This window comes from Diceros bicornis, chromosome 24 (genome assembly GCF_020826845.1).
Source record: "Diceros bicornis minor isolate mBicDic1 chromosome 24, mDicBic1.mat.cur, whole genome shotgun sequence".
NCBI classification, from domain to species: domain Eukaryota; kingdom Metazoa; phylum Chordata; class Mammalia; order Perissodactyla; family Rhinocerotidae; genus Diceros; species Diceros bicornis.
The window spans coordinates 19,321,441-19,609,798 of record NC_080763.1 but is presented as its reverse complement, the minus strand read 5'-3'; the positions used below and the strand labels follow the sequence as shown (position 1 = coordinate 19,609,798).

Here is a 288,358-nt window from a genome sequence, read left to right as displayed (position 1 = left end):
CGATTGTGAGGGTGTAAAAACCAGCTCTAACTAACGCAAACATAAGCCAACAGTAGGAAGTAGTGATCCCAGCTGAAGGGACCTTGGCTCTTTTGTGGCCTTCTGCGATTCCTGCCCCTTTCCTAGCAGCACACAGATTTCCTTCTGAGGCGTCTACTCTTCCCTGACAGATACAGTCTGGCAGGGCCCATCCCTAATGAAGGAGCAGGCCTGTGCCTCCAGCTGGGCCAATCTTCAAGTCTCCCTGGAACTTGAGTCTGAACAGAATGAAATGAAAAGGACAGACGGGGAGGATTCCCACCTCTCCTGTTCCACCGTAAGACCGTTCCTCTGTATCCTGCTTCTCAGGCCTGGAAGTGACCCAGATTCCCACCTTTTTCCAAGCCTGGCTCTTCAGACTCCTATTTCTGTAAAAATCTGATATCCTTCAAAGAAATTCTCTTTGGCTGGGAAGAAGTAGGCTGCTTGCAACCAAAAAATCCTGACTGATAGACCAGCCTTGGGGACACACTTCCACCTTCCGTGTGCTGGTTTTTTTCTTCCATTCCGACTTCCTGGTTATTGGGACCTGGCCTTGGCAGCCCCAAGACCGGAGAGGAAAAACCCAGGGTTGGTAGGAAAAACCCAGCAGTGTGCCCGTTGCTCAACAGTTACTGAGGCCTGAGAGGTGCAGTCATGTGAAAGGACAGAATTTAACAAATTAACTTGACAAAAAGGAGGAAGGAGCCAGTCCCCTCAAGATGGGCAGATCAAACCGTGCTTCTCAAAACTAGGCATCTTGCTAAGGTGCAGATTGATTCCATGGGGCTTGGCCTGGAATTCTGCATTTCTCACCTGCTCCTGGTGGAGGTCCATGCTGCCAGTGCCTGGATTCTTGCATGCTTCAGTAGCAAAGCTCTACAGGGTATGAAAAGGGAGATTTGATAGGCTGAAGAGGAGGCACTTAGGCGATTTAGACCTCTGGTAACTAAAACAGCTGTTTCATAGCATTACTGGGGTGAAAGCCAACTTACTGTGAGCTGAGGGAGGAGGTGGGACTTGGGGGGTGGGAGAGCAGATGACAGAGGGTGTGGAACTGCTGAGCGTGCGACAATATCTGCCCACCGCCCGTCACCTGCCACCTCAGCACGTCAGAAGGATGTGCTTCTTAGAAGCGCGCTCTGGATAAGTACGCATCAGTGTTTGTCGGAGGAGGACAGGAGTGTGAAAGCCGGTCCAACTCTCTCCTGCCCAGTCTTGCCGCTGGCTTCTCAGGCCTCGCGACCCCTCTCCTCTGCCCAATTGGGTGTTCCCTGCCTCTTAGAGAGTCTCCACACTTTTCTCCTCTCTCTTCTTCCATCCTATCCAGTGTTTTCTCATCCTCCCTGTCACCTCAGAGAACACTTTGAGGTAAAATAGAGGATTAGACATACGCCACGTCATGCCATATCCCTGTTCAAAACCCTCCAATGGCTGTCGTGTTATCAAGTAAAAGCCAAAATCCTTATAATGGCTTCCAATGCCTCACATGACTTGGCCGCCCATTTCTCTCAGCCTTCATCTCCTTCCATTCTCCACCTCACTCCCAACACTGCCTCACAGAGGCCTCCTCACCTTTCCTCAAATCCGCCATACAGGCTCCTGACTTAGGCCCTTTATGCTTTTGTGCATGGTTAATTCTCTCATCTCCTTCACAGCTGCTTAAAAGTCACCTTCTTCACAGAAGAACTTGTACACAAACGTTCACAGCAGCACTATTCACAATTGCCAAAAGGTAGAAGCAACCCTAGTGTCCATTGACAGGTGAATGTATAAACAAAATGTGGTGTATACATACAATGGAATATTATTTGGCCATAAAAAGGAATGGAGTACTGGATGAACCTTGAAAATACTATGTCATATGAAAGAAGCCAATCACAAAAGGCCACAGATTGTATAATTCCATTTATATGAAATGTTCAGAATGGAGAGATTTGTAGAGACCAAAAGTAGATTGGTTGCCTAGGTCTGGACAGAGGGAGGAGTGGGGAGTGAAAGCTAATGGGTACAGTGTTTTTTGGGAGGATGATGAAAATGTTCTAAAATTGATTGAGGTGTTGGTTGCACAAATCTATGAGTATACTAAATACCATTTAGTTGTGCATTTTCAATGGGACTATGGTATATGAATTATACCTCAACAAATCTGTTACCAAAACAACGTCACCTTCTCAGTAGGCCTGCCCCGACCACTCTGCTTAGACTGCAAGCCCCCTCCTCACCTAGCTTCTGCAGTCCCCGTCCCCTCCTCTATTTCTTTCCCATACCACTGAACAAACCTTCTAATAAACTATACAATTTACTTTTTTTTAACTTATTTTTTATATGTGTCTCTCCACACTGCAATGTAAACTCCATGAGAGGCGGGCCTGTTTCCTTTCTGTTCTGCTCACTGATGTCTGGTCTTCGAGCAGAGCCCGGCACTCCAGTGGACTCCCAGTGCATATCTGTTCAATGAATGAATGAGCAGACAGTGCGGGAGGAGTTCCAGGAAAGAAGCCTGGCACAGAGTATTCAGTAAGTGCTCAATTAATGCTTGTTGCTGGATTACAACATAGATTTGGAGGAAGTTGGGGGACATGTTTTGCTTCACAGAACTTGCATCTAGCACCTCTCCTCTCTCTACTTCTTTTTTCCACATTTGCTGGGGGTAGCAGTTTCCTGCAGGAGACCACAGGGGATATGTGGCCACAAACTCCCAGCCTTGGGGCATCAGACAGCAGTTAACAGCCTCCACCAGGAGACCTGCCTGTGCCTGAAATGTGTGGCTCTATGCATTTTTTAAAAATTGTGGTAAAATATACATAACATGAAATTTACTACTTTAACCATTTATAAGTGCATGGTTCAGTGGCTTAAGTATATTCTCATTGTTGTGTAACTATCACCACCATTCATCTCCAGAACTTTTTAATCTTCCCAGACTGAGACTCTGTACCCATTAAACACTAACTCCTCACTCCCCTCTCCCCCAAACCCGTGGTAACAACCATTCTACTTTCCGTCTCTATAAACTTGACTACTCTAGGAACCTCATATAAGTGGAATCATACAGTATTTGTCCTTTTGTGTCTGGCTTATTTCACTTAGCATAATGTCTTCAAGGTTCATCCATACACTGTAGCATATATCAGAATTTCATTCCTTTCTAAGGCTGAATAATATTTCATTGGTATATGTCACATTTTGTTTATCCATTCATCCATCAATGGCCACCTGGGTTTCTCCCACCTTTTGGCTATTGTGAATAGTGTACACATGGTGTACAAATATCTGTTCGAGTCCCTGCTTTCAATTCTTTTGGATACGTAATTGCTGGATCAGATGGTAATTCTATGTTTAACTTTTGGAGGAACCGCCATGTTGTTTCCACATGGCTCTGCTCTTTGCTTTCAGTGAGTTCAAAGACTCCACTCCAGCCCCCCAGCCCACATCCACATCCCCAGTCTGCTCAGAGCCGGTGCTGTGCCCAATTGTTCTGCATTTCTCATCCACGAGGTAGGTATTCTCATCCCTGTTTTAAGTGAGAGGAGATTGAGGCCCAGGAAGTTTATGAGCTTTGACTAGTTCACAAAGCTAGTGGGCAGCGAAGTTGGGATTTGAGTGTCGTTCTCTGGCTCCAAGTCTCATCTGCCACACTAGCAGTGCCTAGTGGCCTCCTGTGGTCTAATCTGGCTCAGAGAAGCATTTTATTTGATCATCAGGTCTTTTTTTTTGTGTGTGTGAGGAAGATCAGCCCTGAGCTAACATCCATGCTAATCCTCCTCTTTTTGCTGAGAAAGACCAGCTCTGAGCTAACATCTATTGCCAATCCTCCTCGTTTTTTTTTTCCCCCAAAGCCCCAGTAGATAGTTGTATGTCATAGGTGCACATCCTTCTAGTTGCTGTATGTGGGATGCCGCCTCAGCATGGCCGGAGAAGCGGTGCGTCAGTGCGCGCCCTGGATCCAAACCCGGGCCGCCAGCAGCAGAGTGTGCGCACTTAACCGTTAAGCCACGGGGCCGGCCCTCATCAGGTCTTTTAAAAATAACAATGTATCAGCTTCTGTGGGAAATGATATTGTTCCCAGTTACCCAGTGCCCCTGCCTGTCTGTGGAAGACGTACCTTTCCTCCACTGTTGATGTCGGACCTGGCTCTGTGCTTTGCTTTGGCCAATCCAGGGTGAAGATGTCACAGACGCCCACCATCTTAGGCACGAGGGTCAGTCACTGTCTTTTCTGTTCCTACAAGACTGACATGTCCCGGGTGAGGGCTGCCTCTTCAGCCTGGATCCCAGAATAAAGAAGTCATGTGGACAGAGGCTCAGCCAGCCTGAGCTGGGAGTGGAGCTGCTGAGCAGGAAAGGAATGCGTGTTGTAGGTCACTGCGAGTTTGGGGTTCTTCCTTACCCAGCATAAACAGCCTCTGCTGTTTAAAACTTTGTCAAGTTCACATGCAATTCCACATTTCTGGCTTCTTTTAAAAAATTAAGATTTGACAGCCCTGGGCTCGCCTTGTCCCTTGGACGCCGGTGGCCAGACCAGCATGGTACCTGTTGTTTTCAGATGGAGCCTGTGTCCGTGAGCCACAGTCCTCACCAATCTTTCCTGCTCCAGCCAGGGTCTCTGGGCAAGTCCCCAGGTTCTGCCAAGACCTGTTTGTGCTGTTCGCTGGGACAGTGCCCTTTGTGAATCTCGGGAGAGATAGGAAACTCCTGGCGCCAGCCTAGGACTCTGGAGATGCAGGTTCTAGTAGGGGCAGTCCAGCTGCGTGGTCTGAGATGATGTCACTTCCTCTCCCCGGACCTCTGTTTCTTCCTGCACGAGGGAGAGGAGATTCAACCCAGAGATCTCAGGATGTCTCTGAGCTGGAATCTGGCCAGAAAGCTTGGGTTTTGCTGCCTCAGAGACTGTGCTGGCAGCCCCAGAAGAGGACGGCCGACGTGATGTCAGCAGCTCCTCCGCCACCACCTCTCACGGGCTCTGATGGGGGAGTCCCACTGGGAGCCCCATGATGGGAACCTGGCCCTGCGCTGACAGAGCGTGCCCTGGACACGTGGAGTGGGAGCTCCATTTCCCTACCAAGGCCTAGAGGGCCGCTGCTCATTCTATCTCCAACTGAAGGCAGTATTGGGAGCATTTCAGAGATGCTACTTAGCTTTCCAGGTGGGCAAACTTTCCTGCAAGTCACACCTACTCATTCCTTGACTAAAGCTCACTGAGGCACCGTGCTTGGGCTGAGGCTGGGCTGGCCCCGGGCTATGGGCCACGCCTTCCATCTCACGGGATGGATGAGATGGAGAGGACTGTCAGAGGCCTGACCACTCGCTATGGGTTCACTGCCCCCAAGTCTGTCCCCAAAAGCTCTTCACCAGGTTCCCAGGGTCATAAAGGCCCAAGCCCCATGAAGCGCACCCAAGCCAGGAACCTGAGAAGAATGGCTACTTTGAGGAACCCATGATGGGTTTATGCGGCCTTGCAGCATTCTGAACCCGCTGCCTCTCCCCTATTGAAATTTTTTGGGGGAGGGAAAGTTTCTGCATACAGAAAAGTCTACACGTCGTAAGTGATATTTTCATAAGTTGAATTTTGACAAAATGAACACAGCTGTGTAATCCAAATCAAGAGAGAGAATGCGATCATCACCCTAGAAGTAGCCGCTCCTCTTCACTCCCTTCCAGCCCCCACCCCAGGAGTAACCACTGCCCTGACTTCTAACAGGCCTGTGAGCTCTGCCTGTTTTTGAACTTCACATAAATGGAATCATACGGTGTTACTCATGTGTGTCTGGCTTCTCTGGGGCAACATTTCTTTCTTTTGGTGAGGAAGATTCGCCCTGAGCTAACACGTGTGCCAATCTTCCTCTATTTTGTATGTGGGTCACGCCACAACATGGCTGATGAGTGGTATGTGCGTGCCTGGGATTCGAACTCGCAGACCCGGGCCGCCCAACTCAACCACTACGCCACCGGGCTGGCCCTGGGGCAACATTATTTAGTGAGATTCACCCCCACTTCTTTTTAGTTCTGTAGAAATAGGTGCAACGGGTGAAAGGAAGGGGAAGTGGGAAGGTGGGGTGGTCATCTAGCAGGTGACCTTCATGCTGTGTGAATCCCAAGGAGAGCAGGGCCTCAATTTGGACTTGAGCTTGACCTGCAGAAGGGTCAGACCTTGAATGAGGCAGTCTCGTCCAGTTATGTTGGAGGTGGGAAGAGGGCACACAGGATCCTCTTTTCCAGCTCTGCTCTCCCAGAACCTTCCTTTGAACACGTTAGGCTCTGGAGAATGGAGGTGTTTGCAGAGGTGCGAGGCTCCCCAGAGGCATCCTCTGCAATTCTCACCCTGGGCTGCTGAGGGAGCAGGAGGAGGGATGGAGGAGGGTTACACAGGCCATCCGAGGAGTAAAGAGCCAGTTTAGATGCACCCCTAGTTGCAAAGAAGAGTATGGCTGAGCCCAGAGGAGTGAGAGAGCCCAGCAGATTACCTGCTCCTCCCATTCAGGAGAGCCAGGACTGGGTGCGCTTAACTAGCCCTAAGCCCAGAGGGAGACTCTCGCAGCCAGGGGGAGGCAGGCCCCTGCAGGCAGCTCTGAGGCTGCTGACAGCATGCCTCACACGCGTCAGCCACGGCCCTGCTGCTCACTAGCTGGGTGTGTGGGGACCACCCACCTCATCAGCTGGGCCTCAGCTCACCCACTGTAAAATGGCATCTCCAATGTTGGCCCCTTACAGTAGTTTCCTAGCAGTTTTTGGAACCAGAGGGAGGCCCACAGGCTTTTGATTTGACCCCTGCAGTTGGTGTCCTGGGGCTCAGGTCTGCAGAAGCAGGAAGGGGAGTCTTGATTGCCTGAGCTGTTGGCATGGTGGCCAACGTCTGCTGGGAACACCACCCCCGAGCCCCCAGCCCCTATCAGGACCCCTGCCAGGCATGGAACTCCTCCATCTGGGATAGGGAACACAGTGGAGGAAGAATTAGAAAAGCCGGGAGAGCCCAGATGCTGATCACATGCCCACGCTAGCAAGGGGTAGGGAGGAATCCCAGAGACCCTCTTGCTGCAGTGGTTCTGACTTTGGCTGCACATCCAGCCCACCTGGGGTACTCTTTAAAACACTATCCCCTGGCCCCACCCCTAGAGAGTCTGACTGACTTAGTTTGATGTGGGACTATCCAGTCCCAGTCATCCATTTTAAATTTATTTATTTTATTTGTTTAGTGTGTTTGTGTGTGTGTGAGGAAGATCAGCCCTGAGCTAACATCCATGCCAATCCTCCTCTTTTTGCTGAGGAAGACTGGCCCTGAGCTAACATCCGTGCCCATCTTCCTCCACTTTATATGGGACGCCGCCACAGCATGGCCTGACAAGCGGTGTGTCGGTGGGCGCCCGGAATCCAAACCTGGGCTGCCAGCAGCGGAGCGAGCGCGCTTAACCACTACGCCACAGGGCCGGCCCTCCGTCATCGATTTTAAAGCTCCCAGATGATCCTAATGCGCATCCATGAATGAGAACCACTGTTCTACGTTCCATTTTGAAGAATAAGGTATTCCTCCAGCAAGTTTCATCAGGTCCAGTGGGAGCCAAATTTATTCCTTTGTGAGTAAAATGAGGCTCCTTGCCAGACAACCTCTGAGGGTCCTCTGACTCTAGCCTGTTATTCTAAGTGTCCCTTCAGTTCTGGAAGCTTCCTCTTTCTCTACCCCTCTCCTCCCAGAGTTACCCCTCCCCCTTCCCTGCCATACCTGCTCTCCTGAAAAGAGAGTCATTCACACTCAAGTGCAAAATCCTATAGGGTTCAGTGTGTGATGTCTCCCAAGGGCACTGCTATGACAGGCATTGAAGCAGCTGGATAGAGTGGGTAGGTCCCGGGACATCAGTCATGTATTTAGAGAAAGGACACCGGGTTCTAGCTGTGCCACTGTGCACTCCACCGTCTGCTCTTAAGTAGACTAGATGATATCTAAGGGCTTCCACACCTATGTTTTGGGTTTTTTGTTGTTGTTTAGTTTCAGTAAAATATACATAACATAAAATTTACCGTTTTCACCATTTTTTTTTTCCTTTGGTGAGGAAGATTGCCCCTGAGCTAACATCTGTGCCAGCCTTCCTCTATTTTGTATGTGGGTTGCCACCACAGCATGGCTTGATGAGCAGTGTGTACGTTTGCCCCCAGGATCTGAACCCGCGACCCCTGGGTGGCTGAAGCAGAGCATGTGAACTTAACCACTACGCCACGGGGCTGACCCCCATTTTTGCCCTTTTTAAGTGTACAATTCAGCAGCATTAAGTACATTCACAATGCTATGCGACCATCACCACCATCCATCTCTAGAACTTTTTCTTCTTTCCCAACTGAAAGCCTATACCCATTAAACGATAACTTCTGGTATTTTGAAAGCTTCAAGGCAAGGAGTACGTTTCTAGCGATGGAATTTCTGAGAGTTATTTTTGGGGGACACTAGCAGAGTCCCTCAGTCTGTGCCAACATCTAAGGCTGGTGCAAACCCTGCCTTTGTGAAGTGGAAGTAGTCTGAGTTTGTCTGGGCTGCTGTCCTGCCCCCTCCCCCTATGGAGTGGGGCTGTGTTTCCATGTCCTTTGTCCCCTCCCACTGGCCTTTGAACTGTGTGCCCATTTGGTCCTTGACTGCCCAGGGACAGTTCCTTCTCTCGGACCCCCAGGCCTCATGAAGAACACACTCTCCTGTGCAATCCCCGTTTTCAAACCCAGCTTGGCTGCCGACCAGGGCTGTCACCCAGGGCTTGGACGTCGGTAGACTAACCACCCACCTGATAAGAGAGAGGTGCTGGCGACAGCCGCTGTGGCTGCTTCTCACACTCAGACACCCAGACCTGCCGCCTCAGCTGGCTGAACTTCTCGTGTCCTGATGGATAACCCAGAATCCCTGGCAGGGGTTCAAAAGAAGCCAGGCTAGCCCAGGAAGGAATCAGGCTACGGGACATGAGAGTCCTCCTAGAAAAGGAAACTCATCAAAAGTCTGTGGGATATACTCTTATGTCCACTGCCTGGAGAGAAGGCCAGACGGGGGCCCTATGAGACCAGTTCAGGGCTCAGTGCTGGAACATTTAGCTCAACAAGAGACACCTGCAAAGGCTCGGCTGGACCCTCCAAGGGCACAAAGACTGTGTGGACCCATGATTGTCACCTGCTGGAGGTGTCTTGGAGGTGATGACACTAACCAGTGCTGCTCAGGGTCCCTAGAGCACTGCCCCCTCATCAAAGCAGGTGCTATCACCGATGGCCCGGGGAAGGGGGCCGTGTTAGGGCTGAGCCCACTCCCGCCATGGGCAGGGAAAGGGCAGCCCCCCAGCCCGGTGTGCCCAACTGAAGAGGGAGTTTGGGTATCCTCTGACTTGAAGCAGACGGGGGCACAAGATCCCACGTGCCCACCCTGTGTTCAACGGCCAATCCTAGTGAAAATCATTCCAGGTTTGTTTAAAGTTAAATATCTGTTTTTTAAATGACAGAATTCTTTCTTTTATATTATGTGTGGCTTTAGCTTTTAAATTTCAAGAACTTTAAACTTCTGTTTGCTTTATCCAAGAAAGTGCTGCTTGAGATGATGAACAAAGGTATGCTTTCCTATGTAGCAAAACGAGCTCTTCGGGTTGTTTCGGGAGCAGAGACTCTGGGGTGGGCAGGGGGGCTCATCTTCTGCTCGGCCCCCTTGGCCCTACTGTTACTTGCACCCTCCTCACCTGCCTGAATACCGCAAGAGGGTCCTCTCTCATGGAATGGATCTCACTCTCTTTCCTCTTCAATCCTTTAGCCAGGTTAAATTCCCTGCAACAGTTCTATTCAGCTTATTCCTGTATGCATGGCCCTCCAACCATATCTTCTCAGCCTAACAATTGGCTACCACCCTATGCGGGCCTTGTGCCTCAGTCAGTCTGCACTTCTGTTCCCATGTTTCTCATGTTTCCTCTCCTTATGCCTATGGCTTTCTTGTGGCAGCCTTCTCATAGCACCTCCTCCAGGAAGCCCTCCAGAGCCCCTCAGTTGAAGTGATCTTATGATCCTTTCTGTCCTCTGGGGAATTCATTGGTGCCTCCCTCATGGCCCTTTGCACCTTCTGCCTGGCTGGAGTCCTTCTCATACACGGTTTCTCCATAAAACTGTGTGTTCCTCAAGGACACGACTTTTTTCATGCATCATTGTAATCCCAATAGTTGGCACACAGTAGGCACTCAGAGTATTAAATACATGGGTGTTCAGTCTGTTGCCCAGTCTCTCTCCTGCTCCCACCCCGCCTTGCAGGAAGGGGCACAGGGCTCTATTTCCTCACTTCACAGTTAGCTGTGACCCATGGGTGGCTCGAGGAGGGTGATTGCTCTGCTATGATCAATGCTGGGGCTCTCACTCCAGGCGGCTGCCTGCCTCCTCCGGGGACACGGGGTGAATGGGCTTCTCTTGGCATCTGCCCGAGTGACAGGGTGGTGACCGTGGAGTCAGCCTTGGGAGCTGCAGCCCTAAGTCACCCCGACCCTGTCCTGAACCCCCGCTTCCTGCCCACCTGGAGGGAACAACACTCCTCCCTGCCTCCCAACCCCCCTCCAGTCATTGGAGAAGCTGCTCGTCCTGTTTCTCTAAATTTTCAGGGTGGTCAGGAGGTCTCTCATAGCTCAGTCTACAGCTTCAAGCTGTGGTCAGGTGGCAGGAGTCCACATTTCAGCACCTGCCCAGGGAATCTGGCTGATTCCTCAGGTGTGAGAGTTGCTGGAAGCCCCACTTCCTCTCCAGACTGCAAATGTAGTGATTAGGTTGTCCAAGGAGGGGCTGAGAGCTGGAGCCAGGTTAGCTTTTCCCAAAGCCTTGGGACTGTGAGTGGGCTCTTTGCAGCCCCTATATTCACCCCACCCCCGCCTTTTCACCCCTCCCACTTAAGCCACACGTTCTCCTTATCGTACATGAGTGAGATGAAGTAAGTAAAGTGCTTTCTTTAAGGCTTAACACATAGTAGGTGCTCAGGAAATGTTAGTTTCTTTCTTTATGGTTCATGCCCACTTGCTGCACAATAAGAATTCTGATGAACTATGCAAGTAACAGAAGATCCAACTAACAGGGCGTAAACACACAGGATTTATCATTCTCAGATAACAAGGAGTCTGGAAGTTCACAGTTCTAGGATTATTTTAATAACTCAACAATGTTATAAAGATCCCAGGTTTGTTCTTTCTTTCCTCTCAACTATCCTTGATGCATGGCCTTACATCCTCATGCTGTGGCCTGATAGTCACAAGAGAGCTGCCACAGCCCTGGCTATCATGCCTATTTTCAAGGCAGGAAGAGTGGAGAAAAGGATGGGGCCAGCTGTGTTTTTCCTTTTATCAGAAAAGCAAAAGATTTTGCAGAAGGCCCCAGAAGTTTCCCATTATGTGTCTGTATTAGTTTCCTGTGGCTGCTGTGACAAATTACTGCAAATTTAGTAGCTTAAAACAACACAAATGTATTTTCTTCCAGTTCTGGAGGTCAGAAGTCTGAAATGGGTTTTGCCGGGCTAAAATCAAGGTGTCAGCAGGGCTGCATTCCTTCTGGAAGCTCTAGAGGAGAATCCATTTCCTTGCCTTTTTCAGCTTCTAAAGGCTGCCTGAATTTCTCGGCTCTTGGCCCCCTTCCATCTCCCAATCCAGCAACAGCTGGCCAAGCCTCTCTCACACTGCATCACACTGACACTGACTCTTCCGCCCCCTTCTTCCACATTTGAGGACCCTTGTGATTTCCTTGGGCCCACCTGGATCATTCAGGATACTCTCCCTATGTAAAGGTCAGCTGATTAGCAAATTTAATTCCATCTACAACTTTAATTCCCCCTTGCCACTTAACCTAACGTATTCTCAGGTTCCAAGGACCAGGACGTGGACGTCTTTGGGAGGTCGTTATTCTGTCCACCACAGTGTCCTTGGCCAAGCAGATCTCATGACCACCACCAGTGGCGAGGGAGATCAGTAAACCAATTAGTCTGTGAAAGAGAGCAGGAGAGTCCTGATTGGCTTAGACTAATCATGTTTCATCCTCGGAGTCCCTTTGTTACCTCAGATCAAATCAGGGGTGTATTAGCAAGGAAAAGGGAGGAAGAATGGATATTGGGTTGGCTGCTAGCTGCCTGCCACAGCAAGGTGCTGCTGACTTCGGGCCGACTTCCCTGGTCACATGTTGTGTTTGCATTTTGTAATGAGATGGGATGGAAATCATTTATGTGAATGTGAATGGGCTGTGCCCAAACCTGGCGCATTCCAGAGGACTCTAGCTCTGCCAGCCAGCCTTCATTCCCTCCCCTTCTCCTGTTCCCCAGCCCTCCAAAGAAAGAACTTGCCCAGACAAAATGGTTTCCTTGGGCAAAGGAAACCTTTTGTAATGGGCAAAGAGGAGTGAGTTAGAGAGATGGGAGAGGCAGGGAAGAACTTATTGAGAAAGCGTATCAACATGCATCATAAAAGTCTAATGGAATGAGGGGGAAAGAGAATAGAAAAAGAATTAGGAAGGTCTGGAGGTAGTTGGGAGTTTTTCCCAAGGGTTGGAGAGAGAACACAGGAGCTGGGAACTACAGTCCTCTTCATTGGGTGGAAAAGTACCAGTAACGAACATGAGCATTTGGGAATTACTTGGGGTTGCACAGTTGACTGTGAGTCCACTCTGGAACTCAACCAAATGGTAGATTCAACGTAAATTATTACAAGTAACTACCCCACTCCATCTCCTTCCCCCTGATGCTAACTTGCTAATCAGTCGTGCTAGTCAGTGCTTGGCAAATAGTTAACACTGGTTTCAGAGGCTCAGCTAGGTCAATACCCGTAAAAGAGGTATTTGGACAGGAGGTTCTCTGAGTGCCCTTCAGCTCCGATAACAGATGATCCTGGGATCACTATGTGGAGACCAGATCGAGCTCCTTTCTGTACCCTCAGGTGTCTGGAGTGTCACTGTCTTGTGTTCTAAATGATGGGTTCAGAGCACAAAGAGCACGTAGTTTGTAACTCTACCATTCCTAAGATCTCTTAACTTCTCTTAGCTTCAGTTCCCTCAAATGCAAATGGCCTCACTAATATCCCACTTGGAGCGTTGATATGAGAATAAAGATAGCATATGTAAGGTGTATGGCACATAGCAGGCACTCAAGGAATTTTTACTCCTAAAATAAAGGGATAAAAGCTGAAACTTGATGGTCTGTGATCAGAGGGAAAAAACAATTGTCTTTTGGGTGATGACAATAAAAAAGTTATCAAAAGCTAACGTCTTGAAATGTTTAGTTCGGGTCTCAGGAGTATTCCCTTTTTTCTGTTCTATACTTTCCATACTCAAGCGCACTGATCATCCCTGCATCTGATAACAGGTTTACAGAACAGCACACCTACTAATTGGAAAGGGGAATACTTGTTTACTTGTCTCCTTTTAAAACATTGTATAAGATTCTCCTGCTCTATATGACCAGGGTCCTGTAAAAGGCACACAAGACTCAAGGAACTGTCTTCGTGTTTGCAAATTAGTGTGATTCTTCATTTTGCTTCAAGATCCCCCAGCCCTGCCCTGTCCAATACAATAGTCACTAGCCATAGGTGGCCATTTAGATGCAAATGAATCGAAATTAATTGAAATTAAAAATTCAGTTTCTCAGTCGCACTGGTCACATTTCAGGTGCTCAATAGCAACACGTGACCAGTGGCTGTCACATTGAACAGAGTGGACTATAGAACATTTCCATCATCACAGGAAGTTCTATTGGACAGCGCTGTCCCAGACTCATTCACCTAGCTTTTAATAAAAATAAACCTTAAAAATAACCCCGACTGGCAGCTGAAGTACCAGTCCTGATAGGAGGCCATCTGCTGCTCTGGCGAGGACCATTTTCCCAGGAACACGTTGCGTGGGAGCAGCGGCAGCCTGGTGACCTACCGGTGGGAGAGACTTTGTAAAGCCCATCTCCCTGGGCTCGCAAGGGCTCCACTGGAAACGCCTTTCAGTCCAAGTTATGTGTTAGCGGTCAAATCCAAGTCCAAGTCGCTATTCCCAGCAGTAGACTCCACGAGGGATGGCTCAGGCCCAGGCTGCGGATGGACGTCAAAGGGTCAGCACCGTCCACTGGAGCAGTTAGGGGCTGCCGGCTTTCCTCACACTCTTCCCAGGACACAGATAAGTAGACAGGTGTGTCCTCGCCACCTTCTCTGGCTGTCAAGATCTCCACACTCTTCTCCACTTTCTAAAATGCCATCGTCTTCCAGGACCTCCTTGACTCCCTGGGAAGCCCCTCTTAGCACTTTCTTTTGCAAGTCTCCAAGAGCACTTACGTAATGCGCCTTGAACCCACGAGCTCTGTGGACCCCTCTTCTCCCCTATTAGCTAGCAAACGCCTCAGAGGGCCAGACCCTGTGTTTTCACCCAGCCGGGTCTTGACATGGCAGACATTAATTAGCAAGACTTGACGCTTGTAAACTCCAGAGGGCCCGCCCCGAAGAGTTTTGTGGAGTGGCTCTGCCCTACGCATTTGTCACATAGAAACCAAAATGGTGGCCTCTGTGCTTGCCACTACCTGCAGCTTCACTCAGCCATCAGCCAGGGCTCCCCCCTCGGGAAGGGGTGCAGCGGAACTACAAGCTCAGACCCACCTCTGCCCGTTACTCGCTGGGTGACGTTAGGAAGTTATTTCACTTCTTTGGGCCTCATTTTCTGTAAAATGGGGATATAAATAGATATATGCCCAGGAATTGCTGTGAGAATTAAAGAAAATAATGTACCTAAAATATTTATAAAAATTTCTGGCAAATAGTAAACTCTCAATAAATCATAGCTATTGCATTATTGTCATCATTCTCTGCAATAGCTTACTTGTTGTGGGAAGTAGCTTCCTGACTTCATTCATGTCCATATTCCTGCCTTTGACCTTCAAGTTTCTGGCCTCTGTCCTCAGTCTATTAAACCAAGCATCCCCCAGACCCAGCTTGTCTTGGCCTGCCCAGCCCCCATCATGGGCACCTACCTGCCTCCCGTGGGTGTGGGACCCAGGATGCCCAGCCTCCTCCGGACATGGCCCAACTCAACACTGGCTAGTGGTACCTTGCTCAGGCTGAGGATACTCAGTAAATGTTGGCTCGTTAGAATTGCTGCTCTCAGAAAAACTAGCTCCCTGGAAACATGTTGGGCTGATGTCTGAGCACAGGCTTCCAGCCTCAACAGAGGTGTGTTTCCAGGAAGAATGGGAAGGGTGTCAGGAAAATTAAAGGAGTGAGCCTTCTGAGAGTGTGCCATCAGGAAAAACAAGACAGAAAGTATAAGCTGATTCTAAAAACTTTCACTAAAATGGCATTTTGGAAAAAAGAATTTGGGAACCACCAAACCATCAATGATCAGAAAACAATGGTTTACAGTGTTGGCAAACACGCTGTGTAATGAGTATTCTCTTAATGATGGGCCTCTAAAATGTGGCAACAAATTTAGCGGTATTTACCAAAATGTCCATATCCTTTGAGCTAGAAAGACATGTCTAGAAATACAGTCCAATGATATAGTCAGGGACACAGTCAAAATTTATATATAAGGATATCAGTGGCAGCATCATTTACAAAAAGGGAAACTTGGAAACAGCCTAAATGTCTAGCAATGTAGAAATGCTTTTGCAGGAGTAGAAACCCATAATTAACTCAATATGGAATATTGTAAAACACATTTGGTCTCTTCTGCTGCTCAGATAACTCTTGGGCCTTCCTTTTCACTCACTTTAGGACCCTGGCTGGCCAAGTTCTTTGTATTGCAGAAGTGGCACCATGAGCCTCAAACAAAAGCCCCGCCCGTGCCAACCACACCAGCAGAATTCCTCTGTGCTGTAACTTGCAGAGCAACGTTCCACCTGGAGAAACAATGGCTTTTGCAACCCTGTGCCATTAGCTAATTATCACAAGTTCCCTGGGGAGGGAGCACGGCACCTTCTCCACTGTTTAGACTGAAGCAGGAGACAGAGAGGAGGGCAGGCGGACTGATCCACCTCAGGGTTACGTGCAGGCGAGCTCTGGTCTGGAGGCAGGACCATTTTCTCAGAGCGGTGATGCAGGCCGGGCAATGCCAGCTTTGTGCTGAACCAATTCTTTTATTCCATGTGATCAAACTTCCCATCTAACCAAGTGACGATTGAAAGGTTCCAAGGAAAAATGGGAGAAGAGTGAGTGTGACTTGGCACTTGCCATATATTAACCCTAGAGAATTGCAGATAGAGTATCTAATCCTCACAATAACCCCATTAAAAGTGGGGCCCTGACCCATTTCAGAAAGAGGAAAGTGACACTTGCCCAGGATACTGCCAATTAGTGTTCGCCCCCTGACTCAGAGCCAGCCCTGGTGGTCTGGTGGTTAGGCTTCAGCGCTCTCACTGCCGTGGTCCGCATCCGCTCCTGGTCAGGGAAACATACCACCTGTCTGTTGGTTGTCACCCTGTGGTGGCTGTATGTTGCTGTGATGCTGAAAGCTATGCCACCAGTATTTCAAATACCATCAGGGTCACCCATGGTGGACAGGTTTCAGCAGAGCTTCCAGACTAAGACAGACTAGGAAGAAGGACCTGGTCACACACTTCCGAAAAAATTGGCCATGAAAACCCTATGAATAGCAGCAGAGCACTGTCTGATATAGGGCTGGAGGGTGAGAGGACGGCGCAAAGAACCGGGCAGGGTTCCGCTCTGCTGTCTACAAGGGCGCGAGGAGTCAGCACTGACTTGACAGCACTAACACAACATTGGTTCTGAAGGGCCTGGGGAGCAGCAGCTGACTCAGACCCTCCCCAGGCCCTTCCAAGCCGCCTCATGCAATTAGTGTGAGAGGAGAGCCAGCAGGGCAAACGGGGGCCCAGGAGAGACCTGTGTGTGGCTCCGGGGATCTCCAATCCATGGGCACCCGTGGACTGAGGCTCCACAGCTTCCAAAGCTCAAGAGCATCCTGCCGCTGAGCTGACCGTCGGGCTAAATTTTGAGTATCCAGGCAGCCCTGAAGGTTGGGAAGAGAGGGTTTGCACAGGCACTGTTTTTTCTATGCCCATATTTTACTATAATACTTTCTACTCATTTATTGATTGCTTCATTAATTCTTTTATTCACTCAATAAAATGTTATTGACTTCCCTCTCAAGGGCAGATCTAGCTTTTGTGGGGCCTGACACTTATTTGGGAACCTTCTGTAAGAAAAATTACAAGTAAAAAATTAGGTGCAAAAGTGAATACTTATTTAGGATGAGAGGAGATATCACAACATATTATTGGTGTCTGGGACACTCAGGTCTTTTATTCTGAGGGCTCTTTGGGCAACTGACCTGCTGTGCTTATATGGAAATGCCTCCCTCATTGCAGGCTGCTCCACTAGAACATTCTATGACTCCCAGCCCTTACAGGGGCTGTGTGTGTGTGTGTGTGTGGGGTGGTCCTGAGCTTGGGCTTCATCGAATGCCGAGAAGCTCTACCTCTGTACGTGCTATGTGCAGTGATGAGCAAACACGGACAGTGTCTGCCCCCCTGGCACTCGCCATCAAATACCATTATCTCCTCACACTGAAGATTTGTAATTAAAAACTGGTTAGTTCCATGGAGGAGAGGAACATGGAGCCATCTCTGAAATTGTGTGACAAAGGGAATGACAGACCGTGGGCTTCAGGACACCTACTCTAAGGAGGTGGTGAGCAGGGTGGGCAGAAGAGGGTTCCAGACAGGGGATGACTATGTCCCCAAATGCCTGCTCATTTCCCAATCCTGGTGTGTTTATGTGTGAGCTTATCCCTGCAAAAGGCCCTCGCTGGGCCCCAGTTCCACTTGCACTGTTGATGCGCTCTGAGAGGGCAGGTGAGCTGGCCTGTAATGTGGGGGAGCTGCACTCGGTGCCCAAGAAGGCTGCTCCCACTCCAACCGCTGAGGAACCTACAATATGCCCCCCATCCTAACCCCTCCTTAGCTAGCCTGGATTTCGTTGCAGTCTCCACCCCCAAGACACCTCCTCACTGTCCGAGCTGCATCAAGTAGCATGCTGACACAGGGCCCTGGGAAGGTGGCAGCTGGCACCACACGGCGCACGAGAACAGAGCCGTGAGGCTCGGTAATCCCAACCCCACAGATGCTGGCGGCTGGCCACAGAGGACTCTCTGCTGCTGCTGCTGCTTAAACGCTGAGACCTGAAAAGTCAGGCCCTGGAGTGATGCAGTGAGATGAGGGCTGGGGGACAGGGTTTAGGGCTGGGGCTGGGGTGGGAGGGACAGGGACCGCCCCAGAAGCCAAAACTCAAAGATGGGGAAGCCCATTCCAAGCACCCCTGGGAAGCCTCATTCCTGTGTAAGTTGGAAAGGAAGGACCATTCGTGCCTAACTCTGTGCCCAGCATAGCAGGTTCTGGGCAAATGTTTCTCAAAGAAGGGCATTAATGGACGAAAGAACCCAAGTCCTGCTCAGTCCTCCCTGGAGAATGAACAAGGCCATGGGGGTGGGCGGAGGTGTGTGTCCTGGCTGGATCCCTGGGCTGTTCCGCATCCCCACCTCAGGCTTGCAGGAGAGGGTCCTCAGGCTGCCCTGAGGGGAAGTAGCTGAGGACGTGGCTCATTTCCAAAGGGGGAGGCGGCCAAACAGACGGCCCCGCCCCCATCTCCACCCCAGGACACATCCTCACAGACCCTGGGGAGCTGACTGCACTGCTCATGAGGGTTGGGGCCTCTTGCTTGGGGAGGGGGCGAACCACGCAGCATCTCCTCAGGAGAGAGGGTTCTGCAGCTGCTGTTTCCCATGGGCCCCCAGCTCCCCTCCTTCTTGTCAAAACTTCACCTGAAAATTACTGTCTCCCCCAAGCCTGAGGAATCCTGGCTCTCCTTCTGTTGAGTTTTCCCCTTGGTATGAAGATAAAGATGGTACCACACTGCAAAAAGTTTGAGGAATAGAGAAAGGACAAACCCCCTATGGTGCCACCACCCTAATACCCCCCTTGTCCTCGGGCTGTTTGGTCTCAGTGTTATTCACTGACACTGGGCAGCCAGCCCGGGGCTCTGGGCTCCACATGTCTGCACACGAGCCATCACAGCCCACAGGGGTAGATGGGGAAAGCTGGTCCATAGCCCTTCTGCTGAAAACATCGCAAGCAAAGGAAAGCACTGAATGGAAGGGAGCTGATTTTGGGGACAGGGCCATGCCTAGACTAAAGGAGAAAGGGGGAAGATCCAAAGATGAGGGGCCCCACCGAGCAATGGATTGCTCAGGGACTGCAAAGCTGCACTAGGTTTGTCCCAGCTGCCCCTGCTGGGTGGCCCCCCTTGGATGCCTGTCAGAGACTGTACAGGGAGCAGAGACCCAAGCCCTACCCGGAGGCCTGCAATTCTCCCACTTCCCCTGGCCGGCCCTGCCTCTCATTTCTCAGGTCTCCTATCTCTCTTCATGATGGGCCTCAGAGTTCTGGCAATTTCCAGATGTTAGCCCCACCTCCCGCCCCAGCAGGTGGTTGCTGATGGCAGCCCAGGTGGAAGAGGGAGGCCAGGTGGCAGGGAGCAGTGCTGACCTGTTCTTGCTCCAGGGCTGCTGCGGGCCTGGCGGAGACTCTTGGAGAACCTCCTGACTCAGCTCTTGTGTGAGCCTTGGGCCTAGTTGGGGATGAACACAAGGGAGGCTGGAAGAATTCCCATTTGAGTCGGCTGCTCACTGCACGTGGCACGTGCCCGGGAGCACCTGTGCAGGCACACACACAGAGATCTTCTTTCATAAAAGAATATGAGGCAGTAACAACAACAACCACAGCTCGTCTGAGTGCAATGCTTTACAGTTGACAAGGAGCGGGACTCAGAAGATGCGTTTTAATGAAATGGGCACAGAGTTAGGAGTACAATAGCCACGTGACTTAGGGCAGATTATTCAACCTCTCCAAGCTGCAGTTCTCTTCTCTGTAAGACAGGGGTATAATGTTGTCTACCTGAGCACACCTAGCTCCCAGATCTTGGTGTCTAGTACTATTCTCCAGTAGAAGGAACCAAGGCTCTTGGGAGAAATGGCTGATCCCTGGACTGGGGCAGCAACTATACAAGACGAGCCTGGAGCATCTTGTAGTGCCAGAAAGTAAGGAAGTGCTCAAAAACACAACAAAACAAAAAATCACCCAACCCACAATGATGGGGGTAGGGGAGGCGATGTCTGTCAAAGGGACACAAGAATTTCCAATTGCCAAAGATGGAACAATTTGAGCAACAAAAGAGTGTTAGATTATAACCCAAAGTACAAAATAAATTTCCATGAGTCCATATTTGATATAAAGAAATGATTAGAAAAATAAATAAATGGGTGAGAAGAGACAAATTTTCCATGCAGAAGAATTCCAAATAATTTATATAGATGCTCTGCCCTCAAGGATGTGTGGCTGTGCATAGCGACTTCCTTCCAAAGAGGACAGTATGGAAAGGGGGAAAAGGAGTAACTTTACAGTGGAGAAAGATGACAAGCCCTGCCTCCAGCCAGGTGACCAAGATTAACATCAACAGTGACAGTCACATTAATAGGATGTACCCCTGATATGATGTGACGAAAATGGTACGTTACTTCTGTGGTCTTCCTCCACAAACACATTAAAACAGGTCTATTCACAAGAGAAACCTCAAATTACAACTCAGGGATAGTCTACAAAATACTTGACCAGTACTCCTCAAAACTGTCAAGGTCATCAAAAACAATGACAGTCTGAGAAGCTGTCACAGCCTAAACATAATTACCGAAATGTAATGTGATATCTTAGATGGGATCCTCGAATAGAAAAAGGACATTACATACAAACTGAGGAAACCTGAAGCAAGTACGGACTTCAGTTAATAATGACGTATCAATATTGAATCATTGGTTGTGACAAATGCACCACACTAACATAAAATGTTAATAATAGAGGAAATTGGGTGTAGGGTAAATAGGAACTCTTTGAATGACCTTTATGGTTTTTCTGTAAATCTAAAACTGCTCTAAAATTGAAAAGTTTATTTTAAAAGTATGATCTGCCTCATAGGATTGTGAAGATTAACTATGAGGATGCATGGAAAGTGCTTAGCACAGTGCCTGGCAGATGCCAGTGCTTAACCAATGGCAACTCAGTTATTATTAGGTACCAGAGAGGATGGAGACCAGAGGAAGAAACACACTGGAGAGAGTATGAATATGTGAATTATGACTCTAATTCCCAGTTCTGGCCACAGCGCCTCAGCAACATCTCTGGAGAGCTGCTGGCCTTCTGGAAAGGGCCCTCACATCTCATCTCAGCACTTTAGGGTTGCCTAATTTGCATCGCTGTAAAATCCTATAGCTCAATGGATGGGTGGAGGTAGGAGGAATCGTAGCCAGGATCAACGTATTGGAGCTTGCTGATTTGCACATAGCCAATCAGAGTGAAGGTGTGAACATCACACCCCCGGGGAAAGGAGGTTCCCCTACAGAATATTCAGAGCTGGATGGCACTGGCTCCCCCTGCAGGGTTGCACACTGCCTGTCTGATTAAAGATGGAGACTGGCCACATGCTCTGGATCTTGTGCTCTAATTTGATCCCTTGTACCAGCCAACGATGAGACCACTCAATGCCAGCCACCTGCCATGAGGAAAGACCATTCATACATGGGTCACTCTAGGGCTAAGACCCCCGCAACTTTGACTCAGTCCTTGCCCCAAAGGGGCTCTATCATCCAGGTGTAGATCTGAAAGATTGGTGAAGATTCCAGTGGGCTGTTGATTGGCACTGGAGAAATCCAGATCATCGTGGAGAAATGAACCCAGAGGCAAGAAATCCAACACGCAGTGTGTTATTTTGCATACTTGAGTTGCAAGTGATAGAGACCTAATTCAGCTAGGTTAAGGGCACGAGGGAAGGAGGTGACATTTATTAGAAAGACACAGAGATTAGCTCACACAATCAGGCCTTGAGAGCAGAATCAGGGCTGCTCCACGGATCACCCGTTGGAACCGGGACCCCAGTGCTGGAAGGAGGCATGGGCTCTGGGTTTCTCTATGGCCCCCACCACCCCCTGCTTGCTGGCTGTGTCCTCTCAGGCCTTCTCTCTCCATGCACAGACAGCTCCCAGGCTCGCCAGCACCCCACCTCATCGACAGAGAGGAGAAAGTCACCACTTACCTCGCTCTCCTAGCTGAGCTTCGGTTAAACACAATCACAGGGAAGGACTCTGGTCCACCTGGACCTGCATGCTCCCCTCTAGATGGGTCAGGAACCAGGAGGCACCATCATCAAAGGGGTTCGCTCCCATTCAGACTACACATTGGAATCACGCCAATCAAGAGACAGAAACCATAGCAGTTATTTGGACAGAGAGAAATTTCTATAAAAAATTCCTCATTATATGTTGTTAATTGAGTAACCGGAAAGTTAAAAAGAGAATTCTAATGGATCACAGAATTAGCAACTGCCTGAAACAGCTACTAACCGAGGGGCTGATGAACAAAGGGAAGATGTTGGAATTATTAAAACTTAGAAACGTGAAAAAGGGACCCCAGGGGCTGAGACTCAGCCTTTTGAGGAGGGGGCGGCAGCTGGCTGGTGTCTCTGAGGTGTCTCTGATGCAATGGAGCTGGTTCAACTAGGGGTGGAAACACTGCTAACGGGATTCAGCTGCTGCCACAGGAGTGCCTGCTGCTGATGGACAAACAGAACACGGTGTAGCCGCACAATGGAGTACTACTCACAATAAAGAGGAATAAATACTGATGGACCAACCTCAAAAATATTTTGCTAAGTGAAAAAAAGCCAGACACAAGAGGACGCAGCTGGTATGCTTCAACTTTTATGAAATGTCCAGAAAAGGCAAACGTAGAGACAAAAGGTAGATTGTGGTTGCCTTGGGTGGGGGTGGGGAGTGACAGCTCATGGGCTTGGGGGTTCTTGATGGGCTGATGGAAATAGTATAAGATCGTAGTGATGGTTGCACGCCTCTCAATGTACTAACAAGTATTGAATGGTACACTTAAAACAGGTGAATTTTATGGTAGGTAAATTATAGCTCAATAAAGCTTAAAAAAAGGCAAGTACGATGCACGTGTTAGCTGACACTGTGGTGGTAATCATTCCGCAATACATAAGCGCATCACATCAACACGTTGCACACCTTAAACTTCCCCAATATGTCAATTATGTCTCAAGAAAGCAGGGGAAAAAGAGCAAGTAGACAGAAAACCATGGGCAGGAGCGTGTTCCTTCTGCCTCCTCCCGCCCCGAGCATCCCTCCAGTGCCCTCTCTGCAGGGCTGAGCAGGGAAGGAAGCTCTGCAGCAGCAAAGCAGGAATGGGTCTGTGGAGTCCCAGCCCCAGCATCCCCGGGCAGGGATGGAAGGGCGAGTTTGAAGCAGAAAGACAATTACCAAGTGTCACAGGGAGATGAGTGTCCCCAAAGGAAGGAGGTTTCTGGTTCCTGAAAAGGGGCTGGAGGAAATGCCAGGCAATCGGAACGATAAATGTCCAGAGCTGAGGGCCTGGAAAGCTGGGAAGAGAGGACAGGAACTTAGGTGTGAAAACACCAGGGAACGGGGAAACCGTGGAGTGAGGGAGAGTCAGGGTGACACCGGGGTCAAAGGGCAGGAGCTCCTTCTACACCCTCTGCCCAGAGTCAGGGATTGGGGCTGGGGGACTATTTCCTCTCTGATGACTTTCGACAGGAAGCACTTTGTTCTAGAGTCCCGACGTCTTGCTATTCGAGGAGCACTCCAGCTCCAGCCACAGTGTGGGTTTGTGGGGGCCACAGGGTCTGAAACCCCCCCATTAAAGGGCTCAGTCCTCTGAGGTCCCTCCCCTTCCTCTCACAAAATGCAAATAGGCTGAAGATGGCAGCGCATTTGTTTTCATTCTGAGATACTTATCACGTGCCTACCATGTGCCAAGTACTTCTAAATCATTTTAGAACCCTAAGTTCCAGGCATTTCTACATCATTCCTTCCCCCAACAGGAAAAAACATCAGCCCTGTGATGAGCCCTGTGAGGGGAATTGGGAAATCTGGGTAAGGAAAGTTCCTGAACGCAGAATTTTTGGACACTTAGGGAAGGTAAGACGAGGCAGACAGGAAGTGGATTTGTGGCTGCCAGGGGGTGGGGGTGGGAATGGGGAGCGACTGCAAATGGGCACGAGGTTCCTTTCTGGGGTAACGGAAAGGTTTCTAAATTAGATTGTGGGGATGTTGCACAACTCTATAAATACACTAATAGTTGTTGAATTGTCCACTTAAAATGGATGACTTTTATGGTATGTAAATTATATCTCAATAAAGCAGGTTTTTTTTTTTTTTTTGGTGAGGAAGATCAGCCCTGAGCTAACATCTATTGCCAATCCTCCTCCTTTTTTTTTTTTCCCCTTTTTCTCCCCAAAGCCCCAGTAGATCATTGTATGTCACAGTTGCACATCCTTCTAGTTGCTGTATGTGGGACGCCACCTCAGCATGGCCGACACGCCTTGTGTCGGTGCGCGCCTGGATCCGAACCCGGGCTGCCAGCAGTGGAACGTGTGCACTTAACCGCTAAGCCACAGGGCCAGCCCCAATAAAGCAGTTTTTATTTATTTAATTTTTTTATTTTTTATGTTTTGAGGAAGATTAGCCCTGAGCTAACATCCATTGCCAATCCTCCTCTTTTTGCTGAGGAAGATTGGCCCTGGGCTAACGCGTGTGCCCATCTTCCTCTATTTTGTATGTGGGACGCTGCCACAGCATGGCTTGACGAGCAGCGAGTAGGTCCCCACCTGGATCCGAACATGCGAATCCCAGGCTGCCGAAGTGGAGCTGTGAACTTAACCTGGAGCTACGCCACCAGGTTGGCCCCAATAAAGCAATGTTTAAAAAAAGAATGACAGTATCTCAAAAGAAAGTTTTTATGGACACTTGAGCAGATAAGGACAAGATATCCATGGAGGACTCTGCAGTGGCACGGTGTCTGCTGCCACCAAAGGTCTATGAAGCCAGACTGTTGCTCCTGCCATCCCGTCCCCCAACCTGTGCCAGGGCTGCCTCTGCCCCCTGAGGGGCGTTGCTCACCGAATCCAAAGTGTCATCTGTCATAGTCCCGCGTGCAGGCCTGCCTCTCCGTCTCTCTGCTACTCCAGGTGGCCGGGAGGGCGTGTGGACTGAGGGTCAGCTCTAGGTGGGCCCTGGTGTTCAGCTCCGTCCTCAGCTTCATGTTTCTGTGCAGCCTGAGACCCAGATCCAAGGTCCTACCCAGCCTTCATCCCAGTTCTGCAAAGAGGTTACTACTGGGTTATGGCTTTGCTTTTAATAAAGTGGGGTATTGATTCCTATTCTCCACTTGTCACTCTTGCATGTGTAAAAAATGAGACAGCGTTTGAGCGTTTCCAGTCTCCTGCCATAATCCAACCCCCAGAGATACGGCCTTAGAGCATTCTGGGTAGATTTATCAGGATGTTCCACCGCACATGCTGCAAATTCAGACCCTGGGCCTGCACCAGTGGGGCTGATCACCTCCTGATGAGCTTGGGGACTAACTAGAGCAGTGCTTTCCACGCTTCACATGCACATGCACGACTCGAGGGACTGTCCCGAAATGCAGGTTCTGATTCAGGAGGTCAGGGTGGCACCCTGGATTCTGCATCTCTCATACGCTCTGGGTGATGCCCATGTTGCTAGTCCCTGGACCACACGTTGAGCAGGTTGCATCTAGAGCTTCTCTGCCCGAGCCGCAAAGCCTCTGCTGCTTCTCCTGGAGCATCCAACTGCAATCAGTGGGGCAGGACTTTTCCTAGCAGAAGCTCACAGGAGCCCCTGGGCTCTCTGGGTACCCCGAAGGACTCTTGCCTCTGCATCAGGTCCAGGCTCAGTGTCCTGTGGCGGCTGCGGGCTGGGACAATAGCAAAGGCAGCAGCTGCCTCACACCTTCCCCTCCCCCAACAGAGAAAGAGATGAGCTGCAGATTAAGCACGAAGGGATATGCTCCAGCAAGATCAGCCGTTCACCACGGCCTCCCTTAGTGCAGGAGAGGACAGGCGCGTATGTCCCCTGCTCAGCACCTTTGAGGCCCAACTCCTGCAGGTGATGGGTGGGCCCTGGAGCACTGCCAGCAACAACCAAGAGAGAATTTGCTGCCAAAGGCAGAAACAGGCACCCCTGAACTCTCGTGGCTACTCTCTGAGTCAGAAAACGTTTGTTTAGCACCATTAGGTGCAAAGCACAGCTGATGAACGCAGAGATGATTGAGACATGGCCCTTGTCTCTGGGAGCCCCCTGCTGTGGGGCAGCGTGAAATGTGAATGACCTGTGACACACGGCAGGGCCAGGAGGCCCAAATACAGAGAAAAACTGCTTGGGAAAAGAGAGACCCATGGTGAGCAGGGAGAATAAACTCCCCTAGAGGACGAGGCATCAGAACTGAGTCTGAAAGGATGGGTAGGCTTGCGATGGGTGGAAATGAGCAGCGAAGAGGGTCACAGTCTCCGTGGGAAAATGGTGGAAGGGGGAGCTGAGTGCACGTTTGCGGAATGGATCCGATGAGGTACAGAGACGTGTGGATAATCGTGTGCATTAGGCCTTCACTAAGTGCCGGACACTCTGCAGACGCTGTGGGGCTGCAGGAAGTAACAAAAAGCGAATACTCTTAAAACAATAGCACATTCATGCATTCTCAAATATACGGAAGTCACGGCAGAAAGGGCCATGAGGAAAATCCAGAGCAGCGTAGGGTTCAGAGAAGGGACATATTCTTCTGGACCCTGTCTTTAGACAACTCTGGGCACCTGGAAAGCAAACAGGCAGGCAGACTATCCCATTAACCGGGAGTGGACCTTCTGGTCAATGCACTAGAGCTTGTTGACAGGACTGGGAAGTGTGGCCCTTTCTCACTGGCATTCTGCCCCCACTTTCAGGACTTCTCCCCACCCTGCCTGACAGTGAAGGATCTGTTCATACCCCACGGCTGTGAGGCCATGCCCTTGACCAGCTGCTATGGCTGTGAGGGTTACCTGACAACTATTAAGAAGAACTATCCAGAACCTGGAAACAAGGCCAGGAGGATATCTGCATGTCCTTCCAACATCATGCTGAAATATTGTTTAACAGGCTTGCTCAAGGATTATTCATATTCCAGGAGAACGTACTATTGTTTGACTACGCTATTTACTATTAATTAAGGGCTCAGACTTGGTGAAGTTAAATGTTAGCACGCAGAGTTGTGTGGCTGCAAATGATTCCTATCCAGTCGAAGAGGTAACCTCAAAAGTTAGGGTTAATTGCCCTGTAGGGCATTAATGAGTTTTGTATCCAATATGGATCCAGTATTCTTTCTTTAATTGGATTATGTAAACCCCCAATGCCTCCAACACTCTGTGAACCAGCCTGACCATTTTATTGTTTCCCTCATTAATGAATAAGCTGAAAAGTTTTTGATATGTGTTCATTCTACATTTGTAAGAAAGTAATGGTTTTAACTTTTGAACATTATACTTGCCCAGCTAAAAACTGGGGGTTCTAAGTGTTACGAGAGACAAAAAATGTGAATTGATATTGTTCAATAGAATGAGAACTTTCTGATAGGCTAAGATGGCCACTATCAAGGTCCACTGTCAACAAAAGGAACCACGGATCCCAAGGAGAAATTCCTCAGAAAGAAGAGCTCATACAGATTAATTCAGTATGTTCCTAGGTGAGGTTTCGGATTGTTTCTCTCGTAATGTGTGGCTTGGGCTAGAAGCCCCCACAGACTTGTGAACCTTGGCATAACAATCATGCTTAGGAAACAACAAAAGAATACCTAAGTGTAATATAAAAAAGGCTGTAACCTTGGGGACCCCATGTTCAGGGACCTGGACCAGGTTAAGTCTCATCCCAGCAGGGCAAGGGACAGGTCACATTGGGCTGTAGAGGACCTGTTGTCATCAAGATGCCATGTGGCAGCCACAGAAGTCATGATAATTGAGACCTCGGCCTTGCTGGAGGCTGATCAGACACCCCCACCCTGGTATCTCTCTGCCTGACATTTGGAAGGAGGAGAGCCCTGTGGACTGAGTCCCCCTCTGTCCACTGGACAATTCAAGGCCTCAAGAGGAAGATGTTCGACTTCCTGCTGGTGTGCACATGAATGACAAATTGAAAATGAAAAAATATATATATTTGTACCCCAGACTGGTAAACTGGGTCACACTGATTATATATACATGAGGATATGTAAGGGATATCCTTTCAAATAAGCGTCCACGGATGAAAAGAAAAATTTGAGAAGTCTGCTTAGGAGCTATAGGCAAGCATGGAAGGAACTATCACCCCCTGAGGGAGGAAAGGAGAGCCTCAGAGAGCTTGAGTCCTCCAGTGGTCTCCTGGATCAGTCTACGGGGCAGACCATGGAGGCCGGGATGGGACTATGTATCAGTTGGCCACATAACAAACCAGCCCACACTCAGTGGCATAAAATAACAATCACTCATGGATGTGTGGGTTGCTGGATGCCTCTGCCAGTCTAGGCTGGGCTCAGCTGGTGGGATCTGCTCATCACTGCAGGTCTGTGGGCTGCCATTACTTCCATCTACATCCCTGGCCAAAGTCAAGGTCAAGGGGAATGCCCTTGGCCTATGATAAGGCCATGGCAAGGGTGTGGATGCGGGGCGGGGGGGTAAAGGACTGGGTCCAGTCATTCAGTCTGCCCCAGAGAAGAGGCTAATGGCCTTTGGAAGCCCCAATCTCCCGTGTGTCTACAGGGCAAGGACAGCTAGGCCGCCTCTAGCCCACACGTCTGCATCCTCAGTGAGCCTCCAAGAGGACAGGGGCTCAGTCATATGACTGAATGGCCCTGGGGCGGCCAAAAAGTACAGCCTTCTCCTCACTCGTTCTTTTTATTTCTTCTTTCCCTCCACTACTCTGGTGAACATTTTAATCATTCCCGAACTGCTTCCTAGAGTCCATTAAAATGGTTCTCGTTCCACCTCATTGTGCAGAAGTTTCAAATCTGGTGAACTACCGTGTTGGCATCCCAGGGACGGCACGACAGGTCCAATGGACTCCAGTGGAGGCCCAACGTTTACCAGGCAGTGTCTGTAATTATCAATAAAGTTTCTTGCAGCCCCTACTGCCCCCCACTCCCCTTGTGAGGATGGAGAAGAAGTCTAATGACGAGACCAGGGACTGTGATTTGGGGCCTCAGGACACAGACAGACAGCGGGGGAATCAAACAACCAAGGTTACCATGTATTGCGTGTGAGCTCCAGTCATGTATCAGGTGCGTGCTGGGGGCTCTACACACACGGGACAGGGATGCTCTCTCCCTGGAAGAGGAATGGGTCACTCTGGGGAATCTGGTGGGCATTGGGAGCCTCCAGTGAGGGAAGGATAGGGGCGGGTGTGTGGGGCTCACCACCAGAATTCAGGACTGGAGAGGGTGGGGAGTTGTGAAAGTGGCTGAGGTTAGAAATCCTTTCACACCCAATTTCCTGGCGCTGTAGAAAAGGAGCATGGTGTTTGTGTGTGTGTATGACAGAGAGAGAGAGAGAGAGAGAATGACTAAGAGATCAATTGCTCAGTAATTAGATGACAATCTGGAGCTGACGCCTTGATCCCTATCACAGGGGTCCCCAGGCAAGGTCATGCAGATGGAGGTCAGTGGAACGAGCAGTCGTGAGCACTCTGCAGTCACGCCCACCCCCCTTGTCCCCAAGTGGACAGGCCTGACGACAGCCAGCAGGAGGCCCGGCTTCAGGGAGTTGTGGCCTCGTCCTCCACAAGTCTCCCGGCGGGAGAGGAGGACGGCGCTGGCGCCGGGAAGCCTGACAGCTCAGTGTTCCAGCGTGACCCTGAGAGGCAGCAACGGCCTGGATTCCTGGTCCACGGCAGACTGGAGAGACCCTCCAAGTCCTCTCCACAAGGAAACTTCAACCAAGATCTGATGCCTCAGCTGATTCTGCCCCGGCCGTGTGGATTTATCAGGGAGGGACCCAGCAGAGGAGGGCTAATGTCATGATAGTGACACGAGTGCTCACGTCATTTATTGTGAATGGTGACTGAAATGTGTCTTTATGTATATTCCACACCGGAGACACAGAGCGTATCAGTTATACACACATTCTCCCTAATTCTTACACAACCTTAGGAAATGTATATTATTATTATGATTCCCATTTTACACACATCCCGTCTTCATTCAGCAAGAGCTGGCCAAAAGCTAGTCGGTTCTGTGCTCACTCAGCCCTGGGGATGGGACAGGACAGGGGGTGGGGAGAAAATTAGCCTGGAGGAGAGCAGGTGGGCTGGCTGAGGTGATGGGGCAGGCTGGGTCCAGCCATTCAGTGCCCAGGTGACAATGGAGACTCAGAGGATCACTAGGGAGCCTCAGAAGTGCCTGAAGGACACTGGGCTTCCTGATGTAGGTGTGAATTACCCTGATCTAAATCTCTGAGGGACGGCTGACTGCTAAGGGCTGGGGACCGGGAAACCATGAAAACCTGGATGGTATGTGTGCACTGAGTCTCAATCAGGTGTTAGGCATCGTGACCTTTACATACTGCAGGGTTTTTTCATTAAAATTTAAAACAAATAAGTGAATACATCCTTATAAAAATTCAAACAGTACAAATGTGTAGAACAAAAAGTGGATGGCCCTTGACATGTCCTACTCCTACTCCTACTCCTGGCCAATCTCCTGTCCCTCCTTAGAGATGCTGTTTCTCCCACGGTGGATAGTTTGGCGTGTGCGCTGTTCATAGACAGTGACATTTGTAAAATAGTAACAGATAGCACAGGTGAGTGCTTACTAGGAACCAGGGGCTACCCTGGGTTTACACACAGACACACACTCACACTTTTTTTAAACACGTAAATGGGATCACACTCTACCTATTTTTCTAAGTTGCTTTTTACCTAATATGTTTTTGAAATTTTTCCATGTCGCTACTTAAAACTTTGCTTTTTTAAAAAAAACCTATTTTATCTTAAAAAAAGTAATGCATGCATACAGTAACAACTTTAGTCAGAAGGATGAGAAATGGAATGTAGAAGTTTCCTGACTGCCCATTTCATTTTGCTGTGAAGTATATACTTCCATTAATTGTCCAGGCAACTCATTCACATATATGTATTTTTAAATTTTTTTCCAGTTCAAGAGATAATTGATATACAATTTTTTTTATTTAATAGTTTGGCTCTCTTTTCTCACTTCATGTATCTGGGACATCTTTCCTTATTAGCAGATAAATATCTATCGCATTCCTTTTTAAATCCTGCATAGTATTCCACTGAATAAACGTATCATTCTCTATTTAATCAGTCCTATACTTGTAGATGTCATTCAGATTGTTACTAGTGTTCTTCCAATTATAAAAAATGCTGCAATGAACACTCTTATGCCTATATCTATGCTTACATATATAAGTGTTGTATTAGAAATTGCTCAATGGTCTCTGTTAACCAATCTCCCTTGCTTTCTTTAGTCATAGAGCCCCTGAATTTTAGTAGGCACATGGCTGCCCTGAATAAAGACTACATTTCCCAGCATCCTTGCATTTAGGTATGGACATATGACTAGTCAACACGATATAGTTCTAGTCAACACGATATAGCAGAAGTGATGCGTGCAACTCTGGGATTGTGGACTTAAAGGGAAGGAGCATGCCCCCCATCCCTTTCCCGCTTGGCCCTGGCTGGAATGTGGATGTGGTGGGGAGCTGTCTTCCACCACGCAGGTGAGGGCAGCACTCTAGGATAGTAAAAGCAACAAAATATGGAACCTAGGCCCCCAAATGCCATGGAATCATCCCCCCTCCCACCTCACCCCAGCCCTAGATTGATTAAGCTGGGCTGCTATGTTCCAGAAAGAAATATATCTTGATTGTGTTTAAGGCACTGTTATTTTGGGTATTATAGCAATCAATCCAACATCCCAATTAAAATTAATATATTCACAGGACAAATTCAGAGCAGTTGAATTGCTACATCAAAAAGTATATGCATTTAAAAAATTGATTTTAATGCCAAATCGCCTTCCACAGCTACTGTACTGAGTACTAAAAGTATTTTTATACTCCCACCAACAGTACATGAAGGGGCCTGCTTTACCACACTCTTGCCAACGTTGTGCATTATCAAACTTAAAATGTTTGCCCAAGAGTTGAAAAATATCTCACAATTTTAAAATTTGCATTAATTTAATGATGATGGAAATTCAGAGTCTTTGCCTATGTTTATTATTCTTTTTATACATTATCTTCAATCTTTATCACAATTCTATGGCATGTTATTATTAGCCTCATTTAGTTTACCTCTAAAATGTTAAGTAACTTGTCCGAGATGACACAGCTGGTAAGTCACGGGCCAGCTTTGAATGCAGGTTGGACTCACTCCAGACCAGAAACCAGGGCTCTTTTCCTGGCATCACACCTCTGGCCTTGTCAGGGCTTCCACCTCCTCCTCACCTCCTGTATATTTACTGAACAAGAACTTGGGGGCCCACATAGGCAAACCGGCCTCCACAGCCAGGTCCAACTGGGGCCATTGGAGTGACCATGAATTAGTACTGTCAGCTCTGGCTCCAAGTAGTTGGGACTCATGAACTCCTGTGTAACACAGAGGTGGTTGTGTGGTCTTCGCCCCTCCCACTGGTGAATGGGACGGTCACCAAGCCTGACCATCTCATAAGAATCTTCAAAAAAATTTTTTCCTTTGGTTTTGTTTATTATGTCTAACACCAGTGGAGAAAATTGTCTCTCCAGGTAAAGGTTGTCGTGTCCTCGTCAATACTCTACATTCTAGGCAAAGAGAACGGCATCCTGACCAAAAGAAGAGGCGGCCTTGAAGCTTCAGATTCCTCATCTTTACATTGGGAATAATTATGGCTTCTTTTCTTTGTGTGTGTGTGTGTGTGTGTGTGTGTTGGTGAGAGAGAGAGAGAAGAGGAAAGGAGAAATAACAAAGGTAAAGTGCTTTGTGTACAGTAGAAACTCCATAAATTATACCTATATTTTTATTGTTGGGGCTCCTCTTCATTCCACACACCCTGGCAGCTCACAAACCTGTGAGGTATACACATTTATATTGATCCTATTTTTCTAGCCTCATTTACTCATTCATTCAGAAAATATTCATTGCTCAGTCTTGACATCTTTGGGCATGATATGAGGATAACAGTCACAATGTTACTAACTAATGCATGATGCCTGCCTACACTGGGCCAGGCACTGTTCTGTCCTTTCCTTGTACTGACTCCCTTAATCCTCACAACCCAGCCCCAAGCTGTAGGATCCTCGCTGTACAGTTGGGGGTGTCTGAGTTCAGTGGGGTAGAGAGCGGCTCCACCTCTCAGGAGTGGTAAGCAGTGAAGGTGAGAATTGAACCCCAGGAGTCTGAGTGGACTCCTTAGGCTTCTTACCATTCTCAAACTGCTGTTCCCAGGTGCTCCTCCCCATGGAGAATGTCCTTGTCACCTTCCCTTCTGGGCCTGCCTCCAGCATCCCCTTCTCCTTGCCGCCCCCTCCCCCCAGTCTTCTCACTTCCCAGCTCTATTGTAGGTATTCACTAAGCCCTGACAACCCCACCACCAGCACTGTGAGCTCCTTGAGGGCAAGGATGTGTCAGATTCATCTGAGCATCTGAGGCCTGGTCCAGCCTAGTCTCTAAGTCAGGAAGAACCAAGACAGGGCATGGAAGGGCCGTACCCAGGAGGACCAGGGCTACCTTCACGCTCCCAGCAGTGAGCCTGCTGCATAAGGAAGGGTATGGGAGATGACAGGGAGGGTTTCCAGGTGTGGCCTGGGAGCCCGTTGTGCTGTAGGCCCAACCCAGAGGTCCCCAGTCCAGGTCCTGGTGGAAGGCACCAGAGTCCTAGGGAATTGAGTGGCTGACACCAGTTTGAGGGTAAAAGTACAAAGGGGGAGCAGGGGGTGGTACAGTGGCAAAGGATGTTTCTTCCCACTCTAGGAGTGGGGTGATGAACTCCCTGGTCAAGTGGACTGGAGAGAAGAATTTTGCAATGGTGTCTGGATTCTTTGGGTGGTGGTCCCAAAGATGGGACGGAAGGGTTGACATCATAGCAACCAAGGAGCCAGGAAACCTCATGGAAACCAGAGAATCTGCTGTTCAGAATACTCTGTAGGGACTCTCCCTCTTCTGAGTCAGAGGGAGGGCCTCACTGGTTCGTCTGACCACAGGCTGTGGGAGCAACCACTACCTGTAGCCTCTGGTGAGGGCCGGATGGAAGAGGAGGAAGGGGAGGAAGCCTATGGCTGGTGGGACAGAGTGGGGACCTGCCCATTGTCAGGCAGTAAAACCTCAAAGGTGATAGGAAACAAATGGATCCTAAGCTATTTTCTCCAGGCTCGGTTCAGGCTGGCCCCGTCTGTTCCATTTCTGCTTTGTGTTCTGGGAGATGTTTCCCATAGATCACCTCCTGAGACAAGAGAGTTGGGGAAAAGGGTTCCTGGGGCTCCCCGCACCCAAGTACAGGCTGTAGGGGCTCAAGGCTTCATGACCACGGGTGGGCCACGTCCCCGCTTGGGCATGTCCAGAACTTAAACCAATTCAATACAAAAAGGGAATAGTGCAGGGAATTCCAGTCTGACAACAAATTACCAAGTTGTGAAGTTTTTGCCTGATTTGAACCCAGGTAGATTTCCAGGTGGACCTGGGAGGGACCCAGTGGGCCAGAAGGGGAGCTTATGGAACTTTGGCCTCGACCTCCAGCCAACAGCACTGGACCAGGAATGCCTTGAGGACAGGGATGGAGGATGACTCTCTTTTGGATCCCTAGCCTCTACATACATTGGGTTATCAACATACATTGGGTTATCAACAAGTTTTACTGATTAAGTAAATGAATAAATGGATGGACGGATAGAGATGGAGGAAATGAACAACAATGATGAATCTAAACAATTCTAGTTTAATGCCATTCATTAGTGAGACCAATCCTCCCACCACCACCCAGTAAGTGACTGGGGCCTTCTATTCACATCACCTCCTTTCTCAAGAATCACAAGTGCTTTAAGATAACTTGGGCCACACTTGCTAAGATGTTCCAGATTCTTCCTACTGAGACTTGGGAACAAGAGAACTTCCATGTGGAGGGTCCACAGGGAGACTTTCTGGTCTACCCACGGCCAGTGCTTCTAGGATGAAATCATTAGAGCTTATTAGCTTTGGAAAGATGTTGAATAATTCTATACCCTCAGTTTCCCAATCTGTAAAATAGGGGTAAAAATTACAGCTATCTCCTGAATTAAATGAAATACTTCGTACAAAGCACTGAGCCTAGTTCAGAGCACCAGGTAAGCTCTTCAGTGTTGGCATCATCATTACTATTGTTACTGGTAGCACAAGATAGCATTTCAAATGACTTGAATTCTTTCTGCTTTCTGTGTTATGTTATTTAGAGAATAGAATTTCCTCCCAATGTTATTCTTGTCTGCTGAGCACAGGTTTTCTGTCTTTGAAAAGGAGAGAGGGCCCTCTTTGAAGGACAGAGCCCCAGGAGGGTGAGCGGCCGGTCTGCGTCCAGAATGTGGTCAGCTCAGAGCAGGTGGGATGGTGAGGGCTGCCGATTTGCAAGGGAGGTTGGGCTTCAAATCCCTGCCTGGGTGTCTGCCTGGTGGTCCCTCTGGATTCCCACCTTGCCCCCTACACACACACACACACACACACACACACACACACACACACACACACACTCTGGGCTGGGGTTCTCAAGGCAGGCTCCAGCGGGGAGAGTGCTCTCCCTCCACCCACGAGACTCCTTAACAGTCAACTCCAGGTCACGGGGTAGGTGCTCAGATTGTCAGCAGCATCTGCCCCCAACACAGACCCCCCGCCAGGCCCCTGCGGGTCTCACCATGTGAAACGGAAGACTTGAGGTCAAATCATTCAGAGAGCTGGGAATTCAGGCCTTGACAGAACAAGAAACAGGTGGAAGCCCGAGTTACCACCCTTCGTGAGCTTACTCCCATTGGGAGCTAAAGCAAGTACAGCAGCGTCTTGTTGCTGACGGGACCCTGGGTTGACTTGGTCTGACCCTCTCAGGCCAGTCTCTGGGCAGCCAGAGACTTCCAGGTTGGCGCTACTGGCATCGGTGGGTAGACATCAGGGATGCTGCTAAATACAGGACAACAAATAAGAAGCCCCCGTGACAAAGAATTGTCACGCCCAAAACGGCCATTTGGTTGGTGTAGGTAACAATCTGGGCTAATCACCACAGCCTCCAGGTAAAGTGGAATTGCAAAAGGGGAAAATGTCATAGAAGTAGACTGTAGTTTAATGATCCCACTGTTGGGTGCAATCACAGGTACTGTCTTTTTTCTGACACCAAATCTGTGGAGTTTTTTCCACACCAACACGCAATTCTCTGACACCAACTGGGTGTCCAACGATTCGATTCAGTTCTGACACTAACCATCTGGAGTCAGCACAGACCCCACAGTCCCACAAGACTGCCCCCACTTCAGACACCGGTCACAAGTCCCAGGGGCCACCTGTGCTGCTGACCGACCAGCTGTAAGTTCAGGGGTTCCCACAACTCCCACCTCAGTTTCCATAATGCACTAGAATGGTTCCCAGAACTCAGGAAAACACTTTGCTTACATCTGCCAGATTATAAAGGAACAACTCAGGAAGACCCAAATGGAATGAAAGAGACGTACAGGGCATGAAGGGGGCTGTGCAGAGCATCCTGCCCTCTCTGGGCGCACCACTCTCTATGTGCTCACCAACCTGGAAGCTCTCCAAACACGGTCATTTAGGGTTTTTAATGAAGCTTTCATTACATAGGCATAATTGACTCAATCATTGGCCGTTGGTGATTGAACTCAACCTCTAGCTCATTTCCTTTCCCCGGGGTTGAGAGTGAGGGGTGGGGCTGAAAGTTCTAACCCTCTAATCACGTCGTTAATTTTTCTGGTGACCAGACCCTATCCTGAAGCTGTCTATCCCCTCCGTGAATCATCTCGTTAGCATCCGAGGAAGTAAATTCCAAGAGTTTTGAGGAGCTCTGTGTCAGGGACTAGGGACCAAGACCACATATTTATTTTGTATGACACCACAGCAGGTTAATGCCAAGCCCTGGATGTCTCAGGCTGAAGGGGAAGGAGATTTTTTGAGTCAGGAGATAAGAGCGTGACAGTGTGAGGTGTCCTCTGTATTCACAGTCTCCTGTGTGGTCAGCTGGGCCTCAGACTTCATAAGACGTAGGTGGTGGGGCCCCTATTCCCTCATTATGCTGTAGCCAGGCTACGAGATCTCGCAGATGCCAGATTTTTTGTAAAAGTTGGGAGAGGGCACAGCAAGCTTCAGTTTTTACTCTTTCTCCCCTTGCAACTGGACAACTGCAGACGAAGAACACCTGAGTTTGCTTTCTCCCGGCAAGCTGCCACGCTGATCCCGAGTGGAGGGAGTCGGAGGAATAAGCCTGCCTTCTCTCTTGTCAATTGCAATCTCCTCCAGAACCCAGCAAAGAAGGCATGAAGTGAGCCTACCAGGCCCGTCTCCCTGAGGGCAGGGGACTGTGGACACAGGTTGGTATGTTTCCTGTTGTCAGTGGTGGTGAGATTTCATAGGGGCCTTTTCCTGTCTTTGCTCAAAATGGAACGCATTGACAAGGGAAGTGGTAAAACCGTGGGCTAGTCTACGTTTTAGAAATCTGATATTTGGAAACCCGCAGATCTGAAGAGTCAGGGGCTTCTTATGAAGATCTGATAGACAAGCGCTAGCCAGACAAGAAGCTGATTCATCAAGAAGTGTGGTGGACATTTACGTAAAGCCTCAAACCACAAATGTTTCACCTCTAAATTTTGTAGAAGTTGTTGGACATTTTTGTTAAGCACTGTGAAATAATGGGATGACTGGTTTCTTTACCCTCCCCACGATGACTATATACATCTTTTATAACATGCCCATACCATGTGGTCAGCTTGCAAGGAAGAATTTATTAATGAGTCTGTTCAGGGATTTTCAAATGGAAAGGCATTCCTTATGGGAATGCCCAGTAGCTGTACTTTTTGTACATGAAAGTATATGAGCCCTAGTCCTCATCCCCAATCAGGCAACTGGGTAGGAATGGTGTGGTTACTGATGGTGGGAGAATAGAGATGATGGGGGTTTCCTGTGGAAGACCCATCACTGAAGAAATCTCTGCCTCCTGATTTGACCCAGGTTTTCCAGGGATAAAATAAGACTCAAGCTTTGATGGGAAAACAAAAAAGTAATCATTTTCCAGTTCCCAACAATCCTCCCCCACCTCCCCCCATCTCTCCATATTTTCAACCTGACTCAGCTCCCAGCAAAACAGTAATGGGTCCAAGCTGACCAGATGGCAATGGAAGGGGGTATCTTTCCTAGTGCCTGCCTGCATGCATCGAGAGGGGTCCATGATAGTCAACAGCACTGTCTCTGAAGCTGACTGCTTGGCTGGAATCCAGCTCTGCTACTTACTAGTTGTGGAACTTATGGCAAGTTACTTCACTCCCCATGCCTCAGTTTTCACTTCTGTCGAAAGGGGTAACAATAGCAGCATTATTCACAATAGCCAAAAGGTGGAAGCAACCCAAGTGTCCCTCAGAGGATGCGTGGATAAACAAATGTGGCATACCCATACAATGGAATATTATTCAGCCTTAAAAAGGAAGGAAATTCTGACACATGCTACAACATGGGCAAACCTTGAAGACATTATGGTAAGTGAAAGGAAAAAAACTGTATGATTTCACTTACATGAGGTACCTGGAGTAGTCAGATTCATAGAGACAGAAAGTAGAATGGTGGCTGCCAGGGGCTGGGAGAGGGAGGAATGGGAGTTGTTTAATGGGGACAGAGTTTCAGTTTTTCAAGATGAAGAGTCCTGGAGATGGACGGTGGTGATGGTTGCACAACAATGCGAATGTACTGAATGTCACTGAACTACACACTTAAAAATGGTTCAGATGATAAATGTTATGTTATGTGTATTTCACCACAATTTTTTAAAAAATAAAAAAATGAGGGGTGAGAGAGTACAGGGTTGTTGTGACGATTAAATGAGTAAATTAGTGTAAGTCAGTGATTCTTTACTAGGGTGCCCTCCCCTTCACACACAACACTTTGTCGGGCCCGGCATGTCAGCAGGGCCGAGGTTGAGAAGCACTGGTGTGAAGGACCTGGTACAGAGCAGGTCTCGGCAAACACGGCTGTGGTTGTTTTTGGTGAGGAAGATTAGCCCTGAGCTAACATCTGTTGCCAGTCCTCCTCTTTTTGCTGAGGAAGACTGGCCCTGGGCTAACAGCCGTGCCCATCTTCCTCTACTTTATATGTGGGACGCCTGCCACAGCATGGTTTGATGAGTGGTGCGTAGGTCTGTGCCGGGGATCTGAACCTGCGAACCCTGGGCCGCCAAAGCGGAGCGGGTGAACTTAAGTACTATGCCACTGGGCCGGCCCCAACACGGCTGTGATTTTTATTTAGTTTACGTGAAAGGAATTTATCGTGTCCCAGAGTTCCTGCCGCCTCTCCAAAGAGCCTGTTACTGATGCAGAAGCACCCAAGGACCACCCACAGCAACAAAGGGCTTGAGGGTGAGGCCTGAGTGCCCGAGAGCACATGGCAGTTTGTGGTCCTCAGTCGGGCCAGAAGGATCTTTCTCCACAAACTCAGGTTTGTTAATTTTACATGACTTTATTCTCCTTAAATCAAATTAATTTGGACCACAAACCCTCAGCCTCTGGGCAGGTGGGAAATTCAACCTGTCATTATTGGTGCCTCCTCCTGCACAGCCCCAAAGGTGAGCAGAGAATCTGGGATCTTACAGGGGCCAGACATCCAAGGAGGCTCCTCTGGCCTGCAACCTGCCCAGGTTATCCCTGGTGGCCCGGCCCGTGTGAGGCCTGGAAGGCCGAGGTTGCCAGCTCTGCTGCTCCGCTGCCCAGAAACCTTTGCTGTGGTCAGGAGTCCAGGGTGGGGCTCCAGCCTCCCCATGCCCTCCATGGAGTCATTCTCCTCTCCTATACATCCCACCCCTGGCCGAGGCCCTGCCAGCTCCCCACTACTGTAAGGACCCTGCAGACCTTCCCCACCCTCTCAGTTGTGGGGACTCTCCCCTCTCTTCTAGCATGATTCTATCACATAGGCCAACCTTGAGGCAACTCAGGGCACAGCTGCCAGCTGGTGGCTGGTCTGTCGTCTCTCAGCTCCCAAACCCCCTTCCACACGCCACACGTTACTGTTCTCCTTTGTCAGCCAACTCCTTCCTGGGTCTGACGGAAGGGCCAGAGGAGACTGGCAGGTAGGAGGAGGGAGAAAGGACAGCTCCTCACCGTCAGCATCGCTCCACCCAAAGCCCTCGCCCTTCATTCCCATCTTCAGCTGTTTCTTCCACCCTCCCAGGATTAGCTGCATCCTGCCATCTCGGGGTACCAGGGCACCGCAGCTCCAGGTAGAGCCCCTCCCCAGAGCTGGAGGTGCAGCTCAGCAGGGCCCCTCCTCCCACCGACTGGTCCTGAGATCCCCCCCCCCCTCCCCGCCCTGGGACGGGCGCTGCCTCCTGTAATTACCAGCCCTGCCCCTTCAGGGGTCCCTTCCCACTCTCCCCTCTCCCTCGCCTCTTTAACCAACGCCTCGTATTAAATTCTCTGTTAAACCACCCAGCGTGGTTTCCACCTGCTGTCCTAGGATCACCTGCGGCCGGCGGGGGGCGGGGGGGCATGCCTGCACGCATCCCCCACCCAGCGTGTCTACAGCACCAAGGCTCCCACACCGAGACGCTGGCTCCGACGGCATCCCAGAAAACTGCCCGGGGTGAAAATGACCATTTTGAGTTATCAGAACACCAGACGCTCGGCTGCCTTCACTGCAGCACATTCAGCTTGTCACTGTCCCCTGTCCCTGTCTGTCAGGGAGGAAGCAGGGCAGCTGGCTGTCCTCCAGAGGCTGCCGCTTGCCTCCTCCGGAGAGGGAAGGCCGAGTGGCCTCAGACACACAGATGCTCCTCCCGGGTCTTGTGAGAAGCACCAGCCTCACAGCCCTAAGGGAAGTCTCTTGTGAGGTCAGTGAAACAATGCAAAGAAGGCACTTTGCACAACACCCATTCAGGAAGTCCCGGATGTTTTAAAGGGCAGTTGTGATGTTAAGGTTTACGACTGCAGGGCCCGCATTCAGCCAGAAGAACTCAAATGGAGCAGATGTTAATAGTCCAGGGGTCAAGCAATACACGTGTGACTCTGGAAGGGTATAGAAACGGCACGTGGCCAGGGGCACTACCAGTGTGCAGACCTCTGAGTTAAATAGATTCCAAGAGTCTTGTCGCTCAGTTCTTTTTCTGTTCCTCACACCTCTTCTGGAACGTGTCTCGGGCTCTCTCCCCAGTGTGGGCTGAGCTCCTGCTGCCATCTGGTGGCCATTAGGGGAGGGACACTGGAAAGGCAGAGCCCTGCTCCCCTGCCTACACTTTCACTTGCACAGACTGGGAGCTCTCTTGCCTCAGAGCTCTCGTCGTTTCCTTCATGAACAGAACGAAAGGCCACTCCTCAGCACACTGCTGCCCCTTGCGAGGTCTCACTTCTGATGCATCGTGCTGTCCCTGCCATCGGAATCCTCAACCGTCCATGGTGGAGAAACCCGTCCTCGTGCGGGGCTGGGGGTGTGTGTCACTGCTGATAGGGCAGGGACAGCAGGAATGGCACTAGCTCTGTACTTCAGAGCCCTCCAGGAAAAAGTTGTCTCCTTTTGAGTCGGGGCTCTAGGTGTCTCTGGAGGGAGGAAAAATATGAGCTCCAAAGCTAACAAAAAAGCTCCAATCCACGAGGGGATTGTCTTGTCTTTTTAGCCACATCCCCCGACTCATGGTGCACACTGAAATCTTGGCACCGTCCTGACTCCCGCTGGTGTGCGGCTTCTAGTCGTGAGCCCCCCGAAGTCAAGGACCTTTCGTATCCGTCACCTGGACCTAGCACAGGGCTGGCACAGAGAAGGTATTAAACGTTTCTTCAGTGAAAGAACTGTATGCTCTCTAGTCAACAGATCCTGTCAATGCTTCTTCCAGAAGTCATTCTCCTATCCGTAGCCCTCCTCTTTATTCGCAGGGTCAATGTAACGGATGCTGTGTGCCACCCAGATTTCCCTTCACAATGAGACCCTCATTCCCTTTGATCCCTCAAAGCTAGGTCCCCCCCCCAGGAACTGCCTCCTTCCAAAGGAAGCTATTCACCCAAGGTTAGGTCTCCTCCTGGGGGCAGCCCACATCCAATAACTGGTCAGTGCTGACTGGGATGGCTCCAGCCTCTGTGCCTCAATTGAGGTAGCTCTGAAGGACCACGGAAGCTCCAGAGCTTCGCATGGGAGGGGCTGAGGCCTGTGCTGCGACTGCATCGCAGTTCACCTTCTCCTCCTGCCCCAGCACACTTCCTTCACCCCCCACGGGGGTGCTCTCAGTGCACTGGAGAAAGACGGCAAGAGGCTGAGGACAATTACTCGCCTATTTAAGGCAAGGTGTCGAAGTCAGAGGGGCCTCCTTGGTAGCACATAGAGGGATTCTCATCTCCCTCAGCCAGAGGGCAGGAGCAGCAGAGGCCTGGGCAGGACATAAGTGAAGAGGGCAGAGCTCCAGAGAACACTGAATTCAGGGGGAGTTGAGATTTGAGATGGGGATCGTGGCAGCTCTGGAGCTCCCTGTGAGACTGGCTGATGCCTTTGTTGTAACTGCATTGCAGTTCAACTTGATGCTCTTGAGAACCTTGAAACCCCAGATCCGCGAACACTGGCCTGTAGGTGTGACCCACTCCCCTGCTTAAGGACAACTCAAAGGCTGCTCATCCCCTTCCTAATCTGCTCCCACCCCCTCCTGGCTGCCTGGCCAATAAGTGGTCAAGTCACACCACCACCTGGCCAGGGAAGTGCTGGGTCTACTAAGGCAGGAAAGAGACCACGTGTCGAAGGAGCCATAAGACCCCACCAATGTGTCCCGGCAGAAGCAAGAAGATATAAGGGACTGGATCTGAAGGGTGCCGAATTGAGAGAAACAGAATACAAAGCTGGATAAGAGAGAGTTTATCAATATGAGAATAGAAGATTGATACCTGGCAAAGACCCTAAAAGATTATGCAAACATGCTGTTAGGTTGGTCCCTAAGAGCCTGGAAAAAGCAATAGTTCATACTAAGTAAAACAAAAATGCCAGAATTGCCATGGTGAGTGGTGGAGAAAGGGATCCAAGGCCCAGAGAAGTGGGCACACTAAAATGGGCATATCACATAAGGTCAGAAAACCCAACTACGTTCCATGGGAGGAAGGGCCAGAAGGATACTTTGTTTAGCAAAAGGAGAAGAAACGTCTTGGTGAGAGAGGCACCAGCACCACTGAAAAAGCTCAGGGGTGGCTGTTCTCTGTACGCCAGGGCTGAGACTAGGAGATGCTGTTATGGAACTAGCTTCCCTGACAGCAGTGGGAGTCTCAAATTAATAGAGGCTGGGAAGCACACGGCGTCAGAAGCAAGGTGGATGCAATTATTGTTATAAGGAGTGAAGCCAGAGCGGCAGCTGGGGGAGCCTGACCCAGAGAGAATGTGGAAATGGTTACTAGAACATGGCATCTGAAGAACAAAATAGACAGATGGACAGCCAACAAGGGTATCATGCAATCTACACGATCAAAAGAAATCAAGGAGGCTGAAGGAAGCACCCCAATAAAAAATCAGAACCTGTTCACCAGTTTCTGGACCTGGGCCAGTTTTCAGACCTGGAACTCGGTGACTGACGGAAAAGCTGGGCTCAGAGGAAGGATCCTGCCACAGCAACATATACGGGATGATTACCTCCGTCCTTCCCCAAGGGACCTGTGAGCCAAGGGGAATATCCAGAGAGTCTAAGGACTGGTTGGACACAGAAATAGGACATTGATATCAGACACCCAAAGCATCATCATGACCTCTGTTGGAGTGTGGGTTGGGGAGACACAAGGGGACCATATCAGTAAAATACAAATAAAGTCCTGGTGCAGGTCTGACTGAGAGTGGGCCCACTGGGTCCACAGACCCGCCCAGTGGTTATTTCCCCATTCTCTGAATGTGTAACCAGAATGGACATACTTGGTAGTTAGGCAAACCAACCAGTTAGACAACCACACTGGGGATGGCCAAGTGGAAACCTATGACTCCCTGACCCCACCCTGCACCAGCCAAGAGAGTAAATCACAAACAATGAGAAGAGCTGTAAAGGAGAGGGGTGGTGGCCCCCATATCCCCAACTGATTCACCATTCAGGTCCCTACCAACACCAGATACATGTGAAATTTTCGCTAGAGAAAATTAACACTGCTTCAGGGACATGGTGGTACTTGGTATACGGCTACTCTTGCAAATGGATTCTTATCTATCTCTATTGAGAACGAGGGCCAGGAGCAGTTTGCGTTCATATGAGGCGGATAACACTATACACTTACAGTCTTGCCCCAACGCTGTTAGCTCTTCTGCCCTCTGTCAAATACAGTCTGAGGGAAGCTTGACTGTGTAGACACGCTGCGAGATATCACATTGGTCCACTACACTGATGACATCATGTCAATCAGACTGGATGAGCAAGAAGTGTCAAGTATGGTGAGAGATACAGCCTACAAAGATTCAGGAGCCTGCTGGGACATCTCCTTCAAAGTAAAGGACTCATTTCTCCCAACACTAAAAAGGAATCATAATGCCCCATAGGTCAATGTGGATTCTAAGGTCAGCCAGGTCCATTCGTGGGAATACTGCTCTGACCCATTTGCCAAGTCACATGGAAAGCTCTGAGTGGGGCCCAGAGTGGGAATGACTCTGCAGCCAGTCCAGGATGTGGTGTAAGCAGCCTTGCCACTTGGTCCATACATCCTGGTAGACCTTATGGTATTCAAAGCATCTATGATGGTAAAGAGTTTACGGTAAACTTAATTGGAGAATCACAATGTAGACCCACAGGGTTCCAGAGTAAGGCCATGGCATTTGTAACAGAGAACTACCATTTGAAAACAGCTCCTGGTTTGTTGCTGGGCCTTGGTACAGTGTGTTTGACCACATGACTCATCAGACATGAAGCCATAAGTCTGAGTAGGCTCAGTAACAACGATTGTAAGATGGAAGTGGTACGTAGGGCATCGGACATGAGCAGAGACAGAGGGCATAAGTAGGCTGCGTGAGCAGGTGGCCCAGAGTCCCCCCATGTCATTCACTGCTGTCACATGGGTGCCTTTCCCTTAGCTCACACCTATGGGCAAGAGGGAAAGGATGTGTTCCTTATGACCAACTTACGGGAGAGGAAAAAAGCCAAGTTTGGCTCACAGGTGGATTGGTTTGGTATGTAGATACAAGCCAAAAATGGACTGCTGCTGCAATACAGCCCCACTCAGGTGGCCCTTTATGACAGTGGTGAAGGGAAATCATTGCGAGGCAAAAACCAGGCTATCCAGTTACGCACTCGTGTGGAAACAGAACAGCCCCGAGGCCAGTAAAAAGCACAAACCCATGGGAGTAGCAAACGGCTTGGGTGGTCAGGGGCCTAGAAGGAGGAAGAAAAAGGTCAGGGACAGGGTGGAGGCACATGAGTGGATCTATGGGAGTGGGCACGGAGCAACAAGATCTCTGAATGCATGTTGATGGCCACCAGAGAGCATCCACTATGGAAGAGGCACTAATCAACCAAGTTTAGTGGCCAGCTGGTATCAGCCGTCTTCTTCATTAGCCACTCCTGTGCTGGCAAATGGGTGCATGAAAGGAGTAGCCATGGTGGCAGCAATGGAAGCCATACAATGGGATTCCATTCACCAAGGCTGATCTAGCTACTGATGCTGCCAAATGTTTAACCTGAGAACTACAGGGACCTCAACTACTGCTGAGCCCTTGATACAATACCATCCTTCAAGGAGAACCGCCATCCACTTGATGGCAAGTTGTCTACAATGGACCCCTTCCACTCTAGATGGGGCAGTTATTTATCTTGACTAGAACCGACACACTTGCCTTTCCTGCTTGCAGGGCTTCAGCACTGATCAGACGAGGGTTTATACAGTGTCAGGTACACCAACACAGCATCCCATATAGCACTGAATCGGACCAAGGGACTTTACAGCAAAGAGGGTAGAACAGTAGGCACATGGCCACTGGACCCACCAGTCCTATCACGTACCGTAGAAGTCGCTGGCCTGCCAGAACAACTGAGTGGTCATTTAAAGATGCAGCTGAGGCACCAGCTTGGAAATGATATCCTGCGAGGATGGGGCACCATCTTTCAAGATGCAGGACATATCCTAAATCAATGACCATTCTAGTGGTTCTATGGCCCCAACAGGCGGAGTATGTAAGACCGGGAACCAACAAGTAGTTGGTTCTTCACCAGTGACCCACTTGGGGATTTTGTCTTCCTACTCCCACAACTTTGGGCTCGGTGGGGGTAAAGAACCTGGTTTCCAAAGGGGATAAACTTCCACCTGGGGATCCAGCAAGAATCCCATCCAACTTTAAGCTATGGCTGTCACCCACTCACTTTGGTTTCTTTATGCTAAGAAACCAGTGGGCAAGGAAAGAAGTCACCACCATGTGGGGGGTATTTGACCCAAATCATCAGGAGGTGGCAGGGCTGCTCTCACACAATGGGAGCAGGAGAGCACACACCTGGCATCCAGGTGACACACTGGGGTATCTCTTAGTAATCCCTTGCCCAATGTAAATGGAAAATGGTCGTCAAGTGCAGCAGTCACTGCTTGAGAAGGGCATGGTGACCAGGGGCTCAGAGCTCTCAAGGATGAGGGAGTCTGGATCACTCTGGTAGGTAAGCCTAGAGGTAAGAGCAGGTAAGCACCTAGACTAGCAAAGAAGGAGAAATCCCAAGGAGAAATCTCAAAAGGCTAGTAGAGGAGGGAGCTACGTGGAAATGAGCAGTACAACAACTGTAGTGGATGTGGCAGTGCTCTGCCCAGATTCCACTTCAGGATGGAGGCAATCATTCCCCCATGCTGCCGGAGTATTGCCCTCCCCATAAGTGCCCTCAGCATCTTGTTCTAATTCAGAACATCTCAGAAGGGCCATCCCAGCTCCAGATCTCCCCATGGATTTTGACGAAGGCCTTTGTTGTAACCGCATCACAGTTCAATTTCTTCCTCCGCTCACTGCAGCTTCTTGTGCTGCCTCACACACGCTGCCTCTCCCCAATAAACTTCCTCTGCAAAGATACCAGGCTCCGAGGCTGCTCCCACAGAAGCTAACCCACTACACTCAGTATCCTAGTCCAGGCCAACACTGCCTCAAGGCTCAATTACTGCAACTGCCTCCGATGACTTCCTCAGCACTTCTCTTGCAATCCAAATGTCCTGCACATCACCGAGAGTTGTCTTCCCTAATCTCGCCTCCATCATGCCACTTATTACTGAACATCAAGGTAGAAAAATACTTGTACATCAATGGAAAACCATGCATTGTCTGTAGCATACCCTTCTGGCTTATCAGATTCTGATTCAACGGGAGCTACTTTCTAACTTTCTAAGTTGTAAGTAACTGATAAGACATGTAAATCCTGGCTCCTCTAGTAGAAGTTCAACTGACTCCCCCTCTAAAAACAACAAAAAAATTGTCTCCACTTTAAATTCATTTCAACATTCCTTTACTCCATATAAATTTGTGCTCTTTTTAAAAACGTGAAATTTGAACCCGTTATAATACATGGTTAGTTCTCCAGATTATTGCACCAAATAAAGACTTGAACGTGTGTACATTTTTATATCTGAGACTAATGATTTTACCTTCTCCTGAAAATTATTTTTTAACCCTCAACGTCCGCATATATAAGACAACAGTGAAAACATCCAGCAGGTTTGCTGTGAATTTATCTGGCACACAGTAGGGACTCACATGCTGATTGCAATCAACCCTTTTCAAAGAAAATCATTATGGCTTTATATAGAGTCCTTTCACTGAAACTTGCAATGGAAATAGAATGTATTTTCCAGAATCTCTAATCTCGCAGGAGTTACCATTTGCCAGCCCTTTGCCACAGACATGTCAGCTACTTGTTTTAGTTTCTTTTCACTGTTACATTGTGTCTAATCAGTCTCTCATTGTAATTTATCATCTTTCTTCCTTGAATATGGAATATTTCCAAGACCAATTTACTTTACAACAATACTTTTCAGGCTAAACAGATCCCAAATTTTAAACTTTCTTTTTAAAAATAGATTGTACTTTTAACCTCTTTAAACATTTGTTTGCTCTTAGTTTAAAAGTTACGAGTGAGAAATTCTTTGATACAGTCCTACCCCTCACCAAATTGATGGTGCATTTGGAGAAAGTAATTAAATTCTTCTTAGTTGGAAATATAATGCAGTAGGAGGTCTAGTAAATTTACGCCCTCTGAACGTTAAGATAGAGGGAGCTTTCCAGGCTTAACTTGGTAAAATTCACACCTGCGGCTAAGACCAATTCTCCCCAATCAAAGCAGGAAGGGGAAGGTGTGGCAGTGACCAATTAGCGTCTGGGCAGCAGTGGAAGCTGAATGGGAAAAAGCTGGAGCCTAACACAGTCGTCTTAACATATCTGAAGCAAGGATGTGACAATAGAAGAAATGTGGTCTGCCTGGAGTCTAGAAAATGAAAGCTGAAGACTAAAATTTGAGTGTTTACCACAGAGTAAAAAAACGAAAACAGACAGACATAAATATTCTATTGCTAGAAAAATTACAAAACATGCTTTTCCCAAGGCTGGCAAAAAACTGACATTCAGAATTACACACGTCCGCGTGCTCTAATTCTCTCCATAAACTGACATCTGATGACCAACGTGGCCTCTCACTCATCTTCTGATATGAGGCAGGGAGTGCCCTCATCTCTAGAACTGTAAATTAATACACTGGCAGTTTGATCAACATATTGATCTTCTACTACTTTCTTTATCATTAGTTGGTTCTGAAGTTAATTCAGGTTCTGAAAGAAATCAAGTTTCTAAAAAAACTTAGGTTCTGACAAAATCAAGTTTAAGTACTAACTCCTAACAAACCCTAAAGCCAACCGTATTTGGATAGCCAATCGGCCCTTCTGCAACCTCTCCTCTCTCTCTCCACATTAATTCTAGCTCTTACAACATCTTTCTCACTCCTTTATCTAAAACACACTTGGTGCAACTTTAAGTACAAAGTGATGTTAATGAAAATTTCATGATAAAAAAATGCACCCTAAATTTGTCTTTATTGTCCATGTTATCTAGAAAAGCGGGGGCTGAGGATCCTGCATTTTTTTAGGTCCAATGTCCAGTTTCTATTAGGCTGCTGTGCTGGCCATGGCAGATGAGCCAGTGCTTGCCTTGGTGGTCGTGCCGTACCATCTAACAACGGGAGACACGGAAGCTTTCCCTGGTTTCCGTGTTTGTCATTTCTTCGTCCCTCTCGCCCATGGCCCAGATCACAGGTAGGTTTTTCTGACCTGCATTTCCAGAGAGTGACCTAATACAGGTTGAGAAACAGAGATGTTAACTAGGGACGCGTTGAAACTTGTGGAATTGGATAGTTTTCTGGCTTCCAGAAAGGAAAAGATATTATCTAAGTGAAGCTATTTTTTTTTTTTTGCCTCCTGTCCTCTTACCCCATATTTTCAAAGAAAAAGTAAGTCTAAGGTCACATAAAATGAATCATAAGCCTCTGGACTGGATGGTTTTCAGTAATTAAACCACTCTGTTTCTCCAAACACATTCTACTCAGCTCAGAAAAAAGAGATCAAGTTCACTTAGCTTTTCTCTGAAGCACATTTCAGTGCTTAGGCCATCAATGGAGATTTTGCTCCATTTAGAATGAATTGAAAGGTTAAACTTAAGGCTGGAAAAGGACTTTGCATTGGGTGTCTTGTGTCTGCTATTACTGCAGGTATATCACCCCAGTGTGTCACATCTGATACAGGAGGGTCAAGAAGGACCCAGGAAAATAACCGCCTAGAAAAGAGAACATGCAAAAACCCACTGTGTTGTGACTAAAGAGGAAAGAGTGATTTCTAAATCACAAATAATGTGACTCTGTAATCTAATCAGACCCCGCAGGCATGAAAATGTTAATGAGATCCTGTGTATCTTTCAGTGGGCAACTTGTTTTATCTGAAGTGTCTGCCCCACCTCAATGATACACTTTGGAGTGGATAGGACAAAACCTTCAGAATAGCTGCCATATCCACACCTACTTCTGAGGCCAGTGACCCTGTTTTCTCTCAGCTCCTGCTATCTCAGTGGACTTGGTTTATACCATGAGACCCTGTGCCCTCCACTCACCACCTCCAACCCTCTCCATCATGGGTGGCTACAGTGTGTCGGTTAGCTAGCAACTTAAGACATGGCTGGACTTGAAATGAAATACCATAGGCTAAGCTAGGGGAAGGCAAGCCAAAGCTTAAGTAACATGATATTATGATATAGACAGAGAGGTGAGGAAGCCAGTTGATAGTAAGAAAAGGATTAACATTTGACATGGGAGATATCCCCCCCCCCAATAATGGCAAATTAGCTTGTTGCAGACCAACCCTTCAACCAAAAACAATGAGAAAAGCTGTACAAAATATAAAAATAGGGGCTGGCCCCATGGTGTAGTGGTCAAGTGCGCATGCTCCGCTGCTGGCGGCCCAGGTTCAGATCCCGACGCGCACCAATGCACCGCTTGTCGGGCCATGCTGTGACGGTGTCCCATATAAAGTGGAGGAAGATGGGCACGAATGTTAGCCCAGGGCCAGTCTTCCTCAGCAAAAAGAGGAGGACTGGCATGGATGTTAGCTCAGGGCTGGTCTTCCACACACACACACACACACACACAGAAAATACATATATATATAAAAATATATTTGAATGCACCGAAGAACTACTACAGTAACTACAACTTTAGGAGCCAAGACCTAGAGCGAAGGAAGCCCAGAGAGATAAGACTTGCATTCGATGCCACATCTGCCAATCTGAAAGCAGTGGCTGAGAGGCTGAGAAGCTGAGCAGAGCTTTTGAACTCGCACAGGCTGCGATGTCAATAATTACAATTCAGGGCCCGCCAAGGATGAAACCCAGACTTTAACTATGGATACCTGAAGGGCTATGCCGCAGAAGTAAAGGTGAACTAGAAATAGACTGGACCTCAGGAGACTGAAGTTCACCTTCCAAATAGCTCATTCTCTATATTTCCTACCTTGTCTACCAAAAGTAAAAGTATTATCTTGAGGAACATAATAACATCCAGAGCCTCAATTATCTACACATTTTCATATACTACTTTATTTCATATCAGAAATAAGCATGCAAACAAAGACAAAAACTGACTGAGAAATAAGAGAAAAAACAAAGGAAATAGATGTTCAAGAGATCCAGATACTGAAATTATTAGACATGAACTTTAAAATAATGGTGGTTAATATGTTTAATAAATTAAATAATAGAGAGAATATCATCAGTTAACTGAAAACTACACTAAAGAATCAAATGGAAATTATGGAACTGAAAAATACAAAAACTAAAATTAAGAACAGATCCGTTTAACAGATTAGATATAGCTGAAGGAAGAAATAAACTGGAAGACACATAGAAGAAAATACTCAGATTGAAACATGGAGAGACTTAAGATAGGACATTCAGAAAAGAATATAAGAGATAAGAATATAAGCGATGTGAGAAGAGGAGAGAAAGACAACGTGGCAGAAGGCATATCTGAAGAGAAAATGGCCAAGATTCAAGAGATAATAAAAAACTTTGGCAAGATAAATACAGAGAAAACTGCATATAATCTAAATATGGAAAACTACTAAAAATCAAAGGCAAAAATGAAATCTTAAAAATAACCAGAGGAATAAAAAGGCATTGCCTTTTAAAAAAGCAGTAGACTAAAACAAAGTATGGAAGCTGGAAGATAATGGAATACTACTTTTGAAATGCAGAAAGAAAATAACTGCCAATTCAGTACTCTATCTCATCCAAAAAAACTTAAAAAAAAGACATAGTCACATCAAGAAAAATTAAAACTCAGGAAATTTGTTATTAGCAGACCAAGAAACAGTAAAGGGAGTTCTTTGGACAGAAGGAATATTATCTGAAATGAAACCACAAAAATATGGAAAGGAACAAAGAACAATAGAAAGAGTAAATATGTGGATAAATCTAAATTAATATTTACTATACTAAATGATAACAATGTCTTTGAAGTTTAAAATATATACAGAGTTAGTTTAAAACATATACAGAGTTAGGGGCTAGCCCCATGGCGTAGCGGTTACCTGAGCACGCTCCACTGCTGGCTGCCCAGGTTCGGATCCCGGGCGTGCACCGACGCACCGCTTATCAAGTCCTGCTGTGGCGGTGTCCCATATAAAGTGGAGGAAGATGGGCATGGATGTTAGCCCAGGGCCAGTCTTCCTTAGCAAAAAGAGGAGGACTGGCATGGATGTTAGCTCAGGTCTGATCTTCCTCACATACACACAAAAATATATATATAGTTAAAAATGCATGTGCAAAAGATGGGAAGGTAGTAATGGAGTCAGTCCAGGAGATGGTGAGGTACTCAGTAGACAAGGTGCAATTTCAATAACCACTAAAAGAATAATAAAAAGATGTATAGGTAATAAGCAAAAAGAGAAGTATAATAATGCAAATGACTTATTCCAAAATGTGGCAAGAAAGGAGTGAAAAGATACACAGAAAAGATGGAACAAAAAGGAAACAAATAGTGAGATGGTAAATTTAAGCTAAAAATACTAATAATTTTCTTAAGTGTAAATGGATTAAATACTCCATTTAAAAGGGAAAGACTGTCAAACTAAATAAAAAATCCTAATTATATGGTAGTTTATAAGAGTACACCCTAAATATAAGAGATAGAAAAGTTCAAAGTAAAAGAACAGGTAAAGTTATACTACACAAACCTGTTAAGCTGTACTAACATCAGATAAAGTACACTTTAGGGCAAGAAGTATTACTAGAGATGAGAGGGCATTTCATAATGATTAAAGTTGTCAATCAATTAAAAGAAATCTTCTAAATTTATATGCACTTCATGCAGCCTCAAAATATATAAATCAAAACTGGATAGACGTAAAATGAGAAATAAATCTATAACTATACACCAAAAAAAAAAAAATCAATAATATATGGGATCTGAATAACGCAACATTGACTTAATTGATATATACGGTATAGGAGGCTTTCATAACTGCAGAATGCACATTTTTTTCCCCAAATGCCCATTGGAACATTTACTAAAATTGACAATATACTGAGACACAAAGCAAGGCTAACCAAAGTTCAAAGGATTAATATCATACAGAGTTTCTCTGACCACAGTTATCAAGCAATAACTAGAAAATCTCCAAATATTTGAAAATTTGGGTCTAATTATCCCATTGGTCAACAAAGAAATCATAATGAAAATTAGATAATTAGAAATAATAATGGAAATTCATAGTAATGACTGGTAATGGAAATATGACATATCAAATCATGTTTGATGCAGCTAGCGCCAATGCTTAAAGAGAAATGTATAGTCTTAAAATGCATATAGTAAAACCTAAAGAGTTAAGTGTCCATCTCAAGAAGTTAGAAAAATAGCAAACTAAACCAGAAAGAATAAATATAAATGTGGAAATAAATAGGTAAACAAACAAAAAATACAAAGGATGAACAAAGCCAAAAGTTGGTTCTTTGAAAAGATAATCTCTCCTTGAGGCTAATTAAGAAAGAGACGGCAAAAGTAATGAGTATCAGGAATGAAAAAGGGGATACCTCTACAGATGTTACGGACACTATACAGGTGAAAGAATATTATGAGTTAATTTATGCCAATAAATTTGAAAATGAAAATGGGGGGGATGTATTTCTGCAACAATGACTCTCATAGTATAGTCTGCAGGCCCTGGGGAGTGCCCAAGACCCTCTCAGGGGAATCGATGAGATCAAAATTATTTTCATCTTCCACATCAATGAAATCATATGGCACATCTTTCTCTACCTGGCTTATTAAAAAAAATATTTTCACAATAATACTAACATCATCTGCCTTATTCACTGTATTGACATTTGTAATAATTGTGCAAAAGAAGTGGTAAAACTGCTGGTGCCTTAGCAGGAAGTAAGGCAACGGCACCCAACTGTACTAGTAGCCACTGTATTCTTTACCACCGTGCACTCGCAGGGGGAAAGATCAACTTCACTTCAGAATGTCCTTGATGAAGCAGTAAAAATTAATTTTATTAAATCCTGTTCCTTCAAGGCACATCTTTTTTATGTTCTTTACGGTGAAATGGGAAGTATGCACAAAGCACTTCTGCAGCATACCAGACTACAGTTTTCTCAAAGAACAGCCCTTTTGTGATTATGAGCTGAGTTAGTCACTTTTCTTCAGGGAATGCCATTTTTACTTGAACAAATGACTAAGAGACAAACTACGGCTATTCAGACTTCTGTACTTGATAGGTATTTTCTCAAAAATGAAGTGAGCCTGTTGCTTCAAGGAAAACCACCGGCAATATTTGTTACCAATGATAAAATTTGAGCTTTGAATCAGAAATTAGAATTTTAGAAAACTTGTATCTGCCACTATAAGCTTTACAGCTCCCTGATAAAGTCAATGTTGATATGAACACGTGATTTTTAAATATTGTATAATGAAATGTGTCAATATCTGGAAGATCTGCGTAACTCAGGGAACTATTATGTTCTAAGTAATCAATAAATGATGTTACAAAATCACACAGGTAAAAGATCCATTCCAAGTAAGAGAAACCAATGGATTTTAATGTAATCCAGTAAAAATGGGATTCCACATTGCAACTAAACTTTACGAAACTACTACTTGTCAAATTTTAGTGATGTATCAAAATAAGAATATCAACAACTAAGTGAAAAAGCTACTAAAACGCTCCTCTCTCTTCCAACTATATATATATATATATATGAGGATAGATTTTCTTCATAGGCTTCAACCAGAACAATATAATGCAACACATTGTATGTAGCAGCAGACAGGAGTTCAGATGTTTTATATAATTTCCTTTTAATTTAAAACATTATTTTAAATAAAAATATTGTTAACATGAGTTTATTATTAATTCATTTAGAAATAACAATATCTTTAAAATGTGTTGTTTTAATTTCTAATGCAATAAAGATAAACCACATAACAAAAGCTCTTGGGGGGGTGGGGGTTGCGCGGAGGAGGGCTCAATAATTATTTAAAATGTAAAAGTACTCCAAGACCAAAAAGTTGAAAACTGCTGCCGTAGAAAAACCTAACTTTCCAAAACTAACTAAAAAAAGAATAGAAAATCTGAATAGTCCTTTCGAAACTGAATCCATAATTAAAAGCCTTCTCCAAAAGATTATTCTAGGTCCTGGGGGTTTCACTGGTAAATGTTTTTTCCCAATAATTTAAGGAAGGACATAATTCACATGGAGAAAAGCAGAAGTGTCATGAGAGGTAAGGCAGCCCTGAGAAAAAGAGAGCAAGTATCAGACCTATGTCCACCTCAGCTTCTGCTGACACTCTGTTCTAGGTCTACTACAGACGCATCCTAAAAGAAACACCTTATTTCTTAGGTGGTCTCTGTTTCTTGAAAACAATACTCAAGTTCTGGAAAACTATGTACAGATGTGTTGTGGACACTGTGATCAACTCCTCTGCACACATCGTGCAGCAACCGTACAGTTTGGGGAATGGACTCCAGGTTCAGGGCTAGGCTCTGATTCGTCTGAGCCAGTCACGGTGATTCTGTTTCTTTTGTCAGTGACCAGCTTAGAAAATTAGCAAAACACCTCTGGATGCTTCAGGAGGAAAAATCCTAAGTAAACTGCACTTTAAGAATAATGAAGAGGTTTTATGGGACAAAAATGTCATGCCAATTGCCCTTTGGATCTCTGGCTCTCAGATTAATGTAGCTCATATACCCAGAGAATTCCTTTCTTTGAGGATGAGTTTCATTTAACTGACATGTTTCCTGTCACTAGAAAAACCACTGTCCTTCGAGACTGGATCCCACTACACTCCCAGGTGTGCCACTGTGATCCGGCAGGAAGACAGCAAGTTGTGCGGGACTCCAGGCAGACGGCACACGTTCTGCGTTCTGCTGGTTCGGGTTGTTACTAACAGTTAAAATGATTCACTAAAGGCCTAATAAATGATTTAATCAAGAGCATATCTATTCTCATTGTAAGTCAGCTTGCACTTATATACATGAATATACATGAAATATACATGAAATCAGTGGGTTAGTACACACCCCAAGTTAGCATTTGCCTGATTTTAATGATCACAATCCAAATGTTCTTTCCTTTTTCTGTATTATAATTTAGTGTAACATAGTGAACACAGATGCATTTTTATCATTCTACATGTTCCATCTAATATTATATCATTAATATGACACATTTAGATAAATTCAGAAGATGTAAACTACAACTTTCCTACCATGTGTGAAAAGATATCCTTTTAATATGAAATATGTACGTTTCTATCATAAGCTGGATCACATGTGTATAGGCCAAGGCTTCTGTTTAAGTTATTTCAGAACCAAGCAGATGTTTTAAAAATATGCAATGCAGAGCTTAATACGGTGTGGTCTAATTTTTCTTAATTTGACAAAAATGGACAGAAGGCAAAATGAAAAAAAAATTTATTTCCTCAGTGTTTTATCCACTGTCAATACTGTATTTTTGATGCAATATATTTGCAAAGAAAAAAACAATCTCAGCTTTTATTTTCCATTTTAAACAACTACAATATTTACAAGCTCTTTCCAATAACAAACACTCAGACACACACACACTCACAGACACACGCGAGTACATATATTCTTATCTCTGGTTTATACTGAATGCTGGTAGAGGCAATGAATACTTTCAGAGCCCATGATCAGAAAAGGGAAACCCATTTTCCTTCCTCACACCCACCTTCCTAGAATCATTTTTAGTATTCTTCCTTCCATTTCCTCATGCAGAGCTCATTGCCAGACTTGTATAGGGTTAAGGTAATCAGTTTTTACAATTTATTTTACTTAAACTATAAGCTTTTAAAAAGCATAAGCAGACATGATTTTCCCCCCATTTCTATTATTTTGGTTGTAGAATCAAGCTTCGTATATAAAAAATCTTGTTTAACCACAACTGTACTAAACCCAAGAGCCATCTGGAGCAGCCGTCTCCTCCTCCACTACTATTCTGTTTTAAATTCCAGGGTATCACCCCATCTGTGCAAGTAACACCCAGGAATTCATCTTTATCACAACCTTAGATGACTTTTGTTCCTTCTAGCTTGGCTCCTCTGAATCATAAACTGTCAGGTACAGAGCTGAGGCATAAGGAAAAAGATATAAGCCTATATAATAGGTATAAGTCTTAGGACAGAGTTGTCATATAACCTTTTGGTGACAATCAGCTCTGGTTCCCACGAAGAATGTTATGCTGCTTCCATAAAATGGCAGATAATGAAGTTCAGCTAACAAATTGAACTTATTTACTCTAATTCAGAAAGAATACATGGCTAACAGGCAATAAAGAGAAATTCTTATACACATAATTCATGACAGATAACTCTGGTGAGGTTCCAAAGCAGAAAATATACTTCTGTTTCAAACAAAATTAATACTCCACTCACATAGCTACCAGATCTATTTGTATAATAATTAATTCCTTTTCCAATCACAGTTCTTACCTAAATATTTAACAAGTTAAAAATGAGAAGGCCTAGGTGTATATCAATGAGATTTTTTTTTTTTAAAGAGAAATGAAGAAAAGAGAGGTTGGTTTTTTAATACTTAAAAAAAAAAAGAAACTATGTATATCCAACGTAATATTAAAATTTATGCTGCACAAATACATGGTAATATCTAATTTTCATCTTTCTCTAGATCAGTAAAACTCAATTTCCACATAGGACTGAAACAGAAAGTTCAAAGTCCATTAACAGGTTCCATGTATCATCTCAGACTTGACTGACATTATTCTCTCCATTCATCTGGGAATTAAAGGAAAAGTCTCTAGAATAAAAATGGATGTTTTATACCTCATCTGAACAACGTATCATATCAAAGGAAAAAATTGACTGTGTCTGTCCAGGCAAAGTAATTTTATAAGATTATATTATATGACAAAAAAGAACAAGAATGAATACTGAGGACTTAAAAAAAAAAAAAGAGCTTTGTCCATATTTATGAAAAAGTAATGAAAATAAAAACAAAAAGTAATTAATCTGGGCAGCAGTTTATAGTTTGGTAGTTAGTAATCATAAATTCAAAGAATTCTCATGCAAAATTACTAAGTTATCTTTTTCTCAAGTCACATATTTAGGAGGAAAGGTTTTTAAAAGTTAACTAAAGAAAAAGGTAATTTTAGATTCCGGGCAAATCATAAGTTTAAAAGACCCAGGTCTGCAAGAATGACTCAACGCAGCAATCCACCAAATGAAGAATTTCTAAGCAAAGGCACAAGGATGCTGCTCAGAAGCAAAGTAGAATTTATTAAGGCTAAGTTACCCTTGCTTAGATTTGAAGTTGTTTTTTATATTTTGATATGAGATGGATAAACAAACCAACCCAGGAAGAGAAAAACACCTCTTCTTAATGAGCTGTATTTCCTACATAAAAACTTGTATTTTCATTGCCTGACATTTAGTACACAGAGTAATTTCCCATATCTCAGTCAGGATAGAAATATTGTCTGACTGCTTCTGTTTCAAGGATTAGTAGAAGTATCTCAGATGTACTTGAAATATTTTAAAAAATACTTCAAATCTAATGGAAGTTAATCTTCCAGTAATGGAAACTCAAGGAAGGCATAATACTGATTAAGTCTGTTCACTAATTTCCTGGAAGATAATTAATCTCCTCTTACCTTAAATATATAACAGCCTTACCACCTACTCTCCCAAGTGCCTTAAATATCAACACCTTATATTAATCTAGACTTGTGGAAAAAAGAGTTCTTCAGGAAAAAGTGAACATTTAAAGTTTTATCAAGTATTGAAAATGGCGTAAAAAGAGGGCTTACACCAAGTTATAAGCTGGAAGATTAACCAAAAGCTTAATTTTGAGTTATAAAATGATTTTTACCACTGAATGAGGAAATAAGATACAAACCTAACAATTTATAACTCATTCCAGGACTCTCTCTCAAAAGGGGGAAAAAACAAAATCGAACAAGAAAAAAACCAGAAAGCTATCAATGAAACTCTATTTAAAAGAAATAATAAAAAGCTAGCGTTTTAATCACATATTTTTACTTTCAAATTATGGAACTTTGCAGATTTTGGCAATTGTGAACTAAAGACACTAATGAGCGTGTGCTGGAGTCTTGTACATTCATGAAAAAGCTCAGCAGAGAATCAAAGAGCTCACTTTTCCCCAAGGCAGGGGGGGAGTGAGGGAGGTGCTGGATAAGACACGGATGATGGATTTAATTAGTGAAAGTGTGCATATTTCTATACAATAATTTAGGTCAATTTATTCTTAACACATGAATCTTTCTTCAATTATAACCACTTCCCCTGATGCAATTATTGGAAAAGTATCATGATTTTTAAAAGACTATCAGTTGTAGACTTAAAAAATAAGGACATGGCTCCTCTTAGGGTTCCTAACTGACATATTCACTAGTTACAGGGCTATCTGATAACAAAATTCAACTTGTTTTGAGAAAAATGTCCATTAGTTGCTATCCCAAATCAAGACCCAATATATATGTTCTGTATAAAATCTACTTTTTTATTTGAAATCTGACTTTTTAGAGTGTGTGATGTGTTTAACAATTGGGGGTGGGGGGTGGGGAGCTAGGAATAAAAATAATTCTAGCCCTTATGATTAAATCATCTGACGTTCAGATTTTTTTTTTCTGTGTAGGAAAATGAAGATTTATGTGCCATTTGAGTGAAAAGGCTCCTCTTATCTTCTCCTCTAGGCAATGAACATGAAAAGATCACGCTCATTTCAGAAAGGGAACAAGCAGCACGGAGCATAATTCCTTTGAGAAGATTTTAAATAAACATATAGAGATAGAGATACAAAGATCATATATTCAGTTTCAGAAGGACAAAAAAGGAGCCTGAACCTTCACAGCATACTAGAGATTTGCCAAAAGGAGGCAAATACAAAATATAACCCCAGTATCAGGAAAACACATTTTAATTGGTCGATTTCGAAAGGGTATCTTGGTGTAAAGGTTCAGAAAACCACTTCACAAAGGTTTTTAAACCGTAAATTTTGCAAAGTGTGAAGTCTGGAAACATCAACACGAGGCACACTGGGTCCTGAATAACCGCAAAAATTTGAAAAAGGAAAAATAAATAGGTTTTGGAGTGGAAATGCAATAATATGCTGTATATTAGCCATTTACTTCCTTAGTTTTCATTCCTTCTACTGAAGCGTTAGGCTAATCTGTAGATCTACATCAGAATTAGTAGGAAAAACAGCTTCTTTCTCCCGTCACTTCGTCAAAAGATACTTTACACCCGTGCTGTCCAATATAGTAGCCACTAGGCACACGTGGCTAATATGCACTTGACATACGCCCAGTGCCACATGCTGAATTAGTAACACTTTGGATATATTGGATTAAATAAAATGTACGACTGAAATTACTTTCACCTGCTTCTTTCTACTTCCCATTCACAGGGGGTGGAAAGATGGCTGCTCCTAAATGCTCAGAGGAGACGTACAGTCTTCTTTGGAGTTTCACACAAAAAGGGAAAGTTTTCTGAAGAATTTAAAAAATGCCAAAAATTTAAAATTAAACCTAAATTGGAGTTCCCACCTAGCCCAACTGTAAATCTGAATTATATAATTCCCTGAATACACGCATTTAAAAAAAAAAAACCAATAAAATTTAAGTTATGAGACAACATATGAATTAAGTCAATTTCACAGTTATAAATATTTCAAATTACAGCTACACACTATAAATTACAGAAAATAAAATTCAAGTAATAGAAAAAGAAGAGAGGAGGAAAATAAAAGGCAAAGTTATCAAAGAGGATGTAACAATAAGAACTGCACCATTGGGATAATTTTGTTTGAAAAATTTTACTTGATAAACTGAACTGCATGTGAATAACTTCAAGAGCTAAGAACTCTTAAAATAAAAGGCAATCAATCTTTTCTTTAAATTTCTGGACATTCATCATCTTCTTTGAAAAGCAAAAGTATTTTCTTCCCGGAACTGACCCCAGCAGCGCTCGCCCCGGTGGAGAGAAGCAGAGTGCCTGGGGCACGCCCAGCGGGAGCGCGTCTGAAATGTGGACACGGGAGCTGGCAGTAGTGTTCACAGGACCGAGTCACTGACTATTGGCTCCGGGAAACGCCAATGATGAAGCCATGTATAGCTTGAGATTCGATATTCATTTTAAAGAAAACATCCAATGTACTGGCATGAAGTACAGACTACTAACAGAAAAATAAGCAGCACAGCTCCTGCTACGTATGTTTATAAGGAAAGGGAAGGGGTTAATCCCAAAGGCAATTTAAATAATGGTATTTTATTTTCATATATAAATAAACGTTCTGAGAAATCTCAGACTTTAGTGCATTGTTGTAAAAAATTAGTGCAGTTTTTCCATTAAAGTTTTTAGCGCTCAAGGCATAAGATAAATCTATGTCTGTTCATAGTCTCTTTCACTGTACATTAAACTTTTATACTGCTATATGTCAAACTGAAGGTTTCTACACTGGTCTGTTTTTAAAAATCAAGGTAAATGGATTTCATGTTCTATGATAAAACATGGCAATTATTTTTGGCAAAGAAATTAGAAAAATACGAGATCATAGTTTAGAAATCAAGAGTTTGTTGATTTAAAGCATAGGCAATGCATAGGTAAAAACTTTTTTTAAGGATGAGGATGTATTTTAACAGAACTTTATCCTTCATGCAAAATGTTTTCTTGGCAGCTAACTTAAAAAAATATTTCAGCTTTATTTGGGGATGGAGACAGCGACAGGAGTTGGGGTGAAGGGCAAAGGAGAGGTGCTTAGCGAAGCCCACTCTGTGTTCGAGTCTCTCCTACATAGGATCCAAGCGATACCTGCAGGCATCTTCTGCTCTCTCCTCTCTTTTTCCAGTGTCTTGGAATTGAGAGGGAAAAGAAACGTAGTTATAAAACACTGGCTCACACTTCAGCCCCAAGTTCTAGTACACCGGTTTCAATTACAGTCACATATTTATCATCAATCTGGACCAGAAGCACTGTCTTGTCGATGTGGGATCTAGTACCTGGATCTCTGCTGCAAGGCACCCATCGGTGAATCACCTAATGATTCAGAATACAACAAGAAGTTAGTGGCAGAGACCCTGAATGGACTCACAAACTCTATTCCTTCACTTAGGATTAGAGGTAGCAATTCTGCTTGATAATTAAACGTAAGTATATAAATCAGCTAAAAACATGCATACAAGTCAGTCAGGCTACAAAAAGGTCAGAGCACCAGACCATTAGCTTCATCAGAGAACTTACATGGCCTTCCATGCCCTCCTGAGGACTCCAGTCTTTCCAGCTGTTTCTTCCAGCTTTTAACCGAACACCCTCATCAGGCCACTGCAGCTCTTTCCTTTTTGACAGGTTGATCCCATCCAGAATTTGACTGGGATCCACAATCTATATTGTAAATAAATATGGATCATTTCCAAAACATTTTTTTCCTGATAATGAAAAATTATATAATCTCAAACAAGATTTCTTTGACAGTACTCTATGCCTCAAGTTCTCCATTGCCTATAATGGAATAAAAAACAATCTAAAGAGCCATCTCCCATTTCCTTTTAGCCTACTGGTAGACCTTACTGCAATGGCCAAACGGCAACAGCTAGACAGGGAACAAACATCACCACTGGAAAACTGCTTGCTTTCAGTTTTTATACTGACAGAAACATTTTTTTTAAACATTCAAAAGTATTCTAAGTCTTCAGACTAAATAGTATCAGATGTGTTTTCACAAAACTCCTTTACTCAACCAAGGCGAAATAAAAACAAATGAGTAAGAGAAACAGCGCAAGAAGAACCCCGGGTTTACTCACTTGGACTCTGTAAATCACCTCCCCCTTTTTGGCGTGTGAATTATTGGCGGGACTCAAGGTGTTGCCTGGCTGTGCATCAGTGGCACTGCTCTGACCTCCATCTGTCCCAAGAAAGCCCACGAGAGTGTGATGCTTGCAGGCTGGGATGCTTTGGCTGGAGCTGCTGGAAGAAGGGAGGCCATGCTGCACACAGGCCAGGCCGCCCTGACCGGAGGGTTCCATTTGGTTCACCATAGAGAGGCGGGACTGGATGGATGATGGCAAGTTTCGAAGTGATATCTGACTGGTGGAAGAGCGCCGACAAGGCACAAGCCCCGTGGTGGACATCCGAAGAGAAGAGTGCCGGCTGCTATAGCAGTAAGAAGACTGGCTGGCCACCGAGGCCCGAGCAGGGGACTGTCTGACCAGGCTCGACTGCACAGAGTGAGAGCTGTGGCTGGTGCCTAGGGATGGAGAAACAACAACAGCACTCACTCCAAGAGGAATGACTCAGACACAACTATTTTTTTGTAGTTTCAAAGACTTTCTTCCCTGAGCAATTACTTGGGAAATTTATTGAATTTCACATTTAAACTTAAAACTTTTAAGTTGTCAAAAAGAAATAAATATCTGAGACCTGTTTTCTTGTGTGGTTTTTATAATATAATTTTTATTTGCTGAAGCTTTTTAAAATTCAAATTATGGGGCATAAGAAAGATACAACTAAATTTACAGAAAATATCAGGACTTAAGGTTGGGACAAATCCTAAAATATTTTTCACAGAAATATTTCAGAATACCAAGAATACTTCTTTAATACATCAGGAATGAAATATCTCATGGGAATGAGAGAAATATTTATTAAGGATTTACTATATGTAACTACTATTTCTCAAAGTACAGTATTAATGCCCTTTCAATCTAGTGTAGTGACAAGCTACACTGCCTGTAGAAAGAGAGTGACACCACATTATAATTTTCATATACTTGAAGGGATTACTGCTAAATAACGTATCAGCGATACTGAATAGCAGGTTCTTCTGTATTCTTTTTCTAACAGCTTGATACGATTATTCAGATTTGTCCTTTTCCTGACTTATAAGTGATGTGAAGATTATTAGAAAATAATTATTAACCACAGTTGTCCCCCCTTATCTGCAAGGGATACGTTCCAAGATCCCCGGATGCCTGAAACCATGGATAGTGACGAACCCTATTTATTCTACCTTTTTTTCCTATACATACATACCTATGATAAGGTTAATTTATAAATTAGGCACAGTAAGAGATAAATAACAGTAACTAATAATAAAATAGAACAATTATAACAAGATACTATAATAACAGTTACCGTAGATCTTAGCCACCTTAGCATACGATATTTTTTCTTTCCTTATTAAGTCGAGAACTTGCACGTTTTCACTGAAAGAAAGCACTTTACGGCTTCTCCTTGGCATATGTGAATTGCCAGCATCACTTCTCTTGCACTTTGGGGCCATTATTAGGTAAAATAAGGGTTACTGGAACACAAGCACCGTGATATCGTGATAGTTGATCTGATAACCAAGTTGGCTACTAAATGACCAATGGGCAGGTAGTGTAAAGGGATGATTCACGTCACGGGCGGGACAGAGCAGGAAGGCATGAAATTTCACCACACTACTCAGAGTGGCATGCAATTTAAAACTTAGGAATTATTTCTGGAATTTTTCCATTTAATATTTTTGGACCTTGGTTGACCATGGGTAACCAAAACCGAGGATAAGGGGGGAATACTATATATTGAAAGGGGATTACTATATATTGAAAAAATAGCTACACGCACTTTTTATCTGAAAATAAAAAGAGCTCATCAATGTAAGAGCAAAAGGTACATTTAAAGAAGCATATTGAAAATTATAGGTTTTCACTCAGAAGTTAAAAAATGACATGCAAACTGTTGATCATATACCTATTTAGAGTCTTAACAATTCCAGTGCCATTGAAATTTCTTTTTTTTTTTAACTCAAATAAATGTCTCAAGACTTCACCTGATCCATGCGAAGCAGCGGGGGAAAGGACCGTGCTGGATCAACCGACCAGCCACGTGGACGCAGGAAATCTGGTTCCTGCTGCAGACCAGGCAGACTGTAGGTCTCATGTAAAAGGTAAACTAGTACCCCAGTAAACCACTACCTTCTTTTGGGACAGGGAAATTTTTCTTAAATAGGATACAAAAAGTACTAATCACAAAACATCAGTAAATTGCTTCACACTAAAATTAAAAACTTCTCATCAAAAGAAGGCACGTCACTCTTCACAGGAAAATGGAAAGCCAAGAGACAGAACGGGAAAAGATATTTGTAGTACAGAAAACTGACAAAGAGCTCAAAATCCAGAATATACAAATATAAATGAGAAAAAGATAACCAAATAGAAAAATGGGCAAGAGACTTAATACGTAGTTCAGAAAAAAGAATAGCTGATAAACTCATTTAAAAGCTTTCAATCTCAGGCATCAGAGCAATGCAAATTAAAATAATAAAATTAAAGACCACCCCCTTCTCCTGCCCCTCTGAGCAAGCAGGGAGCAGAGATGGAACTGATAATACGCAAAGCTAGTGAAAGTTTACAGGATGGGCATTGCTATACATGACTGCTGAGAGTATCAATTGGTACAAAAACCTTCTAGAAAGACTTCTGGCATTATGTGTCATGAGTCTTAAATATTCTCATAAACTTTGACTTAGTGATTCCATTTTTAAAGTGTCCAGCTTAACAAAATAGTGTGCACAAAGATTATTACAATCCTTGTCCAACAAGAGAGAAATTAGATAAATTATATTAATTAAATATTATTAGCCTTTAAAAATGATACTTTCAAAGAAATGATATTTTAAATTATACATATACATATTTATATATATAAAATGATTAATATAAACAAGTAGGATAATGTCCAACTGGGAATCAAACAAAATATTCTATTTATACATTTCCAAGTAGGTAATATGTCATCCTCTTTATCCACACGTACTAACTGAACCCCACAGCTAAGAGGCTAACATCATACACATAACTTTGTTTCATATTACCGAGTGTTGGAGGATAAGAGGTGACAGGCGGATGGAGTCCTGCTCCCGACCCCTGGCCTGGATTTCCAGTGCTTCCTTGGGACACACTGCTGTGGGGATCATGGGCAGTTGTGGCATTGTTAGTAGAGTAGGAAGTTCCACCTCCAGTATCAGAATCTTCAATGTTGCCACCACTGTTACATCCAGCTCCACAACCTTTCCTTAACCTAGGAACAAATACCAGAGTAGGAAGCATTATCCCAAGATCACTTCAAGGTAAGTATTTTACTCTTTTTCTAGCTATTCTGAACATTTAATGTACTAAAGCTCACCTTTGCAAGTCTTTGTGGTGCAATGAATATTAGTAACAAAAAAATCTGTTATTATGTTTTCATATCTCCCTCTTATATTCAATGCCTCAAATCTTCCCCATCTATTTCACTTTTATACACTCTATCACCTTTCCTATACCATAATAAAGAACTGCACATAACACAGTCATACCATTAAGATCACAGTTAGAAACAGAATTCTTGCCAGTGTCTATTCAGTGCCTCTGAAGTATGCAACCCCTGAAAATCTAATTTATTTAAATTAAACCTAATTTATGCTGCAGCACACCTGAAATGAGCTGCTGGAGTAATTTCTTTCTTTCTTTTCTTTTTTTTTTTTTTTAAAGTGTAGGGTCACCAACTGTCCTGGTTTGCCCACAAGTGTCTCTGTTTGGCACTGAGAATCCTGCATCCCAGGAAACCCCTTAGTCCCGGACAAATAAGGCACTTCTAGCACAACACATCTTTTTTGAAAAAAACTTGCTTTGAACACGACCCTGGTTTGTGTTCTTCCTTCTGCTTGAACAGGCATCGATGTTAAAATGGTGCAACTTTACTCTTTAACGTTGGCTATTCTTAGAAGAATTTAAAAACACCCATTGGAGAGTTTGTTGCTCTAATCCCAGATCCCGTTTTTCTTAAGCTCCGATATTTAAGGCTCTGAATAACTCTTAAGAAACGGAAAATAATATCCTGCGATTTTTCTTCACCGTTCACCAAATTATGATGTTCCTATACAATACATCATAATTTACTAGACAAAAGGCAGAGAAAAAATTCATGTGCATTCTTGAAGACACTACAGATTTGCCACGTGAGTGATGACTGGACTGTTAAAAGGGCAGTAGAGTGTATCTGTATCCTTCAACCAGGAGTTCCAACATGGGTCGAGTGCTCCCCCTACTGCTGGAACGGAGTAAAATAGAAGAAAGTAACCAACTTGCACAAGTTTCTTAGTTTTTCTCTAATTTGCCCTGTTTACTGACTCACACACTCTTATAGTGGCAATATGCTGCAATAGAGAGTCATAAAAATTAAACAAAGAAAGGATACTATCCAAGATACTATTCACTGAATGCTAGAGCAGTGGTTCTGAATCAGAGTTGTACATTAGATTTATCTAATAAGAGTTTGAAGATATAAATGCTCAGACTCCACCTCCTGAAGTTCAGATATAACAAGCTGATGTCATGCCATGGCATCTGTATTTTTTCTACCGGCTTTCCCGGTGGTGCTAATGCACTCTGCCTAAATGAAGGACAGGATACACCACCACTGAAAAATGCAACCCCATGGCTCACCTGTGCCAGGTTGATACTATAAAGCTTCTGATATTTCCCAAGCTGATAGGTCCCCCAAGAATTTCTTTAAGCTGTTCATGGCTGTCAGAGTAAGAAGTTGTCAGGGGTGAGACAAAGATCGGGTAGCCAATAGGCTGATCACAAGATGAGTTTATCATGTTTCTCAGAGCTTGCTTCGCATTTTGGATGCTACCTCTCTCTGGGTTACGGTTACGTAGAAAAACTAGCTCCTGCTGTTGTCCTGCCCAAAGACCTCGGACACATTCCTTATTCACCTGAAAACCAGAACACACAGGAATTAGGTGAAGGGGCCAAGAATGAAATTCACATAAACAGAAGAGCGGAAATGGGAGGGATACAAAAGACATTATGACAACCAACTGTGAAAAGCAGAAAACAAATATAAGTAGGTCACATGTGAACACGAGTTAACGAGTTTTCCATTGTCATTAGCAGGTTGTTAAATAATAAGTACCTACAGAGCTTTTCCCTCTGCTCTGTCATATAAAAATATCAAGAAAATGTAGTCCATTTAGTTCTCCAAATTAGTGAAGTACTGAATTTTGAAACTGAGATAACACATATTTTTGATAGAAATCAGAAGTAACAAATATTTAGAGTTGAAATGATGTTTGTAACTTTGGGGGTTGCCTAACGAAGTAGAGAAAGAAAGAAACCATTACAAACTATCAAAATAAATTTCAGAAATTAAGGCTCTTAAAGCCGTGAGATGTTTAGAAAAACAAGGAAAAGTTAGAGTGAGCGATTTACAGTTAGCTACTGATCACTATGAAGTACAAGCTATGTTGTTATTTTGCAACCTAGGAGTCACAGCATATTAGCATGATAGTGCTGACCTTTGAAGAGATGCTGTCCAGATTGTAATAGATAAAAGACCACCATATAATGGATAAAAGAGTGCCAAAATAGAAATAAAGCAAAAATTTTAGGGCTTAATGGTAACATGAGAAAATTTCAGAGAACAGAATAAATTACTGACAAAATAAATCAAATTAAGTGCTCATAAACAATAAATGCCAATGTAGTATGGTCATTATTTTTTCCTATAAAAGAGTTTTAATTACTTTTTAAAAGTTTGGATAAGTTATTTAAGTTCCATTTTTTTCAGACACACAAAAAATGCCTCCAAAACATACTTTAATGACCCTGAAGCTAAGGTAGCGTCTGTTCAGCATGATGATTTTATATTCATTGGTGCCATCATCCATGACATGCCGCAAGGCAAGCAAGGAAGGAGAGTTGGCGAGGACAGCACTCCGCCACGCAGGGTCCCCTTCATGGGCTATTACAAGGTTTTTTTCGTGAGATACAATGGCCTCGTAGAGCACGGTAGGGTCATCGTACTCATCTGGAGAAGTGAAATGATCCTAGACACAGAAACAAAAAATACACCTTTTTTAGGAAAAGAAGAGAATGACTTCCAGGATGACAAAAAACTTCTATAATTACTAAATCAGTTACTAAATGAAAATTCTTGAAAACCAGTTTATACATGTGCCAGCATGTTAACATTATTAGAGATAAATTATAGATTCTTAAACTTATCTAGGTTAGGAATTAGCTCACTACTGCTATACTACTTTTGTAGATTCCTCGATCCAACCCTATCCTCTAAACAAATATTTTTAGTTTTAGCTAAACAAATATTATTTCCAATTTTTATATATTTTGTTTTCCTCATTCAAGTTGGTTTTTCACATCTTCATTCCTATACATCTTTTTCTGTTAAAAGATTACCTCACTGTTATCAGTTAAGGAAGGCAAAAACTACATAAATATCTCTAAATTGTGTTTCCTTTAAACTAGGCACTTCTCACATAAACCCACATCTCTAGAATGATTCTAATATAACATTTATCCTGCCTCTCATCTACTTAAGATATGGCTCAAAGCTACAAGCTCTGAGGACAGATTAAGGGTCCTAGTCCTGGAGAAGCTAGTGAAGTCTTCCCTGAAAAACATCTTGGTCTTGATAACTACTTATTCATTTGATAAACAGTTACCTAATATCTACCATGTGCAAGATTCTGTGGCAGGTAGCACGAATGAAACAGAAGAGTGTATGAAATGTATCTCCCATTCAGAAACCTACAAATAAACAGGGGATACAGGATATATACCCAAATAACCATAACACAAACCTGAATTTCTAAAATGGCATGTTATTAAGGAAACACAAATATTGTATTGGCTACCTTCATATTTATGGTATAGAGGTTGATAAATTTTTACATCCAGGTAAAGTAACTCATTTGTACTCAAGCCAATTGACCACAGTGTGAGCTATCTGAAGGGGAGACGAGTCAGAGCAAGAAGGCAGTATCCCCAGGAAAGCAACTCCAAGTCTGGGGGTTGGCCTACATGAGAATAATAAAAGTATTCACTGTACATAATGCTTCATAATGTAAAAAGTTCTCCAACACGCTATTTCATCTAACTCTTACGACAGCCTTCAAGTAGCTTGAGCAGATAATACCAGCATTTTAGAAATATCAAAACTGAAGCTCAAAGAGGCTTAGCTCCTTCCTAGGTTTAGGAGTATTTTTTCCTTCTGATTTAAAAAATTATATGATTATAAAAGTTAACTGAAAAACCTGTCAGGTCTAGTTGATGTGATTAGGGAAAGCTACACAACACAGGTAGTTTTGAGCTGGATCTTAAAGAATGAATACAATTTCAGTGGATGGAGATGGGCACTGTGGGAAAGGGCTCCAGGCAAGACAACCTGCAGAGAAACGCAGAGGTCAGTGAAGAGATCAAGTTAATTACAGCATAAAGTCTCTGTGGGAACTGGGGACCTATTGTGCTGCCAAGAACCGTGCTAGCTACTGGGGAAAATAGTAGTAAGCAAGACAGATACAAGCACTGCTGTCATGGAACCTAGGGTCTAGCTGGAAAACAGTGAGAAAATTAGAAAACTAGGTTTCAGCTAGATTGTGAAGCACGTCACTGGTGCCTTGTCCAGATTTCTTCTACTAGGCTGGCGCACTCCTCTCTCCACGGTTTTGAGTGTTGGCTCTTAACGGCCCACAGCTGTTCTCTCTTCTACAAACCACCTTCAGCTGACGGAGCTGCTTGGGTAGGAAATGCCAGGGGAGGTTTGTTCTCCCCATGGTTGTGGGGGTGCGAGGTACACAACATAACTCTTGGTGATGTTCACACTCCAGAATGCCCTCTAGACTTCAGCGGAAGCTAGAATACAGCTGAAACACATTTTCGCTTAGCTCCTTCCCTTCTTCTTTCCCGCTTCCACCATTTCCTTAAAAATTTTCCTGAGGGCACCCTCTCAATTAATCTCTCGCACAAGAATCCTGGACTGTGACTCGGCTTCTAGAGAACGTGGCCCAAGATAAGAGAGCCTTTACAACTTAAAATACTGATAGGCGGTGCTTGATGTCTGTACACCAACCCTCCTAATGTTTCTTTTAAATTTTTTATTTATTTATTTATTTTTCCCCCAAAGCCCCAGTAGATAAAAAAGCCCCAGTAGATAGTTGTATGTCATAGGTGCACATCCTTCTAGTTGCTGTATGTGGGATGCAGCCTCAGCATGGCTGGAGAAGCGGTGCGTCGGTGCGAGCCTGGGATCCGAACCCGGGCCGCCAGCATCGGAGCGCACGCACTTAACTGCTAAGCCACGGGCCCGGCCCTAATGTTTCTTTTAAATACTGAGTTCACTTTACTACGCCAGCAGACAGCGAGATGTCATAAGATTTGCTCTCTTTTAGCATAGTTCCATTAGGGAAGGAATGACATTGTTGTAGAGTTGTATTGGTACAACTACTTGAACAGAAAAAAGAAGTGCAGACATAGGCAATGATCAAATTCTTAATAAAATGGACACAAAGTTGGAAACAATCAGGCATGTCAAAAGTGGAGAATGTTTAATCTTATCCAAATATTTCTTTTCACTGGGCTTAAAATGGATGAATGAGTATGTAAAGTTCTATAAACATCATTCAACATTGTTTAAGTGGCAAAATATTGTAAACAAGCAGAATGTCCATAAATAGGAAAATGGTTGAATAAACTGAGTAAAAATTATACTCTGGAATACTACAGAGCACTAAAAAATGGAAGGGGCCTCTATACGTGCTGACTCGGAAAGGTGTCCATGTTATACCAAATGGAAAAAAAACCATGTTACAGATCAATTTATATAGCACAATTACATTTTTAAAAAGGAAAATATTTATAAATATAGATGCAAATGTTTACATAAACTTGGTGAAATCAGAAAAGAGATGCATCAAATCATTGGCACTGACTGTTTCTTTGGGGTGTTGTACAATGCGCTGGGTGATGGGAAGATGCTTACTCTTGGGTGATGTTTACTTTTTCAACATTTTTCATTATTTTTGAAATAAATAAAAAGAGATAATGTTCCCAGTTCTTCTAGAAAAAGTTTCAGAAGCATTTTAGAAATACACTTGAGAACTTATGAGCAGATGCACGGGAAAACACTACTTTTTGAAAACAATGAAACTCATTCATTTAACAAACATTCATTGGCCGCCAGGCACTGTGCTAAGCGATGAGGACATAAAGATTAATAAGAAATTATCCCTGTCCTCAAGGATATCACAGATTGAAAGATTTTCATCACATATCACTTACAAACAAAATTGGACTTTGACTAGTTTATTTTAGTTCTAACAACTATGTAATCCTTAAAGAGACTAATAAGAAAGGAAGAACGAATAAGGAGGCAAGTTATTTTACAAAATATTAAATAGAGGGTAAGACAGAACACACGAAAAGGGCAATTTGCTTAATTTCTCTGAGTTCTGGTTAACCTTCATCTACAAAATAAGGATTAAAATAATTTTTCGGGTTGTAGTGATATAATGTGTATGAGAGCACTAATACATTATAGGGCACTATACAATTATATTACACAGACTATAACAGTTTTAATTTCTCAAGTAAAAACGTAATACATTAGACTGGAGAATTTTTAAAAAAATAAAAAAGAACTATAAGGGAAAAAGTAAAAGTTAAAAACACCTATGAAGTGCTAAAAGCACACTATCAAAGACTGTTTGAAAGGCAAAATTAGAAATTTTATATTTTTAGCTCTGGGGACATAATCTTTTTTTTAAAATCAAATTTGAGGTATAATTTACGTACAATAAATGGCACCTATTTTGACAATACAGTTAGACGCACTCTGACGAATATGCACCTGTGTAACCACTGCTACAATCTACAGAGAACATTTCCATCACCCCAAAAAGTCCCTTCCTGCCGTTTGGCATTCAGTCTCTACATCCCAAGCAACCACTGATCTGCTTTCTGTTGCTAGAGATTAGTTTGGCCTGTTCTAAATTTTGTGTGTGTGTGTGTGTGTGCGTGTGTGAGGAAGATTAGCCCTGAGCTAACATCTGTTGCCAATCCTCCTCTTTTTGCTGAGGAAGACTAGCCATGAACTAACATCTGTGCCCATCTTCCTCTACTTGATATGTGGGACGCCTGCCACAGCATGGCTTGATAAGCAGTGTGTTGGTCCACACCCGGGATCCAAACCTGCGAACCCCGGGTGACTGAAGCAGAGTGGGTGAACTTAACCACTATGCCACCGGGCCGGCCCCCCGCCTGGTCTTTTTGCACCATGCTCTCACCTTCTGGCACTGTATCAGACACGGCTCCGCTGCTATTCATAGGGGTTTTATGGTCAATGTTTTCAGAAGTGGGTGGTCAGGTCCTTCTTCCTAGTCTGTCTTAGTCTGGAAGCTCCACTGAAACCTGTCCACCATGGGTGACCCTGCTGGTATTTGAAACATGGTGGCACAGCTTTCAGCATCATAGCAACCTGCAGCCACCACAATATGACAACCGACAGACGGGGGTGGAGGGTGGAGTGTGGGGGTGTGGTGGTGGTGGTGGTTCCCTGACCAGGAAACGAACCTGGGCTGGGGTGGTGGCAGTGCCAACTCTTAAGCATGAGACCACCAGGGCTGGCTACTTCCTATATAGCAGATATATAATTGGTACCTTTTGAGAAGTTCTGAGGTTTTAAAAACATTATAATCTGAAGTCATTATCTTTTTTCAATTCACTGAATTTTGTCTCAAAACTATGAAGCCAGTCTGAAGATAGACAGTTCCACTTGATCCCAAATGTATATTTTCCCCACTGTCCTCCAAACAGTATTACATTTTTCACCGATTTTCAAATAATACATCCCTTACTAGTAATACTCTTAAATAATATGAGACATTAACTTCATTGCATTACTTTAATCATAGTAAAATCACTTGAAGAATAATTCATCCTTTATTTGGGGGGAAAAAGGATTCAATCAGATTTGAGCACAGCAGATGCATTTTAATGAGTCTTATCATGTGGTCTCTATCATCAGATCTGATAACCACTGTCAAGCGGAATGATCAGAGCAGCCAGTGCCAGTACTTAACTTCAACATACACTCTTGACAGGATCCAGGGCTTTGGATATGCATTTTTGGGCCTCATTTTAATTTTATTACCCTACCAGGATTATTTAGCTAATGCTAAATCTGTCCTAACCATCTATTATTCTACATAAAATGCTAAATGAAACTCATAGTTCACTTACAAGACGCCTGAGATGCTGCTACACTGCAGTGGGAGTCAGCTAACACTCACCCACGGAAGAGGCAGGAGTTACAATCACGTGAAGTCACAGCAAGTACTACAGAGGCCAAAGACTTTATTTCTGGCTTGGCACTGCTTACATTTTTCCTCAAGTTCATGCCCAGATCAGTCACTCTCTAATATTAATATTCAAATTTGCTGTTAGAAAAACAGGTTCAGGCTTCTAAGATTTAATCTTGCCATGAATCATGTTTTTCTTTGTTTCCAATCATAATATTTCTCAAAAGGTTCCTAAGAAACATAATTTGGAAGTCAAGTGAAGAAGTACCATTAAACACCAGTAATGCATTAGAAATTTCCTCTTCTTACCTGATGAAGTTTGATGGACATGCGGATTCCAGGGACGACCACTTTTCTTAGCAATTCCATGTCAGCAAAGATCCATTCATCTCGAATTGAAGAAATACGGAAGTCTCCCTTAAATAGGGCATGCAATCCATAGAGGAATGACTCCAAATTACTGTTAAGATTGGAGATAAAAGTTTACATATTTCGACAAAGGTCTTCCATTACACTGATTCTTACATGTGGTTGTGCATCAGAATCATCTGAGAGTATTTTGAAAATATGGATTCCAAGAACTAATGTCAGCACCCCTGAATCAGAATCACAAGGGACAGAGCCTGTTTGACCTGGGACCCCTGTTTATGAACCACTTTAATAGGAGGCCATGAAAATAAACAACAGGCAAATAATCTATAAGTTAAAATAAACTAAGGAGGCCTGATGGAAAACGTCGTAATCACAGAAGAAACTTAAAATATGTGGTATTTCTTAATTCTAATTCATTTGGATGCGTATGTCAAGAAATCCAGTTTATATTCAGAGTCCCAAAATCTAACGTACAACTATATTAAAAGTATAAATGCTCTGGACAAAAATTGAGAGGAAATATGGAAAAACAAAAAGAGGTGAATTGTTAGAAAAACAGATGTATACGGGAGGAGACCAATCAAATGTTATGGGGTGATTAGTTTTTAAAATGTCTTAAATCCATTAAACTCTCATTATCAACAGTTGCCCGTACACATGTGAATTTTAAAAGCCAGTTCTGTTAACCACTTAGCAGAACTCAACTATGTTCAGCAAAAAGATCTACACAATACAACATCTGAAGAGACTTTTCGCAATAAATTAGCATAGAATGCTTCCATGGAAAATTATTTCAAATTTTTCAGATTTAGGTTACACAGCTTCCCACAGTCTTCCTGAAAACAGAAACGCCTTCGTTACCTGGACATATGGTGGGATGCTGTCCCCAAAGCTCTCCGTCCCAGAACACAGAGTCCATAACAAAGAGTCACCAGGGATGAATCTTTGTCTACATCCACTGGCTTTAAAAAAAACAAAGAATAGGGGGTCAAAAGGTACAAATTTCCAGTTATAAACTAAGTCAGTCATGGGGATGTAATGTACAGCATGGTGACTATAGTTAGTAATATTGTATCGCATATTTGAAAGTTGCTAAAGAGTAGATCTTAAAAGTTCTCATCTCAAGGAAAAACAATTTTTTTAACTATGTATGCTGATAGCTGTTACCTAGCCTTATTTTGGTGATCATTTCACAACATACACAAATATCGAATCATTATGTTGTACACCTGAAACTAGTAATGTTATATGCCAATTATACCTCAATAAGAAAAGAAAAAAGAAAAACAACAAAAAAACAAAGAATGTTAGTTATCAGAAAGGTATATAAGTATTTAACGAATCAGAAGATATCTATTTAATAAATCAGAAGATAAGGAACTCAACTAGTACATAATTCCTATCTCTTCAAATAAAAGTTCTAATGAAAAGAAACTTAACAAGCAAAGTATAAATGTATATGAGGAGGTTCTTTGGAATCTCTAAGTAAAATCCAATACTTCACAATACCGGAACACACTCAAAAAGAACTGGCTGTGTTACAGAATGTCAGGATCTTAGCTAAACATCTCAAAGCACTTACTAACATACATCATTACTGATATTGTCTTCTCCTAAAAACACAATATTCTATCTGTTAATTAGTTACTTCTGGACTTAACCGGGCAGGCAGGCTATTAGTGATAGCTTCATTAGCCTATTAGTGACCATAATCATAGTAAAGAAAATCAAATTGATATCTGTAGAATATTGCTTCCCCTCAACCTTTTAATTTTTTTAACAATTGCATACCTTAATTACTATTATATATATAATAATATATAATACAATACTTATATATGTATAACAAAATGGTATACTTTATACAATACTAAGGAAAATCTTGGTAGCAGCTCAATTACTGAGAAACAATCTAGGGCAATGGTTCTCAAAGTGTAGTCCTAGGACACAACATCAGCATCACCTGGGAACTTATAAGAAATGCAAATTCTTGGGCCACTTCAGCCCTAAGAAATCAAATTCTGGAGGCAGGGTCCAGCAATCACACTCCAGTGATTCTAATGTATGCTAAAGTTGAAGAATCATGGATATAGGCTAATAAGGAGCTTAATGATTCCAATGTTACCAAGGTATATATTTTTGGCTTTATAAACCATTAATTTATAAATAAAAAAGAGAAGTTGTCTAAGATACTAACTTAATGTTGATTGGTTAATTTAATTATCATTAATTGGGTAATTTAGTTAATTAATAGTACCTGTGTAAGAGATATTCTAGTTGCTTGCCAAATGGAGTTGTTTCAAAGATATATTACCTCTTACAGCACATATCCTAGTTTCATCAAGCAGGTTCTTTGAAGGAATTTTGGATCCAAGTTACAAAACAGTAGATAAAGAATTTGAGAACACTTGTTTTAAGAAATAGGAAAGAAAAATAAAAGAGATGGGGTGTGTAGAGACTTGAAGTTATATAAACAAACCACTAAAGGTGGTTATAATGGGTGGTAAAATTATGATTTTCTTTCTTTCTTTTCTGTCTCCCTCTCTCCATGACCTAGTCAACTTTCTATGCTAAAAATGTACTGCTTTTGTGATAAGAAAAAAAAATTTTTTTTATTGAGTTCAAGCTTCTGCATCTGGCCGAGAGAGTAATAAAGACCAGATTTACCCTTGCACCTGAAACAACCAAAAACAAACCAAGACCTGAACAGAACATATGAAGCAATGATTTTGAGACATTGGACATTAATTTCTGAGAGATAAGAAACAAACGAAGTAGCCCTACGAGAGTTTCACATGCAGCACAAGGAAGGGGAACACAGGTGCAGCCCAGAGGTCTCCAAGTTGAGGAGACAGCTGGGAGTCTGGGGAGGTCAAGGTGGCTAGAGCTGGTAGGGAAAGTGCCAAGGAGAGAGCTACACAGAGAAAGCAAGCTCTGGGAATCTGCAGATGGGCCCTCTTGAGTCTTCAGCAGATTCCTGATCACCACATGCACCAAGGACCCAGGGCCAAGAAAAGAACCATCAGAAAGGGGCAGAAAGGAACAACGGAAAATCTCATGATTAGCTAGGGTACTCACAAGAGTATTGTCTCAGTAATGGGGAAAAATTAGCCCCAGACTAAAGGCTGCTCTGGTCCCTCCTAAGAAAGCTCAAAAGCAAGCCCTGAAAAGATCGAACCGTCCTCCAAGAATTTAATTGTGTCACAGATCAAAGTTCAAGAATATTTACAAGAATACAAAAATACTCAACACTCATCAAGGTAAAATTCATCAAGTCTAGCATCCAATCAAAAATTGTCAGGCATGCAAAGCAGCAGAAAAATATGACCCATAATTGGAAGAATAATCAGTTAATCACTCACTCAACCAAAACTGACCCAGAATTGACACAGATGTTAGAATTAGTCAACAAGGACATTAGAAGAGTTACTATAACTGTATTCCATAAATTCAAAAAGACAGAGGAAAGGCTGAGCATCCTAAGTAGAGACATGGAAGATTTACATAAAAGACACAAATTAAACCTCACGAGATATGAAAAATGCACCGTCTGAGATAAAAAAGATGGGATTAATGGCATTTTTTTGTGTGTGTGAGGAAGATCAGCCCTGAGCTAACATCTGCCAATCCTCCTCTCTTCTGCTGAGGAAGACTGGCCCTGGGCTAACATCCGTGCCCATCTTCCTCCACTTTACACGGGACGGCGCCACAGGCTGGCTTGGCAAGCGGGGCGTCGGTGCGCACCCAGGATCCGGACCGGCGAACCCCGGGCCGCTGCAGCAGAGCGCGCACTTAACCGCTTGCACCACCGGGCCAGCCAGATTATTGGCATATTCAACAAAGGCAGAAAAAAAGTAAATGATCTAAAAAATATAGCAATAAAAACTATGCAAAATTAAACACAGAGACAAAAACGACTAAAAAAAGAAGGAACAGAACATCCCCAAGCTGTAGGACAATACCTACGTATGTTGGCAGCCTAATATAAATGTACCTGGAGTCCCCAAAAGAGGGAAGAGAGGAGGACTAAAAAAACATTAAAAAAAATAATGGCTGAAAAATTTCCGAATCAGATAAACTATATATCTAGGGATTCAAGAAGCTCAATGAACTCCAAAAAAAAGAAACATGAAGAAAACTACACCAAGGTACATCATAATTAAATTGCTTAAAATTATTGATGAAGAGAAAATCTTAAAAGCAGCCAGTGCAAAAAAACCCATCATGCTGTACATATTATTTGTACATAGGAGCAAAGATAAGAATGTCCAGACACTTCTCATCAGAAACAATGCAAGCCAGAAGGCACTGTAGCAATATCATTAATGTACTGAAAGAAAAAGTAATTGGTTCTACCCTGGTAGCTCTGTTTTGTTACTGTTGGAGAAGGCATGTGTCTTACATCCTCAGCTGCATTAGAAATACAAAGAATTCTTGCTAATACTAACAACAATGGCGAAAGAAATGTATTGTCATTTAAGAAGCAGGAAGCAAAACCAAGCTGAGAAAAACTCTTCCAATTTGGCATTCAGGTAATTTTAATGCGGTTAGTCCAGGGCCACACTTATAAAAATATTTTATCTAGCTGTTTAGAATACAGGTACAGCTAGTATAGGGGAGATTATTTCCTACTAGCATACATATAAGAGGAGGAGTAAAGAATGATTTTTTATTTCTGTGTAATATGTAAGTTACAATACAATCTTGGAAGGAAACTACGGAAGGAGAGTCTCAAGGCAACTTTTTTAACACTGAGGTGAGGGTACCAGAACTTGGAGGCAGCAAATATTTCTGGCCTAATTAACCTCCCTAGGAAGAGGCTATTCTGGGAACAGTGATTCAGAAAATAGAACACATGGTTTTAAGGAGGTGGAGGTAACCTTGTTCAACTTCAAAGAAAACCTGGAACATGAAGGGGAGTATATGGTACAGCTGATAATTTTCTTCTAGAAGGGACAGCAGAGCAGAGTGCAAGCCACACTGACCTAGTGATAAGAAGCTATCTGAAGAGACTAGGAATACCCAAACTTGGAGGTAAACCTTTTGAACATATGATTCATTAGCAATTGGGAGGAGGACTTCCTTGGGCTACGTCTATGATCTCAGCAATAATCTCTAGAAGGGTCCTTAAATTTAGGAAGGATGGAGCCCTGTTCCTGAGTAGGTAGACGGTGAGTTCCTAGTCCAGGCAACCACGGTTAAACCAAACAAAAGTAACTAATATAATCTAAGCTAGAGAAAGGCTATGAGAGTAATACAACCACTCCCACCCCCAAAAAATATGTCCAAGGATTTGAGAACAGTATGCAAAGCATTCTAATATACTTCATTTATAAAAAAATAAACTGCTTGTTATGTGTTTGGAGGAAGAGACGTTTAGCTTTGAGGTCCTCCATTTCCAGATATTGTCTGCTGGTCCTTTTTCTGAGCCTCTTAGGAGGTTATTTTATTCTATTCTTTATTCTTCTTTAAAAATATGCTACTCTGCTTAGTATCTGTTGTGCATCCAGTACACAAGCTCAAAGGACACTGTTCAGAGAGGAAGTACAAGGATGCTCTCTTTCTTATCGATGAAGTGAAGAGAAAAGAGGCTGCTATGATGGTGTGCCTGACTCTAAGCAGCTGTAAAGGAAGGACTAAACCAGGTGCTACAGCTAAGGACAGGTGTGCACATTCCAGACTATGAGAAAGGCACCAGTTGTCAAGGTGGCTCACTATCCTCCACGCTACAGAGTAATCCTGTACAGGATGCCGGTGGTTCAACTACATAAGACTTTTGCTTGGAAAACAATAGTGGTGGTAGGAATTAGCTTAGAAGCACAGGCCCTGGTATTGTGGTTATGTTACATGGAGTCTAACCAGGGGGGCAAAATTGCCACGAGAGCCATGAGGGCTAGAAGAATAGTAGTAGTTGGTGAAGTCTACAACTCACCTTACCTTTATAAGACAATTTATCTGAAGTGTGGATTAGAAACCACCTGAATCACAATCATCCAGACTGACACAGATTTTGGGTCCCCAGTCTAGGCCTACAGAATTAGAATCTCTTAGGTGAGGTCCAGGAATCTGCATTTTTACACATTTCCTAGGTCATTTTTACCATGTTAACACTTCAAAGTCAATTGTCTGTTCAATATGGTAGCTACTAGGTTACATGGGCTATTAAATTTAAATCAATTACAATTAAATTTAAAATTCAGTTCCTTAGTCATATTGGCCATATTTCAAGTGTTTAATAATAGCTACATGTGGTGGATTAGTAACTACCATACTGGAACAGCACAGAATATTTCCATCATTGCAGAAAATTCTATTAGACAGCACTGGTCTAGAATGGATTTGGGATGAAGATACTAAATTATCCTTAAGTCTGGTGTGTGTGTGTGTGTGTGGAGGGATTTAGTCTTTAAGAAGGTGCTACATGTAATCTGTAACCTAAATTTGTGTACATGTATGCATGCACAGGGTGCAGGGGATGCTATCTAGACAGTGATATTATGACACTGCAAATGAAAAGAATGAGGGAGGCCACTTTCTTTAACCCGTTTTGGCAAAGTTGGTTGATTTGGCCCAACCATAACAAACAAGACAGGTTCTCTTACCCAGATGGTCAGAAAGAGGCAAATCTGGAAAAATTGACCTCATAATATGAACAAAGATATTCTTTCCACCTTTGGAAAAACAATTCAAAGAGTTATAAATGAAATAAACAAACTCTACCTTTGCTCTTCGGGAAGAGCAATACTCTATCCAGTTGAGGTAAATCACACAGAAACTCTCCCTGGATATGCCTGCTAGTCGATGGTCATAGTCTTCATCAATGTTTGGATTAAATGTCGGGTCCACATCAACATAATTTCGATCTGCACACAGACGTAGTCCTTCCTGCATTGTCTCGTTAGCTAGCCACTCCTCTAGCTTAGAAGAGGTTGTAACATAATAAATGATACCCTAACAAGGGAAAGATAAAATTCAGGCTAAATCATTTTGAATTAACAACTCCTCAGTAAATAAATTTCAACTGTTTACATTGATAGTACGACTCAAAAATATATTATTCTAGCTCAATACCATAAGAATACATTTTAAGAATGCTATAATAATATACCTCAGGCCTTCCTGGATGAAAAAACATTTAATTTAATACTTTTAAAATCACAACCATAAATTCAGCAAGGCAACTTCAAAACAATTCTAGTCTATTGACTTTAGAGCTTCAGAATATAGGATCTTTTAAGAGATGTTAAAAACCTCTATTGTGGTGCATTTATTTTGAGAAATTTCTCATAGAAAGCTATTTAACTATCTTGTGGTCCTAGGTCAAGTTACAGAAATGTAACTAATAAAAAAGCAATAGAAATATACATATTAAGAGACAGAAAATGCCACACAGGTGCGTAAAAAATGTAAAATCAACCTCTAGCTTCCTGAGGTTGGTAAAAAGACTCAAGGTTCACCCCAATCAGCACAAATAAGGTGGTACATAGAGGTAATAACACAAGATATGTAAAATTCAGATATGGGTCATTAAAATTTAGCACACACTTTCCTCTTGAAAATACTGGTTTTGCCTACAAGCCCCTAAATCATAAGGATGCTGTATTTCTGTAAAATCGTTAGCAAAAATAGAATACCTATGCAGTAAAGAACTAACCTTGCCCAACAAGAGTCTTGGGTCCTGGAAGGTAACCTATAATCCCTTGGAATGTCCTGCCTGATAAGAGAGTCTTGGTTCACTTGGAGGCTTAGAGTCATGACCTCTAGAGGAGCTGCAGACTAAGGCTGGCCACGTGGGGTGGTCAACCACATCCCAAGCGACTGTGCTCCAACAAAAACTCTGCATGCCGAGGCTCAGGCGGGCTTCCTTGGTTGGCAACATTCTGTAAGTAGTGTCACACACAGTTGCCACGAGAAATAAGTGTTGTTTGCACAACTCCACTAGGAGAGGACAACTGGAAGCTCATGCCTTGGTGTTTCTGGACCCTGCCCTATGTGCCTCTTCCCTTGGGCTGATTTTAACCTGTATCCTTACACTGTAATAAATCCTAACCAAGAATATAATGGCCTTGCTGAGTTCTATGAGTCCTTCTAGCAAATTACTGAACCTGAGGGTGGTCTTGGGGACCTTGAAATTGCAGCTGGCATCACAAGTGAAGATGGTCTTGGGGAGCTCCTAAATCTTGCAATACTTTTATTCAGTTTGTTGAAGGCAGTGCAAAGCAGTGTTTAACATCAGGGGCTCAGGAATAAGACAAGCCTGGGTTTTAAATCCCTGACTCCACTTGCTAGTTAGAGAACTTTGGGCAAGTTAACTTCTGAGCTTCAACTTATTTGTGAAACAGGGATGCAATATTCCTTTAGAGAATTAGGTAAGACACACGTATATGTATGTATGCATGCATGTGTGTATATCCCTCAGCACAGTGCCTAAAACATATAAGCTACAAATGGTAGCTATTAATATTAATGAACAAATAGAGTAAGTTCCACAAAAGAAAGAAACAGCAAGACCTCTGTAGGTATATTTCACTGACTACACTGGATACCAGAGAATTTAAATCATGACTTAGAAGCAAAGCATAAGTTAAAAAAAAATTATATATATGTCTTTTCTAAGAAGAGCCTCTGATCATCAGAGGATCTAAGTCGGCACATACCCTTACCTTGACGTAGTAAGTGGTGAGTACTTTCCGAAGATCAAAGACTTGAAGCATAGAAGCAGCACTATTGTCAGTGATGCTATAGCCCTCCAGAATATACTTGGTGACTATCACTTCCCAAGCTAGCCAGCGCTGGCTAAATGCAGCATTAAATGAAAGTACATGAGGAACATGGCCAGGTTCACAACAGCAAAATCCTTCATCTTCCTCAACACCTTCAGTAATGGCCTCTACTTCCCGTTGCTGACAGTAAGTACCTTAAAAGCAGAGAGAGAGAGAGACCACTTACAAAGGGGGAAAAAACATGAAGCGGAAAAACAAATGCTTCAAAAACACAAGGAATTTAGAAAAAAGACACATTTTATAGCAACTGTAAGTATATGATTAATTTGCCTTAGAACGTTCATTAACAAACCGCAGCAAGCTCCAGAAACCAGGCATACTATATCCAGCTCCTACAGAATCACGATGTGCATTAGCACATTCAAGATTCTCAGAATTTGTATGGTAAAGTAATCTCCTTAATTTTGACACATCAATTCCCAAACTTTTCAAATTTGGGTTTACAATTGCATTCATATCAAATGAAAGCCAAATGAATAAAAGTACACCTCATGAAGGTTTGAGTTAATCCCAAAAAAGAAGAGAGGAATGAGAAGTGAATCATCTGAGGGCACACAATACAGACAGACATGCAGAACTCAAAAGAATCTGAGCTCTATTTACCAGATCATGACCATGCTGCAAGCAGAAATATTATATATATCCTGCTTATTTGGCTATATAATTTGTAATAGTTCATTATAATTTAATACTAAATACATAATTAAAATTTTTTCTGTTGCCAATTCCATCAATAATTGGATAAGATTACATAATTGGCATTTGAGGCTTACCTGCTGATAAAGCTTCAATTAGGTATGAGGTCTGACTGTCTGCCCTAGCAAACAATTCTTTGAAGTTACATTCTTTTGTACAAGATACTTATCCAACAGGCATTCTCCTCATTAGTATCGTTGAAGTAAAATTACAAAATCAGATTAAATATAGAATTAGACCAACAACAATCTAGTGCCAACAAAATATCATCCATCACACTAATGTTAATTTTTATTTTGTTCTGTGGTCTTGTTTCCATTTAATTTGTAAACTCCTTATATTATGTAAGGACTATAACGTAATTATACTTCATTTTATAAAGGTACATATTAAAATTATATCATAACAAAAATAACTTAAGTGAGACTGCACAATAATTTTTTTCCTCTGAAGAGAATATATACACCATCCATGTTTGAAACACACTGCTTTGAGAGAAAAAGATGCCATGAAACCCAGCCCCAGCTGGTGGTGGTGGTGGAATGAGAAAAGAGAAGGCTGAAGAGGCAGGTATGGCCCAGCTAATGCACTGCATTGTTTAGTTCTCTAGAACCCTCAACAATTCTATTATTTGATTTTATTCATATTATTTCATTGTTTAATTACACTGGTGAACACTTTCAAAATAATGTTACACAGTGGTTACAAGAAAAACCCTCCCTTGAACCTGACATTAACAGGAATGCCTGCTGTGGTTGACCATTACATATGATACTGACTATAGATACATATATACATTTTTTTTCAGAATAAGGATAATTATGGAGAGTATTTTTCAAACCAATAATTAAAATGAAATTTACTCAAATGTCTTCTGGCATGTTTTGAGAGAATCATATTATATTGTTTTTCTCCTGGGACCTATTAAAAGAAGATAAATTCTATTAATTTGCTTTTTAATACTTAAATTAATTTAAAAAATGATTGACTTGGTGAAGGGTACTTAAAAAAGAGTACTGCTGGTTTCTGCTTATTATGGGTTTTGAGTATTTTTGTATCTATTTTCACAAGTGAATCAAACTACGGTTACTTTTTTAGCTAGTTTAGCCATATTTTGACATCAGTATTACACCGGTTTTATAAAAAGCCTTGAGAAATTTTCCTTCTTTATCCATGTGCTAGAATAGATTAGAAAGGGCAGAAGAACTATTCAATTTCTAGAAGAAACTTCCTGAGCCTGGGTTTTTAAAATTGTGGCAAGAAGTTGGGTCTTTGCTTAGGTTTTATGTGTTATCAGTTCATTTTATTCTTTTTGTCATCTTTCTGGGAAGTCAGTCAAAGGAAAGGAAATAACTGTAGTTATTGTAGTAAAGGAAATAACACAATGAGAGCTATATTCTACGGAGATCACTTTGCTAGTAGTATATATAGAAGAGATGTGGCAAGAGGGAATTTGGAGATTTTGACATTTACTCAGAAGGGACAGAATGAGGTCCTTGTTCAGAGTAGCAGAATAAAGTGAACAGAGTAATGGAATTAATGCGGGATGTTTTTACTCTACCCCAAAACCCCAAGAATATTTTCTACCTCAACACATCCTAGTAATACATTTTGCTTAGAAAATAAAGTCAACAATAAGCACAGGAATTAATAGTAATAATTGAAAAAATAATTTTGAGACTTGGAAAGTGATTCTAGAATATCTATGAGGAATTATTACCAATTGTTTTCTGGATTAGCTAGATCTTTCAGTCACCTCATAGTGAATATAACTGGTAAAAATAAATACAACTAACTATTATGAAAACCAGACATGTTAAAATTAATTTGAATGAAAATTGAAAGACTGTAAGGGGTACTGTGTTCCCAAATAGGTTTGATTTGAGTTTTGTTTGGCAAATAATGAGAGTTTGGATGGCAAAGGATTTATCCAAAATTTTATTTGAATCTACTCAGCACCAGAGAGTGAAAGTTGGGAGAGTGAGAATTTGGATCAATTTCTGCTTTGGAGAATTTCTGATCAATATGGTAGAACAGCAGATGACAAGAAAGATCCCCTTCCGACTCACACACATAGAAATGCTAGATAAAATAGCCTCCCCACGTACATTTGTAAAAAAAAAAAAAAAAAAAGTTAGAATTAAAAAGCAAAGGTGGAATCTTCAGGTGCCAACAATTAAAAAAGAAGTTAAAGTCACAGCAGTGGTAGGTGTAGAGGTGAGGGAGTACTGACTTCTGAATGAGTCTAGCTGGACTAGATTTGAACAGCACTGGGTAAGACTCTAGAAGAGATGGAATTAAGGTCCTGGACTCCTGATGGAGAGGCAGAAACAAACCATAAGACAAAAATAGGACATTTTAAAAAAGAGAGAGGATGGAAATACATATAACAATGAATAACAAACATCAACATCTACTGCCTTAATCTGAGTGTTGCACAAGTAAAATCTTATTTCAGCGAATGCAGTAAATTTAGAGAAGCATCTGCTCCACTAACAAAGATATTACAGGACACAGCTGCAAGCCCTCTGATTCAACACCAGGTGAAAATAAAGCTAGAGGGTATAGGTCTGATTTGATCCTCTATCTAGTCAAATGCTTTCTGATTTCCTATTTCAGGTTAAAAACACACAAGGCCCTTCTTAGAAAAGATCAAAACACAGCTTGGATGCTTTCTCTAAAAACCCTGAAGTCCAAATATTCTCCAGATTGCAAAAAGACGCATGAATAGGACTTTCTTCAATTCCTATAAAACAAGTCTCTTTTCATGCTTACAAGATATTCAACTTACAGCAGTTGGTAACATCAAGTTGATATGTTTCTGAATGCACGATTTTCTTGTAGAAATAGCTTCATTTGTCAGTATACAAAACTGTTGAGGGCTGGTGGGGGAAGAGGAGTAACTGCTTAATGGATGAGGGGTTTTATTTTGGGACGATGAAAATGCTTTGGAAGTAGAGAGAGGTGGTAGTAGCACAGCATTGTGAATGTACTAAAAACCACTGATTTGTTCACTTTAAAATTGTTAATTTGATGTTACGTAAATTTCACCTCAATAAAAAAAAATTGTTGAGGACAAAGGCATGGCGTCTATATGAAAGTAACTCGGTTAGCTACTCTCTGCCTCACACAAAAACACAGCATTCTATGCTACCAGCCATCTAACAAATATATGCAACTGGTTACCAAAAGAGACTGGCAAGAGAGCAATCACAGAACAGAAATTCAACATCACCAAGAAAACAAGTCAAATATACACTAGTGACACTACCTTTACATATATAGCATACCACAAAAACGATTCTTCTCTGAATGTGAAATTAGGGGAAAAATCTAATAATTACTCTTTAACAACTTTTATCATTCCACAATTCCAAAGACTAAGGACCTAACTTTATGATAACTTTTGATTTGAGATGTAAACACACAAAACTTAGATGTCACAGGAGTACATTATAGAAATAAAAGGTGAATGTCTTACCTCTGAATTCAAGTCCCCGCAGCTGGAAAGTGACAAGCCCATTGCCTATCTCTATAAGGTGCACTAACGCATTGAGGTAGTCAGAGGCAAGAATGAAACAGTCTCCTGTGCTGTAGTTTCCCCATCGTCCTAGGAGCAAATCACCACAGAGACTGTGTTGTAGGGATCTGGTTAAATGTTCATAAAAGATGGAATTCAGGTTGTTGTCATCTGATCCTACAAGAAGGGATTAAAAAAATGTTAAATTTTACTCTAAGTCCCCTTTATATCAACAAACAAGATTGTTAAAAATATTAAAACTAATTTCTAGTTAGGATTGTTATCTAAATTTTTTGACAAGGAAAATAATATTCATACCCTTACAATTTCTATATAAAAATGAAATATAAGGTAATGGGAAAAGTTCAGAATTTGGAGTTAGAAGTCACATAACCTCTCTGACTCCCTGGTTCCCATCCATAAATGTGGGAATTGGATTAGATGAAAGCTAAGGTCTTTTCCACCTCTTGAACAGTCCATGATCTTTTCTGTCACTGTTGAATGAACTACACCTTTTAATTAAAAAACCCCAAGAGAAATGAAAAAGATAAAAGAAATTCAGAACTAGAACAAAAAGACATACTGGTAAAGGAAGTGGATAAAGTAATACAAGATTTGAACAAACAAGACAGCCCAAAACAAAGAGAAGTTGGTAGGTCAAAAAAACCCTATAGATTAAGATGGCTAAAGCCAGCTTAACAGAAATAACCTATATATACAGAAATAGCAGCAAAGAACCTAAATAATTGTTTAGAGTCATCTTTAAGAAAAAAAATATGATAAAACATCACCCAATAAGTGAAATGAACATCTTTAGTAGTAACCCATCCAAGGCACTAATCTGTAAATGGGTGCCCAAAGTATAGCATTGGAGAGTGGCAAAATATACAAAGCTTAATAGTTAATTCAAATTCAGCCTAACTAAATAATAAAATAATGAAAGGGGAACTCCAGACTCTAACTTCAATAAAATGGGCATATTAATTCAGAACATGGTCTTGTTGATGCGCAGAATGGCATCATCAGCATCGTGAGAATTCCAAGCCCCTTACGAGAACACACTAGAGCTGAGACGGTTGTTTTATCTACCAGAACGTGATAATGACAGTCATTAATAACCAATCCTCCTTATTTTACAATTACGAATCAATCTGATTATTATAATTTAGTTTCTCAAATAGAGCATTTGAAGGAATCTGCAAGTCAAATGGATACAAATATTCCAGTCTACTTGGGAGTAATACTTCTTTTAGTAAAGTAATACATTGGAATTCTGGTTGATATGTTAATCTCTTATAGTTGGGACTGTGAGATTCACCCTCTCTGTGTCAGATTACTAATGGGTGGGCCGACAAAAGGATGTTTCCCAAACAACAAAACTAAAAACCAGAATTTAGAATAATGGTACCACCACCAAAATGCCACCCACTGAAGCCCTATCCTAGTGGCTATTTGGCCTCCCCACATGACATCTCTATATACAATAAACTAAATGAAATGAAATTAATATTTACTGAAACATTTGGGGAAGGGGGGGAAGCAATCATATTAATAACACACATATTGGTCAGATTGTATACTCTTCAATACATCCTGACCAGTTTTTACTTTAATTGTGTTCTGTTTTTTAACCTATGTAAGAACAATCTTTGAACTGCATTTTTTATTCCTATTAGCATTCTTAAAATACATTTTATAAAAGAATGGGATTTAAATTGTAGATACTCTATCTTTGGCAATGTACATTGCCAAAGAAAAACAAAATAAAGCAAACGATATTTAGTTTTTAAAAAAGGAGCATTTGGAATCCAGAAAGGATTCCCAACAAGTCAGGAGTGAAATATATATAACAAATTCCTTAGAGTTGCTTCTTTACTCACAAATAGAGCTATTACCTGGGTTTCTATCAAGCTGGGAAGCCAATCTTGTATTTGAATGATCCACTCGTTTTGTGCTGAAGAGGGCAAAATAAAACATTTTTAGTAACCTTAGCACAATTTTAGGGGGAAAGTGTTTTTTACTCTCCCACCTCCATCATACATAAACACCTCAGTTATTTCCTAACTGGTGATTCACTGAACAGTGTGTAGAAAGACATTAATGAGTTTAATGTAAAAAAAAAAAATTTTTTTTTGATCAGATTGAAAAAATGCATACTATATATAGTTCTTAGAAATATTCTTTGCAAAGGGAAGGTACATGTATTAATGTCCAGCGGTACTGGGTTTTTTAGAACAGTGGTTCCCAAAAAGTGACCCACAGAACCCAGAGTGGGTGACTCAAGACCCTTTCAGGAGTTTTCCAGATCAAAACTCTTTTCATAATAATACTGAGCTGTTATTTGCTTTTTTTCATTGTATTGACCATTGCATTGATGGTGCAAAAGCTATGGTGGGTAAGACTGCTAGTGCTTTAATATGAATCAAGGCAATAGCACCAAACTACACTATTTTTCACTGCCACACATACACAAGAAAAAACAATAAATAAAAATCCAAGTTTCAGTTAAAAATGCTCTTAATGAAGGAACAAAAAACATTACTTTTATTAAATTGCAGCCCCTCAAAACAGGTCTTTCTAGTACTGTGTGTGGCAGAATACACATAAAGAATGCACTTCTGGGGGCTGGCCCAGTGGCATAGTGGTTAAGTGCACACGCCCCGCTTCAGCGGCCCGGGGTTCACGGGTTTGGATCCCCGGCGTGCGCCGACACACCGCTTGTCAAGCCATGCTGTGGCGGCGTCCCATATAAAGTAGAGGAAGATGGGCACAGACGTTAGCCCAGGGCAACATATTCCTCAGCAAAAAGAGGAGGATTGGCATCAGATGTTAGCTCTGCGCTAATCTTCCTCATCAAAAACAAACAAACAAAAAAAAGCACTTCTGCTGCATTCTGAGGCAGGATGGTTGTCTCAAGGGAAAACATTTGTGCAACTGTTTGAATTGCAAGCTGTACCAGCTACCTTTTTTTTTTTTTCCCATAGAACAACATTTTTACTTGAACGGCTGATTAAACTATGATAATTCAGACTTGGGTATTTGACAGACATCTCTCAAAAAAGAAGAAAGTGAGTTTGTCATTTCAAGGGAAAGAACTGACAATGATATCTGTTGCCAAAAATAAAATTCAAATTTTCAAGCAAAAATTCGAATTATGTAAAACTTATATCTACCATCATGAGCTTGATAGCGTCCCAATACTTTAACAGTTTTCTTTTGAGATTGGCAGTGGTATGAATGAATACATTTAAAAAATTTTGTATAATGAAATGTGTCAAAATTTGGAATATCTACATTACTCAGTGAACGAATACTTTCCAAATGATTGATAAAGGATGTTATTAGATTTCATGGGTATGGGTATATGTATGGGTAAAAGATCCATTCAAAGTATAGGACATATCAGTGGGTTTTTATATAACACAGTTCCAAAAATTTATGGATATGGTTTTAAATTCCACATTGCAACTAATCTTTAGGAAACCATTTGTCAACTTTTAGTGAAGGATCAAAGAGGAATATCCACAATTGTCTAAAAAGGCTATTAAAGTACTTCTTTCTTTTCCAATTATATGTCTGTGAGGCCAGATTTTCTTCAATACTTCAACCAAAACAACATAATACAACAACAGACTGAATGCAGAAGCAGATATGAGAATCCAGCTGCCTTTTATTAAGCCAGACATTAAAGAGATTTATAAAACTATAAAAACAATGACAATCTTCTTTACTGATATTTTTGGTGGGATGGGAAACACAGTTATTTTCCTTACAAAAATGTTATTTATGTTAACATGTAATAGGTTTATTGTTGCTATTTTTAAATTCATAAATAAACATTTAAAATCTTCTGAGTTTTGGGCCAGCCTGGTGGCGCAAGCAGTTAAGTGCGCACGCTCTGCTGTGGCGGCCCAGGGTTCGCCGGTTTGGATCCCGGGCACACACCCATGCACCGCTTGACAAGCCATGCTGTGGCTCGTCCCATATAAAGCAGAGTAAGATGGGTACGGATGTTAGCTCAGGGCCAATCTTCCTCAGCAAAAAGAGGAGGACTGGCATCGGATGTTAGCTCAGGGATGACTTTCCTCACAAAAAAAAAAAAAAAAAAAACATCTTCTGAGTTTTGATTTCTAATACAATAAATATGGGTAGTTAAAACCCATATCAACAAAAACTCTTTGGAGACTAGAATAATTTTTTTTTTTTTGAGGAAGATCAGCCCCTAAGCTAACACCCAACGCCAATCCTCCTCTTTTTGCCGAGGAAGATTGGCCCTAGGCTAACATCCATGCACACCTTCCTCTACTTTATATGGGACGCCACCACAGCATGGCTTAACAAGCGGTGTATGGGTGCACACCCGGGATCCAAACCTGCGAACCCTGGGCCGCTGAAGCAGAGCTTGCGCACTTAACCGCTACGCCACTGGGCTGGCCCTAGAATAATTTTTAAGATGGTAAAGGCGTTCTAAGACCAGAAAGTTTAAGAACTGCTGCCACAGCCGTTATTTGGGACTAAATTTAAGTTGGTCCAGAAGAATAGGATATAAATAACACTGAAATTCACCAAAAAGGGAAACACTATGTGTGGTATTAGGTGAAAGACCAGAGCAACAAAAGTTTCAAATTCACAAGCTAGTTCAATGTTTAAAAGGTGAGATTACCATTTTCACCTATTATACATGCCAAAGCGTGAAAGTGTAGAGAGAAAATAAGTCATGGAGATGGCCAGTAGAATTATAAATCAGTACAAGCTCTTTCTGAATTGATATGCTAATACATATTAAAAGTCTTAAAAATGTTTAAGCTCCATGACTCAGTAATTCCCCCTTTAAAAAATTTTTCTTAAAAAAAAAATTTGAAGAGATAACATACAAGGATAGTTTCTACACATCAGATTAAACAGCTGGCCTAAGGAACTAAGCCTATTGAGAAATTAGAGAAAATTGAGAAAATACTTTGTGCACAAAGATTGTCATTAAAAACTTATCCTCGGAGGGGCCGGCCTGGTGGCGCAAGCGGTTAAGTGCATGCGCTCCGCTGCAGCAGCCCGGGGTTCGCCGGTTCGGATCCCAGGCACGCACCGACGCACTGCTTGGCAAGCCATGCTGTGGCGGCATCCCATATAAAGTGGAGGAAGATGGGCACAGATGTTAGCCCAGGGCCAGTCTTCCTCAGCAAAAAAAAAACAAGAGGAGGATTGGCAGATGTTAGCACAGGGCTGATCTCCTCACACACACAAAAAAACTTATCCTCATGAAAACCCAGAAATAACCTATAAAAAATTTAGCTCTAGAAATAGCTATTTCTAAGAAAACTATGAGATAACTAATAATGACTATTATGATGTAACATTGTACAGCATAAAGTTTCAGAGTACTAACATGAAACAATTCTAATACCTTTAAAAAAAGAAAAATGAGTATATTCAACTAGAACTATGTTTAAAAAATCTTATAAATAGGAAAATAAGGTAGAGAAAGTAAAGAGTAATTATTCTTTGACTCTTCTAACTTTATATCATTTTGAAACTTTAAGAGTATTCATAAAATTTCAGCAAAATACTTCAAGACAAAAAATTCTTAATCATGAATTACTTATAATAACACTGCCAATAGTTTTTCCTAGTAAAAAAGATAACAACTGGCTTTCACATGTTTTATTTTACTCACTTATAGTCTCTCTCCCAGAATTTCACAGGTCGAACATATGAAGTGATGAATATTGCACTTCCCAGGAAGGGGTTTAGTGGAGTAGAAAAGAAGGCCGATACAGCAGCTTGAACAAACAACATGGCTGAATCTAAGGGAAAACTAGTTAAGGACCTTAACATTCATCCCAGCATGTGCGCACACACATGCATATGCATATACACACATTCATCTGAGCGTGCGCTCACACACACAAATATATCTCACAAACACACTGTGACGACAGCAATTAGAAAAATGAGCTTCGGGGCCGGCCCCGTGGTTTAGCGGCTAAGTGCTCGCACTTTGCTACTGGCAACCCGGGTTTGGATCCCGGGTGCACCCCGACGCACCGCTTCTCCAGCCACACTGAGGCCGCGTCCCACATACAGCAACTAGAAGGATGTGCAACTATGACATACAACCATCTACTGGGGCTTTGGGGAAAACAAGGAGGAGGATTGGCAATAGATGTTAGCTCAGAGCCGGTCTTCCTCAGCAAAAAGAGGAGGAATAGCACAATGTTAGCTCAGGGCTGATCTTCCTCACAAAAAAAAAAAAATGAGCTTCATCGGGGAATACAGAAAAGGGTGGCACTGGACAGTATAAGGGGGTAGAAGTAAAAAGACACAGCCGGGAAAGTACAGCCTGGCATGATGCTTTGAAGGGAGGCAAAGAAATATTTGCTAACATGTATATGGCAAAAGTCCATATATCACTCTTGGGTAGAGATGCCTGGGTTTAATTTTCCAGAAGATAAAACTAAAATTAAAGATACAAAAAGTCTGTATTTCAACATCTATATGGTCACTAACCTTTATTTTTAGTTAGAAAGTACTTTTAAGAAATGATGAGAATAGAAAATTTTGGACATAAAGTTTAGTTACAATCACAATTATGAAAAATGTTTTGTATCTTCATTCACTTGAAAATATTTCTAGGGCCAGCCCCGTGGCTTAGCAGTTAAGGTGCGAGTGCTCCGCTACTGGCGGCCCGGATTCAGATCCCGGGCACGCACCGATGCACTGCTTCTCCGGTCATGCTGAGGCCACATTGCACACACAGCAACTAGAAGGATGTGCAACTATGACGACATACAACTATCTACTGGGGATTTGGGGAGAAAATGGAGGAGGATTGGCGGTAGGTGTTAGCTCAGAGCCGGTCTTCCTCAGCAAAAAGAGGAGGATTAGCGTGGATGTTAGCTCAGTGCTGATCTTCCTCACAAAAAAAAAAAAAAAGTATTTCTAAAGATTTTGTATTTAGAAAATTCCTGGACTTTAATACTCACATATATAAACATAAAATTTTAAATCAGCACTACTTATTTATAAAACCTTAATACGTTTCTCATGTTCAGATGATCTGTAGGCCACAGATGTTAATACAAGTTAAACAATCAAAATCAGTATAGGTGTGGACTCAAAAGATTGTGAATTTTTGATAATTTATCACATGGTAACCTATACTCTATGCCTGCAAACCAACATTCTCATCAAGGATATCACTGCCCTATCTTATAAAACTTTTATTAGAAGGATACGAGGCACTGCAAAGGGCTGAGCAAAAGCATGAAAAGCAGAACCCCATGTAATCTGCCATGGGGCGATGTAGGTGTACACGAACTGCAGTTTATAAAGGAGTTCCCAAAGCTGTAGGAGGAAAGGAAAATAATCAGCAAAAAACTTACCATCAGATATTTGAATGAGAAAATGAAGACCTCTAAAATGTATTTTCTTCCTAATAGGGAAATGACTTGAAATTATTTGCCATTTGCATAAAAGGAAAAGACGTATCAACTGCCCAAATACTGTATATATTTTTAAGAAAAGACAGTTAGCTGATTTCTGGATTTGTTTCATCTGTTTAAAAAGTTCTATGCCTTCTATTGACTATTTTACTACTACTACAAGCAAAACAAAAGGCAGGAAATCTAGACGTCTATAAAGCTTAAGTAATACATCTGTATTCTAACACACACGTTCCTCAAATTTTAGTGCTTTAGAAACTATGTTTTAAGTGCAATGTCAATAGGAATTTGAAAGCAGCCAGGTAGGGCATAAAGTTGTAATACAGTTGTCACTGCTTAAGAATTTAGTAGTGTGTTGGGCAACTGTTCATAATCTTCATTGTTATTGTCAACGGAAACACAACATATTTTAAGCTTATTTAAGTTAACATCTGTTTTGTTGTTGAACATGACTTCAACATGAAATAGAATTAGTGTGTTTGCCCCAGATTGCCTCCGTATGCTCGGCAACACAAGGCCCAATTCTCAAAACAGATCACAGAATCTTAAAAGCAAGAAGTTCTGACAAATTCGGTGCCATGATCCAAGCACCAAACACTTCATGTTTCAATCATTTAGCTGATTTACAAATGACCCTGTTTAACTTCCAATTTAAAAAAGAAATCATAACTTCAACCAACTAGAAAATGCAGATGCACCCCTGCATTCTTTCCATGACTTAGAATTATGCTGACAATCGTCGGCACTGATGTGATCAGGACGACAGGAAGAAAGAGCGGCATGTATATGATCAAGATGCCATAACTGCTTAAAAGCAGTGATTCAGAAAACTCTCCAGATTTCTAAATATGAAACAGAGTGTACTCAAATTTTGACTGTAATATTGAAAAAAATGATATGCAATTACATGGATAAGTGGTTAGTGGGTAAAAATATTTTTTTACATTCAATTTTTTCTTGAAAGATTATTAAATCAATAGCGCATCTTACAATGATATCTTAAAATAAAAAATATATCTAAAGAGATCCCTTGAATATTACTTGCTTATTATCACTGTCAAGTTCTATCAAGTAACCATACAACATGCAAATTCGTTAAGGGCAGAGCTTTCTCTGTTTTGTTCACTGATGAAGCCTAAGCATCTAGAACAGTTCTAGAACATGGTATGTTCTCAAAAACATTTTGCTTAACAAACAAATGCATTAAGAAAATCCAAACTAATACGAGTTAGGCATAGTGACCGTATTTCAAGGATTGTTTAGTTTATATTTTACTGCAACTTTCACTTTTTCCCAACCAGTATAATACAATGCAATACAATTTCCAATCTAAATATTTAAATTTGTGAGAAATCACATGCTTCTTTATACAAACAATTCTCTGATTAACTTTCTGGCTTCTTCCTTTGGTTAACCATGCTCACTAGAAGAGGGAATAAATGATAAAAATGCATGCAAATTAGTGATGGAACAAATACAATACTGCAATATTTTAGAAGCTATTTAGCACAATATTTTGAAATTGACTATCACTAAAATCTTGTTCAGATTAATGGTTTTCCATTTGATCTGTTTCCATCCTACATCAGACCTCTATCACATCTAAATTACTGTCACAATCTCTTAAACTGTTCTCCATACCTTCAGGTTCTCTCTTCCCCAATTCATCTCAAATGTGGCTGACCAGGCTAACTTTCCTAAAATTGGGCTTTCATTGTGTTTTGTAGCTGCTCATATGCTTCAGCTCTCTGTTACCTATCAAATGGGATAATATATGTCAAAGTCCTTTGTATGTGGTCAGTGTTAACATGAAATCTAAGGTCTACTTAATTTATAAATAACCTGACTGCACAACCTATTTCATTTAGAAAGGTAGTGTGGTTCAGCAAAAAGTTTCTTGGAATGGGAGGCAGAAGATGCAGATTTACCATCTTATTTGTAAAAGAACTAAAAGCATCTATCTTATGGGTGGATAACACATTTTCGCAGCATTCTGTAAAGTTCACAGTATTCTGCAAATGTCACCAAACTAATTTCTGATTGCTCCCACATGGCCTCACCACCCTCACTATCTACCATCTTCATTCTCCCATCAGGTTATTTCCTCCCATCATCTATCCAGCAGCCCACAGCCCAGTTCAACTACTACCATGGCTATTTCCAAAATTATTCAAAACCACACACCCCTTTGGAAGATCCCATATACTTAAAAATATATTCTTATTAGTGTTTCTCTAATTTTTCCACATAACTTACTCTTACCTTCCTAGCTATAGCAAGAAATATGTTTTTTGGATCACAGTGATTTGCATTGTTTAGGAATTCTAATATGCTCCTAAATAACTGGTTGCTTGAAGAAAGACATTACTTGAAAGATAATGAAGCAAATGAAATGCAAGCATAATCCTCACTAAATAGCATATTACTTAGGGAGATACTTTTTATAGACAGGGATATTCTTTTTGGTGATAAATTACCTTGTTGAAGAGGATGGACATGAAAAAGAGATCTAATAGCATGGTCTCTGAAAAAGCTTCATAGTCAATTTTGAAAAAGAGCACAGTGAAGATGACTGTGACATACTGATACGTAGGGCTGCTAAAAGAGGATCGTAGCAACTTCAGACCAGCAATGGTGATCATTAAAGCACCTAATCTATAATATAAAGAAAGCACAACTCATCAACCAATGACTGAAAACTTTAGAAAATGTGCTAACTTCAGAAAAATCACCATTTCATTTACTAAGCTTACAACACATATCAAATTTAAACTTCTAAAAATGATTTATACAACTAAACAAATCACATCCTAAAATAAACTATTATAATATTCCCTTTTCATAATATGTATTATGATTCTTACCCTTTATATAAATAAGTATGTTTAAAAAATAAGTAAAAGTACTCCAATTTTGACTTTTGGTTCTCCAGTTTCTCAATAATTCTATTGCTTTAACATTAATAGCATTTAGCACATGAAAAACATATATTAACGCTTACCCAACAACATGTACCTAGTCTAGTAAGTGGGCCTATAGGATGACTGTATAACCAAGTGACCACCTTATATAGTCTGATGTACACAGTACACAAAAATAACCATCTCCCAAAGTTATCATCTGATATTAAAAAGTAACCTTATTTAATAAATATTCTCTCATAAAATATCAGTTGACAATGAGAGGTCTGGAGTAGTGATTTGCCAAGAGCAGAAACAGATGTTCAGAAAAAGGAAGTCAAAGACAAAATTTCTTCTGAATTCTTTATCTCACAGCGCCTTGTACCAAAGAGACACTCAATGATTATTTGTTACTTGATCAATAACTTAGGACATTGCTTATGACAGCCTCCAGTAGCCAAACTTAGATTAGAGGAGTACCGTACTTACTCTGTATCCAGTTTTTTTGGACTAGCAATTGTCTCTGCACTGCTACTAAGTTCATTGAGAACAATCAATGGATAGATGATATTCTTCTCCACAAAAAGAAGCCACACATGAAGTTTCTCAAACCACATCATAGTGGCTGCATCTAACAAGGCAACAGAAGTCAAGAAGACCACATCATCTAATGTATAAAATTGTTTGGCAATGTGATGAGAAAGAAAAATCTTACAACTCAAATTCAGCTCTACAATTCCAGTACTTCAAGCAACTGTCAACTTCTACGGATTCTGAGACACATCCAACTCTGCAACTTAGATGAGACTTAAATTTAGATGAATTTCATTTTAAACTTTAATTCTTGAAACCTCAACTTTTAACCATAATCTTTTCTCGTTTATGCCTATCACTTTTGGAGAAAAGGTTACTAAAGATTATTACACTGTCCCTTTCCCCATAAAGAAATAAATGACCTATTAAATTATCTGTTCTTAAAATCCCAGATACACACACATACACACACACACAATCATGCGTCACTTAAACAATAGGGATATGTTCTGAGAAATGCTTTAGATGATTTTGATGTATTATGAACACCAGAGTGTACTTACACAAACCTAGATGGTATAGCCTACACACACTTAGGCTATATGGTACTAATCTTACAGGAGCACCATTGTATATGTGGTCTGTCGTTGACCGAAATGTTACGTGGCGCCTGACTGTATGTATCTTATAAGACATATATCTCAGAATAGATATGAAAGTATGATATGTTTTGGATTCACACACTTCATAAGAGTCATTTTCATTGCCAATAATATTTTTTCCAATAATTTAATATTATTTCATTGGGGAAAGTGTCTAGGACAAAGATTTAAAATAAGGTTCTCTGGCTATCTGAAAACAATGTCACCAGGCTTAGGGAAGTTCTCTAATGCATAATATTTTTCTTTCAGTTGCTAAAATCAGTAGAAGGGGAAAAAAATCAACTTGGCTAATACCTAGTCAAAAATGTTATGTTGATCCAAATCTGTAAAAATTCAGATTATATGTTTTAAGATCAAAAATAAACAATATGATCAATGATGTACTTTAATGAAAACTGCTCTTTAAAACAAACCAGATACACTTGCTATCCTTTATTATAAGAAAGCAATACTAATAGTTCACCATCAAAAAAACACATCAGTCTGAGTTATTGTCCTGATGGTAAGAATGAGCCAGTACAGATTCTTATACAGTTTTACGATATTTCCCCTTATTAAAAGAGCACATATTCTGTAAAAGGTCTGCACAAGGACATCAGTATGACATGACATTACTGCAATCTACACATTAGTGTTTGTTTAATTATCTCTCCAGGATCAAACTGGTGATCAAGATTACAGTACCATGATGCTTTAAGCAATTTTGTTAAAAGGCCCAGGAAATTTCCTTTGAGAATGCAAAGTCAAGGAAGGTATAAAAAGCTTTCAAAAGCCTCAGAGTTCTCTCAAGAATTTAATTTCAAACAATTGAGGAATTTACCCCCTATGGTAATTCATTAACTGAAGAAAAAGTCTGAGGAAAAAACGTTGGCCTGTTTAATCACTGGTAAGGAATAAATGATGACATAGATATGAACTTTTATTATTTCTCTAAAATGAGGAATTAACAGTATATTACAGGTCATGAGCCCAGTGAACAAGGACTGAACACTTATAATAAGAAAGAAAAGTCAGGGTCTCAAGAGGCAAGAAGCTCGCCAAGCGAACGAGCCTTCTACCTCTTTTTGAGTCACTTTATACTTCATCCCAAATCCGAACGAGTAACAGCATTTACAAATGTTTTTAACTTCTTTTCACTTGATCAACTCTTTTAAATCCCTCTTTGGTAGGACCTGGTGTCTCTGGTGGAAACAGGAACAAAGACCTTTCTATTCTCCCTACACTTTGAGTTACAAGTATTTCAAGTAGAAGTTTTAAAGAGGATTGGGTTGCCTGCATGTGGCAAGGAAAACTGAGTGAAGGGTGGGGACTGGAGAGAGAAGTCACAGACACACACAGAAGGATTCACCAAGGAGAGGGCTGTGAGGAACAATTTAGAGAAGGAAGAAGTAAGGTTATTCTGTGGCAAGTCGGCATGGCAGCACTGACATTTATACCTCAACTGAAAGCAAAGCATCCTGCAAAAGGGTTGACTCATTACAGCTTCAGATCTAAGTACAAGAAACACAAGCTACAGTGTTACTTAATGAAACTTATTTAACTGTCATCTGTCAACAAAGTAAAAGAAAAAATCCATAGTATTGAAAAGAAGAGTGTTAATGAAATACTTACTTCGAACTTCATATTGATTATACTCCACTGTCTTCAGCAGAGGGTGAGAAAAACAGTGCCAGGGTAGCTGTTTTCTAACTTGGGGCAGCAAGTAATGGGTTACAAAACCTACGAAGCCGACCAATGCATACAACACATACTTGAGAGCAGGCTAAAAGAAGAATAAAGTTGAAAAAATTAAAAGTGATACTGAGACCCACAAGAGAACTTCTAATTTGTCAGTTCAATTTTGCCCTTGATAATGGAAAATAGCAAAGTCAACTTTAGAATCTAAGAACTAAATATTTGCAGTTGACATTTCTATATTATGTAGTTTTTCTGATTAAATCAGCTATGAAAGTTAGTGATTGTTTGTGTATTACAGCTATTTAGAAATGTGTTGGCGGCTGGCCCGGTGGCATAGCGGTTAAGCGCGTGAGCTCCACTTCAGCGGCCCGGGGTCCGCAGGTTCGGATTCCAGGCGCGCACCAACGCACCGCTAGTCAAGCCGTGCTGCGGCAGCGTTCCATATGAAGTGGAGGAAGATGGGCATGGATGTTAGCCCAGGGCTAATCTCCCCCCCAAAAAAAAATTTTTTTTAATGTGTTAACTACTTTCTTTGGTGTCTCACACTATCATATAATTAGAGAGTGGCCTGAGGTGTATTGCTTGCTACTCCAAGAATGTTTCATGTGACTTGCAGAGCTATGTATTAAATTGTTTTAACTAGCAGAGATAAAGGACATAAGCTAAATAAAACTGTAAGTCTGAGTGAAGAGCAGGATTAGACGAAAAAAAATATTATTTTTTCCTGCTTTCATATGGTATATCATTAGAAGAAAATTTTTATGTATGACTAAATTCACAAAAGAAGAAAACAAGCACCATTACTTCAAATATTCAAATTAAAAGTCATATATTTGGAAATTCTGGAACCTCTTGGACATGAAGAGGCCTCCATGTGAGCCCTGAAGACCCAGTGGACCTTACTCAGCTTGCAAAGTACTCAAAAATTAACAGCTCAAATTGGAAGAGAAGAAAAACAGGCAAAAATGTTAGACAAAATTAAACAATATAACCTTTGCTTCTGGTCAGATGGAATAAAAGGAATTTACTCTGCCACATGAAACAACAAAAACAGAATAAAATACACGAACCAATGGTTTGCAATACGCTAGACATAAGGAAATAAACAGGAAACTCTGAGAGTAAGGAAACAGATAAGGTCAGTGCCAGGACTGCCCCAGCTTACTGCCTTGAGAGAGTTTCCAGGTTGTAGCGCAGGGAGGGGAACCCTCGTGAAGCCTGGTACCCCGAGTTGAAGAGAGAGAACTGAGAGTTCGGCAAGACCAAGGCAGCCAGAGTTCACCAGAACAGACAGTGTACCAAAGAGAATGCTGCATAGAGACAGAACTCTGAAGATCTGCAGAGGGTCTCACTCGAGTATGCAGGGGAATCGGCACGTGTGTGAGGAAACTACGTGAGGCCAGGGAAAAAACCACATGAGAGGATTAGAGAGAATGGTCTCCAGCATGCACACAGGGCTAGGAATAGTGCCTCTTCCCACAAGTCAGACGGGAAAAGCTCAAGATTCACAGGGCACTGGTCACAGTACTCAAAAGGGTGTTGCCTCAGTAGGGGAATATTAGCCTCAGACCAAACATAGCCCTGCTCCCAAATTAGAAATCTTAAAAGCAAGACCTGAAAGGATCAAACTGTTAACAAGTTAAGTTAACGGTGCTGAAAAATAAAGTTCAAGAATATTTCTAAAATACAAAATTGTCCAATACCCAACAAGGTAAAATTTAAAATGCTTGACATCCAATCAAAAACTACCACACATGCAAAGAATCAGGAAACTACCATCCGTGAGGGAAAAGAAAAATCAATTAATCAAAACCAACCCATAAATGACACAGAAGTCCGAATTAGGACACAGGGACTTTGAGTTAGAACAGAATTCCACATGTTCAAAAAGGTAAGTAGAGGCATGGGAGATACAAAAAAAATTAAATCAAACTTCTAAAGATGAAAATTATTAGTTCTGAGACGAAAAATACACTGGATGGGATTAATGAAAGATTACACATTACAGAAGAAAAGATTAGTGAACTTAACAACATAGCAATAGAAAGTACTCAAAATTAAACAGAAAAAAAGGAATTAAAATGAACAAAGCATCAGTGCACCGTAGGACAAACTCAAGAGACCCAAGACGTAACTGGAGTCCATGAGGTTGGGGGCGGGGGGAAGACAGCAGAAAGAGAAGGACAGAAAAAACATTTGAAGTAATAATGACCAAAATTTTCCAGATTTGATGAAAACTAGATTCATTGTCCCTCAAGCACAAAAACATGAAGAAAATTATGCAAAGGTATATCATAATCAAGTTGACACCATGTGGGAACACGGATCTGCACAAAAGAATGAAGAGCACTGAGAGTGGTAACTGCACAGCCTACAGATGAGCAGAACTGTACTGGAGGAGCAACACTGAGGAGCCCCACCCACACCTGGACCTGATTTAGACGACAAGGTTCTAGACTTCCAGTTGTACTGGAATGAGGCTTCTGGGGGTTTGAGGAAGAGATAAGTGTATTTTGCATTTGGGAGAGATGTGAATCAGGAGGCCAGAGGGTGCACTGTGGTAGTCAGTGTCCAACGTGGTTCCCACGGTCCTCACTTCCTGGTATTTATGCTGCTGTATCCCCCTCCCACACTGTACCAGCGTTGCCCTATGTGACCAGTAGGTACAGAAGAAGTGGTGGTATGTCACATCTGACATCAGTTATAAAAGACTATGGCTTCTGTCTTGGGCTTTCTCTCTCTAGGATCACTGGTTCTCTCTAGAATCACTGCGTGAGGATACTCAGGCAGCCTACGGCAAGGACCACATGGAGAGGAACTAAGGTCTCTGGCCAACAGTCAGCAAGGAACTGAGGTCTCCTAAAAACAGCCTCAGCTGAATGTAGCCCCAGATGATCGCAGCATCATAACACACCCTGAGCTGGGATCAGCCAGCTAAGCCACTCCCAGATTCATGACCCAGAGAAACCATAAGAAAATAAATATTTGTTGTTAAAATCAAACAAACAATCAGAATCCCAATGACATTCTTCACAGAAATAGAAAAAAGAATACTAAAATTTATATGGGGCAACAAAAGACCCCGAATAGCTAAAGAAATCCTAAAGAAAAAGAACAAAGCAGGAGGCATCACAATTCCTGACTTCAAAACATACTACAAAGCAATAGTAATCAAAACAGCATGGTACTGGTACAAAAACAGACACACAGATCAATGGAACAGAATTGAAAGCCCAGAAATAAAACCACACATATACGGACAGCTAATTTTCGACAAAGGTGCTAAGGACATGCAATGGAGAAAGGAAAGTCTCTTCAATAAATGGTGTTGGGAAAACTGGACATCCACATGCAAAAGAATGAAAGTGGACCATGTGCTATCGCCATTCACAAAAATTAACTCAAAATGGATCAAAGACCTGAAGGTGAGACCTGAAACTATAAAACTCATAGAAGAAAATATAGGCAACACACTATTTGACATTGGGTTTAAAGGAATCTTTTCGGATGACATGCCTACCCAGACTAGGGAAACTAAAGAAAAAATAAACAAGTGGGACTTTATCAGACTAAAGAGCTTTTATAAGACAAATGAAATCAGAATCAAGATGAACAAACAACCAACCAGCTGGGAGAGAATATTTGCAAAACATACATCTGACAAGGGGTTGATCTCCATAATATATAAAGAACTCACACAATTGAACAACAAAAAAACAAACAACCCGATCAAAAAATGGGCAGAGGAAATGAACAGACACTTCTCCAAGGAAGATATACAGATGGCCAATAGGCACATGAAAAGATGCTCAACATCACTAATCATCAGGGAAATGCAAATCAAAACAACACTAAGATACCACCTCACGCCCGTTAGAATGGCTATAATCACCAAGACAAAAAACAACAAATGTTGGAGAGGATGTGGAGAAACAGGAACCCTCATACACAGCTGGTGGGAATGCAAATTGGTGCAGCCTCTATGGAAAACGGTATGGAGATTCCTCAAAGAATTAAAAATAGAGATGCCCTATGATCCAGCCATCCCACTACTGGGAATCTATCCAACGCACCTGAAATCAACAATCCAAAGAGGCTTATGCACCCCTATGTTCATTGCAGCATTATTCACCATAGCCAAGAAGTGGAAGCAACCTAAGTGTCCCTCGACTGATGATTGGATTAAGAAAATGTGGTATATATATACAATGGAATACTACTCAGCCATAAAAAAAGACAAAATCGTCCCATTTGCAACAACATGGATGGGCCTGGAGCGTATTATGTTAAGTGAAATAAGCCAGAAAGAGAAAGACAAACACTGTATGATCTCACTCATATGTGGAATATAAACCAACACATGGACAGAGAAAACTGGACTGTGGTTACCCGGGAAGTGGGGGTGGGGGGTGGGCACAAGGGGTGAAGGGAGTCATATATGGGGTGATGGACAAACAAAAATGTACAACCCAAAATTTCACAATGTTAGAAACCATTAAAATATCAATAAAAATCAAAAAAAAAAAAAAAAAGAAAAATCAAACAAACAAAAAGTCAAATATTTCAGCATTATGCACAAACATTACAATCAAATCAGAAATGAGTCCAAACAAAGTTGTTTTCCCCCCAACCAAAAGAACAAAATGATTCCTTACCTGCAGTACTGTGAACACTGTGCTTACATGAATAGCAAAATATAGCACACCAATTACAATGCATACCACTAGGTCAGACTGTAAACGCTCACTCTGTGGAACGAAACAGAATTACCAAACAATTACGTAAAATTACAAAAACATCTTTCCCTTATTCTCAACTGGCAAAGTTTAAGAAATAATTTTTTCATTGATCCTATTCTTTAGCACTTCTAGATATTTCTTACACGTAACAGTTATGATAAGTCTTATTTTCTTCCTCAATTTCTTTATATTGTGGTTTGACACTGCAATACCAAGGAAATTAAACTAATCTAGTTTCACACACTGTATAACATATCATGACAAAGTCTTTTAGAATGAAGATTTTTTCCCCCCATTTGTCTGTAAGTTTTACTTTTACATATGGGAAAAGGAAATGAGGTACTTAAGTTACTGTATCATTTATAGGTTATATCCTTTTGGATAACAAAGTTATATTTTCATTGGTCTTTTGAAATGTTCAAACTGCAGGCATATGTCCTATTTTACTTACTGGATTTGGGTTCTTTTAGTGGTTGTAGTAAAAACCAGAAACCTCTTAATATCTTTGGTCATCAATTGACATGTAGATTTATGCTTTTAAGCTAGATTCAGAAATATCCTACTATATTTAACAGGAAATGTCCTTTGCAAACAGGGAAACTCAAGTCAGAAAAAATTGTTTAAATTATACCTTGAGGAAGTTCTGTATTTCTCAAGTTTTCTAAAGAATATGTGAACAGCTTAAGTTCAATGAAGATAAAAATTATGTCTAATTCAAGTCATATATAAGTTCAGTCTTTCACAAATGGAAGTAATATAAAATAACTCAGAAAAAGAATGTTTTATGTTTTGTTCCATAAATCAGATATAAATCTATAGAATTCATTTTTCAAATAATTACCGAGAGAATATAGGCAACATTAAAATTCACAAAATTAGAAATTTAAAAAAAATTACTACATTTACTTAATTAAGTATATTAAATTAGTACAGGTTTTTGTTCTCTCCTTCAATCTGGAAAATAAACACACACATGCACTTTTCAGACCTTGAGAAACAGAACACGCAAAAACACCAGCAGATGGCTTACAAGGACAGAGTTTTTATCCATAAGAACAATAACAACAAAATCAATCTAACTTATGTTAATATCCATCTTTCAAATCCTAGTTTAAATTGCATAGGATTAAGAATTCTATAAACAACGAAATTAGCTAATTTCATCTGATTTGAAAACAAATGTTTAGCATACTGTTCCATGTAGAAACAAACTGTGAGGAATGAGCATTTCTTCTAGGTTAAAATTTGAAATAAAAGCAATCAATAATACACAACTATACATTTTCCTCTAACTATTAAAGGCCTTGAAAAAGCGTTCCTTATATAACATGATGAACTGTCTAAAATTAATGTCTTCTAGGTGATTTTAAAAAGCTAAAACTTACAACAGAATTTCTAAGTTTTTCAGGCAGTGGATCTTTTACTTCAGACAGAGGGTCTTCTGGATTTTTCTCTTCTGTTTTTGGAAAAACCTTGGATTGTACCAAAGAGCTTTACATTAAAAAAAAGAGAGAGAGAAAATAATTAATAAAAAATACATACATAATCTGAAAACCAGTACTTCAAATGGCAAACAAAGTTTATGACTAAAAACCAAGTGATCCAAGTATATTTAATCACTAGCAAATGATAAGTTCTAAAAAGTTTAAGATGCCATAAATAAGCATACCGTGAGAACATTTTTATTAAAACATAGTTTTAATACTTAGGAGAGAAAAAGCTAACAAATACTCTCAGTCAATGTGGTTAGAACGACTCAGAGTTAATATATTTCGAAAGTGAATTATAGATTACGTCAATACCACTTTGCAAGGCATTCGGAAACAGATCTTGAAAGTTAAAGTTGAAGAAAATGCCAACTTATTTAAATTTCTTTAATTCAGTAACAATTGATTTCACTTACAAAAACACAGATGGATCACTGCTTTGTCGGCTGAGATGATAGGACACTGCCACTAATAAACCACAAAAAATGGAGAAAAGTACTGGAATATGCTGGCCATCCCAAGAATCCTGGTGGAAAAAAAAATTTGACAGAATCTGCTTTTAATTTATAATCATATAATCCTTTTATGTCAGTATTTTGGAGAAAGATAATTAATTTCAACAAAAACTTTTTAGCCATATTACTAATTGCATTTTATTCCAGATAAATTTAGATTTACTTTCTGATGAGCTGGAATCTAGCTGCTACACCGACTTCATATTTCTTTTGGTACTGAAAGCTCTATTTATACACTAGAAACAATACATTTACTTATGATTCATGCTGCTGTCAATTTCTTTCAGATTTTAAGTGGTATTAAGCTTACAGTAAACTATGTTTTCCCTTTGAAAAACAAAATGACTTAGTGAAGTAAATTTTTTGATTATAAGTAATAATGGAGTAGGAAAAGGCAATACACGACAACACATTAGGTAAAATAGAATGCTGACATTTGGGGTGCTACTTTCTTGATGCCTCTGCTCATGTAATATGCCATTCTATCCTCCATAACATTGAGCTGGCATTCAGTGTTTGTTGAACGAATGAACTGTGTATTCCCAGAAATAAATAATATAAAGGCTAGCTTCTAAGGCCAACCAAACACATGGGTGTGGATTGTGGATATACCATGTCTGCTCCGCTCACTGCAGTATCTCTGGAATCCACTAGCATGGTACCTGGTACAGACCAGATAATACTGATAAAAGGAATAGTTAACAGTTCTGAAGTATGGCCTGTGAGGTAAACACCATTCTAATCCTTCATCTTTCTCTGGGGATTCATTCATGAGAATGGCAGGAGTGGTAGTAATAAACAAATGGTAGTTTATTTATACAACTTGCTTTGTTTTCCATTTAATAATAGTCTTGGGGGCCGGCCCCGTGGCTTAGCGGTTAAGTGCTCGCGCTCCGCTGCTGGCGGCCCGGGTTCAGATCCCGGGCGCGCACCGACACACCACTTCTCTGGCTATGCTGAGGCCGCGTCCCACATACAGCAACCAGAAGGATGTGCAGCTGTGACATACAACTATCTACTGGGGCTTTGGGGGGAAAAAAATAAATAAATAAAATCTTTAAAAAAAAAAAAAATAGTCTTGGAAGTTGTTCCACATCACAACATAGAGACCTTTTTTTTAAATAGCTATGCCAAAATCCTATTATCGTATTGAACACTGTGTGTTGAGCCCCATTCTTAGATCTTTATAAGTATTTCCTAAATAATTCTTATAATCATCCTTAGAGATACGAATTACTACTCCCAATTTATAGATGAGAAAACTAAGGCACAGAAGGTTTAAGTAATTTGTCCAGTTAAGCGGTGGTGGAACCAGGAACTCTGATATGTTGGAACTCACTGAGAGGAAAGTTAAACAATACGTGAAGAGTTTGAGAATGAGAGAGAGATAAATACATAAGAAAACAAAGGAGAAAACAAAATACATATAGGAATAGCATTTGCATCATGATAATAAGGTAAATATATCAGGTGTCTGAGGGAGACAAGGAAGACCGTGTGTGTGGTGGAGATGTGGGGGAGGTGAAAGAAAGTTAAGCCTACAACTTCCATCAAGCGCAGTCCATGGATAATGCCTAAAACTTAAGAAAATACAAGAGTAGAAGTAGAAGTGAGTTACGTAGAGAACTGAAAGTTGTAACTCTGAGAAAGGGATAAAGGAGTAGGGATTGCTGTTCCTAGTAATAAGTCTTGTAGAAATACCTGACTCTTTAAAAGATATGTACGTACAACTTTAGTAAAAATTAAAACTAAAAAAAGATGTCCAGCGCAACCACTTTGGAAAACTAGCAATTCCATTTCTATCTATTTACCCAAGAAAAATGAAAACACGTGTCCATAAAAAGACTTGTACAAGAATGTTCACGGCAGCATTATTTCTAATATCCCTAAAGGAGAAACAACTCATACGTTCATCTCTAAGACAGTAGATAGGAGTAAGGAGGATTTAAAACTAAATGAGATACTTCTCTGCAATAAAAAGACACAAACTGCTGATACACATGTGGATGAATCTCAAAAACATTATAGTGAACAAAGAATGTTACCTATAAAAGAGTAAATATGGTACAATTCCATTTATATGAAGTTCAACAATTGTAATCTTATATAAAAGTGGTTACACAGGGGGACTGGGAAGGAACATGAGGGAACTTTCTGGTGGTGTTGGGACTATTTTATATCTTGATAGGGGTGTATATTACACAGGTGTATGCATTTGTCAAAACCTATCAATTTGTGTATTTAAGATATATGGATTTCACCATATATGTAAATTCTATCTCAATTAAAACATAACAAAACAAGTATTTGGAAAAAAACAAAAGATGCCTGCCTGTATTTGATGAATGCTTGATACTACTTTTTATTGCTCTCAGATGAAAGAAAAACATTCTTAAATTGATCTCAAAATGACTTACTTCATTTAGATTAAGAATTTAGCATACTCACACATTCAATGTAATTCATGAATATGCAAATAGATAGTAACTGCCACCTTTATTGAGTCACTAACTAGAAAAACAAAAAGCAGAACAAACCCAGCCACCTCTGAGTTTTTAATGAACTCTTTGATTTGTAAGTAGGAGAAAATTCAGAAACTATGAAAAACAAAACTGCTTAGGGAAGCTGATCTAGTTCAAAAGATTAAAAGGTGGGTTTGTTCTACCCACCATAGTGGGTCTGAACATTTTTGCTTTATTATATAATAATGGCCCAAAATCTAGCAATCTCTTAAAAATATGAAAACATCTAGAAAGTATACACATATTAATAGGATGCACTAAAGTTGCCTTAAAGAAAAAATTTTAGCTTTTAATGAGCTAAAAAGTTCAAGGAAAAACAAAAGAGTAAATATAAGGAAAGCAGAAATCAGAAAATAGATGGAACAGTCTATATTAGTGAATAGATAAAAAGAAAAATTAAACCAGTCCTGAAGGTATGCAATGATGTCTGCCAACGAGTCTAACTGTCCAGAAGTAACTACTGTTATATCGATTTCTTGTGTATTCTTCCATAATTATTCTATGTAGATACAGGCCATTGGATGTGTTTTTTTTTTTAAAAAGGCACAAGGTAAACATCCACTTTTCGGCATATTGCCTTTCTATTTAAAAAAACAAGAAAATGTGGTGTGAACGTGTGCGCACGCGCACACACACACAGAATGGAATATTATTCAGCCTTAAGAAGGAAAGAAGGAAATCCTGTCATTTGCAACAACATGGATGAAACTACAGGGCATTATGCTAAATGAAATAAGTCAGACAGAGAAAGACAAACACTACATGGTGGAATCTTAAAAAAAAGCTGAACTCAAAAACAGAGCAAAGTGGTTGCCAAGGACTGGGAGGTGGGGGAAACAGGATAAGGTTGGTAAAAGGGTACAAACTTTCAGTTATAAGATGAAAAGGTGTGTGTCGGGGTAGGCAGGGAGAAAGGGGTAAAGGGGGTCAAATGGTACAAACTCCCAATTATAAATTAGGTTATTCATGAGATGTAATGTATAGCATGGCAACTACAGTTAATAATACTGTACTACATATTTGAAAATTGCTAAGAGAGTAGATCTTAAAAGTTCTCATCACAAGAAAAATAATTTGTAATTATGTATGGTGACAGATGTTAAGTAGACTTATTGTGGTGATCATTTTGCCCTATATACAAATACCGAATCATGTATATCTGAAATTAATATAAAGTTATATGTCAATTATACCTCAATAAAAAAATTAAAAAGGGGCCGGTCCTGTGGTGTAGTGGTTAAGCTCGGTGCAATCCACTTTGGTGGCCTGGGTTCGGTTCCAGGGCACAGACCTACACCACTCACTGGTGGCCATGCTGTGGCAGTGACCCACGTACAAAATAGAGGAAGATTGGCACAGATGTTAGCTCAGGGCGAATCTTCCTCAAGCAAAAAGAGGAAGATTGGCAACGGATGTTAGCTCAGGGCGAATCTTCCTCAGCAAAAATAAATAAATAAATAAAAACAATTAAACAAAAAATTAAACCTAAAAATTAAAAAAAGATGAAGAAAGTCTGAGGATCTAATGTATAGAAATAGTGACTATAGTTAATAATGCTGTATTGTATAATTGCAATTTGCTAAGAGAGTAGAACTTAAATGTTCTCACCAAAAAAAGGAAACATATGAGGTGATGGATGTGTTAATTGACTCAATGGGGGGAATCCTTTCACAATGTATACGTATATCAAATCATCACGTTGTACACACTTTAAATATCTTACGATTTTGTCAATTATACTTGAATACAGCTTGGAAAAAAACTCCAAACAAACAGTATGTCTTGGAAATTATTCCACTTTAGACACAAAAATTGGTTTTATTCTTCTTAGTAGTTGTACAGTATTCCGTTGTGTGGCTACACCACAATTAATTTAGGTCATTTATAGCTTTTTGCTGTTACAAACACTACTATAATGAAATTCTTACACACAATCTTTGCTCACGTACCTAACTAAATCTGCAGTTTTATTATATTATAATGGGTGACATCTAAAACTAAAATAGTTTAATGCAAATCCCATGTCCAAGAAGAAGGAAGAAAACTTATCTTCCTGCCTGCCTTAGGACACAAGGTTCTAGTTGGCAGTTTTATAACTGCTGCTCTTCTGCAACATAATTATAGTTAAACAGGCCTGTGTACACCAGGCTAGAAAACTTACTGCACTGTTAACTTCTATGATTGCAACTTCCAAATAATGACTCACTTTCCAAAACATGACTGCAAACACAGATCTAAAACCTTTATACTAGGATGGTTTACAGGTAGCACACCTGGGAGAAGCCTGGATTTGGATCTCATTGCCTCTAGCTCCTTCCTGGGCTTAGCTCCATTAAGTGTCTTCTTCCCTACTCAATTTTCCCCCTCCCCTTTTAAATGCAATCAAGTCTCAGATCTTTTAAAAAAATAAAAACCAGAACACAGCCCCCATCATGTGCACAAATTTCCCAACTACATATTAGAAAGAGTAGAATACATTTCCTTAATATCTATTCAAACCTAAACTTACCTTAATCTAGCATCCTCAGCCAAAAAAAACCAAAGAAGCTGTTTTGTTCAAGTCACCAATAACCTATTAACTGCCAAATTCAATGAAAACTTTTTTCAAACTGTAGTGCCTCCGAAGTTTCCTTTGTGGGATTCCTTTTTGGGATTTTCTAACCACCCTTTAAATATTGGCATTTCCCAGGGTTCTATCCTGGGAATTTGTTCTAACACAAATTTTTGTGTTCATAATTTGGTGACAATATTTTTAAAATGGAACTAATAAGGCTCATCCAGCTCCTTCTAAACCAATAGAGACATTAAATTTCAGTGCATTAATATATTTTTATTTTGGTGAGGAAGATTATCCTTGAGCTAACATCTGTTGCCAATCCTCCTCTTTTTGCTTGAGGAAGATTGTCCCTGAGCTAACATCTGTGCCAGTCTTCCTCTATTTTGTATGTGGGTGGCCGCCACATCATGGCTGATGAGCAGTGTGTAGGTCGGCACCCAGGATCCTAACCCGCAAACCCTGGGCCACCGAAGCAGAGCAGAGCGTGCAAACTTAACCACTGTGCCACCGGGCCAGCCCCTCAGTGTGTTAATTTTTACTAGAATGTATGTTAAATTGCACTCCTTGAACTTGTTCTCATAAGTTTTAAGAAATCTTTTTTATTTTATTATTTTTTTTATTGTGGTAACACTGGTTTATAACACTATATAAATTTTGGGTGTACATCATTATATTTTGATTTCCCTGTAGGTTACATCATATTCACCACCCAAAGACGAATTATAATCCATCACCACACACATGTGCCTAGTCACCCCTTTCACCCCTCTCCCTCCTCCCTTCCCCTCTGGTAACCACTAATCCAATCTGTCTCTTTGTGTTTGTTTGTTGTTGTTTTTGTCTTCTATTTATGAAAGAGATCATGTAGTATTTGACTTTCTCCCTCTGACTTCATGAGTTTCAAGAAACCTTGATATGAACAGTAGTTACTCATATTCTTAACTAGAAATCTAAAATTAATTTCATATTCTGTTACCACCATGCCTACCTCTATCCCAGGCCAGCCTAGTTTTTAATAATCTATTTATAGTATAAACCAATGATTATTACATGGAAAAGGATTTTCTTTTAATAATGGTTAACTATGAAATTGCTTTCAAATTCGAAGTAAATGAGAATGAGGATAATGTTCAACATATGAAGATCATGGAAACTAATGCTAATGTGGCACCAGGAAAAAAATCATTATTAGTCACTTTAAAACAATCTTCATATAGGAAAAACAGCCTTAAAGACAAAACCTACTACAATGTGTTGCTCACCTTTAAAGCGCCATAACACAATCCATACAGCAAGGCTACTGCCACGACGCTGCAGATAAAACTGTAAAGGGCTGCAAGTAGGCTTGTAGTGGCTGGATGGAAGAGGAAAAAGGAAATTAATATTTTATAAACATATATGGAAAAACATATCTTATATGGTCACTGGAAAGTATTTAAAATGGTATAATATTGACTATAATTAAATATCTACTCATTTGATTTGTAAAAATTCAGTTACTTCAGCCTGTCCTTTCAAATGATTTTGAAATGACAGGTTTACCATCCACAATTTTTGATACAGATAAAATACTCATCTTGGAAGTAATGAACATTTATACGTAGCAGAAAAAATTATGCCTATATTATGCTTCAAGAATATATCTTATTTACAAAAGTATGGGAAAAGGCAGCTTGCAGAGGCCTGAAAAGGAACTGGAGATGTATTAAGTACTCCCTGAAAGATATCAGTCTATGTAAATAGAACTTGTGTTACCCACAGAAGTAAATTTATATTCTTACATTATATATTTTCATAATATTATATACATATATTACATACATTTATATATTATACATATTATATATACATCTATATTCTTACATTATTATTTATTAATTAATTATCACAAAAAAGTATAGATCTGACATTATTAACAATAACAACAACAAAAAATAGACCCAATAGGATTACTAGTAATAAAGAACAGGGGATGGCTAAGACAGCTATCCTTTATTTTAAAATATGGATAACAGATTTTCTTTAATGGTAATTTTATCTGGTGACCATAAAAGAAATCTACAGGAAAAAATTTTCTTTAGGAAATATTAAAAAACTAACACCTTGGACAAGTTTGCAAATTATAATATGACAAAGCCCCTATTATAAATTACCCACACTAAACTCTCTCCATAGTATTTGGATTAATATTGCACCTATAATAGTCCCTAAATACTAAAACTGCCTTCTACCCACTAAGCTATGTTGAAGACCAGCCCAGTTTTAAATCATACCCCTTCCAAAAATTTTCAAAACATTAAAAATGCTCTAGATACACAGAAACAGAAAAAGCTTAGTTTCTATTGAAAATTTAAGCCATAATATCAACATTTTATCAGCAGAGATTATTTCAATGCACATACTTGGAAGATCTGAACTGCAAATGTGAAGAATGAAGAGAAATGGACTATAATGTTATAGTATTTCTTTCCTTTTCATATTTTTCCCCTAGTTGTACACTCATCTTTCAGTAAAATTCTAAATGGTTAAACTAAATAAGGGTATATTTTAACCACAGCAGCTGCCATAGGGTTATTTTCAAGTTCTGCAAACCATTATCTATTCTAGAGTAATATTGGTATGGTCTCATTTATTTTGAAAATAAAATATACATATAATAGGGGAATAAATTCCTAAGTATATCAATTCATATCCACATATTCTACTCTAAAAACAGAGATACTTCTAAAAATCTTATTTATTAAAATGCTTTTACTAAAAGCATTCTGATTTTGGCATTTCCAGTCTAAAGATAAAATAAAGCTCTGAAATCAAATACATAGACCAAATACATATACCAGTTCAAAATCCACACATAATGCCATTTATCAGAGCTCAATCTATTTGGGATAGATGATCTTTTATAATATTTTCTAAGTCTATACAGGTTCCACGTAAACTCACTATAACTTTTAGTTTTGGACAATAGTATTGTATCACTTTTTACAAATCAACTCCATTATTCCTGAATCTTTCACTAAAGTAGCTGACTTGACTACTTTTTCCTATCTATATATTAATTCCTGCTCTGTCTTTAATTATTAAATAAGTGCCTTTTTCTTTCTAATTTCAATTCTAAAATGAAAACTGGAAAAGCATTTTAATGTTCAGTTTATTACTTAATCATCTGTAAAAGTCATACTGTAATCTATAATTTTTTTAACGAAGTACTCACCATTACCACCAAAGATATGAATATCCAATTGTTCACAAAGGTACATTACAAATGTATTCACCTGAGGCAGGAGACCAATGAAAAACACTATCGGGAAACAGAGTGTAAACACTATAGAAGGAAAGAAAGGCATATTAAAAATAGCATTCCACATGCATCCTTTTTTTCATTTATGATCATAAAATAAATAATAAAAAGAAATCCAAAATTAATATATAACTTCTAAACAATTTTTGCAAAGACATAATTTTAAATTATTTCTCTCTACATAATTGCTTGGGTATCAAATAATCTTTTCAACTATAAAGAACAGCTTTTAGAATTATTTCAACCATGTTCACATAATAGGAACCTGAGATAAAGAATCCGAAGGAAATCTTCCATTGCATATGCTTCAAATATAAAAGAAATACTATAATATTTGTTCATCATTAACTTTTTTCATTCGTAATAGCACTATAGTTCTGTTCCTCACAGAGAGGATTACAATAAACAGCAAAGTAAGCCTATTAAAACTGTTTTTAACGGGGCCGGCCCCGTGCCTTAGCAGTTAAGTGCACGTGCTCCGCTACTGGTGGCCCGGGTTTGGATCCCGGGCGCGCACCAACGCACCACTTCTCCGGCCATGCTGAGGCCGCGTCCCACATACAGCAACTAGAAGGATGTGCAACTATGACATACGACTATCTACTAGGGCTTTGGGGAAGAAAAAAAGGAGGAGGATTGGCAATAGATGTTAGCTCAGAGCTGGTCTTCCTCAGCAAAAAGAGGAGGATTAGCACAGATGTTAGCTCAGGGCTGATCTCCTCACCAAAAAACAAAACAAACAAACTATTTTTACCTATATAACGCATCTATTTATCCAATAACTGTTTGTATACAAATAAATTAATGTTAAGATCTGAAATATTTTAAAGACGACTCACCTATAACTAAATCCCTGGCTGATATAAGCACCAGTGGATTGGTGAAAGTTATTCCATATAATTTGAACTTGTTTGTAGTAAGGTTTCTGCTACCATAATCCAAGAGCCAAATAAGACCACAACATAAACAGAAGTAAACTGGTCTACTGTAGGCAATGATACGATTATGACCCTGAAAATGATATTAAAAAAGAAGTCAGTTTAGTTAATTTTAAGAGTCACAACTAGCTACTGAGATGTTTGATGGCTTATATCCTAAGGATTCAAAATGTTTCCACATGGAAGCCAGGTTTCTGACTGTGGCAGAAGAGAATTACAAACATGGAAAGCAAGAAGAACAGAATGAATCCTGTGATACTGGATTGAAATTAGAGGAATCAGTATGAACTCACTGTTTTTAATATGCATATAAATAGATATAAGAATAGCTGTGTGTGTGTATGTGTGTACATGTGTGTATATACAGACATATATTTTCCAGCTTTATCCACTGAGAGGACCTAGAAGCAACGACATTCTACTAATAAAGATTATTAGCAACCAGATCTTAGATTATAAATACTATTATTCACTAAAAAGAACTAGCACTCCATAGAGGAAATGCTGGGTTGGGGCTAGGGTAGGGAGAGTATAAGATGAGCCTGGAACATCTTATTGTGCCCAAAAGGAAGAAGTACTTAAAGAATGATAAGGATACATCAAAAGGACACAGAGGGCAGCTTGATGGGCTCCCAATGCCCAAATCAGGGACAATTTGAGCATCAAAATAAATAATGATAGTAAGATTACAGTCCATTGAATAAGAATTTGTGACTCTACAACATTACGAAAAAATTAAGATAGAAGGGAAAGTTCTTCCTTACAGTAAAAAGTGAACTAATAAATGTAGAAGGAATAATGGAATTAGAAAATCACTATTTGGCAACCATCAAGTGATAGTGATTCAGGCAAGCAAACAAGTGGGTAGAAGTTTGCTGGCCATTGGTCATATGTATACAATCTCAACATATCTCCCTATGAGATATTTATTAACTACAAGAGAAAAATAGTAACATTACAGGAGTAGTTCTTAAGGGGGTGGGAGGGGATTTTTTCTCCCAGAGCAAAATTTGGCAATGTCGAGAGACCTTTTGGTTGTCACAATTGGGGTGGGGGTGCCAGTAGCATCTAGTGGGTAGAGATCAGAGAGAATACTATACATCCTGTAATGTACAGGACAGCACTCCCCTCACAAACTCTTAACAAAGAATTGTCCAGCTCAAAATGTTAATGTTGCAGAGTTTGAAAAACTCTGCCGACACTACTCTTACCCAAAAGATCAAAGTTAATGTCAGCAGTAAAAGGAAAAATCAACATCACGTGCTTTCTGATATGATGCACTGAGAAGAACACATCATTTTTGTAATATTTCTACCAAAAAAGCATGTCCTGTATCTAACCGAGAAGAACCATCAAACTCAAATTGAGAGATGGTCTACAAAATAACTGGCCTGTACCCATCAAAAATGTCAATATTGTGAAAAACAAATTATAAAGAACTGCTCCAGATTAGAGGCTAAAAAGAACAAATGCATAATCAGGGATTTTCTATTGCCAACTGAGACAATAGGAAACACCTGAGTAAGATCTTTAGATTAGAAAATACTATTATATCAGTGTTAATGTCCTGATTATGAGAATTACATTGGATTAATTTAAACAAATGCCTTTGTTTCTAGGAAACACATACTGAGGTGTTTAGAAGTAAAGGGGCATCGTGTCTATAATTCACCCTCAAACAGTGTAGAAAAGTGTGTACGTGTTGTGGGGGGCGGGGAGAAGAACTAGAGAGGGAATAAACAAATAGGGTAAAATGTGAACACAGGGAACTGGGTGAATGGCATTAGGAAATCTTTGCACAATCTGTGCAACTTTTCCCTAAGTCTGAAATTATGTCAAAATAAAAAGTTAGAAACAATACTTCCATACATTATTACACTTCAAAAGCACTTACAAAATAATAAACAACCTGTTGAAAGAAAGTCATTTGCCTCCTTGTTCTGCTTTGCTTACGTACTCTCGTTAAGTATTCCAATGTATGGGCAAAAATGATAATTTTACTCAAGAAAGAAGGCATGAGCATAAACTGTTCTTGGAGTCTGTTTTTTAACTACTTTAAAGAGAAGCCCTTTGGTCTTTCTATTAAATAAATACTCTAGGGTAAGGTCTAAAACTTGACTTCACAATAAACAGTGTTAGGCAGCTAATACTTTTGTCTAAAGTCACAAAGTGATTAACAAGGTTTTTAATCTCCTTAGAGTCCACAGGTCTAAACACCAGATCAATGTATTACTTCTTTATTCTTGCTCCTAATGATTACCTAAGCAAAATAATGTAAAATTTTTCCTACTTCAAAATTCTATTTTTCAATACTTATTCATGATTTATTGTTCAAAATTTATTAAATGAAAGTTATCAAATAACCACGAATTTATATGAACCATGTCTACCTAACTGATAACCTCCTCCTAAAACAGGTTGTCAAACAATGAATTACTTTGCTCTAGATTTAGAGTCCACAATTATAATGCAATTTTATTTCATGCTAATAAATCACCTATATATCTAGTAGTGTGTCAAAACTCAGATGAGAAAATAATAACATAAATCTTAATTCAATCTGACATATGACAAAAAAAAAAAGGTTTTGATGAATGTTAAGGAACTACCAGTTACAGGCATCTCAGAGTGACTTACATGTCTGGGAGAAGAAGAATCTGGTTGAACACTCTAAAAATGAAACAGAAAGATAGATTATACTACTGAAGCCCTGGTACTTTTACAAGCAACTTCTAAAATGCCTGAAATAATTTCAAGTGAATATCTCACAGCTAAGAAATGACCTACATTAACTCTGTTGAAACATAACAGAAGATGAAACATCAGCTCTAGACACTGGTGTCCCTGTGATATTAAAAACATTTCAAATCTTTCTTTACTCTTCAACCTATTATGGTTAATTAGTAATTTGCATCTGGCTTAACGTTTCTGAAATGGCATTTGGTAGACAGATCCATCTTACTGCTCGGCTCTTTGCTACACATAAGTATAGTTAAGGTAGAACACTTTCTTATGCAACATCACTCCATTCAGGAAATGCACAAAACTTGGCTTAGCTTATAAGAAGAATCCTAATTCTGCCCACAAATTCCAAGCTTACTAAACAATTCAATGGCATTTGTATTAAATATATTATCTGCATTTTCACATCAAAATCATCAAATAGGTTAAGCTATATCCTTGTAAAAAACTTTATCAACTTTCCATAAAAATGTTCCAAAGGCATTATGCAGCTACTTCTGAAATCGTGACTTTTCTCTCAAATTCCAGTTCATTTCCAATAGCATAGCAAGCAGTTTCACTAGGATGGCCTGTCATCACCCTACAATTCTAGACTGGACCAAGCTCAGAGTTTGGCCCTAGGCTGGATATGAGACCAGGTAATCTTTCCGTTCTTTCAATTCCAACATCTACCCTCTAACAGCTTCTACTCCAGCCTTTCTTATTTATGACTTTACTATTCTTCTAGTCAACTAATTTCAAAAATCTCAGTCATCTTTTACCTGTTTTATATCTAACCATATTAACCTGAAAGCAGTGGACAAAATTAATGGGACAAAGGACATTGGGGCCAGGGAATGATTTTAAATAGTTTAAGGCAATAAAGGGATGGATTAAGGTGGTTGAAATGGAAAGCAAGAACAAAGGCCAGAAATTTTAACATGGGATCACAAATTTAATCAAAGCGCCTTGGTTACTTGTTATTAGGGATACAGAAGGATGGCGTAGAGGCTATAAGATTTTGAGTTGGTATACTACTGTCAAAAGAAAAGAAACTGGGAAAGGAAAATATTTATCAGAAGATGATGATGTGCTATTTTTAAAATGTGCCAACTGCTGCTTAGATATATAGAACTAAAGCTTGTGAGAAAGGTGCAAACTTTGAGATACAAATCTGGACATAATTCGTATATGAGGCAACAAATAAAGTAATAAAAGAGGATGACCTCACTCGCAAGGAATTGCAAACTGAGAAGAGGGTCAAACAAAACCCTAGAGAATTCTCATAAATTAAGAAGTGGTCAAAAGAACAAAGAGGCATCAAAAAAAGGAAAACAAAGATATGTGACAAGTAGGAAAATCGTCGGGGTAGTATAAAGTCACAGAACATCAATGAGGAGAATATAGAAATGGAAGGTAATATTCAGAGGTATCATATGATGCAGCACTCACAGAGAATGAAGACTAAGAAAAGGACACGGATTTGGCAATTAGAGATTATTAGTACCACAAAGACTGTAATTTCAGTACTGCAATGAGGAAAAAAGTATGGATGGGCCTTGAAGAAATGAAGCAGTTGACATAGGTGGTTTATCCCAGATGTCTGTCTACAAATGGAGAGAGAAAAAAGAAAGGACAGCTGATGGTATAAACAGAACTAAATAGTTTTCAGGATGGGGGAGGGTTCTGCACATCAGCATATATCAGGTAAATAACCAATACAAACAAGGGTATTTACTGGCTAAGAAAGAAAGGAAAGGGAACAGTTCATGTTAACAGTCCACACTGATTTTGCATGGAAGGTGAAAAATTTGGTGTATGATTCTCCCAATTTTCGAAAGCTTAAAATTGATAACATTTGGCATTTTAGAGCCACTTTTGAAACAAGAGCAAAGGGACACCAATCTTCTGCTTTCAGTGTCCCAAAAGAACATATATTCTAGTTTTGACATTATTATATCCACCAAGGATGGATTTTAATAAATCTCACCTACAGAATAGAAGACTTAAAATATGGGAGTGAGAGAGTTAATGTTGATAAATTTAAAAGAAATGAACTTCAAGAAAGCAAATTATTTTTAACAAATGCCCAAATATTTTCTTTTAATACAAAAAAATAGTTTTTAGGAAGCTTCACTTACATATCATTATTTTTTTAAAGTGTATATGTCCCTTTTGTTCTCTATACAATCTAATGTAAACATGTAAACATTCAAGGAAAATAAATCTAAAAATTATCTTACTATAATTCAATGAATGATACAAAACCTTCCGCCTTGTAACACAACTATTATTCCAAAGTCTGAAAAGAAGAGACGCTGGTACCTTAAGCAATGAGTACTGACAGCTGGCTATCACCAGGCAGAACTGGAAGACCCAAATCTCTCTGAAGAAGCCGTGAATGAGAAGAACAGATCCCAAAAAAGCCACAAGGACAGCCAGGATGACAGCTAACACGTTTTCCAGGATCTCACGATTTCTGCAGACAGAAAAATTTATGAGTAAGTATATCATCAATGTAAGAAACTGATCAGAGTGAAAAAAGGGAAGACATCAATATGAAGCTCATATTATGTTTCCTGAGAGGTTTTTTGGTACTGGGTTTGAATAAGATTTTGGATCATACTGAAAAAGAAACTAGTTTATGTGGAAAATTAATACAAATTCTTATGTGCAAATAAAGATTCCTACAGTGGACTGTGAAGTTTTAATTTTAATACATAATATAGTTTTAATTTCTATTTTAAAAACTTTACTCTTCTTAACATCTTCTTGATCTGCCAAATTTGTTGCAAAATAACTAACTGAGATGGCAAATAAAGGAGATACACAAAGAACCAAATTTGAAAGACAAAATCTTGAAATAGTTTCTAGAAAATTAAATTTAAAAGTTATTTTACATGACAAAGTTGGTAACCAAATTTTGATACCAAGTGGTTTCATTTTCCCCATCTCTAAATCATCTGAAATTATCTGAAAACTAACTTACTAGAGTTACTTAAATACAGGCTCTTACACATGTTGAGAAAGATGGCAGTGATCAAGACGATCAATATTGCCTCTGTGAAAGTTGCTGAGACAGTTCTATATTTTATTAAACTGATTCTGTACAAGAAACAATATGATGCCCAAGACATTACATATAGCAATGAAAATGATTTTTATATGTCACACCAAAAGATAAAAATCTGTCTCATTACTTCTTGGGGAAATTTTATTCACAAAATGCTAATTACTTGCTAAAAGTCTTGCTTTTAAAGAATATTTACTGACACAGGAACATACTCAGCACATTCGCTATACAAAAAACAGGACACAAACTGTGTGTAAAGGAAGATAAAAGTTCTGTTATTTAAAAAACACACACATACACGTTAAAAAGATAAAATATCAAAATGATACTACTCATAATGGTTCTGTCTGGGTGGAAGAATTATGGTTGGCCTCTGTCTTAAAATTTTTCTATATATTTAAATTTTCTATAATGGGTAAAGAATTAATTACTCTTATAATCATAAAAATGTTTTTATTAATTTGTTTTTTAAGTCAATGTCATGTTTATAATCAACTGACCTAAAAAATAAAATTCACAAACATCTCTCTACTATTTTATTTGATAGTTCTACCAGATTAAAACAACTTCAATAGTATTTTCAAATCAATAAACACTGGTGTTTTCATTGACCTTATATGGCAGTTGTGGAATTCCAGATTTGCCAAATCCAATGATCCTCATTGTCCCTGCTACACTACATACTTTCCAAGTCGCTAGACACTGAACATGTGCTCTCCTTTGGTTGTTTTTAGTTTTTGATTTTGATGAATCCAATTATCAATTTGTTCTTTTACTGATCTTGTTTTTGGTGTCACATCTAAGAAATTTTGCCTAACCCAAGGTCACAAAAATGTTCTCCTATGTTTTTTTTTTTTCCCCAGAAGTTTTATGGTTTTAGATTTTACATTTAGGCCTATGATCCATTTTGAATTAATTCTTGTAATATGGTACAAGGTAAGGATACAAGTTTTTTTTTTTGCATATGGTTTCAGTACTATTTGTTGAAAAAGCTATCCCTTCTCCACTTCACTGATTTGGGATATTATTCTGATGCCATCTAAGCCTGGAGTTTTCTTTATGGGAAGGTTTTTAACTTCAATTTCCATTTATTTGATACAGGACCAATAAGGTAATGTATTTCTTTCAGAATGAACTTTGATAACGTATATCTTTCAAGAAATTTGTCCACTGTCAAATTTATTTACATACAGTTGTTTATAATATTCTATTATCCATTTAATACCTGTAGAATCTGTAGTGATATCTTATCTCATATTCCCGATATTGGTAATTTATATCTTTTATTTTTTTTTCCTGATCAGCCTGGCTAAAAGTTTATCAATTAAATTGATCTTCTCAAAGATGGAGCTTTTAGTTTCCTTGATTTTTCTCTATTGTTTTTCTGTTTCCTCATTGATTTCTGCTTTGTTCTTTATTATTTTCTTTCTTCTCCTTATTCGGATGTAATGTGCTCTAGTTTTTCTCCTAGTTTCTTCAGGTGGAAGGTGAAGTCCCTCATTTGACTTTTCTTCTTATTTAGTGCTATACTCTCCCAAGTACTGTGTTAGTGGCATTCCAAAAATTCTGATATGTTGTTTTCATTTTTATTCAGTTCAAAAATACTAATTTTCCTCTTGATTTCTTCTTTGATCCATGAGTTATTCGGAAGTGTTATTTAGTTTCCAAATATTCAGGGATTTTTTCCAAGGCTCTTTTTGCTATTAATTTATAATTACTTTCACTATGGTCAGAGAACACACTAGGTGTGATGTGAGTCCTTTTAAATATGACCCTTGGATTATGGCCCAGACTATGGTCTATCTTAGTGGATGTTCCACGTGCACTTAAAAGAATGTGTATTCTGTTGTTATGAGTGGAGTGTTTCATAAATGTCAATGAACCTAGGTTGGTTGACAGTACTGTTCAAGTCTACTATATACTTACTGATCTTCTACATACTTGTTCTACCAATTATTGAGAGAGGGATGTTGAATTCAACTATAACTGTGAATTTGTCTATTTCTTCTATTTCTATCAGCTTTTACTTTATGTATTTTAAAGTGTTGTTTTAAGTGTAGAAACATTTAGGATGGTTAAATCCTATGGATTAACTGACCCCTTATCATTATGAAATGACCTTCTTTATCCTTGGTAACATTCTTTGCTCTGAAATTTACTTTGTCTGACATTAATACAGCCACTCCCGCTTTCCTTTGACTAGTGTTAGCATACTATATCTTTTACAATCTTTTTACTTTTAACCTATTTCTGTTTTTATATTTAAATGCATTTCCTGCAGGCAGCACAGAGTTCAGTCTTGCTTTTTTCTCCAATCTGATGCCTTCTGACTTTTTCCGACTATAATCTTGTCATTTATTTTCCATCTGCTGATCTATTTGTTCTTAATCTTTTCCTTCTTTTTCTGCCTTCTTTTACATTAATAGAGTAATTTTTATGAATCCATTTTATCTCCTCTTTTTACTTACTAACTCTTTTGTTATTTTAGTGGTTGCTTTAGGGTTTACAGTATACATTTTATGACAATCTACTTTTAAATGATGTTATATGACTTCACATATAAGAAATTTACAAAAGTATACTTTTATACCTCCCTTCCTGGCCTTTATGCTATTATTTCCATGAATATTTATGTTTACATATGTTATAAACCACACAATAATTATTATTTTTGTTTAAACATCCAATTATCTCTTAAAGAGATCTAATTAGCAAAATCTTCTATATTTATCCATGTAGTTACTTACCATTTCCAGTAATCTTTGTTCCTTCGGGTAGGTTCAGATTTCTGTTTGGTATCATTTTCCTTCTGCCTGAAAGACATCCCTTTTTTTTTTTTTTTTTGGTGAGGAAGATTGGCCCTGAGCTTTACATCTGTTGCTAATCTTCCTCTTTTTGCTTGAAGAAGACTGTCCTTGAGCTAACATCTGTGCCAATCTTCCTCTATTTTATATATGAGGCACCACCACAGTATGGCCTGATTAGCGGTGCACAGGTCTGTGCCCAGGATCTGAACCTGCGAACCCCAGGCCACTGAAGCGGAATGTGCAAACTTAAGGACTACGCCACCAGGCCAGCCCCCTGAAAGACATTCTTTAGAATATTTTGTAGCGTTGAATTCTTGCAAAGAATTCTTTCAGTTTTTCCCAGTCTGAAAATGTCTTTATTTCATCTTTGTTATTAAAAGATATTTTTACTCGGTATAGAATTCCAGGTTGACAATTTTTTTTTCCTTTCACTACTTTAAAAATGTTGCTCCACTGCCTTCTCACTTCCATTATTTCCCATAATAAATGTGATGTCTTCCTTATCCTTGTTCCTCTAACAAACTCTGTCTTGTTTTCTCCTGCAGTTTTTAAGATTTCGTCACTGGTTTTGAGCTATTATGTGCTTTGGTGTAGTTTTCTTCATGAAAACTGTGCTTGGGCTTTATTGAGCTTTTTTAATGTGGATGTTTATAGCTTTCATCAAATTTGGAAAGTTCTCCACCATTATTTCCTCAAAATTTTTCTGTCTCCCTATCTCCCCTTGAAGTTGTCTCACAAGTTACTTTTACCTTCTTTCTAAGTTCTTTTCTTTGGGAGATGGGAGTGGGAGGGCGATGCTTTTTTCTTTCTGTTTCATTTTGGATAGTTTCTATTGCTATGCTTTCAGGGTCATTAATATTTTCTTCTGTGATGTCTAATCTACCTTTAATCCCATCCATTGTATTTTTCATCTCAGACATTCTAGTTTTCATCTCTATAAGTTTGATTTGGGTCTTTATTTATATCTTCCATGTCTCTAATTAACTTTTTTAACATATGGAGTACAGTTATAATTGTTTTAATGTCTTTGCTAATCCTAATACCTGTGACAGTTATAGGTTGGTTTCAATTGATTCATTATTTTCCTCATTATAAATGTTTTTTATCACTTCTTTGCATGCTTGGTAATCTTTGAATGCCAGACATCATAAATCTTAACTTATTGGGTGCTGAGAATCTCTGGATTTCTGTAAATCTTCTTGGGCTATGTTATACTACTTGGAAACAATTTGATCCTTTCGGGTCTTGCTTTTATGACTTGTTAGGTGGGTCTGGAGCAGTGCTCAAGCTAGGGCTAATTATTCCCCACTTGTAAGGCAAGACTTTCTTGAGTGCATATTTTATGCAGCAGAAAATATAAATTATCACTTTCTTCCATCTGGTTGGTGGGAACAGGCATGTATTTGCGGCCCTGTGTAAGTCTCAGGCACTGTTCCTCTATTTCCTTCACAGTTCTTTCTCTGGTAGATTCCTCACAAACATTCACTTATCAAAACACTGCTGAATAGTTGAAGAGACCCACTGCAGACCTCTTGAGATTCTCTCTCTGATATTCTGTCCTATGGATTTGAGCTGCCTTAGTCTCCCTGGACTCTTAGCTCCATCTCCTCAACTCAGGAAGTCTGCTGGGCTCTACTTCAGCACCTCCTCCTTGTGTGGCAGCCTGGAAACTCTCTTAAGCTGGGAAGCTGGGGCAACTGTAGGGCTCACATACTTTGTTTCCCATCTGTCAGGAATCACTGTCTTTTGTTGTCTTGAAAACCACTGTTTCATGCATGTTGTCTGTTTTTCATTGTTTCAGGTAGGAGGGTAAATCTAATCCTTGTTACTCCATGCTGACTGGAGGCAGCATTTGGTCACCAAGTTCACGATAGACTAATGTTGTTTACTATTAAGACTAGTGCTAAGAAATAGGGAAACAGAAGTTTCACCTTACAGCTTTTTACTTAGGGTTATATTACCTATAATCTTATGATCATTAACACCTCCTATTCTCTGGCTTTTAAGTACAGTCCCATGATTCTTATTAATAATAAAAATGATTTTTTGTATAAACATATTAAAATGGCCACAAAAAAGTTTTTAATGGATTCGAGAGTTAACGTTTGGGAACCCTATTAACTTAAATTTTATCTGAAAAGGATCAAAATAGAAAAACATTTCCAACATGGTAACTAAGTAAAAACTTCAATGGGTAATTAGAGACATCAATTTAAAAGCAAAATCTGTGCATATCTCTAACATCAGACTATATTCTCACCTATCAAACAGGGCCAAAAGTGTAAGTCTGTCAAAGTTAATGCCGATCCACAACTGGGGCAGGATCCAAAAGCGATAATAGTGTTTAACCTTTTGGGCAGCTTCTTCTGTTGGACCATAAGTAGCTGCCAAGTCAGGGCTTAGATCAATGTCTTGTTGCTCCAACAAATCTGTATCGATGGTCAATAGTCTGTTCAGTCGAATCTGCGGAAGAGAGAGCTAAAAGAAAGTCAGCATTAAAAGGCTTAAAATATCTTAAATGAAGTCATGATTCAAGGGCTACTCATTAGTCCACTCCCTGTGGATATTTTACGACCATTATAAACTAGAGCCATGAGCCACATAATGACGTTTCAGTCAACAACAGACCGCATAAACAACGATGGTCCCATAAGATTAGTACCATATAGCCTAGGCGTGTAGGCTATACCATCTAGGTTTGTGTAAGTACACTATGATGTTCACACAATGATGAAATCGCCTAATAACGCATTTCCAAAAGAACATATCCCTTTTGCTAGGCAACGCGTGTCTGTACAGAAGGTGACAACAGGAACTGAACTAAAACAAAGCAAATTAATCAATAGGCCTTTTAGAAAGGTTGTTAATAGGAAAAGTGTTCGAAATCTTAACACTTTATGATTGTGTAGCTAGTAAATCCATTAAAATCACTTAGAATGAATCACTAATGGCTTCCCTTCTCCCTGTCACATTTACGGTCTTTTCTCATTAAGCTGTGAACCTCATTGCCATGTTCAATCTGAGCTCCTCTGCCTTGGATCCAATGCCTTCAATTCTCATTTCTTCCTAGTGTCTTCACTGTTACTGCTGTTTTCAAATCCCTCCCACATCCCTTTTTGTGTTGTTTTGGCAGGCTGCTAATCTGAGGCTACACAGGAAATTACCTCATTACATTTCTTTTAGCTTTAACTCATCCATTCACCAGTTCACCAATTTCCCCTTCCTCTGAAAGAATCAAAAGCTTACTGTATCTAGCACAGCACTAGCCAGCAGTTTGCTATCTCAAGACTCCCATATGTTTAAGAGTGGAAAACAATAAAATAATCATTTTCCCACTTTTGCTTTCCTATGGAGTTTCCAGGAATACACTACAGCAAAAAAGTAAGGACAGCCTTTACTTTTCAAACACATAAGTGAGTATAGTCAAGAAAATTTGCTTTCTATATATAACAAAGCCATTTCTATCTCTAAGCATTGACAAATACTTCCCCAAACACTTTTTTTTTCTTATCCTCTATGCCAGGGTTTCTCAACCTTGGCACTACAGGTATTTTTGGCCAGATAATTCTTTGTTGTGGGGGCTGTGCTATCCACTGCAGGATGTCTACCTGGCTTGTAACCACTAGATAGAAGCATTCCCCAAGTTGTGACAATCAAAAATGTTTCCAGACATTACTAATTGTCCACTAGTTGAAAACCTCTGCTCTATGCCAACTCACATCCATGGTCTTAAAACCCTGCTCACAACTTGTCACCTTCAGGAAGCTGCTAATAATTAATCCCTTTGGCACTACACTTATCTACATGTATCTCTTATGTGTTGCTTATAAGGATTTCATCCATTTTGTCTTTTCCAACTTCAGTATATACTTCTTGATGGCAAAGGGAGTGTTATCTTTTTAAAATATCCCCACTGTATTTCATGTGGCATTTTTAGTGACGTCATTAGTAAGTTTCCCCCACCCACATTGGTATATGAACAACTAATAGGTAACCAATGGATAACTGCACCAAAATCATAATATTCGCAGTGAAGTTTTAAAATGGCACAACCAGATTATGACGCTGGTGAGAAAATGGACCTTTACATACCCTCATAAGTGTAATAATTGATCGATATATAGCTAATTAAACTTCATGGTGTTCTATGTTTCTTAACAAAGGACTTATAAGAAGAAATTCACTATGGGACAGCAAAGGTGATTTTGCCATAGTTTTCAACAAAATTGATATTTTATAACTACATCAACTTTTCTGATTTGTATAGTTAATCTGAAAATACATCATTTTATAAAAATAAAGGAAAACCTACCACATCATGTGGATAAAATCGAACTGAGGTAGAACTGGATACATGAGAATCCGTGTCACTAAAATAAGATGAAAAAGACTTTAAGGGATAAACAGTTTGTCAAGCAGTAAAAAAAAAAAAAAGTCCTTTAACAATTGGATGATATTTACACCGTCTTCATTGTTTCATGTAAACTTCAAAATGCAAAACAGCATTTTCCTCGAGTTGTGATTAAGAGATAGCCCCTGGGTCAGGGGTATTTGAATATCTATATTTGAATCTCTTCATCAACTGAATGAGATCTTGGACAAGTTATCCAACCTTTTTATACCTCAGTTTCCTCATTGGTAACATAAGATAATCGTATCTCTATCACAAAGTTCTTGTGAAAAGTGTTTAAGAAAGCAATTAATATATTGCCTGGAACCAGAATAAATTTTAGCCATAATATAATAGCCTAGAACATGACAACTCACTTTCCACAGTTCAGTCAAGTTTAGATTTCAAAACCTGAAACCTTACCAAATTTATGGTATAAAGAATTGCTCTTAACTTGAATTATATTAAACAATGGTTTCCATTGTTCCATCATCCTATTCTACTGTTACAAAATCATCTAAGACTCAAATTTAATCATTTTTGACAGGGTAAATTCTGAAACTGGACTAAAGGAGCTTTTTCAAGAGTACAGTTTTCTAAATGTTCTATCTTTTCAGCATGCTAAGCTAAGTGACTATAAGATCTTATTCCTTTACATGGCCCCTCAAAACTTAAAAAACTAAGCGAACTGCCCATAGATGTGTAACATTTAAATAGGTGTTCCCTATTATTAAATGAAAGTCCTAAAATAAGAATCAAATGACCCTTGTGAAAAAAGTGAGCTAATTAATAATGGATTTCAAAGCAGCAACTAGAATAGATGAACAGTAAGGTTAAAATTTTAGAAAAAATTTCAACACATTCTAAACAATAATTATGCTATGTGATCAAGATCTCTAATTTCTTATTTGAGCTTTTCTCCTACCTTCTCCATTATCTTATATAATTCCTTCCTATGAGCAGGAGGGAAAAGAAACTAAATGTAACATATGACCCATATTTTAAGAAATTCCTCCTTCTCATAGCTGGTAAACAAATTTTAAAACAAAATGAGAGATGAATCATTAAAAAAAATACTGGACCAAAACCCTTACAAGGAAATAAAAATTTTAAATCACACAAAGAAAGAGATCTGATGGGTTTGAACTTAGTTGTGTAAATATTTTTCTAATAAGCTTTTTTACATTATGCACAATATATATATATAGCATGAACTCTATAGTTAAATTTGGAACTGTGCAAAACCACTGTCCCACTGTAAGATCTACAGAAAATTTTTACTTAATTTTTTAAAACACAGAATAGTTTTGTTTTAAGAAGAATGCTTTCTTTTTTCTATAGCAAAAAATTCTACTTTAACTCTGTAGAGACAAATGCACTATGACAAATTATTCAAGCCAATATAAACAAATGTTTTCAAAATAACTTTTATATCTCAAGGCTTAAAAACTTTAAACACGTCAAACATATGTAAGTACACACACTCTCCTAATACGACTTCACACATACCAGATATTGGATGCTCTTCTTGCTGCTGGTTCAAAATTCACAAGTGACATATCACAGCCACCAGTCTCATAAAGCGTAGAAGAGAACTTACCTAGCAAATAAATGATTTTTTTAAAAAGCCATTAGAACACTCAGAATTTTGCCTTCAAGAAACACTAAATTTTAAACTTGTTACAATTTAAGAAAATGTACTATAATCTTTTTTTCTAAAATATTTTAAGAACAATGATCTGCATGTAATTCAGCATGATGTGAATTGAAGACGAATGCTCAACAGTGGGGCAAAATGTCCACAGACATAATCAGGTATTAAAAGGGATTTAAGTCAGCTTTGCAATACCAGTCTCCTTCTCCTTTCACCTCCCAGCACAGTCTCAATTCAAATAATCAAATGAATAAAGTTAATGTTGTTTAAAAGTCACCTGACTACTACTTGCAAGTGGTGACTGGCCATTTAGAAAGCTGCTTAAATTTTAAGATAGCTCAAACTGCAAAGCAACAAATCTGTGTGATTACCTTCAGTTTTGTTTTGTTTTGTTTTTAAGAAGAAAAGAAAAGTATCAAATGGATCTAAGGAAGTTCAATGAATGAAGTATAACAGTGTTGGTGATATTTAAATTACAATATTTAATGAGCACTACTACTTGTATGATTCTACAAGAACTCTATGAAAAAATTTAAGAACACCATTTGCGGTAGCCAAATATCTCCACAAAACTGATAAAAGGTTTAGAAATTATATTGGTTGCAGAGGAATATAGGTTAAAAAATACTCTCTTAAGATGAATTCTATAAGATAAAATGATTTCTGATACTGGAATTTTAAAAATCTGGATACCGTCGGAAATGCACTCTTCACCTTGACGATCTATGGTAGCCTTATCAGTGGTGGGTGAGGGAGCATCAACAGATGAATATAAATTTCCAGGAGGGCAATGAGACGAGGTATATAACTCTGCAACCACTTGGGTCTAGTCCAGGCTGCTTTTCGAGTATTTATATGAAGTTTTTGTTTTACTAGCTGGAATTACTGAGGTTATAAATATGAGGAATCTTAAAAGGCAAATTTCAACTGATGGCAGGGCTATAAGATTTCTCTTCCATGACTACAATGTAAATAGTATACAATAAAGATTTTTATTTAAGTTTTGAAAAGCATGAAAAATGACAATACAAGTCCCCCATACTATTTTAATAATATAACTAAGGGTTTGCAGAACATTTCAACAATTACTTCATTCTTCCAAAGGACTAGAATCAGAAAAAATACTTTATTAAATAGGATTATTAGAGTTCTTTCTACGGGTCACAGATAGAATATGCAAATATTTTATTTTATTATGACGTTTTCTGTAGTAGCATTTTTTTTTTGTCAGAATAATATATTTCTGAGATAAATTAGGAAAAGAAAGCATTTTGTGAAATGCTTATTCATTTGCTGTTTTGCAAGGGAGAATTATTCAAATAATGTGGATTATCTAAAACTGCTTTTTACTCCCCTGTCTTTTAGTCAAGAGTCATTCACTCTTGGCACCTCTAACAGAAACCAGATTATGAACTAAAATGAAATAATACAAGCTGTCATTTTGGTTACTTCTTAGATATACTACTGAAAAAAATTCTGAAGTGGTAGGGTAGATTGCATAAAATGTTAGTGAAGAAAAAAAATTCAACAAACATACTGGCTTGACTGAGATTTAAGAATTATTTTTAAATTGTAATTTTTAATGCTCTGCTCTTTCCTCACTTATCATGGATAATCAAAGACTGGCTGTGCCACTATAATCAACTTACATTAATAGAAAAAGGAAACATCTGATCAAAATCACAGACTGCATAATGCAGAAGAATTATAAACCCGTATTAAATGACTAAATCAGAGAGTAACAAAGAGTTGGGATGGCTTGACTACTATGTGTGAAAGCCAGCAAGAATGGAATGTATAAATGAAAGTGTTTACTGCACATAATTTTATACGTATTTTAGAAGTAAGTTAATTCCATAGTCAACAGAGTTTAAATTACTGGAGTATATTCTGAGTATTTAAGCGTTCCATGAAATTTTTAGTAATGTAAGTCCTGTTCTTGGTATACAGAAAATAATAAATATTTATATGCAACTGAAATCAACTAAAGATACTACTCTTTCTAATTTTCAAATGGAACAGTAAAAGAATATTGTCTTTACACAACTATGTTGTCTTTATGTACAGATGTCTAGAATGAAACTCACATAGAAATAGTTGCATTTAAAAAATATAAATATAAACATAAAAATAAAGCATGCCCCCCAAAAGCTTTTTAGATAGAAAGAAAGCTGGAAAAATTGAGTAGTTTTATTACTACATAATCTACAATTCTGAATGCTTCTATGAAAACCAATCACTAACAAGTAATAAAATTTAGAAGCATAAACCATGTCTAAGAAAAGGGCAGCTATAATTTTAACAAATGTGCATGATTTCAACAGTGCTTTTTTTTTTGTTTATAAAGATAAAGAATATCTTAAATTTGTATAAATTTTCTTAGCATACATAACAATTTTATATATATCTCATTTGAGATTAAAACCATAATCATAGTTAACCTTTGAATCCAAAGTAAAATGTGCCCTTATTAATAGCCCTATTTTAATATTATTCTGTATTAAGAAAAAATACTTCAACTTAAATATTGATTATTTCTCATGATTATAAATTGGGGGAAAAGTAGAGCATCAAGGAAATATGTCCTCCTCACACGAATTATGATTATAAACTAAGTCATCTCATCATAATTCAAGTCCCAGATTGTAAGTTAATTTTACATAATAGGATGGCTGTGACAATTTAAAAAGAAAAAGATCAATTTCTGATAAAATAAACAAGACTGGAGGCTGGAATTTCAGACTTAATAAAGATATTGACCATGACATAGTATCTCCAAATACAAAGAAAATAAAGATAAGGTACCTGGTATTTCTCAGTTTTGAACATTCAATCATGACTGCTATTGTCTACAAAGACTAATTATACAAAACATTTTTTTGAGTTAGGAGAAATTCAAAGTACTAACCATAGGTCAATACATAAGTGATGAGCAACAGGAAGACCAGTAAAATTGCATACTGACTTAAAGAGCAAAGACGCTTGAAGCATTTGCCTAAAGCCATGGATGGTGCAGCAGACAAATTCAAAATAAACACTGGCAAAATACTGATAAAAGACAAAAGACACTAATGGGATTCTCTAACTTAGCCTATCAGTCAAAATCCTCGCCACATGACACAAAGTTAAATGCATAAAGATTATAAAACTAGTACTTGCCTAAGAAACTCCTATTTGGCGCTTGATGTCACTCTCATTTTACCTATGTATCCTGGAAGGAGGTAGTTACTAGGAGGACAAATTATCTGTAGGGCTTTTCTAAGTCTTCCAGTACCAACAACACAGGAGGCCTCTGAAATTTCTTGGATGATTTCCTTCTTTGGACCCTCACCCCCACTCCTTTCATTCTGCATCCTCCAAGCCTAATCCTCATACACTGTCTTAACTGACTTTTCACTTTTCTAGTATTTCTCTTAGGCCAGGGAGGGGCTATAAGAGCAAAGAGAGATATGAATGTATTATTATACTTTTAAAAAGAGAAGGCCTGTAAGGCTAATTCCAGTTTTTTGGATAGCACCCCCCTTATTATCATGAGTGGTGACTATAAGTCTCTGAGGAAACATGAGTTTCCAACCAGACAGAAATGACTCAATTTATTGCTGCTTATGGGTTAATGGACTTCTTTCGCCCTAGACCAAGGATTAGCAAACTTTTTCTGAAAAAGGTCAGACGATAAATATTTTAGGCTTTGTGGGCCAGATGGTCTCTGTTGGAGCAATTCAAGTCTGCCACTGTAGCATGAAAGCAGCCACAGAAAACACATAACATAAATACATATTAATTTACTTTATTTATAAAATTTATTTATAAAAACGAGCATCAAGCTGGATTTAGCCCTAAGGCTATATTTGCCAACCCCTGTCCTAGACCAAAAGCCTTAGGCTTCTAAAATCTCTTTAACTCTTGTGCTACAATGAAATCAAGTCACTATACTATTGCAATTAAAAGTTTCAATATTGATAACCAAGCCTTCTTCCTGGAATGTGCGACACTGCGTTACGTTTTTAAAACAGGAGAAGGCGGCAAATGGCAGATGTAAGAAGAGGTGGGTTTAGATGATAGCTTTTGAGGACTGGTAAAGAAAGATAGATATCTCTGTTGCTTGGCATCAGTAAAAGGGATTTATTTACTGACATGGCCACTATTCTCTAGTTCTGACTTAATATGACATGCCTTCATTCATTGTTAAGTCTCCACTCCTACTGCCTAATCCCCAGATGAGGGGCACCTCCCAGAAGTGAATGTACAAGTTCATAGTCTGCTATGATTTCATCATTTGATCACATTTTCTTTCAAAGGGACAAGTCTTCCTTCCTTATTTTGGTAAAGTAATCCATAACAATGATATTGATGACATTACAACTGGTCAGGTAAACAGAAAGGCAAGCCACAGAATGGGAGAAAATATTTGTAATTTGTATCTGACAGATTAAATGTATCTAAAATATCAAAAGGACTCTTACATCCCAATAATAAGACAACTCAATTTTAAAAGTGAGTAAAAGATTTGGACACACTTCAGAAAAGAAGATATATGTATAGCCAATAAACAGACCAAAAGATACTCATCATCCTTAGCCATAAGAGAAATGTAAATTTAGACCACAATGAGAAACCATTATATACCCATTAGGGCTAAAATGTAAAAGGCCAACAATAGCAAATGTCAGCAAGAATGGGAACAACTGGAACTCGCGTACACGGCTAGTGGGAATGTAAAAGCACTTCTGAAAAGTTAGAAGTTTAGTTCACAATAGCCAAAACATGGAAACAATACAAATGTCCATCAACAGATAAATGGATACTGATATACAGTATGCTCATACAATGGAATAATACTCAGCAACAACAAGGAAGAAACTTGCATAACACATGCAACAACATGATGAATCTCAAAAGCATCATGCTAAGTGCAAAACTAAATACAAAAGGCCACGTATTGTATGATCGCATTTATACGAACTTCTAAGAGAGGGAAACCCACAATGACATAAAGTACGTAGTGGCTGCCTGCAGCTGGGGCGGAGGAGGGACAGACTGCAACGGGGCACAAGGAATCTTTTGAAGATGATGGACATGTTCTGTAACTTGACTGCATATTTCACAGGCATGCATGTCTATTAAAACTCTTTGAATTGTACATGCCAAGTAGATCCAATTTATTATACCTAAATTATATATCAATAAAATTGATTTAAAAACAAAGCAGGAAAAAAAAAAGACTAGTCAGGTAAGAGTCTAAGTAGATAGATGAAGGTGAGATAGTACGTAGTCAGTGAAATTCCTACCGGATACTAATCAAGATTTTGGAGAGTGAGTGATATTTGTTGTTTTGGTTTTGTGCTTCATTTAAAAAATACTATGCATTGAAGATTCAAAAGTAGTGCAGTATATAAAATGAAGAAAGTTCTCCACTCTCCAGCTTTTGGCAATGGCTGTGTTCTTCTGAACAATTTTTACACACATTTTGTCCCAAGACAAGTGGATCATTCTCCTCATACACACCTTTTAAAATTTACTTATTTTGCTTACTAAATAGCTTAACTTTTCATGTCAATAATACAGATGCATCAAGTTCTGAATATTACACTATGCTGATGCACCATCATCTCTTTCAGAGATTCTCTAGTAACGGACATTGAGATGGTTTAATGTTTTTCAAAATTACAAAAAATGCTACAATGAATATCCATGTACATATACCTTTGCATGTTTGTAAAATTTGTGGATTGAAGGGCATTTGAGGTCTATAGTTCTAAACTCCCCTCCAAAAAGGTTGGGTCTGTTAGTTGTCTATTTCTCCCAACTCTTTCCAACAATGGACATTGCTACATGTTCAACAGATAAAAAATATCTCAATCCTCTTTTTAATTTGCAATTTTAAAAATTATGAGCAAGGTTGAGCTGTTTGCCCATGACTGCAAGCCCCTTGTATTTCTTTGAACTCTCAACTCTTCTATTAGGTCACTGATCTTTATCTTATTGATTTGAAATGCTTATTGTGGCAAAAACTGATAACGGACCTCCACTATTCACCCTCTCCTTTATCATTATTTATTATCTTTTATTATTTATTAATACGACCTTCTCCTCAGTGAATTTCATCTGGGCACATGTCCACCTAGTTAGAAACATTTCCCGGTCTCTCTTGCAGCTAGACGTTTCCATGTGACTACATATGGGCCCATGCGAGGTGGAGAAAGCTCCAGGCACATCTCCCAAGTCACACTCTAAAAGATGAAGGCTAGCCATCCTTGACATATTTGAAGGCACTCTCTCTTCCTATTTTCAGGGAGATGTCAACACCTGGAGCAGTCACTATGGACCAGGCAGGGAAGCCACATGCAGAGATGAGAACCATCCATCTGCTAGGGATGGCTCCCAGCCGACTTATGAGAGAAATGCAAACTTCTCTTTTATTTCAACCATGATGGGGGGCGGGGGGTCTCTCTACTAAATAATCTAACCTATTATCCAACTAATGCACATATTAACTTTAGTTTAGAATTTTAAGAATGTTAATGTGAGAAAGCAGACAATCTTGTCTAGGGCTTCAATGAATTCTTTACAACACAGACCAGCAAGAGACAATCAGATATCTCAACCACTCCCCGTTATCTTCCGTAAAATTCCTAGAGCAGTTCAGGCATCTAAAACTTTTAAAATAATGTGCTAGTAGTCTTTCTAAAGTAACAACAATAAACCTCCGAGCATTATCCAGGAGATAAGTGTTAGAGTAGATAAAATAAAATTTGTCTAGGTTTATTTTTAATTTATAATATTTGTGTGGATAAAACAGATACTCTCAAACCCTGCTAGATAAAGTATAAACTGGTACAAGTTTTCCATAAAGCAATTAACATATACATCAAAGCCCCAATAATGTTTATTCCCCTTGACCGATGATTCCATTTTAACATTTTTATTCTAAGGAAATAATCACAGCTGTACAGAAAGGTTTATGTAAAGGATGTTCAGCAGAATGTTTATTAAACAATAGGAAATATCAGGAATCATCTTGAAGACTAATAACGGAGTTAGTTAACTGGTTAAATAAATTATGATAAATAATAATAATAATAGCAATGATTATTTACGTAATTGACTTACTATTGCCAGGCACTGTTCTAACTGCTTTGCATATTTTAATAGATATAATCCTCACTATCAACCTATGAAGTAGGCATTATTATTGCCCCTTCTTTGATAAACGAGGAAACTGAGGCATAGGGAGAGAACATAACTTGCCCAAGGTCACACAGCTAATAAGTGGTAGAGCTTGGATTTGAAGCCAGAAGTCTGCCTCTAGAGTCCACTACACTATACTGCCTTTCATGTAGATCTAAGTGATAACATATTACACAGTCTTTTAAAAACAAGTTAAAGAACAATTAATAACATGAGTAAATATTCAGGCATGCTAAGTGAAAAAAGCAAGATACAAAACTCACAGAGTAGCACAAAAGTCACACAACATGATCCCAAGTCTGTTTTAGAAAAGTATATACGTGTGTGCATTAAAAAAGACAGAAAGGAAAAAATTATAAATCCCTGAGTGATGAGATTACAGACGACTTAATTTTCTTCATTATATTTTCCAGTATTTCTAAACTTGTATTGCTGTTATAAGGATGGGAAAAGCACATTCTAATTTTATCAAAAGGAAGTATAAGTAGAATATATCCCCCAAACCTCATAACACCTCTTCCTTCTAGATATAATGAAGCATTTTTACTGTTTCAATAAAAATAAACATTTTACTTTCATTTATATATACTTTATGTTGCCCTCTCCCCCAAAAAAGAACAAAAAATAGAATTTAGTACTTTGTGTGTGTGTGTGTGTGTGTGTGAGGAAGATCAGCCCTGAGCTAACACCTGTGCTAATCCTCTTTTCGCTGAGGAAGACCGGCTCTGAGCTAACATCTATTGCCAATCCTCCTCCTTTTTTTTTCCCCCAAAGCCCCAGTAGATAGTTGTATGTCATAGTTGCACATCCTTCTAGTTGCTGTATGTGGGACATGGCCTCAGCACGGCCGGAGAAGCGGTGCGCCGGTGCACGCCCGGGATGCGAACCCAGGCTGCCAGTAGCGGAGCGCGTGCACTTAGCCGCTAAGCCACGGGGCTGGCCCATGAATTTAGTATTTTTTGTGCTCAAAAACATCAATAAAAAACAAGATCAAGGTGGTTGTAAAAATAATATAACTTTTTGTTAAGATGAATGAAAATATTCTACCATAACATAGGGGACTGAAATATAGACTGCAAGGTCCTTTATAGCTCTCTTGACTCTGTGTTTATAGTAACGAGGAAATAGCCCAAAATGCTACAAAGTAGTACGTAATAATCTTTTTTAAACACCAAAGACTAACTCTAATAAAATCACTAAAAGTATTATAAGTCATCTGAGTCTCTGCTTTTTCAAGTAAAAAATTTAAAAGCCTCCAAATCATATTTCTGCTTAATAATGCATAGCTGCTATAAACTGCTTAATAAGAAGGGCAACAGGCAGTGGCACAGCAGTTAAGTGTGCCTGCTCCGCTTTGGGGGCTGGCATTCGCAAGTTTGGATGCCAGGCGCCCACTGATGCACCGCTTGTCAAGCCATACTGTGGCGGCGTCCCATATAAAGTAGAGGAAGATGGGCACAGATGTTAGCCCAGGGCCAGTATTCCTCAACAAAAAGAGGAGGATTGGCATCAAATGTTAGCTCAGGGCTGATCTTCCTCACAAAAAAAAAAAAAAAAAAGAAGGGCTATACGGTGCTGCCAGATTTTCTTTAAGTCTTTTCCTAGAGCCAATCACATTTTCAAGTTGATAAATTCTGTAGTAAAGTGGATTATCTCAAAGAATACCTTCTTTGTCAATCCTTGTACACAGTAATGAAACAAAAGAAAACCTTAGAAAAACCAATTCAATCATCACTTTTTGAACCTCTAATACATTAATGATATTAAGACAATCAAATTCATAAGGGGAACACTACCTATGATATTTATATATTTTATATTTATGTCTTGAAACAGAAAACTCCATTGTCCTCATTCCTTGTCTATATGATAACAGATATTTTTTTCACATGAAAATAAAAGTTCTATATATACTTTTCCAAAGCATATCCTCACCGCTGACCACCACTAATTTCATACACAGGAAAAACACAGATAAATTTTCCTGTTTTATCTGATCTTATCTAGAACATTTATTTCCCCTGAGATGATGTTATATATGAAGAGTTTATCAACTATAATGGCATGTTTCATCACTATGTCAATTTATTAGTCTTAACTTACAAGAGGACCTGGGATTAACATAAAAACTGAGAAGTGACTGCCAAATTTTATAGAAAAAGCTTAACAGACATAAAATAGAACTTGACCTGAATTCAGAGTCTCTTGTGTAACTTATCTGGGCACTGAGCCACAGCTCGTTTTACTTAGTAGTACTGCAGTTTAATTCAGAAAATAGTATGAAATCAACTGCTAATAAACAAGTCCAACGAAAGACTGATGAGAAGAAAACTGACCTTTAAGATGTGCTTTCTTTTTCTTTAAAGAGCAACATGTTACACTGAAGGATTTGAGAAATTCTTTGATGGTAATTTCCTTTTCAAAGATGTTAACTTCAAAAATCATTTGAACAGTTTTTTTAACTAAGTTTGCAGGGAAATGAAGTCTACAAATAAGAAAGGAAGCCAAATTTCTCCAACCAGGTTCTAAATTATACACTTATAATTCAGTTCTTAAAATTAATTATGATTAGCAATTATGCCTGCTGAATACAGATGATGAAAATACATTTTCCTCTGCTGAATAAGCTACTAATAAAATCCTTATAATATCATCTTCAATGAATTTTTCCACCACGTCTAATGCTACCTGGTAACCCCGAGATGCTAGTTAAAATGCAACAGGGAAGTAAAGATTCTCAGGGTTTAGTATAGGGAATGGATGTGGTTATCTATCGTGACACCACAGAGTGAGGATGTAGAAAACCCAGTTAAGGAAAACTCCCTAGGCCTGGAATTAAACAATGGCTGACTGTACGTTTCCTTTAATCCAAAAAGGCTATTCCTCAGCTTAAAAATACACACACAACTATCACATATCTATGTGTACATATACAAACGTTTCTATGCACTCAAACATGCATACGTATGAGCGTACATACAAGCTTGAGTGTCTATATGCATATGAGTGTGTATATATGTATGTATGAGTGCTTCATATAAATGTATTATGTACATGTCTACATTTTCACATGTAAAAATTTTCAATTGAAGAAGTTAAATTTGGAAGGAAGCACTCCTTTGTAAACACTCCACACTTTTAGGGAATACCATGGCTAACTTGAACACATTTGAGTATATAGTACTCAAATGCATTCACACAAAATTATCTTACTACTGTTAACTAAAATCACATAGAAAATTACACCATGCAACAAAAATATTCTAGTGGAATATATTATAAAAATCAGTGTCTCTACCCACAATTCCTTTAAGTTCAGCTACAGTTCATTTTCAGAATCTCTTTTGGCCAACTTTATGTGCTATGGAACAGGTATACACTGTCGTTGATTGCCTGTTTTGTGCTAATTATTACCAGGCATTCAATTTGGCAGTATTCAGCTACCGTAGGCCAAGAATTAGCTATCAGAAGGCAGTTAACACAAAAGATAAAATCCAAATTTCAAGAGAGTGTTCTGAATATTCACCAGCAGATGCTAAAGTCACTTCCAATCAGAAGAGTCTTATCTTCAGAACTGTCAAGACAGTCCATACGTACATATCTTCAATAATGTCCAAGTGGATTTAGGATAGGACCTTACAATTAAAGCTTTCTTAGCAAGTTATTTGAGTGAATTAATAATTTTTATAGAGGAAAATCATCTACTGTTTCATTTTACGCTTGATTTGACAAAAGTCTAAAAATCCACAGTGGATCAAAACTAAGCGTTTTATTTTAGCTAATCTACTACCATAAACCCAATGGGCAACAGTGATGGTGACTGTAATTTTATATGCACAAATTGAAAAGTCCTCTTCACAGGAACTTTCGGTTAATGCCAGAGAAGTATCAGTGAAAAGATATTACTAACTGAATACATCTGCAACTAGAAAAGCATCACTGTTTTAAGTCAAATAAAGTAACTGAAGTCTACCTTACTCTCTCTCAAGTACCGTCCTTATAGACTCCCTGGCCTCTTCAAATTACAAATCCAAAAGCAAAAGCATTCTAAAATTAAAATGTTTTATTTCCTTCTCATTTTATTTAGAAATCACCAAACATTCTAATGTTATAAATATCTTGGATGATCATTTTCAAGTTTCTATAAGATTTGCTAAAGACAATTATTTTCATCAATATGCATATCTAATACTTATTAATATCTCTCTGTAACAAGGATTTTTACAAATTGGGAAAAGAGTCAAAAATAAATAGCATATGAGATTTTATTATACATAATTTGGGCACCTTACACCACATATCCTTCTAGTCAAAGCAACAACTGGATTATCATATTTATAAATGAAAGGCAATTATAACACGGCTAAACAAAATCACGGTGAGCAAATGTAATGCTTTCAAATGGGTATTTCTGAATAAGATTTTCTTCTTCATTATATTTACTTAAATTGTTATTAATCTGCATTCTGAACACAAGAAAGCTGAATTGTACAAAGAAATAAAAACTAAAGTAGTATAAAATATTGTCTTTAAGGCACAAAACAGATATTTGAGTGGATATGCATTACTGAGGTTTTAAATTGTACCACCTCTCTGGGAATTAACTACTTAACAACTTATTATTTATATCTATAGGTGTGTTAACAGGAAAAAGAAAAAACTTTACAACGTTATAATTTGATATTGGTATAGAACCATAATGTCCTCTGAGTACTGTATTTAGAATTACAGTAAAGTCCTACTTTAGGTGATGAACACTGAAGTGAAATATAGAATACCTAAAAAGAAATATAGATTCTATAGTAATAGACCATTAGAAAGTATTTTTGCCTTTCCCATAGCACATTCAGATTAACTGAAAGAAGTTAAGGTTTAACGAAAATAATTTTTAAAAAATCAACATTTTCCCACATGGCACAAATGCCAAGAAATAACAGAATTGCCCAAATCATTATAAGAGAACATTGAAGCATGAACATTTATTAATACTTTTAACTACCTATTAATAATGGACATGCTCAAAAGAAAATGTAGAACGCGAGTAGAAAGGAACAGAAAAAGGAAAAGCAAAAGTCAAATTTTCCTTACACACAGGGCAAATTCTATAAAAAGTGCTCTTACGCATAGTCCCAAAACAAATCGACCTCAAGAAAGAACTGCAATCATTGTCACCCATTATCTGCTGCTTTCAAGTTTTCTATCACCAAGATTACATAAGGCCTGCATACCAAGTTCATCGTGCACACTGCTGCCGCCTACAGCAGATGCATTGTCATGTGACGCTTCTAAGTGGACACTCCCATTTCTCACCAGCAAGGAGGCACTAGCACTGAGCACTGCAGCCTGGGAAGGGGGGCGGGACTGGACTCTGACCTGGGCTGTGGACTGCTGGCCTTGCTGACCATCTTGAAGGCTAGGAAAAAACATGGATTGGGGAAACATTACAGGGAAGAAAAGAGAAAACAACAGCTAGAATGAAGTCAATATAGAAAAAACTGATTTAAAAAAACATTTTTTTCAATGTAACCTAAGAAAGAGCCAAGAAACTTTGTAAAATACATAGATTATACTGCCAGCTTAAATATTCTGGTCTTTAGAAATCTGATTCATGGTGATGAACACAGTAAACATTTAATGTATATATAAATCAATAAATCTGTGAGTTTTTTCCACCTCAAGCCAACAAAGCTCTAGTATAAGGAAAAAGGAAGAAGCAAAGAAGAATCATGAGTACATTAAATATTTATGGGTTGTAGCTGGTCCCCAATAGATAAACCCTGTTTTTCAGTTAAATATGCATTTCTATTCATAACTTTATAATAATAATTCTAGAATTGTTATTTCAAATTATCTGGAATTTCAAATTCACAATTACTCAAGATTTCTAAGTACTTGAAAACAAAAGAATTTTTTATCAAATGCAACCAAGATGACAATTTTGAATCAAAAGAAAATCACAAAGTAGGGCAAGAGAACCAGAAAAACAAACACTGACTCAACCAAGTCAAACTCAAATGACCGCTGGGATGCTGGCAGAAGTTATAAACTATATATTTTATATGCATAAAGTGTTTTTTCTGTGAAAAGTGTACATATTTCTGAAATAAGGCCACAGGCTTTATATGGAAGGTGTTAGTTAATAATAATTATGTGCCCTTAACAATTTTGTTATTATCTTTTCCAATTCATATAAGAGTTTCATGAACAAGGACCCATCATTTTATAAAATTTTTAAAATAATTTGGAAACCAGTAATTTCTCAAGGGATATTATAGTCTTTTCTATATTTTATAAATATTTAAAATACTTAGTATTTTGTGATTATAAATTTATTATTTATTAAAATTGTTTATAAAAATTATCTAAATTATCTAAAATTAAGAAACTATTATATTCTTAACTCATTTTATATTTTTATATACATTTTTAAAACACTATGAATTTTAATGTTCTTGGTACAACATAAATTTAAACTGATAAAATTCATGAAAATATTTTGAGTATAATTATTTTGTCATCTTCTACATGATGCTCAATAAAACTCTGCATTCTGTTACTAAAATTATTAGACCTTTTAGAAAAAAAAAGAAGAATGCTACTTAGGATGGTCTCATTCAGTTACTTTATCATTTTCATGAGTATCAGCTTCTCTCTAAACTTTGAATTCAATGCAATGGTTTATCTGATGCCAATAAAACAACAAACTCATCTGCTGCAGACTGTGAAGAGAGCTGTAATTTGAAATAACCATGAAATAAAAGACTAAGTAAAAAATACTGCATATTATTGCTTAAGCCGGTGGTTACGGCAATAGAATACACTCTGGAACTACACTGCCTGATACAGCAGCCACATGTGACTATTTTTAAAGTAACTAAACTTTTAGTTCCTCAGTCACCATCCACATTTCAAATGCTCAATAGCCACAAAACACAGCTAGCAGCTACCACAGCTTAAAGTTACCAGAGTGGGCAGAAGCTGGTAGTTAGTGTCAGATTATAGAATATTTCCACTACCACAGAAAGTTCTATTATCACCACTACCTGGAACCTTTATTTTTCAGGTTTCTTTTAAAGCCAATGAAAAGCACACCCTCAAGTAAAGTTTAGGAATGTATGCAACATATTTAACAACCAAGCCTGCAAAATGTTGACTTGTCAATGCTTACTGGCACTATTTTTTTAAGCCATAACTATAAAAGTATTCATTTAATAACTCCTTTGGACTAGAATCTTTATATAATAGACATAAATCAAGAGATGGTCTTGGGAACTAATACAATCAAATACCTTTGCATCTTCTGTACATATCTAATAAGTCTGTTACTCTTCCTCAGAAGCTATCTAAACTTATCCACAAACCTTCCAAAATGACCAAATTTCACAAGAGAACATTCTGAGTAGTTCAAGTACTATTTCCCTTCAGACTCAGAAGACAGAGAATTTTATAGAATATGTACTCAAATTTTTTTATCAATTTTTTTCACTTAAAGTCATAAAGGTGTTATACGGCAGTTAGATGTATTTTAATGTGAATATATTTGAGAATAACTAATCTTCAACATCCCCAAATATACAAAAAGTTTTCAAAATATTAGGCAATGCATGAAAATCAACTCCAGAATAAAGAAACGAAGGAAATAGCCAAAATCTATGTGGTTGTAAAAGTCAAGTTTTTGAACATCAAAAGCTAGTCATAAAATGTTTAAGCCCCTTGAATTTCTGTTTTCAAAATCCTTCAAAAACAACAAAAAAGCCTGTCATTTTTGCAGAAATTGTTAGAAAAACTATTTCTGGAGGGCTGTAATTTACCTTAAGCTAACTAATAATTGACAAGAATTAATCTTTTTAGAGTACGAATTAAATACCAAACTACCAGTCTGAGAAAAGGTAGCAACTATTTTACAACACATCAAAAGGAAAGGTAGGAATTTAGGTCTATAACTATCGCTATCAATAGCATCGCTGACATGCAATCTTACTAATTAACATTTCTAATTTAAATGATAGAAAAATATAGTTGGTCTTGTCTTTCCTTCCTCTGTACCACTTATTTAGTATTTGTCACATTCCGCCTTATACTGTTAGTTATCTTTGTATGTGTCTCCCCAACTAAAAAGTAAACTCGGAGAGCATTATCACATTATTGCTATGAATCTCCAGACGCCAGGGAACACTCAGAAGAATGTCTTGAACACAGTCCACAAACAACAAATATTTGGTGGATTCATTCCTGAGCATCAAAAAATGATCCCTATGGATTCCTAACCATGGACTCCCAGTTATTACTATGATTTTATTTGATTACAGATCTTTCAATCTTATGACACTTTTAAAAATAAATATAATACACTAAAGCTTTTTCTCTTTCCCAAAATGCACTGATGATTTCTTTTCATTCCAGTCCATTAACTAGAGTTCTAAAAGATATCACATTTAGGTTGATAAACATAGATAAATACAGAACTAACTCTTAATATTAGTATTGTAAAATTTTAAAATATTCATCTTTGCTTTTATCTCTAGTCATTGGGAAGAGCTAGCAAAGGCCTACAAAACCTACCTACAAAGCTAACAACGAAAAAAATACTTTTAAAAATAATTCTGCAACAGGATATTCTAACAAGCATAAAAAATACATGCAAATCCTCTTTGTGAGGAAATTTGATGATTTACTCTCAATCCTTGGGTAAAATAACATATATTTTACCAGGTTGCTTTTTAGATTGTCAATTACTTAAACTATTTATTAAAGTTTAAAATGTTAGTAGATTTTACTAGTATTTATATAGTAATTGCAATTATCACACCTATTCCATTTCTTTTTGACAAACAAGTTTTTCAAGTTTTGCACGACCATGCCATCCTAAATTTAAAGATGAGATTATTACGTTAGTCACACTGAGAATTAACACCAATATACTTTACCTGATTATTTTTGCAATTAAAAAAGATGATTTTATTAAATTGGTGTTTCTCCTATTTCCTCACAGCTCCATTTTTTCTTATTTCATCCATGATGAAGTCAGCCTACTTAAGATACATGCAACTTTTGTACTGGAAATATCCTGGAACATCTACAAATGCACAAGCTGACTAACGGAAGACTACTTTCCAAAAATGCTAACGTGAACCCTTTACAGATAAGTTTCACACCATATCTTCATTTGAATGGTGATGTATTTAAAACCCTACAAAAACATGGAGAATTTCTACATGATTGGCTGGAGTTAGAACACAGTTCTTTAACATTCCACCAGGCAGAGAAAAAAAATGATTTGTCTACATTTGTTTGGTGAGTGGGATCCAGCAGCCTCATTTATGGCAAAGGATAAAAGAATGTTTAAAGACTAAAAAGAGAAGGTTAAAAAAAGGATTTTAAGAAACATCAACACGGAGTGAATTAGAAAGTAAAGATGTCTATGGCAAGAATTATTCAAGGAGCCAAAAAGAAAAGGTTAGAAAACATAAAATAGAAAAAGTAAAATGAAATGCTGAGCTTTTTCTGCAGGTTGGGACGAGATCCCAAATCCATCAGCAGAAAGAAAAGTTACTTCAGGGACCAAAGAAAAGGGTGGAGAAGCAGCAGCAGAGGAGGGCTCACGAAAGGCAAAGGTTTCTAGACCAAATGTTTCTTTTAACTGGTGCCTTCTCATTTTTACTTTTTAAATATTGGTTTAACTAATCCATACTACTTTTTATAGAATTATGTGTTACTGCAGGATTAATTAGGAACATGACCTCCAAAAGATGAAGTTCCTGATTATAATGTAAAATCCAGAAAGATAATCAAGTCTTAAATTCCAGGGGAAAATAAAATAAAGAAATAAGGAATCTGCTACTCTCAAGAACAAGATTTTGCAAGGGAAGGGGTTGTTTCTCCCAATCCACCATGCATTCCACAGCAGTACATGCTCTTCCTTTTGAATTCCAAATTAAAATGTAGGAAAATAATTTGGATAATGGTGCTTTTGGACACAGAGATTAATAAAGTATATGGTACAATATACACACTTGCTTAAGCACGCAGATGTATTTTTGTCCACGTTTGTGTTCTTAAAATAAAGCACAAATTTTTGAATAGATTTTTATATTTCTAATTCAAGACATAGACTCATTCGATTTGACACAATTGAGAATAAAACACCTACTAAAGTGTTAATGGAAAATTATTCCCAACATTATAAATAGATGCTTTCTAAATAAGGAATATTAGAAAAAATTAAAAATGTTTTTTGTTCAGTACACTATAGAGGTTGAGAAATTCAACACAGATATACATACAAATAAATATATATATCCAATTGGCCATACTTTACCATAAATTAAATAGTTTAGTTCTGTATTATCTACTAGGTCCTGGTGATTATTGGAAATAAGACATCAGTTTTTAAGCAATACAAAATAAAACATATTTTTGTGAAATAAAACAATCAAACTGGCTTATCAAGCTGAGGTCAGTTATCTGTTATTCCTCAACAAGCTCACCGTTCAGTTCATATTTGTTCATATTAAATACTGTCAAGATGTTGGTGAAAGATCTTGTATTAATATTAATTTGGACTAGAAAAAAAACGAAAAGCTGACCTAAGGCCTCTACTTAAATTTCTATAACTGTCCTAAACTGATTTTACCATGTAAAATTGGCTAAACCAATCTGATCATTTTGTTTAAATAGTGCAACATAAGGCATGCATAATGCAACAGACTCATGTTCACATGCAGAGAAAGCCTAAAGAGCTTAAAAGTATAGGAGAGAAACTGGAAGAAAAAGAAAAACAAAGCTATTTAAATGCTTTCTTGGGACTGATAGAACAGGTTAGAAGGTCTGTTACATGCAAGCAAGCTAAACTTGGTGGAATTTTAAAATACCATACCTTAGGGGTGATCCGATGAGCAATGTAGGAGGGGTAGGGTTACTCCCTGCATTGTGCCGGCGCCGCACTGCCTGGCGCCTAAATGTGCTGCGTTCACGGCGAAATGCCACCGCCTCCTCGCTGGCCTGTGCTGCTGCATCAAGACAGACTTAGGTCAAATCAGAGCCTAGGTCAGAGATGTACATAGCAGCTGAGCTTGTCTCTCCCTCGACTTCCCACCCTTAAAGATAAAGGGAACTGGTCTAATTGAGCCAAATAGCTTTCTTAAGTCCACTGTAAAATCTATCATATCAGGGAATACACAAGTATGCACATCATGGTGCGGCCCCCAGGCTTAGTGGTTAAGTGGGCTCGCTCTGCTACTGGCAGCCCGGGTTCGGATCCCGGGCGCGCGCCGATGCACTGCTTCTCCGGCCATGCTGAGGCTGCATACAGCAACTAGAAGGATGTGCAACTATGACATACAACTATCTACTGGGGCTTTGGGGGAAAAAAAAAAGGAGGAGGATTGGCAATAGATGTTAGCTCAGAGCCGGTCTTCCTCAGCAAAAAGAGGAGGATTAGCATGGATGTTAGCTCAGGGTTGATCTTCCTCGCAAAATAAAAAAAAAAAAAAGTATGCACATCATTTATGTAAAGATAATTGTTTCTTTAAAAATAATGTTTTTGATCTACTATCTGGCCTCATTATCTTCTCTTCAACCTCAATTTCCTATTTTAAGGTCTCTGTTGTTTCAAATACTTTTCTAAAGGTCTCATTTATTTAGTCCCATATTCCTCTATTCCTTCTTTAATTAAGTCAGCCTTAAGCGCACAGTATTTGTTAGTTCCAACTAATGGGAACGGGGCATTAGTTTCTTACTCTCATGAGGACAGTAAAAGCAGCAAGGATAGTACTTCATTTCTGACGCCAAGGAGTAAGTTTACCTCACACCTTTGGCAGCATTAAATGAAATCACTGACTGCTAGGTTGCACAACTAGTTTTTTAATGTTCAATTCAAGATAGCATGAATATATCTTAACGGTGAAATAGTTTGCTGCCATCAAACTTTATTCAATTCTATGCTCCCAGCACCAGTCCCCTCAACATCAGGAAGCAAATATCAGCAAAATGGCAAATAGAGAAACTCATAACTTAATCCAAAAGCAGTAAAGTACAAACTAAAACCAAATACTGCACAACAATGAGAAAATCACAATGGCTTAATAAAATTACATAAAATTTTACAAAACCATACTAATTGACTGATTTGAATTTCTAAAACAAAATGCAAAATGATGTTTATTCATTTGAATTTAAAACAATTGTTTTCTAGTGATCTAAATATTTTAGGAATCATTTTGATTTTGAGAAAGGGCATTTTGATACTAAATATGAATAAAGACAAAACAACTTAGTACAGAAACATTCTTTCCAAACATCTTAAAATTCTTTTTTAGTTAAGTATGAAACGGATTACAAAATCAAGAATGTTATATTTAGATTTCAGTTTTACTGCAAGCCTTCTTGACATTTTAAAAGCATTAATAATTCTCAAATCATTATTCTGCTTAGCAATAGCCCATTCTATCAGTTTGAATGTTGATTTTAATAACCAAAGTATTCTTTTAAATGTTTACCTTTTTATCCCCTGCCCAGGCTACACCAGTGAATATTTTTTGTGCATTTAATCCATAATGATTAGGAATATACGGACTACCTCCAGAAGGCACGGACTTCTCTGTCTTTAGGCATTGTTTTCTTTTATTGAAGGAATGACAAACACAGAATTATTTCACCCATTTGGCAAGCTTCTGCCAGTAAGAAGTATAAGTCACAAATTACAGGACTCCTTATTTACATTACTTATTTCTTCTTCGGCTTACATACTTACAGAGACATTCTGAAGTTAGGCAACTAAATAAGAATTAGGCTTTGGGGCTTTGGATCCAAATCAAACTTGACTCCTTGAGCTAATATTTCTTTTCTTTTTCTTTTTCTCTAGCTTTACTGAGATATAATGAAAAGTCCTTTAAATCTGAAAAAGCTGTTACTTGTGATGTAAAAGTTCGCATATGCAAAAATTATATATCACCTGTGAAAACAAATGACGCTGATTAAATCTGGTCATCTAGAACTGTACTGTCCAACACGACAGCCACAAGTCATATGTGGCTATTTAATTAAAATTAAATAAAATTAAAAATTCAGAGGGCCACCCGGTGGTGCAAGTGGTTAAGTGCGCACGCTCCGCTTCCGTGGCCTGGGGTTCGGATCCTGGGTGTGCACTGATGCACGGCTTGTCACACCATGCTGTGGCGGTGTCCCATATAAAGTGGAGGAAGATGGGCACGGATGTTAGCCCAGGGCCAATCTTCCTCGGCAAAAAAGAGGAGGATCGGCATCAGAAGTTAGCTCAGGGCTGATATTCCTCATAAAAAAAAAAAAGAAAAAAAATTCAGTTTATCGAATTCATGAACTACATTTCAAGTGCTCAATAGCTACATGTGGCTAGTGGCTACCATAACTGGACAGTACAAATATAGAACATTTCCATCATCACAGAAAGTTGTGTTGGACAATGCCCATCTAGAAAGTCAAGGATTCCTTTTTGTCACCACAATCTACGAAGCATATTGTGTGCTTTGCCTATTCCCGACAACCATGACCTCAATAAAAGGAAACTGGAACCAGCGTTGTCACAAAGGAGAACATATATTGGCAGGGCAGTCATCGATGACAGAGAAAACAAACCACTTGAAGGAAGACATGAAAACTTAGATGAGTGACTGGTATACCTGTTAACGGTTCTTAGATATCAGTAACGTTAACTCGGGTTATGGAATTTAAAATCGCTCTTTTAAAAACTCAATTCAAGACCTATTTTGTGAGCTTACATTGAAAATTTCTATTCTATTGTTGTAACAAACTACTGCAAAATTTACAAGTCAATTCGCTTCATTAAGAAACTTTCAAACATTCTCTCGTTTTAGATATTTCGTTTTGACCAAAATAACAAAGTAAAATTTACCCAGGTATAACATATAGAGATAATTTAATTCATAAAATGTACTAAAATTATTCAGAAAGATTTAGATAAAGGTAGTAAGTGATCACTGAATACTTAGCATAGGAAGAAGGGAAATAGGAAACAGCTTTCTTTACTATCTTCTTCCTACTGAAGACTTAATGGTGCCAATTTTAAGTAAAAGTTAAGTAAATAGTTATTCCATAGTACTGGGATGAAAAGATAAGCTAAAGTGTCCATTTATAGTCAAAATGTTCTTTGGCTACTTCAGAAAACACATTTTTTTTTTTGCTGTTAACACACCATTTATATTTTGTTATCTGCAAAATAACTACATATTAACACTACTTACTTTCTTAATAAAATAGTTTTGGAAACACATCAAGATGAAAGTTTAGACCTCCAATGAACAAACACATGGCTCCACTATTAAAACACAAAACTCCATTATCAAAATGGAGCTATGATTACTGCCTATGTTGTCCTCTGTAACATTCAGGGTATAAATATCTAATGCTAAAACAATTTTCAATGTTTACTATAGCAATTACTTTAACAGTGGCTAGGAGTACATATTCAACTGAAAACACTATGCTATAAGTTATAGTCACAACAAATAAGAGTAAACCACGCCCCTTGGGAACGTGCTACTTATAGAGAACATCTCTATTTGGAATAGGGTCCAGAGGGGGTCCAGTCCTGTTAGAGCAAAGGAAAGAAAAGTGTCTTTAAAGCTTAAAATAATTTGCTGTAAGCATGTTCAGTCACATAAATTTTAGCCATAGTTGATGAAAATTCACTTCCGCAATCCAATTGCAGTAATTTTGAATCCTTTAACTTTATAAGAGAAAGAAAACAAAATAAAACAAAATCTTTTAACTACGGAACTAGACAGAAGGGAGAAAACACGTTGAAATCTGTCTTTGAAGTTGACACTGCTTAAAACCCAATATCTCCTCACAAAACAATGAAATTAACTAATATAATAAGACCATAAAATGCAAATAGTGAAAATTTAGCACTCTAGGTACAACTAAATTTTATGCATGAGTAGGTAAAGGAGAAAAAAAATCACAAACATTCTGTGATTCAAAAACCATGAATGACAAGACAGAAAATCCTTTCAAGGACATTTATTTAGACAATTGTGAATTTTTTAGCTTTTTTTTTGTTTTTTTTTGTGAGGAAGATTAGCCCTGAGTTAACATCTGGTGCCAATCCTCCTCTTTTTGCTGAGGAAGATTGGCCCTGGGCTAACATCTGTGCCCATCTTCCTCTACTTTATATGGGACACCGCCACAGCATGGCTTGACAAGCAGTGCATCGGTGCGCGTCTGGTATCCCAACCTGCAAACCCTGGGCCACCACAGCGGAGAGCACGCACTTCACCGCTACGCCACGGGGCCGGCCCCGGCATATTATTATTATTATTTTTTTAATTATAAGAGTCTTGACTTCCTAATCATTTCTTAGCGTGGAGAAAACTTTCAGACTATTACAATCACAGCAAGTTTAAGAGAGAACTTCAGATAATTTATCTCTTTACATCTGAGGTAGTGACAGAATCATTCAATTGAGTTTAAACATTATTAGGTGCCTAAGGGCAGTTCATGCAAAATGCACAGATATCCTAAGACATGTCACGCAGCTGTGATCTGATCTATTCCAAAAGATCCAAAAGAAAATAAAACCCACAATACACACCTCCCACCTCAGGAGTTACTTCCTACTTACTTCACTGAGTTAAGAAAAATTCTAAGCATTCTATATCGAATTATTTTAGAGCAACTACTTATTTTTATACGGGGGTATTGAAACAACAGACTATTCGTCTGTTTTACTCTGTGAATGAAAACAGGGAAAGCACTAAAGGCACTCAAATACTCTCAGCATGGCTGGGACACACAAAAGAGCAGAGTTTGGTGAGGTAGGAGGTAAGGGTTGTCTATATTCTATCTCAAAAATTGGAAAGTTATGAACATAAATATGTACAGAAAAAGATGCCACTTAAAAATGACGTCAATCATACAGCTGATTGCTTAGTGGAAGGATTCACACCTAGGAAGTGACCTTCTAGTTGTTATATACTGCTATGGCTGGCCTCTTGTGACTGCTCAATTGCTATTAAATGAATTAATAAAAATTTAGGGCCGGCCCAGCGGTTAAGCGTGTGTGCTCCACTTCAGCGGCCTAGGCTTTGCAGGTTCGGATCCCGGGTGCCCACTGATGCACGGCTTGTCAAGTGACGCTGTGGCGGTGTCCCATATAAAGTAGAGGAAGATGGGCACGGATGTTAGCCCAGGGCCAGTCTTCCTCAGCAAAAAGAGGAGGATTGGCACCAGATGTTAGCTCAGGGCTAATCTTCCTCACCAAAAAAAAAAAAAAAAAGAGTACAGAAAAAACTGCTCAAGAAAAGTGTTAATTTCAGTGGGGAGGGTTTATTGCAGGAAAAAAGGAGTAAAACTGGAAAGATCATGAAAATAAAAACGTGTTTTGGCACCTCAAACAGGCTAGACACAAATGCTATTAGGAAATTAGACTTTAAAGAAAGAAGACAACAGTATGAAACAAGTAAGTATATGTACATCTCCAAAAAATAAAAGATATATGCAAATATTCTGAGATACAGGGAAATATTCTTCAAGGTAAAAACTATTTTACTTAAGAATAAAGTTACTATATGACGAAAGGAACATTCAAACAATTTTCCAAAAAAATTTTTAAAAGAAATATTTTAGGGGCCAGCCCTAAAGGTTAGGTGGCGCAGAGGTTAAGTTCCCACGCTTTGCTTTGGCAGTGGCCCGGGGTTCACTGGCTCTGATCCTGGGTGCGGACCTATGCACTGTTCATCAAGTCATGCTGAGGCGGCGTCCCACATAGAGCAACTAGAAGGATTACAACTATGACATGCAGCTATCTGCAGGGGCTTTGGGGAGAAAAAAGGAGGAAGACTGGCAACAGATGTTAGCTCAGGGCCAATCTTCTTCTTCTTCAAAAAAAGAAAAAATACATTAAAAAACTTTAAAAAATTAAAATAAATAAATAAAATAAATATTTTAGTCTAGGCATGAAATCCATTTTACCCCTTTCTTACTTTCCATGTCAGCCAAGGATGATGCTAACATCAGCATGCAAAGATTTTGTTCTCATAGAGAAACAAATACTTATAGGCGTCATTTTCTGAGAGGCCAAAGAACAATGAGAATCTACTACACAACTTCTAAGCATTCATTCTGAATTAAAATAATTTCCATCTGTGAAAACATTTTAAAGGACTACTTTACTTTTTGACAAGTAAACCAACAAACAGCAAACAACAAAACTATTAGCTGTGTCTTGAGTTAAAGAGAATTTACATATCCTTATTGATATTTCCCACAATCCCAGGCAGCTAAACAAATATAGTGGAGTAGACGAAATGCTTTCAAGAAATTAAATGAGGGGCCGGCCCGGTGGCATAGCAGTTAAGTTCTCGAGCTCCGCTTAGGCAGCCTGGGGTTCGCAGGTTCGGATCCCAGGCGCACACCGACGCACCATACTGTGGCAGTGACCCATACAAAGTAGAGGAAGATGGGCATGGATGTTAGCCCAGGGCCAGTCTTTCTCAGCAAAAAGACGAGGATTGGCAATGGATATTAGCTCAGGGCTAATCTTACTCACCAAAAAGAAAAAAAAGAAATTAAATGATACTCTGGAGTGACAACTCACAGAGAACAGTTCCTAAATGATACAGTTTTACTTTCACAGGTGGTTCCTAATCCTTTTTAATTCTTTGCAAACAGGATGAAAGACATGGACCCTCTCCTAGAAAAGTGCACTTAAAAACAAATTTTGCATGTATTTTCAGGAGATTCACCTAATAAGAAGTCATTAGTGAAGAATATATATTTGAAGTGACATATATTTGAAAAGAAAAACGTCCTTACAAATGACTAAAGGCATTAGTGCATTAGTTTTCATAATAAATCCACAATTTCCAAAGCACTTTTACATATCTAGCTTATTAGAGTCTGACAGTTAACTGAGACAAGCCTAGATAGTTACTATCCCTGTTTTACAATTAAGGAAATTAAGGCAGAGATTTAATGGTTTGCAATAGTATCCAGTTAGTAATTAGAGGTAGTATTAAAACCTAACTGTTTGATTCCTTATCTAGAACTTCACTGCTGCTAGAAAGAAAAATACTATGTCTGCTCCTACCACAAAAAATCACGCATAGGCTGATTTTGGGAATTCTATATACAAACCCTTATTTATCTCATCAATAAATATCTCTTTTCTTGATACTGTTTTAAGAAAAGATAATTTTTCCAAGTAACTGAAGCATCCAAACCTGTTTACTACATTTAATGAGCATTCTATACGTGGTTTTATGTCTAAGCTTTCCTCTCAGTATAGACTAATATAATCTTTCCTTAATGAATCTGAGTCAGTCACACATACATTACTCCATTATACTATAAAGCAGCATTAAATTACGATACTATGATGTCTTCGAACAATATCAAAATTAACAAGTCAATTTGCCCCTGCATTTAATGACCCCATCCCGTTGTGTTTTTTGCTTTGGTTTGTATGGTTACTCCAGCTTCTCCTTTCGTGTCAGCACTGTAGTTCTTCTGCTGTCATTATTTTAGCCTCTACAAGTACCCAGCCCCTTTTACTAATCTGCTTCTTCTAACTTGCTATGCGGACTGGGAGATCAGAGAATTAATTTATTAGATTTTATAGTCCCTCTATTTACTAAAGTACAAAAGCTTTAACTCACATGTTCTCGTCTGCTCTGTGGTCTTCGTCTTTTCTTTCTAAAGTTCAATGATACTTGGGTTCAAATAACCAACCTTCCTTCAATTTACACAGAGGGCACAAACCCTCATAAATTATTGAGAAGATTTGGCTTTTCTTTGAATAAAGTAATATTCCCTTAACAAAAGATTATCTTCTATTTGTGAGGAGATCAGCCCTGAGCTAACATCCGCCAGTCCTCCTCTTTTTTTTTTGCTGAGGAAGACGGCCCTGGGCCAACATCGGTGCCCATCTTCCTCCACTCCACATGGGACGCCGCCACAGCACGGCTTACCAAGCAGTGCGTCGGTGCGCGCCCGGGATCCGAACCAGCGAACCCCGGGCCGCCGCAGCGGAGCGCGCGCACCCAACCACTTGCGCCACCGGGCCGGCCCCCAAAAGATTATCTTTTGCTCCCAACACAAAAATATTATAATAGGATTTAATGCTTACAGAATAGTGACGCAAACATTACACTTAAAATAATTTTCTCAAACAGAAAACCAGAGATTAAGAAATTCAGGAAAAAATACAAAATAACAGAGTGAATATAAACCTTTCCATTTTAGCTGTTCTTTACAATCTGGTGGCTCGTGCAGTAAATAAGTTTAAGCGACCCAAAAGAAAATGATTTTTGAAAAGCAATGCAGGCTAGAAAACAAAACACTTTTCTATCATATATAACTTGTCTGTACTTTTTTATTCTTAAAATATTACTCATAAATTAAAGATATGCTTTATAATTATAAAAGAAAAATTAAATGCAAAACAAGAGATCAAGAAAATGCCTTAGTTTAAATCTAAAACTTTTTTTTCTAGAACATTATTGACGAAATCCAATTTTAACCAAAGTATTTGATTAATGGTGAGAAGTCATAAAAATAATCACTTGTTATGTGACTGAATATCAAAAGATAAGTTATACGACATGTTGTTGTCAAAATAAGATCAACATCCATATTACTAGATTAGATGTTAATAAAAATGTTTTTCTGTTGGTATTATGTAAGAAATTAAGAATTCAGATATTATTTTTGTTTTTACTATTGTCGACTTTCACAACAGCACAATTAGAATATCTCTAATATATTTCTATATTTAATCATTTTCATCTACTTTAAGGACAGGATACATTTGAGTAGCATAACAAACAAGCCTGTAGAATAGAAATGCCAGCACTACTAAGCATTTACTATGTGCCAGGCACTGTTCTAAGCATTTCTCATCTATTAATTCCTTTAATCCTCACAAGAACCTTATGAGACAGATACTCTGGTCATTTCCACTTTATGATGAGGAAGCTGAGCCTTAAAGAAGGTAAGCAGCTTTCTTAGGGCCACGACTACAGTGGAGCCCACATACTAACAAGGGTGTATGACGTGTCACTATATTAGATTATTCGTATTTTAGAGGATTTTATTTTAGTACTTGAAAGTACATTTCCTAAATTCCATCCTTCCACGCTACCAACACTATTCAGCTAAAAATAAAACAAAAAAATTGTTGGAGAACTCATAACACTTCTAAATTCACTAGGGTACTATCTACTTATGGTTTATGTGTAGGCATACAAATGGTCAAGCAGTATCCTCTGTTTTATTGACACATTTCAGGAGTACAGTATGTAAGGTAGAACAGATAGACCAAAAGAAGTCTTCTAAATTGCCAGAAAGGACTGTAACAATTAATGCTAATATAAACAAATCTTTACCAAGTGTTTGAGATTCTATGTAATTTTTAAGTACTGACAACCAAAATACATCCTATCCCATTACCTTCAATCTTCCAAGAAGCCCAAACAAACCCCTAATAAAATGAGATGAAAACCAACTAAATATAAATCCTCAACATATTTAAGCAGTTTAGTTTTGTTCTTATTTCTATTCTAAACACAATGAAGCTCAAATAAAAATAGCCCTTTCACTTGGGCTGCTTCCACTTCTTGGCTATAGTGAATAATGCTGCAATGAACATAGGGGTGCATAAGTCTCTTGGGATTGTTGATTTCAGGTTCGTTGGACAGTGTCCCTCGACTGATGATTGGATCAAGATGTGGTATATATATACAATGGAATACTACTCAGCCATAAAAAAAGACAAAATCGTCCCATTTGCAGCAACATGGATGGACCTGGAGGGTATTATGTTAAGTGAAATAAGCCAGAAAGAGAAAGACAAACACCGTATGATCTCACTCATTTGTGGAATATAAACCAACACATGGACAGAGAAAACTGTATTGTGGTTACCAGGGGCAGTGGGGGTAGAGAGTGGGCACAAGGGGTGAAGGGAGACATGTATATGATGACGGACAAACAAAAATGTACAACCAAAAATTTCACAACGTTACAAACTATTAAAACATCAATTAAAAAAAAAAAAGAATGTAAGTAGAAACAGAAAAAAAAATAGCCCTTTCACTGCCTTCCTTTGGCAAAAAATGTTTTTTAACCACCCACAGACTATTACATTTATTCCATCAAAGTGAACGGAAACTTTTAGTTCATTATTTGTTTCTTATTAACATTCAATGGTTTGTTTGTTTGTTTTTTGTGAGGTAGAGTAGCCCTGAGCTAACATCTGTTGCCAATCATCCTCTTTTTTTGCTGAGGAAGGTTGGCCCTCGGCTAACATCCGTGCCCATCTTCCTCCACTTTATATGGGACGCCGCCACAGCATGGCTTGACAAGCGCTGCGTCAGTGCACGCCCAGGATCTGAACCTGCAAACCCCAGGCCGCTGAAGTGGGAGCACGCGCACTTAACCGCTATGCCACCGGGCCGGCCCCTGTTGGTTTGTTTTTTAAAGATAAGAACACAAACAAAAGCTGTAATCTGGAAAAATGAGGGCTCATATTAGTCAAAGATCTGCAATGAGAAGCATTCCACATAACCTTTCCTGAAAAACAGAACACTCCACATTGCCTATGAAAAGGAAATGACATTTCAAACACAAAGACATACAGATTTACTACAGCTCTTGCACATATTTTTTAGTATTTACATTTCAACAGTATTTAGAAGAGCAATATTCTTCTATCATAGCATGTTCACTCTTAAAATTTATTTTAATGACAACTTTAAAAATTAAGCTAAAATCCAATGGTTTCTTGCAAGTCATGAACAAATTTGATATGATTTGCATAAGAAATCACTAAAAGGCATTTCAGCTTTTCCATAAAAAAACAGAATGATAATCACATCAAAGACTCAAGGGAATTTAATTACTATATTGTCACCAAATGGTTATAATCATCTCAGGTATAATTAGTTCTCAACATTTAAGTTTGATAGAATATTTTCTTCCTTAGGTACTAAAGATCATTTTTTCCATTCCTTTTAGAAATTAATCTTTGTTAGAAACTATACCAAAAGAAACAAGAGAACGTTTATGAAAAGAAACAAGAGAATGTTTACCACAATGTGGACTTTTAAAATAACTCTGGGTGAAATTAGAATTCTTTGAGAGAAAAACCATGTTCCTTATGTTTCAGAACGTTTGTACACACAAAAAATTCAGCTTAACTTTTAATAAGAGATTGAACGTTACTACACTAACAGACTATAAACTTGAAAGATATAAGCTTGAATAAAGGGAATGGGGGTAGAAGATAAAAAAAGCTACAGTGCTTCCAGCAGACTTCATTCTGATTCTGTTCAAGACCCAGATTCTGTAATAACCAGAACAGAATAAACAAACTATTCTGGGCAGGAGGAAAGAGCAAGAAATAACTCTGAAATAACAAAATGGCCAACATACACAGATAATATAGAATCACCCACTGAATTTTGCACAATTTCCCATAAACCTGAAATACCTAAGCTATTACTTTAACCAAAACACCATTACTGTTATCATAGGGAGCATCATATATCCATTAATGGATATTAAATGTCAATATACACTACAAACATCGATTTAATAAACTTTAAGAAAAGTTTGAAGATAAAGAAAAAATAAAATGTTCTTAATGCCTGAAACTTGAGTAAGCAAGAAATAAAACCAAAGAGACAGACAAAAAAGAGCCACAAGTTCTCAAAGTACACAGTCAGGGCTAAAGTATATTTGGAAAAATCTTACATAACGAGTTGAGTGATCTAATTCTGAAAGTTCAGTGACACACACTGTATAAGAGATGACAAAAAAATGGTCTGGTGCTCTAATAAAATTCTACATTTTGTTGTTGCTATTGTTGTACAGAGAAGGAAGAGGACCAATTTTTGTTATTCCTCGTAAAACACTAAGGCAGCAACTGGCTTAGAAAAGGTGAATGCCATCAAGAACAAATTGATATATCCAAACAATACAATTGAAAAAATATTTTCTTGATGTTCATACCAAAACCCTTTCTAAGATAACCATGTCCTTCTTCATGGAAGAAAGTTTCTTTTAATAACATAGTGGAAGAGGCAATATTAACACAAAGCATACCTTAATAAGGACTACTCTAATCAAAAGAACCAAAAATTGCAGTGACTCTTGGGGAAATCTCTTCCTGTAACTTACTTACCTCCACTGACTGCGTCTTGCTCTTCACCTTCAGGAAATGCAACCTGGGTTGGCAAGCTATTCCTAGATCGAGTGACTGTCTCTAACTGGGAAGCCCGTCCCAATAAAGATAGCTCATCTAGCACCTCTCCCTCTTTGGCCTCGAGATCTGATTTTGAAGTGGTTAAGGGTTTTACACTTTCGGGTGCCATCAGCCTGCTGGAGTCATTCAAACACGCTACCGTGCCGCTGTCCAGGCTCAACACTCGCGCCCTGGTCTTGGCACTGTTTGTGCTGGAAGTCCGACGTGCTGTCCGCTTTTTGCCAGTTCCTTCAGGACCCAAATGGGCTTTGTGTGCATGCTCAGGGTCGGTGCCCCTTTCTTTAGGGACGTGTTTGGTCTTGAGAGCACTGTATCTGCCCTCAGGAGACTGACATGAATGAGAAGTGGTGCTAGAAGAGCTATCACTGCTGAACTGGTGAGCAGACTGAACACTTGATGCTCTGCTCAAGTCACTTTGGTCACTAGAGTCCTCATCATGACAGAATATAGCACTGTGTGGCTTGGTACCAGAAACGCCTCGAAAGGAAACATAGTCCCTATGCCGACTTGAATCAAAACTGCTGGCCCGTTTTTTTCCTGTCCGTCTCCTGCCTGACTTATGGGCAGAGGCTGTCCGGTGGATTAAGCTAGAAGATTTAGGTCGTACGTCCCCTTCTTTTTGCTTTCCTTCAACGTCTTTACCAACTTTTGAGTCCACTGAAACAACTGACTTATCACCCTGCTCCTCTTTGTTTTCAGCAGTTTTCCCAGGTGGCTTGTCCCCCTGGGAAGTGACTTCATTTGCATGGGGATTTTTATTGGCTTCTTCAGATGCAGAGGTGCTGAGACCTCTCTGATTGGTCATGTTATCAGAGGTATTAGAATCCTTGGCCTCTTGAACCCCACTATTTGTACTCATTTCCAAGACAGTCTTTTCACTACTAGTCCTTTTGTCACTGGTACAGCTACTCCTGTCCTCTGGGTCAGCACAGCACTCTTTTTTCCTACCACTTTTCTTTCCTACTTTAGGCGACTCCTCATGCTCTGACAAGATGCTCTCTATGTGAGTTGAGCTGGTCTGTTCACTTTTATAGCTGCTGACAGTACTGTTAGTGTCCCGGTCCGTTCCACTGCAATAGCTCTCTGTTGACCCACTACTCCGCGTGCTCAGGCTCCTCAAGCTGTCCATGCTTTTGTCTGCTTTCAAAGGTTTGCTCTTCCCACTTTTTGTAGGTGGCTGAGAACTACTGTTTTTCAGCTCACCAACAAGCTGAAATTCCCCAGATAAACAAGAATTTTCCACCAAGGATTCTTTGGATCCAGAATGAGGCTTGGAAGATTCTAACTCACTAACTGGATCTAACCCACGTCTTTGCTGATACAGAGGGAAGTCATTCAATGAAGTGTCTGGAAAAGCCACAGCAGAGCTAGAAGTCCGTGGTACACCTCTCGGCCGGTGATCTTTCCTGTAAGAGTGTGAATGTAAGGGGACGAGAGAAGCTACTTCGGTGTCACAGGCGCTGGACAGAGACTGATCAATGTGGTGGTGGTGGCTGTGACTTGGAAGGCTTACTTTGTCGCTGAAGTCCCTTGGTAAGTCCTGTCCACAAGAGGATAAGGAAGGCTGAATGGAGATGAAGGAATCATTGGAGACCAGACGGAAGAGCTTCCGATCAGTTGCCAAATCTGTTTCAAACACATATTTGAAAATGTTAACACAAATCTATGATCTGCTTTTCTACTGGTTAACAATGGAAAGACTTCACAGCATTATACAGTAAATCAAGTATAAACAATTTCTCAAGTAGTTCACTGAATAACAGTTGGCCAGTCATTCGAAAGAGCTGGTTTCTATTTCACAGCTGCACAAAGAAAGCATTCTACTAATGGAATGAACTGAACTTTCAAATCTTCGATTGGCCTCAGAAAAACTTCTATAGACTATCAAAAATAAAATAAGAGGCAACAAAAGATTATATTCAAAATGGACCTAGACTTTTATGTGAGCTCTGTCTCTAACTTACTGAGTGACCTTGGGTCATCTTTCTAAGCCTCTGCATCCTCATCTGTAAATACAATATCAGTCTCACTGAGTAGTACATACCACGGAATAACTGAGTTATTGACATATGTTGTTTACACAATGCCTGGCACAATTAACAACAGCTATCATTACTTTACCTCACTAACACAATACAAAAATCTTTTTGAAAAAAATGATATGATTATTTTATAATTCAACAAAAAACCCAGAGTAATCAGAAACAGAAAAAAAGCTGAAAGGCTGGCTGACCAATGCCTAAACAAGATGTGATATAACGATGCAAGATAGCCTGCTATTCATAATGGTTGAAAAGATTAAAGCAATAACTACAGGGCAAAATACTGCATTTTCTCTTTCATCGTTGATGCAACAATTACAAAACGCCTCATGAAAAAGATACATATCCCTCTATATCTGCAAGACCATTCCTTTAACCCTCCATTCAGGACAGTGATTAGTGACTTGAGTTACCACATACAGTATATATGCAGATATAACTATAAATAAATCCATCTACCTACCTTCCTACATTGTAATTTATCTTGAAATATAGCATGACAACCAAATTGCACGATAGCTAATTTTTTTATACTTTCTGACAGACAAGAATAGCTGACTCTGCTGTTAGTTCAATAAAAAGAAAAATTATTGTCTTATTTGTCATAACTGCATAATAAAATACAATAACAGATTCTGTAGTTAAGTCAGACTCTTCCCAGTAGAATCTTAATAAAAGCATACATTTTTCCCTAAGATTAATATGAAATAAGAATGAATTACTAGAGATGTTTACATACTTAAAAAAAATCTAGATCTAGATTAGATTTAAGGAATTAAAAACTTAGAGACAGCCTCTAGAATGTACCATATAAACTGTGATTTATAAATGACCTATTAGGCTTTATCTTATGTTTTATAAAGTCTTCAAGATAAGTAAAATCTATGTTCTTTATCATTTGTTCAAAACAGCTGCCACTACACTTGGGTTCTTATATTCACTATATACATTCTTAATATACTTATATATAATATATATAATATAATTATATATAAATATATTCTTAATATAGTCTTTAAATACTAAAACTTAAAAGTTAGTACTGTATTTACTTTTTTGTAATATTAAATTATAAAGTTATTTCTAAAAACTCTCTATATATCTCTAAAAATTATGCAATGGTGTGATATTCACATTTCAAGGTTGAATTTTACAGAACGAAAACTTAACTGAACAAGTAGCTGAAAATCACCAATTCTAATACACAAAAGACTTTTTAAAAAATGCTAATGATCAAAACCAAGTCCCTTCTAAGACATTAATAGAGCAGAAATTTAAGTCTTTCATTTTAAAAGACACACTCAAACTTTAATACATGCACTTTTTTCAATGTTGCTAAATAAATATACCATAAAAAAACTTTAATTTTGTCAGGAAGAACTTTAAGTAGTTTTAGGAAATTTTCAAGTAAATATACTTTCTTAGACATTTTTCTTACTGGTAGCAATATACTCAAAGACAGGCTCAAATCAACACAGAAATATTATTTTTCACATAACTGAACTTTTCTTCAGTGATTACTACCAGCAGTGTTTAGGATAGGACAGACATGCTCACATACTGCTAATCGTGGTGCAAACTGGCATAACTAAAGCAATCTGGTGATATGGCTGAAAGCCTTCAAAAAGTATACTCATCCATGGTCAGTAATCTATTTCCAGAAATTGCTGCTAAAGGATAAAATCAGATATGCGTATAAGGTTTTAGCAAAAAGTTGTTCATGTCAGGTTGTTATAAAACTTCTTAAAAGTATAACAATGTCCAATAAAAAAAGGTTGAATAAATTATACTATTAATAACATCATGCAGGAACTAAAAATGTTTTCAATTATGTAATAATATGAGAAAATACCTAAGTGAAAAAGACAGCACTATATAAAAAGTATGATGCCAATCTGTAACAGTTAGAAAGGGTATACGTGTGTGTTTGTAGGAATGGTAAAAGTAATACACCATATTTAGTCTTAAACTCCTGACACATGCTACAACACGCTAAGTGAACGACCCCAGACACAAAAAACCACATAATTCCATCTATATGAAATGTCCAGAATAGGCAAATGCATAGAGACAGAAAATAGATTAGTGGTTGCTTGGGGCTAGTTGAAGGAGGAAATGGGGAGTGTAATGGGTATGGGTTTCTTTTTAGGGTGATGAAAATGTTCTGGAATTGGATAGTGGTGATGGGTGCACAATCTTGTGAAATAGTAAAAACCACTGAATTGTATACTTTAGAAGGGTGAATTTTATGGTATGTGAATTATATCACAATAAAAAAAATAAGAAAAAAAAGTGATACACCCAGTAAATATTAACAGTTACCTCAGTGGCAAAAGTGTGAATTATTTTCTTCTTCATACTTAACTATATTTTTTAAAATTAACATATATTACTTTTATAATCAAAAATCTTATTTTCCTTCTCTCTTTTGAATCATCTCCATCAATTATAAAAACATGCTGTTATTTCTCTTACATATTCTTAGAAAATCCAAATCTCTCCTTTTCCTCACTTCCCCTGCTAGGTATCACCTTATGTCTCTGACCCCCTTTACATAAATTCATTAAAAGAGAAGTCTACATTCACTGTTTTCAATTCTTTCTCCTCTAATTCTCTGAGTATCCCAAAACCACTCTACTGACATCGTGCTTATCAAGGTCACCAATGACCTCCACAGTGTTACATCCAATGGTCCAAGTCTCAGTCTACGACCACTTGACCTTATCAGCAATGCTTAACAAAGCTGATCACTCCACTCTCCTGGAAACACTGGGATGCGACACTTCTCTATCTCACCAGTTGTTCCTACTTACTCTCCTGGACTTATTAAACCAGAGTGGCTCAGAGCTCAATCCTTGGAACTTCTCGTTTTTCTATCTACACTCTCTCTTGAGATCCCATGCAGTTTTCTGGCCCCGTGATACCTAAATTCAGAAATACTTGTAACTAGTTCCTTCATCTTCTACCCAGCCCCCATACTCATATGGGGATGGGCGAGAGTTTTGATCTGGAGTAGTGAAGACATGACTGAGGCTGGAGAGGGAAACTGGAGATAATCCCTACTTAGAAGTGAAAAAGTAGAAGACACATCCCCACACCCTCAGTTTTCTCCCAATCACCCTGAATCGTGTCGATAAAACGCGTGCCAACTAATCAAGTGCTAACCAACTAACTAAAGGTCACTGTCCTAGAAAGCCAAACCAGACAGAGAACGAGAAGAGCCCCAACTGATATTTAAGCTAGAATGAACAACTGCCACTAGGTGGTGCCAAACCGTAGCCAAGACCAACACCAATTCAGATCAGGGGGCCAGGCCACCTAACAAACTCCAGGCCTACTCACCATGGGGGCTTGCCCTGTTAGTTTATGAACTTCATAATAACCCAACCCCACAGTTGAAATGACTGAATTTTTTTGGTATTTATACACTGATAACTCCTAAATTTAAAATCTCAACCCAGACGTCTTACTTGAAATCCAGACCTATCTAATTATCTACTAATTATTGCCACTTAGAAGTCTAACAGCGTCTCATACCTTATATGTCCAAAACAACTCCCTCTCTTACCCTCCTCCATGCTCTCCCTACCCCGAAATCTGCTCCTTCTCAGTCTTCCCCCTTTCAGTTAATGGGGACTCCATCCTTCCCATTGCTTAACCTCAAAACCTTAGTCATCCATGATTATGATTTCTCTCACGATATATCCAAATCCATCAGCACCAATATATCCTCTCATTAACATCTTCTACACACAGTCAGACAACCTCTTACTACCCTGATCTGTGCCCTGGATTACTGCAATAATCTGCTAACTGAGCTCCCAGCTTCAGACTTTGCCCCTTTTAATATATTCTCAACATAAGAGCAGCAGTGATTCTGTTAAAATGTAACACAAATCAGGACACTCCTCTGCTCAAAACCCTTTAGCAGTTCCTCATCTCACTGGGTATTAAAACAAAAATCTTTAAAATGGCTTACAAGACTATATAATTTGTCCCCTCACTTACACCGCACCAGCCATACTTCTGAAACCTGACAGGCATGTTCCTACTTTAGGACAACTACCTATGCTGTCGCCTCTGCGTGGAGCGAGCCCCTCCCCCACATATCCTGACAGCTCACTGCTGCACCTCCTCAGGTCTTGGCTCCCAGCGAGGCTTTCCCTCAACCACGCTCTTTACACTTCCATTCCCCCAACCCCCACCACTCCCTGTCCTCTCTCTCTCTGTTACTACATATGCTATATATTTGATTTATACTAGGATGATCTCATACTAATAGTACGGAAGCCACAAGAGGGTAGACATTTTTGTCTGTTTGTTCACTGATTTATTTCCAGTACTAAGAATGGTGCTCAGCATGTAATGAGTTCTAGATACTATCTATTAAATGTTAGCTACATGGAAAAATGCTACATGATAAAAACAAGTTATAAAACTCTATGAAAGTAGGATAGTATAGCAATTAAAAGCATGATTCAAAACTAGATATCAATTATAAGACAGCCACTTTGTAGCTCTGTGACTTTGGGCAAGTTTCTTTTCTTTTTTTTCTTTTTTTTTTTTTGTGAGGAAGATCGGCCCTAACATCGTGCCCATTTCCTCTACTTCATATGGGACGCCGCCACAGCATGGCTTGACAAGCGGTGCGTCTGTCCGCACCCAGGATCCGAACCTATGAACCCTGGGCCGCCGAAGCGGAGCGCGCGCACTTAACCGCTATGCCACCGGGCCAGCCCCCTGGGCAAGTTTCTTATAACGTCTCTCTAAGCCATGATATGCTCATCTGTAAAGTGAGAATAATAATGGTATTAACTTCAAATGCTTACAGTGAAGATTAACTGGGTGAACGCATACAAAGTGCTTAAAATAAGATCTAAACCAGGGGTTGACAAACTAAGGCCCATGAAGCCAAGAATGCTCTCTGCCTGTTTTTGGAAATAAAGTTTAGCATAACACAGCCATGCCCACTTATTTATGCATTGTTTATGGCCCCCTTCACTCCACAACGGCAGACTGAGTAATTGCGAGAGAGATCACACGGCCTACGAAGCTATCTGACCATTTATAGAAAAAATTTGCTAACCTCTAACCTAAATAATAGTATGCACTCAGTGAATGTCACATATCATTAGCTATGTCAATATGTATCTGCAAGGGTAGGTTTGTGTCTATATAATTCCCAACCTGCCAGACTACAAAATTCTTGCTCGTGCATGGTACTTTCCAGATATAAAATAAAGAGATAAATGCAGTGGCACTAGCCCCTCTAAGATCATCACCTAGTTTTTGAGACAGTCTGATGATTACATCTTATAGATGTAATCAAAGAAAGGGATATTGTAATTCTCAAACCAATCAATTCACCTTTACTTTTACAAGAAAATAGTTCACTGTTTTCTTACAGTAAATACTGTATGTTTAGAAGCATTTTTTTTTACAGGAGGAGGGGCAGGTTGGCAGAAGCAGTCCACAAAAGCAAATAAACAATGATAGGGTCCTGCAATTCCAAAAAAGCAGAGTTATAGTGATAAACTTGAAATTCCAATACCAGTAACAAAATATGCTTGTCAGAACTGGACTTGGGTAAAATATTAAATTAGTGGGAAAATGTCATAATTTGTGATTTATTTGTAACTTCATAAATAAGTTTCATAATTAAATAGAGGAAATTTATCAGCCTGCCTGCCTACCAAATATAACCCAGAGGCTAATCAAAACAACAGTTTGGAAACGGGGAGACAGGTTTCTGTCTCACTGATTATATAACCTGGGATAATCTCCACTTGAAAATGGGGATGACATATCCATACTTTCATGTTTGAAAATTAAAAATCAAAAATGAAATGTGGCAGTTCTTAAAAAAAAAAAAAACTCCATAAAATCCAAAATTTATAATGGAGTTGAATAAGGAGGGAAAAAAATCACTTAAAGCTAAAATTTCTATTAAATATCTGCTACAGGAGGCGCCATGTTGGAGGCAGACATACAGTTTCTCAGTAAGTCCAACTGCAAGTGATTTCTCTGCTAAAACATATTGCTGGGCAAGACATGAAGCAGGTGACATTTAGAGGGCATACAGGGCTGGCCCGGTGGCACAAGCAGTTAAGTGCGTGCTCTGCTGCAGTGGCCCAGGGTTCGCCAGTTCGGATCCCCGACGTGCACTGACGTACCACTTGTCAAGCCATACTGTGGCGGCGTCCCATATAAAGTAGAGGAAGATGGGCATGGATGTTAGCCCAGGACGAGTCTTCCTCAGCAAAAAGAGGAGGATTGGCAGATGTTAGCTTAGGGCCGATCTTCCTCACAAAAAAAAATAATAAATAGAGGTCATACTGAATGGAAAAGAACAGTTTTACTTACTAGGTTATCACTAAGCCAGGCAAGATGCTCTGACCAAGTAAAGCAATAGCAGATTCTTATCTCCCATCTCATCCTCGCTCTAGGATATCTGCTCATAAAATTTTTCTCTCCATGTTTACTTGGCAGAACATGTACAATTGAATTCCAGAAAGCTAAAAGTACTTATAACACTGTATTACTGTTATCCTAGTAAATAATTTTATTTTAAAAATGTTTCTCAAAAATATCATATTAAATTATTCTGCCAAAATGTGAGTGGGCATATTCCACAACTCATTCTGGTCACCACAATATATAACGTCACTGTGAAGTATAACGTTCTTACCTTGTTCTTCACTTCCTTCCTTACAAAGACTAGAGCTCTGGCCCAGACTTAAGCTGATATCGTCAGAAGTCTTAGCAGTGTCTGTATCTCCTACAAAGTTAAAAGAAACATGTAAAGACATTAACTTTTACAAGTAAAGGCCGTACAGGGTGGCATAACAAGGAAGGACATCAAGTAGTATACTAGATATCTACTATACTAGTTTACTGTATACTATACTAGTACACTGTACCTACTAAAGCAGTTTTTGTCTATCAAGTATTACAACAATGGAAGATGCATTGAACTAATAGGAAGTGTCAGAAGACTATCAGATGACATAATTATCCTCACAGCACTACAAACCAAATAATATGGACAGCTTCATATCGTTAGCTAATAAACTATTTCTTTATAAGAAGGAGTTTTTAAAGAGATGCAAATTATGTAATAACTTGAAATAACATAAATTTCCTTCCCAGGGAAAATTAGTAAGCTAAAAAATTATAAAGTAAAAATAATATGAATGTATCTGAAATAGATGTATAGAATAAAAGGCATGTATGAGATGTATACAAAAACACTTTCCTTTTTTTTTTTTTTTTTGGCTGAGGAAGATTGGCCCTGAGCTAACACCTGCGCCAATCTTCCTCTATGTTGTACGTGGGTCACCACCACAGCATGGCTGCCAACAAGTGCTGTAGGTCTGTGCCCAGAATCCGAACCCGTGAACCCGGGCCGCTGAAGCGGAGCGCACTGAACTTAACCACTAGGCCGCGGGACCAGCCCCCACTTTCCCTTTTTTAGTGTCTCATTTGTGCCCAATTTAAAGGTTTCACATCAAATTACTCAGTTTTCCATGAACCTCACCAAAACCCATGAAATTATTTTCCCTCAAGGCAAGGAAGTTTCTTATAGATCAAAACTTATACTTCATGCAATGCAATGCAAATGGTCAAATACTTTTGTGAAATTTGGATGATGAAAGCGGAACACAATTTAAATCAAATAGCCTTTAATATAAGATACATAATTTTATCTACAAAATAATTTCAAGAATGATTTTTCATTACATGTGAATATATAGTACTCAGTTATCTTTATTACAACTAAAAATAAAAGGGAAAGTCAGAGGCAACTTTCAAATTAGACCATGTCTACCTTTAATAGTTGCTGCTGTTCCAAGACGAGATGAACCAGATCCAATCTGAAAACATGACATGAAGTAAGTAAAACTAATTAAAATGCTAGCTATGTCATTATCAATATAGACTAGCAAGATTACCAAACAAAATTACGACATTATCAAAACATGTTGTCAATCACTTTTATCAACATTAAAAGATATCACATCAGAGCCACAGAACCTGCTTGCTGTGGCACATGCTGTGTATCTATTACAGACATGCTGGGACCCTGAATCCCTCTGCACGCTCAGGCTTGATGGAGTTCCCAGGGCAGGATGCCTCCAACCTCAAGCAATCCATGTCATACAATTATTACCATTTTTTAAATTGCATCATCACATGTTTATGTTATGAACAAAAGCAAAACTAGGTGTTGAGTCTATCTGAAATAAATTTAGACTTATCAGACCATATAAAGGGAAGGTTTGGAGGACAACACACTAACATATGCTACAACGAGTAACCTAAATCTTACTGTCAAATTGTTAGTGTATCAATATGGACTCTCCTGAGTTTCAGACAAAATGTAAGTACTTCTCTGTAGACTGCTATAACATATTTCAAAAGAATAAAACTAAGGCATCCACAAAAAGTGAATTTTTAGCACAAAGTATAAACAGAAAACTAACGTCTACTGAGCTTTTCGTGCTTACAGTCAAGATGGTATAACACTTCCCTAAAATTTCACAGTGATCATTTATTATACTACCATAAAAATCATATAAAGAAATACCACAAATTCCACGAACAGATTAAGGAAACCAAATATAACAACATGACAGTTAATAAATCAACAACTTACTAAGTCAATAAGTAATTCTTTCTATAACCTGTTTTCAAGGGATTCAAGAAGAAAATAGTCAAGAAAATTTAACATCTTAGAATAAAATTAAGAAATTCATATAAACTTTGTATTTTACCAAATCTTGCCTTTCACTGATTCAACTGAACACGAGTTTACAATAAGAAATTTGCTCAAAATATAGGTTAATATGGACTTTGAAGGGGCGTGACAGACTTTCTTGATCTGGGTGACAATTAAATGGGTATATACATATGTAAAAACACACTGAGTTGTACACTTAAAATGTGTATACTCTTGTCAAGCCATGCTGTGCTGGCATCCCACATAAATTGGAGGAAGATGGGCACGGATGTTAGCCCAGGGCCAGTCTTCCTCAGCAAAAAGAGGAGGATTGGCAGCTGTCAGCTCAGGGTTGATCTGCCTCATAAAAAAAAGAAAAAAATGTGTATACTATGCTGTATAAAAGTTATATGGAAGTGAAAAAGTAAGTAAAAATGAGCACACACAAACAGGTTAAAACTACTAATAAACTTGATGTAGCCAATAAAAAAAATGAGCTTTGCAATATTTTTTTAACTGTTTATCAAGCTTGAGTCTCCTGATTTTTCCTAATTTCTGCTTTCAATTAGCCATAAAAGGCACTGCAACTGGACAGAAAGAAAGAAGGTCAAAAAGCATCTTACTGCAAAAGAAAGTTTCATTCTTACCCCACCTGCTAGACAAGTTACAGAACTAACACATGTTACTTTTCAACTAGAAATAATAAATACATAACTTCCTGGACAGAAATTTAAAAACAAGTAAGCAAACAAAAAAACACCACTTTATGCACACGCTTCTAGGAATTTAAACTTAAAAAAATAACTTTTTGACTAGGGTAGTCATTTGCTCACAACCTCAAAGTGTTCCCTTTTTCTTTCCTTAACAAGCTTCCCATTTTGCTCAGATGTTGGGCATACATATATCTTTTGATCCGTGAGAAGTGGGCCCAGTCTCGGGTCTAGGTGTGCGCCTTAGGTCTGGTCAATGAATGCATGGGAGAGGTTGCTGGAGCGCTCAGAGAAAGCCCTTTTCATGTCTGAGAAGAAGATGACCAAGGACAACTTCTCTGCCCCACACTGTTGCCTGCTGTTTACTTTTCAACAGGATTCTGATAGAAGCGGCTGTGCTCATTCTGCAATCCTGAGGGAAAGCCAAAAGAACTATGGAATTGCCAACCCAGAGCCCTAACATTATCGAGCTGCTGAACAAATACCACACAACTACCTCCAGAATTAGGTGACAAACATAAACTCTTATTTCTTTAGGTCACTTAATTAGCTGAGCTCTATTTTTTGCTGATAAAAGCATTCTTAATGGATACAGTGAGTGGTTATATTTTATCCTTCATGCTTTTCTGTATCACTTACGTTTATCCCCCCAAAATGTGAAAGCGTTGTGACTATTTACATGTGAAACAACACACTGAGATTGAGAATACAAACTACAGTACATCCAAATAAAAGAATGCAACACATTCCCCAAAATGTCACTGTAGAAAAACACTTCATGACATTAACATTCCAGTGAAGAGAATCAAGTTCCAAACAGCATGCACACTATAAGCCCACTCTGTCAAAAAAAGTTTTTTGATTATGACACTATGGATGATTTTTATTTTCTTCTTTTTGCTCTCTCACTTGCTAATTTTCTAAAAGTGAACACATTTAGAAAAGTAAAAAATTAAGAAAAAACTGGTATCTTCATACACTTAGAGGTGAAGTTTTTTACTTAAGTGGTTTGCATAAACCAAAATGGCCCAGGTGTTTCTTCTCTTTGATAAATGCCATAGGAAAGGTCCAGGAAGGATTATGGATGTCAGAGAAGAAAAATTTCTTCCAACCGAAGAGCAATTGAGCAAAGCCACCTCCTCAACGAAGCCCTGCCCCTCTCTCCATGTGGAAACAATTATTTTCTCCTCAGAAATCATTAGCCCTTTTTCTGTACCATTCCTATGGCAATTATTACTTTGTATCTGATACTTATATTTCCTTGGTAACATATATCCTACCTATAACTTTGGTTACTTAAAGCACATCTACTATGAGATTGCAAACTCTTTGAGGGTAACATCCACTCCCCACCCCAGACAAGTAAATTGCCTTGAGTATTAACAGGCACTAAAATATTTGAATGAAGACAAGTGACAAAAGGAAAGAGAGGGAAGTAAGGGACAGTAAAAAAGGGGAAAAAAGAAAGGGAAGGGAAATGGAGAGTAGAAGATGGAAGGGAGAAGGGTAGAAGTGGCAAGAAGGAAAGAACGACAATAACTAAGAGCTACTATGTTCAAGGAGCTCACTACCTAGTACAGCAGACATGTATATAAACAACTACGATCTCGCGTGGTGAGTGCTATCTAATAAAATATGCATAAGAAACACGGTATGTCAATATTGGTAATATCACTACCAATTTACAAAAAGCCTAACTCTACTTCCTTCACTTCAACTTCCCTAAAGGGTAACAATAATTATGTCAACCATTTCTTTTGCTGTAAACAGGAGAAAACTAAAACACCAAAATCCAAGTAGCACAATAGCCTCCGATATTTGCCCATTTTTATTCAAGGGTTAATACTTTAAGGAAAACCAAATTAGGTACGCTGTGTATTTATGTGGAGACATGCTTTAATTACACTCAGGATGGGACTCCCTCTAGAACAAGCAGGGCAAGTTCCCACAGACACGAAGCCAAGGGGAGAGTTACCAAAGGTGGATGGCCACTGCTGTGCCCTTTCACCTGTCCTACTGAAAAAATGAAAAACGGTATGGCTCTCCAAAAGACTGCTGGAAAAACATAGGCTTACAGGGGTAATCTGACATTGCCGACGTTTGTCAGTAAGAAGAAAGGCCAGGATTAATTAAGAATACAAAACATGCAGCCATATTTAAGGACTAAGTCATTTCGTTTTACAAAGAAGAGGCTGAGAAAGCACAAGGCCCACGAAAACAGGATCAAGGATAGTAACACTTTTCTTAAAACTGGCATTGTAAAAACTGAAACTTAAAAAGTATCAATCTAATTAAAATGTCACAGCCCTTTTCCATAATGTCCTTTTTTTTTGTTTTTTAACTCCGTTTCCCACTCTATCTGCTTGTTACAGAAAGAAGACAAATTTCAGGACCTATTTGTTCTATACTACATTCAATCCCAACTAAAACTGTTACCAAAAATTCATCCACTTGAAGTTTAAATCATGAAATGCAATTCAAATAGGGGTAAGTCTTCTATCAAAATACATTAGGAAACAAGACCCTATTAAAGATTCTGATTCAGAGAATTCGGTGTTTTTCATATTACCGTACTTGGATAGTGTAGGGCTAACAACGTGCAATGGTAGAACACTGTGGCACAGAGTCTGGAGAATCAGGTCTGCTACTTATTTATCCGTTAAATGAACCAGATCTGATTCTATCTCTGAAGTTCTATTATCTATATAGAAAAAGATAATTAGCAATCATTAAATGAAAGTCAACCGAGCACAAGGCAGCAGTGGAGAAAAGAGAAAAATTACTCTGTAGAGGCTTATAAACTGCCACGTCATCACAGACCAAAAACTAAGTGCTAAATAAATACCATAAATAAGTGCTCCATCTGCAAGAGAAAGGGGCCATACCTCAAGGCCCTTGAAACTCTTGAGGAATAGGGACACATAATGAAAGGGCTAACATAATGACCACAAAAACCCATAGTTATCAAAAGTTCTACTATAAGAAGACCTCTAAAGTTTCTTGCTCAATTTACTCTCTTATGATTATATAATTTTACTCTAGCTACAGAAGTCATGTGCTGAGAAGGCAAGCAGGAATAACTTGGATTTGGTTAGTGTGGAAGATGTTTAGGATGAAAAAGAAATGCAGCAGTGAAGGCCCAGCAAGGTTAGACAGAATGGGAATACAGCAGGCTTCGGCCAAGTTTTGAGATAATACTTTTAGAATTGCTATTTTTAAGCTAAAAGTAAAAGTAACACGGCAGAAAGACATTATAATTGTCAAAAGGAGATCTGTCCTCTACTTCTACCTCCACCATTAACATCTTGAACACTGTGAGATTTTTGAGGAAGTAATTTCTTTTTTTTTTTGCCATGTTTAAACTAGGGATACCCACAGACATCTATCCTCTCCAATGCAGATAAAGTGAAGGTAAATAAGACAGTGCAAGCTAAAAGCTCAATTTCCTAAAGACATTCACCACAACCGTCTTGATCAAAACTATTCCCAGGCAATGAGCATGTGGTGCGTGGTCAGCAAAAATGTACTTAATTAATATGAAAATTCAGCTAAAAATAAGAATATTAATAAAAGATATTATTAATAAACAACCAAAAAATTATTAATCAGCAAGATAAACCCAAACACCAACTAATACAGACAGAAGAATACTGGAGACCACCATAAGGAGGAAGGAAAAAAGTAAAATAAAATTGCACAGGTTCCTACCTGGTTGCTTGGATCCAGGCCAGCATAAGAATTTCTTGAACTGCAACCAACTGGGGGTGTGGCCTCTCGAATGAACTCAGACATTTCAATCCCTCCACCAGGATCACTGTGGGGAAAAAATGAGAAAAGAGAGCAACTGTCATTATTCTGAAACCAATGGTTTTCTTTTCATTTTTTTAAATTATACTTTTTTAAAAAAATAAAGACGTTCTCATTTTTAATAGAGCAAACAGTAAAAAAAATCATCATTCTTCATTTATAAGTCTCATAATTTGAACTATTTTATAAACACATCGCTAGTTGAAAATATTTAAAACTCTCTCCCAAACTGTCTGAACCCAATCCAACATTGGAAACTGACCTTAATTCAGTTATAGCATACTAAACAGCACAAACTTTATGATATGTGTCATAAAACCACTCTAGCAAAGAAATGATTTACCTTTTGTTTCCCAAGAGCAAAGAGAAACTGGTGACTGTAAACACAAAAAGTAATCCGATCTTACACTACCCCTCTCCAAGAGCACACTCTGACGGAGCTGCAGGACACAACGACGAACGTGCGAGAGAACAGTTGTCCTGCTCAAGCTATTTCTATCTCTATTTTCTAAGTTAACAGCATTTAGCTCGGATACTAACTTGTTTTACAGAACTGGAAACCTAAGATTTTAGATTTGTGTGTATTGATTTAGAAGGCTTAAGTTAAAAAAGTAAAATGATGCTATATAGTAACAAGAGGTATTAGAAAGACAAAAGAGAGAAAAGTACTAAGTTTAAAGAACTGAGAAAGTCCACATACAGTACTTAAAGATAATGGGGTCCCAAAATTAGAAAAAATGATCACACCAAATTTCAAAAAACTTAGAAAGTTTTATAATAAGGTTCCTTAGAAACACAACTTTTAGAAGGACTCAGGCCCAAAAGTTGTCATAATCCTATTTTTTGCCCAAAGTTTTTTACTCATCTACCTGGTATATACAGAGTAAGTACTCAATAAATTTTTTAGCTATTATTATCAAGGATAAAAGCTTTAGTATATATGCTAGACATTACAGTGGAAATAAACTATCTTATCATCTAGCATCTGATGCAACCTCCTAGTTAACAACATCAAAAAAAACCAACCCCAAATTCTTCTGGTGAACCACCTCATCCCAAACTCTCATATGGTTTTGGGTAATGTTGATCCCACGCTCAGGTTTAGGGTTTGAGCTCTACTAGCCAAAGCCAACCAGCACATCCTATTCTCCTGGTCATAGAGCCTAGGTTCTAGAATAAGGACGTGACCCAACACAGGCTAGCATGTGTCAGGCCAGGAGTGTCTAAGCCTATCTGTCTAAGAAGCCAGCTGACAGAAAAGCACACAGCCTGTGAGGGGAAGCAGGATTGTGAAGCAACTGTTTGAAACCTCACCTTGCCACATGAAGACATCCCTTACACATAGACTTTTCAGTAATGTGAGCCAAAAATTCCCTTAAGCCTGTTTGGGTGGGGTATTCTGATAGCTGCAATCAAGAGATATAGGCAAAGTAGAATTTGCTTGAAGTATACCTTCTATTTAAGTATTTATCACTATGGCTGCTTGAATTCTACTGTGTTTTTCTTATTAATGGTCTCATAACTATCATGTCCCTGTTTGCTTAATGGGTTCCTAACTCTAGCCCAGTGACTACAGTTAGCTAACTCATGTTCAATCAGGAAAAATAGTTTTCTAATTTGCTATCCATTTATAAAAATAAAACATACTGGAACTCAGTTACAAATTTGATGGCCAATTTAGCATACAAATGTCCATGTGTGAGAAAAGTGGAACATGCTCAAGTTTGTCACAGCTGTTTGGTCTTATACAGGATATACAGGCCAGAATGAGAAATGTTTTTCTAATTTGGCAAAATCTTAAGTGGATATAGAGACAGCTATCACCACACTCAATCAGTGATGAGTAATAACCAGCAACATTACTGTTATCTCCACTGGAAGGCATTCTCCAAGTAAGATTCCATGGAAATCAGAAGATGGAGAGCAAGGTGGAGACTAAGGAATAAAATATTCAACACCAGAGAAAGGATAGAGAGCCCTCATCTTGCCTAGTTTATATACATCATCTTTACTGATATATAATTCACATACCATCCAATTAATCCATTTAAACTGTGCAATTCAATGGTTTTTAGTATAATCATAGTTACGCAGCCATCGCCACAGTCAATTTCAGAACATTTTTATCACCTCAAAAACAAATCCCTTTAGCCATTACTCCCCTATCCTTCCCATCTCGCCCACCCCCGCCCTAAGTGGCCACTAATCTACTTTCTGTCTCTATAGATTTGCCTATTCTGGATTTCATATAAATGGAATCATATAATATGTGGTCTTTTGTGACTGGCTTCTTTCACTTAGCATACTGTTTTCAAGATTCATCCATGTTGTAGCAAGTACCAGTACTTCATAGCTTTTTATGGCCAAATAATATTCCACTGCATGGATAGAACACACTTTGTTTATCCATTCATCAGTTGATGGACAATCTTGCCTAGTTTTATACATCAATTCTGATAACAGGTGTAAATGATTGCAATCTGAATGTAAAGCTACTATTAACAACAAATAAAAGCAAATATTTACTAAGTAGTTACTATATTCCAGTCACAGGAGCACGTGCTTTATTTGCATTTTCTCGTGAAATATTGCCCTAAAATCTATGATATAAATACTACTATCCTCAATTTACAGATGAAAAAACTGAAAACCAAAAGGTATAAAAACTTGCCTAAGGCCTCTGAGTGAGCAAGATAAACTGAGTCACTGGCATAAGAGTTCAGGGCGAGGGAGGGAGGATATAAATAATGCTTACTCAGCACTCTATAATGTATTAGCATATCTATTCTTTTTCCCCCACACTCCTGAATGTAGGTACTCATAACCAGTAAGGACTGAGACAAGATCTGAACACCAGGTCTGTACAACTCTAAAGCCCACAGTCTAAGACACCATTACTACCTTTCAATAAATAGGAACTGAGGTTCTCTTCCCAGTTCAAAACCAAAAGTAAACACCATTATCTAGAGCAGGGTATCTTAACCTCAGCACTACTGACATTTTGGGCCAGGTAATTCTTGATTGAGGGGAGCCATTCTATGCATGGTAAGATGGTCAGCAGCATCCCTGACCTCTACCCACTAGATGCCAGTAGCACTCCCCCTAGTTGCGATAAGCAAAAATGTCCCCAAATACTGCCAAATGTCTCCTGGGGGGCTAAAAATCACCCCCAGTTGAGAAACAATGATCTAGAACTAATGATCAATGGCCAACATTGAGTGAAAAGGAGGTATTAAGGGAAAAAAAAAGATGAAGGAAAAATTGGACAGCTCCTTTTATTTAAAAAAAAAATCCTCTAGCAAAATTAATGTACCTCTATCTTCTCTACAAATTCAGAAGTAGAACGTTTAGCCAGCTGTAGGTGTCCTAAATATAGCTAAACATAAAATGGCTATGGCTAAAAATTTTATTAGCAAGACTTGCAGGTTTTCTGCAATGGAGATTTCAGCACATACCTGGAAAGTATAGCAGTTTACAATTCTCAGAGAAGCAAAGTGGTCTACTGCAGTAAGCAACACACCAAATTCAGGGAATCTCTACCCTTATGCCTTAATTTCCCCATCTGTTAAAAAAAATACCAGGTACAGGGAAAGGCTGAGAAGCAGAAGGAGTCTAATCTGAATTATAAAGGAGACTTCACAAACTAATGTTGATTATTAGTATTATTAACTGCTCAGGCTTTAATCAGAAACTTCACAGCACCATTACAGTACTAAATTTACAAATCTAATCGAGATTACAATGATATTCATACAAGTATGAATAGATAAAAACAAAGTCCCTAAACAGAATAAATCTTCTTCAGAAAATTTAGCCTAAAATTCACCTACATATAGTTTAAATGGATCCTTAACTACAATATTGCAAGCATTACTGCCATGAGAAAGAGAGAAAATATGGTCTCCAAAATATTTGTATTCAAATCCTGAAATTCAATGTACTAATTTCCTCCCCTGAAACGTCAGAAATGAAACGTCAGAAATGTAACACAAACATTAATGACTTTGACTCTTTCTCTAAGATAAACATTTAACAAGCATTTCCGAACTGCTGTACCACAGCCAGTGAAAACCATACGGTTCAAGTAGTCCTACTATATTCATTCATTTATGCAACAAATTGACAGCTGTAATGTACCGAGCACAGTGATAGGCTCTGGAAATAAAAATGTTTCTTTTCTTGTTCATTTATTTTCTTCAGAACAGAATGTGAGATTCACAAGTGGGAGGGTGGAGGAAAGGAGATGTCAAAACCAAAAATCTACAACAAAGATCTTATTTGAGGGTGAAACATAAAAACACTCTCTTTGAGTGGCCAGCCCCATGGCGTAGCAGTTAAGTGAGTGCGCTCCGCTGCTGGCGGCCCGGGTTCGGATCCCGGGAGTGCACCGATGCACCGCTTGTCAAGCCATGTTGTGGCGGCGTCCCATATAAAGTGGAGGAAGATAGGCATGGATGTTAGCCTAGGGCCGGTCTTCCTCAGCAAAAGGAGGAGGATTGGCATAGATGTTAGCTCAGGGCTGATCTTCCTCACCAAAATAAAAATTTAAAAAAAAACCTCTCTTTGAGATTAGAAAAAGACAAAGATGTACACCAATACTATTTCAGTTTAACCATGCGTTAGAAATCATAGCCAATGAAAAAGTTAAACAGGAAGTGTAAGGACTGGAAAAGAAGAAATAAAACTGCCATCATTTCTAGAGAATCAAGAAATAACTTATCCAGTTTTATCATTAATCAGCGAGTTTAACAAGGTTGCTGGGTACAAGGTTGCTGGGTACAAAGTAAACTGCTACATTTCAATGTAGAAAAACAGAAAAAGCAATTATAAGAAATTTTTACAGGGGCCGGCCCGGTGGCACAAGCAGTTAAGTGCGCGCGCTCCGCTGTGGCGGCCCAGGGTTCTCTGGTTCGGATCCCCGGCACGCACCGATGCACCACTTGGCAAGCCATGCTGTGGCGGCGTCCCATGTAAAGTGGAGGAAGATGGGCACGGATGTTAGCCCAGGGCCAGTGCTCCTCAGCAAAAAAAGAGGAGGATTGGCAGATGTTAGCACAGGGCTGATCTTCCTCAAAAAAAAAAAAAAAAAAATTTATAATAGCAGAAAAACTACAAAATAATTTGGCAAATTTAACAAAAGTAATGCAAGCCTTTTAATGGAGAAATGATAAATCTTTACTGAAACACATTAAGGAAGACTAAATGAAGAGATTCAATATTGTAAAGATATCGATTCTTAGCAGAAGAATCTACATATTCAATGTAATTAATTCCAATAAAACACCTAAATTCTTATAGACTTTGCCCAGCAGACTCTAAAGTTAAATCAAAGAGTGAAGAGCCAAGAATAGCAAAGTCACTCCTGAAAAAGAACAAGGTAGAAGGTTTGCCCCCCAGATATCAAAGTTATGTTATAAAGCTACAGTATCACGACAGTGTGGTAAAGCCACAGACATAGACAACTAGATCAACGGAACAGAAAAGAGAGCCCAGAAACAAGCCTACTATACATGGACACTTAGTTTATGACAGAGTGAGTACTGCACATCGCCAAGGAAAGACATGCAGTACATTTGCCTGTTGAACAAATACCGATTAAACCAGTCATTCATAAAGAAAAAAAACAAATCTTGAATCCCTATCTGACGCTACAGATTAAAATAATTTCCAGTAGAATTGAAATGTGAAAACAAAAGAAACATGAGACTTTAAAAATACAATACAGCAGCATATCTTTCTGATCTTTGTGTAGGAAATAATTTCTTAAACAAGACACAAAAATGCTAATTACAAAAAAATAATAAATCATATGTATGATAATCATAAGAAACTTTAAGAAAGCTAAATGACAAGCCACAAAGTAGGAGGAGATGTCTGTAATGTATATAACCAATAAAGGAGTAGTATTATGAATATATATATATTTTTAAAATCTTCTATTAATCAATAAGAAAAAGGCAACTCCAAAGAAAAATGAAACAAGACATGAATGGGCACTGGAAAGAACAGAAAACTTAACTAGACCATATATATATAATAAGATGCTCAACCTCATTAGTAATCAGAAAGGTTAACTGAAAGTCACAATGAGACACATATAACACTTACTTGTTAAAATGGCAAATTTTTAAAGCTTACCAATCAAATAATGATGAGGATACGGAACAATAAGGACTTTCACACACTAATGGTGAGAATATAAACTGGTACAATCATTTTGGCAAACAGCTTGGAATTACCTAATAAAACTGAACATGAAAATATCCTACAAACCAGCTTATATACACGTGTACCAAGAGACATAAAATAATAATGTGTTATCAGAGCAAAAAAACTAGAAATAATCTGAATGGCTATCAAGAGAAGAATGGATAAATAAATTGTAGTCTATTTCTACAGTGGTAGACTATGCTACAATAAATATGAATAAACAAAATATGAATAAATGATACTACAAGCATCAACATGGGTAAGCCTATATAAAATAAAATCTTCTGCACAAAAAAGCCCCTCACAGAGAAAAACATACAGTGTGATTCTCTTTAGGATGTCCTAAGGCAGACAAAATTAAATAATATATGTTTAGTAATATCTAAAAAACTGGATAACAATAAAAAAGAGCAAGGGAATTATTAACATAAAATTCAAGATAATGGTCACTCCTGAAGGAAAAAGAGTACAATGAAAGGAGTAGGGAAAGGAGAAATGAAGACTTGTATGATGTCCTATTTCTTAAACTATGTGGTGGGTAATTAAGTATTCACTTAATTATTGTTCTCTAAATTATACAAATAATTGATCTACTATTTGGAAATATATATATTTCACAACAAAAATTTTTTAAAACTAAAAGAAAATAGAAAACAATTCAGTAATAGAAGCAATTAAAAATATATACAATATCCAGAAATAATAACAGCTAATATTACTGAGTGGTTAGCATGTATCAGGAATGGTTCTAAGTGCTTTACACATATGAGCTCATTTATTCTCTGTACTAGCCCTATGAGACAGTACTGCTATTTGCCTCATCATTTAGATGAGGAAGCCAAGGCATAAAAAGCTTAAGTAACTCCAAGGTCATACGATCGGGAAGTGATTCAAGCCCAAGCAGATGAAGTGCAGAGTCTACACTCTGTTTGCTTACCTAATATATGAGGGTATGCGTTTCCTAATAGAAACAGAATAGACTTTAGAAATACGCAGAACCCATTAAAAAAAACTGAAGTTTTTTGTTTGTTTTTTTTTTCTGGGTTTTTGTTTGTTTGTTTGTTTGTTTTTTTGGTGAGGAAGATTAGCCCTGAGCTAACATCTGTGCCAATCTTCCTCTACTTTGTATGTGGGACGCTGCCACAGCATGGTTTGATGATCGGTGTGTAGGCCCGCGCCCAGGATCTGAACCCACAAACGCCAGGCTGCCGAAGCAGAGTGTGTGAACCCAACCACTATGCCACCAGGCTGGCCCCAAACCTGAAGTTTTATGAGACATAAAAGACAAGTGAATAAATGAATACATATACACCATGTTGCTGAATGAGACTTCCTATTTTAAAGGTTGCGTTCTCTCCAAATTTAACATAATTATAATCAAAACTCTAATGAAATTCTGGAGGATGAGCATACAAGAGAATACCTTACAAAAAACTAAGTATATGCATGATAATAATCAAGATAACATTGAAAGAAAAATATTGAAGAATTCACATTGCTAAGTACTAAGCATATTAGAAAGCCACAGAAACAGTATGGTATAAACAAAAAGACAGAGAGATCAATGGAGAAAACAAAGCCCAGAAACAAACATAAGGATATATAAGTGCATGTGTTACATAAAGAAAAAGCATTTAAAATTACAGGGAAAAAATGCATTATTCACTCAATAATGTTGGTACCAACAAAACCTAAAAGAAAAAAGTTAGAATGTTTTCAGATTGACTACAATTTAAGAATAAAAAATAAAATGATAAAAATACTGAAAGTAGATACAAGTGAATATTTATATAATTTGGGGGAAGAAAAAAATCTAGAAAACTTGATATCAAAAGCAGAACTAATAGGGGCCGGCCCGGTAGCGTAAGCGGTTAAGTGCGTGCACTCTGCTACTGGCGGCCTGGGTTTGGATCCCGGGCGCGCACCGACACACCGCTTCTCCGGCCATGCTGAGGCCGAGTCCCACATACAGCAACTAGAAGGATGTGCAACTGTGACATACAACTATCTACTGGGGCTTTGGGGACAAAAAATAAAAAAGGAGGATGATTGGCAATAGATGTTAGCTCAGAGCCGGTCTTCCTCAGCAAAAAGAGGAGGATTAGCATGGATGTTAGCTCAGGGCTGATCCTCCTCACAAAAAAATAAATAAATAAAAAATAAGTAATTGTGGCATATAAATATATAAATAAAATGCCATAAATTGAGGAAAAGTATTTGACACAAGAGTTAATATTCTTCCTAAATAAATATCTTCTCCAAATCAATAGCAAAAAACTAACCACCAATAGAAAAATACACAATTCACAAAATAACAAATATAAAAGCAACAACATAAGAAAAACACCTCCATTTCACCAGTAATCCAAAAACTGAAAAATTAAATGAGATATCCACCACAGTTTGTCAAAATACTAAACACTCAACGTTGTCAAAAGTACAAAAAAAGAAGACTTCAAACTGCTGGTCACAGCAATTAAAAGGTAAAAATCCTTGGAAATTGGCAATATATATTGAAAAACTTAAAAATGGGTGTAGCTTTCTAGTAATTATATTTCTGCTAAGTTATGATTAAAAATTTAGTCATTTAGGGGCTGGCCCCGTGGTGTAGCAGTTAAGTGCGCGGGCTCTGCTGCTGGCGGCCCAGGTTCAGATCCCGGGCGTGCACCGACACACCGCTTGTCAGGTCATGCTGTGGCAGCACCCCACATAAAGTGGAGAAAAATGGGCACGGATGTTAGCTCAGGGCCAGTCTTCCTCAGCAAAAAGAGGAGGATTCGCATGGATGTTAGCTCAGGGCTGATCTTCCTCACACACACACACTAAAATAAACAAATAAATAAATTTAAGAAAAGAAAAATTTAGTCATTTGAAATTTAAACATCACAGTGATTTAATATTTAAATTTAAATTTGACAATAATTGAAATAACTAAAAACAAGATAGTTAAATTATGGTATGTCCACAAAATGGAATACTGTGCAGTCATTAAAAATAACATCACAGAAAAAATGTTTTCACTATTTCAAATATTTGCTGAGTACCTATCAATGCCAGACACTGTTTTAAAACCTGGGAATATAATAGTTTATAAGAAAAGCAAGGCCCTTGCCTTCAAGAAGCTTATAAATGCAAACAAATGATTAAGTAAGATAATTTCAGAGAGTGATTAATGCTATGAGCAAAATTATTACAAGGGTAAAATATCTGTTCAATGAACAAACACGGTAATCATGTTAGGGATGGAGAAAATGTAATTAAAAAGGGATAAACAAAGGCTTTCAGCACACTGGAAAATACACAGAAATATTATCTGTCTTAACAGATGAGTACCCACTTTTTATTACATTATTTATATCTTGATACCTGAAATATTTCATATTATACTGAGTGGAAACATGGCACAGTGGTTAAAAGCATGAGCCTGGCTGCCTGAATTATTTGATGTTTCTCCTCTTAGTTTCCACATCTGTAAATGAGGCTAATAACAGCATCTACCTCACAGAAGTGTCTTGAGGACTGAATGAGCTTATATATGTCAAGTGCTCATCTAGTGACTATTTTTTAAGAGTTAAATTAGTGGTACCTATTATTTCTATAAAGTCACAAACTTCTCACTATAAAAAAGTAAATCCCTCTGTCAAAAAGAGAAAGTGGGTGAGGCCCAGGTAACTCAACAGACTGTGACTGAGAGCCGTAGAGGGAATACTTGAGCTGGGACGGAAAAGAAAGCCTCCAGGAGGAAGTGACCTACAGAGTTGAACCCTACGAAGTTAGTCTGGCAAAGACATAGGGAAGGAACAGCTAAGTTTCTAAGGTGAGAATATAAAACTGAAAAATGTTTAAAGTAGATTAAATGAAAAATGTAGATTATAAATGTCAAGCAAAATGTTATCACAATTTGCTTAAGATATATCTACATTTTATTTATATCTATAAATAAAATATAAATGCTAAGATTTATAAGCCATGCTTGATTATTTCTTTAAAGTGTTTTTCATTGGTTTTGATCTTTGGTGTGAATAACTATTATACAATTATAACCATTATTGTTCTAACATTTTATTTAGTAATAAGGCCAAGGATATTGATTTAATCCCCCAGACAGGCCCGTTAGCTTTGCTGTGACCTAATGTGACAATCTGTACTTGTCTCTGTACCTACAGTGGTAAGATCTACCACTGCCTTAAAACCACATAAACAGAACAGACACAATACAATAACCACATCATTACATACACGCAAGATCTACATCATTACAAACTGAGTGACATGGGTTTCCTCACCTTGGTCCATTGCTGTCTTTTCTCCTAGATGAACAGTTGCCTTGCTCTGCTTTGGCTCGCTGATCTGTGAACTCATTTGCGGTCCTATCTACAACTTCTCCAGCATCAAGTGCTCTGTGGAGTCGATAGTTGACCATCTTTAGAACAATGAAAACAGCAGCTATCACAGGACAATAAACTGCTACTATAATCATGGAAGAAGGAAGGGCCTTTAAGAAAAAAAAAATAAAGACAGGCATTTTAAAATATTTTATATTTTATTCAATTAGAGAAATCTGTAACTAAAATAGTAAACACACACATTCACACAGAAAACAACAATCACGTTACTAGCACTAAGCTGCAAAAGTATAAGACAGCTTGCTCAGTACAGTAGCCACTAGCCATATGTGGCTAGTGAGACCTGAAATGTGGTCAGTCTGAATTGAGGTGTGCACTAAGAATTAAGTAACACTGGATTTTGAAGACTCAGTATGACAAAAAGAATGAAAAATATCTCAATAATTTTTACATTGATTATACATTGAAATAACATTAGATTATACTGGGTTAAGTAAAATATATCATTAAAATTAACTTCATCTGTTTCTCTTTTTTTTTTAAAGATGCATTTATTTTTTTTAAACATTTTATTTATTTATTTATTTTCCCCCCAAAGCCCCAGTAGATAGTTTTATGTCATAGCTGCACATCCTTCTAGTTGCTGCATGTGGGATGCGGCCTCAGCATGGCCAGAGAAGCAGTGCGTCGGTGCGCGCCCGGGACCCGACCCCGGGCCGCCAGCAACGGAGTGCGCGGACTTAACCGCTAAGCCACAGGGCCGGCCCCATCTGTTTCTTTTTACTTATTTTTAATACGGCCACGAGAAAATTTTAAATTACATATGTGGCTCACATTACATTTCCATTGGACAGCAGTGGTATAAAGTCAACGCCAAAAAGCTTATAATACAATTAGAGAGTTAAGGTATCACGTTACATAATATGTGAATAAGATAGGGTTGTGATCCAAATATACATAATCCCTGTCTATGTGCTCTCTAACTTTTTTTAGGATATAAACATTCTTTGTGTTCTAGAAAATTGCAAGTCAAAACTGTCATGAGAATAACCTTAGAACTGTGCCTGTAAAATCACATAAGACACGGGAGACATGCGAAATCCCAATAGGTTTTATTTTAAAATACTTAAACGCTTAAAATACTCAAAAACTGTAGGCTGCCAAATAAAAAGAATAAAAGAATACAGAACAGAATCAGGCAATAAATAGATTGACTGAAATATCCTGGGCGTGGGGATTGCAGACCCATCATACTTGAGGATTGGGTGATGTGGACTAGAGTCCAGGAGCTTGGAGACCATCCCACTTGGAAAGCAGGGCCTCAGAGTCACTGCTGGCAGAGACCATAAAACTAAGCTCAACTTCTGTCCGCTTGCATGAAAAAAAATCACTCTGGATATCTGTAGCGCTCGATTCTGCATGTTTTCATAAGATTCAACCTCAGTCATCTGAGAACATGGCTCCAGATTTGCTTGGGAAGATAACCTCAAATTGCCTGAGATGGTAAAATTGAAAAGGTCCTGGTGAGCAAGGCAGGTTTAGAACGCACATGATAAAAGTTAAAAAAAAAAAAAAAAAGTAGTTTGGGAGGAAGAGAGAGGGAAAGAATGTGGGTTGGAATTGGAAGAGGGGGAAGAAAGACAAATCAAGCCCAGAGTCTAATACTTGTGAGTTGGGTGTGAGCATAATAACCATATATTTGCTATTTTTAAATACTTGGATTAAGAAGCCCTTCATATTATTGTATTTAAAAATTTAAACTTGTGATTCCAATTTTAAGTGTCATTGAATATAACTGATTTAGGCTTATGATTTTAAGTTGAAAAATGTATTTAAAATTTTACAAAAGTCCACAAATATTAGGTTTAGAAGAGTTAAGTACTTGGAAAGATTCTCATATAATTTAAGCACTTAAAAGTGAATACTAAGTTTATAAATGAAATTTAAATTAAAGAACCTAACCTCTTAAAAATGCCTGTTAAAATACGTTCAATTTGGGACATCAGCATCATGGCGGAGTGAGCTTCCCACATTGAACTCTTCCCCCTCTAAGACACAACAAAAACGACATTCATATTCCAACAGAAGCTATTCACACAACACAGGGGACGTCTGAGGTACCCAGGCAGCCATACACCTGAGGACAGAGGTGCTGGAATCCCTAGAAGAAGGGGAAGGAGTGCCCTAGCACCTCCTTCTTCAGCCCAGCGAACTCCAGTTCCAGCTTCTTTGGCCCAGCAGTGCTCCAGCTCTTCCTTGTTCAGCCCAGCGCGCTCCAGTTCTAGCTCTTCTGCCCAGCGCACTCCAGCCCCTGCTTCTTTGGCCCAGTGGCACCTCAGCTGCAGCTGCTTCAACCCACCTGCACCCGAGCCCCAGCTGCTTCGGCCTAGCTGAGCTCCAGTCTCAGCTGTTCCCACGCTTCCCCCCCAGCAGCCTCCACTCAGCCACACCTCAGATCAGCCAGGGGCCGACGACAGTGCCCGCGGATTGAGGCAGCCCAGAATACACAGCCCTTGACCCCCACGCAGCGCCAGCAAGAGGAAACTGAGACCATATATTTTCACTATGAGGAAAAGTAAGCCAACACCGACAGGCACCATGCAAAAATATATTAACTCTCCAGAACAAAAGGGAAATGACAAGCACCCACAAGTCAACCCAGAAAGCATAGAAATGTATAACCTTAACAACAGAGAATTCAAAATAGCCATCATAAAAAAGCTTAATGAAATACAAGAAAACACAGACAGACAATTCAATGAAATCAGGAGTTTCTTCACAAAAGAGATTGAAATTATAAAAAAAAAAAAAAAACCAGTCAGAAATCTTAGAGATCTGGGCCAGCCCTGTGGCTTAGCGGTTAAGTGCGCACGCTCCGCTCCTGGCGGCCCGGGTTCGGATCCCGGGCACGCACCGCTTCTCCGGCCATGCTGAGGCCGCGTCCCACATACAGCAACTAGAAGGCTGTGCAACTATGACATACAACTATCTACTGGGGCTTTGGGGGAAATAAATAAATAAAAATTTAAAAAAAAAAGAAATCTTAGAGATGAAAAACACAATAGAAGAGATAAAGACAAATCTGGAAGCCTTAAGCATCAGAGCTGACAACATGGAGGAAAGAATTAGCAATACTGAGGACAGCAATGCAGAAATGCTCCAGATGGAGGAGGAAAGAGAACTAAGACTAAAAAGAAATGAAGAAACTCTCTGAGAAATATCCGACTCAATTAGGAAATCCAACATAAGGATTTTAGGTATTCCAGAGGGAGAAGAAAGGGAAAAAGGAGCAGAGAACTTCTTCAAAGAAATAATATCTGAGAAATTCCCAAACGTGGGGAATGAGCTGGAAATACCAATGAATGAAATAAATAGATCTCCTAAATATATCAACCTGAAAAGACCCTCTCCAAGGCATATAGTAGTAAAGCTGGCAAAAGACAATGACAAAGAAAAGATATTAAGGGCAGCTAGACAAAAAAAAATAACATACAAAGGATTTCCTATCAGGTTCTCAGCCAATTTCTCGACAGAAACTTTACAGGCTAGGAGAGAGTGGAACGATATATTCAAAATTCTGAAGGACAAAAATTTTCAGCCAAGAATACTCTATCCAGCAAAAATATCCTTCAGATATGATGAAGAAATAATAACTATCCGAGATAAACAAAACCTAAGGGAGTTCATTGCCACAAGACCCCCACTACAAGAAGTGCTCAAGAAGGCCCTCATCCCTGAGGGAAAAAAGAGAAAGGGGATTCAAAGTTTTGAACAAGGAGGAAAATAAGTTGACAAAACCAGAAAATTGCAGTCCTCTACCAAAATAGATTAGCAAACACTTAATTATAAAACCAAAGATCAAGGGAAGGTAAGCACCAAGCATAAATATAACTTCATCATGTTAAACACAAACTGACAACACAAGAAGGAATAAGATGTGACAACAATAACTTAGAAGGGGAAGAGGAAAGGGATTGAATTGACTTAGTCTAAGGGAATAAGAGACCATCAAAAAATGGAGTATCACATCCACGAGATTTTTTATACAAACCTCATGGTAACCACTAACCAAATAAACAGAACAGAATCACACATGATAAAGAAAGAGAAAACTAAGAGAACCCACATACAGAACTACCAAACTAAATTGGTAGTCTGAAACACATGGGATGAGAAACAAAAGAAATGCAAAAGAACCAGAAAAAGAGCGATAACAAGCCCCCATATATCAATAATTACCCTAAATGTAAATGGACTGAACTCTCCAATCAAAAGACACAGAGTGGTGGGATGGATTAAAAAATAAGACCCAACAATATGCTGCCTCCAGGAAACACATCTCAGCTCTAAAGACAAACACAGGCTCAGAGTGAAAGGATGGAAGACAATACTCCAAGCTAATGGCAAACAAAAGAAAGCAGGTGTTGCCATACTTATATCAGACAAAGTTGACTTCAAGATAAAACAGGTAATGAGAGACAAAGAGGGGCAATATATAATGATAAAAGGGACACTCCACCAAGAAGATATATCACTTTTAAATATATATGCACCCAATACAGGAGCACCCAGGTACATAAAGCAACTATTAACAAACCTAAAAGGAGATATTAACAACAACACAATAATAATAGGGGATCTCAACACCCCAACACCCCACTCTCATCAATGGACAGATCATCCAGACAGAAAATAAATAAGGAAATAATGGATCTAAACTAAAAACTAGATGAGATGCACTTAACAGACATATACAGAGCACTCCATCCAAACACAGCAGATTACACATTCTTCTCAAGCACACATGGAACATTCTACAGAATAGACCATATGTTGGGAAACAAGGCATGCTTATATAAATTTAAGAAGACTGAAATCATAACAAGCATCTTCTCAGACCATAATGCCATGAAGTTAGAAATCAACTACAAGGAAAAAACCGGGAAAGTGACAAAGCTGTGGAGACTCAACAACATGCTACTAAACAACCAATGGATCATTGATGAAATTAAAGTAGAAATCAAAGCATATCGGGAGACAAATGAAACCATACCAATTCATCTGGGATGCAGCAAAAGTGGTCCTGAGAGGGAAATTCATAGCAATACAGGCCCCCATTAACAAACAAGAAAAAGCCCAAATACGCAACCTCAAACTACACCCAACAGAATTAGAAAAAGATGAACAAACAAAGCCTAAAGTCAGCAGAAGGGGGGAAATAATAAAAATCAGAAATAAATGATTAAAATAAATAAAAAGCAGAAATAAATGAAATTGAAATTAAAAAAAACAGCAGAAAGGACCAATGAAACAAAGAGCTGGTTCTTTGGGAAGATAAACAAAATTGACAAACCCTTAGCCAGACTCACCAAGAAAAAAAGAGAGAAGGCTCAAATAAATAAAATTAGAAATGAAAAAGGAGAAATTACACAGATACCACAGAAATACGAAAGATTATAATACTATGAAAAACTATATTCCAACAAATTGGACAATCTAGAAGAAATGGATAAATTCCTAGACTCATAAACCTCCCAAAACTGAATCAAGAAGAAATAGAGAATTTGAATAGACCAATTACAAGTAAAGAGATTGAAACAGTAATCAAAAACCTCCCAAAAAATAAAAGTCCAGGACCAAATGGCTTCTCTGGAGAATTTTACCAAACATTCAAAGAAGACTTAATACCTATCCTTCTCAAACTATTTAAAAAAACAGAGGAAGATGGAACACTTCCCAACACATTCTACGAGGCCCACATCACCCTGATACTAAAGCCAGGCAAAGACAATACTAAGAAGGAAAACTACCGACCAATATCCCTGATGAACATAGATGCAAAAATCCTCAACAAAATATTGGCAAACCGAATACAGCAATACATTAAAAAGATCATACACCATGATCAACTGGGATTTATACCAGGGACACAGGGATGGTTCAACATCCACAAATCAATCAATGTGATACACCACATTAACAAAATGAGGAATAAAAACCATATGATCAACTCAATAGATGCAGAGAAGGCTCTTGACAAGATCCAACATCCATTCATGATAAAAATTCTCAAGAAAATGGGTATAGAAGGAAAGTACCTTAACATAATAAAGGCCATACATGACAAACCCACAGCAAACATCATACTCAATGGGGAAAAACTGAAAGCCATCCCTCTGAAAACAGGGACAAGACAAGGGTGCCCACTCTCACCACTCTTGTTCAACACAGTACTGGAGGTTCTGGCCAGAGCAATTAGGCAAGAAAAAGGAATAAAAGGAATCCAAACAGGCAACGAAGAAGTGAAACTCTCGCTGTTTGCAGATGACATGATCTTATATATAGAAAACCCTAAAGAATCCATTGGAAAACTATTAGAAATAATCAACAACTACAGCCAAGTGGCAGGGTACAAAATTGACTTACAGAAATCAGTTGCATTTCTACGTGCCAACTACAAACTAACAGAAAGAGAACTCAAGAAGACAATCCCATCTACAATTGCAACAAAAAGAATAAATATCTAGGAGTAAATTTAACCAAGGAAGTAAAAGACCTATACAATGAAAACTATAGGACATTACTGAGTGAAATCAATGATGACATAAAGAAATGGAAAAAGATTCCATGCACTTGGATTGAAAGAATAAACATTGTTAAAATGTCCATACTACCTAAAGCAATCTACAGATTCAATGCAATCCCAATCAGAATCCCAGGGACATTCTTCACAGAAATAGAACAAAGAATACTAGCATTCATATGGGGCAACAAAAAACCCTGTATAGCTAAAGCAATCCTGAAAAAGAAGAACAAGGCTGGAGAATCACAATCTCTTACTTCAAAACATACTACAAAGTGATAGTAATTAAAACAGCATGGTACTGGTACAAAAACAGACACACAGATCAATGGAACAGAATTGAAAGTCCAGAAATAAAACCTCATAATATCTATCGGCAGCTAATCTTTGACAAACGAGCTGAGGACATACAGTGGAGAAAGAAAAGTCTCTTCAACAAACGGTTCTGGGAAAACTGGACAGCCACTTGCAAAAGAATGAAAGTAGATCATCTTCTTTCACCATACACAAAAATTAACTCAAAATGGATCAAAGACCTGAAGGTGAGACCTGAAACTATAAAACTCTTGGAAGAAAATATAGGTAGTACACTACTCGTCATCAGCCATAAAGGGATCTTTTTGAATTCCATGTCTACTCAGACAAGGGAAACAAAAGAAAAAATAAACAAGTGGGACTTCATCAGATTAAAGAGCTTCTACTTGGGCCGGCCCCGTGGCTTAGTGGTTAGGTGCGCGCGCTCCGCTGCTGGCAGCCCAGGTTCGGATCCTGGGCGCGCACAGATGCACTGCTTGTCCGGCCATGCTGAGGCCGCGTCCCACATACAGCAACTAGATGGAGGTGCAGCTATGACACACAACTATCTACTGGGGCTTTGGGCGGAAAATAAATAAATAAATAAAATTATTAAAGAGCTTCTACAAGGCAAATGAAACCAGGATCAAAATGAATATGGAACCCACCAGCTGGGAAAAAATATTTGCAAACTATATAGCTGACAAGGGATTAATCTCCATAATATATAAAGACCTCACACAACTGAATAACAAAAAAAAACCCAATCAAAAAATGGGCAGAGGAAATGAAGAGACACTTCTCCAAAGAAGATATACAGATGGCCAACAGGCATATGAAAAGATGCTCAACATCACTAATCATCAGGGAAACGCAAATCAAAACCACACTAAGATATCATCTTACACCCGTTAGAATGGGTATAATCACCAAGACAAAAAGCAACAAATGCTGGAGAAGCTGTGGAGAAATGGGAACCCTAATCCACTGCTGGTGGGAAAGCAAACTGGTGCAGCCTCTATGGAAAACAGTAAGGAGATTCCTCAGAAAATTAAAAATAGAAATACCTTATTATCCAGCTATCCCACTACTGGGTATCTACCCAATGCACCTGAAATCAACAATCCAAAGAGGCTTATGCACCCCTATGTTCATCGCAGCATTATTCACTATAGCCAAGACATGCAAGCAACCCAAGTATCCCTTGACTGATGACTGGATAAAGGAGACGTGGTATATATATACCATGGAATACTACTCAGCCATAAAAAAAGACAAAAGTGTCCAATTTGCAACAACATGGATGCACCTGGAGGGTATATGTTAAGTGAAATAAGCCAGAAAGAGAAAGACAAACAGTGCATGATTTCACTCATACATGGAAGATAAACCAACACACGGACAGATAGAACTGTTTGGTGGTTACCAGGGGCTAGGGGGGGTGGAGGGTGGGCACTAGGGGTGGAGGGATGCACTTATATGGTGACTGATAAACAATAATGTACAACAAAAATTTCACCATAAAAAAAATGTGTTCAATTTGTAGAGTTGAATTTAAAATTCTAAGTTGTTTAATTTATAGCTTTAATAAATCTAACATTCACTGCAAAAAAATAAAGTGCCCTGAATAAACTTTTCAGAGTAGAAAACACACAGACACACACATGCACGCGCACACACACACACACACTCAAACTGACAAAAATTTCAAAATAAACACAGATATAAACATATGTATCGCCTAGAGCATTTACAAAAGTTCTGCATGATGCTGGTTTCCATATGATATGTTCACATAAGAATTAAAATTCTTGGAGATCATTTAGTTCAACACTGTCATTTCCAGACAGAAAATTGAGACCTACTAACTTCAAATGACTTAGCCAGGATCACTCATCTTAATAACATCTTAATGACAAAATTAAGCAAGGTCTCTTAGGCCTGTGTCACTGCATGTTTTACCATCTACCATGATACTGATTCCATTTTCAAATGTGAAGTGTCAATGAAAAATGAGTCAGAGTTCCATCATTACTCACCATAGTCCATATTAAGACTAAAATGATTGATTATATTAATTAAGTGGATCCACAGAGAACAACTTCACCATTATCATTCAGGGCGGCAGACAAATTCAGTGGAAATGTTAATGGCCCCTCCAAATGGGAAAAGATAAAAGAGACTGCTTAATATTGAATGGGCTATCGTATTTGCTTTTACAAAAAGAATCAAAGATTATGAATACTTAAAAGAGATCTAAATAAACTCTTTCTACCTACTATTATATTTTTAAGATTATTGGATAATTGAGTGCCAAAAAACACACTAAAATGTACAGGATCTATACAGTAAGTACAGAATTTTTTTTTAAAACACTAAATATTGAAAAGACTGAAAACAAAATAAAAATTAAGTGACCATTTCATACTAGAAACTGGTACAGATGATTAAAACTTGAATTTTCAACTCAAACTACAAAAGTTACTCATTTATTTTACACTGTATGGTTTAAATGCTTAACCCCTGTCAGTGATTACCGCTGAGGTTTCTAGGTGACGGAGGACAGCTGTGCTGTGTCACTTTTCCCGAAGGGGGTAAAGTGCACAGGCATACCTTGAGCTGTTGCCTGACTCTGATTAAACTTGCTCTCCACTTGCATTGCTTCACTGGGCTCTCAGCTGATCCCAGGGCAGCTGACAATATTAGTATCGGATCAGAAATGGATCATAAACTCTCCCTGGAACTTCGCTCCACTAATACTAAAAGAACACTTTAAATGGTGTCTCCCTTTACGTGGTTTCAGTGGTCCCCTAAAATCAAACACCAAAAACCCTGAAACTAGTTAGGTCACCTTTCTTCAGTTTTATGGATTATATACCAAAAGGGCAAACCAAGTAGTATTTACTATTCACTTTTATATTTTATTAAATTAGATCTATCAATACTGTGTTTTCAAAGAAAGATTTTCAGAGACATTCAGAATTCTATTTATTAACAAGCAGCATCTCATGGGAAAGCAGGTTCTTTTTCTGAAGGAAAAAAAACTTTTACAAAATAAAATTGCTTACGTTTCTGTTAAAAATAGCTTTTGTATCCCATTCAATAACCCAATTCTAAATTAAAACATCTACTTTGAATTTTTTTGGCAGGTACTTACTGACTTAAGGTTAATTATGTTTCATAACAAACAATACTTTAAAAAGCACTAATACTGGGGCCGGCCTGGTGGCGCAGCAGTTACACGCGGGCGCTCCGTTTGGTGGCCCAGGGTTCACAGGTTTGGATCCTGGGCGAGGACCGACACACCGCTTGTTGGGCCATGCTGTGGCGGCATCCCATATAAAGTAGAGGAGGATGGGCAAGGATGTTAGCCCAGGGCCAATCTTCCTCAGCAAAAAGAGGAGGATTGGCATCAGATGTTAGCTCAGGGCTGGTCTTTCTCACCAAAAAAAAAAAGTATTAGTATTTCCAAAAGGACATATTTCATCATCTTAGGTTATTTTTTTATTATAGATGCCAACTTCAAGTTAATGCTGATGCAACCAAGCACATTAATTGCCCTCTTGTAATAAAAGCCGATCTATTTTATCTTCATGTAAATGTCTATCTCTAGTTATAAACTGCTTATATAAAAAGGCTGGTTTTACTTCTTTCCTAGGACACCACCAACAGTGGACAGTAGAGAATGAAGATGGACTAATACTAATTACAGCAAGGCCCTCACTAAATAACTAGAAAGGCCACAGCATCGCAAGCTCAAGACAAAGGCCTGCAGAGTCATCATAGGCTTCAAGTCCTCCCTTACACATCTCACACATCTGTCTATCTTACACATCTTATAGGTCAAAAGGTCAAGACATTAAAACAGACAAGCTGGGTATTTTTGTGTTCTATTATGCTATAAGCAGTTAACATCTTGATTTTTGAGATTTACTTATTACGTAGTCACACTCAGGTATTCAGACCAGTTCAGTCAGAAACCAGTGGTCTCTAACTCCAAAGTTAAGAGAATGGCACACATCACCCACAACTAAGGCCAAGGTTGTGAAAAAAAAAATAGCCGTCATTAATGCTAGACACCATGTATGCTTGTTTTTTTGCACTATTGCAACTACCTCATTACTTAAGGCAACGTTTACCAAACTTTTGGCATCATGGCCTTAACGGGCATTCAAGCAAACACGTGAACTGCAAATTTTAAGCAAAGATTCATCATATTTTAATTTCTTAAACTGACAAATGGATTAAAGACTTTAATGTAAAGAGCAAAAACTTTAAGGCTTTTAGAAGAAATATAAAAGAATATCTTTATGACCTTAGGCCATGGAAGATTTATTTTTAAGCATGATTCTCAAAGAACAAACTATAAAGGACTGATGAGTTAAAATTAAGAACTTCTGTTTATTAAGAGACACTGTAAATTAAGTGAAAAGACAAGCTACAAACCAGAAGACATTAAAATACATATCACTATATATGTATATATTTATATATGTGTGTATATACCATATAAAGAATATATTATAAAGAATTCCTTCAAAATCAATAACAAAGAGGCAAACAAACCAACAAAAATAAAGGACAACAGACAGACCTTACACAGAAAAGATATATAAATAGCCAATGAAAACATCTTCAACTTCATCAGCAATGAGCAAAATACAATTTAAAATCACAACAATATATCATTTAACACCCATCTGTATGGACAAAAATTAAGAAATCAGACAAAAATTAAGTATGGAAAACCAGAACTCTTATAAACTGCTAGTAGAAATATAAATCAATAGATACATCACCCACGATTCAGCATTTCCTCTCATAAGCATAAAACTGAAACTCCTGCACATGCAGCACTATGACTTTCACCAAAAAAAAAGGGGGGGGGACTCAACTGAAAATCAACAGGAAAATGGAAAACTGTAGACTAATTACCAATGGAATATAATATGGCAGTGAAAACTACACTTACAGGCAGCAACATAAACTGTACCAATATGTATTATACTCCAAATGTAAACTTATGCTTTACTATATTTTCTTGATTTCTTCGTAATGAGCATGTATTTATTTTATAATTAGAAAATAAGAGCTAAAATGTTAAGCGATAAAAAGGTTTTCATATCAGAAAAAAGGTATATTAGCTTTCATGTTTTACAAAGACATGATCTATACCCATCTCAATAATGGATGACTTAGCAACAGGTCAAGTTCCACATCACGGCAGTTTCTCACTTTACTCCTTATCTGCAAGAAGTTAAAACAGCATCTTAACTCTCAGTTAGACATCCCTGAGAATGGCAGAAGTGTTAATGACTGTCAGATAACTCTAGATATTCAGACCAAATATAGACCCAAAACTTGTGGTAACCCTCCTTACTGAGAACTGTGTGAGATACTTTTAATAAGACTATCTCTCTTAAAAGTTAGATGGAGCGGCCGGCCCAGAGACCTAGTGGTTAAGTTCAGTGTGCTCCACTTTGGCAGCCCAGGTTTGGTTCCCAGGTGCAGATTTACACCACTTGCCAGTGGCCATGCTGTGGCAGCAACCCACATATAAAAAAGAGGAAGATTGGCAACAGATGTTAGCTCAGGGTGAATCTTCCTCAGTAAAAAAAAAAAAAAAAAAAAAAAGTTAGATGGATAGAAATGCAAATCAAAACTACAATGAAATATCACCAAACACCCATTAGGATGGCTACCATCAATAAGGAAGGAAGGGAAAGAGGGAGGGAGGGAAAACGAGAAAATAACAAGTGTTAGCAAGGATGTGGAGAAATTGGAACCTTTGTGCACTATTGATGGGAATGTAAAATGGTGCATCCTCTATGAAAACAGTAGTTTCCAAAAAATTAAAAATAGAATTACCATGTGATCTAGCAATCCCACTTATGAGTATTTATCCAAAAGAATTAGAAGCAGGATCTCAAAGAGATGCTTGCCCACCCATGTTCACGGCAGCATTATGCACAACAGCCAAGAGGAGAAAGCAATGCGCTAAATGTCCACAAATGCATGAATGGATAAACAAAATGTACGCTATACATATAATGGAATACTATTCAGCCTTGAAAAGGAAGGAAATCCTGTCACAGGGTACAACATGAATGAACCTTGAGGACATTATGCTAAGCGAAATAAGTCAGTCACAAAAAGACAAAATACTGGATGATTCCACTCATATGAGGTATCTAAAGTAGTCAAACTCATGGAAATATAAAGCAGAATGGTAGTTGCCAGGGGTTAGCGGGAGGGAGAAATGGGGAGTTGTTGTTTAATGGGTACAGAGTTTCAGTTCTGCAGGATGAAAAAGTTCTGGAGATCCACTGCACAACGTGAATGTACTTAACACTACTAAGCAGTACACTTAAAAAAGGTGTTAAAATGGTAAGTTTTGTGTTATGTGTTTTTTACTACAACTTAAAAAAAAAGTTAAATGGAAGAATATTTCACTTCCTTCTTCACTGTCTTCTCTCCAGTGAGAAAAAAAAATCAAACACTGAGAAACAAGTTGGGAGACTAAGCCATTTACATCACAGTTTAGCCTTCTTAAATTCTTATTACAGTTTCTCCTTAACACAAAGAAATTGTGATATTTCAGCCAGGAGTGACAAGGTCAAGCTATTCAAGATACCAAAAATACTTCTGACAGAACTCTTGAGAAAGCCACTTGAAATCACAGAAATGGTCAAACTAGAATTATCACAGTCGTTAAGTAACCTATCTTACACTTCATTTCAAAATCTCAAGTGAATAATTCTCCCCTATGGCTAGCATACTGCATGGTAGAAAAGCAACCTTTTTCTTTTTTTTTTTTTGTGAGGAAGATTAGCCTGAGCTAACATCTGTTGCCAATCCTCCTCTTCTTGCTGAGGAAGATTGGCCCTGGGCTGACATCCATGCCCATCTTCCCCTACTTTACATGGAATGCCACCACAGCATGGCTTAGATAAGCAGTGCATCGGTGTGCACCCGGGATTCAAACACGCAAACTCTGGGCTGCCGCAGTGGAGGGCGTGCGCTTAACCGCTGCGCCACCAGGCGGGCCCAAAAAGCAACCTTTTATACAACACTCATTTCCTTGAGCAGCAATGTAAAGACAAATGCTCCCTGTCTATGTTTTGTGTCAGATTGATAATTTTCACTATTTTCTACACCACTGAATTAAGATCTGGAAGTTTACTGTTAACAAAGGAGTACTTCCTTAATATATCGGTAGCTGTTCTCAATCAGAACTGATTTCAACGCATCTTTTCCAGTTCATGTTACAAAGTGATTATCAACTAAATCTAACACTTAGCGCCAACTAACATCTTATACCTAGATATCAACTAACATCTAACACTTAGTGATTACCATGTGCCGGGCACACTTCTAAGTGCTTTATGTATATTAACTCATCTAACCCTCACAATCACGTGATGAAGTTGGCACTATTAGTCTTCCCATTTTACAGATGGAGAAACTGAGGCACAAAGAGGTAAGTAACTTGCCCAAGGTCTCTGAAAGAGACACTAAAGAGCAGTTTGGCTTCAGAGTTCTTGCTCTTAATCATGATACCTAATTGCCTCTAAATAAGAGGTGGGCAAACTTTTTCTGTTTAAGGCCAGACAAAAAATATTTCACACTTTGCAGGTGATACAATCTGTCTTAACTACTCAACTCTGCTGCTGCAGTGTGAAAGCAGCCATATTGTCTATGAACACGAGCATAGTGTTTTCCAATAAAACTTTGTGAACACTGAAATTTGACTTTCATATAATTTTCACATAGCATGAAATATTAATCTTCTTTTGATTTTTTTTGCAACCACTAAACAACGTAAAAACCATTCTTAGCTCATGGGCCATACAAAAACTACATAGGCCATAATTTGTTGATCTCTGCTCTAAATGAAAATTTCTTTTCTTCTCTCACCAATAAACCAAACAAAACGTTGTCAAGCACTTCTCCCTCATATATGCCAAGTACAAATCTATAATCTCCAACACCACCAGTTTCATCCAACTAGGAAACAAAGTAGCTGCTAGCAAGCATAGGCCAATAACCACTCTTCCACAATGTATGCCTGGGAAATCAACTTACATTCCACAGTGTCATTTAATAACAAAATTCTGAAAAGCACTCATCTTGCTTGTTCTCCAAGCAAAACAACCGTAATTAATGTTAAAAAGTAGCTTTAGGAGCTGGCCTGGTGGTGCAAGCGGTTAAGTGTGCGCGCTCCGCTTCGGCAGCCCAGGGTTCGCTGGTTCGGATCCCGGGGCCGTGCCGCTTGTCAAGCCATGCTGTGACGTCATCCCATATAAAGTAGAGGAAGATGGGCACGGATGTTAGCTCAGGGCCAATCTTCCTCAGCAAAAAAAAAAAAAAAAAAGTAGTTTTACAAGTTTTTAGGCAAAAGCATATAGTATACCTGTTTTTTAGTACAAGAAGCTATAATTTTGGATAATGCCTCTATGTTCTTAGTATCTTCCCATTCATTGAGAAAATTTATCAATTTACAATGGAAAACACTGGCTTAGGATTATTGCGGGAAAATTCCACAGAAATTGTTCCACAGAACAATGGGTTCCACAGAAATCACTAGAAAAGTGATAAAAACTTCAATGGCCCTACATAAATTTTGACAAAGTTTCACGACACATAACTATCTAGGCACTAGGGGCAGAGGGCCTGTCAATACTATAAAGAAAAATTTTATTTATTTATTTTTTTGTGTGTGAGGAAGACCGGCCCTGAGCTAACATCCATTGCCAATCCTCCTCCTTTTTTCCTCCAAAGCCCCAGTAGATAGTTGTATGTCATAGTTGCACATCCCTCTAGTTGCTGTATGTGGGACGCGGTTTCAGCATGGCCGGAGAAGCAGTGTGTCGGTGCGCGCCCGGATCCGAACCCAGGCCGCCAGTAACGGAGCGCGTGCACTTAACTGCTAAGCCACGGGGCCGACCTGATAAAGGAAAATTTTAAAATAGAGAGAAACATGAAAATTGTATCTCACTGTCTCTCTAAAAAAGTAGATTAATTGTAAGAGAATCATAGAAAGCAAAAAAAAAAAAAAAAAATTTAGGGCAGCCTTTCAAAATACAAATAGATATCCAGGAGGTCACATTTCTACATAACATCTCCTTAAATTAGACACTTTTCCTCAAAATATTTAGCTCTAAATTTATAACTAATAAATACAATTGTCATTCCCCTGAGGCCCTTCTGTGCTGCCTTAGGATACCCTATAGTTCAATATCCAGCTATAAGAAAAAATGGAGTAACAGTTTTGTTTCCAAGTTCAAAACACTAAATTCATTCAGATTATTCTTAAGTCCATGCTTCTCTCCTTGTGCGGTTTAGGAACTTTAAAGGCTGCCAACTACCAAAGCAGTTGGTGCTTCTAGTGAGCTAAAACGGAAACAATCACTACCACATTTAGAGAGAAAAACTGAATTTAAATTTTTCTTAGCTTTCAAGTTCTGTCTGCTCTGCCAATCTGTTGTAGAAAAGGGAGTCAAAATTAAATGATAGCAAAAAAGGTATGTGATAAATGAAAGCAAAAACTAGAATTTGAAAGCAGTATGCCTTATGCCCTAGGCAGGGGGAAAAAAACCCCACAGATACTAATCCTGCACTAAATTATAAATCCCATCCATCAATAACACTGCACTAACTTTTCTTTTTTTTTTTTTTTATTGATATTTTAATGGTTTCTAACATTGTGAAATTTTGGGTTGTACATTTTTGTTTGTCCATCACCCCATATATGACTCCCTTCACCCCTTGTGCCCACCCCCCACCCCCACTTCCCGGGTAACCACAGTCCAGTTTTCTCTGTCCATGTGTTGGTTTATATTCCACATATGAGTGAGATCATACAGTGTTTGTCTTTCTCTTTCTGGCTTATTTCACTTAACATAATACGCTCCAGGCCCATCCATGTTGTTGCAAATGGGACGATTTTGTCTCTTTTTATGGCTGAGTAGTATTCCATTGTATATATATATACCACATTTTCTTAATCCAATCGTCAGTCGAGGGACACTTAGGTTGCTTCCACTTCTTGGCTATGGTGAATAATGCTGCAATGAACATAGGGGTGCATAAGCCTCTTGGGATTGTTGATTTCAGGTGCGTTGGATAGATTCCCAGTAGTGGGATGGCTGGATCATAGGGCATCTCTATTTTTAATTCTTTGAGGAATCTCCATACCGTTTTCCATAGAGGCTGCACCAATTTGCATTCCCACCAGCTGTGTATGAGGGTTCCTGTTTCTCCACATCCTCTCCAACATTTGTTGTTTTTTGACTTGGTGATTATAGCCATTCTAACGGGCGTGAGGTGGTATCTTAGTGTTGTTTTGATTTGCATTTCCCTGATGATTAGTGATGTTGAGCATCTTTTCATGTGCCTATTGGCCATCTGTATATCTTCCTTGGAGAAGTGTCTGTTCATTTCCTCTGCCCATTTTTTGATCGGGTTGTTTGTTTTTTTGTTGTTCAATTGTGTGAGTTCTTTATATATTATGGAGATCAACCCCTTGTCAGATGTATGTTTTGCAAATATTCTCTCCCAGCTGGTTGGTTGTTTGTTCATCTTGATTCTGGTTTCATTTGTCTTATAAAAGCTCTTTAGTCTGATAAAGTCCCACTTGTTTATTTTTTCTTTAGTTTCCCTAGTCTGGGTAGGCATGTCATCCGAAAAGATTCCTTTAAACCCAATGTCAAATAGTGTGTTGCCTATATTTTCTTCTATGAGTTTTATAGTTTCAGGTCTCACCTTCAGGTCTTTGATCCATTTTGAGTTAATTTTTGTGAATGGCGATAGCACATGGTCCACTTTCATTCTTTTGCATGTGGCTGTCCAGTTTTCCCAACACCATTTATTGAAGAGACTTTCCTTTCTCCATTGCATGTCCTTAGCACCTTTGTCGAAAATTAGCTGTCCGTATATGTGTGGTTTTATTTCTGGGCTTTCAATTCTGTTCCATTGATCTGTGTGTCTGTTTTTGTACCAGTACCATGCTGTTTTGATTACTATTGCTTTGTAGTATGTTTTGAAGTCAGGAATTGTGATGCCTCCTGCTTTGTTCTTTTTCTTTAGGATTTCTTTAGCTATTCGGGCTCTTTTGTTGCCCCATATAAATTTTAGTATTCTTTTTTCTATTTCTGTGAAGAACGTCATTGGGATTCTGATTGGGATTGCATTGAATCTGTAGATTGCTTTAGGTAATATAGACATTTTAACTATGTTTATTCTTCCAATCCACGTGCATGGGATATCTTTCCATTTCTTTATGTCATCGTAGATTTCCCTCAATAATGTCTTGTAGTTCTCATTGTATAGGTCCTTCACCTCCTTGGTAAGATTTATTCCTAGGTATTTTATTCTTTTTGATGCAATTGTAAACGGTATTATCTTTTTGAACTCTCTTTCTGTTAGTTCATTATTAGCATATAGAAATGCAACTGATTTTTGTAGATTGATTTTGTACCCTGCAACTTTGCTGTAGTTGTTGATTGTTTCTAACAGTTTTCCAACAGATTCTTTAGGGTTTCCTATATATACAATGATGTCATCTGCAAATAGTGAGAGTTTCACTTCTTCGTTACCTATTTGGATTCCTTTTATTCCTTTTTCTTGCCTAATTGCTCTGGCCAAAACCTCCAGTACTATGTTGAACAGGAGTGGTGAGAGTGGGCAGCCCTGCCTCGTTCCTGTTCTCAGAGGAATGGCTTTCAGTCTTTTCCCGTTGAGTATGATGTTACCTGTGGGTTTGTCATATATGGCCTTTATTATGTTGAGGTACTTTCCTTCTATTCCCATTTTATTGAGAGTTTTTATCATAAATGGATGTTGTATCTTGTCAAATGCCTTCTCTGCGTCTATTGAGACGATCATGTGGTTTTTATTCTTTGTTTTGTTGATGTGATGTATCACGTTGATTGATTTGCGGATGTTGAACCATCCCTGCGTCTCTGGTATAAATCCCACTTGATCATGGTGTATGATCTTTTTAATATATTGTTGTATTCGGTTTGCCAATATTTTGTTGAGGATTTTTGCATCAATGTTCATCAGCGATATTGGCCTGTAATTTTCTTTCTTTGTATTGTCTTTGTCTGGTTTTGGTATCAGGGTGATGTTGGCCTCATAGAATGATTCAGGAAGTGTTCCATCTTCCTCTATTTTTTGGAATATTTTGAGGAGGATGGGTATTAAATCTTCTTTGAATGTTTGGTAAAATTCACTGGAGAAGCCATCTGGTCCTGGACTTTTATTTTTTGGGAGGTTTTTGATTACTATTTCAATCTCTTTACTTGTGATTGGTCTATTCAGATTCTCCATTTCTTCTTGGTTCAATTTTGGGAGGTTGTATAAGTCTAAGAATTTATCCATTTCTTCTAGATTGCCCAATTTGTTGGCATATAATTTCTCATAGTATTCTCTTATAATCCTCTGTATTTCCATGGTATCCGTTGTAATTTCTCCTCTTTCATTTCTAATTTTATTTACTTGAGCCTTTTCTCTTTTTTTCTTAGTTAGCCTGGCTAAGGGTTTGTCTATTTTGTTTATCTTCTCGAAGAACCAACTCTTTGTTTCATTAATCCTTTCTACTGTTTTTTTGGTCTCAATATCATTTATTTCTGCTCTGATTTTTATTATTTCTCTCCTTCTGCTGGCTTTGGGCTTTGTTTGTTCTTCTTTTTCTAGTTCTGTTAGGTGTAATTTAAGGTTGCCTATTAGGGCTTTTTCTTGTTTGTTAAGGTGGGCTTGTATCGCTATGAGTTTCCCTCTCAGGACCGCTTTTGCTGCGTCCCATATGGTTTGATATGGCATATTATCATTTTCGTTTGTTTCCAGATAGTTTTTGATTTCTCCTTTAATTTCATCAATGATCCATTGGTTGTTCAGTAGCATGTTGTTTAATCTCCACATTTTTGTCACTTTCCCAGTTTTTTTTTCCTGGTTCATTTCCAGTTTCATAGCCTTATGGTCTGAAAAGATGCTTGTTATGATTTCAATCTTCTTAAATTTATTGAGGCTTGCTTTGTTTCCCAACATATGGTCTATCCTAGAGAATGTTCCATGCGCGCTTGAGAAGAATGTGTAGCCAGCTGTTTTTGGGTGGAGTGCTCTGTATATGTCTACTAGGTCCATCTCGTCCAGTTTTTCATTTAAGTCTAATATTTCTTTATTAACTTTTTGTCTGGATGATCTATCCATTGCTGTAAGTGGGGTGTTAAGATCCCCTACTATTATTGTGTTGTTGTTGATTTCTCCTTTTAGGTTTGTTAATAGTTGCTTTATGTACATTGGTGCTCCTATGTTGGGTGCATATATATTTATAAGTGATATGTCTTCTTGATGGAGTGTCCCTTTTATCATTATATATTTCCCTTCTTTGTCTTTCTTAACCTGTTTTATCTTGAAGTCTACTTTGTCTGATATGAGTATGGCAACACCTGCCTTCTTTTGTTTGCCATTAGCTTGGAGTATTGTCTTCCATCCTTTCACTCTGAGCCTGTGCTTGTCTTTAGTGCTAAGATGTGTTTCCTGAAGGCAGCATATTGTTGGGTCTTGCTTTTTAATCCATCCTGCCACTCTGTATCTTTTGATTGGAGAGTTCAATCCATTTACATTTAGGGTAATTATTGAAATATGAGGGTTGAATGTTGCTGTTTTGTCACTTATTTTCTGGTTCTTTTGCATTTCCTTTGTTTCTTGTCCCATTTGTTTTGGACTGCCAATTCAGTTTGGTTGTTCTGTCTTATGATTCTTCTAGTTTTCTCTTTGTTTATCATATGTGGTTTTAATTTGATTATTTGTTTAGTGGTTACCTTGAGGTTTGGGTGAAAAATCTTCTGTATGAGATAGTCCATTATCTGATAGCCTCCTATTTCCTTATACTAAGTCAATTCAGTCACTTTCCTCTTCCCCTTCTAAGTTGCTCTTGTTATACCTTATTCTATCTTGTGTTGTGGCTGTGTGTTTACAGTGATGAGGTTAAATTTATTTTTGGTGAATTTCTTCCTTTGATCTTTGAGTTTAGTATTTAAGTGGTTGCTAACCTATTCCGGTAAAGATCTACTATTTCTCTGATTTTGTCTACCTACTTTTCTCCTTACTCCAAGCTTTGTGTTCCCTTTCTCTTCTTGTTTTCAGGCCTGAGGGCCTTCTTGAGTATTTCTTGTAGTGGGGGTCTCGTGGCCATGAACTCCCTTAGCTTTTGTTTATCTGGGAGAGTTACTATTTCTCCATCATATTTGAAGGATATTTTTGCTGGATAGAGTATTCTTGGCTGAAAGTTTTTGTCTTTTAGTATTTTGAATATATCATTCCAGTCTCTTCTAGCCTGAAAAGTTTCTGTTGAGAAATCCGCTGAGAGCCTGATGGGAGTTCCTTTGTACGTTATTTTTTGTTTTTGTCTAGCTGCCCTTAATATTGTTTCTTTGTCGTTGACCCTGGCTAGCCTTACCACTAGGTGTCGTGGTGAAGGCCTTTGTCTGTTAATATATATAGGCGTCCTGTTGGCTTCGCTTACTGGTATTTCCTGCTCCTTCCCCAGATTTGGGAAATTTTCAGCTATTATTTCCTTGAATAGGCTCTCTGTTCCTCTTTCCCTCTCCTCTCCCTCAGGAATATCTATAATTCTTATGTTACATTTTCTAATAGAGTCCGATATTTCTCGGAGTCTTTCTTCATTTCGTTTTAGTCTTAGTTCTCTCTCTTCTTCCATCTGGAGTATATCTGTATTCCTATCCTCTAAAGTACTAATTCTTTCCTCCATATTGTCAGCTCTGTTCTTTAAAGATTCCAGATTCTCCTTTATCTCCTCCATTGTGTTCTTCATCTCCATCAGCACTGATAGGTTTTTCTTTATGATTTCAATCTCTTTTGTGAAGAAACTCCTAATCTCATTTAATTGTTTGTCTGTGTTGTCTCGTATTTCGTTGAGTGTTTTTATGATAGCTATTTTGAAATCTCTGTCATTTAGTTTATGGATTTCTGTGTCTTCGGGGTTGATTTCTGGGTGCTTGTCATTTTGTTTCTGGTCTGGTGATTTCATATATTTTTGCATTGTGGTTCCTGTGTTGGTTTTGATTTTCCTCATCCTGGAAGTCTCTGGTTGCAATTTCCACCTGCCGCCACTGTCTGGTGGTAAAGGGCTGTGTAGTCTAAGCCCCCTGCGCTCTGCCCCAGTTTTTCTGCTGCGATCCGCAGTTTTGTTTTGTTTTGTTTTGTTTTTTTTCCCCACTGCGATCCACGGGTCCAGTCCAGTTTATTCAGGTCTGCCTCGGACCGCTAGATCTGGTCGAGCTGCAGACTCCGGGTTGCGGGGAAGGGGGAGCTCTCTCTTTTGCCCTCTGGGTCCCTGACGTGGGAGGCTTCTCGTTTGCCCCTCTTTATCCGCTCTCTGGGTTGCTCAGATGTTGATGGTAGCCCTGTGGCTCCTCTGAGCCCTCTGTGCGGGAGTTTCCCACTGGCTGAGAGAGCCCGAAGAGCTACAGTTTCCCGCCGAGGGCCGCCCCTCCCCCCTCTCTGGGAGCCGCGCGGACCGGATCGCTGATCTGATGGGGAGGGAGCGGAGTTCTCCTTACCTCTCCCCACTTCCTCCGGGGGCCCAGCACGTTCCGCTCTCAGATGTGCGGCAGTGTGGATCCCTCCGCTCTAGCTTTTCACTGTCTGGGATTCCGTTGTTGGTCTGTGGCTGTTACTTTTGTTGTATCTTGTGGGGGAAGAATTCACGGGAAAGCTCACTCCGCCATGATGCTGACATCACTCTTGCACTAACTTTTCTTAACACTTTTTCAGAAGAAGAAAAACTAGACAGTTATAGCAATAAGGAGTGCTGCCTTCTTTCCATAGTCTGCCCCCAAATCAGTCAGTCCTATGGCTGTTTTCAATGGGTGCAAATGACCAACAGTGCAAAGAATTAAGAACCATTTTTTGTAATGCTCTACTGGGATAGCCAATTGGCCCTGAGTTCTAGCTTTTCTACTGGTATACCTGCAGCTGGAGGGAATACCTATACTTACTCATCCTGATGGAAAATCCCTTTTGGATTATGCACAAAAAGGATAAACGGACAAGCTAATTCTGACAATGTGCAGAATTCAGTTCCATATCTGTACCACCTTTCATTTCTGGCAGACAGAGAATGTTGAGAGAAAAGAGAAGAAGGGCTTAGTAACCAAATATTGCCCATAAATTGTGGAAAATGACTGTTAATTAGGTGTACGGGGAGAGGTTAGATCAGAAAGAAAATGAATGTTTTTAAGCCTTACAGTTTTCATATGCAGGCTGCCCCCAAAGGACTTAAAAGGCCCTCATATCACAATCATGGCACAATCAGGGACTCAGCCCTCTTGCCACAGTCTCCTTCGGGGGTTAAGATAAAGCATTCCAGGTAGCAGAGGATGGGGCTGCAGGGGAAAAGAAAAAAGTACTCCTAATGCTGAGATGCAGGCATACTTTCCCAGAGGGGAAAAGAAAATACATATATATACATAAAATTTTCTATAAATCCAACTATACAATGAGTCATATTCATTTCAGAGGGCCAGCTGGGAACCTCTGTAACAAACTCAGAATACATTTTCTCCAAAGGCAACGGGTTTACAAGTGAACTTGAGCCTACTCATATTTCTGCAGAAGTCTGAATTTTATCTACATAATAAATATTCTAATATAAATAGAATCATTAAAAATACTAGAAACTGTTTATATTTGCATTTTATATTTATGTCACTCTAAAACACATACTTGTATTTACATTTTTACCTATAGCAGAATGCTCTTCTTAGGGAGGCAACATTCAAAATTTATTATATATTACCCAGCTAAAAAGGGACAAAAGTAATATAGTACATACAATCCATCATCAACATATATGTACTAGGAGCTTGAGATGGGCAGCTTATAACACATATAAGAAGATACGGCTATAATACTTCAAAGAAATTTTCCTATACTTTTATTTTTCCCAGCAAGAAAAGAAAAAAAAGGGCTTTTAGACAATTTGAATCTATAAATTTTGGTGAAAGTCAGTGTCTTTATAGTTAAAATGTTATGTAAAACATATTTACATATATTTTTCTCCTCTCCTATTTCATGAAACAATTTTTGTTCAATGCACTCACATGTATCTTTAGCAACAGAGCATTCTTCATCACAAAAGCCATTATGAGTTATCTAACATAGGCTTACACAGCACATCAACATCATTTCAGTATATGTCATTTATATCATTTAAGTTACGACACTTTTTGAATGTGTATATCATGCTGTTACCGGAAATTGTGTGTATCATGATACCCTTTTGCATTTCATTAAAACTGTTCTTTTTTCATTTATCTCATAAATGCATATTCCTATCTCCATAACCTAACAACATGTATTGCTTTTAACTTAATCTTTAATAATTTATCATGACATTTAACATTTGCAAATTATGAAGTTATAACCCTAGCAATAGTTAAGTATATCAATGTTAAATTTTTTTAACTTTTTAAAAAAACGTAGTAGTGTTGTTGAAAACACGATAAAGCAACTGAGGGAAAAGTAACTGAGCAAGCAGCAGGCAATGTAAGAGACTTTGTAATGACTCAGATAATACGGCAACTCTTTCTCTGCTGAGGGATAGTTGAGGAGAGGGGAGTCCAGCCTCATGTTAAAATATATATAGCAATATGGTGGACTACAGATGGAATGCTACAAAACAAGAACAAGATGGTAGCAGGGAAAAAACGCGAACACACTTGAACAGCAAAGCTCTCCCTCCGTTTCCATAATCACCTTTAGATTACTATAGAGAACAAAGGGGAGATAAAAAACAATTGTCACATAATTCCAAAAGGGTCTCCAAACGATTCCTGTCTAGAAGAATCTGTCAATAACTATAGCACATTGAAGTACTGAAAATTTATCAAAATTGAAGGTAACAAAGAGGTAGGCCCCCAAATACAAATACCCCACAATCTAAATTATATAGATGGAATTAGTGATTCAAAAAATCCTTTCCAAAACGAATCCATCCTATCCTCTGTGTTGAAATCGTTTTCTGACGAGATTAATGTGCCTATTCCCAAGCTATCAAGCAGCAGCCAACCTGAAGTGTAACAAAAAATAACTGACAGGAAATTATAACTGGTTATTAAAATATGCCAGAACAGCAAATCAAAGGAGAAAGGTAGAGATATTTATGCATCTAAAATAAAGAAACTGGTACAGATTTATCTTTCAATATTATCCAGATGGTATTATATAGAGACTGGACTCCGTTCTTTACCAAAAAATTCCCCAAATGAAATCATTAGAACATAACTTGAGAGGCATCAATGTTTTGATTTACATATGTTTTTCTGAGTAAACCTAACCATCCTGGAAAGATAGTGGGGTATTCTATACTAAGAACTACCTTGATTCATATCTCCTTTTTTAAATTAGTAATTTGACATTTTGGTGTATGAATCACTCTTTTATTAGTTTAATCAGTCTAAGTAAATCTGAGTAATTTGATAAAAAGCAATTCAGTAAATCAATATAAACAATTCATCTAAATGGTAAATATGAGGATCAGAAGCTGTCTCATAAAATCCAATTTAAATAGCTTGACCTATTTCTTTATTCCATTTGTTTCTGATGGAAACAAATTTCTAGCTATTGAAACATTTTTTCAGGGTTCATAGTAAGTGGAAATAAGAATTCACTAACAAGCTCTGTCAACATGACTTTGCAATTCTGAAGAACAGCAGCTGGTTACTATCTTTTTACTATACCTCACCAAATGCCAGTTCAGGATCTATTCAATGGGATTATTCTATAGGCCAATACATATAAAACAATGGGCTGCTTCTTGCACTTACTAACTCTGCTCCTATAGATGTAGTATAATCTACAAGCACAAAATAACACAATAGCTCAAATTTAAGGCTTAAAAATCAAAATAATTTCATTCAATAACAAAAACATTAAGTCAAAGGAAAAAACTATGAGGATCAAGTAAAAATAAATATTTTAAAATAAAATAATATACACAAAAATTTTGGTTTTCAAAAGTTATTATTTGACTGTATTTTTATGTTTCACTAAAATTAAGTGGAATAAATTGCAAGCTGAGATTCTAACACAAGAATCAGTAAGATTAATAAATTAAAAGAAGTATATTAGCTCTCCTAAGACTATTAACAGAGTCCATATATCATTTTTGCCCTGAGCTCAATCTGCTTGAAACAGAATGATGGTATTGCATGCTATATAATCCATTTCTACCTTTAAAAGTAAATGCTAAAATTAGGCAATGTATTACACACGGGATTCAAAGTGAGGTAAATATGAAAGATGCCTAACAGAAAAAAAGAATAGAGGTGAATATAGCACATCTTACTACTACCATTTCCTCATTTTCCATAAAGGCAACTCTGACACACTTAACTCAGTGAATAAGAGCTTTATTCATTCATTCAACATACATTTAGTGAACACTTATTAAGTCTCAGATACTCTTCTAAGGAATGGTAATACTGCAATAAACAAGATCCCTTCTCTCCTCAAGCTTCTTAGAAGAACGACTGATTGAGTGTTTTACCAAGTGCCTGATGCTTTAAATGGATTATCTCACAACAATCCTTTTAAGAAAGTACTATTATTCTTTTTATAGATAAGAAAACTGAGGCTGTGAAGTCATCTACCTGCAGCTGGTAAACGGCAGAAACAGGATTTACATCCAGTCTGACTCCAGTAGTTAAGATCCGAGTTTTTAACCTCTACACTAGACAGTCTCCCTCCAAGGCAGTGTTTCTCAACTTTTTTCTCATTATTGGCCTCCTAAGGAGCCTTTTTAAACTTTTTTTTTCCCTCATCACTCCCTGTGAAATAATAGAAAAAATATATATATATTGGTTTCTGCCCCTGGTTCCTGGCACAGAGCTCCTAAAACCCTTGGAATGTCGTATGTGATAAGAGCACAAGGAGCATCTTTTGTTCTAATATTTGGTCTTTGACTTGGGTTCCTGACACAGAGCTCCTAAATCTCTTGGAATTTCCTAGGTGATGGGAGTGTCTTTTGTTCCAATGAGGTGATTCTTGCTGGGCTCCTAGATGGAAGCTGTTCACCAAAAAGACAAAGCAATGATTAGAAGCTTGGAAGTTTCAACCGCACTCCCCATTCTCCAAAGAGAGGAGAGGGGCTGAAAATGGAGTTAATAATTGATCATGCCTATGTGATGAAGCCTCCATAAAATCCCAATAGAATGGAGTTCAGAGAGCTTCCCGGGTGGTGAACACCTGGAGGACCTGGAGAGCTGGCTCACCCAAAGAGGGCATGGAAGCTCTGCGCTCCTTCCCACAAAACTTGCCCTCTGCATCCCTTCTGGTTGGATGTTCATCTGTATCCTTTATCACATCCTTTTATGATAAACTGGTCAACAGTAAGTAAACTGTTTTCCTGAGTTCTGTGAGCCGCTCTAGCAAATTAATCAAACCTGAGGATGGGGTCATGGGAACCTCCAATTTATAGCCAACTGGTCAGAAGGACAGGTAACAACCTAAACTTGTGATTGGCCTCTGAATGGCAGGGAGGGGCAGTCTTGTGGGACTGAGCCCTTAACCTGCGGGATCTGATGCTGTCACCAGGTAGACAGTGTCAGAATTGAATTAAACTGTAGGACACCCAGCTGGTGTCTCAGAGAATCACTTGGTGTGGGGAAAAAATTCCACGCATCTGGTGTCAGAAGTGTTCTGATGTGGTAGCAGTGACAGAGTAAACGAAAAACATACAAAAACGTAGGTTTTCTAAACACTCTCTCTCATGAAATTGTACTACCACAGATGCACTGTATATCTGTATGTACTGTATGTACACTTGTACTTTATACATAAAAAGAGTTTCTCACCACTACCACCCTCACCAAGAACTAATTTTCACCCCCTTGAAGGCAACATTACACTCAGTGAGAATGCATGCTCTAGAGCAACGTTTCTCAGCCTCAGCACTGTAGACATTTGGGCTAGATAAATCCTATGGTGTGGGGGGCTGCCCTTCGCATTATAGGATGTTTAGCACCCTCCCTAGCCTGTATCCACCAGAAACCAACAGTACCACTGTGCCAAAGTTAGGTTAAAATCTCCTGAAACAAGTTTCCTTCCCTTGAAACACGCAGCTAAGTAGTAGCAACTGCTTCTCTTGCTGCTATTTACATATTCATAAGGACTACTGTTCCAGATTTTGTTCATAAAAAACTGGAATGGACAGGATATAAGCAGCCTGCAAATGCTGCATTTCTGTAGCTGGAGTAAAGGAGCACGTGTATTAGCAGCAGTGGCAAGAAGGAAATAGTATTTTATATAAACACAGCAGGAAAGAACCCCACACAGACCAGTAAGTGAAAGGACATTAAATTTTAATAAAATCCATTTATAATACATGCCACAGAACAAGGCTAACTAACCCCTCCCTCTAAAATGATGAGTGAGACAAACTGTCTCACTTTAAGTACATGTGAGAACCATAACGAAATCCCTGGGAGAGCACTATGCTTTATAATGGGCTTCCACAGTATTCACAGAAGATGCTGGTCAAGAAGGGGAGCCAAGATTCAGGATATAATTAGATGGCGATGTGAAGGGCAGCTCTGAGAGTTCTAGATTCAGAATGCATATCGAAAATATCAGGGGACACTTAGTTCATCTCAAATCAATCACTGGTAGGCTTTCAGGAGCAGATTAATCAGAAAAGCATCCTGTGCGCCTGTGTGGAGGAGGCTGGTTGGGGGGACTGTGGTGGTGGTCCTAAGCTCAAAGGGAAAAAACGGCAGAGGCAATCTGCATAAACCTGAGCCAGTGACTTAACTTCTGGAAGCCTCTGTTTCTGTAAAATGGAGATAATAACAGTATCTTCCTTCACAGGACTGTGATGCAGATTAAATGAGAAAACTTGAAAGTAGATGGTGCATGAGCATACAATAGCACAACAACTATTTGATGTTTTTAATAATGTTTAAGCAACGTAGTAACAAAACTAAGATAAGGGAACAAAAAGACCTCTGAGTGGAAATGGTTCAGAGGAACCAAAGATGAGCTACAAAAAGCAGATGAGGTAGATAGACCTATGAGACCTCAGAAACACAGAGATGAATATTAGCCTGAGAGTGAATGACCAAAGACACTGGAAAATAGAGATATACTTCCATACATGGTAAAGAAAAAAGAATCTATATTTCAAACAAAAACTTAGTATGCTTAATGGTAAAACAATACAATTCCCATTAAAAGTAGGAAACAAGGCAAGGCTGTCCATATTTTCAGCACGCAAAGCAATTACACAAGAGAAAAAAGTATAAATATTGGCAAGAAGTTAAAATTGTTATCTACAGATATAATTGCATATCTGAAAATCCTTTTAAAATAAGTAGAAAAATTACTAGAAAGAATAAAATAATTCCATAAAGACCCTGGCTACAAAATTAATAAATTAAAATCAATAGTTTTGGATGGGATCCTGGAACAGGAAAAAGACATTAGGTAAAAACTAAAGAAATGTGAATAAAGTATGGACTTTAAGTTAATAATGATGTATCAATATTAATTTACTAGGGGCCAGCCTAGTGGCGTAGTGGTTAAGTTCACATGTTCCACTTCGGTGGCCCAGAGTTTGCAGATTTCGATCCCAGGCGTGGACCTACACACCACTCATCAAGCCATGCTATGGCAGCATCCCATATACAAAATAGAGGAGGACGGGCACAGATGTTAGCTCAGGGCCAAGCTTCCTCACACACACAGACAAAAAATTAATTCACTGGCTATGACAAACGTACCACAGTAATCCAAGATGCTAACAACAGCAGAAACTGGGTGCATGCATATATGGGACCTCTCTGTACTTTGCAACTCTCTGATCTTTGCAACTTTTCTATAAATCTAAAACTATTCTAAATTAAGTTTATTTTTTAAAAATACGCATATAAGCAATATAAGCATTAATAACATATAAGCAATAATCAGTAAGAATATGACATATAATAATAATAACATATCAGTAAGAAACACAGTGAAAGATATGCTTCCATTTACACTAATGTTAGAAACTAAAATCTAAGAAGAATAGGGGCCAGCCCGGTGGCGTAATGGCTAAGTTCGCAGGTCTGGATCCCAGGCACAGACCTATGTCACTTATCAAGCCAAGCTGTGGCGGCGTCCCATATAAAGTAGAGGAAGATGGACACAGATGTTAGCCCAGGGCCAATCTTCCTCAGCAAAAAAGAGGAGGATTGGCAACAGATGTTAGCTCAGGGCTAATATTCCTCAAAAAAAAAAAAAAAAATCTAAACAGAATAAACTTAAGGGAAAACGTGCAAGGTTAATATAAAGAAAACTCTAAAAAACTCGATTGAGGGACATAAAAGAAATGAAGAGATCATTTTATCTCAATATTATAAAGATGTCAAACTTCCCTCCCTAAAGTAATCCACAAATTCAATCAAAAATTCAATAGCGAGTGACGTCAGTGTCATGGCAGAGTGAGCTTTCCCGTAAACTCTTTCCCTGATAAGATACAACAAAAGGAACAGTCACAGACCAACAACGGACTCCTAGACAGTGAAAAGCAAGAGCGGAAAGATCCAGACTGCCGCACATCTGAGAGTGGAACGTGCTGGGCCCCCGGAGTAAGTGGGGAGAGGTAAGGAGAACTCCTCTCCCTCCCCATCAGATCAGCAATCCCGGTCTGTGCAGCTCCCAGAGAGGGGGGAGAGGCGGCCCTATGCAGGGAAACTGTAGCTCTTTGGGCTCTCTCAGCCACTGGGAAACTCCCACAAAGTTGACTCAGAACTGCTACAGGGTACCATCAACATCTGAGCACCGCAGGAGAGCGGATAACGAGGGGTGAGCGAGAAGCCCCCCACGCCAGGGACCCAGCGGGCAAAAGAGAGAGCCCCCTTCCCCCCACCCCCGCAAGCCAGACACTGCAGCTCAGCCGACCAGACCAGACCAAGCGGCTGGCGGATCGCAGCGAACAGCCGGGGCAGAGCGCAGGGGGCTCAGATTACACAGCCCACACAGTGGCAGGGAGTGGAAATTGCAACCAGATATTTCCAGGATGAGGAAAAACAAAGCCAATACAGGAACCACAATGCAACAGTACATGCAATTACCAGACCACAAGGAAAATGTCAAGCACCCGGAAACCAACCCTGAAGACATAGAAATCCATAACCTAAATGACAGAGATTTCAAAATAGCTATCATAAAAAAACTCAACAAAATACGAGACAACACAAACAATTCAATGAGATTAGGAGTTTCTTCATAAAAGAGATTGAAATCATAAAGAAAAACCAATCAGTACTGATGGAGATGAAGAACACAATGGAAGAGATAAAGGAGAATCTGGAATCTTTAAAGAACAGAGCTGACAATATGGAGGAAAGAATTAGCATTATAAAGGATAGGAATACAGATATGCTCCAGATGGAAGAGGAGAAAGAAATAAGACTAAAAAGAAATGAAGAAAGTCTCTGAGACATATCTGACTCTATTAGGAAATGTAACATAAGAATTATAGGTATTCCTGAGGGAGAAGACAGGGAAAGAGGAACAGAGAGCTTATTCAAGGAAATAATAGCTGAGAACTTCCCAAATCTGGGGAAGGACTAGGAAATACCAGTAAGTGAAGCCAATAGGTCACCTAAATACATCAACAGGCAAACGCCCACTCCACGACATGTAGTGGTAAGGCTGGCCAAAGTCAATGACAAAGAAACAATGTTAAGGGCAGCTAGACAAAAACAAAAAATAATGTACAAAGGAACTCCCATCAGGCTCTCAGTGGATTTCTCAACAGAAATTTTACAGGCTAGGAGAGACTGGAATGATATCTTCAAAATACTGAAACACAAAAACTTTCAGCCAAGAATACTCTATCCACCAAAAATATCCTTCAAATATGATACAGGAATAGTAACTTTCCCAGATAAACAAAAGCTAAGGGAGTTCACGGCCATGAGACCCCAACTACAAGAAATACTCAAGAAGCCCCTCAGGCCTGAAAAAAAGAAGAGAAAGGGAATACAAAGCTTGGAGCAAGGAGAAAAATAGGTAGACAGACTCAGAAAAATAGTAAATCATTACTGGAATAGGTTAGCAACAACTTAAATACCAAACTCAAAGATCAAAGGAAGAAATTCACCAAAAATAAATATAAGCTCATCTCTGTAAACACACACCCACAACACAAGATAGAATAAGGTATAACAAGAAGGACTTAGAAGGGGAAGAGGAAAATGACTGAATTGACTTAGTATAAGGAAATAAGAGGCCATCAGATAATGGACTATCTCATACACAAGATTTTTTATACAAACCTCAAGGTAACCACTAAACAAATAATCTAAACAAAATCACATATGATAAACAAAGAGAAAACTAGAAGAGTCATAAGACAGAACAACCAAACTGATTTGGCAGTCCGAAACAAATGGGACAAGAAACAAAGGAAATGCAAAAGAACCAGAAAATAAGTGACAAAACAACAACATTAAGTCCTCTTATATCAATAATTACCCTAAATGTAAATGGATTGAACTCTCCAATCAAAAGATACAGAATGGCAGGATGGATTAAAAAGCAAGACCCAACAATATGCTGCCTCCAGAAAACACATCTCAGCTCTAAAGACAAACACAGGCTCAGAGTGAAAGGATGGAAGACAATACTCCAAGCTAATGGCAAACAAAAGAAGGCAGGTGTTGCCATACTCATATCAGACAAAGTAGACTTCAAGATAAAACAGGTTAAGAGAGACAAAAAAGGAAAATATATAATGATAAAAGGAACACTCCAGCAAGAAGACATATCACTTATAAATATATATGCACCCAACACAGGAGCACCAATGTACATAAAGCAACTATTAACAAACCTAAAAGGAGATATTAACAACAACACAATAATAGTAGGGGATCTTAATACCCCACTTACATCAATGGATAGATCATCCAGACAAAAAGTCAATAAAGAAATAGTGGACTTCAATGAAAAACTGGACGAGATGGACCTAATAGACATATACAGAGCACTCCATCCAAAAACAGCTGACTCCACATTCTTCTCAAGCACGCATGGAACATTCTCAAGGATAGACCACATGTTGGGAAACAAAGCAAGCCTCAATAAATTTAAGAAGATTGAAATCATAACAAGCATCTTTTCAGACCATAAGGCTATGAAACTGAAAATCAACCACGAAAAAAAAAACTGGGAAAGTCACAAAAATGTGGAGATTAAACAACATGCTACTGAACAACCAATGGATCATTGATGAAATTAAAGGAGAAATCAAAAACTATCTGGAAACAAACGAAAATGAAAATATGCCATACCAAACCATACGGGATGCAGCAAAAGCGGTCCTGAGAGGGAAACTCATAGCGATACAAGCCCACCTTAACAAACAAGAAAAAGCCCAAATAAGCAACCTTAAATTACACCTAACAGAACCAGAAAAAGAAGAACAAAGCTCAAAGTCAGCAGAAGGAGAGAAATAATAAAAATCAGAGCAGAAATAAATGAAATTGAGACCAAAAAAACAGTAGAAAGGATTAATGAAACAAAGAGTTGGTTGAGAAGATAAACAAAATTGACAAACCCTTGAGAAAAGACTCAAGTAAATAAAATTAGAAATGAAAGAGGAGAAATTACAACCGATACCACAGAAATACAAAGGATTATAAGAGAATACTATGAGAAATTATATGCCAACAACTTGGACAATCTAGAAGAAATGGATAAATTTTTAGACTCATACAACCTCCCAAAACTGAACCAAGAAGAAATGGAGACTCTGAATAGACCAATCACAAGTAAAGAGATTGAAATAGTAATCAAAAATCTCCCCCAAAATAAAAGTCCAGGACCAGATAGCTTCTCTGGTGAATTATACCAAACATTCAAAGAAGATTTAATACCCACCCTCCTCAAACTATTCCAAAAAATAGAAGAAGATGGAACACTTCCTAAATCATTCTACGAGGCCAACATCACCCTGATACCAAAGCCAGGCAAAGACAATACAAAGAAGGAAAATTACAGGCCAATATTGCTGATGAACATAGATGCAAAAATCCTCAACAAAATACTGGCAAACCGAATACAGCAATACATTAAAAAGATCATACACCATGATCAAGTGAGATTTATACCAGGGACGCAGGGATGGTTCAACATCCACAAATCAATCAACGTGATACACCACATCAACAAAACAAAGAATAAAAACCACAAGGTCATCGCAATAGATGCAGAGAAGGCATTTGAGAAGATACAACATCCATTTATGATAAAAACTCTCAACAAAATGGGTATAGAAGGAAAGTACCTCAACATAATGAAGGCTATTTATGACAAATCCACAGCCAACATCATACTCAACGGGGAAAGACTGAAAGCCATTCCTCTGAGAACAGGAACAAGGCAGGGCTGCCCACTCTCACCACTCCTATTCAACATAGTACTGGAGGTTTTGGCCAGAGCAATTAGGCAAGAAAAAGGAATAAAAGGAATCCAAATAGGCAACGAAGAAGTGAAACTCTCACTATTTGCAGATGACATGATTTTATATACAGAAAACCCTAAAGAATCTGTTGGAAAACTATTAGAAATAATCAACAACTACAGCAAAGTTGCAGGGTACAAAATCAATCTACAAAAATCAGTTGCATTTCTGTGTGCTAATAACGAACTAACAGAAAGAGAGCTCAAAAAGATAATACCATTCACAATTGCATCAAAAAGAATAAAATATCTAGGAATAAATCTTACCAAGGACGTGAAAGACCTATACAATGAAAACTACAAGACATTATTGAAAGAAATCGATGATGACATAAAGAAATGGAAAGACATCCCATGCACATGGATTGGAAGAATAAACATAGTTAAAATGTCTATATTACCTAAAGCAATCTACAGATTCAATCCAATCCCAATCAGAATCCCAATGACATTCTTCACGGAAATAGAAAAAAGAATACTAAAATTCATATGGGGCAACAAAAGACCCCAAATAGCTAAAGCAATCCTAAGAAAAAAGAACAAAGCTGGAGGCATCACAATCCCTGACTTCAAAACATACTACAAAGCAATAGTAATCAAAACAGCATATTACTGGTACAAAAACAGACACATAGATCAATGGAACAGAATTGAAAGCCCAGAAATAATACCACACATATACGGACAGCTAATTTTTGACAAAGGAGCTAAGAACATACAATGGAGAAAGGAAAGTCGCTTCAATAAATGGTGTTGGGAAAACTGGACAGCCACATGCAAAAGAATGAAAGTGGACCATCTGCTATCACCATTCACAAAAATTAACTCAAAATGGATCAAAAACCTGAAGGTGAGACCTGAAACTATAAAACTCATAGAAGAAAATATAGGCAACACACTATTTGACATGGGTCATAAAGGAATCTTTTCAGATGACATGCCTACCCAGACTAGGGAAACTAAAGAAAAAATAAGCAAGTGGGTCTTTATCAGATTAAAAAGCTTCTACGGGGCCGCCCCGTGGCTTAGAGGTTAAGTGCGCGCGCTCCGCTACTGGCCGCCCGGGTTCTGATCCCAGGCGCACACTGACGCACCGCTAATCCGGCCATGCTGAGGCCGCGTCCCACATACAGCAACTAGCAGGATGTGCAACTACCACATACAACTATCTTCTGGGGCTTTGGGGAGAAAAAGGGAAAAAAATAAATAAAAAAAAATCCATTAAAAAGCTTCTACAAGACAAAAGAAACCAGAATCAAGAGGAACAGACAACCCACCAGCTGGGAGAGAATGTTTGCAAAACATATATCTGACAAGGGGTTAATCTCCATAATATATAAAGAACTCACACACCTGAACAACAAAACAACAAACAACCCGATCACAAAATGGGCAGAGGAAATGAACAGACATTTCTCCAAAGAAGATATACAGATGGCCAACAGGCACATGAAAAGATGTTCAACGTCACTAATCATCAGGGAAATGCAAATCAAAACACTAAGATATCACCTCATGCCCGTTAGAATGGCTATAATCACCAAGACAAAAACCAACAAATGTTGGAGAGGATGTGGAGAAACAGGAACCCTCATACACAGCTGGTGGGAATGCAAACTGGTGCAACCTCTACGGAAAACGGTATGTAGATTCCTCAAAGAATTAAAAATAGAGATGCCCTATGATCCAGCTATCCCACTACTGGGAATCTACCCAACCAACCTGAAATCAACAATCCAAAGAGGCTTACGCACCCCTATGTTCACTGCAGCATTATTCACTATAGCCAAGAAGTGGAAGTAACCTAAGTGTCCCTCGACTGATGATTGGATCAAGAAGATGTGGTATATATATACGTGTGTATATATATATATATATATATATATATATATATATATACACACGTATATATATATACATGTCTACACACATGTATATATACATCCACATAATGGAATACTACTACTCAGCCATAAAAAAATATAAAATCGTCCCATTTGCACCAACATGGATGGGCCTGGAGGGTATTATGTTAAGTGAAATAAGCCAGAAAGAGAAAGACAAACACTGTATGATCTCACTCATATGTGGAATATAAAGCAACAGATGGACAGAGAAAACTGTATTGTGGTTACCAGGGGCAATGGGGGTGGGGGGTGGGCACAAGGGGTGAAGGGAGACATATATATGGTGATGGACAAACAAAAATGTACAACCCAAAATTTCACAATGTTAAAAACTATTAAAACATCAATTAAGAAAAAAATTCAATAGCATCCCTAGGAAACTTAACAAAATGGAAGAGTAAATATGCAAGAACAGACAAGAAAATGATGATAAGAAAGAATAACTAGGTGAGACTACTACTATGAAAGATATATAAAAATATAAAACTAGAGTTACTGAAAAAATACAGTATTCACGTAAGAATAAACATATTGATAAAACCGAAAATGCAAATACCCCAGTGGGAACTTAGATAATGAAAAAGGTGGCATTCAAACCGCAGAGAAAAAGATGAGATTGTTTAATAAATTAGGTTGACTGGGACAATTGCTTGTCTAAAAAAATTTTTTTAACTAGATGCTCACACATGGCTTACAGCAAAATCAACTCCAAAAGGGCTAAACTATAAAACTATTAGATGTTTGCAATTACATTAAAGACAAAGGACTAATCTCCTTAATATATAAAAGCTCTTAGATAGCAGTAAAAAACAACCTGGTAGAAAATGGATAAAGCACATGAACAGTTCACAGAAAAACAGGAAAAAAAAAATGACCCTTAAGCTTATGAAAAGCTGCTCAACCTCAAAGTAAAACAAATGCAAATTAAAACCACTCTAAGATACTATTTCTCATCTATGAAAATAGGAAAACTCTATGAGGCTGTGGCACACATGGGCACAAACAAGCACTCTCATACATTGCTTGCAGGCATGCAAAGTGAGTGATACAACCCCTCTGGGGGGGAATTTCGCAGTAATCTTTCAAAATTACAAAAGCATTTACCTTTGACCAAGCAATCTCATTTCCAAGAATTTATATTAATACTGCACTTGGACACATGTGTGATGATATTTGTACAAATTATTTACTGCAGCATGGTTTGTCTTAGCAAAAGGTTGCAAACAAATTAAATGTCTATCAGCACAAAACACGTTAAATAATACATCCACACAATGGAATACTCTGCCACTACTAAAAAAACCGAACCCAACAAACAGAAGTCCAGGACCAGACAGCTTCACTGGCAAATTCTACCAAACATTTAAAAAAGAATTAATACCAATCCTTCTCAAACTCTTCCAAAAAATAGAAAAGAAAGGAACACTTCCTCATTTTACAAGGCCAGCATTACCCTGATACCAAAACCAGACAAGAATGCCACGAGGAAAGAAAATTACAGGCCAATACCTCTAATGAACATAGACGCAAAAATCCTCAACAAAACATTAGCAAACCAAATTCAGTAATACATTAAAATGATCATACACCATGATCAAGTGGGAATTATTCCGGGGATGCAAGGACGGTTCAACATCCACAAATCAATCAATGTGATATACCACATGAACAGAGTGAAGGATAGAAATCATATGCTCATCTCAATAGATGTAAAAAAACATTTGACAAAATTCAACACCCATTTATGATAAAAACTCTCAAAAAAGGGGGTATACATACCTCAACATAATAAAGGCCATATGTGACAAGCCCACAGCTAACACCAGAATCAATGATGAAAAGCTGAAAGCTTTTCCTCTAACATGGGGAACTAGATAAAGACGCCCACTCTCGCCACTGTTACTCAACATAGTATAAGAAGTCCTAGCCAGAGCAATTGGGCTAGAAAAAGAAATAAAAGGCATCCAAATTGGAAAGGAAGAAGTAAAACTGTCACTATTTGCAGATGACATGCTATTACATATAGAAAACCCCAAAGACTACACCAAAAAACTTTGAATAAACGAATTCAGTAAAGCTGCAAGATACAAAATCAATATGCAAAAATTTGTTGCATTTCTATACACTAAGAAGAAAGTATCAGAATGAGAAATTAAGAAAACAATCCCATTTATAACTGCATCAAAAAGAATAAAATAACTAGAATAAATTTAACCAAGGAGGTGAAAGACTTGTATACTGAAAACTATAAGACACTGATGAAAGAAACTAAAGACACAAATAAATGGAAAGATAACCCATGCTCATGAATTGGCAGACTAAATATTGTTAAAATGTCCACACTACCCAAAGCAATCTAAAGACTCAACGCAATCCCTATCAAAATTCCAATGGCATTTTTCACAGATATAGAACAAACAATCCTAAAATTTGTATGGAACCATAAAAAGACCCCAAATAGCCAAAGCAATCTTGAGAAAAAAGAACAAAGCTGGAGGCATCACACTTTCTGATTTCAAACTGATTACAAAGCTATAGTAATCAAAACCATATGGTATTGGCATAAAAACAGACACACAGATCAATGGAACAGAATAGAGAGCTCAGAAATAAACCCACACATTTATGGTCAATTAATTTAAAACAAAGCCAATAATATACAATGAGGAAAGGACAATCTCTTCACTAAATGGTGTTGGGAAAACTGGACAGCCACATGCAAAGGAATGAAAGTGGATCACTATCTTACACCATACACGAAAACTAACTTAAAATGGATTAAAGAATTGAACGTAAGACCTGAAACCATAAAATTAGAAGAAAACATAGGAGATAAGCTCCTTGACATCGGTCTTAGAGATGATTTTTTGAGTTTGAAATCAAAAGCAAAGGCAACAAAAGCAAAAACAAATAAATGGGACTACATCAAACTAAAAAGCTTCTGCACAACAAAGAATATCATCAACAAAATGAAAAGGCAACCTATGGAATGGGAGAAAACACTGGCAAATCATATACCTGATAAGGGGTTAATATCCAAAATATATAAAGAACTCATACAACTCAATAGCAAAAAAACAAACAATCCAATTAAAAAATGGGCAGAGAGCCTGAATAGACATTTCTCCAAAGAACACATACAGATGGCCAACAGGTACATGAAAAGGTGCTCAACATCACTAATCATCAAGGAAATGAAAATCAAAACCAGAATGAGATATTACCTAACACCTTTTAGAATGGTTATTATTAAAAAGACAAGAAATAAACAAATGTTGGGAGGATGTGGAGAAAAGGGAACCCTTGTGCACTGTTGGTGGGAATATATATAAATTGGTGTAGCAACTATAGAAAACAGTATGGAAGTTCTTCAAAAAATTAGAAATAGGGGGCTGGCCCAGTGGCATAGTGGTTAAGTTCGCATGCTCTGCTTCACGGCCCAGGTTTCGCAGGTTCGGATCCCAGGCATGGACGTATGCACCACTTATCAAGCCACGCTGTGGCAGGTGTCCCACATATAAAGTAGAGGAAGATGGGCATGGATGTTAGCCCAGGGCCAATCTTCCTCAGCAAAAAGAGGAGGATTGGCAATGGATGTTAGCTCAGGGCTAATCTTCTTCACCAAAAAAAAAAAAAAAAAAAACAATAGAAATAGAACTATCATATGATCCAGCAATTCCACTTCTGGGTATTTATTCGAAGGAAATAAAAACATTAACTTTAAAAGATATATGTACCCCCATTTCATTGCAGCATTATTTACAATAGCCAAGACACGGAAGCAACCTAAGTGCCCATCGATGGATGAATGAATAAAGAACATGTGGTACACACACACACACACACACACACACACACACGCACGCACACACACACACACACACACACAGGAATATCCTTCAGCCATAAAAAAGGAAATCTTGCCAACTTGCCACTTGCAACAACACGGATGGACCTTGAGGGCATTATGCTAAGTGAAATAAGTCAGAGAGAGAAAAACAAATACTGTATGATCTCACTTATATGTGGAATCTAAAAACAAAACAAAAACAAATGGAGCTCATAGACAGAGAATAGACTGGTGGTTGCCAGAGGTTGGGGGGGGTGAAATGGGTGAAGGGGGTCAAAAGGTACAAACGTCCAGTATAAAATAAATAAGTCATGGGGATGTAACGTACAGTATTATTAATCACAGTTAAAAGTTGCATATTTGAAATATTTGAAAGTTGCTAAGAGAGTAAACTTTTTTTTATTTTGTTGAGGAAGACCGGCCATGAGCTAACATCTGTTGCCAATCTTCCTCTTTTTGCTAAGGAAGACTGGCCCTGAGCTAACATCTGCCCATCCTCCTCTATTTTGTATGTGGGATGCTGCCATAGCATGGCTTGATATGCAGTGTGTAGGTCCACGCCCAGGATCCGGGTCTGTGAACCCCAGGCTGCCAAAGCAGAGCATGCGAACTTAACCACTATGCCACCGGGTCGGCCCCCCTAATAATGGTTTTTTAACTGGAGGATAAAATGCTCAAGAAACATACTATAATGGGTAAAAAGCACTATATAAGCATTACTATTATCGGTACCATAAAAGTCTCTACTACAGTCAGAATCAAAGTTATTCAGTAATTTATTCACTGCTGAAAAAAGATGAGTTACACCTACACAAGCAAACAATAAGGTGTTTTCAGACATTCACAAATAACAGACTAAGACCTCCCAGGTAGTGACTGTTAACTTGAGGTGTCCATCAGAATCACCTGTGGGCTTTTGTCTGTTGGTACATTTAGGGGGAGTTGTTTTTCAAAATACACATGCCTGAAATCTCTCCCGGATACTGATTTATTGGAGTGGAGCCAAACAGGACCCCAGGCAAGTTAATTCCCAGTTATCAGATGGTGGGTTTTGGGGTTTTTTTTTTTTTAAGAAAAAAGGTAATGACAATGCTGTCCCGTGTATCAGTTGTGTGGACGCCTGTGTCACGCACCATAGGCCAGTGATTCTCAAGTGGAGTATCATGACAGCCACTAGTAAAGAATACAAAAGGAATTCATAGCAATCTTCTAAAGCTGCTGTATAACTTCCTTTAAAAAAAAAAAAAGGTAGGTTCAGGATTATCCCTACATTAGCCTCACCCTAGCCTGTGTGGTGACATGCACTTTGCTACAGGAGAAGGAAAAGAGACGAGCAGCGACTCCGAATGAGCGGAAGAGTGGAAGGCATGTAGTTTGAAATCGTCCCATGGAGAACTCGAATTCTCCTCACCCCTTTTAGTAAGCAGAAATACAAGAAGTTATAACCAGCTGAAAGCCCCATGTCAACGCAGAGAATGGCATGAAGAGCCACGTGGTGCCCCTTGGTGATTTTACAGTTACTGTGACTCTCCTTATTTTACCTACAGGTATGTCCTTAACAAGGAAGAAAGCAAAATATATACACAATGACAGCCTAAGTGACACTGACACTGCACAATGATGTGACCAGAAACAATGCTATAAACACGTCCATTGTGTAAGATTACCACACCAAGGGCAAAGCAACAACGAAAGGGAAATTTGCAATAGAACAGTAACCATGTTAAATAGCATGTTAAAATTAATAAATTCTAGAAACTATAACTTCGGACAACAAAATAAGGTTTAAGTTTACAGGAACTACAGAGAATAGAGAGGAAAAATATGACATCACAATTAGACAAATCCATAACGTGACACATTTCTATAAGATAATTAGCCAAGACTTTTTTAGAAGTCAGCTAGATTGGGGAGAAATGATTAAACTCTAACTGGATCCTAGGTTTGGAAAAACTGGCTATAAATGACATTTTTGGAATAACTGGGGAAATTTGAACATGAACTAGATGTTAGATGTTAGAGAATTATTGTTAATTTTCTTCAGTGTGATAAGGGTGTTACGATTATGCAGGAGATGAAGCCTGAAGCATTTAGGGGTGAGGCATCATGATGTACCAGATACACATGCGTGTGTGTGCATGAGACAGTGTGTTTAGAGGTGTGCGTGTAGAGATCTATACCATGCATCGGTATACAGTTGAAGCAAATAACGATTTTTTAAAAGGTTCAGAATCATTGAATCTAGATACAGGAGATATGGGAGATGTATGGAGCTATATGAATCTAGATATATGGAGATAGGGGAGATCACGTATTATTCTTTCAACTTTCTGTTCATTTGAAAATCTTTATATTAAGAAATCTGAAAAATAAGATTACTTTAAGCTTATTCTTCAACAGCACATACTGTATACCTTAATATTCTTGAGGCATAAAGGAGTAAAAAATAGACTTTTTAACAATGCTGTATAATTTCATTTAGATTAGCCATATTTATTCTTACTTAAAAAAAAATCTTTAAATTGAGAATTTCATTACCAAATGTCAGAAAAGAAAACCCTCTTTACTCCCTTGCAAAGTTCACTTGGGTTCTGTCTTACGGGTCTGTGATACTTGTGGAAATCATCTGTGATGCTTCATCTGTAATGGACATTGTGGCATAAAGGAAATAGAAGACTGCTTAGTGCAAATGGTAACTGGTTTATTGAAGTTTTCATAACTGTTTGTTTTTACAGAGTACTTTCTTTTAACTGTTCCAGATACTTACCAGGAACAGTACTATTATGGACATAAATAATATTCTGAGAAGTTAAAAAATAATTCACTGAGAAATCTTTAACATGTTGGATATATTACAGTAAAATACTTGATAGCAGAGCAAACCACTATACCCAAGAACATATAATCTTTTAATAAATAATCTTTTTTCCCCAGAACAAAGATTCATTTGCCTGGTGGAAAGATTATGGGAAACGCTGTTTCAGCACAAACAACAAAACTCATAAAGGTCGCCCACATAAGGCTTACCACAGTGCCCGGCATACAGTAAATGCTTTGAATGTAGGAATTATCCTCTGAATAAAGCCTTCTAGGAAGTAACTGCATCCTCCTTCCAATTCCTGAACACTTGATGACACATAAGGGATTAGTCATACTCTACCTGCTAATACAGTTGTGTATTTGTCTCATGGCCTCTAATTTATAAATTAGGAAAAACAGCATTATACAGGAAACTAAGACATTGGTGTCCATTCTACTGTGAATGAGGTCTAAACTCTTTTTTATCTTTACAATTATTTCATTTCACACAATTCTTCCTATGTAAGATATCTCAGTTTTAAAATAGCCTAACATAGGTTAATGGTCATTGCAAATTTTAAATTATTCAGAATACTCTCCACTTTTGTCTATCTAAAATGTATCTATCACCTACATAAAACCTTTGACTAATTTTTCTTATAAGACACAATTTGATAAATTGTTATAAATTATAAAATTCCTTAAAGAATAGAATTCCAGCATGGTAAGGGAAAACAGTAAGAAAACCATATGAAAGACTATGATACTAAATTCAATATGTACAGTATCCTGGATTGAATCCTGAAACAGAAAAGGGACATTAGTGGAAAAACTGTAAAATCCAAATAAAGTCTATAGTTCCTTAATAGTACTGTACCAATATTAATTTCTTCATTTTGATAAATGCATCATGGTTACACAAGATTTTAATCTTAGAGGAAGCTGGGCAAAGGGTATACAAGAACTCTCTATACTATTTTTGTAACTTCTCTGTAAATCTAAAATTATTTCAAAATATAAAGTTTTAAAGATGGTAACTAGGGTGGTTGGATTTGTTTAGTTTATGTCTAGACAGCACTCTGGGAGTGAAGAGGGGCAGCAAAAGAAAAACAGCCAGATATACACGATTCAAGCTTCTCAAATCTGTGACTAATCTTCCTGCCTATTCTCAGGGCAGCTGGCACTCAGGGTTCTATTTGGTTTGTACAAAGCTCTACAGAATAGGACTTTTTTTTCCTTACAACCTCAAAAGGAAATGGTTTGCTTTTCCCTAGATTTTTTTTTTCTTTCTGATCATAACACAAGCAACAGAGACAAGCACCAACAGTACAAGTTATAAAAGATGCAACCTCTCAGGTTCTAATAATAAAGAAAGATAAGTCTGAACTGTTTTACAATTCTACCAAAGAAAGCAGAGGAACCAGAGGAATCAGAATCAGCAGCTACTTATCTCACTGTGATCTGGTAAAACTCATCTATATGCTAAAGAAGTAAAATCTACAGAATATGTGCTGTAATCTGCCCTTTTCCATACCATGAGTCTATCCTATTCCAGTGTTACTCCGCCAGCCCACTCACAAAATAATTCTCTGCCCTCCCCAGAGACACAGGAAAACCATTTGATTTAACTCAGATTAAATAACAGAAAGAAACAATTGACCTCCTCTTAAAGAAACATTTCTGCTTATCAGTTACCTGCTATGAAAATTATCTGAGTACAGAATATAGGAAAAATCAGATAAAACTCGTTATGTGATATATATTAGTGCAGTAAACATCCTTAACTTGGACTAAGAAAAGTTTGAATTAAAAAGTACTTTAAGAGAAATTCTGCCTATTATCAAAAACAGAATATTGCTGAAATGGTTTTACTCAACATTTCATTGAATAAGCAATCTACAACAGTAACACCCAATCTTGGAAAGTGTTGAGTGGAGGCAGGAAGACAAGTACTCTCAAACCCTGGTGATGACAATTTAAATTAGTACTACCTTTCAGGAGGGCAACCTGGCATTTCTGACCATTTTCTTTTCAAAAATACTCTCTTTCCTTGGCTCCTGTACCAGGTTCCTCTCTTCATTTTCCTCTTACCTTTCTTGTCTCTTTTGATGATTTTTAACTGCTGTTGGGCCTTGGGAGTTCTGCCCCAGCCATTTTCTTTTTAATGAATTATACTTTCTCCCCAGATCTCATCTACTCTCTGGCTTGGATTATCCTCTACAAAGCTGATAACTTCCAAGTAAATCTTGCCCCAAATTTCTCTCCTGCAAGTCCTCTTCAACACTCTGAACTCATGTTCTCCAACCTCAAAGGTACCCTCAAAATTCCCTGGCAATCCTGCCATCCCTTGCTAGTCATTTCATTTTCCCACTCTCCAAAAATTAGGGTAGCATTTCAGCTTCTGGAGTTCCCCCTCAAAACATGACTATCCTCCTCACCTCCCCCTCACTCGCAACAGAAAACATTCACTCCGTATTTCAAAGAGATTACATAAATCATAAAAGATCTACCTCAACTTCTACCACCAACTGTTTATCCCTTCTTCCATCAGCATTCATCCTTACCTCCGTCCTTCCTTTCTGAGGACGATCTCTTACTACCTGTGCGCTCTGGACCACAAACCTATGCTGCCTTCTCAGAAACCATGCATTATTTTCTATCAATTTCTCATTCTCCCATTCATATTCTCTCTAAGTATAAAGATTCACTCAATGTTTGTAAAATGAATGATTATTTATCAAACAAAAAGATGCATATCCTTTAATCCAACAAGTCTACTTCTAGGAATTTATACAAAAGACTAGTGCTACAAAGATTTAACTACGAGAATATTCACCCCTAACATTTTCTAAAGAGCTAAAAACTACAACCTATATAACCAATAACAGGAAAGTGAACTGTAACACATTTGTTCTGTGGTCTACTACAGAGCTATTAAAATTCTTACTTTTTTTCCCCCACATGGAAACATTCACAATTTATAGTCAGTGGAAAATAAAAGGCTTTAAAACAATACAAATTTTATAAGCCTATTTTTTCTAAGGAATAAGCATAATCCATATTTATAAGCTCCAAATACGTTTTGGTTACTAAAATGTTCAACAGACTAGGTGAAAGGGATTACAGTTGGTTTTTATTTTCTTCTTTTTACTTAGCTATAATTTCTGATTTAGCATATATATAAAACTGAAGAAAATGATTCTACTGCATTGACAAAACAGAGAAAAATCTAAATACTGAGCAAATAAAAGTACAGTATTAAAAACTACAAAAATTGAAACAAGAGGATGAAATATGCAATTATCATTAATTTATTTTAGGTTAAAACAATCTATTTGGGAAGAGAAAGTGTTTTTGATATTCAATGAAGTTTTCCAATTTCTCTGAGTCCCGATAAAACCTATCCTCAAGTTGGGGTCACACCTTTTACATAAAGCCAAAAACTGGAACAAGGTCCTCATCTCCAGGAGAATGGACAGAGGTGAATCAACTGTAGTATAGTCAGACAAAGAGATACTGCTCTGCAACAAAAAGCAACAAGCTACTGATATACACAATATGGATGAATCTCAAAAACATGCTGAGTGAAAAAGACTTACAGAATGTATATGCTACATGACTCCACTTAAATGAAGTTCTAGAACATGATAAACTACTCTATGATGGAAAGAAATCATACTGACTGATGATGATCGACTGGGAAGACTGACTAGGAAGGGCAAGCGGGAACTTTCTGGGGTGATGTTAATGTTCTACAACATGAAGGGTTTGCACTACGCAGGTGTATGCATTTATCAAAATTCAAAAGTCATCCAACTACACATCCACTTAGATTTGTGATGTGTGCCTTTTAGAACTCTAGCTAATAGTACGCATGCTGAAGTGTTTAGGGGTGATCTGTACCGATGTCAGCAACTTACTTCACAAGCATCCCCCTTAAAAAAAAGGTCTTGATAGACAGAGGGATACATAGACTGAGACACATAATTTAAAAAATTGCAGACTCCAGGTGGTAGGTACAATTCTTTCAACTTTTCTGTATGTCTGAAAATTCTCATAAAAAACTGTTGGAAAAATTTATCTTTCAGCAAAGTCAGCTAAAGGAAGCAAACTACCTCATTAAATCTATGTATTCAAAGTCTGGAAAAGAAACAGAAACTTTCCTAGTTTTTCAACTACCAAGTAATGTTACAATCTGGAGTAATTTCTCAAATGGCAGAAAATATTCCATCTTTAAGAAAAGACACAAACATTTTAGCAATCATTTGCATTTTTGTAAATTTACAAGCTTTTCTACAAGTTGACAAATATGGCTGCTTTCTTAGAAACTTCATTTGCAAAACATCTTTGGACAATGTATCCCTAATTTAGTATAGGCAACATAACAGAGAGATAAGAGCTATATCTGTGCCATAGCCAATTATGGAAACAATTACATTCACCTCAATATTAACTATTGAAAATACTGGTAAGAAAAGGCACAGGATATAGGTCAAAACAGACCATCCACTATTCACTAAACTTTCCTAAAGGACACAGAAAATACTCTAATACTAAATAACCATGTTTAATTGCTAATTTATAATACAATAACTTTCCTAATTAAAACTTTTTAGGAATTATAAAATATGAAAATTTCAGTTTTAGTCATCATAACAAAATCTTGTTTACATTGATCTTTAAAATATTTTTAAATCTTTGGGAAAGAAAATGACTTGAGGGCCTCAGAGAAATCCTCACTAATAAAGGATTTTTCATTGTGTAGATGATAAAGATCAGCTACAGAAAATAATAAGATAACTATGAAGAAAAAGTTGAAATCCTCATAAATTTTATATGAATGACTTAGTTTCTGAATATAATCTCTCCACAGAATTATATAGTATATATTACTGTATATATCATGTGTATATATGTATATGTACGTATAACTGCACAAAGTTGTATAATCAAAAAACTATGCTGCATTTTGAATGATTTAATGCTTTTTCAAGAGTCATTCTGTTTTTGATTTGTCATGCACACTGATATTGAACTAACCCCCAAATAAGATGTGACTCCACCTATAACACAGCCCATCACAGTACTTCCCCCACCCCTAACTATTCTATATCAGTTAAGCTGATAAGTCTCAAGAAGGTTCACATATATTATAAAAAACTCATTCAACAAATATTTATTCAGGCCTAATATAAGCCAAGCACAAGTGTAGACACTGGATATACAATGCCAAGTAAATCAGACATGACCCCTGCCCCCATGGAACTTACAAGGTATTGAGCGGGGACGGAATGTTAGAGAGAGCAAACAAGTAAATAAACCAAGATATAAATATATGTTTGTGATAAGAACCATGAAAGAAAGCTACAGGATGGAATGACAGAAAAAGAGAGAGAACCTGTTTATGGTTATCGGGTTAGGCCTCCTGAGGAGATGATATTAAGCCCAGCCCTAAGACCAAGTAGCAGCCAGCCCTGCAAAGAGCAGGAGGGAAGAGCAGCCCCTCAGAAGACAGAGCCTGGGGGCCGGCCCGGTGGCACAAGTGGTTAAGTTCGCGCGCCCCGCTGCGGCGGCCTGGGGTTCGCCGGTTCGGATCCCAGGCATACACTGACGCATACACTGACGCACTGCTTGGCAAGCCATGCTGTGGCGGTGTCCCATACAAATTGGAGGAAGATGGGCACGGATGTTAGCCCAGGGCCAGTCTTCCTCAGCAAAAAAAGAGGAGGACTGGCAGATGTTAGCACGGGGCTGATCCTCCTCACAAAAAAAAAAAAAAAAAGACAGAGTCCTTGCAAAGACCCCGGGAGAACAAGCTCAGCAGGGTGAGGTCCCAGAGAGGAGGCCATGTGACTACAACACCAACTGCAGACAGGGCGGAGTGGCCTGCAGTGAGGCCTGGGTTAGGATGCTGGATTTTATTCTAAGTATAAAAGAAAATCACTGAGGGATATGAGAAAGGGAGAATGACACGAACAGATTGATGTCTTTTACTTTGAGGAGAACAAGCTATAAAAGGGCTAGAACAGAAGCTAAGGTAGCAGTGCAGACAAAAAATGGTGTGAACTTGGAAGCGAAAAGGAAGGTTTGAGGTATTCTGACAGAAGAATTGATAAGACTTGCTTTTAAGGTGAGGTATGAGCAACTAAATACGTGACTAAGATGACAACGCCAGAGGAAGAAAACAAGTTTGGTGGTGCTGGTGGTGGTAATGGGGTGGGGAGGTTTAGTGGGGAATCAACAACAGTTTTAGACATGATACCTTTGAGATGCCTGTGAGACAGCCAAGAGGATAGGAGGAGAGGGCAGCTGGATGTAACTCAGGGGCTGGGAATCGGGACATACTGATCAAGTTCTTTAAACTGACCAGGATGTTTATAAAATACAACGTAACGGGCCACATCTCAGATCTGCATCAGAGTGACCATGCACATGTACACATTTTTAACATGTTCCAAGGATTCTGATGTCAACTGGAGTCTGAACCACTTCTGTAAACAGATTTTAATGTTACAGCTCTTCACTAGGGACATAACTCTTTATGGAAGAAAACAATACGTTGAGCAGTATGTTAAGATAGTGGTTTGACTTAATAAATCCAGAGCTATGTCATCTCCTCCAGTCATACATTACTGAGGAAATGCTGTTCTAATTAGCCATCCTTTCAAACGACATTTACTAAAGGCCACTCTGAAGGTGAACAATTTCTTTTATAAATATTTTCTTACAAAATACACATGAAATATCTCATAAACGAGTAAATCAAGGTTCAGAAAGGTAGAAAGTCTTGCCCAAAGGGCACACAATCAGTAACAAAGCCAAGACTCAAAAATCAAGATAACACCAATTCCAATCTGCTTTCCACCACATGAAAATGCCACAGAGCTCACGCCCACAAAGCTCACCATCTGTGACATGTCACGTACAAAAATAATTACAAGATAAAATGGGGTGAGTGCCTGAAACGGAAAAGGCAATGAAAGTAAAAGGAAATATTACTCCTTGATTTTCACTACTTAAAAGTTTTATAAACGCAGAGACTATAAATTCCACTTCTCAAAGTATCCACAAAAGCTACTAATAGAAAAAGTGTCTGAATCCTACGCAAGGAGTCCTAAGACTCTTCCTAACTCAACGTACTACCTCTTCACAGACTTTGGGTCTTTAAACAAAAACAAGGCTGCCTGTACAATGGCTTCAAAAGCACTGTGTAAATCCTAGCTCTTTATCTGCCTAAGGTCATAAAACAAGTCACTAAGAGCTAAACCTCAGGTGTCCCCATCAGCAAAAGGAGGACACAGGGTTTGGGATAAAGAACCTATACACATACTTAATAAATAGTCATTATTATTTATAATTATTACTGGAAGACTATACATATAATATTAACTGAGATTTTATTTTAACATGGAATGTTGGATTTTGCTTCAAGTGTATCCTTCAAACTACCTACTTCAGTACTGTACTACTACTATGTTTCCTAAAATGTTTACAAATCCTCTTTGCTGATTGCCCCTAGACAAGGATCAATCCCCTGACTATCAGCTCAGGGTCACTCTGCACTTCCCTTTTCACAACAGTTCCAATGCTTGCAATTGTTCTTTATCCTGGAGCTAGACTTCAAGTTCCTTGAAGGCAGAAGCTGTGTCTTGTTCATTTCTGATCATTCATTTAGTATCTGAGTACTTACTATATGTTTGGCACTGATCTAAGTCCTGACAATGCAGCAGTGAACAAAACAGTCTCTGCTCTCTTAGAGCTTATATTATAACAAGAGAGACATTAAGTTAATAAATATATATCAATTAGTGATAAATGCTATTAAATATAAAGGAGGGTAGGAGGGCTAAGAAGTATTGTAGGAGCTAGGAAGTGGCTATTTTACATAGGTTATCAGGGAAAGCCTCACATATAACTAAATCTGAAATAGGTGGAACAAGTCACACAGATATCTGGAGGGGAGGAGTCATCTAGACAGAAGGGGAAGACCAAGTGCAAAAGTCCTGCAGCAGGAACACAGTTATTGTGCAGAAAAAATCTAAGAAGGCAAATGTGTGGGAGGGGGAGGCGGGTAGAGACACAAGGGATGGCAGGCTCTGAGAGCAGAAGAGTGCCATGATCAGACAAGTTTTTAAAGAATCACTCAGACTTCTGTATGGAGAATAGAGAATAAAGAATGGAAGCTATGAATCTCATTAGAACACTGCAATAATCCAGGGCAGATATATTGGTGACTTTACCAAGGGAGTGATGATGACAATTAGCTGAATTCTAGTTAGATTTTGAAGACAGAACCACAAGACTTGGGGCCGGTCCAGTGGTGTAGTTAAGTTCGAGCACTCCGCTTCGGCGGCCCGGGGTTCACCAGTTCGGATCCCTGGGGAGGACCTACGCACTGCTCATCAAGCCATGCTGAGGCGGCATCCGATGTACCAAATAGAGGAAGCCTGGCACAGATGTTTGCTCAGGGCTAATCTTCCTCACAAAAACAAAGGACCACAAGATTTGTTGATGAACTGGATGTGAAGAGAGAGAGAGAGAGAAGAATCAAGGAGAGCTTTTAAAAGGTTTAGGAAGAGCAGTGTTGCCATTAACTGAGGCAAGAAAGTCAGAGAAGCAATTTTACTTTCCCAGAACCCAGCAAATTGCCCAGTGCATAGTAGACACTCAAATATTTATTTGTGAATTAAATTCAACTGAATAAACTCCCAAAATGAAGCAGTAAATTCAATGTATTGCTTTCCATTTGCTCTAATTTCCTTTAGTACTGTTTGTTAATTATACCAAGGGACTTAGCCACTAACACAGTTCACGTGCTAACATAAAAACCTTACACGGGGACACAGCAACTAATCCTCACATCCCAAGAACCAGTTTCACTTTTATAGTACAATCCTCCTGGATATAAGAGAAATTTGCTATGAAAGCTCTGTGACAGCCTGAGGATTCTTACACTCAAAGTAATTAACCTGTTCATTAATGATGTCATGTTCCTGGAAGGTAGAAAAGTGCAAACAGAATTCTCTAGGCCAGAATTAATTGAAAATTATAACACTTCAAGATAAATTTCCAGAATGGGACAAGAATGAACAAGTCCCCTAAAAAAGTCCATTTTTAAAACATGGCTTTTTTACCGCATCTCTCTTCAACATTAGTGACCACAATGCCCCACCCTAACCTAATACGTTTAAAAAAAAAAAATGCGCTTACAACTTGCAGTGAAAATATAGCTTAAAAACCTAAATCATTCGGAGAGCTGATCGTACTGAATTCAGCAACAGGCAGTACCTTCCTTTTCCCTATCAGTAAAAGGCCTTGAACCAAGGCCTTTTACTGATAAAACAAATCTGCTGAAATGCCAGCCAGACTCCCCGTACCTCCCCCGCTCCCTCCCCACAAAGCTGGCCTGGCAACAGTACAGCCACGGACCACGGAGAACAGAAAAGAACGAGTGGCGAGGAAAAACAATGGTTCTAGAGGCAGGAAGGTTAAGAGCCAGAATTTCAACCACCACCTATTCCAGCGAGGAAGCGCCTGGACGACCCACAAATACATTCCCAACAGAGCGGCACGCATTCTTCCCCCGCTCCGAAGGCTCCGCACGCGGATCAGAGACTAGGAGGAGGGAGGGGACTCCCCGGAGAGGAGGAGGGGGAACCGCCTAACCGCCTGGGGTGAAGGGAGTGCCCAGGGGGTGCCCGGCGCCCGAGGAACGGAGCGCAAATAAGCACGCGTGCCAAGGATGCAGGCGGCGTCCCCTTAGGAGCAGCACGCTGGGCGTCTTCCCCCAAATGCTAAGGGCAGGGAACCACTGGGTTCTACCCGGGCGGAAAGGCTGGAAAGGGTACAGGCTCGGGACCCCCCAAGAATGGGCCTAGGGAGAGACCATGTGCCAGGAAACCGGTTGGGCGCACGGGGGCGGGTGCAGCTGATCCGTTTCGCTTGTCATCACAGAACTAGGGGAAGCCCTAGAGCCAGAGGAGAGTGGGGAGTCAGGGTGGGGGAGAGGAGCACGACAGCGAGCGAGGCTGCGGGCCCCGAGGCGGCGGGGACGCGGGATGGTGGGGCGCGCGCCCCGGGAAGAGGAAGAGGGCGCGACCCCGGCCCGGAGCCAGCGAGGCGCGCGCCCGGCGGCCTCGGGAAACCCGGCGCGTCCCCACCCGCGGGCAGGGGCAGGAGCCACCCTCTCCCCGCCCCCACACTCACCATGTAGAGGGTGAAGGGCAGGCCGAGCAGAAAGAGCCACAGGTAGAGGTGCAGCGCGTTCACGAAGGTGGCCTGGTGCGGGTCGTAGTACCAGCCCCCGCTGAGCGCGGCCCACACCCCCTGCCGGAGGATCTGCAGCGTCTGCGACCCCATCCCCACCCGGCGGCGCCGCCGCCGCCGCCGCCGCCGCCGCCCCCGCCCCGGCCCCAGCTCGGCCTCGGTCGCCAGAGCCCGCCGCTGCCCCGTCTATCCCCCTCCGGAGCTCCGGGAGAGCGGGCCGGCGCTCCGGCGGTCGCTAGGGCTGCTGCTGGAGGAGGAGGAGGCGGCGAACGAGGAGGAGGAGACCGGGGAGGAGGCGGCGAGCGGCGGGGCGGAGGAGAGCGGAGGAGAGGAGGAGACCGGCCTCCACAGCGCCGCCGCCATCTTGTCTCCTAACACCCGGGGCCGGAGCCAGGCCCCCGCCGCCCGCGTCCTGCCAGCGCCGCCGCCGCCGCCGCCGCGACCCCCGCCGGCCGCCAGCCTGGGCCAGGCGGAGAAAGAGGCCCGGCGCCCGGGAGGAACGGGGAGCAAGCCGCGCCCCCTCCGGCTCCTCCTCTCCGCTGCCCCCGCCCCCTGGGCCGGCTCCCCGGGGGTGCGCACAGCGCCTCGGCCGCCGCGGGCGCCTCCTGCCGGCGCCCGGGAGAAGCGGGCCCGGCCCGGGGCGGGGGGCGGGGGCCGGGGCTGCCGAGGTTCCGGGACCGGCCGGAGGGGCTCCAGGAGACGCCATTCCTCTCCCGGCCCACCGACCGGGGAAGTCCACTGACCAGTCCCTAAGCCGGGTATTCCTCTCTCCGAAACCTTGTCAGCATCCTGGCTGACGTTTTATGGTATTTATTAAAGACCTAGGAACAATGAGGCCAATATCCGAGATACTCATTGAAGGCCCGGAAGAGTTAGGTACAGCTGACCACACTGTTGAATAGTCACAAACGCACCCAATTTGAACAAGAACGGTGTTGAGCCTTGGAGCAGGCTGGAGGCCCTTGGGTGAGAAAAACAGCCACATCCGGGATTGGGAGGATTTACTACTTCCAAAGACAGATAAATTAATAGAAGTTGCAAAAGGTGTAAAAGTCTGGGGTGGACAGGTTTATTATTGTACACGGTGATTTTATTTTTTGACGTGCTGTAACTTGTAGCCATTTTTATTAATGGGGCAATCTAAACAGGGTTGAAAGATTCACTGTGACTCCGCCCCAAGTCACGATAGGATCTTGTACTTCTCTTTTTATAGCTGCAAAAGCTGGGAATCATTCTTGGCTCTGTGTAATGTTTATGAGGTATGTCTGATCTCATTGAAAGAAATTTTTAAAGAAAGAGTTTGAAGTTTGTTTATGATAGCAATAAAAGTACTCCATTCCTGGATTAAAGTTGCTGTAATTAATGAGAAAAGAGAGCCAAAGGAAACTGGTGACATTTTAAAGAAGAGTATTGAAAAACCATTACAGTGCCACACCACTTTACCGTTGAGCATTTTCACGCCCATTTCGTTTGGCCTTCACAACACTTATGTGAGGGCCATATAGAGGATCTCGTTATTTCATGAGTGAGAAGACCAAAGCTCAAAGAAACTGTCCACATTCTCATAAGTAATAAGTAGTTGAGAAGACCTCTGAAACCAGCAGTCAACCTACTGCAGAGACTGAACTTTGGAAGCCTGTTTCTCAGCACTCTCTACCTTATCCATTCAGATAAGAGTTTGCACTGACCAATAACCACTCAGCAGCTTCTGGTTACCTGTGGCCAGTTTGAATGTATGACCAGTTGTTCTCAAAGTGTGGTCCCAGGGCCAGCTGTGTCAACATCACCTGAGAACTTGTTAGAAATGCAAATTCTCAGGCACTGCTCCAGAGACACTCCGGGCACAGGACCCAGCAATCTGTTTTAACAAGCCCTCTGGAAGACTCTAGTGTACCTTAAAAGTTGCAACTACCACTGTAGAACAGCATCCCCAGCCTTGATTTGTTTCCTCATAACCACAAAGCCATTGAATTCCAATAAGATACCTTGAAACTGAGAGATATGAAGAAACACTGGCCAAAATATACTTTTAAATGTATTAGTATGTCTAAAAGCTAAATTAAGATTGAATAATGCAATTTTACAATGAACATAGTGGCCATGAGGCTTGGTCATAGACTAAAGATATTGTCAAGTGTTCATATGTTTCTTCTGAAGGAGACAGGAAAGTTCTCAGAGCAGATTTTGGAAGTGATCCCAAGCTTTCCAACACAAAGACAGATATAAACAAGGATAAAATTCCCCAAACCACATCGGTTTCCACACCAGCAAATATCTGCTGTAGTTTAATGTAAAAGGATTAACTGTAATAGGGATGAGGTGGACTGGAAAAAGTGGAGACTAGAACTAGATACATCCTTGGAATTAGAGGCAGACCCAGCTGGCGTGATGAGTTGGCAGCCAGAAGACAGTATCTGGAGGGTATGGAACGGACAGCAACCAGGAAGGCAGCCAGCATCAGTCTGGTTCAGCATGGAGAATGTGAGTGTTGTAAGCCAATGGGCAGCTGGAACACAGCCTTGGGAAATCCAGGAGCAGACAAAAATTGGGAAATCACAGCAAACATTAAGAAAATATGTTGCTTATAGCAAGGCCCCAGCCTCAGTGCTGTCTTCCAGGTCTGGATTCCTCTCCCCCTAGGGAATCGATGAAAACAAATGGAATTCAGGTCCTTGAGGCGAGGTACTGGGCAAGTTTTGGGGGCAAGGACTTGGGCTCAGGGCAACAAGATCCAAAGTCCAGGCCTGGCGGACAGAATGAGACTTGGAAACAATGCAGAAGTTTGATACCTAGAACTGAGACAGAATTTCACGCTAATCATGGTTGCCTTATGTTGAGTTCCCAGGGTGTTAGTATAGAACTCCAGTTCCCCTTCATTATGGCTGGGATTGACCCAGGAGCCTAGGGATGGGAGTCACATGGTACCAGCCACTGAATATAAAGGGGTCAGCAGGATGGGCAGGCCCAGAGGGTAGAAAAGGCAGTTATAGCCTACGTCATTCAGCTCTGAACTGGTAAAAGCATTTTAGAAAAATGCTAATTAATTGGCTTAGGGAGCTAAGAAAGAATTCAATGAAATGGATGACCTTTCAAAAGACTGACTCAGACCTTGGAGTGGGGCTGGGAGAGGAGAGAATCCTACAGTGCTTTTTATCTGTAGCTTTCAAAATGTTTATGAATGCTGCCATAACAAGCTTCCTATTTTATAAACAGGAAGCCAAGGCACACAGAGTTAAATAGTTTGCCCAAAGTAACATATTCTATCATACTCATAAAATATGAAAGGAGGACAAAACCTAAGGAATCTAATTTGCTAAGTGTTAACCCTCTTAGCCGTGCATAAAAGCCATTAATTATGTTACACTTAGCATGTCAAAGTTAGCAGCCATGACATACTACCAAACCACCACCTGACATTTGCTCATCTTTCAGCTAATTCTATTAAAATAATACTTCCTGACTAGCTTATAGGCCCCTTGAGGACTAGGAATGCTCTGACAGCAGATGCTCACTCCTGCCTGAAAGGGACAAAGCTGAGTGCACAAAACCTTCTAACAACCCCCACCCAAGCCCACCTTGGAGCAGAGACGTAAAAACTGCAGCTCTGGTCAGTTTATGTGGCAGCCATTATTTGCTTTAGACATTATAGCCCACATGTCCTGGCAACACCCCAAATGCAGCAAGTATCCATGTCTTCCCCCACCCACCACCATCTCAGACCAGCCCTTCTTATTTACATCTCTCAGTGAAACCAACATTTTCCAACTCGCTCAGACTGGAAACCTCATATTCCCTCCCCCATGGTCTAGTTTCCTGCCGTCTTTCCACTGCTTAGTCCTTCCTTTACGTTGCCAGATCAACCATCCTGGTGGATGCCCTCATCAACTCATACCAAATAGCCTCCTGTTGCCTCCAATCTCTCTTCAACACCATTCTACATTCCACCAACAAATTAATCTCCCTAATCCACTTTTCCCATGCCCCTCCTTTTCTCGGAAGCTTTCCGTTATCTTCTGTCGGCTACAGTACTAAAGGCATACTCCTTAGCCAGGCATGCAAGGTCCCCCAAACCTGAATCACTATTTTCTCTAACTTGCTCCCACTACTCCCCACCATGAACCGTTTTTACTGGTGAATATCAGCATACTGTTTGTTTATTTTTGTTTATCAGCCCATCCACTTATTAATTCCTACTTCTATGCTCTTGCTGACACCATTTGCCTTCCCTAGAAAACCTTACTCCTCCATCTGCCTACTAAAATCCGCAATGACTAGTACTTCAAACCCATTCATGAATAGCCTAGAGCACGCATATGTTACATTCATTTAGCACTTAAATGTGTACTATTTCATATTCCTCCAACTAAACTGTGCATTCCTTGAGGGCAAGGCACTTCTCAGCCTGTTGCACACAAGGCCAAGCAGAAAGCTGTTAACATCAATCGACACTCAGTCGATGTAAGTCGAATAAATGAAGCAATGCAGAAAGCAATGACTTTTTGTGTGTGTGTGTGTGTGTGAGGAAGATCAGCCCTGAGCTAACATCCATGCTAATCCTCCTCTTTTTGCTGAGGAAGACTGGCTCTGAGCTAACATCTATTGCCAATCCTCCTCCTTTTTTCTCCCCCCAAAGCCCCAGTAGATAGTTGTATGTCATAGTTGCACATCCTTCTAGTTGCTGTATGTGGGACACGGCCTCAGCATGGCCAGAGAAGCGGTGCGTCGGTGCGCGCCTGGGATCGGAACCTGGGCCTCGAGTATGGGAGCGCGCCTACTTAACCGCTAAGCCACGGGACCAACCCTAAAACATGTTTTAATTGACACTAACTAGTTCAGGAATTCTCGCTATGATCTTGTATCATCCTGAGGATACCTTCTGTTACATCTCAAAAACTCGATTCACTTTTCTTAAATTCACGTGCAATACTTTTAGGGCAGGACAATGAAAGGAAAGGGGAAGTATACAGGATATTGCAAAACTCCCCAAATACTGGGAACCCCTGAATTAGAAACAATACACACACACGTCATTTCCCATCTTTTGACATGAAAAGATTCTTCTATGTCAGTGAGATGTCTGATGTGTTTAGCTATATTGTATTAAAGAGCTTGTTTACCTTTCTGTTTCAGCCAGGGTATGTTAACTCCAGCAAGAACTATTGGGCCAACTAATGTAATGATTCTCGTAAGAGCTCCCTGATTAGTAGTTACCAGTGTCATCTGGAGGACCTGCCTGTAGCTGTGCAGAAGGGAGAGAGGCGTCACCTCTGGAGGCTGGATGTCTGGCTCCTCTGGCAAGGAGCACCAAGAACATTCCTTGGTGGGAAGCAGTGGTTGGTAGTAGAAAGGTCACAGAATATGGAATCAGATAAACTTGTGTTTCAATCCAGAGTCTGCTACTTTCTAAGTTAGTCCTAGCCCCACGTCAAGAAATCCAAGTAGAATTGAAGAATCCTGGGGAATTCAATGGACTCATTTCATTTAGTTTCGATTGCTGGAAGTTTTTTCTAACCAAAAATGAAAATTCCAATGATGTAATAAAAAGATCTTTTCTAGGCCCAGCCTGGTGGTGTAGTGGTTAAGTTAGAGCACTCCGCTTTGGCGGCCCGGGGTTCGCAGGTTCGAATCCCGGGAGCAGACTGACGCACCACTCATCAAGCCATGCTGTGGCAGCGTCCCACATACAAAATGGAGGCAGATGGGCACGAGTGTTAGCTCAGAGCCAATCTTCCTCACACACACACAAAAAAACTTGAAAAAAAAAACCATAATAAACTGCCACCAACTTGGAAAAAAAAAAGATCTTTCCCTTGGAGATTTTTCACAAATTTCTTTTTGGAAACTTTGACAGCACAGGTGAATGTATTTCTTACTAGTGTTGTTTGTTCCTTTGGTTTGGTTTAGCTTTTTTGTTTTTGTTTTTGCTTTGCCTATTGTCACTGAAATTCAGCAGCTATTAATATCCATAACCATTTTCTAATTATACACAAATAGTGTATTTTGTATATACCTTCCTGGGGAGTGATATATTTAGGATAAAATCTCTCAAATCAGTAGAGATTATGATGCAAAGTGAATCTTCCCTGTCCTTCAAGTTTTCTCACTCTCTTTCTCTCTGCATTTCCATCTTTTAAACTCACTATGCTCTCAAGTCCTGTGACAAGTGTGTTTCAATGTGTGGTCCATGAACCCCCATAATCACAATCTATTAAAAACATAGAATTCCAGAGCCAGCCCTGATGGCCTAGTGCTTAAAGTTTGGCTCCCTCTGCTTCAGTGGCCCAGGTTCACTTCCTGGGAGTGGAACCACACCACTGGTCTGTCAGTAGCCATGCTGTGGCAGTGGCTCACAGAGAAGAACTAGAAGGACTTACAACTACAATATACAACGATGTACTGGGGGCTCTTTTTTTGTGTGTGTGAGGAAGATCAGGCGTAAGCTAACATCTGTTGCCAACCCTCCTCTATTTGCTGAGGAAGATTGGCCCTGGGCTAACATCCATGCTCATCTTCCTCTAGTTTATATGGGACACCGTCACAGCATGGCTTGATAAGCGGTGTGAACCCCAGGCCACCAAAGTGGAGCATGCAAACTCAATCACTACACCACAGGGCCAGCCTCCACAGCTATGTACTGGGGAGGAAAAAAAAAAAGAGAGAAGAATATTGACAACAGATATTAGCTCAGGGCAAATCTTTTAAAAAAAACCCATAGAATTCCAAATTATGGTACATCTTTATACATAGGGTATTGAAAAACTCCTCCAGTGTTGGGAATCCCTAATTTAGATAATTAATATAAACACCCATTGTTTTCCATATTTTGGTATTAAAAAATAGAATTCCAAGGGGGCCAGCCCGGTGGTGTAGCAGTTAAGTTCATGTGCTCCACTTCGGCAGCCCAGGGTTCGCCAGTTGGGATACTGGGCATGCACCAATGGACCGCTTGTCAAGCCATACTGTGGTGGCATCCCATGTAAAGTAGAGGAAGATGAGCACAGATGTTATCCCAGGGCCAATCTTCCTCAGCAAAAAAAGGAGGATTGGCAACAGATGTTAGCTCATGGCTAATCTTCCTCACACACAAAAAAATAGAATTCCAAGCAGCCAATAGAATATTGAAGTAGCTTTTAATGAACTCATATGGACTGATCTTTAAGATATATGGTTAAGTAAAAAAAAAAAGTGTGGAACAGTGTGTATGATATGCTGTTGTTTGCATAAAGAAAAAAAATATATTGGGATTATGTATTGAAGGTCCCTAACAGGACATCTGACAAAATGGCAGCAGGCATTGCCACAGAGGCAAAAGACTTACTTTTCATTGTATATCTTTTAGACTTTCTGAATTTTATGTCATGCACATATTACTCATTTTTAAAAAATAATAATTTGGAAAAATAATACAGGTCTTTGGGTTCTACTCAAGACATACTAAATTGGAATCTCTCACATGGGGTCCAGAGATCTGCATTTTTAATAAACTGCCTAAAACAGCACATAAAACACTGGCCAGCTTAAACTAGTTTTGCTTCCTTGAAACAGGTAATTGATTAATCAAGCCTTGCTGGGGGAACCCATAGCCCCAGGATGACCCCAGCCTTCAATAAGGAAAATCGGGCTTCCAGCAGCTTGATTACCATATGCGGACTGAGTCAAGACTAGCCAATCAGCTTACATGGACCCAGCTACAGCTTAGTAGCCCCTAACTCCTTAAATTTTGCCCTGAAGTTTGAGTCGGGGACACAGATTTAAGAGCTTTGCCTCATGTCTCCTTGCCAGTCAACCTCAAAATAAAGCTTTTTCTTTTCTCCAAAGCTGGCGCCATAGGATTGGCTTCTGTGCATGTCAGATAGTGAGCCCTTGGTTGGTAACTTCCCTATTCTGCAAACCAGTGCTGAGAACCACTGTCCCCGACCTTTCCTTTTTTCAAAATTTCTTCCTTCTCCTGACCCCTCTACCACCACCACTTCTCCTCCCCTCACTTCCTTGTCTAGTTTAGGTCTCATGGTTTCACAATTCAATCATTCCGTGGCTAGTGCTTTTTCACTCCTGTGCCTCCCACTCTTGCCCTCAACCAAAACCATAATGCTGGATGGATCTGCTTTTTCTGCCCCCAGCACACAGGCTAACTTTCCAGGTTCCAATCTCAGCTGCTACCAGGATTCTTCCTGGTAATTCTTTGGTTCTTATTCAGTTCTTGTTCCATCCCTCTTGGTGACTTTTAAAATCCCACCAATGTTCTCAAGACATCAATAGCACTCTCACTCCCAGAGCACAAAGTGAATAGAGGAAATCAGACTGTAAGCTCTCAATTTCCTGCCCTCTTACTTCTAAGTTTATCTACACATGCATCCGTCTTTCCTTTTTTTTTTTTTTTTTTTTTTCCTTCTCTTAGTGGAATAGATGTTGTTCTGCCTAAGGAAATCCCTCCATCTGTGCTCTGGACCCCATCTCTTGCAGTCTCTAAACCATACTCAATCTGTTAACCTTGGTCCCTCAGGTACCACAAGCATTCTCTTTCTACTAGCACTTTCCTTCGCCTATAAGCAGGCACTCTCATCCCTAGACCTTCCATCTACTCCAGCTTCCACCCTCTTTCTCCTCTCCTTCGCAGCCAAGTTTCTTAAGAGTGGAATGATGCTCCTCACCTGCGTTGAACTTAACTCTCATCTCTGCTTTTGCCTAAGTCACCAATAACTTCCTAGTTGCCAAGTCCAACAGGCACTTTTCAGTACCTATCTTATTTAATCTTTTTGCTTCCGGGTCATCACTCTCTCTTCCTGGTTTCCTCTTACTTCCCTCCCTGATTATCCCAGACTCAAGTCTCCTTTATGGAGTCTTTGTCTTCCTTCTAGGTTGTCAGTGGATTAAGAAGGGGGAAAAAATAATTTCTGTCGTCCACTTCCAGGATTCTCCTTGGTTCAGAAGATGCCAAAGCCTCCCAACTTGAGTCCTGTAGTGACCCTCAGCCTGTGGGAATCCCCAGAAAATGAAAACAAACTATGTATGAGGGGTGACTAGAAACACGACACCTCAAAATTATTTGTGAAATCATCGTCTCAAGAACAGAAAAATCAGGGGCCGACCCTGTGGCGTAGTGGTTAAGTGCGTGCGCTCCGCTGCTGGTGGCCCGGGTTCGGATCCCGGGCACGCACCAACTTACCGCTTGTCAGGCCATGCTGTGGTGGCGTCCCATATAAAGTAGAGGAAGAAAGGCACGGATGTTAGCCCAGGGCTAGTCTTCCTCAGCAAAAAGAGGAGGATTGGCATGGATGCTAGCTCAGGGCTGATCTTCCTCACACACACACACAAAAAAAAGAACAGAAAAATCAGCTCTGCTTTAAACATTACAGCTGTAATCTAAATTTGCTTTTTGGGTTTTGTTAGTTTGTTTTAAATCCCTCACTCCTATTAGCCTCAGGTTTACTAGGAATTCTTAAACTTTCTAATCTCTAATTTATGAAGAGCTTTTAATAAGCATTTATTTATTTATTTAGCCTTCAGGCTTGTGTTTTGAAAACCTGACGTTAACTTATTGGGGGTTTGCTTGGCCCAACCTCTCTACCATTCTGCTTCCATGTGGCCTTTTGGGTTGGTATTTCGTTTTCCATTATAAAAGTAACACATTCACATTTTTTATCTGAGGAGAAATGCAGAAAAGGGAGATAAAATTACCCAGTAGCTTCCCTACCCTGTCATAAGCACTGTGACTGTTTGGTATCTTTCTTCTCAGTGCCTCCACCCCTTCCCCCAGCTACTTCTGTACCATATTCTAATTGGAGTTCAGAGCCTGATTTGGAAAGTTTTTATGTCAACACATGCCATGTGCCTTGGCAGTTTGCTAAGTCTGAGAAACTTTAGGAGGCATTTTTTCCTTCTGACTTATCCATGTGTTTCACTTAGATTCTTGGAAACATATTCCTCTGTGTGACATGGGTATTAGCCTGCAGCTTCAAGTAACAGAAAATTCCATTCAAACTCACATAAACAATAAGGAAAATTATTGCTTCATATAACTGCAAGTCTATTTCTCTGTGATACCCTGAGATGACCTCCTCTATGTGTTGGCTTTGACTTTGGGCTGCTTCCTTCATGGAGGCAAAATGGCTGTAGCAGTTACTGGTTTCACAGAGATGCCATCAATTTGGGTGAAGTCTACCTAAGACTACCTAAGAGCAAGGAAAGAGCAAGATGTCTACCTAAGAGCAAGGAAACTTCTTTCCAGGAATCTGTAGTATGTTTGGAGTCACATGCCTATTCTTGAGTCAACCTCTGTTCTCAGGGCAATGCCACACAGACTTTAGCCAGGGTTCCTGAAGCAGTTACTGGCCATGGGAATGAGATTACCCTTAAAGCAGGCGGTCCCAGATGTGGACTGAGACACAGGGGGTATGTTGGGAGGGGCAGATGCCTAAATAAAACTGGATTATGTTAAGAATCAGAGAGGAGAAATAGAGATTGAATAGACAACCACACATCAGTTTAGAAACTTGATCATTCAATTTTATTTATTTATTTGGCTTATTATTTTGGCTTATTTTTTATTTCCTTTTTTAAAAAGTTTTAATAGGTGATACCTTCATATAGTTCAATATTCAAAACAAAACAAAAAGGATATACAGCGAAGCATCCTTTCCACTGTTGACCCCAGCCATACAGAGATATTTTAAGTATATACAAGGGGAAAATTATATATATATATACACATTACTCATATACATGTACACATGTACAGTAAGTATAGCATGCTATACACACTGTTCTGCACCTTGCTTTTTTCACTTAACAATATGTATTGGAGATTATTATATCAGTACATAAAGAGCCTCCTCATTCTTTTCTTCGCTGCTTTGTATTATACTATATGGGTGGGCCACAATTTATTTAATGCCTATGGATGGGCATTTAGGTAGCTAATAAAGTTTTGCTTTAAAAACACTGGTATAATGAATAATATTGTGTATATTTCATCGTGCACATTTGGGGACTATCTAAAGCATAAATTCCTAAAAGTGGAGTTAAGGCCAATTGCTGTACTTAGTGGTTGCACCAACTTATATCCCCACGAGGAGAGTATGAAAATACCTGTTTCAGAACACCATCATCAACAGGGCATGTTATCAGACTTTTGGCTCTTTGATAATTTGATCATTGAAAATTTATATCTCAGTATGATTTTTTTTTTATAATTATTTATTTATTTATTTATTTTTCCCCCAAAGCCCCAGTAGATAGTTGTATGTCATAGTTGCACATCTTTCTAGTTGCTGCATGTGGGACGCGGCCTCAGCATGGCCGGAGAAGCGATGTGTCAGTGCACGCCCGGGATCCAAACCCGGGCCGCCAGCAGCGGAGTGCGAGCACTTAACCGCTAGGCCACGGGGCCGTCCCATCTCAGTATGATTTTAATTCATTTCTTCTACTGTGAATGAGACTGAGCCATTAGGTGCCTCAGAGCTATTTGTGCTTCCTCTTCCAGGCCCTGCCTGTTCATGTTTTTTGCCCATTCTTCTATTGCACTGTTGGTTTTTCCTTTCTGATTTGTTGGAAGCTCATATGTTAAGGAAGTTAGTCTTTCTTCTGTAACAGAGCTGCACGTATTTCCTTCCAGTTTGTCATTTGTCTTTTGACTTTGCTGATGGTTTTTTTCCATGCAGAAAGTTTTGATGTAATGCGATTGAATATATTATTCATTTCTTTTATGGTTCTGGATTTAACGTCATAGTTAGAAAGGACTTCCTCACTCTAAAGTGAATAACTCTCTTTCGGTTTCTCTTTTAGTTTCTTCTAAGACTTTGATGGTTTCATTTTATCCATTTAACTATTGAATCTACTTGGAATTTACTCTAGTCAGGTGTGAGGAATAATCCAACTTGGATTTTTTTTTCTATTTGATTGACTTTAATTTTACCCTGTTTCATGACTATGCCCCTTTTTGTTTTGTGACACTCAGGTATTGCCAATGTTCTCTATAAATGTTTAAAAATCTCAGTTTTCATTGACTTTAATTAACAAAACGGTAACTCACAGAGTTTCTGTAATTTACCTTAGACATAATATATTTTGGAGGTTGAGGAGAGGATGGAGTAAAAAGGTCTTGAAATTATACAAAGAATAAGGCTTGTTGCATTTTCATCATCACTGCTTTTTGGAAATGTGCTTACTCAGGACAGGTACTCACAATATAAACAATTAAAAACGATAAAGTGTAGCTTAAGTGACTTAAATCACTTAAAACTGGCACGTTTAATGTTCTACTTACGAATGTAGGCTCTTTTTAGACATAAATCTTTTTTACTCTCCTGCAGGACTGGGGTAGGTAGTTGGCTCCTGTGTGCATTCGAAGATGCTACTGAGCCCCCAGAGTCTTAATCAAGAGGCAGCCCACCATGGGGTATAAAGCCCTCTCCAAGGCTACCCATGGGTATGGAAGCCCAGCAGCAAAGACAGAACAGAGACACGTCCTGTTCCTTAAGCTGTGGATTTGGGCAGTGGGACTGGCCAAATCCGGATGCCTAGAGACACTCTACTCAACTCCCTTTCACTGCAAGGAGAATGTAATATGCATTGTGATTCTCTAGTGGGATAGAAACTAACATCTATCCATAGCAACAGCGTATCACGGTCACTGCTAAATAAAAATCCTTTGACAAATCCAAACAGACTTCTGCTGTAGCACTGTCACATCGCGTTATAGTTATTTGTTTACTTCTCCATCTTTCCCAGGAGACTGAGAATTCTTTAATGGCAGAAGCTCTTTGTCTTCTTTGAACTCTTATAGCTTAGTATATTCAGCCCTCTATAGGAATGTGCTTACTGCATGCTTTCTCTCTTAAGTGGGCAGTCTACTTATATATCCCACTCTTCAACATTCACCATTTGTTGAGCAGTTCCGCATGTCAGCCACTGAACTAAAGCACTTCTCATGCATTGCCTTTTTCAATTCTGACAACAGCTGAGGTACGTACTATTATTGCCTTTTTCAATTCTGACAACAGCTGAGGTAGGTACTATTACTTCCCCCACTGTAACAGTGAGGGAACTAAGGGACGGGACGGAAAGGGTAAGTAAATTGCCCAGGGTCACACAGATAATAGATGATGGAGCCAAGATTCAAATCCCAGATGGTCTAACTCCAGTTCCCACTGCTCTTTTTTTTTCCCAGGATGGGGGGGGGGGCGGAGATTGTCCCTGAGCTAACATCTGTGCCAATCTTCCTCTATTTTATATGTGGGACGCGGTCACAGCATGGCTTGATGAGGAGTGTGTATGTCCATACCGGGGATCCAAACCCACGACCCCCCACAAACCCTCAGCCGCTGAAGTGGAGCTGACGTAGTGAACCACTGCGCCTCCCACTGGCCCTGCCCAATGCTGTTAACAGCTACGCCACATTGTTTGTCCTCGGTCTGTTGGCAAGAAAAAAAATTCTATGTAAAACAAGTACTTACACTTTTACCTTCCAGAACATCATAATTTATCCCATGGGGTATGGGTTTTTTTGTGATTACTGTTATTTGTCTAGGAACAAATAGGAACTTTGATGTTCCCATTTGAGTAATACCACTCCCGCCCCACCCAGGGCAGGGGAAGAAGAGAGTGAAACAATGAAGGTTAAATTGCTTTGTATAAGAAAGAAATAGGAATTTGGGAGGTTTTAGCTGGCCACTCTAGAGACAAGTAGGGGACAGGGGGAGTGAGATGTGAGAGGGTGAGGAACTCTGGCAACTAGATGGGACAGCTACACCTCTTGCGAGTTCAGGGGCAGTGAGAAATTTCCTGTGGTGAGGAAGACTTGAGACATTCACAAATGACGCTGAACAATCAGCAGTAGTTTGTAGTCCACAATAAGCATCCATAAGAGGTGTTTTGCAGACAGAGAGAAAGAGGAATGGTATGCAATGTGGAGCAAAGTGGTCCTGGGAGGGAGGCAGCAGATGCAGGAGCTGAAAGCAACAGTTCCAAGCAGGCAGTAGCAGTGAAAAAAAAAAAAAGCAAATAGCATCAACAGCCCACAGCTAAAACAAAAGGCACCTGAAAACCCAGAGGAACTGTTAGGAGTGACTTTCCCACTGTGGACTGAGGGCTTGAGCAAAACTGACTCCCAAAAGCTAAAGGACATAGAGATGGCTGGGTTATATGAACAAACTTTTTTCCCCTTCTATGATTGAACCCAGTTGTAGTTTGCTCAGCTGCATTGATACCAATTTCTACCAACATACTTATCATTTTAGTGTCAGTGTAGATCAGAGTTTCTTAACCTCAGACTTGATGACATTTTGGGGCAAATATTTCTTTGTTGTGGGGGCTATCTTGTGCATTGTAAGATGTTTAGCAGCATCTCTAGATGCCAGTGGCAATGGCATACCAGCCCCCAGTCACGACAATCAAAAATGTCTCCAGACATTACCAGTGTCCTCTGGGAGAGCAAAAATCACAACAGCACTATTTGGGGTATAAATCGCTCCCAAATGTATTTCAAGCGTTTGTACTAAGTCATGCTAAGTGGTACAGACTCTGAACATCTGGGGAGTGGCCAGGAGTGATGCTACAGCAAGTTGCCAGTTCTTCAAGAATGTTTACATTGTATTTGTGTAATAGTATTTACAGTTTTCTATAGCCTATATTGCCAGCCCTGGTGGTCTAGTGGTGAAGAGTCAGTGCTCTCACCTCTGAGGCCTGGTTGTCATACTGTGACGGCTGTGTGCTGCTGTGATGCAGAAAGCTTTACCAGCAGGGTCACCCTTGGTGGACAGGTTTCAGCAGAGCTTCCAGACTAAGACAGACTAGGAGGAAGGACCTGGCCACCCACTTCCGAAAACATTGGCCATGAAAACCCTGTGAATAGCAGCGGAGCACTGTCTATATAGCGCCAGAAGGTGAGAAGATGGTGCAAAAAGACCAGGCAGGGTTCCGCTCTGCTGCCCACAGGGACACTAGGAGTCAGAATCCAGTTGACGGCACTGATAACATAAATAGCCTATATTACTGACGTAGTAATAATATTGTCATTAATAGAACACTGAAGTTTTAACATTATGTACAAATAAGAATTAAGAGTTGGTTGTGCATGGGCCGGCCCCGTGGCTTAGCGGTTAAGTGCACGTGCTCTGCTGCTGGCAGCCCGGGTTCAGATCCCGGGCGCCCACCGACGCACCACTTCTCCAGCCATGCTGAGGCCGCATCCCACATACAGCAGCTAGAAGGATGTGCAGCTATGACATAAAACTATCTACTGGGGCTTGGGGGGAAAATAAATAAATAAATAAATAAAATTATAAAAAAAAAAAGAGTTGGTTTTACAAGTTTTTCCTATGAGCAAAAGTCCATTACATTAGTGTGTGTTAGGGATGAGTACCCAGCTTTGATACAGAGTAGTGGTTCAAAGGAACTGAACTGTGCACTGCCATAGTCAGATGTGTGATGAGCCACAGTGATTCTCTACCTTCGTCTTTTAGAGATGTTCAAGATGAGTGACATTCACACAAGCAACGCACTCTCATGGGAGAACCCAGATTCAAACTTTGGTGAAACTCAGTATTTTGCAGGGAAGTAAAGCAGACGAATAACTTACAATCATGACAACTATTATTGTTTCCACCAGCCATAGTCTTTTAGTGTTACTGCACAGATAAAACTGATGTGTGTGTTTCCCCAGGTAGCTTGCTGCAATTTGGCCCATTATCCTTGCTCAAAAAGCACATTTGGATATGAGAAAATGAGAAAGACTTTACCTGCTCTGATTTATGATTCTAAAATATATCACCATCAAATCTAGTTTTTTTGTTAATGACAAATTATTGTGTGACGCATCTCACAACTGATTGCCACACAGTGGAATAGAGCCTCTGGTTTATTGGGAAGGATGTGGGATTGGGATTCAGAGAGACTGGGTTTATTTCTGGCTTGCAACTCACTGACTCTTGCTTAAGAAAGTGAGTCTATTGCCTCATCTGTAGAATATGTAATAAAATAACCCTTTTATCTCAGGCTTGTTGAGAGGATTAAATGAGGTTTAAAACAATCGGCTGTAAAATGCTAAACTAGAGTCAATCATTGTTATTACCTCCCACTATCGCCAGCACCTTGCACAGACCACCAAGTCTCTTCAGTGCCTTATAGGGGGTCTGGCTTTTTCTTGCTCCAAGCCTCCTCAGTGGTGCGGTACATACATTACTTTCTCAAGGTGAAAAACTAATTTCTCTAGATTGGGGTAGTTGATATACTGTTCCAACCCAAATGTCAGGTCTGCTTAAGCAGCTGCTAAAAGAGAGGGATTATCCCAGCTCCTATTTCTCGCTGTTCCTGCAGAGTAAAACAGCAGCTGAGAGCTAAGACTCTCTGACACCAGTTCCTTTCTCAGCATTATAAGCCAGTATCCTGGGATCTGACATGAACCATTAGGAATTTCTTAAGCAGCAGCAGGCTGGGAAAGGCAACTGCCAGTGCTCAAGAACTATGTTAAAACTTATTTTTTTTTACAGTAAAAGTCACGAAGATAGACGAATATGCTGAGTTGACTCACACTCCTCAATATAGAGCAGGCATCTTGATGGTGACACTCATCCTGACCATGCTAAACAGGTGACCTATTCTGTCAGCCACGGGATACAGAGCCGCTGGAACACCATGTGTATCATTATGTCATCTAGGGGGAAAATGTTGACTAAGCCTCCAGGATCCCAAGGGTTTTAATTAATAGGAAAATTTGATTCAATAGTAGTCATTAAATAAATGGAAGGGAAACCAGGAGTCGGATTGATAAGGGTGAGGAGCAGAGGCAGGAAGCATGTAGGAAAATGCCCTGCAGGCTTGTAACTGGCACTCTTGCAAGTCAAGGCTAGACTAGCGAGGAGACTGAAACAGACTCTTAGCCACAGATACAGAGGCTGGGAGCTACCTCCATAGACATTCTGATCGTGCTCTCTTATCTAGCAAACTCCACTTCCTTTCTTTATCTTCTGCTTTCTAAGTGCTGTTCCCCTCGTGACTTGTCTTGCAGGAATGAGAGGCTCAACTGTTGCTGCTCTGGTAGGATCAGGATGAGGAAGATATCTCAGGATATTTCTTACCCATCTCTCTTCACCTCCGTGAACATCTCCCACTCCCAATGCCCACAATCTGCTCTTCTTTGCTTAAAAATATTCAAACCATCTCCAAAGCTCACCTCTTCCATGAAACCTTCCTTGACCTCTCCAGCACATACTAATTTTTTCTTTCTTCTACAACTTGTATATAACACAGTTAATGGACACACACACACATATTTTTCTCTGTCTCATGTGTGTTGACCTTTTCTTTCTAAATAGCTTATAAACCCCTTGAGGACAGGAACCAGATCTAAACTTCCTGAAATCACCTGCCTAATTCTGTGATTTGGCAGTTAGCCCAGCTGAGGCCCTAGAGTGTCTCCATGGTCTGGGAGAATATAAGGAGCCCTAAACTAGCATCTCCACAGAATAGCATTAAATCAGCCTTGCTGTTGGGCCTACACAAACCTTCCCCTGATTCCAGTGGCAGGCCTCATGCCTGGAGATTAACTCCCTAGCAGTCTGTATGTGGGCCCCTTTTCTGTGACCCTTGCTGTATCCCATTTGTTCTGGATTGGGTGTGTGCTCTTGCTCCTGTCAATCTTCCTGAGGACCCAAATCCCGCCTCTGAACCGCGCTCTCCCAGGCGCAGTCTCTGCTACCCACTATCCGGAACAGCTCATTTGGACTCCAGACTGCTCAGACCTCTCTACCATGTGGGTTGTGCTCCACCCACCTGTAGTTCATGTCTCACCCTCCCGGGCTCTGACCGGCCATCACTCTTCTCGGTCTTGCTCTCTCTGCCAAGGCCTTCTGGGAATGCCTGCCTTGCTCCAGGGTTTCTGGCTGGTCTCTGCGTGCTTTCCAGTCTGCCATCATCTGAGCCATCATTCTGAGATTTAAAAACAATATTTGCCTCAAAGTTGGAGACAAGCAGACACACACGCACACATATACCCATACTCACAAATTCATTTATCAGTTGAGAAGATTTCCACTACCTTCCTAAATTTATATTCTCCCTTTTCAGGCATTTATCATCATTTCTAAGTCTTCCACTGTCCAGCTTGGAATTTTCTTTAAATCAAAGAGGCACTTAGAGATCATTTACTCCAACCCTCTTATTTAATTCCTAGTCTCTATTTTACTACCTTGTGTTTATACTTCTATTTAGAAGCTAGTGGCATAGGGCTTTTGCTAATGATGACTTTAGCAAGGAATTCTCTTCATATGTTAGTAAATTACCATGGTGCTAGAAGATTTTATAGAAGGGCTCAACTTGGTAATCAGTTACCATCAAAACGCATGTATCCATTGCTAAAATGAGATCATTTCCTGCTCAGACCCAGAAAGGAGACACATACACACAACAAGTACACAAACACACACTCACACTCACACTCCCAATGTGATCAGCCAGCTTTCTGTCTGGAACAATCAAAATACCTCCTAGCTGGAATGACAGCATCATTTTATTGATGCTGAAATAGAGAGTGATAAAGCAAGTCTCAGCAGGCAGAGCAGAAATGCCCTGCATTTATGATTCATATTTCAGAAATGATGCCATGAGACCAAAAATGCAAAGCAGAGTTTGTTATATTTTGGCAAAAACATAGTTAAAGGCAGTCACCCCCCGTTGTGCCTTTCAATCTCTGGAGGAAGCAACACTTCTACCAATTCCCCTCACCCTGAGGTTGCTACGGACACTTGGACTTTCCCACAGCCATTCCCTCTCTGTGCTCTGTGTTGTGAATGGGCTAAGAAAAGGGCAGTATTTCCAGTGTATGTGGGGATCTTGCTATAGCTTTGGGTACTCGTGAGAAGGGCGGTGGAACAGCATCTCCAGGATTATGTCCTGCCTAGCCCCACCTCTTGACTGGGGCTGTCTTTGGCCACACTCTCCAAACCCAGAATCCACAGGGAATGTGTGTTGCTTCTTTCTCTGCTTTGTTTGAAGAGGGAACTCTCCCCACTCTAGAAAACCCCTGGGAATTCCCTCTACCTGCAGCTTTCTAGCAGCTTGTTTCCCACTTCTTACTTTGACTTCTCTTCTCTCAGACCCAAGTAAGGAGAACAATGTTGGGTTAACATTTTATGAGCCATGTAACTATAGGATCGTGCCATTGGGAGGAAAACAGGACAGGACTCAGAAAAGATGGGCTTGAGTCCTGGAACCTCAGATCTTTGACATCAGAGTATTACAAAGGCTCTTATTTAAAATACAGGCACTAAGGTTTATCAGCACACGTCGTCTATGTTGCACTTAGAGTTCCTTGAGTAGAAGCTGCTGTCTTCGCGTAAACATCACTGCATCTGGAGACTCATTCCTGGACATTGGTTATGAGTCAGTGAAAAACCCCAAACGATCTTCAAATCAGTTGCTCTTTTACACTTTCAGTTTACACAGCGATCAAGAAAAAGGGCTTAGCTCAATTTGCTGGAATCTCCCCCAACACAGTTCATTTTTATTTTGAAGTCATTGCTGGTAAATTTTAGTACTAAAGGAGAGGCTTACAACAAATGAGTCGAAATGAAAGCGGAAATGAGGCGGTCTATATAGTCTCAATTTCCAGGACTCTAAAAATGTTGACCAATCAGCAATGCAGCTCATCCAAAACTCTTTGTTATAGGCGGAATTCTAAGTGGCCCCCAAGACTGCCAGCCCCTGGTATACAGAAGCCTTCTCCCAGTTATCGGTCAAACACTAACCTAGGTCCTGCTGTGAGAGGATTACACAGATGTCATTAAGGTTCCAAATCAGTTGGCTTTAAGACAGGAGATTGTCTGGGTGTCTTGACCTAACCACATGGCCCTTTAAATCTGGATCTAGAGGTCAGAGACAGAAAGAGTTCAAGAGATTTGCAGTGGGAGAAGGATTCAACAAAAGGGAGATTCTCCATTACCAGCTTTGAAGATGGAAGGGCCAGGTGGTAAGAAATGCAATAGTTTCTAGGAACTGAGAGTGGGCCCCGGTTGACGGCCAGCCGGGAAACAGAGACCTCAGTCCTCTAGCTGCAAGAGACTGAATTCTGTGACAAGCTGAATGGGCTTGGACAAGAGCCCTGAGCTCCAGAGGAGAACACAGCCTGGCTGACACCTTGATTGAGCCTTGTGAGAACCTGAGCAAAGAGTCCCGCTGTTCCCAGACGCCTGACCCACAAAAACTGTGAGATAATAAATGGGGGTTGTTGGAAGGTGCTAAATTTGTTACTCAGCGTAGAAAATGAATGCACACTCCATAAATGGTTTAAAATCTCCTTATCCAAGACCAAAATCCAACCTCCTCTGGAGAGAAATCTGCCAACCATTGTGAACCAAATCTATCAGGCAAGCCCGTTGCTGCTCAAAGTATGATCCAGACCAACAGCATACACATAGCCTGAGAGCTGCTTAGAAATGCAGCATCTCAGGTGCCATCCAGATTTTCTGAATCAAAATCTCCATTTTAACAAATCCTCTGTGACTCATATGCATATTAAAGTGTGAGAAGCACTGGTTAGCATTCTAATTCAGAGCTGGAGATCTGGCGTCAGCAAAACCTGGATTCCCAATCTAACTCAACAGTGTTACCAGCTGTGTGGCCTTGGACAAGTTGCTTAACCTCTCTGAGCCTCTATTAATCTATAAAGTGGATCAGACAATAGTACCAACCTCACAGGGTTGGAGTGAGGATTAAATGGAACAGTATGTAAAATGTGTTAGCCCAGTGCCTGGCATGCAGTAAGAGCTTAATAAATGTTGCTTGTTATTGGATTATGCACTAAGATGCGCAAACCACATCAGTTGGAAACATGCAGGATCACGTGGTAAACATCCTCCTCTGGTCAAATACGTTGTCACGGAATCCTCAGAGGCTGCGGAAGGTCATGACCTTGGTTTTCTACACTAGTAAGCATCTCCTGACACCAGGCTGAGTCAGGCATGCCCTTCCATCACAAGCACCACCTCTTGTAACCACCTGTGTCTCCCTTCAACCGCGCCCCCCCCCAGCCACACACACACACAAATCTCTCCCGCCGGCATTAACCTATTAACCTCCCTGCTGCACCTCACTTAGCTAATGAGATCTGCCAGAAACCACAGAGACGCTTGTCAGAAACCCTGAGCAGGTGGTGTCCCTGGATATTGATGACAGCTCACCCCACGGAAAAGATGAATGGCTATACCAGCTGCAGAGCACAAGCCGCGTGGCTGGTTTAAGAGAAATCTATGGTTCTTTTTATTTTTACTGGAGGGAATGATCACAATGTGACAGCAGCCCCGAGAGTAACGACAAATGAGCACACCGACAATTACAAACGGCCAGTACATAAGGGAGAGACGTCATCTGTGATGGGTTCTGGAGAAGCCCAGCTCCCCCTCCTGGTTTCTCTCTTCTTGGCAAAGGCTCCTCTCACTTTATCTTCTCAGCCTGAGCTGAAGAAATCTCTGTGGTTCAATATAAATAATGAGGGTGATATTGATAATAATACCAGCTCTCATTTGTTGAGTACTCCAAATGCCAAGCACTTTTCATGTATCATTTATACTCCTTATAACAACTCTGTGAGGTAGACATTATTATGTTCCTTTTTTGTCAGGGAAATGGAGGCTCAGAGAGATCAAGTGGCTTGTCCCAGTTTACACAGCAGTTGCCCCTGGATTCAAACCTGGGTCTGCGTGACTCTGAAACCTGTGCTCTCTTCACTTTGTCTCTATAGCATAGCTGTTGTCCTGACTCCTTGTCTGACTCTTGACCCTCTGCTGGACCCTTATTTGGGCCTTTGATGCTGCTGCCCAGTCCCTAGCTCCTGAATTGCCTTTCTCCTGCCCTTCTGAGATTTACACCACTTCTGGGTCCTGTCTTTTCGGCTCAGATGCTGCCCGGCCCCTGGATACATACAGCACTCACCTATTTCTTGTTGGTCCACATGGTTCTCATCCAGGGGCTTCCTCATCTCACTGTTCATAAATGTGCTGGCTGGGCTTGACACTCCAACACTCTGGGTAACTTTCCCTCCTTCTAGACCCGGCCTCGCAAGTAGAGTCTCCTATATCCTGCAGCCTGGCTCATGATTACAGGAGAGTGTTTCATGGACGCTCCAGGTGTTCAAGTGACTAAACAAGGATGCCATTAGCCTGGGGTGGCTCGAATGCCTTGGTAGCCTATGTAAGCAAACCAAAACCTAAGCCAGAGTCAATGTGCTCAAATCCAAGAAAATGAAACTCAAAAATGACCAATCACAAAGAGCCAACTAGGCTTTCCCAAATAAGGCAACTGCTTAAGCTATAGCCAATCAAATAATTTCCCTGCTTTGCTTCCATGTCTTCTCTATAAAAATCTCTCCCCTAGCTCCTGTCAGGTGGAGCACTCTTAACCGCCTTCAGTTTGGCGCTGCCTCGTTTGAAGTGATGTACATGTTCAAATAAACTGTTGAAAATTTTAATGTGCCTCAGTTTACGTTTCAACACAGGGAAACAACTCCACCTAAGTTCCTCTCTCTGCTCCTGCTTTGCTTTGTCTTGAATATTCTTTCTTTCTTTCAAAACCACATTCTATTGCCCAGTTCATACCTAATTCCAAATCCACTCTACTGCTCACAGAATAATACGTTAACCTGGAATCATATTCCTTTACCATCTGGCCTCAATGACCCTTCCAAGTTCCAATCCTATTTTCCAGCCAACTGCTCCTTGTCCATTCTCTGTGATTTTCTGCTGGGCCTTTGTTCCTGCTCCACTCTGCCAGAAGTGCTCGTTTTCTTTGCACCATTTCTGTATAATCCAAGATCTCACTCAAAATCCATCTTCTCCACAAAAATAGCCCTAGTCTGCCCAGCTGGATACAATCTCTACCTTTAGTTGATGTGCTGTGGCACTTTATCTGTACTTCTCTAGTGATACTTAACAATTTTACACATTTCACCATAGTTAATTATGTACATAATTTTTCCCCTTTTAGACTATAAAGTCTCTGAGTACAGAGAGTATCTGCTTTTTTTCTTTTTGGTAGCCTTACAGTGCCTAACAAAATGACTTAATTAGTGCTTGATATAAATCTATTTGTCCATCAGCTGGATGGTGGATGAATGGATGGATGGATGGAAGGGAGATTATAGGCATTGGGACTCTGGCTGGGCTTTTTCAACTAGACCACCACGACAGGAGAAAGGCTGTACCTGTCAGGTGAGCAGGCCATCAAAATCATCAGAGGGGAAGAATAGCTTGAACCAATGAACCACGCTGGGGGTAAAATCAGGCCATGCATTTTCGCAATTTTTCATATTTACCAGGCTATATCAGTAGGATGCTTTAAAATAGCAACAAAAACCCAACTCAATTTCAAACTAGCTTCTGTGGTAAAGAAATTTATTGGTATGAATACAAGAAGTCAGAGGTAGGGGAGGGTTCAGGATTGGTGGACCCAGTGGCTCTATCCATTTCTCTGCTGTGCTGTCCCCCATGCTGACTTCATCCTAAGGCAAGTTCCCTGGGTTTTGGAAGGCTTCTAGTAGTTATTGGGCTAATTGCCTCCCTTTTCACCTTCTGCTAACTTCCTATAGCACTTTCTTAAAGATAAGGAAGCATATTTTCCAGAAGTGCCTAAAAGGCGCCTCTTCATGACTCATTGGTCCAAAGTGGCCCAGGCCTAGCCTACTCCAGACCCGTTCACTGGCAGTGGGGATGGGGCTCAGGCCACTCAGGGCACAGCCTGAAGCTGTGGGGACACCCAAGATAGAGAGTCACTACAGTACCCATTAACAGCAGACTGTTTTACGGGTACTGTCCTGCTGAGGGTTGGCTCTCGTGGCCTTAGCATTTTAGACTAACAGTAAACAATGGAAAACACGTCATCCAAAAGATCTCATTCCCATGGATCTTACAATACATCTTGCTGGCCTAAGAGTCCTTCAGTGCTTGTGCAAATTCATGGGTTAGTCCGTAGGGTTTATTGAACACATGCTGTTTAGATAGTATTATTTTAAGCACTGTGCAAAGTTAGCAAAAGAAAAGGAAACAATGAAGTGACTTAAAAAAAAAAGCAATAGACTGGGTGTTGAGGGAAATAGTTCTGTTTTAAGGGCAGCATTAATTCTACTTAATTATTTTCCAGAATGTAGAGTCCCTTCCTTCTTTCTTTGTCCTCTCTTATTGAACTCTCCCTTTTCTTGTCACTATTTTTCTCGTCTCTTATTCTTTGCTCATTTCAGGAAAGCAATATAGCAGAGATTAAGAGGGTGGAATGTGGAGTCAGACTTGCTGGGTGGGAATTCTGGCTTTGAGCCCCACTGGGAATTTCTAGCAATTATTTCACATCTCTAACCTTCTATTTTTCATTGGTAAGTCACACCTAATAAGTATGCCTACCTCCTTGGATGATGTACATTAAAAACAATTAATAAGGGTTAACTATTTTAATTTTGTTCCTCATTCATTCTATTTTAATTGTGCACATTTTTTGTCCTACTCTTCCCTGCCAAATCTGATACATGGTTAGGAAATAGTCAGGAATAGAATGTACAGAATCAACTTTCTAGTAAGGAATGGAGTAGAACCATTTCAGTTCCTTCTCTTTTCTTCATTATGATTACAGTATTTAAAGAGTGCTATTGAATATAATTAAGGCAAAGATGAAAATGTACAAAACAGATGAGAGGAACACATATGTGCTACATATGTAAGCAGGAGAGTGAATGTTCTAGTCCACGTAAAAATCTCCCAGCTGCCAATTCCAGCTTCATTTAGGCCTAGTTTGCTCAAATGGTAAGAGCACTTTCCGATAAGACCAAGATCGTGGCTTTAATTCCAGAATGTGGTGACCTTGCTTTATCTATTTTAGGACTACAGACTGATCCCCCGACCCTGGCCAGCCATCTGTAAATGCATCCATTGTTTAGAAGATGATCAATTGGAGGAGTCTGACTGAAGCAGTGCAAATCTATCACCTTAATCGGAAACAACAACTACAACCCAAAGTACGTGCCATCATGGCGGTGGAGTAGTGTTATGTTTGTACTTGAAGACAGCACAGACTGACATCATTGTAGAGTTCATAGAAGATCAATAGGTTTGAAGACAAAGGTTTGACAACAGTTGACAACCTGCAACAAAGATTGGTCCTATGTCCCTTGCCTTCAATGCCCCCAGCTCTGCACAGAGACCATTCGGAGAATTACCATTTATGTCTCTCGACTAGACTCATCTGCCAAAAGTACCACCTCACATGGGAAGACTTTCCTGACACCTCTTTTTCCTCTTCCCAACTTAGCTTCTCTCCAACCCCCACCCCTGCTAGTGTTACGTGTTATCTTTACTATGTTTCTTTGTACATCATAATTTGAGAGTTACAATCCCTTTTGCTAAAATGCATGTTTCTTTGACATGAATGATATCCTTGTAACCAGGAAGTCACCTTGATTCATATATGATTTTCCCAGCAAGTTAATGTGGCAAGTGACTGGGACAAGGTTTTCCACATTCACGGAATAAGTGTGAGCTATATTTGAAGACCTTAAGAAAAAGGTGAAACGGATAGTGAAAGTTCTGCTTGGTTTAGTGGCTTTAAGAATTATTCCCCTCTCCACCACATTTAAACTATCTGGAGAAGCTGAGAGTGTAACATTGAAGCTGTGAAGACGTTGCCCTGTGTATCAATACAATACATAAAAGAAAAAGGCTACACTATGGATCATGTTTTTAATTTTGATGGAAATGATTTCCTTTAGAAGTAAATGCCTATGTCTAAGTCCTATGTCTTGAAGGAAGAAGTCTGAACCCCCAGGTTGAAGACATCAAAGAACTGACTAATACTGGGTGCAAATACCAATTTAACTATCTGTTGTTTTTATTAGAATTGTTACTGTTTTTGTTAGTGCTCTGGTTTCTGTAGGTTTTGAGAAGTCTGCCCTAACCCTATTTCTCCCATAGACTCTGTTATTTTCAATGCACAATTTTTCAAATGTGAGATTTTTTTAGGAATGCATACATGATGTTGTACCAGAAATACCTATACTTGTTTACATGCCTGTGCTAGAACAGTGCTTCTGGGACTTTAATATGTGTACGAATCACCTGGAGTTCTTTTTAAAGTGGAGATTTTGATTCAGTAGGTCTAGGGTGGGGACTGAAACTTTGCGTTTCTAACAAGCTCCCAAGTGGTGCTGGTGCTGCTCATCCAATGACTACACTTTCAATAAATAGCAGAGTCTTAGAATACATTGTGAACTTCTAGAGAACAAGAGCTGTGCCGTGCCTTCTTCTTTTATATATTTTTGGTGAGGAAGATTCGCCCTGAGCTAACACCCATTGCCAATCTTCCTCTATTTTGTATGTGGATCACAGCTGTCGCATGGCTACTGATGAGTAGTGTAGGTTGGCACTGGGCTGCTGAAGCAGAGCGTGGGGAACTTAACCACTAGGCCACAGTGCCAGCCCCCCAGAGTGATCCTTTTAAATGTAAATCAGATTATGTCTCTCATTTACTCAAAGCCACCAATGGTTTCCCATCTTAATATGGAGTAAAAGCCAAAGACTTCACAATGGCCCACAAGGCCCTGTAGATATGCCCCCCCCATACATACCCATTACCTCTCTGATTTCATATCAGCTACCTCTCTTCATCCCCCTCCTCACCACATTTGTGCTGCTCCAGCCAGACTGGCCTCACTCTTACCTAAATATGCCAAGCCTATCCCACCTCAGGGCCTTTGCATTGGCCGTTCTCTCTGCCTGGAATGTTCTTCTCCCAGATGGCTGCATGGCTTACTCCCTCAGGCCATTCAAGTCTTTGACCAAATATTCTTTTTTCAAACAAGCCTACCCTGACCATCCTTTTCAAAATGGCAATTTGTCTCTAATTGCCCCCCATCTCCTTTACTCTACTCTTTTTCTTTTTTTCCCACAGACCCTACTGCCTTAGAACATACCATGTATTTATTTGCTTATTATATCTATTCTTTATTGTTTATCTTACTTTGCTAGAATTTAAGTTATGCTGGGGAGAAGTAGTTGATATGAAATCATACAAATGTTTGATTTGTACCTACAAACATACAAATGTTTCTCCCTCCCCTCTCCTCCCCTCCCCTTCGCTTCTTTCTTTTCTGACCCAGCTCAAAAAATACCGGCTGAATGAATTAATGTAAGAATACAACCACAGGGGCTGGCCCCGTGGCATAGTAGTTAAGTGCGCACGCTCTGCTGCTGGCAGCCTGGGTTCGAATCCTGGGCGTGCACTGACGCACCGCTTATCAGGCTATGCTGTGGTGGCATCCCATATAAAGTGGAGGAAGATCGGCACGGATGTTAGCTCAGGGCCAGTCTTCCTCAGCAAAAAAAAAAAGAGGAGGAATGGCAGATGTTAGCTCAGGGCTGATCTTCCTCACACACACACAAAAAAGAATACAACCACAAAAATTACAATGTTGTTCTCCTGGAGTCAGGAAAACGCGGCCCTGTATGGATGTTTATTTGCTTAGAAAAGGTAGACAAATCAACTTATGTTGGTTTCATTGATATTTTTGCAGACCCATTGTTCTTATGTATATAGGGGAAACTGGGGCAGTCAGCCTCATCTTGCATTTGAATGCTTTCTTTGTGCAAGGCATTGTGTATACTCATTCATTTAATACATTAGGATATCGTATCTCATTATTACCTCCTCACACAGCCTAACCCTTGGAGCTCCTTGGAGATAAGGTAATATTACATTGCAAATCTCCATGGCATAGGCTGTGAAGAGATGGAGTTAGAATTCCATAGTGCCATTTACCTCTCCATATATTCCACAGCCCTGATCTCTGCTACTGGCTCCACTCCTCTGACCTTGTCTTCTCACACTCAGTCCTGTCTCTCTCACCCCTCTCTACCTTCTCCTACTTCTACCTCAGATGCCCACTCTGGTCCGCAGAAGCCTCCATCCATCAGCACTTACCTTGGCTTCACCATTAGCTCCAGGTCAAGTTGAAAAAAAGACTTCAGTTTATACAACTGGTCAGCAGGCCCATGTAAAGAATGGACTAGTGCCATTGGTTCTCTCCAGAAGTTACAATATCTCGTAACAGAATCCTCACTAGTACTGGAAAAGGCTGAAGACAATTGGTCTCATGAAAATCCTGGGGTTGTTGAATTATAAATTTTATCTCCATCAGTTTTCATTTTGTTTGAGAGAAGGCCTGGCCTCACGCAAGTTGTGAAGAAGGAGACTTTCTCTTCTTCCCTGGCATTCTCTCCTTTCCTGCCATAGGCAAGGCTGGTAAGAAACTATCTAGGACAGATCTGTGATGAGCACGGACGATGATCTCTGTAACATGGTCTCATGTGTGTCACTTCTCTTTCCCAGCACTGTGGTGTGACCATTGATGAATAAATGACAAGCAACAGGATATATTGGAGTATATGAGGCAGCCATTTGGTTTAAAACTAATTCAGTACTACTCAGCCATAAAAAAAAAGACAAAATCGTCCCATTTGCAACAACATGGATGGGCCTGGAGCGTATTATGTTAAGTGAAATAAGCCAGAAAGAGAAAGACAAACACTGTATGATCTCACTCATATGTGGAATATAAACCAACACATGGACAGAGAAAACTGGACTGTGGTTACCCGGGCAGTGGGGGTGGGGGGTGGGCACAAGGGGTGAAGGGAGTCATATATGGGGTGATGGACAAACAAAAATGTACAACCCAAAATTTCACAATGTTAGAAACCATTAAAACATCAATAAAAAAAAAACAAAAAACTAATTCAGCCTGAACTTGTTTTTCCAGAAAGGCCTGACATGGCCTGTTGAGCATGTGTTGTACATCTGCTTTAAACATTTACAATGTCCCAAAGATGAGAAAGATGCCCGTAAAGATAAGGATGTAGCTTTCCCCCCACATTGGCATTTCTTTAAGGATAAGTATCTCTTACTGGAAACTAAGGATTAATTACCAACCTGCTGTGCTCACCGTGTGACCACTGACCTGCTGTGCTAGCTAAGCATCTTGTGACAGTAGTAAAAGGGACACTACTATCATATGTGATGTATGCTCTTTGTTCCAAGATGGTATATAACCACTCTGTATACCCCACTTCTTTGGTGTGCTCCTTCTTTGGGGCTATAGTCCTCAGAATTGGCTCATAATAAACTCACTCCAAATTTTGGTTTATATATTGATTATGCATTATTTGTGTTGATACCTTGCTCCTTTGAAGGTGATGAGTGCACTTGAAGCCCTGTACCCCATAAATTAGGCAACTAAAATGAGTTGGCCCTATAATTGGCCAAAGGCCCACATGTTCCCCTCTCCCTTTAGTCTCATTAAGGAAAAAGGATTGTTATTCATTGAAATTATTGCCCTCCTTACCAATTTCTCCTCCACCTCCAGAGGGGAGAGGCATCTACAAAAATTAAATTATTAATACTGTACTAAACCTTCACACCTTTGTTCTTTTTAATCCTCATAAAAGCCCTAGAGTTAGGTACTATTATTACTCCATTTTATAGATGAGGAAATGGAGGCTTACACAGTTATGTTAACATGCCCAAGACCATGTAGCCCGTAAAGGCATGGAGCTGGAATTCAAATCCAGGCCTATCTTACTCAAGCCTTTAGCACAGTGTCCTGTGCTGCATTGTAAAATACGGATGGATTTTTAACATACACCAGTGGAGGTAGAATTTGGGTGGACGCTAAGACATAACACACAGGCAGTTCAGTGGCTTTCTCTGTCTGACATTATGGATAAGCCTGTTTGGGTGTATTATTTTAAGACACACTTTGGCCTAAGGCTTTGGGGTCACACAACAGTCTATAACACAACCTTTCTTTTGGCTACAATTTTTGCACCTTTGTGTGCAAATGGCCATGTAAACAGTTCCATTTTATGCAGTTCAAAAAATTCTTGGTGGAGTTTGGAGTGACATCAACATCATGGTTGAGTGAGCTCTTCCCTTAGTCTCTCCCATCTAAGATATGGTGAAAAGGACATTCATAAACCAACAGAGGACATTCACACAACACAACTGACCTCTGAGAGATCCACACAGCCTTATGCCTGAAATGCAGGTGCTGGATCCCCCCGGGAGACAGTGGAAGGAGGTAAGTGGATCTCCTCTCCCTCCCGACCGGCAGCGATCTAGGGTGTGGGACCTTGTGTTGTGGCTGGTGTGCAACTCTGAGAGGAGAGGGGGGAAGAGGCAGCCCTCCATGGGAACTCTTGTGATCTCAGAGTTTCCTCTTAACCTGTGGGAATACTCCATGCCAAGGTGGCTAAGCACTCATAGGGGCATCCACACCAAGCCGAGCAGCCCAGGTGAGCAGACAGTGAATGCAGAGGAGGAGCACACAGGATTGTGCACATGAAAGAAAACGCCCCTCCCCCTCTCCTGCCTGGCAGGCCGGCTCAGCCAGTCGACCGGAGCAGGGGATCCCTGCCAGAGGGCCTGCACCTATGTGTGTAAAGCAGCAGTGGCCAGAGGGCAAACACAGATGGGCCCTGTTGGCACAGCTTCCAACAGACAGGTACATCTGCCAGGGGTCACAGGGGGCTCAGAAAACACAGTTTCTGCCACCCCCTAGTTGTGGCAGGTGGAATCTGCGACCAGATACAATCGCTATGAGAGGGCAAAAGTCAACCCCATCAAATAGCGTGAAGAAGTATATTAACACTCCAGACCGGAAGGAAAATGGCAAGTACCCAGAAATCAATCCTGAAGTCATGGAAATTTACAATCTAAATGACAGAGAATTCAAAATAGCTATCATAAAAAAACTCAATGAGTTACAAGAAAACTCTGAAAGACAGTTCAATGAAATCAAGAATAAAATTGAATTTTACAAAACATTCAAAGAAGATTTAATACCCATCCTTCTCAAACTATTCCAAAAAATAGAGGAAGATGGAACACTTCCTAAATCATTCTACGAGGCCAACATCACCCTGATACCAAAGCCAGACAAAGACAATACAAAGAAAGAAAATTACAGGCCAATATCACTGATGAACATTGATGCAAAAATCCTCAACAAAATATTGGCAAACCGAATACAATACATTAAAAAGATCATACACCATGATCAAGTGAGATTTATACCAGGGACGCAGGGATGGTTCAACATCTGCAAATCAATCAACGTGATACATCGCATCAACAAAACAAAGAATAAAAACCACATGATCATCTCAATAGACGCAGAGAAGGCATTTGAGAAGATACAACATCCATTTATGATAAAAACTCTCAACAAAATGGGTATAGAAGGAAAGTACCTCAACATAATAAAGGCTATTTATGACAAACCCACAGCCAACATCATACTCAACGGGGAAAGACTGAAAGCCATTCCTCTGAGAACAGGAATGAGGCAGGGCTGCCCACTCTCACCACTCCTGTTCAACATAGTACTGGAGGTTTTGGCCAGAGCAATTAGGCAAGAAAAAGGAATAAAAGGAATCCAAATAGGTAACGAAGAAGTGAAACTCTCACTATTTGCAGATGACATGATTGTATATATAGAAAACCCTAAAGAATCTGTTGGAAAACTATTAGAAACAATCAACAACTACAACAAAGTTGCAGGGTACAAAATCAATCTACAAAAATCAGTTGCATTTCTGTATGCTAATAATGAACTAACAGAAAGAGAGCTCAAAAAGATAATACCATTTACAATTGCATCAAAAAGAATAAAATACCTAGGAATAAATCTTACCAAGGAGGTAAAGGACCTATGCAATGAGAACTATAAGACATTATTGAAAGAAATCCATGATGACATAAAGAAATGGAAAGATAACCCATGCACGTGGATTGGAAGAATAAATATAGTTAAAATGTCTATAATACCTAAAGCAATCTACAGATTCAATGCAATCCCAATCAGAATCCCAATGACATTCTTCACAGAAATAGAAAAAAGAATACTAAAATTTATATGGGGCAACAAAAGACCCCGAATAGCTAAAGAAATCCTAAGAAAAAAGAACAAAGCAAGAGGCATCACAATCCCTGACTTCAAGACATACTACAAAGCAATAGTAATCAAAACAGCATATTACTGGTACAAAAACAGACACATAGATCAATGGAACAGAATTGAAAGCCCAGAAATAAAACCACACATATACGGACAGCTAATTTTCGACAAAGGTGCTAAGAACATACAATGGAGAAAGGAAAGTCTCTTCAATAAATGGTGTTGGGAAAACTGGACAGCCACATGCTGTCTTAGGACAGCCACCTAAGAATGAAAGTGGACCATCTGCTATCGCCATTCACAAAAATTAACTCAAAATGGATCAAAGACCTCAAGGTGAGACCTGAAACTATAAAACTCATAGAAGAAAATATAGGCAACACACTATTTGACATTGGTTTTAAAGGAATCTTTTCGGATAACATGCCTACCCAGACTAGGGAAACTAAAGAAAAAATAAACAAGTGGGACTTTATCGGATTAAAGAGCTTTTATAAGACAAATGAAACCAGAATCAAGATGAACAGACAACCAACCGGCTGGGAGAGAATATTTGCAAAACATACATCTGACAAGGGATTGATCTCCATAAAATATAAAGAACTCACACAACTGAATGACAAAAAAACAAACAACGTGATCAAAAAATGGGCAGAGGAAATGAACAGACACTTCTCCAAGGAAGATATACAGATGGCCAATAGGCACATGAAAAGATGTTCAACATCACTAATCATCAGGGAAATGCAAATCAAAACAACACTAAGATACCACCTCACGCCCGTTAGAATGGCTATAATCACCAAGACAAAAAACAACAAGTGTTGCAGAGGATGTGGAGAAACAGGAACGCTCATACACAGCTGGTGGGAATGCAAATTGGTGCAGCCTCTATGGAAAACAGTATGGAGATTCCTCAAAGAATTAAAAATAGAGATGCCCTATGACCCAGCCATCTCACTACTGGGAATCTATCCAATGAACCTGAAATCAACAATCCAAAGAGGCTTATGCACCCCTATGTTCATTGCAGCATTATTCACCATAGCCAAGAAGTGGAAGCAACCTAAGTGTCCCTCGTCTGACGATTGGATTAAGAAAATGTGGTATATATATATACAATGGAATACTACTACTCAGCCATAAAAAAATATAAAATCGTCCCATTTGCAACAACATGGATGGGCCTGGAGTGTATTATGTTAAGTGAAATAAGCCAGAAAGAGAAAGACAAACACTGTATGATCTCACTCATATGTGGAATATAAACCAACACATGGACAGAGAAAACTGTACTGTGGTTGCCAGGGGCAGTGGGGGTGGGGGGTGGGCACAAGGGGTGAAGGGAGACATATATATGGTGATTGACAAACAAAAATGCACAATCCAAAATTTCACAATGTTAAAAACCATTAAAACATCAATTAAATAAAAAAAGAAGAAAATTAATGAACAGAGGGAATTCTTCACAAAAGAGACTGAAACTATAAAAAAAGAAAAACAACCAGAAATGTTGGAGGTGAAAAACACAATGAATGAGATAAAGAAAAATCTGGAATCCTTAAAAAACAGAGCTGATATTTTGGAGGACAGAATTAGTAATTTAGAGAATAGAAATATAGAATGCTGCAGATGGAGGAGGAGAGAGAACTAAGACTAAAAAGAAATAAAAAAGTTCTTCAAGAAATACCTGACTCATTTAGAAAATGCAACATAAGGATTATGTGTATTCCAGAGGGAGAAAGGAGGCAGAAAGGAGCAGAGAGCTTGCTCAAAGAAATAATAGCTGAGAACTTCCCAAACCCGGGTAAGGAGATGGAATTACATGTAAATGAAGCTAATAGAATTCCTGATTACATCAATGTAAAAAGACCTTCTCCCAGACACATCTGGCAAAAGCCATGACAAAGAAAAAATAGTAAGGGCAGCAAGGCAGAAGAAAATAACCTACAAAGGAACCTCTATCAGGCTTTCAGCAGATTTCTCAGCAGAAACTTTACAGGCTAGGAGAGAGAGGAATGATACATTCAAAATTCTGAAAGATAAAAACTTTTAGCCAAGAATACTTTATCCATTGAAACTATCCTTCAGATACCTTGGATAAATAAAAACTTTAGATAAACAAAAACTGAGGGAGTTCAGCACCACAAAACCACCCCCCCCAAGAAATGATCAAGAGGCCTTCATACCTCAAAAGAAAAGAAATAATTTACAAAGCCTGAGCAAGGAGATAAATAGACACACAAAATCAGAAAATTGCAGCCCTCTATCAGAACAGGTTAGCAAACGCTTAATTGTAACATTAAAGATAAAGGGAAGGAAAGCATCAAAAATAACTATAATCACTTCATTTTAATCACAAACTCACAACACAAAACGAAACATGTTGTGACAACAATAACTTAGACGGGGGCCAGCCCCGTGGCTTAGCAGTTAGGTGCGCGCGCTCTGCTGCTGGCAGCCCGGGTTCGGATCCCGGGCGCACACCAACGCACTGCTTCTCTGGCCATGCTGAGGCCGTGTCCCACATACAGCAACTAGAAGGATGTGCAGCCATGACCTACAACTATCTGGGGCTTTGGGGGAAAAATAAATAAACAAACAAACAACCAAAAAAAACAAAAAAACCCCAATAACTTAGATGGGGAAGAGGAAAGAGATGGAATCTGCTTAGTCTAAGGAAATAAGAGGCTATCTGAAAATGGACTAGCTCATCTACAAGATCTTTTATACTAACCTCACAGTAACCACTAAACAAAATTCAAAACAGAGACACAAATGATAAATAAAGAGAAAACTGAGAAAACCATCATAGAGAAACACCAAACTGAATGGGCAGTCAGAAATACCTGGGACGAGAAACAAGGGAAATAGAGAACAACCAGAAAACAAGTGCTAAAATGGCAGTATTAAGCCCTCATGTATCAACAATCACTCTAAATGTAAATGGATTGAATTCTCCCATCAAAAGACACAGAGTAGCTGGATGGATTAAAAAACAAGACCCAACAATATGCTGCCTCCAGGAAACACATCTCAGCTTTAAAGACAAACACAGGCCCAGAGTGAAAGGATAGAAGATGATACTCTAAGCCAACGACAAACCAAAGAAAGCAGGTGTTGCCATACTTATATCATACAAAGTAGCCTTAAAGATAAAACAGGTAATGAGGGACAAAGAGGAGCAGTATATAATGACAAAAGGGATACTCCACAAAGAAGATATAACACTTATAAATATACATGCACCCCACACAGGAACACCAAAGGACTTAAAGCAACTATTAAAAAACCTAAAAGGAGATATTAAATCATAGTAGGGGACCTCAACACCCCACTTCCATCAATGGCTAGATCATCCAGACAGAAAGTCAGTAAGGAAATAGTGGAATTAAATGAAAAACTAGACCAGATGGACTTAACAGATATATATAGAGCACTCCATCCAAAGTCAGCAGAATATACATTCTTCTCAAGTGCACATAGAACATTCTCAAAGATAGACCATATGTTGGGAAACAAGGAAAGCCTCAATAAATTTAAGAAGATTTAAGTCATATCAAACATCTTTTCTGACCATAATGCTATGAAACTAGAAATCAACTGCAAGAAAGAAGCTGGGAAAGTGACAAATACGTGGAGACTGAACAACCAATGGATCATTGAAGAAATTAAAGGAGAAATCAAAAAATATCTGTAGACAAATGAAAATGAAAATACACCGTACCAACTCATATAGGTTGCAGCAAATGTTGTCCTAAGAGCAAAATTCATAGCAATACAGGCCCACCTTAATGAACAGAAAAATCTTGGGGCCGGCCCAGTGGCGTAGTGGTTAAGTTCATGCGCTGCGCTTCAGCAGCCCGGGGTTCGCAGATTTGGCTCCTTGATGTGGACCTACTCACCGCTTATCAATCCATGCTGTGGCAGGCATCCCACATATAAAGTAGAGGAAGATGGGCACGGATATTAGCCCAGGGCCAACCTTCCTCAGCAAAAAGAGGAAGATTGGCAGCAGATGTTAGCTCATGGCTACTCTTCCTCACCAAAAAAAAAAAAAAAAAAAAGGATTAAAAAAAAAAAAGAAAAATCTCAAATAAGTAATCTTAAACTACACCTAACAAGAAATAGAAAAAGAAGAACAAACACAGCCCAAAGTCAGCAGAAAGAGGAAATAAAAAAATTAGAGCAGAAATAAACAAAACAGAAACCAAAAAAACAGCAGAAAGGATCAATGAAATTAAGATTTGATTCTTTGAGAAGATAAACAAAATTGACAAACCCTTAGCCAGACTCACTAAAAAAAACAGAGAAGACTCACATAAATAAAATTAGAAATGAAAGAGGAGAAATTACAATGAATACCACGGAAATACAAAGGATTATAAGAGAATACTATGAAAAACTACATGCCAACAAATTGGGTAACTTAGAAGAAATGGATGAATTCTTAGACTCATGCAACCTCCCCAAACTGAATTGAGAAGAAATAGAGAATCTGAATAGACCAATCAAAAGTAAAGAGATTGAAACAGTAATCAAAAACCTCCCAAAAAATAAAAGTCCGGGACCAGATGGCTTCTCTGGAGAATTTTACCAAACATTCAAAGAAGATTTAATACCTATCCTTCTCAAACTATTTAAAAAAATTGAAGAAGATGGAACACTTCCTAACTCATTCTACGAGGCCAACATCACCCTGATACCAAAGCCAGACAAGGACAACACAAAGAAGGAAAATTATAGGCCACTATTGCTGAAGAACATAGATGCAAAAGTCCTCAACAAAATATTGGCAATTGAAATACAGCAATACATTAAAAGGATCATACACTGTGATCAAGTGGGATTTATACTAGGAACACAGGGATGGTTGAACATCCACAAATCAATCAATGTGATATACCACATTAACAAATTGAGGAATAAAAACCACATGATCATCTCAATAGATGCAGAGAAAGCATTTGACAAGATCCAGCATCCATTTATGATAAAAACTCTCAACAAAATTGATATAGAAGGAAATTTCTTCAACATAATAAAGACCATATATGACAAACCCACAGCCAACAGCATACTCAATGGGGAAAAACTGAAAGCCATCCCTATGAGAACAGGAACAATACAAGGGTGACCACTCTTGCCACTCTTATTCAACATAGTACTGGAGGTTTTGGCCAGAGCAATTAGGCAAGAAAAAGGAATAAAAGGTATCTAAATTGCAAGGAAGAAGTGAAACTCTTGCTGTTTACAGATGACGTGATTTTATATATAGAAAACCCTAAAGAATCCATTGGAAAACTATTAGAAATAATCAACAACTACAGCAAAGTTGCAGGGCACAAAATCAACTTACAACAATCAGTTGCATTTCTATACTCTAATAATGAACTAACAGAAAGAGAACTCAAGAATACAATCCCATTTACAATCACAAAAAAGGAATAAAATATCTAGGAATAAATTTAACCAAGGAGGTGAAAGACCTATACAACGAAAACTATAGGATATTATTGAAAGAAATCAATGACATAAAGAAATGGAATGATATTCCATGCACATGGATTGGAAGAATAAACATAGTTAAGATGCCCATACTACCTAGAGCAATCTGCAGATTTAACACAATCCCGGTCAAAATCCCAATGACATTCTTCACGGAAATAGAACAAAGAATCTTAAAACTCATGTGGGACAACAAAAGACCCCCAATAGCTAAAGCAACCCTGAGAAAAAAGAACAAAGCTGGAGGCATCACAATCCCTGACTTCAAAATATACTACAAAACTATAGTACTCAAAATAGCATGGTACTAGTACAAAAACAGACACACAGATCAACGGAACAGAATTGAAAGCCTAGAAATAAAACCACACATCTACGGACAGGTAATCCTCGACAAAGGATCCAAGAACATACAATGGAGATAGGTAAGTCTCTTCAATAAATGGTGTTGGGAAAACTGGCAGCCACGTGCAAAAGAATGAAAGTAGACTACTATTTTGCATCATACACAAAAACTAACTCAAAATGGATTAAAGACTTGAAGGTAAGACCTGAAACCATAAAACTCCTAGAAGAAAAACATAGGCAATACACTTTTTGACATCAGTCTCAGAAGCATCTTTTCAAATACCATGTCTACTCAGGTAAGGGAAACAAAAGAAAAATAAACAAATGGGACTTCATCAGACTAAAGAGCTTCTGCAAGGCAAATGAAACCAGGAATAAAACAAAAAGACAACCCACGAACTGGGAAAAAGATATTTGCAAATCGTATACCTGACAAGGGGTTAATTTCCATAATATACAAATCACTTAATTCAACAACAAAAAACCAAACTGGATCAAAAAATGGGCAGAGGATATGAATAGAGATTTTTCCAAAGAAGATATACAGATGGCCAACAGACACATGAAAAGGTGTTTAACACCACTAATCATTAGGAAAATGCAAATCAAAACTATAATGAGATATCACCTTACACCTGTTAGAGTGGCTATAATTATCAGGACAAAAATAACAAATGTTGGAGAGGATGTGGAGAAAAGGGAACCCTCATATACTGCTTGTGGGAATGCAAACTGGTGCAGCCACTATGGAAAACAGTATGGAGATTTCTCAAAAAATTAAAAATAGAAACATCGTATGACCCAGCTATTCCACTACTGGGTGTTTATCCAAAGAACTTGAAATCAACAATTCAAAGAGACTTATGCACCCCTATGTTCATTGCAGCATTATTCACAATAGCCCAGAAGTGGAAGCAACACACGTGCTCATCGACTGATGAATGGATAAAGATGTGGTATATAAATACAATGGAATACTACTCAGCCATAAAAAAAGACAAAATTGTCCCATTTGCAATAACATGGATAGACCTTGAGGGTATCATATTGAGCAAAATAAGCCAGACAAAGAAAGACAAACAACACATGATTTTACTCATATTTGGAAGATAAACTAACACATGGACAAAGAGAACACAATAGTGGTTACCAGAGGGGAAGAACGGTGAGGGGTGGGCATAAGGGGTAAAGGGGCACATATATATGGTGACTGACAAATAATAACGTACAACTGAAATTTCACAATGTTATAAAGTATTATGACCTCAATTAAAAAAAAATAGTTGGTGTATTAGTTTGCTAGGGCTTCCACGACAAAGTACCACAGACTGGATCGCCTAAACAACAGAAATTTATTTTCTCACAATTCTGGAGGCTAGAAGTCTGAGAAGAAAATGTTGACAGTGTTGGTTTCTTCTGAGGCCTCTTTCGGTGGCTTATAGGTAGCCGTCCTCTCCCTACATCTTGACGTGATCTTCCCTGAGTGTCCTAATCTCTTCTTATAAGGACACCGGTCATATTGGATTCGGTGCCACCCTAATGACCTCATTTTAATTTAATTACCTCTTTAAAGACCCTATGTCCAAATACAGTCACATTCTGAGATACTGGAGATTAGGACTTCAATATGTAAATTTTGGAGGGACACTATTCAGCCCATAATACTTGGATTGGTAAAGTACCCCTTGGAAATAACCCTGGATATAGAAGCAAGATCTTCAATTTCAAATGCAAAATTAGCAATCATGTGTGTTTTACACCTGATTCTAATCACAGATATATAGATACTGATATATATAATAACATTATACAAATCATTATTCTAACTTTTCATCCTTTTAAAAAATAAATGTATTCACGGTGACTTTAAAGATTTTCAGGAATTGAAGTCTGCAATGTACAAGAATCCAGGCCAAGGGCTGGGGACACAAAAAATAAGCAGCCATGTGCCCTCATAGTCACACTGCCTATAGAGCAAATTTCTTATCTTAAAAATCATTAAGTTTATCATTACTTCTGACTAAAAAAGCAATATCAGCTTGTCAAAATGAGAAAAATTCAAAAATTTATAAATTAGGAGGAAAGTCTCCAGGAATCTCACTTAGAGATGACCTCTAAAGCAGTGGTTTTCTTTCCAGGAATACTGTTTTTGAAAGAAGTCGTGTCAACCTAATATGTAAAACAGGTAACAACAGAGCCCCATCCTTCTGGCTGCTCCCTTAGAGCTCACCACCCCTCTCCCTACCTACCAGGCCACCTCAGTGATTCAAACCCTACTTTACAGGCTGTATTTTTTTCTTTTCCTGATGTTTAGATAGCTAGTAGTATTGATTTATTTTTCTGATTAGATTCCTGTGTATCTTACTCAAGTCAGTCATATTCTTTAAGGAAAGGCAGACCTGGGCAATTGGGATTATGGTGTCTATTATAGGAGTACATCACAATGAGAGATTTGGTCTCATCGGTTGCACAGTTTCCCTTGGTTCTAGACTTTCTGATACTGGGTGATACAGTGAACCTCAAAGAGGACCAGAAAAGTTTAGCATCTTTTTAAAACAATTTTTAAATTGTGGTTAAAATAAAAAACCCATATAACGTAAAACTCACCATCTTTATCATTTTTAAGTGTACAATTCAGTAGTGTAAAGTATATTCACGTTGTCATGCAACAGATCTTCAGGAATTTTCCATCTTGCAAAACTGAAACTCTGTATTCATTAAACAACAACTCTCCATTTCCCCCTCCTCCTACCCCCAGCAATCACCATGCTACTTTCTGTTTCTACGAATTTGACTACATTAGATACCTCATATAAGTGGAATCATACAGTATTTGTCTTTTTGTGACTGACATTTCATTTAGCATAGTGTCCTCAAGGTTCATCTATGTGGTAGCATGTGACAGAAATTCCTTCCTTTTTAAGGCTAAATAACATTCCATTGAATACATATACACCATATTTTGTTTATCCATTCATCTGTTGATGGACACTTGGGTTGTTTCCGCCTCTTGGCTATTGTGCATAATGCTACCACGAACACAAGTGTGGAGAACTTCAGCTTCTTGTTTCTCTTTGTTCATTTGTAGAATTTCAGCTTTCCCAAAGACTCTTTGATGGGTCATTTTGCCACTGCTCAATCTAGAATGTGCTTCTGTGCTTTGTGCTTGGCTTCCTCCAAGGGGGTCTGGTCACAGAGAGTGCACGGAAGCCCTAGTCCATTTAGCTGCATCAGGGTGGCTGGGTTTGATTTCACCTGGCAGTCTAAACCACAAGAAGCACCTCAACCTGCTTTCCTTAGAAAGGTACATCCATATACAGACTTTAAGTGTTCCCCTATCAGTTTATCCAACAAAACTTGACATCAAATCTTCATTCCATCCTCTCTTTGCCTCTTGGTCTCTTGCCTGGAAAAAATAGGGCCCAAATGATGATCCCTACATATGCTCTCTGTCTGGCCACATATGTGAGTATAGCCGACCAACACTGGCCAGGGATCCCTGCATGGGCATGGCCATGGGCAACAGTGTCTTATGTTGTGGGACCAAATGGGTACTCACTGCCAGAAATCATAACCAAGTCACTCTGCCATATTGAGAAGAGGGTTGGCTGTTTCACATGGCCCATTTGGGGAAGCTCTTCTGAGCTTCTCTGTTCTTCCATCTGTGCTCACACACATCCCCTGAGCCTCCTCCTCGTTCAGCTAACTGGGATGGCGGCTGTGACAGAGAGGGTTGCACACAGTTCCACAGATGGATTGTACATGCAGCTGACCAGAGACACCACTGGAATGAAGCAAGGATGACTTCAGGGAGGAAGAAAACTGCATAGGTGCGTTTCACTGGCCTTCATTCTTCAACCTTCAGCTTAAATGCCACTTCCCTGAGTCCTCAATCTAAATTGTGTCCTCTGTTATACAATTTCATGGAACCCTATACTTTTCCCAAGTAATGCTTATCAAAATTTGACAATTATTCAGTCTCTCCTTTTTGGTATACTTTCTTCTCTTGGCTTCCACAAAACCACACTATCTAGTTTTCTTTCTACCTTTCTGTCTGATCCTCCTCAGCATCTTTTGCAGGTTTCTTCTCTTATCCCTGACCTCTAAATGTTGGAGTCCCCAGAACCCCATCTTTGGGCTTCTTTTCTTTTCTCTCCACACTCAATCCATTGGTGATCTCATCCGGATTCGTGGCTTTAAATACCATCTCTGTGCTCATGACTCTCAAATTTGTATTGCCTCTGAACTCCAGACCCATATATCTAATTGTCTACAGGACATCTCTACTAAGCTGTCTAAAATAGGCAAATCAGACTCAGTAAAGTCCAAAACAAGGTTGTTTTGTGTGTGTGAGGAAGATTGTCCCTGAGCTAACATCTGTGCCAATCCTCCTCTATTTCATATGTGGGTCACCACCACAACATGGCCTGATGAGTGGTGCATAGGTCTGTGTCTGGGATCCGAACCGGTAAACCTGGGGCTGCTGAAGCGGAGTGCGCAAACTTTAACCACTATGCCACCGGGTCGGCCCCCCAAAACAAGTTTTATATTGCATCTCAACCTCTAAAACTAGCTCCTTTTCTACCTTAGTTAATGGCAATTATATCTTTCCAATTGCTCAGACCAAAAACCTTGGTGACATCCTTGCTTCTTCTCTTTATCTCACTACCTACTTTCAATTTGTCAGCAAATCCTGTCTGCTCTACCTTCAAAATGTATCCAGCATTCGACCACTTCTTACCACTCCCATTTGTCTCGACCACCATCATATTTTGCTTAAATTATTGCGACGATCTCCTCACAGACTCCTTACTCCTGTCCTTGACTTTCTGGAGTTTATTTTCATCACAACAGTCAGAATGATCCTATTAATATGTAAGACAGATTATGTTATCCTCTGCTCAAAATCCTTCAATGATTTCCCTTGGTAGAGTAAAAGCCAGTCCTTCCTTGGATTTACCAGGCCATGCATGATCTGGCCTCCATTACATTTTCTCTTCACGTCAGCCACCCGTGCTTTTCCACTGACTGTTTCCTCTGCCCAGAATATGCTTCCTTTAGATACCTGTAGGGCTAGAACCATCATTTCTTTCAGATCTTAACTCAAAAGTTACCTTCTCAGAGAGGCCTTCCAACTATTCTATCTGAAATTTACCATTCCTCCAACATTTAAAATCCCCCTTCCTTGTTATTTTTTTTCTTCTCAGGCTTTATAGGGATCTACCATACTTACTACATAGTTTACGTATTTATCTTGTTTATTTTATGTTTCCTAATAGAATGAAAATTCCCTGAAGAAGGGGTTTTAGTCTGTTTTGCTGATTATATTATCCGCAGTGCCTAGTACAATGTGTGGCATATAGTTGGCTCTTAATGAATATTTGTTGAATGAATGACTAAATGAATTTGTGTGATTAATTGGTCAATGTATCTGATTCCCCTCCTAGAATGTGAGCTCCATGAGACGATAGACCAAGCCTGTTTTATTCACTCCTGTATCCCTAGAGCTGATCACAGGGCCAAGCAGGCAGTAGATACTAAGAAATTTTTAAATAAATAATTGAAAATATCATTAAAGCCAGTTTTGACAGAAGGAATTTATTAGAGGGAACATGGTAATGCAGATGTCTTCACAGCTATGAGGCTGCTTAAGCAGTCCCCAAATTAATCTCAGAGTAATCTTGGGTATTGTTAGGAGTCACTTTTCATATACATTTAGGGTCTGACAACTTGAAATGACACACCATAGTGTGTGGCACTGGTGTTGCACCATGCTTGGAGTTTGGGTTCAAAAGTCAACATGTAGGGCAAAAATCATATATAGAAAAATTACCATTGAAAATCTCCTAAATTGCCCATACAGTACAGATTACATGGTTTTATGTATTCTGTGCCATCTCTCAGTAAGTTCAACACAGCCAGTTTTTCCCCAGAGTTGGAACAGATGGTCATGGCTGTTTCTTTGGTTGAGCACCAGATGAAGGAATTGGCTTGAATTTAAGGGCCATATTGTAGGGGAGAAAATTACATATATATATATTTTTTCATCTGTATTATTTTCTTTTGTTGAACAGATAGTTGACTTCAAGCAACTTAAATACTTGTGTATGTGACTCCATTGTACTATTTGGTCCTCAGTGTTGTCAGATGCTTTTCATTGTTTATCATGGAGACAGATGTGAAGGAGGTGGAAAGTAATCCTTTGGAAGTATCGCAATAGTTGGCATTACCAATAGGAGAATGCCAACCATAATGATCTTCCAAATTAAAAAAAAAGAAAGCCTTTTATCTAAATTGTATACAGGCTCTAAATCCTTACAAAAAATAATAAAGAGCGTGTGTAGAGTGCTCTCTATATGCTGGGTGCTAGGTTCTTTATGTATATCATCTCATTGAATTGCCTCATAGTAACACTATGAAGAAGGTATTATAATCCGTGTGACCCTGCTGTGATTCTTCACAATAGCCACGCAGTCATGCAGGCTTGGCCCACTGCCTGCAAGAAAACACTTCGCTGTAGCCAATGATGGACACACTCCAAGCCTAGAACATGATACAAACATTCATGTTCTTTTCTCTTGGGTTGTCTTTCAGTCCACACCAAGTCTGCCTTGCAGGGGTGCTTGGAAACCTCATCCCCCACCCTACAAAGGTAACTGGGGGATTATCTATTAAAAAAAGTCGTGAGTAAATCAACTTTTGATTCCGAGTGTTCTGCATTATGGTGCTCACTTTATTGGGAGGGTTGGAAAATTAAAAATTCCATTTTGATGGGAACTTATGAGTTACTTGTAAACCAACTCACTTAAGGGCTGGAAGGAATCATGGTCACTTCCTATGTTCCTTTTTTGAACACATTCTCTACTTAGAGTTCTATTTTCTACGTTGAATATATTCTTTGCTTCAATCTGCTCTCAATGAAAAGACTACTAATATAGCACCATCACTTCAGATAAGCAGCGTTGGAATATTCTACCTCGTGCACTTTTTATACCTCCTCATATGTTTTTTCCTTAGCTTCTTTATGTATCACAGTTTCTCCCACATCTCCCCAGAACATATTTAATATTGATCATAAGCATAGTCCATTTGTGCCAATATGTCTAAACCCTCCATCATTTTCTTTTCCTTTCTTTTCTATCCCCTCTTCCTCAGGAAGCTGGCATCATCTTATCACTAGCCACTGTGTTCAACTGGGGACAAAGGACTCCACTTGACGCTGGTGAAGATGGGAAAGGAACAAGGGAGAAGAGGCAGAGATGTAGAAATTCTGCATCTCACATTTATAGGTGATGACAGTGGTTCTCAGGGACTTTAAGTAGCTTTTCACATGTTACTCAACTAGTAAGTAGCAGAGTTGGGAGTTGAACCTGGGTCAGTAAGGCTCCAAAACACCTACTGTTTCCATTACACTACACTGCATACTATGCACAGCAAAATCCCATTAAATGCAGGTATTAGGCAACAATAATGGGCAGACTTTGTGTCAACAGATAGACTCACGTATGAGTCACTAAATGGGTCTGGTAGCATGACCTTGGAAAGAGAGACAAGACTAAGTGAAAGGCTTTCCTGAGATCATCAACAGAATGAATGACCAATGTTTACCCTGTGTGGGACCACGCTAGTTGTTTTGAAGGCGACACAGAGCATTCTATAAGACTGCACTCCAGAGACAATCTAGGTAAAAGGAAAAACTATTGTAATAGGTCACCTCCTGGAAACAGAGAGCACACTCAAACGGTACAATTCAGAAGAGTTTAAGGGACTAATCTATTTATAAAGGTGTAGGTGGGGTTTAGGGAATTGGAAAAGGATAATTCAGTACCCTAGGGCCAGCAACAGTGGGATTCTGTTACCCACCCACACCTCACGTAATGGCAAAGGGAAAAAGCAGGGCATAGCTTCATGAAGAGGGAGGAACACTCCCTTTACCCAGGAGCTGTGACCTTCAGCAGAGAAGCAGCCAACCCGTGGTGACCCATCAAGGAGGGAACCACAGTAATAAATAACTCAACTTCACTCTTTCCACTCTGCAATCTCCTGGGGATGCTTCCCAGTAGCTAACCCTAACAAGAAGCTAGAGGGCAAGCATTGATTCCGTCCATAACCACCAGTCTCCTAGACACAGCAAGGAGTGAAAATGGGTAGAGAATGAATCTGAAAGGGCAAATGAAAGATATTTTTAAAAATCGGCCTACCATTTAAGTGTATTGTGGAGGTTGCTAATTATAAGAGTATTACTGTAAATTATTTTGTGAAATAATATCCTCTTTAGGCACCTTCGATTTGCAGCATCATTTTTATATATCCTGATGTTCTCTTATTAGGTTAATTTTGAGTAAGAACAGCCCAAATTAAATATTGAAATAGACTGGCTTCCTGGCTCACCCAAAGTGAAAGGCAAGGTGAGCTTAAGCTTTCTGAAGGAGTGCATTTCAATTGCATTACATAAGCAATGTTTTTGCTCATTCTTTTTCCATTGCGTAACTTTATTTCACTCACTCAGATTTTTCTCCATCATTTTTTATATCTTTTCTTCCATTCTTGCTCTCTCCTTTCCTTCAGTAAAAAGGGCTGCTTGGCTCATGCCTCCATCAACAGACGCTTGGAAATAATGCACCATGGCAGCTTTTCAAGGATTTTTCTCTTTCCTCTCTCCAGAGAGAAAAACAAAAGAGTCAGGATGGCTTGAGGGACTGGATCAGAGCATTGTTTTACTGGAATTTGCAGCTGTTTCTGGATTGCAGAAGTCACTGGAGGGAAACAATGTGCTCAGGGACTGAAGGAAATGGTTTGGCTCCAACCTGTCCCAAGTCATCTGGGGAGAAATTTTCTCATTGTTACAGAGGTTGCTACTCAACAGAGATTTTGCTTCTCTCTACAGAGAGCATGTGTCGGGGGAGAGGCATGGGAAATACACAAATGACAGGAACAAAGAAGGCAAAGGCAAAAATTAATGGACATTTGGTCTGGGCACAAAACATTCTCTGGGCTCTGGCCTAGACGTGTAGCTCGTGAAAGATTCATCATTTATTTTTAAGAGCCAGAGGGCTGGGGTGAGTCAATGAGATTTCCATTTTCACCCAGCAGGCAAAATAAAGATGGAGTTTATATACGCAGGTGGATGCAGTTGATGAACCAATGAGTGAAAACAGTCCCTTGGAAGATTTTCAAATGACTTGTATGTAGGAGACTCCTTTTGGCTTCTCATCAAGCATAAAAGACTAGATTTTTGTGCTTGAGTATTGCTGGCTCTATAGATATATAGAACAAATAAATCTGTATACACCTTTGTACTCGTGTGTATGTATTACTGCTATTTGAGGAAGCCTCTGAAACCATGTGCTTTCCTCTCTGGGTATTATCCCTGCCATAGATGCTGTGACCCTATGAAAGAGCCTGTAAAACCCTCGGCAGTTAGAAAAAGATCAGGCTGGGTGGGCAGACGTGGTCACCTACACAACGTGTATTCCAACTCCTCTTGGTAGATATTTCAGT

At 39.5% G+C, this 288,358-nt stretch overlaps 1 protein-coding gene across 10 annotated transcripts; it reads right to left on the bottom strand.

Moving 5' to 3' along the window:
* Positions 1-48,898: 48,898 nt before the first annotated feature.
* On the bottom strand, positions 48,899-241,469 carry PCNX1 (pecanex 1). 10 transcript variants are annotated; one of them, XM_058567242.1, is made up of 37 exons: positions 240,964-241,469; positions 187,728-187,936; positions 177,133-177,238; positions 171,824-171,869; positions 170,684-170,773; positions 161,873-163,579; positions 149,570-149,702; positions 143,922-144,106; positions 131,361-131,451; positions 129,774-129,831; positions 127,722-127,939; positions 121,907-122,060; positions 119,498-119,530; positions 116,762-116,933; positions 115,836-115,946; positions 113,884-113,975; positions 107,444-107,553; positions 106,926-107,031; positions 105,457-105,549; positions 100,736-100,886; positions 98,418-98,559; positions 97,506-97,683; positions 94,822-94,930; positions 93,261-93,390; positions 89,485-89,543; positions 87,551-87,766; positions 83,254-83,507; positions 81,311-81,541; positions 75,452-75,552; positions 74,528-74,678; positions 68,720-68,950; positions 67,563-67,837; positions 65,951-66,156; positions 62,898-63,340; positions 62,338-62,478; positions 62,097-62,133; positions 48,899-49,344 (listed from the first exon to the last, which is right to left on the bottom strand). In XM_058567242.1, exons 1-37 carry the CDS (start codon positions 241,114-241,116, stop codon positions 49,304-49,306), a joined length of 6,963 nt encoding a protein of 2,320 aa, XP_058423225.1. In that variant the 5' UTR covers positions 241,117-241,469; the 3' UTR covers positions 48,899-49,303. The 10 variants fall into 10 exon arrangements, with proteins under 10 accessions (XP_058423225.1, XP_058423223.1, XP_058423220.1 ...); XM_058567240.1 differs by lacking the exon at positions 48,899-49,344 and adding an exon at positions 61,761-61,948; XM_058567237.1 differs by lacking the exon at positions 48,899-49,344 and having other exon boundaries at positions 61,761-62,133; positions 240,964-241,468.
* Positions 241,470-288,358: the final 46,889 nt, after the last annotated feature.

Bases quoted from the DNA above. Each gene is read 5' to 3' on its own strand.
- PCNX1 (XM_058567237.1), bottom strand. From the start codon at position 241,116: ATGGGGTCGCAGACGCTGCAGATCCTCCGGCAGGGGGTGTGGGCCGCG. The intron at 83,508-87,550 runs GTAAGACATTCA...TCTGCTTTTAAG, and splicing joins GCGGGGACTTGAATTCAGAG to GTACTTACTGTCAGCAACGG. The intron at 63,341-65,950 runs GTAATATGAAAC...CTCCATCCCTAG, and splicing joins CTCTTATCCTCCAACACTCG to GCACCAGCCACAGCTCTCAC.